Source organism: Zophobas morio, unplaced genomic scaffold (genome assembly GCF_036711695.1).
Source record: "Zophobas morio isolate AGI-343-1 ecotype UQ-CSIRO unplaced genomic scaffold, CSIRO_AGI_Zmor_V1 ptg000017l, whole genome shotgun sequence".
NCBI classification, from domain to species: domain Eukaryota; kingdom Metazoa; phylum Arthropoda; class Insecta; order Coleoptera; family Tenebrionidae; genus Zophobas; species Zophobas morio.
The window spans coordinates 2,472,251-2,751,309 of record NW_026972122.1 but is presented as its reverse complement, the minus strand read 5'-3'; the positions used below and the strand labels follow the sequence as shown (position 1 = coordinate 2,751,309).

Sequence of the window (279,059 nt, the reverse complement as noted above, 5' to 3'; positions counted from 1 at the left end):
AATTCGTGCAAATCACGTAGGTAATAAGCACAACAAGCACGTAATAAATTCGATCAAAATCAAAATAATAATTCGAAAATAAATGTAGAAATTATTAAACCTCTAAAAAATATGAGTTTCCTCCAGTGTTGGAGTCCACAATATTAATTCTAATTGATGATAATTTTCAAGGTCCTTTCTCTTAAAACGGGTCCATGCAATGTAATAATGAATTATCATGAATCTCAGGTGATAAGTCAAGTAAAAAGATAAGTTATTGAAATGAGTTGAGCCTAAATAAGTTAATTTGCATTAGAACCATGAATACTTGAACAGATATAAATTTTAACATAAACTGTGAAATTACAAACATTTAAACAAAGCAACACTTAATTAACTGGTCTTACACTAATTACACTCACTGAGGGGGACAGTGGCGTCGAATGCAATTCATTTTGTTTATGCTAACAACGCCAGAACAACAAGTGGCGCGCCAAAAACACGAACGTTTTAAGATTCTGTGAGCGTTCTCACAGAGCGTTCTCTTACAAAAGTCTCTGGACTACCAACCTAAGGGTGATTTTTCCCCAAACGCACTAAAACATGAGTGATGCCCAACATCAGAGACCTACAATGGAACTAACGGAACACTACCTATGTTTTAATTTAAAAAATAATGAGATATAATCGACGCACAACGAAAAATAGTATATATAGTGGTATCGGGGGGTGAAAAATATGGTAACATTTATCCACACTGAAATTTATTATTATTATTATTATTATTATTATTGCACGCTCGAGCAGAGAGCTCACACTCTGTTATGCCCGCGTGAGCAACAATAGTTCTTAACTTTATTAAATTCAACAAATACAAATATTACAATTCAAATAGTTTACATATTCATAAAATGATCAAAATTTTTCTTGAAACTAAGTACACTTGGGCTGCACACTACTTGTAATGGGAGAGAGTTCCATGTGTCGAAAATACGGTTCGAGAAGAAAAACTGTCGGGTTCTGGTGCGAAACGCTTCTTTCAGGAGCTTGAACTGATGACCTCTAGTACGCACATCAGAATTCAAAGTAAACATGCTGTTCGTCGGAGGAACATTTAATATGAGTGCAATAAATGTTGCAATGGCGTCTCCTCTTGTTCTTCTTTGACCCAATGCAGGGCATTTCATGATTACGAGTCTCTGTTCATACGATGGTCGCAAAATGCCATAAGGTAATCGAGTCATACGCCTCTGAACGCCTTCTAACAGATCACTATCCCTAACTAAAATTGGATACCACACTAAATTAGAATACTCCAGGATTGGCCTTACATATGTTTTGTGTAGTTTTGCAACTGTGTCATGGTCAGGATTTTTAAACGTACGTCTTAATAGATATACCATTTTGTTGGCTTTACTTACTATTTTAGCGATATGTTGTGACCACGTTAAATCGGTGGTAATTGTTACTCCTAAGTCGTTCTGTGCATCTACTTTAGTCAGTGGAACACCATATATGAAGTAGTCAGCTCTGGGATTATGGGGGCCAATGTGCAAGACAACACATTTGCTAATATTCAAAGGAATGAGCCATTTTTTACTCCACTCCGTCACAGCTAATATATCCGTCGCAATTACATTTAGTTTACAGGACGAGTTATAGATTTTAAAATCATCAGCATAAAACGCACATGGTGACCGAATATGCTTTCTTAAGTCGGCTGTGTATACAAGAAACAGGAGGGGTCCCAATACAGAACCCTGCGGAACACCACTTATTACCTGCTTGTGACCACTCACTACCTCACCAACTTTTACTCTAAACAATCGCTCAGACAGAAAGGATTTAATCCAAACCAACAGATTACCTGAGACACCAAGCCATTTTAGTTTTAATATAAGTCGTTGAATTGGGACTCTATCAAATGCCTTTGCAAAGTCAAAATAGATAACGTCAGTTGGTATTCCTCGATCAAAATTTTTAGTCCAATCGTTTACACAACTCAGCAGATTAGTAGTAGTAGATCTTCCCGACACAAAACCATGTTGTTCAGTTGGTATGACGTTTTGCTGATTAAGAAACGCACGAAGACTATCACAAATAATCGATTCCATCATTTTTACGACGAGAGAAGTGAGACTTATAGGTCGATAGTTAGTCGCACAGTATTTGTCTCCTTTTTTATAAATAGGTTTCACATTAGCTAGCTTCCAATCAGAAGGAAGAGAACCCGATTTAAAAGATTGAGTCATCAGAATGCTGAGAGGTTTACATAGAGATTGAGCACAGTTTCGTAGCATAGTAGCAGATAGTCCATCTGGTCCTGGAGAGGTGTTTTCTTTCAACGAGTTGATTTTTTTTGATATGTTGTCCTCCGAGAATTCTACATCCATGAGAATAGAAGAATGAACAATGGAATCAGAGGTCAATGAAGAATGAATAGGTGGTTCCACCAAGTAGTTTGCTGAGAAACTATCCGCGAAAACTTCGGCAGTAACATAATTATCAGTAATTAGGTCACCGTTATGATTTTTGAGTTGTGGAGTTTCTGCCAATCCGTTAATACTTGACCTTATATATTTGTACAGAAGTTTGGGATCCTTTGAGTTAGCAACGTTATTTTCAAATGAAATTCTAGCTTTCTTTATTGTATTCGACAATCTATTCGAATATGTTCGGTGTGATACATAATCACTTTGATTTCTAGAACGTTTGTAAATTTTCCAAAGGCGACGTTTTTCCTTAACCATTTTTAATATTCTCGAGTTGATCCACGGCTTTGTACCAGATTTTTTCGATGTAAATATTACCGTATGTTTTGCTACTACCGTGTTGAACGTAATTTTGAAAACGGCCCAATTTTCCAAAATGTTTGAGTTCGTTAAAATTGAAGTCCAGTCTAGATTAGCAAATTCGGAGTTAACTTCAACAAAATTAATGACGGATTTATTTTTGACGACCGTACGCGGTATCACTTTGTAGCATAACTGTAGTTGTCCTGAAATAACTACATGGTCCGATTTACCAATCGGATCCAAATACTGTATGTTTGTGAACAGATTTTCGTCGGATGATAGAATAAGATCTAATCTGGATGGATCTTGGTTTTGTCTATACCTCGTCGGTTGATTTACCATCTGGACAAGATGCGAATTCTGCAATAATTTTACCAACAATTGCTCTGAAGTGGAGCGAGGATTAGACAGACAAGACATCCAGTTTACTTCGGGCATATTAAAATCGCCAAATAGCAATAAATGAGTGTATTTTTCAGATAAGCGATCCAGAGTATTAAATAACACTAAGTCATCATTAATAACAGTAGATGAAGGCCTATAAATACACCCAAGTAGAAGCGAACTAGTGTTAATTTTGAAATTAAGAAAGAGAGTTTCAATTTTATCAATGTTGACATCAAGAGGAGTGACTTTGAATACAGAAGTAATCGAATGAGATACATAGATACAGACACCCCCACCACGTTTACCTTTTCGGTCAGTTCTGTATATTGAATAACCTGGTAAAGAGTATAGAGAATCGGGTATTGCTACATTTAACCAACTTTCAGTGATTAAAAATATAGCGGGTTTATTCGAGACAACAAAAGAACAGAATTCATCATATTTTGCAGGCAAAGATGCTATGTTAGTATATGCTATTAAAGGGTTACAAAATGCTTTAGAAAAGTTATTAGTATTCATCTTGAAGAGGAGAAATTAGAAACGACTCGGTTGGAGGAACGGGATCAGCTGATGTTTGATCTACAAAGTTTGCGTATGCCTTTTTCAGTTTACGTTGGGCTTTTAAACATTTATTTTTGATGCTTTTGTGCTCTACAAGAGGGTATACGTCATATAACAAATTTAACATTCCCTGTACATCAGTTGTGTATTTGTTAATAAGATCCATCACGTTGCTATCTCCTATCACCTTATCCATAAACTCTACGAACTGGTTGAAGTCGACGGGATACTGTACCCCAGAATTGTCTATTAATTGTCTAACAGGTGACAACAGTTCAGATGTAGGCGTGAGACTTTCAAGTGAGTCACTAATTTTCATTTTTTTGGGCTTTCTCTTTTCACGAGCATCTTTATCACGGAACATTGGAGTCAGATCCAAAGGAGTTACTTCATCTGGATCATCGTTAGTAGTTTGTCGTTTATTACTGGGATAAACTTGGTCTACAGATTGTTTGGCGTTTTCAGAGGGGGAAACTATAGAAGTGGATTTCTCGATGACATTCGGACAGTCAACTGCATAGTGACCAGCTGCTTTACATTTAAAGCAGACATCGTCGAAACTTAAGAAAAGTCTATAGTTAGTATCATCATACTTAAGAACGACAGAAGATGGGAGACTGATAGATGAAGGTTGTACGTAGATTTGTCGACGGAAGCTGAGCACATGTGAAAAAGCACTGTTCTGGATGCCGGCTCTGAGAAAAGTCATAGGCGAGACAGCTGTAAAACCCAACATTTTAACTTGATTCTCAACAATGGAGTGAGGAATCGTGGGGCATACATTGGATAAGATGATACGTTTAGCTGGGTTTAATAACCGACGAATTTTAATTTCAATCCCGTTGATAATGAGTGCAGGTTGTTCAGATACTATTTGATCTACAAGTGCCTTGTTACTCAAGTAGATACAAACTCGATCGTTGGACATACGAGATGCAAAAAGTATATCTTTAGGAGTCATCAGGTTACCAATCGCAATGACATAGTCAGTAAGTTTTAATTCACTTACTGCATTCATCACAATTGCTTGGTCTTTAGCAGGGAATTGAAACGCAGTTTCAGCCATAGCTATCGGGTATAAAAAAAAATGCTAATTTAGGTTGGCAATAATGAATCATTTGTGCTGATTTTCTCGTGTTTTAAATGTAGTGCCACGAAATCCACCAATCAAATGTGGTGCTTAATTTTCAAGATTCATTGTAGCCAACTTAAATGTCAGTGCGGACAAATATTACAATGAAGAGATGTTAGTGAAAAATAAACGATTTGTTTTAAAATTATTTTAAAACAGATTGTTTTTTGTTTTAAAATTATCATTTTCAGATGTTTGATGTGACTGATGTTAGTTTTTGTTAGAATAAAGAGCAGACATTTTGAAATTTTAGAACTGTATATAAATTCATCAAAGACATTTTTTTATAAATTTCTTTAGTGAATAATATTACCAATTCCATGCTGACAACTGCAGCAGAAAATATAAGTGTAAAACCGTATCATAAAACATGTCAAAAAAATTATTTATTCTAATCTCTATTCGAAAGTTTGACGTTATGGTAGCATGTTGTTGAAGTGTTCGTTGTCATCCGTATAGTTTAAATTTAAACCCAAAGATGGCGCAACCACAAATTTTAATTTTTTGGGATTTTTAAGAAAATCTTGACTCTGTTAAATAACAAATACTTGCCAGTTTACGAAAAGAAGTACATTTGAAATGTTTATTTAATTAAATCTGTTAAATGTTTATGACAACAAACAAAATGTCAAAAAATAAAAAAAAATCGTTTTAAAACAAAAAAAAGCTAACCCATTTAATAAAATACGTTTTTTATTTTTCTCTATTGCCATGTTTTTAAACGCGAATTTTACTAATTTTTTTAGTAACTATTCTACAATTTGATATTTTGACTTATCAAATCACGTTGAGATTAACGCTGTTAAGATTGTTTTCAAGAACGTCAAAGAAAAGATACTGCGTACAAGCTCACTCGAGCTCACTCACTCCTTAATCATGTTTGTGGAGTATGGAGTTTTAAAATTCAAATGTCGATTTAGATGACAATTAGCAGACTGACAACCTAAGAAAGGTGACATTACTGGTATTCCGCTGCCAACATGAATTTTTCCTGTTATTTTTTCATTGTGCGTCGGCTTTACACAGTTCATTTTTGAAAGAAAAAATCCTGCCTTAAATTGGCATGTGAAAGCCCGCGAAAAATTCAAAAATTTGGAGTTGGCTGTGATCGTTTAACAAATTGGAACCTACGTTTTATGTTTTTTTTGTGGCGAAATGCGTTCAGATGCAAGTGGTGGACCCCAAGGTTGGAAAAGAACCGCTAAATAAAACACCAAATAATTATTTATTCCTCCACTGACAAAAACAAAGAATTAACGGTAGCAAACTCGTGGTTGGAAATCTTGGCTATTGGGCCAAGCCGCGAGCGTCACGTTATCCCGACCGTCCCTAACTCCTATTTAAACCTGCGCCTTTTGTGCAGATGGCGCGGCCTCTAGTTCGACAAGGAATCGCGCACTCCGCTTCCTCTACGTGTTTCTGTCCACCAAAGACAATTACTGAAGTTAAAAACTGTGAGATAGAGAAAAATTGTAAAGCCTACAAAATCACATGAGGTTAATATTTTAGGTCCATGGCAGACAATCTGGAGGTCCAAATTGGCGTCGGACAAATGCGTCGTTCCAAAAAAGATGCGTCCAGAAATAAGATCAATCCTGCTGCATTGTGCAAATAATGGTGTAAATCAAAGGACTAAAATGCACGTCCCTCATCACCCACAATGTTGTTAATTTGTTCAACGAGATTTTACAGTCTAAACATGTGTTAGGTTGGAAAATACTCTTTCAACATGGCCGCTACCAGAACAAAGAATTTACCTGATGTTAAATTATGCCACACTTTATCAACGATTCAAACAAAAAATTTATATTACGTTAAATTATGCCACACTTTATCGACGATTCAAACAAAGAGTTTACATTATGTTAAATGATGCCTTGTTCCAAGTGACTAGCTAATTAAAACCATTAACTTTGAAGGTTTATATCGAGCACTGTCCTCACCTTATCCCAAACAAAACACATGATAAATAAACAACGCAAAATGTATCAGGCGTTGCGAGAAATGCTCCTCGGTAATGTAATTATCCACACTGCGAGAAAATACATCGGTGATACATATAATAATAATGATGATCACTGCCTAAAGGGAAAAATTTCTAATCTCCCCGTATATCAGTCCACGATATTATTAATTCTACCATACTTTCACGGTCCTTTTCCCAGAGTGGGATAACATTAGGGTAATTTTAACTGCCGTAAAAGAACTATTAGCAATCTTGTGTGAAATTAGCAAGTGTTATAGTGTAACACTTAAGTATAAGCATCCAGGAACGTTATTCATTATTAGATAAACAAAAGATGTGTCCTGACTAAATGAATTTCATGAAATCTCCTAACAAGTGCCATATCTAAACAAACTCCTGACTGTTAAATTGTGTTAGAACCAGTTAACGAGTAAACTCCTGACATGAACAGTGAATTTACGAACAATAAAACAAATTTACACAACATGTTAGCGTCGGTTGAAAATTCACCTACCATTTCTGCGATCTTACATACTACTTCCCGCAAATTTACACAACCACTTTCTCGGTGGAGCACTTCGGGGCGATCCTCTTGTGTTATTTTGTCAAAATTTCTCTTTTCACAGCAATTCAACTCCCCCCAAAACCTCATTTCTCCTCTTTTTTACAAACTAAACGTGCACATCGTTGCTTATGTTTAACGATTTTCTTGACTGATTTTTTTTTTAATTCAAATTATTCAAATGCGATTTCGCGCTGCAGTTAATTTTTTTTCAGCACAAAATTTTTAATTCAAATTCGGTGACCACATTTTAATCTACAATTTTTCATAAATTGTTTTAATGTGGTAAAATTAGGCATTTTTTTTTTTTAAATAATGAATATGAACAAACATGGATGAAAGTTACCTTTAGTTTGTGGATGACTATAGTTTCAAAGGTTTTATAAATTGTATTGTTGGTTGCGTTTCGACTTGTTTTGCGGCGAAGTTCTTGTAAATGATCTTATAGTTTAGTGTACTTAGATATCAGGCAGCAGATACTAAAATTCAATGCTAAATGAACTACAGAACTTTAAAAAAAACTGACTGATGGCATCCCTCCCTAACAATTGATGACGTCATTTCAGTCAAATTTTTAAATACCGAATGTTTAGTTGGAGAATTCATCAAACTGGTCTTGATCTTTTGTAAACATTGTAAAGTATAGATAAAATATGTATTGATGACAGCTAACATCGCGGAAATGTGAATTATACCGAACATTATGGATTAATAAAACACATGCGTTTTTCGCTATGTTTTTCTTCTATCAAAAGAGGAAAACTAACTTGATGATTTTTTCAGTTGAGCACCCGATAGTCTCTTAAAAAAAAGGGGGGCAACTAATGCTGGAAACAACGCTAACTTACGAATATTTTTCAATGCTACTCCCTGGATAGGAAGACAAAGTGGATTCTCAACAATAGGGCCTATAGTAGTATTAGATCTAATACTAACAATAGTATTACCAGAGAACATAGAGAAACGTTGTAGTTTAAATCAGAAGACGGTTTAAGGACGCTTTTTACTTTTGACAAATCGACAATTCCAAAGAAAGTTAGATTTATAATTACACGTGTACTACACAAAAATTGTCTTGTTATAACCAAATATGATCTCAAAATTTATATTAAAACTAGAAAGTTCGCCTGTGTTCGGCGGTTGAAGACTCCAACGTCAATAAGGGTGATTTTGCCAGCAGTCTAACGCATCTAGATTAAACTATGGTATTACCAAAGAACATAGAGAAGCGTCATAGTTTAAATTAAATGACGGTTGAGGCACAGTATATCATACAGTAGAGACAGCTCGTCAAATATTGGAACAACGTGTCCTTACCCAACCGTTTTGATTAGGCGGGATTTTTGAAACGAAGTGGAATATTGGTTGCCTAAATTACAAATACAGCTCGTCCGTCAAACAATGTAAAAGGAACTGATATAAACATCGGATGAATATTAATAAACTGAAACCATTTTTTGGAGTGTTGTATGAAGACTACGAAGAAAATACCACTTTGAACAATAAAAAAGAATTGTGCTTATATTTATTTTATTCATTAATAAAAGTCACTTTACCGAGTTAATTTCAACATAAACGTATCAACTACCTTCAATTTTCGCCAAGTGTGAACCGTTTGAAGAGTCAGAAAGTGAACGCTGTTGTTTTCATCTTCCTTGGGAAAAGTACTTTGATGTTTTTGGTTGAATTTTTGTTGTTAGTTAAATTAGTGAAGTGATTCTGAGAACCTTTTCATAGTAACATGAACTACAGTGGTAGACCACCTCGTGATTGCAGGCACAATGAAAAAACCTGCTTCAGGGGCTTCTTTAAATTTCCCTTGGAATCTGTAAGATAAGAAATATAAAGAATTATATTATTCTATAATCAATAAAAAATTATTTGGTATGCAATTTTTACAACACAGTGAAAATTCCAATAGTTGTAATGATTTAGGATCTATTTTACTAGCAATTGAATCTAAAGAAAGTAACCAGTGTCAAATTATTAATACAGTTTTAAGCTGAACAACTTTTGCACATAAATCTATGGAAGTAAATATGACAGACTACAGACATCTGGACATGGAGGAACAAATTTCTTTAAGTTATGTCTGTGGATACTTAATGAAGAAATGCTGGATGAAATATACCTGAGAAACATGTAGTTATTTTGCCGTTGCACGTAATGTCATCATATATGATAAACTTCTCTGTCACTTCAACGCCTTTGATGATGATCCAACATTTGGTAATCCTCAAGCTGGCAATTCACGTTCCAACGCTGCAGTACGATTGTATTGGATGCAACTGTTGTACAATTCTGTTAAAAAGCAGCAGTACACACACACGTTACAACCTTGCAGTTAAAAATTTGCGATCGTGATGACAACATGTCCGACGAAATGACGAAAATGTACTTTTATAGTTGCTCTCACGGTTTGAATAACATACACTGTCGAGTCATGTCCACACATGATCAAATTTCCATTCAATACAACACGATTGTACTGCTGCAGGCAGACTTGTTCACCAACCGTACACAGCCAACCAATTTACTTGATCGCATACACAGACGTTCAAAAATACTTCAATTTCGTCGTATCCAACACAATTGTACTGCGGCGTTGGAACGTGAGTGGCGGGCTTAAGATGCTACATGAAGCATTCACCTTTTATGTTGCAGCCCTAGAACAACGATTTGCTTCATTATTTTCTACCAACTCAATTTTACCTTCATGTGGCCGATATATAAAAGCAGCCCTCGTAACTGTGTCCATACCAGCATACTGCACCCCTGTGCCCTGTGTACAGTTTCCACAAGATTATTTATTCTATTTATTTGTTCGAACGCGCATTTTCTATTCAGTAAAAATAATAAATCACAGTTACAATATTAAATACCGAACATCTAAAATGTCAAATATGACGCACAATGTTGACAGGGTGGTAAATTTTATTTAGTAACAAGGTTCGCCACTACAGTTTCAAGCCAAAATTCAAGGTCATGTCCTTACCCAACTGTCGATTATTGTTGTTCTAGTTCGTTACGTGTATTTCTTATGGGGCTTTCAAAAGCTGTCCTTACTGTATGATATTCTTGGTTGAGGACTCCTCGACTTATGTTGGCAACAGTGTTTGTTTCTAACTAGGAATAAAATTAACTACAATTGAAAACATGACCTAATATTTTTAACGACGCGTTTTACTTTCGACAAATTAACACTAGATTTACCAGAATATTACAAGCTGCTTACTGTTTTCTTCACTTTAATTCAGGTCACACGAATTACAGTTCACCGTCTGAGAACTTGTTTGATGTACGGACCAGAGCGCAGTCAGGCCAATGTCGACTCTAAGCGTTCGGAAACGATTTGATTTATAAGCCATGATCCGTGATCTGATACACGTCCTAACCGGTTTCGACCATAATTTCTTGCTGTTCCAACTTTCGAATTCTCAATTTTTCGAAATTTTAGTTTGGGGACTTTTCAGTTTACTCCTATTTATTATTCAATTTTTGGATTTTACAATTACACAATTTCTCGGTGTTCAAAACATTTTCCCGAAAAAATCCATTGGGTTATTACGATTTCAACAATATTCTTAGTTTAAGACGTTTTGCTAGTATAAAACACAAATAAAAAATTAAGTCTTAGTTAAATCATGTAAATATGTAAAATCATCTAAATATGGACCAAAAATATTCACTTAGTCGTTATAAAAAACGATCAAACAACTATTTCCTGCAGAAATTATAGTCCAAACCAACCAAATCGGTTCTAAACGCTTAGAGTCGACATTGGCCTGAGCGCGCTCTGGCCTGTAGATCAAACAAGTTCTCAGGCGAAGAGTTGTAGTGAAACAAGTTTTTTCATTGGGATCGACTATTTAAATTTGGCGCATGAGGACTCCAATGTCAATAAGGGTGGTTTTGCAAAATCAACCTGTATGTCGCATCTATATTAATCTATGGTGGTATTACATATACAGGATGTTATTGAAAGGTACGTACAACAAAATGGACAGTTCTTCGCGAAGTCTAAGAAGTCGGAAAAACTTATTTTGTCTTATCAAAATTTTAAGGGGAAAATTAACCCTTATCCAATCTTTTTAGACGCTACTGAAGGATAAATAGGTAAAATTAATTTATTTTAGTAAATCCTAGCAACTGTAAACACTTTTACCTGAACTTTTTTTAACTTTTAGCACCTATACTTCGAGACCAATTGCCGAGTTTATTTTGTACGTACCTTTCAATAACAGGCTGTATAGGTTTGATACACTAGTGGGTTGGAATCGCGTAGCTCCATGGAAGAACCTACTCTAAAGTCACTAGATAAGTAAGTATCTAATCTAGCAACTTTAAACGTACTCGAACATCTAGCACCTCTACAGTACACTATGAAAATCATTCTAGTTAATTTAGGGATTTTGTTTACAAATGACAACTAACAACAAAATTTATAGATGACATTTGATCCGAGTCTTCTTTTATTAATTACACAGGTTATAAACAGATCAAAACCAGGAGACGTAATTAGCGTCGCTGACCGGGAATTCACGAATATTTCATTTTAGGTTTGCCCACCACATTTTTTATGTGTTAAAATAAAACGTCCGAAGTGACAGACGTAAAAAAACTCGAAAACAATATTCAAAATTTAAAATGGCTATGGAACATGCGACAACGATTACGACGAGGACTTGCGATATCGCAAATCTAACTTGGAATGGACCCGTGTGTCACTTTTTTTTCTCTTATCTTTTAGTAGTGAATTATTAATTATTACCTATTCATGATCACAGGTTGTGCATTATGATGAATTTTAAATTAAATGGCAACACACCTGGCTTAAGTTGTAAATAGGGAGGTTATATTTTGAGAACACAATATGTCATTTACTGCCACTGCTCTTGGCCAGTGACATTTACATTCTGCAATAATGGAATTCTAAAAAATATTCATAAACCATGAAACAACGATAGGTTCTACATCTACTGCGATCTTGTAGTGGTGTTCTTCTTAAAGTATTTTAACTCTAACATATTTTAATGGTAAATACTGTAGTACATTAGAATTCACCTATAATTGTGTCATGTTTAGGTTAAAAAACAAACATAACCACATTTATATACAATTTGTAAGATTAGTCCAAATACAGAAATACAATTATCGTTGTAGAGTACATAAAAGTGGACAGAGGAAAATAATAAGCAAAATACACCCAATTTTTTATTTTCGATAATGTAAAAATATATTTACAATCTACCAAAGTAAATTACAAAATGGCGGCGCTTTTTACAGTCTAAATGAGAAACATCGTAAAACAAGAAAGAATACAAAGATTAGGTATGCAATAAAATTTGATTTGTCGCCTTTACATTGTACTCCAAAAGTAGGCCCTAAATCTGAAATAGCAATGCCGGACACGGTTCTCTTCTACGCTACGGTCAAAAATTCTTTCGTACGCACTAGAACCGGAACGAATTTCCACAAAAACTTACTCACTAACAAAAATAACCTGAAATCTGTCTTGTCAGTGTAAATCCGTAACGAAAAACTAAAATTCTACAAAATCAAAACGTAAATTACTGAAAGACCGAGTGAGAAAACTTTAAATGAAAATATGAACAAGTAAACGGTATCTACACTACTTACAGCTAGTTATATGTACATTTTTAATTTAATCTGAAAGAAAACTTCGCTTAAGGAGAAAATAACAAATAACGATTTCAATAGTACCTTTAGACGTTATTCTCTGGCTAACGGATGGGGGTGGTGCTGCATTTGTGCCGATAAATGGGCCTGAATGTTACTTAAGAGAATATCAGGTACTACTGGTTTAGGCAACGGAATTGTGATCGGAGGCGGGTCGTCCGTGTCCTGTTTGATTTTGTTCACGGGCTGGAGGCGGCGAATGTTACTTACTACGTTCAAACCTGAAAAGAAAACGGAAGTTTGTTAGATCGTTTTGTTTCGTCCAGTGGAAATCGGCGACAGAATTCTAAACAAGCATTGTCGTTCATTATGTTGGCAGCTTGAAATTTAATCAGCAGCATCCGCATCGCATACATGGGGTTGGGAATAGTAACGACAAAATTTTACACGTATGTTTTAATGAATATGCGCTTGCTTATGCTCCTTTTTTGCTATCTACTGCTTGTAGTGTTAGAATGAATAATGAGTACAGAATAAAACTCTTGTGGAGAAATAATTCAACGGGGTCAGAGTGACATTTTTTAATTTGAAACTAGTTTAGTGGCAAATATTTATAATTCGATACATCTTAAACGGTGACTCTTATTATTATCAATTTGTTTTATTGATTAAATCTCCAGAACAGCTCCAGTGTTTTACAATTAGTATTACACTGTACATGTTGGAATTGACACACGTGTCTTTCTTGTCGAAATAACTTTGAACTAATTTTATTTATAATATTAATTAAGAACAATCTGCAACCTTTATTATATTATAACTCTGTACCTGAGAGCAAACAGTAAGTAAAGTCGAAAATCACAGCCATCGAGCGACTGGTTACACAGATAATCTCTGAAACTATCGGACCAATTGTTGTCAAATTTTGTGCGTATGTTAGGGATATCATGCAAAATTTGTCTGTTTATCCCCATCAAAAATGAAATCATCTACAAATTTTACAATAGTAAATGTTATTCAAATTTTATAAAAAAAACGTACTCCTCCATTTGTGGTTTATGAATCTGTTTTACCTTTGACATCGAAATAAAAATGATAATAAAAAGTGTATACCAACAGTTTACAATTTAACTTTAAATTTAAACAATCGGTTGCTTGGAAATCTTGCAAAAGTTTTAAGGTTACCGGAAGCATGGTGAATAGTTAAAAATGTATCCGTTCATGTCCACCCTGGAATTGATGATGTTTCACAATTTTGTAGAATAAATGTTTTGAATGTTAAAAGTAACATAGTCCTGAACTTGTAGTTTATGAATCCGTGTTGATTTTTTACGTTTTCGATTTCTTAATGATTCGTTTTTCCGATTTTTCAATATTTTTTTATTTCCAGTTTTTAAAATTTCAGATTTTTCGACTTCGATTTTTCAATTCTTCGATATTTATATTTTTCCGAATTTTTAAATCTCCGATTTTCGACTTCTCGGTTTTACAATTTTCCGTTTTTCGATTTTTGATTGTTCAAATTCTCGTTTTTCAAATTTTTTTATTTTTAACTTTTTGACTTTTGGATTTTGGCCTTATTTCCATTTTTCAATTTTTCGACTTCCCGATTTCTCGATCTTTTGATGTTTCGCTTCCTCGATATTTCAGTTTTTGAATTTTTCGACTTTTTGGTTTTTCAAATTTTCGATTTTCTAATTATTAATTTCCCAAAAATTAGTCATTTCAATTTTGGGATATTTCGAATCTTCAATTGAGATTTCGATGTTTGGATTTTTCGATTGTTCAAATTTTCGTTTTTCAAATTTTTCAATTTTTCTATTTATTGATATTCTCTTTTTTTTTAATTTTTTAGTTTTAAACTTTTCGATTTTTGGATTTTGCTACATTTCCATTTTTCAATTTTTCGATTTTCCAATTTTTGATTTCCCAAAATTTTGTCATTTCAATTTTGGGACTTTTCGATATTTCGAATCTTCAATTTATTAAGTATTTGGACTTTTCAATTCTCTAATTTGTCGAAATTTCACTTTTTCGATTTTTTACATTTAGACTTTTGAATTATTCGTTTTTTTGATGTTTCGATTTCTCGATCTTTCGACTTCTCTGTTTTAGATTTTTCACTTTTTCGATTTCTGATTTATTGAGATGTCGATGTTTGGATTTTTTGATTGTACAAATTCTCGTTTTTCAAATTTTTCAAATTTTCTATTTATCGATTTTCTTTTTATTTAAATTTTTTCAGTTTTTAACTTTTCGATTTTTGGCCTATTCCCATTTTTCGATTTCTCGATCTTTTGATGTTTCGCTTCCTCGATGTTTCAGTTTTTGAATTTTTCGACTTTTTGGCTTTTCAATTTTTCGATTTTCCAATTTCACGTAATCTTACTTTTTCGATTTTTCGTTTTTTTAATATTTCAATTTTTTGACTTTTCCGTTTTAGATTGTTCAGTTTTTCGAATTCTGATTTATGAAATTTCGGTACTTCGATTTTTAATTGCTCAAATTCTCGTTTTTCAAATTTTTCAATTTTCCGATTTCTCGGTTTTTTGATCGCTTCTTTGATGTTTCAGTTTTTGAATTCTTCGACTTTTTGGTTTATTTATGAATTTTTTGGACTTTTCGATTTTCCAAATTCTCGATTTTTTACTTTTTCGGTTTCTCGATTTTTTGATTATTCAAATTCTCGTTTTTATTTTTTTTTTAATTTGTGTATTTATCGATTTTCTTTTTATTTAAAATTTTCATTTTTTCGATTTTTCAAATTCTCCTTTTCTCGATCTTTTGATGTTTCCCTTCTTCGATGTTTCAATGTTTCACTTCTTCGGCTTTTCAATTTTCCAATTTTTTATTTCTCAAAATTTCGCCATTCCAATTTTGGGATTTTTCGATCTTTCGAATCTTCAATTTCTTAATTTTTTTGTCTCGATCTTTCGATTTTTTGACTCTCAGTTTTAGATTTTTCAGTTCTCGAATTCTGATTTATTTAGATTTCGAAATTTCAATTTTTTGACTGTTTAAATTCTCGTTTTTAAAAATTTTTAATTTTTCTATTTATAAATTTTTGGATTTTGGCCTATTTCCATTTTTCAATTTTTCGATTTGTCGAACCTTTCGATCGTTCAGTTTTTGAATTTTTCGACTTTTTTACTTTTCAATTATTCCATTTTACAATTGTTATTTTTTCCCTTTTGAATTTTGGGGTTTTTCGATATTTCGAATCTCCAATTTAGCAATTTTTTTGACTTTTCGATATACTTGTTTTTCGAAATCTTACTTTTTCGATTTTAGATTTTTGAATTTAGTCTTTTTGATGTTTGGATTTCTCGACTTTTCGATTCGATTTTTCAAATTTTTGATTCTTCGATTTTTCAGTTTTTCGGTTTTTAAATCTTTCAATTTTTCAGCTTTCCGATTTTTTAAATTTTGTATTTTTTGCTTTTTTGATTTAAAGTTTTTAAATTTTCCATTTTTAGATCTTTCAATTTTTCCATTTTTCGATTTTTTTGTTTCTCTTTCAATTTATAAAGTTTTTGGACTTTTCGATTTTATAATTTGTCGAAATCTCACTTTTTCGATTTTTTTACTTTTAGACTTTTAAATTTTCCTTTTTTTGATGTTTCGAAGTCTCGATCTTTCGACTTCTCTGTTTTAGATTTTTCACTTTTTCGATTTCTGATTTATTGAAAAGTTATGAAAAGTTTTAATTCTTGAATTTTTCGACATTTTGGCTTTTCAATTTGTCGATGTTTTAAATTTTCAATTTATTAATTTTTTGGAATTTTCGATTTTCCAATTTCTCGAAATCTTACTTTTTCGATTTTTTACTTTTAGATTTTTTGATTATTCAAATTCTCGTTTTTCAAATTTTCTATTAATCGTGTTATTTTTAAATTTTTCAGTTTTTAACTCTTCGATTTTTCTACTTTTCGATTTCTCGATCTTTTGGCGTTTCGCTTTCTTGGTGTTTCAATTTATTAATTTTTTGGACTTTTCGATTCCCCAATTTCTCGAAATTTTACTTTTTCGACTTTTTACTTTTAGATTTTTCGTTTTTTCGATTTTTTGACTTCTCAGTTTTAGCTTTTCAGTTTTTCGATTTCTGATTTAGTGAAACTTCAATCTTTCGTGGTTGTTCAAATTCTCGTCTTTCGAATTTTTTCAATTGTTCTATTTACCGATTTTCTTTTTACTAGTTTTAAACTTATAAATTTTTCAGTTTTAACTTTCTGATTTTTAGATTTTGGCCTAATTCCATTTTTAAATTTCTCGATCTTTTGATGTTTCGCTTCCTGTTTTTGAATTTTTCGACTTTTTTGCATTTCAATTTTGGGTTTTTTCGAAAAGTACAAAAAAATTAATAAACTGAAAATTTGAAATATGGAAAAATCCCAAAATTGAAATGAAATTTTGGGATTTTTCGATATTTCGAATTTTCAATTTATTCATTTTTTGTACTTTTCGATTTTTCAATTTTTCGATTTTTTGACTCGGTTTTAGATTTTTCAGTTTTTCTAATTCTGATTTATTGAGATTTCGATGCTCCAATTTTTTGATTGTTCAAATTCTCGTTTTTCAAATTTTTCAATTTTTCTATTTATCGATTTTTTTTATTTAAAATTTTTTCGTTTTTAACTTTTCCATTTTTGGATTTGCGCCATTTCCATTTTTCAATTTTCCGATTTTTCGACTTCTCGATTTATTGATCTTTTGATGTTTCGCTTCCTCAATGTTTCAGTTTTTGAATTTTTCCATGTTCCAATACTTTATTTTTCAAAACGTTGTCACTTCAATTTTGGGATTTTCCAATTTCTCGAAATCCTACTGTTTCTATTTCTCGATTTTTCTGTTTTTCAAACGTTTGATTTTGCAATTTTTAAAATGCAGATTTCAAAATTTCTGGATTTTTCGGTTTTTAAAATTTTGGATTTTCTCAGGTTTTGGATTTCTCGACTTTTCTATTTTCCAATTTTTCGAATTTTTATATTTTGCATTTTTTGCTTTTTTGCTTTTTTCAAGTTTTTAAATTTTATATTTTTAGATCCTTCAATTTTTCCATTTTTCGATTTTTACATTTTTTCTTTCTGATTTCTGAATTTCAAGTTTTCGACTTCTCAATTTTTCAACATTTCAATTTTGGGAACTTTTTAAATTCTGCATTTTCAAACTTTCGATATTTTAATTTGTCGATTTTCCAATTTTCCGATGGTTCGACTGTTCGATCTTTCGATTTTTCAGTTTTAATCTAATCCGAATGTTTTGAAATGTTGCAGATGTTTTAAGGCTATAAAGAGCATCATAAATCTTTACTCAAAATGTATTTGCTGATCCCCCCTAAAAAATTTATGACGTCACCAGAAAATTTTGCTAAATAAATCCTATCTAAAATGTACAAAATATAATGAGTCTTTTCTTGTGATTTATCACTCCATTCATAGTTTTTGGATTTGCATATACAGGGTGACCTAAAAAAAATAATTAATGGGTAAATGTATTTTATTGATTTAATCAGGAACTCCAGAACCGAATGTTTTGAAATCTTGCAAATGTTTTAAGGTTATAAAGAGCATAATAAATTTTTAGTCAAAATATATTTGGTAATGTTCTACAAAAAACTGATGACGTCAGCTCAAAAGTTTGCCGAATAAATCCTATCTAGAATATACAAAATATGATGAGTCTGTACTTGTAATTTATCATTCCATTCATATTTTTTGAATTTGCATATACCGGGTGACTCAAAAAAAAATGAAATTTACTGCGAAAAAAAAACATAATAGACATGCAGTCGTCACGTTTCCGACAGCGAGGGGAGTACTATCTAAACTCTTTAGACCAATTTTTTTGACTTTTCAGTTTTAGATTTCTCTTTTTCGAATTCTGATTTATTGAGATTTCGATGTTTCGATTTTTTAATTGTTCAAATTCTCCTTTTTCAAAGTTTTTTTATTTATCGATTTTCATTTCATTTAAAACTTTTCAATTTTTCAGTTTTCAACTTTTCGATTTTTGGATTTTGGTCTATTTTCATTTTTCAATCTCTCGATTTTTCGAGTTCTCGATTTCTCGATCTTTTGATGTTATGCATCCCCAATATTTCAGTTTTTGAATTTTTCGACTTTTTGGATTTTCGAATTTTTTATTTTCCAGAATTTCGTTATTTCAATTTTGGGAATTTCAAAATTTTGAATATTCAATTTAACAATTTTTTCGATTTTTCGATTGTCCAATTTCTTGAAATTTTACTGTTTCGATTTCTTAATTTTTGGTTTATCAATTTTTCATTTTTGAAGTTTCGATTTTTTGATTTCTCGGTTTTAGATTTTTCAGTTTTTCGATTTCTGATTTATTGAGATTTCCACGTTTCGAATTTTTGATTATTCAAATTCTCGTTTTTCAAATTTTTCAATTTCTCTATTTATCGCTCTTTTATTTTAAATTTCTCAGTTTTTAACTTTTCGAATTTTGGATTTTGATCTACATATTTCCATTTTTCATTTTTTAGACTTTTCGACTTCTCGATCTTGTCTTTTGAATTTTTCGATTTTCCAGTTTTTCTATCCCAAAAGGTCGTCATTTCAATTTTGGGATTTTTCGATATTTCGAATCTTCAAATTACCAATTTTTTGGACTTTTCAATTTTCCAATTACTCGAAATCCTACTGTTTTTTAATTTTATATTTTTCAATTTTCGATAGTTTGATTTTGCAATTTTTAAAATGCAGATTTTTGGATTTCTAGATTTCTCGATTGTTAAAATTTCTGATTATGCGATTTTTCAATTTTTCGGTTTTTAATTCATTCGATTTTTCAGTTTTCTGATTTCTTAATTTTGCGATTCCTCCATTTCTCAGTTTTTTTTTTGATATTTCTTGTTTTTCGAATTTTCGGTATTTTGACTATTTTTCAATTTTTCGAATTTTTAAATTTTCTATTTTTTGCTTTATCATTTTTTAAAGTTTTTAAATTTTCCATTTTTAGATCTTTCAATTTTTCCATTTTTCGGTTTTTGACATCTCTACATTTTCGAATTTTCGACTTTTATTCCAAGTTTTCGATTTTTCAAACTTTCCATCTTTTAATTTGTCCATTTTCCAATTTTCGAATGTTTCGACTGTTCGATCTTTCGATTTTTCAGTTTTTCGATTCTTCAATTTTACGATTTTTATTTTTTTTTTCATTTCTCAGTTTCTCGATATTCCAGTGTTTCAATTTTTCGATTTCTATTTTTCTAGATATCGTGATTTTTGGGAAAAAAAATTTTACGATTTTTAATTTTTTTCATTTCTCAGTTTCTCGATATTCCAGTGTTTCAATTTTTCGATTTCTATTTTTCTAGATATCGTGATTTTTGGAAAAAAAACAAAAAACAAAACGGTATAACATTTTGCAATTTACTGCACTGACACAGACATATAGTTTCCCCAGTTCTAATTCGGTTTTATGAGAGTACCGCATTGTATAAAAGTTAACTTCCTTAACATTAGATTACTACTACTGGTGATGGGACAGTCATAAATAAGGATTTAATCATTATTCTGTATAATGGTAGTAGTAATCTATTGTTAAGGAACTGGGGAAACTATACCTTTATCAATGCATTCATATTTTTGGATCAATTGTTAATCCGTTTTCTAGTATGGTCACTCCAGACCAAATATAGACGAGTGTGTTTTCATAACATAATGTGCTCGAATCAGATAGTGGCGGGGTATGGGTGATTAAAGCATAATACATTAACGAATAAAGAAAAGCAAGGTCTACAAGAATCTGGAAAAAATATATACAGCGTCATAAAAAAAGTTGGATGTCGAAGTCAAACAAATAAAAATTATAGAATGTCAAAACACATTTATAGGACGTCATTTTATAGATTACGTTAAATGAAGTTACTTTTTGCTCTCAGGTACAAAATTATTCCCGTGACGATTTTTGTAGTAACAATAAGTACATTATGCAGTATTGGGTGATTTTTTTAAATTTGTGATATAGTTACCCAAGAATTTGTTGGCACAACAAAAAAAAATTTCACATCATTTGACAACATAACCTAAAAATGGGTTATCTGTGGCTGACTTAAAAAGCTATTTTATGTTATGACAACAAGAATTAAACCTTTGTTGGATTTAAATCATGTATTTTATTATGTTCTTTTACCCTTTTACTGAGTATAAAATATAATATAACCATTATTATTATCAAAGAAATGTGCAGAAAAATAGAATTAATTAATTGTTCCTTTTTCCACAGTCATAGATTTTACAATATGTAAGTAGTAATTTCGAAATCACAAATGAAAGTACATAAGATGTTAGTTATTTGTACATCTGAGGTAATTTAAGTGATTGTTGTTGATGCAAAAATGTTATTAAAATAGTTTGTATAAATTAACAGGAAGTGCATCTGCAGTTCAGATTTTTCTACTACATTTTGCTTTTTTTTTTCAATGTTTTTCAGAATACTGCAGTTTGAAGTGACTCTTTGTTTTCTTTGTATTTATTCAAAATTAACAGAAAAAAGAAATTAATGACAAATATCTCATTTTTATACCGCATTATGAAATTTTTGTGCAATGAGTTAAACGTTTTAACCAAAAATTGTCAAGTTTATTATTGCTCACAAATCTAAATGCGTTTAAAAAATTACAACCTATTGGATAAAAATAATAAACATTAATTTATTAGTATAACTGAAATTATTATGATCAATGACTTGAATTAAATAGCTTTATATTAATTTACAAAATTACCAAAAACTTTATTAGTCGTGCACAATTACGACTAGAAAATCGGGAACCGAAGTCGACCGAAGATCACATATAACTTGTTTAAAGCGATACCTACGGATACGTATAACTGAAATGTAAACCTACCGTGAACAGTCCTCTTATGCTGCGTCAGCAAATACCCCATAAGAAAACTCTCCGTACACAATTCGCATTGGAACCTCTCCCCCGTATGTCTTCGCACATGCGCCTTGAGATCATTACCTTGAGCAAAAGCGGCCTCACAGTACGTACACCTGTAAGGCTTTTCACCCGTGTGAGTTCGCATATGAACCGTCAAATTGTACGCCCTAAAACACCCTCACTTTACCAAGATGTACGCCAAACGCGACCACAACGTACCTTCCGAACCCTCGCCCGCATATCGTACACAAGTGCGTCTTCTCCCCGGTATGGTACCTCTCGTGTACTGTAAGATCGGTCGTCCTCGGAAACCCTTTGCCGCAGTATTTACACTTGAACGGTTTCTCTCCACGATGCCTCCTCATGTGTATCACCAGGTAATCGTTCCTGATGAACCTCTGCCCGCATTCTGAGCACAAGAACTTCTTCGAGTGCTCGTTGTGGAACTTCATGTGTTCTGTGAGGTGCGACTTCGACAGGAAACACTTGTCGCAGGTCTTGCACTGGTAACGTTTTTCGCCCATGTGGCCCTTGACGTGGACGTCCCGGTACTTCTCCGTGGTGAAGGTCTTCAGGCAAACGTGACACTCGAATTTCTTCTCGCCCAAGATCTGGAAATTAATCTCTATCACCACAAACTAGCTACAAAATCGGTCGTACCTTCTCTCCGATATTGTGTTTCGAGACTTTATGCTTGGCCAGTTGGTCCGCCCTGTGGAACATCTTGCAGCAAACTTCACACTGGTACTCCTGCTTCTTGTCGTGCAGCCTCACATGCTGTTGTAAGTGGTCCCTTCGCGAAAACCTCTTACTACACACGTCACACGAAAACGGCCGAACGACAGAATGCGAAGTCATGTGTCTTTTGAGATGATTAAACCTAGCGAATTCCTTATTGCAAACTTTACACGTGTGCACTTTCATGCCTTCGTGTGATTTCGCGTGCTTTTCTAACAGACTTAGCTTACTGAAAACTTCACTACAACTCGAACACGGGAACTCCCCTTCGATTTCTTCCCGGTCGATGGGCTCCTTTTTGTTCTTTTTCAGGCTGGGAGGGCGACCTCTGGGTCTGCCGGTGCTTTTGTAGCCTCCGGGGTGCTTTCGAGGTCGACCGCGACCTCGTTTCTTGGGCGGGCTGGTTTTCGTGGGGAGGTACTCGGAGTGGGCGCTGTCGGAATCATTGTCTGCAACTGTCAAAGAAATGACAATGTGGTAGATGTTTATTATCACGCTAAGTTTTGCTTTGTTTCACTGCTGTTAGACGGCAATCATTTTTTTTTAAACACCCTATTTTTTTGAGATTCATGCAGTGATTTTTTTTATCCTTTTATGTATTATACTTGAATATTTTTTTCTTTTATTATTTTTAACTTTTTTAAATACTACATTTGTCTACCCAAATAATTCCGTTAATAATCCAACAGCCATTTTGACACAAAAATTAAATTAATTTTCATCACAACTTTTCAGCAAAATATGATTGACACATCGATGAATTCAGAAAAAAAACTACAAAAATGTGTACAAAATGTATAAGGTATTATTAAAAAAAAAATGGTCGAAGGTTATTTCAACAGAACTTCCCCCGCCCCTGAAGTGCAGCCCAAAAAATCCCGCTTCTTTGAAAAATATGTGTTTTTTGTGATTTTTGTTTTCTCATATCCTCTATATAAAGTAAAAACGAGTGGCAGAAATAACGCTCCCACAGCTTTTTTGACTTGAATTTTTCAATGCCCAAAATTGTTCTTTTTTTTTGTTTCTTCAACTTTTCGATTTGCAATTTTTTGAGTTTTCCAGTTTAAATTTTTCAGTTTTTCAATTTTCCAAATTTTTGTTTTTTCAATTTCCCAATTTTTCGATTTGCAAATTTTCGCTACGATTTTTTCTTTTTTTTTTATTACAAATTCGATTTTTCACTTTTTCGAATTTTTTTGTTTTTTTAATTTTAATATGTCTATCTTCAATTTTTCGATTAAAAATTTCTCTAGTTTTCAATTTTTCCTTTCGGTTTTTTGATTTCTTTATTTTTACGATTTTATGACAGTCAACTCCCCGAATTTTCATTTTAAAATTTTTCAGTTTTTTTTTTCATTATTTTTTCAATTTTTCGGTTTTTCAATGTCCTGATTTTATAATTATTCTTTTTTAATTTTTTCGATTTTTTCGTTTTTTCAATTTAAAATATTTTGTTTCCCCATATCTCAATTTTTCGTTTCTTCAATTTTTAATTTGCAACTTATCTATTTTTTTTTTTTAATATGTTTCAATTTTCAAACTTTTGGGTTTTTCGATTTCTCGTTTTGAGTTTCTTGAGTTTTCGATTTATAATTTTTCGATTTGCAATTTTCATTTCGGTTTTTTATTTTTTTTTTTTCAATTACATATTTGATTTTTTGTTTTTTAAATTTTAATAACTTCAATTTTTCGTTCCTTTGATTTTTCGAATTGGGATTTTTCATTTTTTAATTACTTTTGTTTCTTCAATTTTTTGATTTTGCAATTTTTCGATTTAAAATTTCTCGATGTTTCAATTTTTAATTTTTCAGTTTTTAGTTTCGATTTTCTGTTTTCTTTATTTTTTATTTTATATAATATAATTTTTCGACATTCAACTCCTCGAGCTCTCATTTTTAAATTTTAAGTTTTCGTTTCGGTTTTTTATTTTCGTTCTTTTTTCAATATTTCGATTTTTTAATGTTCTCACTTTATAATTGTTCATCTTTTCCATTCTTGGATTTTTCAATATTGCTATTTGCAATTTTTCTGTGTGCCATTTGTCAGCTTTTAAATTTTTAATTTTTCATTTCGGTTTTTTACTTTCCTTTTTTTTTTCAATTACGTAGTCGATTTTTCGCTGTTTCGATATTTTTTGTTTTTTCAATTTTAATATCTTCAATATTCAGTTTCTTCAATTTATTCGATTTGGGATTTTCATTGTTTATTTTTTTTGTGTTTCTACAATTTTTTAATTTTCCAATTTTTCGATTTAAAATTTTCATTTTTTAATTTTTCAATTTTTCTTTATGGTTTTTTGTTTTTTATTTTTACGATTTTCCCAATATTGAATGTTACAATTTTATAATTTTTCGAGATTTCATTTTTAAATTTTTCAGTTTTTCGATTTTCCAACTTTTGGATGTTTCAATTTTTAAGTTTGCAATTTTTTGTTTCGGTTTTTCATTTTCTTTCTTTTTTCAATGTTTCGATTTTTCAATGTTCTGATTTTTAAATTTTTCGTTTCTTCAATTTTTGAGTTGCGATTTTTCTAGTTTTCATTTTAAATATGTAATAATAATATTTATTTAAAAAATTTTTCACTTTTTCGATTTTCCAACTTTTGGGTTTTTCAATTTCTCGATTTGTAATTTTTCATTTGTTTTTTTTCTTTTTTTTTAATTAAACATTCGATTTTTCACTGTTTTATATACTCTTTGTTTTTTCTAGTTTAATATTTTCAATTTTTCGTTTCTTCGATTATTCGATTTGGGATTTTTCATTTTTTAATTTTTTTTGTTTCTTGAATTCTTTGATTTTGTAATTTTTCGATTTAAAATTTACCAAGTTCTCCATTTTGAATTTTTCAATTTTTCGTTTCGGTTTTTGTTTTAACCATTTTTACGATTTTTCGATTATTCAATGTTCCGATTTTATAATTTTTCGACATTCAACTCCTCGAGTTTTCATTTTAAAATTTTTCAGTTTTTCGATTTTCCATTTTTGGATTTTTTCAAGTTTTCAATTTTTCGATTTTTCAATTTTTCATTGCAGTGTTTCATTTTCTCGATTTTTTTAATTTTTCGGTTTTTCAATGTTTTAATTTTTGGATTTTTCCGTATTTCGATTTGAAATTTTTCCGTTTTCGATTTCTCAACTTTTATATTTTTAATTTTTCTTTTTTCCATTTTAGATTCTTCTGTTACTCGATTTCTCAATTTTTCGTTTCTTCAATTTTTGATTTGTGATTTTCCGAGTTTTCATTTTAAATATGTAATAAAAATAATAATTTAAAAATTTTTTCAGTTATTCAATTTTCCAACTTTTGAGTTTTTCAGTTTTTCGAATTGGACTTTTTCATTTCGTTTTATTTTCTTTTTTTTTCAATGACATATTCGAGTTTTCACTGTTTCGATATTTTTTGTTTTTTTCAATCTTAATATCTTCAATATTTAGTTTCTTCAATTTTTTTGTTTGGAATTTTCATTTTTTAATCTTTTTTTAATTTCTTTATTTTTATGATTTTTCGATGTTCCGATTTTATAACTTTTCGACATTCAACTCCTGGAGTTTTCAATTTTTCGTTTTCGGCTTTTTATCTTCTTTATTTTTTCAATTTTTCGGTTTTTCAATGTTCTGATTTTATAATTATTCTTTTTTAAATTTATGGATTTTTACAAAATTTTGATTTGCAATTTTTCCATTTGTCAACTGTTAGATTTTTTAATTGTTCGTTTCATCAATTTTACATTTTTCTGTTTCTCAATTTTTGGTGTCTTCAATTTTTAATTTGCGATTTTTCTAGTTTTCATTGTCAATTATGTAATAATATTTTTTTTCATTTTTTTCAATTTTTCAACTTCAATTTCTCGATTTGAGTTTCTTGGGTTTTTGATTTAAAATTTTTCAATTTTTGGATTTGCAATTTTTCATTTCGGTTAATTTTCTTTTTTTTTCACTTACACATTCGGTTTTTTACTGTTTGGATATTTTTTGTTTTTCAATTGTAATATCTTCAATTTTTCGTTTTTTCGAATTGGGGTTTTTCATTTTTTTTTTGTTTCGTCAGTTTTTTGATTTTGCAATTTTTCGATTTAAAATTTCTCAAGTTTTCAATTTTGAATTTTTCGCTTCCGTTTTTCGATTTTTCAATGTTCCGATTTTATAATTTTTCAACATTCAACTTATCGAGTTTTCATTTTAAAATTTTTCAGTTTTTCGATTTCAAAACTTTTGTTTTCATTTTAAGTTTTCAACTTTTCGTTTCGATTTTTTATTTTCTCAATTTTTTGGTTTTTCAATGTTCTGATTTTATAATTATTCTTTTTTTCATTTTTTCAATTTTTCAATATTTCGATTTGAAATTTTTCCCTTTTCGATTCATCAACTAGATTTTTAATTTGTTTTTTCATTTTAGATTTTTCTATTACTCGATTTCTCAATTTTTGATCTGCGATTTTTCTAGTTTTCATTTTAAATATGTAATAATAATTACAATTTAAAAAAAATCACTCTTTCAATTTTACGATTTTCGAATTTTTCCGTTTGTCTTACATATTAGATTTTAAAATTTCTTCAAGTTTTCGTATTGCAATTTTTCGTTTCGGCTTTTTAGTTTATTATTTTTTTTTAATTATTTGTTCTTTCACTGTTCTGATTTTATAATTTTGCTTTTTTCAATGTGAAATGTTTCAGTTTTTGCATTTTTCAATTTCTCGAGTTATAGTTTTTCGGTTTTCAATTTTTCCACTTTTCAACTTCTAGATCTTTTAAATTTTCGATTTTCAGTTTCCCGATTTTTAATTTTTTGTTTCTTCAATTTTTGATTTGCAATTTTTCTAATTTTCATTTTTTTCACTTTTTCAATTTTTGGGTTTTTTTTGTTTTTCAATTGTAATATCTTCAATTTTTCGTTTTTTCGATTGGGATTTTTCATTTTTAATTTTTTTTGTTTCTTAATTTTTTTGATTTTCCAATTTTCGGCTTTTGTTTTCATTTTTATGATTTTTCGATTTTTCAATGTTCCAATTTTATAATTTTTCAACATTCAACACCTCGAGTTTTCATTTTAAAAGTGTTCAGTTTTTCGACAGTTTTGGATGTTTTAATTTTAAGTTTTCGATTTTTCGGTTCGGTTTTTATTTTCTCAATTTTTTGGTTTTTAAATGTTCTGATTTTATAATTATTTTTTTTTTAAATTTTTGGATTTTTCTATATTTCGATTTGAAATTTTTCCCTTTTCGATTTAGCAAAGTTTAGATTTTTAATTTTTTGTTTTTCCACTTTAGATTCTTCTGTTACTTGAGTTCTCAATTTTTGGTTTGCGATTTTTTAGTTTTCATTTTAAATATGTAATAATAACAATTAAAAAAAATCACTTTTTCAATTTTACGATTTTTTAATTTTTCGACATTTAATTTCTTCAAATTTTCGTTTCGGCTTTTTCGTTTATTACTTTTTTAAATTATTTGTGTTTTCACTGTTCTAATTTTATAATTTTGCTTTTTTCAACTTTTAGATTTTTAAAATTGTTGGGTTTTCAGTTTTAGATATTTCAGTTTCTTGATTTTTCAATTTTTCGCGTCTACAATTTTTGATTTGCAATTTTTCAGTTTTTCTATTTTTAATTTTTCGACTTTTCAACTTTTCGAATTAAAAAAAAATGGAAAAATTCCAAAATTGTAAAACTGAAAAATAAAAAATGAAAAAACCAAAACGTATCAAATGAAAACTTTCAAAACTTGGAAACCAATAACTTGAAAAATTGAAGAAACGAAAAACTGAAAAAGTGAAAGATTAAAAACTGAGGAACTAAAAATTGAAAAAGTGCAAAATCGAAAAACCAAAATATTGAAAATTAAATTGGAAAACCGAGAAATTAAAAAATCAAAGATTAAAAATTTGAAAAACTGGCTGCACGAAAAATTGTGATATACAGAAAAATTGAAAAATGGAAAAATTACACAATTGCAAAATTGCAAATCGAAAAACTAAAGAATTAAAAAACTGAAAAAATTAAAGTTGAAAATACGGCAAATTATGAAACATGTAAAGATGTGAAAATTGAAAATCAAATAAAATGAAACAACGAAAAATTTTGATATTAAAAAATTGTAAAATCGAAGGAAAAGGAAAAACGAAAAATTGTGATCAAAAAATTGGTTGAAAGTAAATAAATCCAGATTTTTCGGAATATTGTCGGATTTGATTTTCCGAATTTAATTTTTTTATGATAAAGATGTAAAGACATGTATGTAATGTTAAATTTGACAAGTCCAATAGTTTCTGAGATAATTTGTTTCATACAAATTCTGGCAGGAGACAGGCAGCAGACGAAAACGGAAGACCTATTTTTTCGTAGTCTAGGAGTCATGAAACGACGAGAAAACATAATAGTAGCCAGTCCCCCGATAAACTCGTTCCGATATTTCCTTAACTTACGCCCAGGAAGCAAAAATCATAAAAACAAGTAATAACTGGGGAAATATTTCATCTTTTAAACGGACACAAACATTAATTTTGAATCATTTAATTCCAAGGTTTCGTCTTATGCCATTTTAAATCGTCAATAGAGTTAAAAAAAACTAATTTCCATCTAAAATCTAAAATTTTGGTTCTTTTTACTTCCCGAGCGTAAGCAAAGGAAGTATTGTAATCGAGTCCGTCGGCCGACTCTCTACTTTTACGTTTTCTCGATCTTTCATGACCCCTAGAAGACGAAGAAATAGGTCTCCCATTTCCGTCTGTCTGTCTGTCTGTCCGTCTGTCCGTCTGTCCGTCTGCCGTCCCGGATTTTTATTAGACAGATAATCTCCGAAAGTACTAGACCGATTGTTGTGAAATTTTGTACTTATATTAAGAATATCATGTAGATGGTAAAACGCTAATCAAAATTTGTCTAATCATCCCCACCACTAATGCGATGACGTCACTTCAAAATTGTACATAGTAAATGGGTTTTCAATTGTATAAAATAACATAGTCCTACACATGTAATTTACAACTCCGAATCGACTTTTCACCCGAAACGTCCAGATTTTTGGAAAAAAATCAAAATTATAAAACAACATTTTGAAATTTAATTTTTAATCTGCTAACCAGAATGCTTTGAAATCTTGCAGATGTTTTAAGGTTATAAAGAGCATAATAAATTTTTAGTCAAAATATATTTGGTTATCTTCTACAAAAAACTGATGACGTCAGCTCAAAAGTTTGCCGAATAAATCGTATCTAAAATGTTCAAAATATGATGAGTCTGTACTTGTGATTTATCATTCCATTCATATTTTTGGATTTGCATATGCAGGGTGACTCAAAAAAATTAATGAAGGCGTGAATTTATTTTATCGATTTAATCAGGAATTACAAAACCGAATGCTTTGAAATCTTGGGAATATTTTAAAGTTATTATAAGCATGGTAAACTTTTGTTCAAAATGTATTTGTTCATCCCTCCTAAAAAAATTGATGACGTCACCCTTAAATTTTGCTGAATAAATCTTATCTAAAATGCAAAAAATATGATGAGTTTGTACTTGTGATTTATCATTCCATTCATATTTTTTAGATTTTCTTAAGAGGTGGTTCAAAAAAATTAATGAAGTCAATTTATTTTATTGATTAAATTAAAGGCAACACTTATTATTAGTATTACACCCCAACCAACCCAATTTGGTAGACACAAAATTTGTTAAAGGAAAAACTCGGTTGAAACATAAGGGCAGCACGCTTATTTACATCGACTTTAACATTACAGACCTGCATTTGTTTTATGCGCTCACTTGGTTCCTCGAATGTGAAATAGACATGTTTATAATCAACCAATTGTGAATTTCACCGTCAAGAATTAAAATAAAACCCAATGTTTTATATAATAAGCGGAAGTCGAAGCAATAAAACCGATGGTCGTTTTGTTTACAGTTTCTCTGTTTGACTCTCACGTATGCTGTTACGCCTGTCATCTTAAATTAAGAATGTTTATACATACACGATTTTCAGTTGCCTCTGATACGTATACGTGAGTAAATTGTTTCGTTATTTTATTGATTATTACAAATCAATATTCATTTTCCCGAAAATTTGAGAATATAATAATTTTATTCTTAGTATTACACTACATCTATCCCAACTGATATACGTGTCCTTGCAAAAATGTTGATGACGTCATCGCAATTTTTTTTTAAATTCCCACTACAAAAATGTAATGAGAAAAAAAACACAATAGGCATGCAGTCGTCAAGTTTCCGACAGCGAGGGAAGTACTGTCTAAACTCTTTAGACCAATTTTTTTAGTCTAGCTAAGTGGGTATGGGTTTATGAAAACCTACAGAGAGGAGGCGGAGAAGTCTACATCTCACTGCTAAAAATAAGTAGCTCATTGAACTGTTCTCAGACAGCAAAATATATTATAAAAAAAATGTGTTCAGCACGGATGAGTGAGCATTTCGTTAACACGTCGGGATTTTACGTCAGTGAACCCACCACTAATTCGTCTAAAATGCTCAGTTTATGTGAAAAACTGAAAACTAACTTCCGCATAAAATTTTTATCTGTGGGGCCACCTATTGAGCACATACGTAACAAAGAATAATATTACGGCTTATGGTAAGAAGATAAAACACGGGTTGTACTAATTTCATACAAAAATCGGTGAAACTCCACCAATCCTCGACTTACCGTCATTAATCCCGTCATCGTCATGCTCATTGTTATACTCCTCGTGTTGATAATTACTACTTATAATCTTCTTCTCCTCGTCAATAGTGATGTCGTTCTCATTAATCTCGATATCCACCTGCGACTCCAAAATTTCCTTTATATCCACATTATCCTCACTCGCCTCCTTCTCCTGACTATCCTCATTCTGCAAATCCGCAACCGCCTTGATCTTCTCCTCGTCCGAGTTCTCAGTCACCTCCACGTGCGGCTCCAAGTAATCATCAACGTCCGACGCCGCATTGTACTCCAAATTCGGATCGTAATCTATCTCGTAATAGTGCTCCTCTATATTATCTATATTATCTAACGTCGGCAGCGCCGGCTTTTGATTCTCGTGCAGCCTCTTGTGCACTTCCAGACTATCCTCTCTCGAAAACCCTCTATTACAAATATCACAAATGTGCACCCGTTCCCCCTTGCACCTCAGAGCGTGCACCTCGAGGTGATCCGAGCGATTGAAGCCCCTGTTGCACGATTTGCAAGAGAACGGTTTCTCTTTGAGGTGCGTCGTCAGGTGGCGCTTGAGGTGTTCCATCCGAGTGAGCGTCTTGTTGCATATTCGACAAACGTGGAGCTTGTGTTTGCCGTGGGACAGCTCGTGGCGGTAGACGTGGGTCTGGCGGGTGTAGCCCTTGCCGCAGAATCTGCACTTGAATAGCGTACCTAAGTGGATGCGTTTGTGGCTTCTTAGGCCTTCGAGAGTCGTGAAGACTTTGCCGCATTCGCGGCAGGTTAGGATCATCTGGTTGTTTTCCATGAACTCGATGAAGTCCGAAGTCTGGGCGGCATGGGAGGTTTGTTTCGATGAGTCTTGGACGAGAGGCTCCACCAGGGTTTCTAGAAAACGAAAAACATGTTTGTTCATTCTATTTTCTCGAAAATGTAAGAATACGGTGATGTAGCGCTCACCTATATTAAATAATAATAATGATTAATTTATTCAGCAGACAAATTGTCCATTTTTTTTTTTCTTAAACATGAACATGGTTAAAATGGTTAATTTTTGCAAGGAAATATAGAGTTTGCAATTAGACTCCACCCCATAACTGCAAAATCCATATTTCCTTGCAAAAATGTACCATTTTAAACATGTTTTATTTTTCTTGTTGTGAAAAGAAGACTACACATATTAAGAAAAAAGGCAAAATATAAGCCCCGCCCACCCACCCTCTCTCAATTGTGATGTTTTTTTTAATCGTCAGAAGCCAAAGGAGCGGAATTTAACTGCAAAATCCTTATATCAGAATAAAAAAAATCATCACAATTGAGATGGGGTGGGTGGGCGGGGTTTATATTTTGTCTATTTTCTTAATATACATGGTATTCTTTGAACAACACAACCAGAGAACATAGGCGAAGCGTCATAGTTTAAATTAAATGACGGTTGAGGACTCCTCGACTTATGTTGGCAACATTGTTTGTTTCTCACTAGGAGTAAAATTAACTAGAAAAAATGTCATAATATTTTTAACGACGCGTTTTACTTTCGACAAATTGACACTAGATTTACCAAATATTACAAGCTGCTTACTGTTTCTTTCACTTTAATTCAGATCACACGAATTACAGTTCGTCGTCTGAGAACTTGTTTGATCTACAGACCAGAGCGCACTCAGGCCAATGTCGACTCTAAGCGTTCGGAAACGATTTGATTTATAAGCCATGATCCGTGATCTGATACACATCCTAACCGGTTTCAACCATAATTTCTTGCTGTTTCAACTTTCGAATTCTCAGTTTTTCGAAATTTTAGTTTGGGGATTTTTCAGTTTACTCCTTTTATTTTTCAATTTTTGGATTTTACAATTTCTCAATTTTTCAATTCTTGACTCTTATAAACTCTTTATTCATCGATTTTTCAATTAATTGATTTTTCAGGTTTTTTGGTTTTTCAATTTTTCTATTTTTTCAGGTTTCGATTTTTCACCTTTACTTTTTTGATTTTCCGATTTCTCAATTTTTTTAATTTTTAATTTCTTAGTTTTTGGACATTTCAGTTTTGGGATTTTTCAGTTTACCTGTTATTCAATTTTTCGATTTTTTTTGACGTTTCGATATTTCGACTTCACTTTTTTGATTCTCAATTTTTCGATTCTTTAGATTTTCAGTTTTGGGATTTTTCAGTTTTTCGATTCGTCAGTTTTTCTTTCATTTTTCAGTTTTCCGATATTTCAGTTTTGGGATTTTTCAATATTTGTGTTCTTCGGCTTTTCCATATTTGACTTTTTACTTTTCCGATTTTTAAATTATAGATTTCTCAATTTTTGGTATTTTAATTTTTCAATATTTAAAATTTTAGATTTTTCGATTTCTGAATTTTATTTCATCTCTTCCATATTTCAATTTTTCAAATGTTTCGATTTCTTAATGTTTCGATTTTTCGATTTCCCGGTTTTAGATTTTCTGTTTTTCAATTGTCGTTTTTTCAATTTTTTGATTTTTAAATTTTAGATTTTCCGATTTCTCGATTTTTCATTTCAGTTAGTTCTTCGATATTTCAGTTTGTCAAGTTTTCGAATTTTTCAAATGTTTTGATTTCTTAATCTATCGATTTTTCGACTTTCCGGTTTTAGATCTTCTGTTTTTCAATTGTTATTTTGTCAAATTTTCCATTTTTAAATTTTTCAAATTTGATTTTTATAAGCTCTCAATTTTTCGATTTTTGAATTTTTCAAATTTGACATTTATAAACTGTCAATTTTTCGATTTTTCAGGTTTTTGATTTTTCATTTTTTAGTTTTTTTTTAGGTTTCGATTTTTCAAGTTCACTTTTTGGATTTCTCGCTTGCTCAATTTTTCGACTTTTTGGGTTCTCAGTTTTTGGATATTTCAGTTTTCAGATTTTTCAGGTTTTCCATTTTTCAGTTTTTCGATATTTCAGTTTTGGGATTTTTCAATATTTCGATTCTTCGACTTTTGACTCCTGGATTTTTCGATGTGTCGATTTTTTTACTTTCTCGATTTTTCAATTTTTCGATTTTTAAATTTTAGATTCTTAAATTTTTAAAATTTTAGATTTTTCGATTTCTCGATTTTTCATTTCAGTTCTTCGATATTTCAATTTTTCCAAGTTTCCGAATTTTTCAAATGTTTCGATTTATTAGTTTTTTGATTTTTCGACTTCCCGGTTTTAGATTTTCTGTTTTTCAATTGTCATTTTGTCAAATTTTCGATTTTTTAATTTTTCAAATTTGACTTTTATAAACTCTCAATTTTTCGAGTTTTCAATTAATCGATGTTTTGATTTTCCCATTTCTTGACCTTCGAGTGTTTCGATTTTCCTATTCTTCAATTCTTTAATTTTTTGATTTTTCAGGTTTTTGATTTTTCAATTTTTCGATCTTTCAAGGTTTCTATTTTTCGACTTCACTTTTTTGATTGTTCGATTTTTCAGTTTTTAGATATGTATTTCAGTTTTAGGATTTTTCAATATTTCAATTCTTCGACTTTTCTATTTTTGACTTCTGGATTTTTCGATGTGTCTACCTTTTTACTTTTTCGATTTTTCAATTTTTGGATTTTTAAATTTTAAATTTTTCAATCTTTTGATATTTTAATTTTTCAATATTTAAAATTTTAGATTATTCGATTTCTCGATTTTTCATTTCAGTTCTTCGATATTTCCGTTTTTCATGTTTTCGAATTTTTCAAATGTTTTGATTTCTTAATCTATCGATTTTCCGACTTCCCGGTTTTAGATTTTCTGTTTTTCAATTGTCGTTTTTTCACATTTTCGAGTTTTCAATTTTTCAAATTTGACATTTAAACTGTCAATTTTTCAATTGTTCAATTAACCGATGTTTTGATTTTCACATTTCTTGACTTTCGAGAGTTTCGATAATCGATATACCTGTTCTTTAATTCTTCAATTTTTCGATTTTTCATTTTTTAGTTTTTGTAAGGTTTCGATTTTTTGACTTCACTTTTTGGATTTTTCAATTGCTCAATTTTTCGACTTTTTAGGTTCTCACTTTTTGGATATTTCAGTTTTCGGATTTTTCAGGTTTTCCATTTTTCAGTTTTTCTTTCATTTTTCAGTTTTTGGATATCTCAGTTTTGGGATTTTTTAATATTTCGATCTTCGACTTTTCGATTTTTGACTCCTGGATTTTTCGATGTGTTGATTATTTTACTTTTTCGATTTTAAAATTTTAGATTTTTCAATGTTTGATATTTTAATTTTTCAATATTTGTTACTCTTTCGATTTTTTGACTTTCTGGCTTTAGATGTTCTGTTTTTCAGTTTTTCGATTCGTTAATTTTTCATTCCCGATTTATCGAGATTTGATTGTTCAGGTTTTTGAATTATAAGTTTTTCAATTTATTATTTTAGCCAATTTCGGTTTTTCAGTTTTTCCAGTTTTCCAATTTTACGTTTTCTGATTTTTCCGCTGTTGCAATTTTTCAACTTTTAACTTTTTGTTTGCCGATTTCTCTATTTTTCGACTTCATCACTTTTCGATTTCACGTTCTTTTGATCTTTTAACCTCTGAATTTTTCAATTTTTCGAATTTTTAAGTTTTTTTATTTCTCGATTTATCGAGATTTGGATTTTTCGATATTTTGATTGTCAATTTCTCAATTTATAAATTGTTCAATTTTTAACTTTTCGATTTTTCGATTTTGGCCTATTTCGGTTTCTCAATTGTTCGACTTTTCGACTCCACGACTTCTTGATCTTTTCATTTTTCGATTTCTCGGTTTTTCGATGTTTCGATTTTTCAGTTATCCGATTTTTTTTTGTAATTTGGGAGCTTCGATTTCTCGATTTTTCGTTATTCGGTTTGTAAATTTTAGATTTTTGAATTTTACATTTTTTCGATTTTCTGATGTTTCATTTTTCAATTTTCAGTTCTTCGATATTTCGTTTTTCAATGTTTCGATTATTTTAATTTTACATTTTTTTCTCACTATTAATATCATACAGTGTATCGAAGACAACCACAAAAATTGTCACTAAAAACATTTAAAAATTCATACAAAATAGAACAGTGTTTCTAAAACATTTTCCCGAAAAAAATCCACTGGGTTATTACGATTTCAACAATATTCTTAGTTTAAGATGTTTTGCTAGTGAAAAACACAAATAAAGAATTAATTCTTAGTTAAAGAAAATATGTAAAATCAGCTAAATATGTACCAAAAATATTCACTTAGCCGTTATAAAAACCGACCAAACAACTATTTCCCGCAGAAATTAGTCCAAACCAACCAAATACTTAAAACATATCGAAAATGGTAAATTTTGTAGTAATCAATTTGAATCCTTCACTTTTCTTCTACAACTTCTTTAATTATTTTCAAGTATTCAAGTCGAGATCTAACAAAAATTATGTACCATAGTTTAAGAGTTTCAATATCGCTGAATTCACGTCCATTGCGAATAACAAAACCTAGAGAACAAAAAGATAATGTCGCAATAGATTCAATGTGCGAGTTGAATGAAAGTTTAGGATCAAATATGACCCCAAGATCATGTACAACGTCGGTTTTTTAAGGATGCTATTATCAACATTATAATTAAATTTTATATCCTTAATTTTTCGACTGAATATAAGATAACATTCATCTTTGTTCATTAACAAATGATTATTATCTACACACCATTGAAAGGCTTTATCAATGCTTTACTTTGATCTTAAGATCATCGGCAAATAAAAGAGAATGAAGATCAATCAAGTCAATTACGTCATTGATAAACATATCAAATAACAGCGGCCCCAAAACCGAGCCCCAGGGTACTCCAGACTGCTGAATTTGAAAGCGTTAACAGTAACTAAGAGAGAACGCTCATTTAAATACGACTTCATTAATAATATTAGGGAATTCGAGAAACCAAAAAGCTCTAATTTCTTTATCAATAGATGACGGTCAAATTTATCAAAAGCTTTAGAAAAATCTCCCTACATGACATCCACCAGACTATTATTATCTAAAGTCTCAGATAAAAACTGCAATGGAAATCAGGTTAGTTTGGGTGGGCTTTCCTTTATAAAACCGTGCCGATTAACTCCAATCATTTGTGAAATATGACCTGAAAAGCTGGAGTAAATTACATTTTCAAAAATCTTTGCAAAACAAGACGAACTCTCGAGATTTTCAAGTCCCGAGGAAATACACAGGATGTTAGAATCAGGTTAAAAAGGATTGATTAAAGTTGTTGTGTCAATTGCTTCAAAATGAGTTCGTTTTGGGCAATATTCTGGGCAAGTGATAGACGCCGCAGTAAATAAACTAACTCCAGTGAATACAAAAAAGTCCAGAGATTCCGCATGGAAACAGTTTCAACAATTTTGCAATGAAAGAAAACATACTTTAAACAAGGAAACCACCGTATCCGAATTGGCTCTAATTCTAAAAGATTTCGTTTTCAATATGAGGCGCAATGACGGAGAAGAGTATAAGGAAGGTGTTGTGAAGACCCTTTGCAATATTTAAGGTATTTCATATAAAGCATTATTTCAAGAAATATATCATAATTTTCCAGGTTTTTCAAATTGTTGAAAAAAAAAAAGGAAAACATATTACAGTCGAACGCCTTTTCTTAACTGTAAACCCACCATGAAAGAAAGAAAAATCAAAAGGTTTTTTCAAAAATTGTCCATTAGGAAGATATCAAATTTTGAAGCGGACAAGGCAGGTAACAGAAGCTATAGGAATGGACATGAAAAGAATAATAAGTGATGAAAGCAGCATGAAAAGCCCGTCATCATCAGTATCCAGTAAAATTTTATATTCAAATTGTTATTTCTATAATTGTTCTTTTTCTTAAAATAAAAATTTAAAAATAATTATCGATAAATGCACTAGTGTAATATTATCGCTGTAATTTAATCGTTATTGGATATAAGTTAAACATTTCAGTTTTTTGATTGGCTTAAATTTTTCGAAGGAAATAGTCACAATAATAGCTCCTCACCCAAATAATATTCGGACCGTCTGCTCCATTGTAACTTAATTAATCAGTCCTCTCAAATTAAAATTCATTTTCTTTTAACAGAAACGCATGATGTAGCTGATGCTTGTTATCTGAACGTACTAATAGTCAATTACATATTTCACTCGAAGTTAACCTTGTACATGTTTACGAGTATGGACAATATAAAATACTTGGAATTTGCGCCCCCCGAAGATAATGGTTTTCTCTTTATGGAAATAAACTTTGACCAATTTTTTACTTTTTTTGAGAGACAGACCGACATATTGTAAAAATGAAAGCAAAAAATTGGGTAAGATCAAGAACGTATTATTAATTATTAAATAAAAAGTAATTATTTAATAGAACGTCCTATGTTGTAGCTTAATTACAAAATCGATATTTCCTTATACAAATTTTCCATTTTAAACTAAAGAATACTAAGTATATTAAGAAAAACATACAGCCAAAGATTACTTAAGAACATATTCGACGTGGTAATTTCTCGTAGAATAATAAGGATTTTACAATTAAGCTCCGCCCCTTGGCGTACGACGAATACAAAAAATTATCAGAATTGAAACAGGGCGGGTGGACGGGGCTTATATTTTGGCTTTTTTTCTTAATATACAGAGCACATTTTCACAACAAGAAACTTAGAACATGGTTAAAATGGTACATTTTTGCAAGGAAATATGGATTTTGCAGTTATGGGGTGGAGCCTAATTGCAAAATCGAAATTTCCTTATACAAATTGCCCATTTTAAACATGTATTAAGTTTCACGTTGTGAAAAGAAGTCTACACATTTTAATATGGAAAAGGCAAAATGTAAGCCCGCCCACCCGCCCTATCTCGATTGTGATGATTCTTTTTAATTTGCCGTGAGCCAAAGGAGCGGAACTAACTGCAAAATACTTTTTTGTTTACAAGAAATTAAAAACATGTTTTTCAATATTGTGTTGTTCAAAGAATACTACGCATGTGAAGAAAAAAGGCAAATTATAAACCCCGCCCACCCGCCCCATCTCAATTGTGATGATTTTCTTAATTCTTACCTAAGGATTTTGCAGTTAAACTTCGCTCCTTTGGCTCTTGACGATTAAAAAAAAAAATCATCAGAATTGAGATAGGGCGGGTGGGCGGGGCTTATATTTTCCCTTTTTTCTTAATATGTATACTTCGTCTTCTTTTCACAACAAGAAAAGTAAAACATGTTTAAAATGGTAAATTTTGAGTAAGTATCGTGTTGTTCAAAGAATACTATGTATATTAAGAAAAACATACAGCCAAAGATTACGTAAAAACATACAAATTTCACATGGTAATTTCTCGTAGAAAAATAAGGATTTTACAATTAAGCTCGGCCTCTCGGCTTACGATGAATAAAAAAATTATCAGAATTGAGATAGGGCGGGTGGGTAGGGCTTATATTTTGCCTTTTTTTCTTAATATGCATAACATATTTTCACAACAAGAAACTTAAACCATGGTTAAAATGATACACTTTTGCAAGGAAATATGGAATTTGCAGTTATGGTCGGGAAGCCTAATTGCAAAATCGATATTTCCTTATACAAATTTAAACATATTTATTAAAGTTTCATGTTGTGAAAAGAAGTCCACATTTTAATATGGAAAAGGCAAAATGTAAGCCCGCCCACCCGCCCTATCTCGATTGTAATGATTATTTTTAATTTGCCAAGAGCCAAAGGGGCGGTACTAACTGCAAAATTCTTTTTTGTTTACAAGAAATTAAAAACATCTTTTTGAATATTGTGTCGTTCAAAGAATACTATGTATATTAAGAAAAAAAGCAACATATAAACGTTAAAATGGTACATTTTTGCCAGGAAATATGGATTTTGCAGCTATGGGACGGAACCTAATTGCAAAATCGATATTTCCTTATACAAATTGCCCATTTTAAACATGTTTTAAGTTTCCCATTGTGAAAAGAAATCTACACATTTTAACCTGGAAAAGGCAAAATGTAAGCCCGCCCACCCGCCCTATCTCGATTGTGATGATTCTTTTTAATTTACCGTGAGCCAAAGGGGCGGGACTAACTGCAAAATACTTTTTTGTTTGCAAGAAATTAAACACATGTTTTTGAATATTGTGTTGTTCAAAGAATACTACGTATATTAAGAAAAAAGGCAAAACATAAACCCCGCCCACCCACCCCATCTCAATTGTGATGATTTTTTTAATTCTTAGATAAGGATTTTGCAGTTAAATTTACGCTCCTTTGGCTCATGACGATTAAAAAAAAAATATCACAATTGAGAGAGGGCGGGTGGGCGGGGCTTATATTTTATTATAAACTTAGAACATGGTACATTTTTGCAAGGAAATACGGATTTTGCAGTTATGGGGCGGAGCCTAATTGCAAAATCGATATTTCGTTATACAAATTGCCCATTTTAAACATGTCTTAAGTTTCATGTTGTGAAAAGAAGTCTACACATTTTAATATGTAAAAGGCAAAATGTAAGCCCGCCCACCCGCCCTATCTCGATTGTAATGATTCTTTCTAATTTGCCTTGAACTAAAGGGGCGGAGCTCAACTGCAAAATACTTATTTCTTTACGAGAAAAATTAAAAACATGTTTTTGAATATTGTGTCGTTCAAAGAATACTATGTTTATTAAGAAAAAAGGCAACATAAACCCCGCCCACCCTCCATCTTAATTGTGATGATTTTTTTATTCTTAGATAAGAATTTTGCAATTAAATTTCGCTCCTTTGGCTCCTGACGATTAAAAAAAATCATCAGAATTGAGACAGGGCGGGTGGGCGGGGCTTATATTTTGCCTTTTTTCTTAATATGTGTAGTCTTCTTTTCACAACCAGAAACGTAAAACATGTTTAAAATGGTAAATTTTGAGTAAGTATCGTGTTGTTCAAAGAATACCATGTATATTAAGAAAAAAATACATCCAAAGATTACTTAAGAACATATTTCACATGGTAATTTCTCGTAGAAAAATAAGGATTTTACAATTACAATTACAATTTAATTCGTCGGCGTACGACGAATTAAAAAAAAAATTATCAGAATTGAGATAGGGCGGGTGGGCGGGGATAATATTTTGCCCTTTTTCCTTATACAAATTTTCCATTTTAAACTTCTTTTAAGTTTCAGGTTGTGACAAGAAGTCTACACATTTTAATATGGAAAAGGCAAAATGTAAGCCCGCCCACCCACCCTATCTCGATTGTGATGATTCTTTTTAGTTTGCCTGGAACCAAAGGGGCGGAGCTTAACTGCAAAATACTTATTTCTTTATAAGAAATTAAAAACATGTTTTTGAGTATTGTGTTGTTCAAAGAATACTATGTATATTAAGAAAAAAGGCAAAATATAAACCCCGCCCATCCACCACATCTCAATTGTGATGATTTTTTTTATTCTTAGATAAGGATTTTGCAATTAAATTTCGCTCCTTTGGCTCCTGACGATTAAAAAAAAATCATCAGAATTGAGACAGGGAGGGTGGACGGTGCTTATATTTTGCCTTTTTTCTTAATATGTGTAGTCTTCTTTTCACAACCAGAAAGGTAAAACATGTTTAAAATGGTAAACTTTGAGTAAGTATCTTGTTGTTCAAAGAATTGTATATGTAATTGTATATTAAGAAAAAAATACAGCCAAAGATTACTTAAGAACATATTTCACATGGTAATTTCTCGTAGAAAAATAAGGATTTTACAATTAAGCTTCACCCCTCGGCGTACGACGAATTAAAAAAAAATATCAGAATTGAGATAGGGCGGGTGGGCGGGGCTAATATTTTGCCTTTTTTTCTTGATATACATACCATATTTTCACAACAAGAAACTTACAACATAATTAAAATGGTATATTTTTGCAAGGAAATATGGATTTTGCAGTTACGAAGCGGAGTATAATTGCAAAATTGATATTTCCTTATACAAATTTTCCATTTAAACACGTTTTAAGTTTGTTGTGAAAAGAAGTCTACACATTTTAATACTGCGAAGGCAAAATGTAAGCCCGCCCACCCACCCTATCTCGATTGTGATGATTCTTTTTAATTTGCCGTGAACCAAAGAGCGGAACTTAACTGCAAAATACTTTTTTGTTTAGAAGAAATTAAAAACATGTTTTTGAATATTGTGTCATCCAAAGAATACTATGTATATTAAGAAAAAAAGGAAAATATAAACCCCGCCCACCCACCCCATCTCAATTGTGATGATTTTTTTAATTCTTAGATAAGGATTTTGCAGTTAAATTTCGCTCCATTGGCTCCTGACGATTAAAAAAAATCATCACAATTGAGAGAGGGCGGGGCTTATATTTTGCCTTTTTTCTTAATATACGTAGTCGTCTTTTCAGAACAAGCAACTTAAAACACGTTGAAAATGGTAAATTCTTGTAGACAAATATGGATCTTGCAATTAAGCGCCGCCCCTCGATCTGACGACGAATGAAAAATTCATTACAATTGAGAATTGAGATCGGGGCGGTTGTGGGTGGGGCGTATCATTGACTTTATTTTTCTTAATTTACATAGTATTCTTTGAACAACACGATATTCAAAAACATGTTTTTAATTCCTCATAGAGAAATAAGGATTTTGGAGTTAAGCTCCGCCTTCTTGGCTCACGACGAATAAAAAAAATCATCAGAATTGAGTTAGGGCGGATGGGCGGGGCTATATTTTACCTTTTTGTTTTAATATGTGTAGACTTATTTCGGCAACAAGAAACTTAAAGCATGTCTAAAATGGTAAATTTTTGTAGTAATCAACTTAAATCCTTCACTTTTCTTCTATGTACAACTCCCTTAAATACGGCAAAAGTTGAACATCAAAGTTACTATTAACGGCAACTTGACAACGGAGTTTTTAAATGACAATTTTCAGCTCTAAAAGCAACGCCAGCGGAATTCTTATATAGCAAATAAACGTTACAAGACCTGTACTTTAACAATAAATAATAAAAAATATCATTTTGTTTTATTAGACATATTCAAATTAACAACTTGCATCTGCATGTTTTGCATATTTAGCTGCATATCTTTAATAAAGTGGTGTATATTTAGACCCAAAATGTGTGCATATTATGTGCATGATCATCAATGTAAAAAACACGATTTATTTAGCAAAATTTTGAAATGACGTCATCAAATTATGAGTAGGGATAAGCACATTTTGGTTAGCGATTTACTATCTACATTATAGCCTTAAGGTACAACAATTGGTCCCAAAGTTTCAGTGATTTTGTCTTGACAAAACTACCAATAGAAAAACAGATCTACAGATGCCAGTATTTGTATTTTGTACAATTCAAAAAAAGCATAGAAAACATGAAATTAGTCATTCATCGAATGATTAATTTCATGTTTTTTCATTAGTTAAGATCGAGAAGTGAAAACTAATAATTTTTGTTTAAATATCTAAAATTTCATTTTTTTAAACATAATTTAGTCATACATAATTTACGTCTCTCCAGAAAATGCCTTTTAAAATTACCCCTTCACTTTTAATTAAACGCAACTTCCTCTCAGAAAAATAAACAAACCAATCTCATCTCTTCGACCACTCCGATACCTCACTCTCCCCACAAGCCCACCTGTAAACGTTGCATCTTCGTCCACAATCTGCTCTTCCTTGCAGTCCTGCGGCATATGCTTCGCATATTCCCTCAGACACACTTCCACCTCCTGACATTGCTGCTTGAAAACGTAGGCCCCCTTCAGCTGCTCCGTGCAAGTCACGCAAATCAGCTTCGGCAGCCTGTCTTCGGTCCTCACCTGCAACCGCCGGCTTACCACTAATTACAAGAACTCAATTATTTACCTGGACGGAGGTGCAAGCCATTAGCATCTCGTCAATACGGGGACACTCGTGCAACAATTCGCATCCCTCGAAGACCGATCTCATTTCTGGGGCCTCAGTCTTGCACGTGCGGCAGATGCGATTAAAGTCGTACTCGATTTGGGCCATTCTGGCGGCTCTAGGGGCACCAAGACACCAATTTTGTCTTCACAACATCGTATTTTTACGGACCCAAGCCAACACAATCGACTCCACTGGACTGGTGGGAAAATGACAGCGAGCTGTCAAGAGTTCGAATGGCGGCGGACGGTTTTCGCGTTTTCGCGAAAGAGGCGGCAAGGATGGGGAAAATTGGCGCGTGAGGGCCTTGTGCGGGGATCTGGCGAAGCGGAGAAGCGAAAAAGGGGGTCGTTTTGGGGGGAAATGACGAAAAGGCGGGTGTTTTGGGTTGTTGCGTATGTGGGAGCAGTGGTTAGAATTCTCATTAGTTATAATGAGTGGTGGGACGGCGGCAATCGATGAGGCAGAATGAGCGTTGAATGGGTGGTTAATTTGTTTTTGTGTTGAGTTTGTGGTTTGGAAATGATGCGGAGTGTTTTTGTATGATGTTTTTGTTCAATTTAACGTAGTTGTTAATAAATTTTGTTAAGTGGATGGATTGGTCTACGCTACTGCGTTCGTGGTTTACGCAGTGGCGGCGTGCGTTTTTGTTGCTGTTTTGGCGCGGTTTTTGAAATGTTAAATCGCTTAAATGGCCAAATGTGGAAAATTCTTTTTACATAAAATTTAATTCATTATCCAGTATATCGTTTGATAAGATTGTACTACGCATGCAATCATACTCTTTGATTTGTGATTGTTGTACTATTAGTTGATTTAAATTACACCGATTAACGTTATTAATTTATTTTTCGTCGTTTTCGAATGCTTATTCTTTTTTCCGTTTATTTGTAAATTAAAAATTCAAATTATAACTAAATTAAGTATGATTGTAAGAAAATGCTGTTTACACAGTATTTGTATTTTACACCTATAATTGTTATTAAACCAATTAATTAAATGTTTTTCAAAATTTTCTATTAAAAATGATTCGCGCTTGTCACAAAACACATGTTTTAACATAGAAAGCGATCTTTCAACATCGAAAGAAGTTATTGAAGTAAATTTTAAATTTTCTAATCTCTATTATATCATCTAGATCTATATCCACTTTTACAAATTCTCCTCCCAAAATTTTACTCACAGGCGACAGGGTATTAAAACCTACATTTTTTTCTAAAACAAACTTAAATTTGTGAAAAACTTTTTCACCTTTTTACCTTGAACATTGGATAGTTTTTGAAAACAATGAATAGAATCTGCCAGTGTATGTATCGGCAACTGTGGAAAAATTGGCTGAAATAAATGCCGATTAAGAAGAAATTAAATAATCGTTAAACTGAGGAATTCCAACATTGGGAAATCGAAAAATCGAAAAACTGGAAAATCAAAAAGACGGAAATTCTAAAAATCAAAACAACCGAGAAATCCGAAAATCGAAGGATCAAAAGATTGACCAATCGAGAAATTTAAGACTCGGAAAGTCGAAAAATTAAAAAAATTGAATGCAATGTCAAGAAATCGAAGTATCAAAAAATCGAAAAATCCAGAATTAAAAAAAATAAAACCGAAAAATCAAAAATTTAAAAATAAGAGACATCGAAGAACCGAAAAATCGGAAAATTGTCAAATCTAAAAATCTAATTTTATAAATCAAAAATCCAAAATTTAAAAAACTGCAAAAATTGAAAAATCGGAAAATTGAAGAATCGAAAAACTGAAAACGCGAGAAATTGAAAAATTAAAAAACTGAGATGACGAAAAATTGGAAAATCGAAAAGCCGAAAAGTCGGAAAACGGATAACCGAGAAATCTAAAAATCAAAAAACTGAGAAATCGATATAGGTCAAAATCGAAAAGTAAAAAATTGAAAAATGTACAACTAAAAAGATCGATAAATTCTAAAATTGAGATATTGAATAATAAAAAAAAACAATTATCGAAATCTCGACAAATCGAGAAATAGAAAAATTGTAAAATCGAAAGATCAAGAAGCTGAAAAATTGAACAATCTGAAAATTTTCAAATTGAAAAATGAAAATATCGAAAAATTTAAAAATAGATAAATCAAAACATCAAAAAAATCGAAAAGTAGAAAAATCCAAAAATTGAAAAGTCCCGAAAACTGAAACTTGAAAAATCAAAAAATCTAAAAATCGAAAAGTCGATGAATTGAAAAATCGAAAAATGGAAAATTTAAAAATTTAAAAATTAAAAAACTGAACTGAAAAATACCAAAATTTGAAACTTATCTATCGAACTGGAGTATTCAAAAATCGAGAAATTTAGAAATCGAACAATTTCAAATTTAAAAAATTGTAAAATTAAAATATCAAAAAAGTGAAAAATCGACTAACGAAACATTAAAAAATCGAAAAATTGAAATATTCAAAAACCGAAAAGTCCAATAATCGAGAAATCGAAAATTCAAAATTGGCAAAATACAACTAAAAAGATCGACAAATTGTAAAATTGAGATACTGAATAATAAAAAAAAAACAATCATCGAAATCTCGACAAATCGAGAAATAGAAAAATTGTAAAATCGAAAGATCAAGAAGCTGAAAAATTGAACAATCTGAAAATTTTCAAATTGAAAAATGAAAATATCGAAAAATTTAAAAATAGATAAATCAAAACATCAAAAAAAAATCGAAAAGTAGAAAAATCCAAAAATTGAAAAGTCCCGAAAACTGAAACTTGAAAAATCAAAAAATCTAAAAATCGAAAAGTCGAAAAATTGAAAAATCGAAAAATGGAAAATTTAAAAATTGAAAAATTAAAAAACTGAACTGAAAAATACCAAAATTTGAAACTTATCTATCGAACTGGAGTATTCAAAAATCGAGAAATTTAGAATTCGAACAATTTCAAATTTAAAAAATTGTAAAATTAAAATATCAAAAAAGTGAAAAATCGACTAACGAAACATTAAAAAATCGAAAAATTGAAATATTCAAAAACCGAAAAGTCCAATAATCGAGAAATCGAAAATTCAAAATTAGCAAAACAATCGCAAAAATTAAATAATCGGAAAACTGAAGAGTTTCAACATTGGGAAATCGAAACATCGAAAAACTGGAAAATCAAAAAGACGAAAAGTCTAAAAACAACAACCGAATCGAATCATCCAAAGATCGATAACTCGAGAAATTTAAAAACCGAAACGTTGAAAAATTTAAAAAATCGAGTACCTGAGATGTCAAGAAATCGAAACATCAAAAACTCGAAAAATGTAAAATTAAAAAAAAATAATCATAAAATTGAAAAAAAAAAATTAATTCCAAAAATTGAAAAATAGAAACATCCAAGAACTGAAAAATCGAGACATAGAAAAATTCGAAAATCTAATATTATAAATTGAAAAACCAAGAAATCAAAAATCCAAGGTTTAAAAAATCGCAACAATTGAAAAATCGGAAAAATGAAGAATCGAAAAACTAAAAACACGAGAAATTGAAAAATTAATAAACTGAAATGCCGAAAAATCGAAAAACCGAAAAGTTGAAAAACGGAAAACCGAGAAATCTAAAAATCAAAAAATTGAGAAATGGATATTGGCCAAAGTCGAAAAGTTAAAAATTGAAAAATTTACAATTAAAATGATCGATAAATTGAAAAATTGGGAAATTGAATAATCAAAAAATCCAAACATCGACATTTCGACAAATCGAGAAATAGAAAAATTGAAAAATCTGAAAATTTTCAAGTTGAAAAATAAAAATATCGAAAATTTAAAATCGACAAATCGAAACATCAAAAAAAAAATCGAAAAGTAGAAAAATCCAAAAATTAAAAAGTTCCGAAAACTGAAATTTTGAAAAATTGAGACTTCTGAAACTTAAAAAATCGAGAAATCTAAAAATCGAAAAGTCGAAAAATTTGAAAAATCGAAAAATGGAAAATTTAAAAAATTGAAAAATTAAAAAACTGTAAACTGAAAAATACCAAAATTTGAAACTTAGAATTATCGAACAACTGTAATATTCAAAAATCGAGAAATTTAGGAATCGAACAATTTCAAATTTAAAAAATTGTTAAATTAAAATATCAAAAAACGAAAAGTCCAATAATCGAGAAATCGAAAATCCAAAATTCGCAAAAAAATCGCAAAAATTAAACAATCGGAAAACTGAAGAGTTTCAACTTAGGGAAATTGAAACATCGAAAAACTGGAAAATCAAAAAGACGAAAAGTCTAAAAATCGAACAACACAACAAAATTTAAAAAATCGAATACCTGAGTTGTTAAGAAATCGAAACATCAAAAAATCGAAAAATGTAAAATTAAAAAAAGATCATACAACTGAAGAATCAAAAATTTAAAAATTCCAAAAATTGAAAAACAGAAACATTGAAGAACTGAAAAATCGAGATAGAGAAAAAATCGAAAATCTAATATTATAAATTGAAAAATGAAGAATCGAAAAACTAAAAACACGAAAAATTGAAAAATTAAAATACTGAAATGTCGAAAAATTGAAAAATTTACAATTAAAATGATCGATAAATTGAAATTGAAAAATTGGAATATTGAATAATGAAAAAATCGAAAGATCGAAAAATCGAAACATCAAGAAACTGAAAAATTTTAAATTTAAAAATGCGAAAAATTGAAGATTTGAAAAATCTAAAATTTTTAAAACTGAAAAATCCAGAAATTGAAAGGTTCCAAAAATTAAAAAATTTGAAAAATAGAAATATCGAACAACTGAAATGTTCAAAAAATTTAGAAATTGAAAAATTTTAAAAAATTATAAAATTAAAATCCCGCAAAAATTGAATAATCGGAAAACTGAAGAATTCCAACATTGGGAAATCGAAAAATCGAAATATCGAAAAATCGCGAAATCTAAACGAAATATCAAAGATCGGGAAATCGGGAAATTTGAAATCGAAAAGTCAAAAATTGTTAAAATCGAGCAACCGAGATCGAAAAATCGAATGAATGTTAAATGTTGTATTTCACCAAGAAAATTCTACAGTACAATATATAATTTATTACTTTGATGCCAAGCATGTATAGACTACTTTCAATTTTGTTCTTTCAAATATTTTTTTATTATTTTCTTTATTATTACCTACCTTTTCTTTAATAAAATGTCACTTCACCACCATATTCTTTGTTATCGCATTAACCGAAATAAATAACTTTTTGCTGAATTCGGATACAAAAAGTACATCATTAAGTAAACATTAACTACCTTCAACTGTATCTTTCCCTTCTGCCTTTATTTTTTCTTTTATTTTTTGCAGCTTGTGTACTAGACTGTATATTTCCTAATGCTGTAAACATAACTTTAGAGTATTTGTCTTCTTTTCTAGTACTTTTGTCTTCTCTCTAAAATAGGAGTCTTGTTCTTTGTGATTTGTCGAAGATATTTTGCTTCATCCTGGGCCCATAACCTGTTCAACTTTCTGTTTTTACTTTTACATTTGGAAAAACTGACTGACACAGTTAGAAATAAAACTGCAATTACACTAATAAATACCTCTTTATTACCGAGATATCTCCATACAAATAATATATACAAGAATTATCCATCAAAAATGTCATCAAAGAAGTGTAAAACATCACAACTAATATACAATTTAAATAAAGATTCGCTAGAATTCACATAAATGCTGGTGTTGAAACCGAGATCACGAAATTTTAAACAAAAAAAAAAAAAATCAAACAAAGTATTTCCGACTTAAATCTAACAACCGCTATAGTATTTAACATATATACAAGTACTTAGTTTAAGCCTGCGCATTAAACAGATAGCCAAATAGAAATACTGAATAATATATTTGAGCCTTAGAAGTTAACCACAGAAAATGATCCTTAAAAACGTTTTGACTTAAGTACCAGTACCCCACCCGACGAATTTAAGAAAAATTTCGTTCGCTCTGTCGTCCAGTCGAGTACCTTTGATTTAGAATCCCAAACGTCAGTTCCTCACCACCGGGTCCTTTATCCGTCCTAAATGATCCGCATAATCCGGATCGTCTGAAATCCAACTCACCATCAATCCCCTCAATCGTAGTCATACTCACCATCTTCAGGATCATTCTCTTCGATCTGCTGATTATCCTCGTTCTCGTACACTTTATTCCCTTCCACCCCCAAGTGGTCGATGTGTTGCTTGAAATTCTGCTTCTCCACGTTCTTCACCCCGTCATTCATCTCCCCGAACCCGAAATTATCGTAAGCGTTGTGTTGGTCGAACACCTCGTGAGCCACGTTTTCCTTGTCCACCTCATCCAACTTCTTCTCCTCCTTCGCTATCTCGTTGATTTTGTTCCGGTACCTGTTGTTGACGGTTTCGTCCGGCAACTCGTTTCGCTCTTCTTCAGTCTTCTTGTCTACTTCGCGCTTCTCAGGAACTGGCACCACGCCTTCTGGCAGTTTCTTCGCGTAGGGGAGAGGAGGGACGAGCTTGGCACTTTTTGGCGTCACGGTGGGAACCAGTAACGGTCTTGCGCCGTTCAAACTGGCTTGAGATACTTTGAGACTCGATGTTGTCGTTGACCTCGATGGTGTCTTTATGAAGTTCTGGCTCGGGGGCTGAACTTGCTTGAGGGATTCTAATTGTGGGGGTTCTTGGGACTTGTCTTCGAGTTTGATTTTGTATTCGTTGGGGTTGACTTGGACTTGTTTGCTGAAGGAGGGCGCGTTGCGAGGCGAGGAGGCTTCGGGGGAGACGATGTTGGGGGGCTGGATGGATTCGTACGCAGAACATTTACGCTAAAAAGAAGAGAAGATGGAATATATTAACCAAGAGAAGAATAATATGGTAGAAAGACCGATTATGTACGATTAAAAAATAAAAATCTACGATTTTTTATATAGAACGTCATATATTTAGGTATGTAAATCCACCAGGAATTTCGCTACTTGCATTTTGTTTTAGAACGGTTTTTTATCGAATATCATTTAAAAGGAACTTAGCTACCTTAACATCCTAATTTATTTAAAATTAAGGAGATTTAAAAAAAGTACGGGGAAAAAGCTTTTCGAAAAATCGAAAAAATGAAATTTTGAGAGAACAAATGGAAAAGTCAAAAATCGAAACATTCAGAAATCAGGAAATTATAAAACCCAAAAATCGAAATCCGAAAAGTAGAAAAATTGAAACATCAAAAAATCGAAAAATTAAACATCAAAAAACTGAAAAATCCAGAAATTGAAAAGTACCCAAAACTAAAATGTTGAAAAACTGAGACATCGAAAACTTGAAAAATTGAAAAGTTGGAAAATTGAAAAATCGAAAAATATAAAATTCAAAAATCAAAAAACCGAAACCACAAAAATTTAAAAACACAAAAATTTGAAAAATATAAAGACATATCGAACTGAAATATTCAAAACTCGAGAAGTTAAGAAATCGAAAATCTAAAAGTTAAAAAATTGTAAAATTAAAATATCGAAAATTACACAAAAAATCGAAAAATTGACAAATTCAAAAATCGGGAAATTGAAAAATTCCAAAATTGAAACGAAAAATTGGGATATCGAAAAATCGAAACATCGAAAAATTGAGAAATTTACAAATTCAAAAATCGAAAAGTCGAAAAATCGGAAAACCGAGAAATCGAAAATTCTAAATTTAAAAAATTGTAAAATCGAAAAGCCCTGAAAAATTGAAAAATCTGAATTAAAAAATAGAAATATTCAACAACTGAAATATTCATAACCAGAGATACTGAGAAATCGAAAAATCTAAAATTTAAAAAAGTATAAAATTAAAATATCGAGAAATTGAAAAATCGAGTATAATCGAAACATCAAAAAATCGCAAAATCAACAAATTAAAAAATGGAGAAGTCGAAAAATCTAAAAACCGAGAAATCGAAAATTGCAACCTTCAAAAATTGCAAAAATTGAAAAATCGGGAAACTGAAAAATTCCAAAACTAAAACGAACAATTAGGAAATTGAAACATCGAAAAATTGGAAAATCGAGAAGCCGAAAAATTGAAAAAATTGAAACTCGAAACTTCAAAAGATCGAAAAATCGAGGAATCTAAAAATTGAAAACTCGAAGAATTGAGAAATCGAAAATTTAAAAATACCAAAAATTTGAAAAACGGAAATATCGTACAACTGAAATATTCAAAACTCGATAAAAAATCGAAAAACCAAGAAATAGAGAATCCAGAATTTAAAAAAATTGCAAAAATTTGAAATATCCGGAAATTCAAGAATTGGAAAATTGAAAAATTCCAAAACTGAAACAAAAAAGTGATAAATCCGAAAATCGAAGCTTCGCAAGATTGAAAAATTTAAAAATCGAAAAATGTAAAAATTTAAAAAATTCAAAAATAAAAAACTGAAAACTCAAATATTGTTAAACACAAAATTTAAAAAATAGGCATATCGAACTGAAATATTGAAAACTCGAGAAGTTGAGAAATCGAAAATTCTAAAATTTAAATAATTGTAAAATTAAAATATCGAAAATTACATAAAAAAATCGAAAAATTTACAAATTTAAAAATCGAAAAGTTGAAAAATCGGGAAATTGAAAAATTCCAAAATTGAAAATCGAAAAATTGAGAAATTTAAAAATCGAAAGTCGAAAAATTGAAAATCGCAAAATGTAAAAATTAAAAAAAATTCAAAAATAAAAAAACTGAATGTTTTTAGAACCAAAATCTAGAAAATAAAAATAACCAACAACTGAAATATTCAAACCTAGAGATATTGAGATATCGGAAAGTCTAAAATTCAAAAAATTGTAAAATTACAATATCGGGAAATTGAAAAATCGAGTAATGGAAACATCAACAAATTCAAAAATCGAAAAGTCGAAAAATCGAAGAACCGAGAAATCGAAAATTCTAAATTTAAAAAATTGGAAAATCGAAATGCCCTGAAAAATTGAAAAATCTGATTTCAAAAATAGAAATATTCAACAACTGAAATATTCAAAATTAGAGATACTGAGAAATCGAAAAATCTAAAATTTAAAAAAGTATAAAATTAAAATATCGAGAAATTGAGTATAATCGAAACATCAAAAAATCGAAAAATTAACAAATTCAAAAATGGAGAAGTCGAAAAATCGAAAATTGTAAACTTCAAAAATTGTAAAAATTGAAAAATCGGGAAACTGAAAAATTCCAAAACTGAAACGAACAATTAGCAAATTAAAACATCGAAACATCAAAAGATCGAAAAATCGAGAAACTTAAAAATTGAAAACTCGAAAAATTGAGAAATCGAAAAATATCAAGATCTTAAAAATTCGAAACTAAAAAAAATTTGAAAACTTGAAAATTTAAAAATACCAAAATTTGAAAAACGGAAATATCGTAAAACTGAAATATTTAAAACTCAATAAAAAATCGAAAAACCAAGAAATCGAGAATACAGAATTTAAAAAATCGCAAAAAATGAAAAATCGGGAAACTCAAGAATTGGAAAATTGAGAAATTCCAAAACTGAAACGAAAAATTGATAAATCTCAAAATCGAAAACATCGCAAAATTGAGAAATCGTGAAATTTAAAAATCGAAAAATTTTAAAAATAGACATATCGAACTGAAATATGTATTCAAATCTCGAGAAGTTGAGAAATCGAAAAATCTAAAATTAAAAAAATTGTAAAATTAAAATATCGAAAATTACACAAAAAAACCGAAAAATTGACAACTTCAAAAGTCGAAAAGTTGAAAAATCGAACTGAAACTGAAAATTCTAAATTTAAAAAATCCCAAAAATTGAAAAATCGGGAAATTGAAAAATTCCAAAATTGAAACGAACAATTGGGAAATCGAAAAATCGAAACATCGAAAAATTGAGAAATTTAAAAATCGAAAAGTCGACGAATTGAAAATCGCAAAATGTAAAAATTTTAAAAATTCAAAAATAAAATATCCAACAACTGGAATATTAAAAAGTATAGATATTGAAAAATCGGAAAATTCAAAAAATTGTAGAATTAAAATATCAAGAAATTGAAAAATCGAGTAATCGAAACATCAAAAAATCGAAAAATTATCAAATTCAAAAATCGAAAAGCCGAATAATCGAAAAGCCCTGAAAAATTGATTTAAAAAATAAAGATATTCAACAAATGAAATATTCAAAACTAGAGATACTGAGCAATCGAAAAATCTAAAATTTAAAAAAGTATAAAATTAAAATATCGAGAAATTGAAAAATCGAGTATAATAGAAAACATCCAAAAATCGAAAAATTAAGAAATTCAAAAATCGAAAATTCTAAATTTAAAAAATTGCAAAAATTGTAAAATTCGGATACTGAAGAATCCAAAAATTGAAAAATTCCCAAACTGAAAGGAAAAATAGAGAATAGAAAAGGCGAAAAAACTGAAGAATCTGAAAATTGAAAAATTCCAAAACTAAAACGGACAATTGGGAAATCGAAACATCGAAAAATTGGAAAATCTAAAAGCCGAAAATTTGAAAAATCTAAAAATCGAAACATCAAAAAATCGAAAAATCAAGAAATTTAAAAATTGAATAAAAAAATGTAAAAATTTTAAAAATTCAAAATTCAAAAACTGAAAACTCAAAAATTTAAAAATACCAAAATTTGAAAAACAGAAATACCAACAACTGAAATATTCAAAACTCGAGGAATCGAGAAATCTAAAAGTCTAGAATTTAAAAAATTGTAAAATTAAAATATCGAAAAATTGACAAATTCAACGAAAAATTGGTAAATTGGAAAATCGGAAAATCGAAAAGCCGAAAAATAAAAAAATCTGAAAATCGAAACATCAAAAAAACATGGAGAAATCGAGAAATTTAAAAATCGAAAAATTGAAAAAAATAAATTTAAAAAAATTGGAAAATTAAAAAATTTAAAAATCTAAAAATTGAAAAATAGAGTGATCGAAATATCAAAAATTCGAAGAATTGAAAAATTGATAAACCACAAAGTGAAGAAATTGAATAATCAAAAAATCGAAATTCTCGACAAATCGAGAAATAGAAAAACTAAAAAACTAGAAATCCGAAATTTTAAAAACCGAAAAATTGAAAAAACGAAAAAATCGAAAGATCGAAACATCAAAAAACTGAAAAATTTAAAATTTAATAATTCGAAAAATTGAAAAATCGATGACCTTTAAAATTGAAAAATCGACAATTCGAAACATCAAAAAATCAAAAAAAAAAAATCCAGAAATTGAAAAGTTCCGAAATCAAAAGTTGAAAAGTCGTAATATTTAAAAAAGGAAAAAATTTTAAAATACCGAAATTGGCAAAATAGAATTATCGAACTGAAATAATCAAAAATCGAGAAACTTAGAAATCCAAAAATTAAAAAAATTGTGAAATTTAAAAATCAAAAAATTGAAAAATCCAGTAATCGAAACATCAAAAAATCGAGAAATCGAAAATATCTCAAAAATTGAATAATCGAAAAACTAACGAATTCCAAATCGAAAAATCGAAACATCGAAAAATTTAAAAATCGAAAAGTGCAAAAATTTTAAAAATCGAATAACCGAGATGGCAAGAAATCGAAACATCAAAAAATCAAAAAATGTAAAATTTAAAAACTTGAACATCAAAAATGTGAAAAATCAAACATTTAAAATTTCAAAGAATTAAAAAATATAAGTGTTTAACCATACCGAAGACCAGACAACCCGTTGGAAACCTGTAGACTGCAGTTTCGATCTTGTTTGATCTCATCAGTGCAGTACATTCGATCCAGTTGTCTAGCATTCATTGTGTTTCGCTTATGTGCTTAAGCTTAGCAACTACGTGTTAGTTAAAAATAGAACTAAGATTTAAAAAATTGGAACATTAAAATATCGAAACATTGAAAAATCGAGTAACCGAAACAAAAAAAATCCGAAAAATTGAAAAATACAAAAATCGGGAATCCACAATTTAAAAAATCGCAAAAATTGAAAACCCGGAAAAATTGAAAAATTAAAATTCAAACATTAAAAAATCGAAAAACTGAAAAACCTAAAATTTAAAAATCGAGAAAAAAAATTTCCCAAAACTAGAATATCAAAGTGACAAATCGAAAGTTGAAAAATAGAGATATCAAAAACTCAAAGGAACAGAAAATTCGAAAAATTGTTACACATGTCTACAATTTTTCCAAAAATCTCGAGATCTAGGAAAAAAATCGACACGGATTCATAAACCACTAGTTTAAGACCATGTTATTTTTTTAACATTTAAATAGCATTTATTCAACAAAACTGTAAGATGACATCATCAAATCTTGTGTATTAATTTTTTTTTTAATCTGGATACCCAAGATAAAAACTCAACATGGATTCATAAACCACAAATGGAGGAGTACGTTATTTTATAAAATTTAAATAACATTTACAGTAATTGATAGAAATATTTTCCGAAATTCTTGGCGTTTTTACACCTAATTATAATTTCAAGGTAATTACTTAAGTAAATTCAAAATACAATTGCCGTGAGGAACAGAAGCCCATGAGAAACTTACATTTTCGTATTTTGCGTTGGACAACGCTAAGAAAACCAAAATAAACGCAAATATGACCTTATTTCCATTAGCTATGGTTTAGGAAGTAAAAAATCAATGAACATTCTCTTAAGCTGCACTAATAAGGTAAAACGAGTTCACAATTACACGCTGGAATTACTATCCGTATTAGAAACATAGTAAAGCACTATTAGAACAAACAATAAGCAATTTCTGATACAAGCGTTAAATATTTTCGAATATAAAAATGTTGTAAAACAATGCTATATAAATTAAGTACAATTTCAATTATACTTGCTTTACAAAGACATATTCAAACATGTTTTCAATTTGGAATAACTAATCTGAGTTATTGAACGGTATTGTTTACATTTATCATAAAATGTGATTATGCAACACTGGAACGAAATTCCATAAATGATTTTAATCAGAAATATTCCACCAGTCACCTTTCTCTGCTATTTATAGACTAGTTCTTAATTAATAAATGTTATCTAGTTACCATCAGTGAATTTTTAAATGTTACCATGCAATCACACCTGGATGAGCACTAGATAGTAATATTAAGAAGTACATAACTGATTTAACAATAAAAAAAATATTGCTTTAAGTAAACCCCAATTAGAAGACCAACCTGTCTTACCTTGAGCTCATCCAGTTCCTTCTGTAATGCATGATTCTCCTTAGTCAGATGATTAACCTGACTTTGGGCATCCCTATTATCATTTGTGTGCTCCTCTACCTGCCTCTGCAAGTCCCCATTTTCGCCTTGCAACCGCTCATTTTTAGTCTGCACCTCCATAAATTTCGACTACAACCAAAAACTATAAAAACCACACAACCTCCACCCAAGCACCAACTTTCAAGCTCTCCTTCGACGCCTTAACCTCTTTCAGCTCATCCTGGACCTCCTTCAACTTTGACTGTAAGTCATCATACTGCGTTTGCATCATACTGAAATGTTGCTGCAATGACGTAAACCTCAAGTTTGCCTCATTCGTCGCTTTTTCGTTCCTCGACTTCTCCTCATTCAGTTTGTTTTCTAACTCATTCCTAACTTGTTGATGTTCGGCTTTCTCAGTCTTTAACGATTTTTCCAGACGTTGCTTGTAGTCGGATATAACTGCAAGATAGATTAAAATTGCGGGGTAAGCGGCACGTGGGTGGCAATGATAAAATGGGTAAACCTTGAAGCTGCGTTGATAGGTTCTCTTCCTGCTGATGACAGATTTCGTTGGACTTTCTGGCATCTTCGAGCTGCGAAAGTGTGTTGTTGTAGCAGGCGATGATCCCGGTTATGATTAAAACGGCACATATGTACAGAAAGATTCGGGCTTTAGTGCCACGTACTATCCGTGAGGTGGTCATCACATTTATCTCAGAAAAAGCGACTATTGTTTATAAACATATAGTGACACAGTTTGAACGTAACCTTTACTTTCACATTTGACAAGTGAGCGGTCGGGTGCAGGGAGCTGTTACACCGACGGAGTGATTACTGAAAATAAAAATTAAGAACGGATTTAAGATAATTTCGGACGGTAATTACGCAACAGTGTCACAACTGTGTAGGTTTTGGACTCGAGTTGAATTTTTACAAGCGGAATTAAAATTCCTGAGGGGGTTGCTCGATAACTGTGCGGCTAAAAAATCCCCAGATTTTTTTTAGCGGAAGAGGACGCAACACGCAAACGTCAAGCAAAAATTGACAAATGGTGACAGTGACAGTAGTTAAAAATGGCTAGTGTCGGATTTAGGTGGTTAGATATCTTAGAAAAAGAATTCGACAAGGCTTTTGTAGATTTAGATTTAGCAATAGGTGAGTAAAGATACGTTTTGTAATATTGTTGTAATAATTGTTTCCGTACTATCATTTATTATCGCTATGAAGGCACATGACATCATGTTTTTGTTTATTTCTCTTCTCCGGTAGTTAATTTGGTAATTATTTTAACGTTTTTGCGTAATTTTTAAATACTGGAACCTTCTCCGTTGCGAATGACCGCATTTTTTACCCAAATATCGTCTGTAATGTGCAGTTGATAAATCGAAATTTTCGTAAATTTGTTGATGCAAATTACTTGTGGTTGGGAATTTTAGCGGTTATTTATATGTTTTATTGCTTCAGGTCTTCACTGAGTGATTTCCCGCTGTCTTTTCGTGTTTAGCGTAAACCGAAATCATTTTCATCATTAATTTTGTGCTGCCTTTCTTGGATTAATTTTTTACAATAGTTCGTTAGTTTTGGTTCTGATTAAATGCTGCGGATCATTTGTTAACCTGAATGAAGATTTTGTTGTCGATTTTTCTTTCAAATTGTACAGTTGTCACGTCAATTTTGATGTATCTAGTGTTGTGTCGTTGACATGTCATGTGAAAATTGCTGCTATAGTAATAGAACTAAAAATATTGTGCCTCCCAAATTATTCTCTGTACCTTTTGCCTAATCGTATTCTTCGTATTTTAAAATGATCTGTAACCAAAATTTATCTATCATCTCCGCCAACACTTTGATAACGTCAGGTCAGAATTTTGCATAGTAAATGATATTTATATTTTATAAAACAAGGTATTGTGGTTTATGAATCCGCCTTGATTTTTACCCGAACCGTCCAGATTTTCGCTCAGAGACAGTTAAGTTTTCCGCTGTAATGCTAACCAAAATTTAAAAATTCGAAAAGTTGCTAACTTCACCTTTAACTATTGCAAGCAGAAATATAATATTTAACTTCATGGCATAAAAAAATCGTCCCCTCTAAGAAATTCATGACGTTCCAATAAATTGTTTTTAATCTTGTGAAAGTCTTAGCTTGGTCCTTAAAAAAATATGTTCTATTATATGATAAATGTTGGTCGTTGAATTTAAATTTTTCATTCTGTACATACATACATATAAAATGGAGGTGGATTCATAAACTACAAGTACAGGAGTATATTATTTTATAAAATTGAAATAGTGTTGACTAAGGGAAACTTTAAAGTGACATGATTACAGTATTGGTGGGGATGATCATACAAATTTTGGTTATTGTTTGACCGTCTGCATGGAATTCCTTACATGCATATAGAAAAACAAATTTTAGAGAAATTTTTAGAAATTTTCAGTCCGAATTTTTAGCTGATTTTAAGACATACTGTAATAGCGATCTCAAATTGGTCATTGGCTGAAAATTCCCTATGTGATAACAAATTTTCCGGCCGATTAAATCCATTTTAAAAAAAAATTGTGAAAATTTGGGACATTTTGAATCCGAATTTCTTGTTGTAACAGCGATTTCAAATTTGTAATTTTCTCACAATTCACAGTAAGTTGGCATCAATTTCGACTTACTTAGTTGCACGTTTTTTTAGTGATTTTTGAGAAATTATTTGTAATTTTGAATCAGGTTTTATGTCTGTTTTAAAAACTTACCACAATATCGATCTCAAATTCGTATTCTACTGAAAATTGTCTACAGGATAGCATACTTTTCCGTTTGATGTCAATCATTTGAACGAATTTTTCGGAAAATTTTGGAAATTTTGAATTCGAATTACTTGATTATTTTAGAAAGTATCGCCACAGCGAGTTCAAATTTTGTGATTTACCAACAATTCTCAATATGTTGGCACCAATTTCCACTTAATCAAACGTTTATTTCAGACATTTTAGAAATTTTCAATCAGAATTTCTAGTTTATTTCAGAACATACAGCAACAGCTATCACAAATTAGTCATCTCCTGAACATTCTCTATGGGATAGCATTCTCTTCCGCTCGATTAAATCCATTTTAAAGAATTTTTCGGAAAATTTTTGGATATTTAAAAAAATTTCAAATTGATGACGTCATCATAAAACATGCGCATACCATAATTCTTTACCTCTACCTTAACAGTCCAAATATTTTGTGTTTTAATTTACGACTAAAAAAACACAAAATCAACTTTTTTTCGAAAGACCTAGATTTGTTGAGTTATGCTCCAGGGGCGAGGGAAGTTCTGTCTAAATAACGCTAGACCAGTTTTTTAAGTCCGTTTACATAGGTCGATTACATTATTTTTGCTTTTCTTTACACTTGAATTGTGAGTCACTAGTTTCGGATATTTCCATCTTCAAGTGTAAAAGTAAAAAAAATGTTAATCAGCACAAAAGTGGCAAGAAATGTGTAGTAATTTTTGGAGCTTCAAATAAGATTTTGCTGTCTTTATTTACGTTTTTATCCTTAAAAAAATCCCATTTGAGGGAAGAAGTAAATGAGCAAAAAATCGTTGACTGTCGGCGTTTAAAAAGGCATTTGTTTAATAGAATTTCATTTAGCTGTATAAAAAATTAAGCGGGATAGAGTAGTAGAAGAAAAAGCGTCTGCAGAAGGAGAATGTCCGTCCATTAAGGGGTTTTTACTGCCATTCTTTATTGAAAAGTACACCCTGGAATGCGATATTGTTCATGCTTTTATGTTATGGATTTGATTACGCGAATGTTGTTGAAAATTTATATATTGCGTGGATTTATTAGAAATCTTTATTGAAAACGCGTGTCAAAGAATTGTCTCTTGAATCCATAAATCTTGTTTTTAGATAATCTCCGAGATTATTGGACCACTTGTTGCCAAATTTTAATGTAATGTTAGGAATATCGTTTAGATGGTGAAGCGCTAACCAAATTTTGTCTGATCATCCCCGCTAACAATGTGATGACGTCAGCGTAAAATTTTGCATAGTAATGGTCATTTAAATTTTATTTTATGTTGTCTTCAGAATTTTACCATACTCGCGTTAATTTTCGAGTTAAAAATTAACATCGTTGTAAATTGGTTTCTGGATTAGTTAGTCTACACTCTACAGAATTTCCGTTCACGCTGGTTTGGCGTATTTCGTGCTGTATTACACGATTTTACGCTTTATGATTGTTTAGAATTATTGGACATTGCGTTCCTATCGTGTTCCAGATCTTAGTTTTAGCTTCGCCAACTCTTGTAGGTGGTGTTTTTTCGTTTCGTTATAGATTATTTATTCCCTGAGGTATTTTTTGATTGGCGTAAATCTGCCAACTAGGGACGTTGCTTTGTGTGTTTGTTTTTTCCTAATACTCGATTTTTCTTTTTCCGTCGGGGCTTTCTTCAACTTCGCAGTACTTTTTATTACAGATAATAAAAATTATTTTTATGTCTCAATCGATTTCAGTTGTGCCTACTACAAAAGGTCTAGGTGTTATCGACGCAATTTTTCTATTGAATTTTTCGAGATTCCTTGCTGAAATTGTGTTTAAAAAATGTTTCACACAAGAAATAAATTATACATAATACGGTAGGTACGTGTCAATCAAACTCGGTGTTTATTTTCAAGTCGTTGATCCCATCGGTCACATGACAAAATAATAATATTTACAGTAGTAGAAATTCCAGTAATTAGCGTAAAATCAACATAATCAGAACGTTAACATATTTATTATCCCAAAATATGCACATTTCGTTCTGTAGGTCAATGACATAATAATTAATTTAGGAATCTCTGTAGGTCAATTTTAACGCGAAATTGCGTTTCACTTTTTGTTTTTTCGCGATAAAAATTCCGATCAAAATTTATGAAGTTTCTCCAGTGTTGTATTAAATTTTGAGAGTGGCGTCTGAAAATGATTACATAAACCGTTGAAATAAGTTCTATACATTAACGCGTATATTTAACCAGAAAAATAAATACGCATCCGTTTTAGAATATTATAATAAAGAATGTTGGCGAAACTATTTTGACGATTTTTCATGCTTCATGTAACCTTAAAACGTTTGCAAGATTTCAGAGCATTCAGATTTGCAATTCCAAAGTTAATTTGTAAAATATTGTCATAAAATTTTAATTATTTTCCCAAAAATCTGGATGTCTAGGGTAAAAACTTGACATGGATTCATTAATCACACATGCAGAATTGTATGTAATTCTATAAAATTGAAGAAAAAATTATTCTAAAATGACGTATTTATTTTTTGGGGAGCATTAACGAATAAAATTTGACGATAACCTTAAAACGTTTGCGTTAATTTCAAAGTTAAATTGTAAAATTTTGATTCTTTTTTCTCGAAAATCTGGACGTTTAAGATAAAAACTCAGCGCGGATTCATAAACCACACCTGTACGATGTAATTCTATAAAATATAAAGAATAGTCGTCAAAATTTGATTAACAGTTTGCTAACGTAAATTTTTGAGATGACGTCATCTTATTATTCGTGTGGGTGATTAGCAAGATTTTGGTTTGAGTTTTACCATCTTCACGATATTTCGAATGTACATATAAATTTAACAACAATCGGTCCAGTAGTTTCGCAGATTATCTGTCTAATAGACATTTTTTCGTACCCTAAAGGTCATGTTATTCGAGAAAACATGAAAGTATTCAGATGGATTCGATTACAATACTTCCCTAGTTTACGTTTGAGAAGTAAAATATTTAGATAATAGCAGTTCCAGTGTGTAAAAAAAAGTGGCGCATGAAGAGATCACACCTGCGAATCTTTTATAGTGGTATAAGATGTTAGTAATGTTATTATATAATTGGGTGCCTAAGGGAAAAATTCAAGGCGAAATCATAAACCACAAGTGTAGGAAGGGATACATTATTTCTTAAAAAATAAATAACAATTACGTATTATGTAAAATATTGAGGTAAAGTCATCACAAAATTGATTATTCCTATTTTTTTCGTTGGTCTGTAATTGGGTCTTGCACCCGTTGAGCAATATATATAATAATAACATTAATCATAATAATATTAATAACACTCGATTTTCCAATTTTTCGATTTTTAATTTCTCGATTTTCAATTTTTCGATGATTCAATTTTTGGCTAGTTCAGTGTTGGGATTTTTCAGTTTTTCGATTCTTCAATTTATTGATTTTTGAAATTCTCGACTTCTTGATTTTTTCATTTCTTGATTTCTCAATTTTCCGATGTTTCAATTTTTCGATTTTTCAATTTTTCACTTTTGACGTTTCTAAATTAGCGATTATTCGAATTCACATTTTTTCGATTAATCGGATTTTGGTTTTTCGACTTTTCAGTTGACAATTCGTCAGTTTTTCGAATTTCCAGTTTTTTGATTTTTTAATTCTTCGATTTCTTAAATTTGCGCTTTATTCGTTTCACTTCGATTTTAGACTTCGATTTTTTGACTTTTTGATATCTTGATATTTCAATTTTTTCATCTCTTGATGTTTCAGTTTTTCACTTCTTCAATTTTTCTTCGATTCTTCAATTTTTCGACTTTTTAATTTGTGATATTTCATTTTGGGGATTTTTCTATTCTTCAATTTATAGATTTTGCTAATTTTCGATTTCTCCATATTTTCATTTTGTGATCTCTCAATTTTGTGATTTTCCAGTTTTTGATTTTTCAATTCTTCGATTTTTTGTCTTTCGATTTTAGACTTCGACTTTTCACTTTTCGATTTCTTGATATTTCATTTTTTCAATTTTTCTTCGATTCTTTCATTCTTCAATATTTCAGTTTGGGGGTTTTTCAGTTTTTTTATTCTTTAATTTTTCAATTTTTCAACTTCTCGATTTTCAGTTTTTGGATTACTCAATTTCTCGTTTTCTGGATTAATCGATTTTGTGGTTTTCCAACTTTTCAGTTTTTCAGTTCTTCGATTTTTCAGGTTTTTTATTTTTCTCTTTTTCCATTTTTTGAATTTCCGATTTTGTGATTTTCCAGTATTTGATTTTCCAATTCTTCGATTTCTTAAATTTTCGATTTTTTTAATTCGATTCTAGACTTCGATTTTTGACTTCTGCATTTCTTGATATTTCAATTTTTCGTTTTCTGAACTTTTCGATGTTTTAGTTTTGAGATTTTTCAATTCACCAATTTTTCGATTTTTTAATTTTTGAAATTTCAGTTTGGGGATTTTTCTATTCTTCAATTTTTTCTTTGATTCTTCAATATTTTAGTTTGGGGGTTTTTCACTTTTTGACGTTTCTAAATTTGCGATTATTCAAATTCTCGTTTTTTTGATTAATCCGTTCTTGATTTTTCGACTTTTCAGTTGTCAATTCCTCAATTTTTCGGATTTTCAGTTTTTTGATTTTTTAATTCTTCGATTTCTTAAATTTTCGATTTTTTGACTTGGATTTTAGACTTCGATTTCTTGATGTTTCAATTTCCCAATTTTTCGTTGTTTCAGTTTTGAGATTTTTCAATTCTTCAAATTTTTCTTCGATTCTTCAATTTTTCGACGTTTCAGTTTAGGAGTTTTTCAGTTTTTTGTTCTTTAATTTTTAAATTTTTAGATTTTCAGTTTTTCGATTACTCAAATTTTCGATATTTCATGTTGGGATTCTTCAGTTTATCGATTTTTCAAATTTTCGATTTCCGAATTTTTTCATTTTTTGATGTCTCAATTTTCCGATGTTCCAGTTTTACGATTACTTAATTTTTTGATTTTTCAATTTTTCCACTTTTGACGTTTCTAAATTTTCGATTTTTCGAATTCTCATTTTTTCGATGAATCGATTTTTTGGTTTTTCGACTTTTCAGTTATTCAATTCTTCAATTTTGTGATTTTCCAGTATTTGATTTTTCAATTCTTCGATTTCTTAAATTTTCGATTTTTTTACTTCGATTTTAGACTTCGATTTTTGACTTCTCGATTTCTTGACATTTCAATTATTCGTTTTCTCAACTTTTCGATGGTTTAGTTTTGAGATCTTTCAATTCTCCAATTTTTCGATTTTTTAATTTTTGATATTTCAGTTTGGGGATTATTCTATTCTTCTTCAATTCTTCAATTTTTCTTGGATTCTTTGATTCTTCATTATTTCAGTTTGGGGGTTTTTCAGTTTTTTATTCTTTAATTTCTCAATTTTTCAACTTCTCGATTTTCAGTTTTTCGATTACTCAATTTTTCGATATAAGTGCTGGGATTTTTCAATTTTTCGAATCTTCAATTTATTAGTTCTTGAAATTTTCGATTTCTCGATTTTGTTCATTTTTTTATTTGTAAATTTTCCGATGCTTAAGTTTTATTTTTGATGTTTCTAAATTATCGATTTTTCGATTTCGCATTTTCTGGATTAATCGATTTTGTGATTTTACGACTTTTCAGTTTTTCAGTTCTTCGGGTTTTCGACTTTTCGATTTCCAGATATTTCAATTTTTCGATTATTCTGTTTTGGGATTTTTCAATTTTTCACTCAGTTTCGTTTCTCGTTTTTTGAGTTTTTCAATTTTTCGATGTTTCGAATTTTGGATTTCTCGCTATTCCATTTTTCGACTTTTCGGCTTTTCGATTTTTCTATTTGCCAATTTTTCGATGTTCCGATTTATCAGTGTTTCTAGATTTTCCAAATTTTCGTCATTTCAGTTTTGGAGTTTTCCAATTTCTCGATTTTTCAGCGCTTTTATTCAATTTTCCAATTTTTCAAATACTCGATTTTTTAAATTTTGGATTTTTGGGTTTCTCGGCTTTTCGATTTTTTGGCTTTTCGGGTTTTCGATTTTCCAGTATATTCGATATTTTTATTTATCATTTTTTCGAATTTTTAAGGTTTTGATTTTTCAGTTTATTAATTTTTGTGTTTTTCGATGTTACGAATTTTTAATTCGATTTCTTGACAGCTCGTTTTTTCGAATTAAGTATTTTTCGAGTTTTCGATTTTTAGGTTTCTCGATTTTTCAGGTTTTTAATTTCTGGATTTTTAGTTTTTAACTTTTCGATTTTTCGATTTTGAGCGATTCCAATTTTGCAATTTTTGATTTTTTGAATATATTATCTTAGCAGGTATTTGCCCCGCCCACCCACCCTGTATATCATAGGACCAATAATTGTAATGTAAATCAGAAAGATTTTGATATTTTTGTTAACGGTTCCCTATGGGATAAAGTAGTAATTTTAGCTACTGTTTTGTTAACCTTACACATTATTCTTATTTCTTTCGTTGGGTCTTGCACCCGTTGAGCAACACACATAATAATAATAATAACACTCGATTTTCCAATTTTTCGATTTTTAATTTCTTGATTTTCAATTTTTCGATTATTCAATTTTTGGCCAGTTCAGTGTTGGGATTTTTCAGTTTTTCGATTGTTGAATTTATCGATTTTTGAAATTTTTGATTTCTTGTTTTTTTCATTTTTTGATGTTTCAATTTTCCGATGTTGTTTAATTTTATGATTTTTCAATTTTTCAATTTTTGACGTTTCTAAATTTCCGATTTTTTGAATTCTCATTTTTTCGATGAATCGATTTTTTGGTTTTTCGACTTTTCAGTTATTCAATTCTTCAATCTTGTGATTTTCCAGTTTTTGATTTTTCAATTCTTCGATTTTTTGACTTGGAATTTAGACTTCGATTTTTGACTTTTCGATTCCTTGATATTTCAATTCTTCAACTTTTCTTCGATTCTTTGATTCTTCAATATTTCAGTTTGGGGGTTTTTCAGTTTTTTATTCTTTAATTTCTCAATTTTTCAACTTCTCGATTTTCAGTTTTTTTATTACTCAATTTTTCGATATCAGTGCTGGGATTTTTCAATTTTTCGAATCTTCAATTTATTAGTTCTTGAAATTTTCGATTTCTCGATTTTTCATTTTTTTATTTGTCAATTTTGCGATGTTTAAGTTTTATTTTTGAAGTTTCTAAATTACGCATTTTTCGATTTCTCATTTTCTGCATTTTGTAGTTTTTCGATTTTTCAGTTTTTCAGTTCTTCGATTTTTCAGGTTTTTGATTTTTCACTTTTTCGATTTCTTGAACTTCCGATTTTTCGATTTCGATTTTTCGACTTTTCGTTTTCTTCATATTTCAATTTTTCGATTTCCTAATTTTCCGATGTTCTAGTTTTGAGATTTTTTAATTTTTCGATTTTTCGATGTTTCAATTTTTCGATGTTTCAATTTTTCGATATTTCAATTTTTGGGATTTTTCAATTTTCATTCTTCAGTTTTTCGGCTTTTCGATTTTTGAATTTCAAAATTGACGCAAAAACAGTTCAGGTCAGAGTCTCAGCAGGTATTTGTCCCGCCACCCACCCTCTCTTTTCTTAGAGGGTATGTCATTTGTCGAAATCAGTCTTATCTTAGCAGGTACTAGCCCCGCCCACCCACCCTCTCTTAGAGAGTATCTGATTTGCCAAAATCAGTTTTATCATCTTAGCAAGTAGGTACTAACTTTTACAAAAACTTATCAAAATTTGGAAATATTACGAGTTTAGTTATATGCACAAGATAGAAATTTTGAACATCTCTAGTGTTTAGTTGGTTATGCTTTAATGGATTTTTCTTAGCTAGGTTCGTTGAGCTTGTAATAACTGGGTATTTGGCAGATAGGAATCTGTATTACCAACCGTGAAGTTGGTGAGATATAGTAATTTTTTTTAAACAATTGTCAATGGGTTGTCATGTTGGTATGAGCCATTAATTATTTTGATGGTGTTAGGTTGGCAACATAAAATGTCATATTGACATTGACCGACATAACCACAAACCTGATCTAGAGAGATTTTACGGTACAGTAGTTCCAAAACGAAAGGTTTTAGTGTGGTTTAGTCTGGCCTTTTAGGGAATTTTGACACTGACAATTGTTAAAAAAAAGAAATAAATAAACTGTAGAGGGGTATGTATCAATTTATAGAACAGAATCGGATTAACATTTTTTTTTAATCCTACGAAACGGAGAAAAAAATTACTGTTATTGTAATTGTTGTTTATATGTACAATAGAAATTAGCTTTCGTATAAAACACAAAGTTTCATAACTGAAACGTCAATTTTTCCGTACTAAAAATGCGAGTAGCAAACTGGAACTTTTTTGTGATTGGTGTTATGTGAAATTGCGTTTTTTCAGGAGAACTCGACTCTGAAGAACCAGATGTGGTGTTCAACGTTCGCCAGAAACTATGCAGCCTTAGCTCATGCTTCGCACAACTCACACACAAGGCACAAACGATTTTCCAAAACAGCGCCAAGATCGAGGTAAGTTTTAGTCATAACAACTTTATTATCAACCGAATTTAATACAAAAAGTACACAGTAACACAAAACTTATTCTAAAACTTGTTGCCAAGTCGTATCCAACTCCTGATAGTCGTCACTTCCAGAAGTCTTTACCGTGCTTTCCAGAGTTTCCGTCGTCATTTCGTCCCGATTAATTCCTTCAGGAGTATTATTCTCGCAATCGGAACCGCTCCGCACGTCAATAGCATTCAACAAATTCGGCGCGCAATTATCCGGAGCCCCGCTTCCTCTCGTATCGTTAGCCTCCGGTTGTCCAAAGATTTCGCTAATTTTTTCCTCCAGACTCCCAACCCTGGACTCCCCGGTCACATTTGTTTCCGATATTCCGCGCGAATCATTAACGCTAACGACATCCAAAACCTGCCGCAATTCCTGCGCTAAATTCTGATTAATCGCGTCGATTCGGCTCCGGTTAAAATAATAATAAAGATAAACGGTATTTATTTTAGCTTCCATTCCGGCAATTACTTGCGAGATGTTTTTGAAATATTCATCGATGAGTCGACTGGAATTTCCGCGATGCAGAGCTTCCACTACTCCTTTTATTTCCCCAACCGAGTTCGTGAGAACATCGCCTTGTTTATAGAGCGATGTAATTTTCTTTTCCATTTCCTTCAAGTCGTTCAGTAATAACTGAAAAAATAGTTGGAGCAAGAAAGTCGTAAATTCTATTGCGGTACTCACATTTACATTTTTCGACGATAACGATCCATTTTCATCAGCCAGAGTGTCTTGGATTAAGGAAAATAGGGCATTTAGATGGTCACTGACCTGCTTCAAGTCGGTCTCGAACTGGCGGTGATCTTCGCTCATTTTTCCGAAAATCGTGACCACGTTTGTGCTGGTTTGGTACAGGCTGCGGGTTATGTGGGCGTCGTGGCTTTTGATGATTTTTTCCAGGTTTTTGATGTCTTTGGTTTCGACGGCGGTCCTGGAATGAGGGTGTGAGGTGAAGTCGAGGTTTTCGAGAGTTCTATAGCAATTTTTAATCTAGTTCTCTAATAAATATACGAAAAAAGGTGGTCCAAGGTTATTCCGCCAGAACTTCCCTCGTCCCTAAAGTAGCTACAGTCGAATAAATACAGTCTGATTTTTTAAAGATAGTAAAATGCTAACCAAAATTTATCTCATCTTAAATGTTATTTAAATTTAAAAAAATTAACTGAATTTGTAATTTATGAATCCGTGTTCAGTTTTTACTGTAGGGATCCAAATTTTTAATTTTAAAGTTATCGGAAGCATGGCAAAGGGTTAATAAACATGTATCCGTTCATGCCCCTCTCCCCAGGAATTGATGACGTCATCTTACAATTTTATCGAATAAATGATATTGAGATGTTAAAAAGCAACATACTTCTGAACTTGTGCTTTATGAATCCGTGTTGAATTTACTTTAATTATTCACGATATCGAGATTTTTGAAAAAAAATTAAAATTGTAGATAAATATATAATAATTTTTCGATTTTCTGTCTATCTACAACGTGTATAAATGTAGAAAGGTACTTGCCTGTATATCAAATGACCAATAAGTTTAATCTGAGTCAGAATGCTTTCGATATTTTTGTTAACGTTCCCTATGGGATAAAGTAGTAATTTTAGCTACTTTTTTGTTAACTTTACACATTATTCCTATTTCTTTCGTTGGTCTGTAATTGGGTCTTGCACCCGTTGAGCAGCATACATAATAATAATAATAATAACACTCGATTTTCAAATTTTTCGATTATTCAAAGTTTCGATGGTTCAATGTTGGGGTTTTCCAGTTTTTCGATTCTTCAATTTATCAATTTTTGAAATTTTCGACTTCTTGATTTTTTTCCGATGTTTCAGTTTTACGATTTTTCAAATTTTTCGATTTTTCAATTTTTCACTTTTTCGATTAATCGGTTTTTGGTTTTTCGACTTTTCAGTTGTAAATTTCTCCGTTTTTCGAATTTCCAGGTTCTTGATTTTTTAATTCTCCGATTTCTTAAAATTTCGATTTTTTTACTTCGATTTTAGACGTCGATTTTTCGACTTTTCGCTTTCTTGATATTTCTTTTTTTTGACTTTTCGCTTTCTTGGTATTTCAATTTTTCGATTCCTTAATATTTCAATTTTTCAATTTCTCAATTTTTCGATGTTTTAGTTTTGAGATTTTTCAACTGTTCAATTTTTCGACTTTTCGACTACTGAAGTTTTCGATATTTGAGTGTTGGGATTTTTCAATTTTTCTACTCTTCAATTTATCGATTTTTCAAATTTTCGATTTCTCGATTTTTCCATTTTTTGATCTCTCAATTTCCCGAAGTTTCAGTTTTACGATTATTTAATTTTTTGTTTTTTCAATTCTTCAATTTTTCGCCTTTCTAAATTTTCGATTTTCCGATTTCTCATTTTTTCGATGAATCGGTTTGTTGGTTTTTCGACTTTCCGGTTATTCAATTCTTCAATTTTGGGATTTTCCAGTTTTTGATTTTTCAATTCTTCGATTTCTTAAATTTTCGACTTTTTGACTTCTATTTTAGACTTAATTTTCGATTTCTTGATATTTCAATTTTTCGTTTTTTCAATTTTTCGATGTTTTAGTTTTATTTTTGATTTTCTACATTATCGATTTTTCGATTTCTCATTTTCTGGATTAATTGATTTTTTGGTTTTTCGACTTTTCAGTTTTTCAGTTCTTCGATTTTTCAGGTTTTTGAGTTTTCACTTTTTCGATTTCTTGAATTTCCGATTTTTCGATTTCTTAATTTTCCGATGTTTCAGTTTTGGGATTTTTCAATTTTTAATTTTTCAGTTTTTCGGCTTTTTCATTTTTCGACTTTTCGATCTTTTGATGTTTCGTTTCTCGTTTAAGAGTTTTTCAGTTTTTCGATGTTTCGAATTTTGGATTTCTCGCTTTTCGATTTTTCGACTTTTCGGCTTTTCGATTTTTCTCTTTGTCCATTTTTCGATGTTCCAATTCCTCAATTTTTCGATTTTCCAAATTGTCATTTCAGTTTTGGAATTTTTCAATTTCTCGATTTTTGAGATTTTCGGCTTTTTCATTTTTCGACTTTTCGATTTTTTGATATTTCAATTTTTCGTTTACTTTATTTTTCGATGTTTTAGTTTGGAGATTTTTCAATTTTTCAATTCTTCGATTCTTGGATTTTTCGATATTTCCGTTTGGGGGTTTTTCAGTTTTTTTATTCTTTAATTTTTCAATGTTTCAATTTCACGATTTTCAGGTTTTCGGTTACTCAATTTTTCGATATCAGTTTTGGGATTTTTCAATTTTTGGAATCTTCAATTTATCCATTCTTGAAATTTTCGATTTCTCGATTTTTCATTGCTTTATTTCTCAATTTTCCGATGTTTAGGTTTTATTTTTGATGTTTCTAAATTATCGATTTTTCGATTTGTCGTTTTTTTTTTCTGGATTAATCGATTTTTTGGTTTTTCGACTTTTCAGTTTTTAGTTCTTCGATTTCTTGGTATTTCAATTTTTCGATTTTTCGATGTTTCACTTTTTCGATATCTCAATTTTGCGATTTTCCAATTTTTCACTCATTTTCGTTTCTTGTTTTTTCTAATTTTGGATTTCTTGCTTTTCCATTTTTCGGCTTTTCGGCTTTTCGATTTTTCCATTTGTCAATTTTTCCATGTTCCGATTTATCAATTTTTCAATTTTACAAATTTTCGTTATTTCAGTTTTGGAATTCTTTATTTTCTCGATTTTTCAATTTTTTATTGAATTTTCCAATTTTTCAAATATTCGATTTTTGAAATTTTGGATTTTTGTTTTTCTCGGATTTTCGATTTTTGGGTTTTTCGGGTTTTGGATTTTTCAGTTTATTGATTTTTGTGTTTATCGATGTTACAAATTTTTGATTTGCTTTCTTGACATATTGGTTTTTCGAATAAAGTATTTTTCGAATTTTCGATTTTTCGGGTTTTCAATTTCTGGATTTCTCAATTTTGTGATATTTTAATTTTTCGATTTTTCGACTTTTCAGGTTTCAATTTCTTGTTTTTTTAATTTCTGGATTTTTCACTTTTTAGCTTTTCGATTTTGAGCGGTTCCGATTTTTCAATTTTTGATTTTTTAAATATTCGACTATTAGATTCCTCAATGTTTTGATGTTTCCTTTCTCTATATTTCGGTTTTTCAATTTTTCGATGGTACGATTTTTCAATTTCTGGGTTTTTCGCTTTTTCGATTTTAGAATTTTTCGATGTTTCGAATTTTCAACTTTTGGATTTCCAAATTTTTCCTCATTTCAGTTTTGAAATTTTTTAGTGTCTCGCTCTTTTAGTTTCTTCGATTCTTCAACTTTTCGATTTTTCAATTTTTCGATAATTCAGTTTGGGGGTTTTTCAGTTTTTTTGTTCTTTAATTCTTCAATTTTTCAATTTTTCGATTACTCAAGTTTTCGGTATTTCAGTGTTGGGATTTTTCAATTTTTCTATTCTTCAATTTACCGATTTTTCAAATTTTGGAATTTTCGATTTCTTCATTTTTTGATCTCTCAATTTTCCGATGTTTCGGTTTTACGGTTTTTAAATTTTTTGATTTTTGAGTTTTTGACGTTTCCAAATTTTCGATTTTTCGAATTCTCATTTTTTTCGATGAATTGACTTTTTGGTTTTTCGACTTTTCAGTTATTCAATTCTTCGGTTTTTTGAATTTTTTATTTTTTGACTTCGATTTTAGACTTCGATATTTGACTTTTCGATTTCTTGATATTTCAATTTTTCGCTTTCTCAATTTTTCGATGTTCTAGTTTGAAGATTTTCAATTCTTCAATTTTTCTTCCATTTTTTGATTTTTCGATATTTCAATGTTGGGATTTTTCAATTTTTCGAATCCTCAATTTAAAAATTCTTGAAATTTTCGATTTCTCTGTTTTTCATTTTTTTATTTCTCAAGTTTACGATGTTTAAGGTTTATATTTGATGTTTCTAAATTATCGATTTTTCAATTTCTGGATTAATCGATTTTTTGGTTTTTCGACGTTTCAGTTTTTCAGTTCTTCGCTTTTTCAGGTTTTTGATTTTTTAATTTTTCGATTTCTTAATTTTCCGATGTTTCAGTTTTGGGATTTTCAATTTTTCATTCTTCAGTTTTTCGGCTTTTCGATTTCTTGATCTTTTGATGTTTCGTTTCTCGTTTTTTGAGTTTTTCAATTTTTCGATGTTTCGAATTTTGGGTTTCTCGCTTTTCCATTTTTCGTCTTTTCGGATTTTCGATTTTTCTATTTGCCAATTTTTCGATATTCCGATTTATCAGTGTTTTTTAGATTTTCCAAATTTTCGTTATTTCAGTTTTGAAATGCTTCAATTTCTCGATTTTTCAAATTTTTTATTCAATTTTCCGATTTTTCAAATATTCGATTTTTTAAATTTCGGATTTTTGGGTCTCTCGGCTTTCGATTTTTGGGTTTTTCGGGTTTTCGATTTTTCAGTATCTTCGATATTTTTATTTTTCATTTTTTCGAATTTTAAAAGTTTTGATTTTTCAGTTTATTGATTTTTGTGTTTTTCGATGTTACGAATTTTTGATTCGATTTTTTGACATCCCGCATTTTGGAATGAAATATTTTTCGAGTTTTCGATTTTTCGGGTTTTCAATTTCTGGATTTCTTAATTTTGTGATATTTTCAATTTTTAATTTTTCTACTTTTCAGGTTTCAATTTCTTGTTCTTTCAATTTCAGGATTTTTCAGTTTTTGACTTTTCGCTTTATCGTTTTTTTAATTTTGAGCCAATTAGATTGCTCAATTTTTCGTTTTTCGACTTCTAGATTTTTCTATTTCCCGATTTCTCGATCGATCATTTGAGGAGTCGTATTTTTCGACTTTTCGGCTTTTCGATTTTTCGAATTTCCAATTTTTCGATGTTCCAATGTTTCAATTTTTCGATTTCCCAACTTTTCGTCATTTCAGTTTTGGATTTTTTCAATGTTTCGCTTTTTCAGTTTTTTCGATTCTTCACAATTTTCCGATTTTTCAATTTTTCGCTTTTTTAAATTTTGGATTTTTCGATTTCTCGGTTTTTCAAGTTTTCGTCTTCTCAATTTTCTATTTTTCAACTATTTTTCAAATTTTCGATGTATGTATCGAGATTTCGATGTTTCGATTCATTGTTTTTTTCAATTTTGAGCCATTTCGATTGCTCAATTTTTCGTTTTTTCGACTTCTAGATTTTTATATTTCCCGATTTCTCGATCTATCTTTTGAGGATTCGTATATCGATTTTTCGACTTTTCGGCTTTTCGATTTTTCGATATTCCAATGTTTCAATTGTTCGATTTCCCAACTTGTCGTCATTTCAGTTTTGGAATTTTTCAATTTTTCGATTTTTTCAGTTTTTCGATTTTTAATTTTTTTTTTATTTTCTCGAGGGAAGTTCTGTCAAAATAACCTTCAATAAATTTTTTAAAATCACCTTGTATAAGCAGTTCAAAAAAATATGAATGCGTTGATAAACCACAAGTTTAGATTTTTAATATTGCGCATATTTTAGATTTAAACGTCATCAACTTTTTTTGGGAGAGAATAAACGGATAACTATAAAATCTGGATGCCCAAGCTAAAAACTTAAAAATTTTGGTCAAAAATTTGACAACAATCTGTTCGGTAGATTTAGAAGACGCGAACAGACGGCAGACAGACAGACGGAAACTAGAGACCCGTGTTTTAACATTCTAGGGGTTATGAAACGTCCAGGAAACAAAGTGCTCGGGAATTAAAACGTACTTTTTGTCAAAGGTTTCGATCAGCTTCTCCAAAATGTCGCTAATTTTGGACTCGATTTGCGACTCGTCCATTTGGAGGCGGTAGCAGCTATCCATGAAGAGGTTTTGGGCGGAGAAAACCTTCTCGAAGTTGGCGTCGATATTTTCTTTCAGTTTTTCAATTTGGGACTCATCTGAAATTGAACTCCCTTATTTTGCTATTTCCAGAATTTGTATACTCTACCTGCTTGTGGTAAGTGTTCTTTGTTTGAAATTTTCCCGATAAGGAGCATCAGAGCCCGCATCCCGTTCTGGACTTCGGTTTTGGTCGAATTTATCATAATTTCCAAGTGGCTTTGTTTATTTTCTAGAACATTCCCCGTCTTCCAGTTTTCTGAATTCATTTCAGCCACCTATTTAATTAACGTCACTTTAATTCAAACGATATATCCTCGTTCGCTAAGTTTAACTTTCAATCAAAATAGTTCCTAACATCCATATTTTAGGAAATTTATATTCGGAATATAATCGACCCGAACCAATTAGCGACATGCAAGTCTGGAGTTGGATTTATGGCTGTTCTTATTTCCCAGGAATTAAGTTTTGGTCTCCCTACACGTCGACGCCCTGAGAAAAGTTGCATGTTTCACGTGCTAGGTAAACCCGAGAACAGAGGGTCTGATGACTTAATAGAATATGCAACTAGAGACTACGTGTTTGTTTCAAGGTAGGAACGTCTGGATTGACGGAAACAAAAGAAAACGCCGGAATACGGAATTCGTTGGTGTTGGTTAAATGCAAATTAAGCGGAATTTAGTTTTCGGGTTCAACAAATAAAAAATTTGGTGTTTCGTGGCATATTTTGACGTAAATTGGACAGGTGGAAATTTGTGTATGTGGTATTTGAAAAATAAAGCACCAAAATTTAAATAAAACTGTGCTTATTGTTTTATATTTTCACATTGAAAAATGTTGTTGGCCCATTTTTTGTGGTGTAGTTTAATTTGTTGCGAAGAGATACATATTTTTACATTTTTAAAAGGCGTGAACTTGATTTGTTTGAAACAAACATACTTAAGATGCCAGACATCGTCCAAAACATATTTTTATGACAACAATTTTGATAGACAGTTTTTGGGGCATAGTACACAACTTAGTTTTTTTTTTAAATAGAACTCCTATATATTTTTCCATATTTTGTTTTTGAAATTCCGTTTCCATGTCGCCACCTTGTTCCAATATTCTTGAATTTTTAAACCAAATTTTTGTAATTTATTTTTTAAACACTTTATATATTAACACTCAATTTTATTTATACCACAACAAAGCGCTTACCTTAATTTATCTCCAGAAGATACTGTGACATAGATTTTAAAAATAACCCTGTTGGAATTTTTTGCGAGTATTTTTATTAAAAAATTTAAATAAAATTGGAATAACGTGGCAATGTCTCATCGAAATTTCGAAAATAAACTGTGATCATAAAGGCAAATAAAAGAAGTCAATGAGAATACATAACATAAAAAGATACAGGGTTTTCCATTAAAAAAAACACGTGTGTTATGCCTTAAAAACACAACACTATGTATAGTTGAAAATCATTTTAGTGGTATGGCGATCAAAATACCGTAAATTTTGATCTTCAGCTTTGTTTGATATTTGTATTTTTTTTAATTATTACAATTTTCAAATATCGATATTTCAGTTTTTTGTCAAATAGCACACCCGATATCTTATAAATGCATCATATTTCTACTTTTGTCTTCTTTCTTTTTTGGTGAGTATTTTCTATATTTACAGTCGATGGTTACAGCGATTTTTTACTTTTTCAAGAGATACATTGACACAAAAATGCAGGCTGTTCCATTTGAAAAAACTGAAATGCCTATCTATGAGAACTGTAAAGTTTTAGAATCTTTTTAAACACTCTGTATATTAAAATTTGATTTAGTTGATTCCACAACAAAGTGCGTACTTTTATTTATTTTTTCATAAAATAATGTAAGCAGACTTTGAAAAAATAACTGATTTTAGCAGCTTCCCCTCTCTTCTTGGAGGGTATGTTATTTGCTAAAATCGATCCTATTTTAGCAGGTACTAACCCCGCCCACCCGCCCTCTCTTTTCTTAGGAGGTATCTTATTAGCCAAAATCAGTTTTATCTTAGCAGCTACTTGCTAGGATAAGACTCATTTTTGCAAATGACATACCCTCTAAAAAACGAGAAATCAAAAAGTGAAAAATCCAAAATTTAAAAATTCGAAAAATTGAAAAATAGAAAAATCGAAAAATTAAAATATTGAAAAACTGAAAAATCGAGAAATCGAAACATCAAATCTTAATCGAAGAAGTGAAAAATCGAAAAAGTAAAAAATCAAGCAATCGAAAAGTCGAAAAATCGAAGCAAAATTTAAGAATCCCAAAATTGAAACATCTAGAAATTAAGAAATCCAAAAATTAAAAAACTGAAGCATATGGGAATATTCAGAAATCAAAAAATTTTTAAAATCGAAAAATAGATAAACCGAAAAATCGAAGATCGGTCAACCGAAACATCAAAAAAAGTCCAGAAATTGAAAAATTTTCAAAATTAAAATGTTTAATAAATGAGAAATCGAAAAATTGAAAAGTCGACAAATTTTAAAAATCGAATATCAAAAATAGTAAAAACGAAAAATGGAAAAATAGTAATGGAAAGTTTAAAAAATCGAAAAATTGAAGAATAAAAAAAAATGAAAAGTCGAGAAATTGAATAATCTCAAAATTGAATTGTCGAAAAATTGGGAAATCAAAACATTGAAAAATTTCAAAATTTTAAAAAACGAAAAATCGAGAGGCGGAGAAATCGAAAATACGAAAAATCGAAAAACTGAATTGTCATAAAATTAAATTGGTAAATGGAAACATCAAAAAATCGTAAAATCAAAAAATAAGCAAATAGTATTGCAAAAATTTAAAAAATCTAAAAATTAAAACACCAAAAAAAAAGGTGAAATCGAAAAATCAAGAATTTAAAAAATCGAAAAATTGAGAAATTGAAGAATCCCAAAAATGAAATATCGAAAAATTGGAAAATTGAAAAACAGAAAAATCAAAAAATTAAAATATTGAAAAACTAAAAAATCGAGGAATCGAAACATCAAATCTTAATCGAAGAAGTGAAAATTTGAAAAAGTAAAAATCAAGACATCGAAAAGTCGAAGAAAAATCTAAAAATTAGAAAACTGAAACATCGGAATATTGAGAAATCAAAAATTTTTAAAATCGAAAAATAGATAAACCGAAAAATCGACGGATCGGTCAGCCGAAACATCAAAAAATCAGAAAGTCCAGAAATCGAAAAATTCTCAAAATTGAAATGTTGAATAAATGAGAAAGCGAAAAATTGGTGAGTTGAGAAATTTTAAAAATCGGAAAATCCAGAGGTCCAGATATCGAACATTCGGAATATTAAAAAAATAAAAAATTATAAAATCGAACATCAAAAATAGTGAAAACGAGAAATGGAAAAATTGTAATGTAAACTTTAAAGAATCGAAAAATTGAGGAATCAAAATAATAAAAAGTCGAGTTAAATTGAAGAATCTCAAAATTGAATTGTCGAAAAATTGGGTAATCAAAACATTGAAAAATTTAAAAATTTAAAAAAACGAAAAATCGAGAGGCCGAGAAATCGAAAATACTAAAAATCGAAAAACTGAAATGTTTAAAAATTAAATTGGTAAATGGAAACATCAAAAAATTGTAAAATCAAAAAATGAACAAATAGTATGGCAAAAATTAAAAAAAATTGAAAAATTAAAAAACCAAAATAAGGTGAAATCGAAAAATCTGGAATTTAAAAAATCGAAAAATTGAGAAATTGAAGAAACCCAAAAATGAATTGTCGAAAAATTGGAAAATTGAATAATAAAAAAATCAAAAAATTAAAATACTGAAAAACTGAAAAATCGAGACATCGAAACATCAAATCTTAATCGAAGAAGTGAAAAATCGAAAAAGTAAAAAATCAAGAAATCGAAAAGTCGAAAAATACGAAGAGAAATTAAAAAAATCTGAAACTGAAACATCTAAAAATTAAGAAATCTAAAAATTAAAAAACTGAAACATCGGAATATTGAGAAATCAAAAAATTTTTAAAATCGAAAGATAGATAAACCGAAAAATCGATGGATCGCTCAACCGAAACATCAAAAAATCATGAAGTCGAGTAATTGAAAAATTCTCAAAATTGAAACGTTGAATAAATGAGAAATCGAAAAATTGATAAGTCGAAAAATTTTAAAAATCGAACATCAAAAATAGTGAAAACGAAAAATGGAAAAATAGTAATGTAAACTTTAAAGAATCGAAAAATTGAGGAATCAAAAAAATGAAAAGTCGAGAAATTGAAGAATCTCAAAATTGAATTGCCGAAAAATTGGGAAATCAAAACATTAAAAAATTTAAAAATTTCAAAAAAACGCAAAATCTAGAGGTCGAGAAATCGAAAATACGAAAAATCGAAAAACTGAAATGTTATAAAATTGAATTGGTAAATCGAAACATCAAAAAATCGTAAATCCAAAAATTAAAAAACCAAAAAAAAGTGAAATCGAAAAATCTACAATTTAAAAAATCGAAAAATTGAAAGTGAAAAATTGAGAAATTGAAGAATCCCAAAAATGAATTGTCAAAAAATTGGAAAATCGGGAAATCAAGAAATCGAAACATCAAAATCGGAAAATCGAAAAATTAAAAAAAAAAAAAATTAGGGCTAGTTTATAACATATTTTACAAGGCGTTTGGCGACATTTGATCTGATATCTCATTTGCCAAAATCAGTTTTATCTTAGCAAGTATTTGCTAGGATAAGAGTGATTTTGGAAAATGACATACCCTCTAAGAAAAGAACGGGTGGGTGGGCGGGGCTAGTAGCTGCTAAGATAAGACTGATTTTGGCAGATGAGATACCCTTTAAGAAAAGAGAGGGGGTGGGTGGGGCTAGTACTTGCTAAGATAAAACTGATTTTGGCAAATGAGATACACTCCAAGAAAAGACAGGGCGGGTGGGTGGGGCTAGTACCTGTTAAGACTGATTTTGGCAAATGAGATCTCTCTAAGAATATAGAGGGCGGGTGGGCGGGGATAGTACTTGCTAATCTAAGATCAATTTTGGTGAATGACATATTCTATAAGAAAAGAGAGTGTGGGCGAGGCTAGTTCCTGCTAAGAGTGATTTTCGCAAATGAGATACCCTCTAGGAAAAGAGAGGGCGGGTGGGTGGGGCTAGTACCGGTTAAGAAAAGAGTGATTTTAGCAGATGACCTATTCTCTAAGAGAAAAGTTTAATTAATCTAAATAAGTAATGACACTAGAGGCTCCAAAGCACTTTCAAATTCTTTCCAAACAGGAATACCTAGAACCTCAAGATTGTTTTAAATTTTTCAAAAAACAAAAAAACCGGTGTCCCAAAATTAACTCAAAAACAGGTCAGGTCAGAATTTTCCAAAAATTTATAAGTCCGCCAAAATTGTTTTAAATAATTTATAAAAGAAATGTCCATGGGCTCCCAAAGTACTTTCTTTTTCGGGTGATTTTTTAAAATTTCTGCTCTGGTTAGCCATGGCGTTTACTTCAGCATGGTAATTGAAACTGCTAACTAGAACAGAAATTTAAAAAATCACCTGCTATTAAATACGATGTCACCCACATTAGCATTTTTACTTAGCCTAGAACCCGAGCAGGGACGAATGATTGATTGCCTACATTAGATATTTGAACCACTTTTTTTAATTGACGTGGTTTTTCTTGTAGATTTGTAATAATTATAATATGTTAAATGCATAATATTAAGTTTTTAGGATTTTTTTAAATAATAATAAAAATAGTTATGCTCAGGTAGAATATGCATTTAATAATTCTCTCATGGATCCTTTTTTTTATTACAATGTTACTGGGATTTTCTATATATTTTTTAATGAAATAACCTTGGACCAATGTTTTTTATTGAAGTGTTGTAATTTTACATGTCCTATTTTTTTTTATTTTCGGTTCGATGCAATATTTAATAGTCAATTTATTTAGTACGTTGACTATTGAAAAAAAATTCAAGTAACGCGAAGAAATCAATAAATCGATGCTAATGACTCCTTAATAAACAATACAAAAAAGACAATTTCTGGCAACAAGTGATTAACAAAAAACGAATGTACATTTTCACATATTGTAGGTATAGACCTTTTAAAAGTTTTAAAGTATTTATGACACGATTGTTAAGGGTGCTGTTTTAGCTATATTGCAAATATGCAGCTTGTGGATTGAGCGTAGCAACTGTGTAAGAAAAATAAAGCCGTTTTAATCTGGTTATCATCCAGTATTTTTAATACAATTATCTCAGTTGAACACTGTTTAAGATATTAACATTTGTTATAAATTTTAGATGATATTACGTCCGATCACTGAAATTGCCTTCTTATAAACCATATTTTTGAAAAATTATAATTACATATTTTAAATATGTGTCTTCAATAGCGTATTTAACGTATTGTTAGATTTTGTGGAACTCTGTACAATAGAAATTTATGGGTAACCAAAAATAGAATCGTGGGCAGTTCGTAGATAACGACAAGCTTAATCGATATTCGATGTCATTGTTTATTTGTTGCCTATTCCGTAGGATAATATTGTAATAAATGGAATAATTTTGAAAAACTGCGTTCACAAATTTTGAAAAACTTTGTTTTAGGAATGTCGTATTTTTTTTTTTCACAAAATCTGGATACCTAGGTTAAAAAATCAAGGTGGATTCATTAACCACAAGTACAGGAGTATAAAATAAAAATTTAATTAGCATTTACCCTGCAAAATTTGGAGCTTAAATCATCACATTGTTTTTGGGTATTTAAGAAGACTTTATGTATGTGGTGGTGGATTATATTTCATACTCAGTGCGCTGACTAGGGAGACAAGCAAAAGATTTTGGAATTTCTAGCGTTGTAACCCGATTTTACTGCAAACGTAATAGACCCTCGGAAATAAATCCGCGGAAAATATGATTAAACTAATGCACGGGGCCATTAGAACGATCTTTATTGCCCGTAATTTATTGCCAAATTAATTCCACCAAAGCCTATTGCGGTGGAAGTTGTGTTTAGGACATAATAGGATTATCTCGCGAGTCAGAATTCAATAAATGGGCGAAATTCTTGAGCCGAAAGAAGAGAAAGCCCTTAAATCGACGAGTTAATTAAATTTACGCATTTATTTAATCATCGTCAGGACCTTTTACATATCCCCGGAATAATCCATTACGTTACCGCGTCGCGTTCCATTTTGCCGACTCGAAAAATCTGAGAAAATCTCGTTAGGGGAGCACTCGACAAGAGCAAAACTTGTTACGTGACGAAAATCGATTGTTGCGTGTTCATCAGGTGGATTTCAGTTGCATAACTCGCATTAAAAATGATACACGAGGTAAAGAGTGCCCTATCGCCCGGATTAACTCCTAATTAGAAAAGTTTTTACGAGCACTAAATTAAGACCGGATCAAAGCGGAAAAATCCGCGGACCAGAAGTTTCCGCGTATGTTTTCGACTCACTTTTATTGCATATTCATTAAGTTCCCGCTTCACTTCGAGTTTTAGGCCTTTCAAAAATCGATCGGTTTCGTTAATAGCGTCCAATCCCATTCCGATCTTCCGCTCTATCCTGTCAAAACCCCTTGTCGTGTTTTCGTAGAGCGCCTGTATTGCCTGGTTGGATTTGTCGTTGAAGCTTTTCATTAAGAGCATTTGCTCTTTCAGGGAGATCTGAAAAGGTCTGTCATGTTAATAAGTTCGCTCCGACTCCGACACTGACTTCGAAGTTTTCGTCGGTGTTGTTGACGATATTCTCCTCCATCGTTCCGTAGCTGGTTTTTAAATCGTCGATGGCCGCCAGAGCATCCGATAATTCAATTTCTATCTCTTCGTTCCGAGTCGTGAAGCTCTCGTCCATCCTCTCCAAGCGGGTCAGCGCCGCCTCCAGCTTCCCCTGAAAGCCGAAATTTTAGCGAAATTTCGAATCGGGCCACCACGAATCTTGCCTGCAGTTTACCCGAGCTCGTTTCGAGCTTTCGATCCATGTAATTCAATCTATGACTGATACCTTCGTACACCGCATCAACCTTCTTCGCCAGATTTGTCCTCGCGATATCGTCTTTGAAGTTCTTCGTGCTGATATTTTCGGATATTTTATCTAAATTTAACATCGCGAGCGTTTCCAATCGGATTATTTTCGTGTCGATGGACTCGAGTTTTCTTTGGTATTGTTCTAGCTTCTCCTCGAAGCTCTGGGAGAGGTGTATGGAGTAGATGGTATCCAGGTTCCTTAAGCGCTCTTCGATCGACGTCAGAATCGATTGGAGGTCCTGAAATTTAGTGTTATTATTTTTAAGAGAGATTAAAGATTCATGTCGAGTGGCTGCTTTTTTATAGAGAGCCAGACGTGCCTCGACGAAATGGCGGAGTTTCGGTTTTTAGGAATGGAAATGGGGTGGAAATGGGCCAATTTTATGGTTCCCTTGATGCTTGGATAAATAATGCGCCAGAGGGGAGGGGTTTATTTATTTATTTTTGGTAATGAAGGTGGCTTTTGTTCGACGCAACACAATAAAAATTATCGTAGTCATTGATTGGCACGTTGCAGATGGCTATGAAAAGTATATTAACCACATGAAATTGAGGAATATTTCACACAAATGGCAATTAAAAAAAAAGAACAAGTACAAGTAGACGGGGTCACTGGATATATTGAAGTCTGTAAATTTAATATTAAATAAATAAATAAAAATAAATTATATGAATATAGCGCCAAGGAATAATAAAAGAAAAACTATTTCTATAGAATATTGCAATATACAGGTGAGTCGTAAGTGCACGTTCCTCGATATCTCTGAAATACGGGAAAAAGTCAAAGACCATAGTTGTACGATTCTTTGAGCATTATACTTTAAATAACACACTACATGTTTTTTTTTTAATGAAACACCCTATGTATTTTTACATATAAACGTCGCATTTATCGTAACATAAAACCGAACTAATTTGTCAGAAACGGGGTATAACAAAGTAATAGTTATTATGTAACAGTATTAACTTATCCCTATATTTGTGGTTTATGGATCCGCCTTGCTTGTATGACCTAGGCATCCAGATTGTCGTAAACAAAATCAAATTATATAATAATCTTATTGACTTGAAATTTTGTAGTCGACATTTTTTTTTTTATAATAATTGTTGCATAATAATGGCAATTTCCGTAAGGACAATTCTCCTTAAGTCGAAATACTGGGTTTAATAAGCTGAAATTATCCTGAATTGTGCTTATCGACAAGGAAATTCAATTTATCGACGTGAAATTTACACGTTTTTCCTAAATTTCCATTTAATAATTTTTTGCATTTCGACACCCTAAGCAAAATATGCTATTGAATCAGTTGACATTTGGACTTCGTTACTTTGAAATTCATCCTATTGACTTCAAATTTCAAATTTTTAGTCGTCATTTTGTTTCAATAAACGTTGCATAATTTTCTGTAAACACAGTTTTCAATAAACCGAAATTCTTGGTTTAATAAGCTGAAATTGGGACTTCATTGTCTTGAAATTTGTGCTTATCAACTAGGAAATTTTATTTTTAGATTAAATTCAAATTTTTTCCTAAATTTTCATTTTAATTGTTTCGATATCGTTACTCTAAGCAAATTTTGCCATATGTTGAAATTTTGACTGAAATAAGCTGACATTTGGACTTTGTCAACTTGAAATTTGATCTTATTGATTTTAAATTTCGAATTTCTAGTGGATGCTTCGATTTGGTTATTGTTGCATAATATTTCCATGAGCAGAATTCTCCATAAATAAAAATTTTGGGCTTAATAACAATCTGAAATTTGGACTTCATTATGCCGAAATTTGTACTTACCGATTTTGAGTTTCAACTTACTGACCCTAAATTTTGACTGGTGCTAAATTCGCAATTCATATTTTTTTGTTTATTGCTACCCTAAGCAAACTTAAATCCGTTGACATTTGGGCTTCGTCAACTTGAAATTTCATATTGATGTGGAATTTCGGAATTTTTAGTCCACATTTTGTTTTGATAATTGTTGCATAATAAGGACAATTTCCGTAGACACAATTCTCCATAAATCGAATTTCTGGCTTTAATAAGCTGTACTTTTGACTTGATTATCTCAAATGTTGTGCTTATCGAAAATGATATTCAGTTTTTTAGATTTAGCCGTGTTACCTGAAGTTCCATTTAACATTTTTTTTGCATTTCGTCACCTTAACTAAAGTTCACTATATGTTGAAATTTTGACTTGAATCAGTTGACATTTGGACTTCGTTATTTTCAAATTTCAACTTGTTGACGTAAAATTTTGTGTTCAAATTCTCTTGTAATAATTTTGTAGTAAAGTTCTCCCAAGTGCAATTCTCCATAAATCGAAATTCTGGGTTGAATAATCTGAAATTTGGACTGCATTACCCTGAAATTTCTGCTTATGAACAAGGAAATTCAGTTTATCTAATTGAAATTTAGACGTGTTTCCTGAATTTCCTTTTAACAGTTGTTTTCGTCACCCTAAGCAAAGTTTGCTGTATGTTGAAATTTTGACTTGAATCAGTTGATATTTGGACTTCGTTAACTTGAAATTTGATCTTATTGATTTGCAATTTCCAATTTCTAGCGGACGTTTTGATTTAATAACGGTTTCATAACATTTTCGTGAGCCCAATTCCCCATAAACCGCAATTCTTGGTTTAATAATCTGAAATTGGGACTTCATTGTCCTGAAATTTGTACTTATCAACTAGGAAATTTTATTTGTCGACCTAAATTTCTGATCTTTTTCCTAAATTTTCATCTTATGATTGTTTAGGATCGTTAACCTAAGCAGTTTGCTATATGTTGAAATTTTGACTTAAATAAGTTGACATTTGGACTTCGTCGTCAACTTGAAATTTCATCTTATTGATTTGAAATTTAAGATTTCTAGTGGATGTTTTGATTTAATAATTGTAGCATAAAATTTTCGTGAGCACAATTCCCAATAAATTGAAATTTTGGGTTTAACAATCTGAAATTTGGACTTCATTACCTCGAAATTTGTACTTATCGACTTTCAATTTCAACTTACTGACCTAAAATTTTGAGTGGTGCTAAATTTGCAATTAATGTTTTTTTGTGTATTGTTACCCAAAGCAAATTTTGCCGTATGTTGAAATTTTGACTTATATACCTTGACATTTGGGCTTCGTCATCTTGAAATTTCTTATTGACTTGGAAATTCCGAATTTTTAGCCGACATTTTGTTTTAGTAATTTTTGCATAATAAGGACAATTTCCGTAGATACAATTCTCCATAAATCGAAATTCTGGCTTTAATAAGCTGAAATTTGGACTTCATTGTCCTAAAATTGTGTTTATCAAAGATGTAATTTTATTTCTCTACCTGAAAACTTTTTTCCTAAATCACACTTTTGATGTGAATAAACTGAAATTTAGACTTCATTATCTTGAAATTTAAACGTTTTACACTGGGGATTTCAATTCTTTATCCATTCCCAGATTTGTATGTAATAATCTTTCGAATTTTTAGTTGACACTTAGTTTTAATAATTGTTGCATAATAAGGACAGTTTACGTAAGGACAATTCTCCATAAATCAAAATTCTTGGTTGAATAATCTGAAATTTGGATTTCATTACCCTGAAATTTCTGCTTATCGACAAGGAAATTCAATTTATCTACCTGAAATTTAGACGTATTTCCTGAATTTCCGTTTAAAAATTGTTTGCATTTCGTCGCCCTAAGCAAAGTTTGGCTATATGTTGAAATTTTGACTTGAATCAATTGATATTTGGACTTCGTTAACTTGAAATTTGATCTTATTGATTTGAAAGTTCGAATCTCTAGTGGGCGTTTTTATTTAATAACGGTTGCATAATATTTTCGTGAGCACAATTCTCCATAAACCGAAATTCTTGGTTTAATAATCTGAAACTGGGACTTCATTGTCCCGAAATTTGTATGTATCAAGTAGGAAATTTTATTGTTGACTTGAATTGCTGATCTTTTTCCTAAATTTTCATCTAACAATTGTTTAGAATCGTTAACCTAAGCAGTTTGCTATATGTTGAAATTTTGACTTAAATAAGTTGACATTTGGACTTCTTCGTCAACTTGAAATTTCATTTTATTGATTTTAAATTTGGCATTTTTACTGGACGTTTTGATTTAATAATTGTTGCATAATATTTTTGTGAGCGCAATTCTCCATAAATTGAAATTTTGGGTTTAATAATCTGAAATTTGGACTTACCGACTTTGAATTTCAACTTACTGACCTGAAATTTAGAGTGGTGCTGAATTTGCAATTAATATTTTTTTGTCTATTTCTACCCAAAGCGAATTTTGCCATATGTTGAAATTTTGACTTATATACCTTGACGTTTGGGCTTCGTCATCTTGAAATTTCTTATTGACTTGGAATTTCCGAATTTTTATTTGACATTTTGTTTTAATAATTGTTGCATAATAAGGACAATTTCCGTAGGTACAATTCTCCATAAATCGAAATCCTGGCTTTAATAAGCTGAAATTTGGACTTCATTGTCCTAAAATTTGTGTTTATCAATGATGAAATTTTATTTCTCGACCTGAAATTGAGACCTTTTTCCTAAATCACAATTTTAACTCGAATAAACTGAAATTTAGACTTAAAATACCTTGCCATTTGGGCTTCGTCATCTTGAAATTTAAACCTTTTAAACTGGGAATTTCAATTCCTTATCCATTCCCAGATTTTTATGTAATAATCTTTCGAATTTTTAGTTGACATTTATTTTTAATAATTGTTGCATAATAAGGACAGTTTCCGTAAGGACAATTCTCCATTAATCAAAATTCTGGCTTTAATAATCTGAAATTTGGACTTCATTGTCCTGAAATTCAATTTATCTACCTGAAATTTAGACGTGTTTCCTGAATTTCCGTTTAACAATTTTTTGCATTTCGTCACCCTAAGTAAAGTTTGCTATATGTTGAAATTTTAAATCAATAAAATAAAATTTCAAGTTGACGAAGTCCAAATGTCAACTGATTCAAGTCAAAATTTCAATATATAGCAAACTTTGCCTACGGTGACGAAATGGAAAAAATTGTTAAACGGAAATTCAGGAAACACGTCTAATTTTCAGGTAGATAAATTGAATTTCCTTGTCGATAAGCACGAATTTCAGAGTAATGAAGTCCAAATTTCAAATTATTAAACACCAAGTTTCAATTTATGGAGAACTATGCTCACGAAAATATTATGCAACAATTATCAAATCAAAGCGTCCAATAGAAATTCGAAATTTCAAATAAATAGGATGAAATTTCAAGCTGACGAAGTCTAAATGTCAACTTATTTAAGTCAATATTTCAACATATAGCAAACTGCTTAGGTTAATGATTCTAAACAATTATTACATGAAAATTTAGGAAAAACGTCCAAATTGCAGGTCGAAAAATTGAACTGAAGACGATAACTAAAATCCTCATAAATAGATTTTTGACTTAGATTTTTTAAATGTTTGCAACATCTTTAAAACGATGTGTGACAAAGTTCAGAAAAACCTTATCTCTACAAAGAAAGGAAGGAGGGGGGTGGCAGCTCCAAAGATAATGGATATTGGAAATATTGGACCGATAATGGAGGAAACCCCTAAATCGTATGGAGCTTGCCGAACAATAATTCTATTTAAAGAAGACTAACTTCATACTTATTTCATTCAAAATCTTACTAAAAAGTATCCACCATTTTTGCTGTGGTTTCATGACCGTCGTTCTAAATCCTTTCCAAGGATGACTCGATGACGAATTATGTTTATCGTGCGACATAAACGACAGTAAAGGTTTCTAGGTGCTTTTAACGTTTTGTCTTCGCAAACGCTTACCGAGCTGAAAAATTTTTTCTCGGCAACCCTGTACATTTCGGTCACCCCTCCCCCGCTCTCCCGATCCATCTACATGTCAGTTAAAAGACGAATAGAATTTTCCGCTCACCAAGAATTTCCAATCTCCCAATCATCCCCCACGTACTTTGAACAAATTCCTGTCGAACAGGAGCGGAGTTATTTCCTGCGGTGGCCACATTCATAATTCACACGTAACCTGGCGCAAGGTGAGCGCAAAATTAGAGGATTAACCCGATCGTACATCTCGGCTCGATCTCTAAAAGCATACAACGTAATCGCGAAAACGTGATTTCGCCCTTCCAACTTCCAACTTTTCCCTGCGTCTTCGTCGGTGTTTACTCGCTACGTGTTTCGTAATTTTGCGCTTGGTCCCGCCGTAATTACGTGTACATACGCTAATTGGTCCCGTTCGCCTAAGGGGCTTACTCAAATTGTGTCGGTCAATTAAATTCGGTGTCGGATTCAATGGCGCGGCCTTTTATTGGGGAAATTAGGGAAAGTGCTTTTAAATAGGCGGTGTTTGATGGGGTTATTTACTTGGAGGAACGGCGGGTAAAGGTCAGAGTTTGTTTGGTCGGGACGCTGGGTGTCGATGCTCGAAGAGATTATTTCGATACAGGATTGCTCGGGTTTCCGGGAATTCGTCGTATCGTCGTGGGTTTAATTGATGGACAGTTTTTCGGGTTTGCAATTTGCGTTATCTTTTGGGTGTATGGCGAAGTGTTCCATTGGGTGACTAACAAGTGGAGATTAGTTGTGACGGCACTTATCACTCTAATGTGATTATGTGGTGTAAATATTGATTGGAATGAATATGGACGACTACATCGAATTCGTTAATTGTTGATGAGGTGTACAGAGGCTTATTAACTATCCATGAAACAATTATACGAAATGAGGATATTTGTGTGTAGCAAGTCCGCGAGGTTGACTTTTTATAATGAATGTATTGGACATCCGAGAGACAAAAAAAGGACTTCGTAGACGAGAGTCGCATTTTTTTTTTTCGAAATTACACGTTAGGGACAAGAACTAAACCCTCACTGGATTTAAAATGATTTATTTATGATAATAATTAACATAATTAGCTGAATTTGCAACAATTGCTGGAACTGTTGGCCTCGAGCGTTGGTACATAAGTTGAGTCGACGTATCATATTCTTATTGTTGTATTCACTCATTGTTTTTCAAAGTCGGGAACAAGAAATACTCTGAAGGTGTCAAATCAGGTGATTAAGTCACCACAACACAAGTTCTACGTTCTAAAAAAGGACAACTACATAGATCATTAATTAAAAAAAATTTGCTTTTACAGTTGACATCAATTTTCGAAAGTGCTGAATAAATTCCCCACAAAAATTTGATGACGTCATCTCAAAATTTTGCCAAGGAACTAAATGCTTACACCATATATAAATATCAGCAACTGATTAATCAATCCATTTCTTTTTTGAAACTAATTCATGTGGATTTTTGAAAATAGTTCAAAACTGTGCGATCAGAGTTTATCTTAGGAATTATAAAACGGTTTGTCGGAATATTTTAGTTGTATTTTTAAGTAATCAGATAAAGTGCTGTAGAAAGATATTGGTAAGATAAGCAAAACATGCTCTACTTTTACATAGTAACAGTGCTAATAGCTAAAGCTATGATGGAATTGATAAGAAATGAGTCCTTCATGAGGCGAAATAACGGCTTGCAATGCTTACGAACGAAATTATTAGAAGACTATTTAAACAGAGATTTCCTCGCCCCTGAAGAACAGTCCCAACAGTTATAAAAAATTCTTTGAGTTACAAAATTTTATTCGTTTTACGATCCTGTACTAACTGAGCTAATCTACCATTGCCCTACGTTTCTTTTACAATATAACAAACTGTTACTATTTAATTTGATTTTTTTTGCGAAAAGGTGGATGCCTAGATCATACAATCAAGGCGGATCCATAAACCACAAGTATACGGATATACACCGTTTTTGAATTTTTTTTTCCTTGATAGTGAGAGGGAGCCCATCAATCCAAAATTATAAAAAGCTTGGTCCGGTTTTACATTACGATATGGAGAATTCTACTTTGTGGAATTTTACTGCAAAAATTTAGGATAATGAAGTCCAAATTTCAGATTATTCAACAGAGAATTTCGATTTATGGAGAATTGTCCTTACGGAAACTGTCCTTATTATGCAACATTTCTTAAAACAAAATGTCAAATAAAAATTCGAAAGATTATTACATATAAATCTGGGAACGGATAAGGAATTGAAATTCCCAGTTTAAAAGGTTTAAATTTCAAGATAATGAAGTCCAAATTTCAGTTTATTCAAGCCAAAATTGTGATTTAGAAACAAGGTCTCAATTTCATTGTTGATAAACACAAATTTCAAGACAACGAAGTCCAAATTTCAGCTTATTAAAGCCAGAATTTCGATTTATGGAGAATTGTGTCTAAGGAAAATGTCCTTATTATGCAACAATTATTAAAACAAAACGTCGGGTAAAAATTCGAAAATTCCAAGTCAATAAGAAATTTGAAGATGACGAAGCCCAAATGTCAAGGTATTTAAGTCAAAATTTCAACATACGGCAAAATTTGCTTTGGGTAGCAATACACAAAAAAATATTAATTGCAAATTTAGCACCACTAAAAATTTCAGGTCAGTAAGTTGAAATTCAAAATCCATAAGTCCACATTTCAGATTACTAAACCGAAAATTCCAATTTATGAAGACTTGTGCTCACGAAAATATTATGCAACCATTATTAAATCAAAACGTCCAGTAGAAATTCCAAATTTCAAATCAATAAGATGAAATTTCAAGTTGAGGACGAAGTCCAAATGTCAACTTATTTAAGCCAAAATTTCAACATATAGCAAACTGCTTAGGTTAACGATTCTAAACAATTATTAGATGAAAATTGAAATGATGACTTACATGTTGACTTAAATAAGTTGACATTTGGACTTCGTCGTCAACTTGAAATTTCATCTTATTGTTTTGAAATTTCGAATTGCTACTGGACGTTTTGATTCAATTGCATAATATTTTCGCGAGCACAATTCTCCATAAATCGAAACTTGGTGTTTAATAATCTGAAATTTGGACTTTATTATCCTGAAATTTGTGCTTATCGACAAGGAAATTCAATTCATCTATCTGAAATATAGATGTGTTTCCTGAATTTCCGATTAACAATTTTTTGCATTTGGTCAGCCTAAGCAAAGTGTGCTATATGTTGAAGTTTTGACTTGAATCAGTTGACATTTGAACTTCGTCAACTTGAAATTTCATCTTATTGATTTGAAATTTCGAATCTCTAGTTGACGTTTTAATTTAATAACGGTTGCAGAAATTTCCGTGAGCACAGTTCTCCATAAATAGAAATTTTGTGTTTAATAATCTGAAATTTGGACTTCATTACCTCGAACTCTGTATTTATCGACTTTCAATTGAAACTTATTGACCTGCAATTTTAACTTTGCTGCCAAATCTGCAATTAATATTTTATTATGTATTGCTACCCTAAGCAAAGTTTACTATAGGTTGAAATTTTGAGTTAAATAAGTGTACATTTGGAATTCTGTTCAAGTTTTTTTTTTCCAATTTTGTAGTAAAGTTCCTCCAAGTACAATTTTCCATAAATCAAAATTTTGGGTTGAATAAACTGAATTTTGGACTTCATTATCTTGAAATATAAACTTTTAAACTGTGGATTTCAGTTCATTGGGCTGAGGTTTCGATTTATTTTCCTAAGTTTTTATATAATAATTTTTGGCGTAATTCTAATTCGCCATAAATCTAAATTCTTCGTTTAATAAGTCGAAATTTGGACTCCATTATCCTGAAATTTGTGCTTATCGACTAGGAAATTCGTTCATTCAAGTTTTTGTTTAATAACTTTTTGTCTATAGTTATCCTAAGCAACGTTTGCTATATGTTGAAATTTTGACTTGAATCAGTTGACATTTGGACTTCGTCAACTTGAAATTGTATCTTATTGATTTGAAATTACGAATTTCTACTGGACGATTTTGATTTAATAATTGTTGCATAATATTTTCGTAAGCACAATTCTCCATAAATTGAAACTTGGTGTTTAATAATCTCAAATTTGAACTTGATTATCCTGAAATTTGTGCTTATTGACAAGGAAATTCAATTTATCGATCTGAAATTTGGATGTGTTTCCTGAATTTCCGATTAACAATCTTTTGCATTTGGTCAGCCTAAGCAAAGTTTGCTATATGTTGAAGTTTTGACTTGAATCAGTTGACATTTGGACTTCGTCAATTTGAAATTTCATCTTATTGATTTGAAATTTCGAATCTCTAGTTGACGTTTTAATTTAATAACGTTTGCATAATTTTCCGTGAGCACAGTTCTCCATAAATAGAAATTTTGGGCTTAATAATCTGAAATTTGGACTTCATTACCTCGAAATCTGTATTTATCGACTTTGAATTGAAACTTATTGACCTGCACTTTTAACGTTGCTGCCAAATCTGAAATTAATATTTTATTATGTATTGCTACCCCAAGCAAAGTTTACTATATGTTGAGATTTTGAGTTAAATAAGTGTACATTTGGAATTCTGTTCAAGTTTTTTTTTCAATTTTGTAGTAAAGTTCCTCCAAGTACAATTTTCCATAAATCAAAATTTTGGGTTGAATAAACTGAATTTTGGACTTCATTATCTTGAAATATAAACTTTTAAACTGTGGATTTCAGGTCATTGGCCTGAAGCTTCGATTTATTTTCCCAAATTTTTATATAATAATTTTTGGCGTAATTCTAATCCGCCATAAATCTAAATTCTTCGTTTAATAAGCCGAAATTTGGACTCCATTATCCTGAAAATTGTGCTTATTGACTAGGAAATTCGTTCATTCAAGTTTTTGTTTAATAACTTTCTGTTTATAGTCGTCCTAAGCAACGTTTGCTATATGTTGAAATTTTGACTTAAATAAGTCGGATTTGGACTTCGTCATCTTGAAATATCAACTTTATTGACTTGAAATTGTAAGCATAATTCTCCTTAACTCGAAATTTTGGGTTCGTTAAGTTTAAATTTGGACTTCAATTTTATTAAATTAAGCTACGGAAGTATTGTAATTAAGTTCATCGGGCGACTGGCTACTTTTATGTTTTCTCGACGTTTCGTGTGCCCCGGAGTAGGTCTACTACCCCCTAAAAACTGACGTTATTCCAAAATTTTTTGCCAAATATTACTGTATATAAGTTCTAAATCGACTTATTCCAGAGTTATATTTCTTGTTTCTTATTGCTCACGTGAAAGCTCAAAACAAACACCGACCACACTTAAGCAATAATGAGGCATTTCAATTGTAAATAAATAATGTAAATACTTGATGTATTGCAAGAAATTATAAACATTACTATCTGACGACATTGTTTAACATTTCGGATTTCTGTGTATTTTGCGCGATAATAAACACTGCATAACATAAAAATTATTCATATCTGTGGTATTGTTACAAAATTGTTATCCATTAGCATTAAATTGTTTTTACTGCATTTCTAGATTAATAATAAATTTCGAATCAATGATTTATTTAAATCCATCAATGCAAGCCAATACCAAAACAGTGATAAAATACCCCACCGTTGCGAGATCAGTTTGTATCAAAAACATTTTTATAGTTATGTTTTGACGCAAACACGACCTCTTTCATCTAAATTGTCCACGAATACACGCCGGTTTGGAGACAGCATATAATGAAGTTTTATCAGGATTTGATATCGAACCTAGCCCGCAGGATACACCGGTCCTTGCGAGCTTATACCTCCATTAAGGATACTAGTCGTCTCTAATTTATACCCTTCCCTCTAATGAATAAACCTGGCGTAAGTTGGATCCAGGACCGTTTTCATTAGAGGGAACGAAATGAACGTTCGGAGTCGGCTAGATTGTTAAGTAAATAATTCCACTTATCCAAATATTAGAGAAGTAAGAAGATTGTGGTCATGTGTATCTTTCGTTATCATGAAAATTCGATGAAACGAAACGCACAGAAACAAATATGTGTATTCATGGAACGACTATCGTTTCGGCGGAAAAATTTAATCAATTTTTACGAGTGGCCATATCGATCACTTTTTAGTCGAACAAAGGAATTTGGTATTTGCGGTTTGGGTTAATGCGACTCAGCGGTTAATAAAAAAAAAAATTTCTGATGACACGTCTGTACTTGTGGTTTATGAATCCATCTTCTAATTCTTTAAATACATAAGGTTTGGCGACCCCGTGTGCTCATGAGGCGATGCAAATGACAGAAAACGTGAGTTAAGATTAACCTGAAATTGAATAAGCCGATCAATTTCAGGGTACTTTGGAGCCCAACTTCGCTTTTTGCTTGTTTTTTGCTCAAATTTAACGTTGCTTAGTTTGTCGGGCCGTGTAATTCCGTAATGAGAATTTTCCGTTTAATAGCGGTTTCAGTAGTTTGGGAGAAAATCCACGACACCAAGGGCTTGCTAAAGTGGAGATCGCTTACAAGGGAATAAGGTAATCGCGTCAACATTAGTGTCCTCGGGGCGTGGGCTCGGGTCCTGATAGAAATACACCTCCCCGGAGACACAGTTGCTCACTTAGGTATAACAGAAAGTATTTCCACTTTGTTCGTTGTTTATTGATTTTGCGGATTATACCGTTCTAAATATACGAGCATTTCATGAATGCCGCGAGATTGTTTACACGATTTTCGCCTCATTTCCGAGGGAAAGCTCCGCGAAAGAATTTCCAACTTGGAATGAAGCGTTTACTCGATTTTTTGCAGCAGGTAAGTTTGCTAACAACGTATTTAAATGGGAACTTTTAAACAGGATTTTCAGAAACAACACTTCTGGCTTTGTATTTTTAAGGTCGATTCGAGGAAATTTTAGCGCCGAGGAGCTTATTCGGGATTTTATAAACAAATAAGATCTAAAATAACCGTCTGGGCGTCTGTGGATGCGTCTGAGCAATGTGTGCTTTGTAAGTGGACACCTCAACACAATATTGTTTATGTATTTAATAATATAATCGAAGAATATTCAAATGGAGATTTGTTTCCATAAATATGCATTTCTTGTGTTCAGAGAGCTTTTATGAATTCTTTGCGGGTGTTCTAGGTTGATGGTAAAAATTTGTATGCATACAGGGTGTCTTTTTTATTTGATATAACCCCTGTATTTTTTCGTTTCCGTCTGTCTGTCTGTCTGTCTGTCTGTCTGTCTGTCTGTCTGTCTGTCCGTTTGTCTGCCGTCCCGGATTTTTATTAGACAGATAATCTCCGAAAGTACTGGGCCGATTTTTGTCAAATTTTGTATTTATGTTAGGAATATCATGTAGATGGTAAGACCATAGATTAATATAGATGCGACATACAGGCTGATTTTGTAAAACCACCCTTATTGACATTGGAGTTATTGTGTTATATTATTTGTGTTTTATACTAGCAAAACGTCTTAAACTAAGAATATTGTTGAAATCGTAACAACCCAATGGATTTTTTTTGGGAAAATGTTTTAGAAACACTGTTCTATTTTGTATGAATTTTTAAATGTTTTTAGTGACAATTTTTGTGGTTGTTTTCGATACACTGTATGATATTAACAATCAGAAAAAAAATGAAAAATTAAAATAATCGAAAATCCCAAAAATAGAGAAATCTAATAATCGAAAAATCGAAACCCTAAAAAATCGTAAAACCGAAACATTGAAAAATCGAAATATCGCAGAACTGAAACTGGAAAATGGAACATCAGAAAATAGAAAAAATGTAAAATTCAAAAATCTAAAATTTAAAAACTGAATAACGACAAATCGAGAAATCAAAACTTCCAAATTTAAAAAATCGGATAACTGAAAAATCGAAACATCAAAAAACTGGAAAATCGAAAAACCGAGAAATCGAAAAATCTAAAGATCAAGAAATCGTGGAGTCGAAAGGTCGAACAATTGAGAAACCGAAATAGGCCAAAATCGAAAAATCGAAAACTTAGAAATTAAACAATTAATAAATTGAGCAATTGACAATCAAAATATCGAAAAATCCAAATCTCGATAAATCGAGAAATCAAAAAACTTAAAAATTCGTAAATTGAAAAATTGAGAGATTGAAAGATCAAAAGAACGAGAAATCGAAAAGTGATGAAGTCGAAAAATCGAAAAATAGAGAAATCGACAAACAAAAAGTTAAAAGTTGAAAAATTGGAAATGCGGAAAAATTAAAAAACGAAAAAATGGAAAACTGGAAAAACTGAGAAACCGAAATAGGCCAAAATAAAAAATTGAACAACTGATAAATCGAAAACCTGAACAATCAAATCTCGATAAATCGGGAATGAAAAATTAACAAATCGAAAAATTGAAAACCAGAACATCTAAAACCAGGAAGTCGAAAAATCGAAAGATTAAGAAATATTGAAAAATTAAAATATCAAAAGATTGAAAAATCTAAAATTTAAAAATCCAAAAATTGAAATACCGAAAAACTGAAAAATCGGAAAATCAAAAAAGTGAAGTCGAAAAATTGAAAAATCAAAAACCTGGAAAATCAAAAAATTAAAGAAAGAAGAAAGAGCAGGAAAATTGAAACATTCGAAGATCAAGAAATGGGAAAATCAAAACATCGATTAATTGAAAAATCGAAAAAGTAATAAATAATAATCGACACATCGAAAAATCCAGGAGTCAAAAATCGAAACGTCGAAAAATCGAATATTGAAAAATCCCAAAACTGAGATATCGAACAACTGAAAAATGATGGAAAATATCCAAAAACTGAGAACCTAAAAAGTCGAAAAAGTGAGCGATCGAATAATCCAAAAAGTGAAGTCGGAAAATCGAAACCTTAAAAAAACTGAAAGAATAAAAAATCGAAAAATTAAAAATTGAAGAACAGGAATATCGAAACCCTCGAAAGTCAAGAAATGGGAAAATTAAAACATGGATTAATTGAAAAATCGCAAAATTGGCAGTTTATAAATGTCAAATTTGAAAAATTGAAAAATCGAAAATTTGAAAAAACGACAATTGAAAACAGAAAATCTAAAACCGGGAAATCGATAGATTAAGAAATCAAAACATTTGAAAAATTCGAAAACATGAAAAACTGAAATGAAAAATCCAGAAATCGAAAAATCTAGAATTTTAAATATTGAAAAATTAAAATATCAAAGAACTGAAAAATCTAAAATTTAAAAATCTAAAAATTGAAAAAACGACAACTGAAAAACAAAATCTAAAACCGGGAAGTCGAAAAATCGAAAAATTAAGAAATCGAAACATTTGAAAAATTGAAATATGGAAGAGCTGAAATGAAAAATTGGGAAATCGAAAAAGCTAAAATTTTAAATATTGACAAATTCAAGTACCAAAAGTAAAAAGTCGACACATCGAAAAATTCAGAAGTCAAAAATGGAAAAGTCGAAGAACAGAAATATTGAAAAACCCCAAACTGAAATAGAAAAACTGAATAATAAGTAAATTGAAAAATCCCAAAACTGAAATGGTCAAAAACTGAGAAATTTAAAAATTGAAAAATTGAGAAATCGAAAAATCAACAAAGTGAAGTTGAAAAATCGAAACCTAAAAAAATAGAAAAATTGAAAAGCCAAAAAACCTGAAAAATCAATTAGTTGAAAAATCGACAAATAAAGAGTTTATAAAAGTCAAAAATTGAAAAATCGAAATATTTAAAAATCGTAAAATTCAAAAGAAAAACTGAAAAACGAGAAATTGAAAAATTGAGAAATTGAGAGATTGAAAGATCAAAAGAACGAGAAATCGAATAGTGATGAAGTCTAAAAATCGAAAAATTGAGAAATCGACAAACAAAAAGTTAAAAGTTGAAAAATTGGAAAAGCGGAAAAGTAAAAAAACGAAAAAATGGAAAACTGGAAAAACTGGGAAACCTAAATAGGCCAAAATAAAAAATTGAAAAACTGATAAATCGAAAACTTGAACAATCAAATCTCGATAAATCAGGAATGAAAAATGAACAAAACAAAAATTGAAAAGCAGAACATCTAAAACCAGGAAGTCGAAAAATCGAAAGATTAAGAAATATTGAAAAATTAAAATTAAAAAATCCAAAAATTGAAAAATCGAAAAAGTAAAAAGGTGGATACGTGGAAAAATCCAGAAGTCAAAAATAGAAAAGCCGAAGAATTGAAATATTGAAAAATACTAAAAAACTGAAATATCGAAAAACTGAAAAATCGAAAACCTGAAAAATCAAAAAATTAAAGAATTGAAGAACAGGAATATCGAAACCCTCGAAAGTCAAGAAATGGGAAAATCAAAACATCGATTAATTAATCGAAAAATTCAGAGTTTATGAAAGTCAAATTTGAAAAATTTAAAAATCGAAAATTTGACAACATAACAATTGAAAAACAGAAAATCCAAAACCGGGAAGTCGAAAAATCAAAAGATTAAGAAATCGAAACATTTGAAAAATTCGAAAACTTGAAAAATTCAAATATTGAAGAACTGAACTGAAAAATCGAGAAATCGAAAAATCAAAAATTTTGAAAATTAAAAAATCTAAAATTTAAAAATCGAAAAATTGAAAAATCGAAAAAGTAAAACAATCGACACATCGAAAAATCCAGGAGTCAAAAATAGAAAAGCCGAAAAATCGAAATATTGAAAAATCCCAAAACTGAGATATCGAACAACTGAAAAATGAAAGATAAACTGAAAAATGGAAAACCTCAAAAATCCGAAAACTGAAATATCCAAAAACTAAAAAATCGAAAAATTAAAGAATTGAAGAACAGGAATATCGAAAGCCTCGAAAGTCAAGAAATGGGAAAATCAAAATATCGATTAATTGAAAAATCGAAAATTTGAAGAAACGACTATTGAAAAACAGAAAATCTAAAACCGGAAAGTCGAAAAATGCATAGATTAAGAAATCAAAATATTCGAAAAATTCGAAAACATGAAAAACAGAAATATCGAAGAACTGAAATGAAAAATCGAGAAATCGGAAAATCTAAAATATTAAATATTCAAAAATTAAATTATCAAAAGACTGAAAAATCTAAAATTTAAAAATCGAAAAATTGAAAAAAAAAACGACAATTGAAAAACAGAAAATCTAAAACCGGCAATTCGAAAAATCGAAAGATTAAGAAATCGATACATTTGAAAAATTGAAATATGGAAGAGCTGAAATGAAAAATCGAGAAATCGAAAAATCGAAAATTTTAAATATTGAAAAATTAAAATACCAAAAAATTGAGAAATCTAAAATATATAAATCGAAAAAGTAAAAAATCGACACATCGAAAAATCCAGAAGTCAAAAATGGAAAAGTCGAAGAACAGAAATGTTGAAAAATCCCAAAACTGAAATATCGAAAAACTGAAAAATGAAAGAAAAACTGACGAATCGAAAAACTGAAAAATCCCAAAACTGAAATATCCATAAGCTGACAATCTGAAGAATCGAAAAATTGAGAAATCGAAAAATCAAAAAAGTGAAGTCGATATCTTAAAAAAATCGAAAAATTGAAAAATCAAAAACCTGCAGAATCGTAAGATCGAAAAATTGAATAATAAGTAAACTGAAAAATCCCAAAACTGAAATGTCCAAAAACTGAGAAATTAAAAAATTGAAAAATTTAGGAATCGAAAAATCAAAAAAGTGAAGTTGAAATATCGAAACCCGAAAAAATAGAAAAATTGAAACACCAAAAATTCTGAAAAATCAATTAACTGAAGAATCGACAAATAAAGAGTTTATAAAAGTCAAAAATTGAAAAATCGAAATATTTAAAAATCGTAAAATTGAAGAGAAAAACCGGGAAATTGAAAAATTGAGAAATTGCAAAATCCAAAAATTGAATAATAAAAAGGAGGAAACTGAAAAGTCCCCAAACTAAAATTTCGAAAAACTGAGAATTCGAAAGTTGAAACAGCAAGAAATTATGGTCGAAACCGGTTAGGATGTGTATCAGATCACGGATCATGGCTTATAAATCAAATCGTTTCCGAACGCTTAGAGTCGACATTGGCCTGATTGCGCTCTGGTCTGTGGATCAAACAAGTTCGCAAACGACGAACGCGTCGTTAAAAATTGTAGTTAATTTTATTCCTAGTTAGAAACAAACACTGTTGCCAACATAAGTCGAGGAGTCCTCAACTGTCATTTAATTTACTATGACGCTTTCTCTATGTCCTCTGGTAAAACGCTAACCAAAATTTGTCTAATCACCCCCACCAATTATGTGCTGACGTCACTTCAAAATACGAAAAAATAATCACAACGATGAAACTAGTTTCTTTTATAAGATGACTGAAGAAGATGACAGTATACGCAAACATCTAAAACGATTACGTACTTATTTACTTCGGTGGTAAAATTTACACCCGGATTATTGATTGCATCTGGCCAAACTAGGTGGCAGTATTTTACAGTTAAAACAACAAGTTTCCAACTAAACACGCAAACAAATAATGTCAGAAATCTCTTACATCTAAGCAGTTTGTACGTAGTGGGAATAAGAGAAAATTCCAGGTGGTGGCGCTTTATGCTTGGTTTACAACTGTCAAGGAAGGTTCGGAGAGAATTACGTCTCGTGAAAAAATATGGACTTCGTCTAATCAAAATTGCGTTGTTGAAAGATATGTATTATTTATATATTTAGTTTTTACATTTGTTGAATTTATTACGCGAATAATAACAACCCAACTGCACATCAGTTTTTAAATTTTATTGCTTTTATCACTAGCGTTTGACCATGTGTAATAAACTACAAAATGTCCAACGGTCAGTGAACAAATATAGAAAAAACTGTTTCATTTAAATTTAAAGCCCAAAATTGCTTTAAATTATATAAAGCGTTCTGTTGGAACGTTGCACAACAAGCTTGCGTTTTATTTATAATTAAAAGAGCCCACATGCATTTATTTTGAATCAAAATTATTTTGAGTCTCGTAGCTGATTTCGGCATTCCTAACAACATCGAAAGTTGTTCGAAAATAGACGGTGAGCTCTATAATAAGGTATGTTCTTTCACAATTGCGCTAAAACGTTCGCTTTTTGAAATATAAAATTGTGAACATGATTCATAAAAAAATAAGCAAATTTTTCTATTTGTTGTAGAAGCCTGGAAACAATTTAAAAAAAAAGGACCATAACAAAATTATTTTCAGAAGGGCGAATAAAAGATTTTGATGTTCATGGTTTTGTAGAAATATCGCCAAAGTTTATAGTTTTTGAAATTTTGTGTTTCGAAAAATATAGCACTTTTGTAATCTCGGATCACGATTTTCGAAATATTCGGCTTGAAATTAATTTGTTTTGACGATATCCCAAAAACTGCCAAATTTCAATGGTCCTTTCTGGACAACCGGTCGAAGGTAGGTAAGAAATGAGACGGAATCTTACTACTAGAGGACGACATCTACAAGAAAATATGTTTCGGTAACTTTCGAAAAGGACGAAATTGGATCGAAATTTTCATACGGGAGTTGTACTAGAAAACTGAAATTTTGAAAAAAGTGCCTAAAAATTAATAAAACATTCTGGGATATAGATTCGGACGTGCTGTTTGGAAAAACATGCTACGTTTGTGATCTCGGATCACGTTTTCGATATTTACGATTAGAAATTCAAATTTTTGAAAAATCCCAAAAATTGCAATATTTCAATAGGCACTTCTGGAAAAATGGTAGGAAGTATCTAAGAAATCAGGCTGAAAGTAACTTCTAGAGGACCAAATCTACAAGAAAATGTGTTGAAATAATTTTCGAAAATGGTCGTATAATATTGGATTTTCATAATTTGGACAATTGGGATTTCACAAAAGTTGTCCAAAAATTCATAAAAAAAATTTGTGATGTAAATCTCGACGTGCTGTTTCGAAAAATATAGCACCTTTGTTACCTCGGATCACGATTTCCGAAATATTTAGCTTAAAATTGTATTTAAAAAAAATCCAAAAATTGCCATATTTAAATGAGCGATTCTAGAAAAATAGCAGGAGGTGAGGAGAAGTAATTTGTGGAGAAGAGAAGAATTTCCAAGAAAATGTGTTTAATTTCGAACATGGTCGAAAATGGGTCGAAAGTTTCATACTGGTAAATTAAGATTTTGAAAAAGTTGTCTGCTAAGATAAAACTTATTTTAGCAAATGACGTATCCTCTAAGAAATTTGATTAAATTGTTATAAGAAAAGACACTGGAGGCTCTAAAGCACTTTCAAATCCTTTCTAAACAAGGATACCTAGAACCTCAAGATTGTTTTAAATTAAAAAAAAACCGGTGTCCCAAAATTAATTCAAAAACAGGCCAGCTGAAGTTCGTCGAATATTTACGAATTTTCCAAAAATGGAACACCAAAGGCCCCCAAAATTCTTTTAAATAATTTGCAAAAAAAATTTAAAAATAATACCCATGAATACTCAAGATTCCCCCGAATTAAAAAAAAAACAAAGACCACCACGGCACTCAAGACTTTTTCAAATTTCTAAAAAATAAAACACCAAAACCACAAATTCTAAGAGTTTTTTCGAGTTCATCTAAAAACAAAACAGCTATAACGTCAAAATTATTTTAAATTATGTCAAAACTTAAACGATACCGGGGTCCAGGATTCATTTAAATTATTACAAAAAAAGACACTGGAGCCGGATTGGCTAAAATTTTTCCAAAAATTAAACACCAACATTTGGAGTCCCAAAATTCTTTTCAAATCTTTCCGAAAATAAACACATGGAACCGCCACATCCTTCCGCCACAGAGGTGGATTTTCACCCTCCAAGGCGTTTAAGAGCGGTGATGTCTATTAAAATTGCAGCCGATGTCCGTCGGAAACAGTGACAAGTGGCGTAAAATTAAGATGCACGATGTTTTTTTTACCACAACTTTGTGTCCAGTGTACTTCGTCTGCTGCATTTTCTAAAGATTGTTTTTATTTCTCTTGGACTAAATATCTTGAATTTTGTTTTGGGTATCCATCCGATCATTGATTTTAAGAAAGTAATTAAGTATAGTTTTGGAAATTTAATTCTACCCTATAAAATTTTATTGACAGTAACGAGACGGACAGAAGCGGCGATAGTGCAAAAAAACGGAAATGTAGCGGAATTTTCCTGAGACTTGAAAATTGGAAAATTCGAGTGTTTTTTTGTGCACTTTGGCACATAATTGTAGTTATCAAAAAAAAAACTGTTCCCTGATCAATCACCTGTTTTTTTCTTAATATACGTAGTATTCTTTGAACACGATACTCAAAAACATGATTTTTATTTCTTGCAGGGAAACACGAATTTTTGCCGTTAGGCTCCGCCCCCTTGGTTCATGACGAATAAAAAAATCATCACAATTGAGATAGGGCGGGTGGGCGGGCATACATTATGCCTTTTTGTTTTAATATGTGTAGACTTCTTTTCACTCAAACTTAAAACAAGTTTAAAATGGTAAATTTGTATAGAGAAATATCGATTTTGTAATTACGCTCCTCCCCTCGGTCTGACAACGAATGAAAAATTCATCACGATTGAGATCGAGACGGATGGGTGGGGCTTCTTGTTCAGGCCAATCGAGAAGCCCGCCGTGTAACCATCCACGGAAGAGAAGGAGACGTAACCACCCTGTCCCACTCAAAAATAGTTTTTAGTTTGTATCTGTTAGGATAAGAGACTAAACGTTGAAAAGTACAGACCCCTTGTTGCTGCTCTGAACTCCACAATCAGAATGCACCGATTTTTTGCTACTACGAACATATTTCACATGGTAATTTCTCGTAGAAAAATAAGGATTTTACAATTAAGCTCCGCCCCTCGGCGTACGACGAATACAAAAAATTATCAGAATTGAGACAGGGCGGGTGGGCGGGGCTTACATTTTGCCTTTTTTTCTTAATATGCATAACATATTTTCACAAGAAGAAACTTAGAACATGGTTAGAATGGTACATTCTTGCAGGGAAATATGGATTTTGCAGTTATGGCGGGGGGAGCCTAATTAGAAAATCGATATTTCGTTATACAAATTTTCCATTTTAAACATGTTTTAAGTTTCATCTTGTGAAAAGATGTCTACACATTTTAATATGGCAAGGGCAAAACGTAAGCCCGCCCACCCGCCCTATCTCGATTGTGATGATTTTTTTTTTATTCACCGTGAACCAAGGGGGCGGAGCTTAACTGCAAAATACTCATTTGTTTACAAGAAATTAAAAACATGTGTTTCAATATTGTGTTGTTCAAAGAATACTACGTATATTAAAAAAATTGGTCTAAAGAGTTTAGACAGTACTTCCCTCGCTGTCGGAAACTTGACGACTGCATGCCTATTGTGTTTTTTTTCTCATTACATTTTTGTAGTGGGAATTTAAAAAAAAAATGCGATGACGTCATCAACATTTTTGCAAGGACACGTATATCAGTTGGGATAGATGTAGTGTAATACTAAGAATAAAATTATTATATTCTCAAATTTTCGGGAAAATGAATTGGGTCGTTTGAATATTGATTTGTAATAATCAATAAAATAACGAAACAATTTACTCACGTATACCTACGTATCAGAGGCAACTAAAAATCGTGTATGTATAAAAATTGTTAATTTAAGATGACAGGCGTAACAGCATACGTGAGAGCCAAACACAGAAACTGTAAACAAAACGACCGTCGGTTTTATTGCTTCGACTTCCGCTTATTATATAAAACATTGGGTTTTATTTTAATTCTTGACGGTGAAATTCACAATTGGTTGATTATAAACATGTCTATTCCACATTCGCGAAACTTAGACAGCGCACACGTCTGTAATGTTAAAGTCGATGTAAATAAGCGTGCTACCCTTATGTTTCAACCGAGTTTTTCCTTTAACAAATTTTGTGTCTACCAAATTGGGTTGGTTGGGGTGTAATACTAATAATAAGTGTTGCCTTTAATTTAATCAATAAAATAAATTGACTTCATTAATTTTTTTGAACCACCTCTTAAGAAAATCTAAAAAATATGAATGGAATGATAAATCACAAGTACAAACTGATCATATTTTTTGCATTTTAGATAGGATTTATTCAGCAAAATTTAAGGGTGACGTCATCAATTTTTTTAGGAGGGATGAACAAATACATTTTGAACAAAAGTTTACCATGCTTATAATAACTTTAAAATATTCCCAAGATTTCAAAGCATTCGGTTTTGTAATTCCTGATTAAATCGATAAAATAAATTCACGCCTTCATTAATTTTTTTCAGTCACCCTGCATATGCAAATCCAAAAATATGAATGGAATGATAAATCACAAGTACAGACTCATCATATTTTGTACATTTTAGATGCGATTTATTCGGAAAACTTTTGAGCTGACGTCATCAGTTTTTTGTAGAAGATAACCAAATATATTTTGACTAAAAATTTATTATGCTCTTTATAACCTTAAAACATCTGCAAGATTTCAAAGCATTCGGTTTTGTAGTTCCTGATTAAATCAATAAAATAAATTTACGCATTCATTAATTTTTTTGAGTCACTCTGTATATGCAAATCCAAAAAATATGAATGGAGTGATAAATGACAAGTACAGGCTCATCATATTTTGTACATTTTAGATATGATTTATTCGGCAAACTTTCGAGCTGACGTCATCAAGTTTTTGGAGGGGATAAGCAAATATATTTTGACTAAACATTTATTATGCTCTTTATGACCTTAAAACATCTGCAAGATTTCAGAGCATTCGGTTTTGTAGTTCCTGATTAAATCAATAAAATATATTTACGCATTCATTAATTTTTTTGAGTCACCCTGTATATGCAAATCCAAAAAATATTAATGGAGTGATAGTTCACAAGTACAGACTCATCATATTTTGTACATTTTAGATATGATTTATTCCACAAACTTTTGAGCTGACGTCATCAAGTTTTTGGAGGGGATAAGCAAATATTTTTTGACTAAAGATTTATGATGCTCTTTATAGCCTTAAAACATCTGCAACATTTCAAAGCATTCTGGTTAGCAGATTAAAAATTAAATTTCAAAATGTTGTTTTATAATTTTGATTTTTTTTCCAAAAATCTGGACGTTTCGGGTGAAAAGTCGATTCAGAGTTGTAAACTACATGTGTAGGACTATGTTATTTTATACAATTGAAAACCCATTTACTATGTACAATTTTGAAGTGACGTCATCGCTTTAGTGGTGGGGATGATTCGACAAATTTTGGTTAGCGTTTTACCATCTACATGATATTCTTAATATAAGTACAAAATTTCACAACAATCGGTCGAGTACTTTCGGAGATTATCTGTCTAATAAAAATCCGTGACAACAGACGGACAGACGGACAGACGGACAGACGGACAGACGGACAGACGGACAGACGGACAGACAGACGGAAATGGGAGACCTATTTCTTCGTCTTCTAGGGGTCATGAAAGATCGAGAAAACGTAAAAGTAGAGAGTCGGCCGACGGACTCGATTACAATACTTCCTTTGCTTACGCTCGGGAAGTAAAAAAAGACAAAATATAACCCCGCCCACCCACCCCATCTCAATTATGATCATTTTTTTTATCCTGAGATAAGGATTTTGCAGTTAAATTTCGGTCCTTTGGTTCCTGACGACTAAAAAAAAATCATTACAATTGAGAGAGGGCGGGTGGGCGGGGCTTATATTTTGCTTTTTCTTAATATACGTAATCGTCTTTTCAGAACAAGAAACTTAAAACATGTTGAAAATGGTAAATTCTTGTAAACAAATATAGCCCCGCCCCTCGATCTGACAACGAATGAAAAATTCATCACAATTGAGTTAGGGCGGGTGGGCGGGGCTACATTTAGCCTTTTTTTCTTAAAATGTGTAGACTTATTTCGGCAACGTAAATCCTCCACTTATCTTCTATAACCCCTTTAAATACGGCAAAAGTTGAACGTCAAAGTTACTATCAACGGCAACTGCAACGGGAACTTCAACCTCAACAGCAAGTTTATAAATCCCTCGGCTTACGACGAATAAAAAAAATCATCAGAATTTAGGTAGGGTGAGTGGGCGAGGCTTATATTTTGCTTTTTTTTTTCATTTTATCATAGCCATCTTTTCACAACAAGAAACTTAAAATATGGTTAAAATAGTACATTTTTGCAAAGAAATATGGATTTTGCAATTTTGAGGCGGAGCTAATTGCAAAATCGATATTTCCTTATACAAATTGTCGGTTTTAAATGTGTTTTAAGTTTCATGTTGTGAAAAGAAGTCCACACATTTTAGTATGGCAGAGGCAAAATATAAGCCCACCCACCCGCCCTCTCTCGATTGTGATGATTTTTTTTATTCGCCGTGAACCAAGAGGGCGGAGTTTAACTGCAAAATGCTTATTTCTTTGCAAGAAATTAAAAACATGTGTTTGAATATTGTGTTGTTCAAAGAATAGTATGTATATTAAGAAAAAAGACAAAATATATACCCCGCCCACCCACCACATATCATTTGTGATGATTTTTTTATTCTTACAAACTAAAAACACGTTTAAAGTGGTAAATTTTTGTAGGGTAATATGGATTTTACAATTAGGCTCCGCTCCTAGGTCTGACAACGAATGAAAACTTCATTACTGTTTATGTCGGGGCAGGTATAGGTGGGGCTTAATCTTAGGCTTTAATTTTTTCTTAACATACGTAGTATTCTTTAAACAACAGGATCCGCAAAAACATGTTTTTAATTTCTCGTATAGAAATAAAGATTTTGCAGTTAAGCTCCGCCCCCTTGGGTCACGACGAATAAAAAAACCATCACAATTGAGACAGGGCGGGTGGGCGGGCCTACATTATGCCTTTTTTTTCTTAATACGTGTTATCTTTTAACAACATAAATTGCGTACTGCAAGCCAGAGATTTACTCGCTTCTTCATCAACCAATAAATGATTATAAGCTTGACTCAAATCTGATTTACTAAAATATTGCCCCCTTTGCAAAGCTGGTAAAAGTTCTTCAATTTCTAGAATCAAGAACCGAAACAGGCAATTTTTTTTGGAAAAGTTGTGGTGGTGGTTTCTAAAATGTGGATGTCTGTCCTTCCTGAAAGAATTTTAGAAGAAAACAAAAAAAAGTTAGAAGACATTCCTCCACCACAAAAGAAACGTATTATATATGAATGTCTAAGCAAGCTGGAAATATTGGGTCAAAGGACAAATTCACAAGATGATGACGATAATTATGGCAACGGGTTGAAAAATGCAGTCATAGATTTTTCTGTTCATCGTATCTAAGTAGTCTATTATTGGTAAAATAATTTTTTTGAGGAGATCCTTTGTTGAATTTATTATCATGAACACTTTAATCTTTCTTCAATGTGTGTTCTCGGAGTCAAAATTTGTCTTCTTTACCTTTCTGAAAAATTATTCTTTTCTATTATACAAAAAATTCTTGAAAAATTGAACTATATTTCTAAGATGTCAAAATAAAATTAAATCTCTTAAAAATAGATTTTTGCCATCACGGTGGAAGCACTATAATTCAACTGTTGGATATTGCTTCACATTATCTCACACAAACCAGATACTTATTTCCAGAAACTCATCCAATTAAATCCACCCGAAAGAATTACTGTCCAGCTTATTCTAAATCGCCGAAATTTTTCTATCCATTTAGCTACTTAAGCCATTGATCCCCCTTAATCGTCATCCTTCCTATCAATCTCTCCCACCCCCATTCCATTGATCTGCAATCATCCCCAACGTAACACGAGAAAGCATCACCTTTAAATAACCCACCGAGTCAGAGTGTAACAATATTGACATTTCAATGATGTGTGCCACCGGCGTACACAAGTGCCGAAGACGAGTGTTTGCATGCAACATCCTCGAAAGCGACGAGGCAATACTGTGTACGCTTTACTCTCCTCCGAGACTCTTGAAATATCATCTAGCAATAAAATGACTAATGGAAAGGAAAATCCAAGTTTATGTCAATTTCGGCGCGCTAATGGTGAGAAATGACGTTCCCTGGAACTTAATAGGACGGGCGTTATTGCTCCCGACGCGTTTTCTATTTTCGTACGGTTACAATTTCCATTTGCAGTTTCGATTTGTGTTTGCATTCGGCAAACGGAATTGGCAGATGATGATTTATGACTTGTTGATTTGGAGCTGATTTTTCAGGGGCGAGTTGAAATTTGCTGCCGGTGGTTAACGACAGCTATTATTGCAAAAGGGAGCGCGATTTGGGGTGGATCGGTGTTGCGGTCATTTGTCGTTTTATATGGCGGTTTTAAATTGGTACTCTGGCTGCTGTGTGTTGGTGTAAAGCGATGGGTTCGATGGTGAAGTTTTTTTATTGGTAAAAGGCGAAATTATCTAAAAACCTATCGATTTCTGAAGAAGTTGAACATGCACAAAAAACTTCTTTTAAAAAAGAACATAATTTCCAAGCCGTCCAAATTTAAAATTGAATAGTAATGTGAATGGCGGAATTTTTTATTCAGTCGTAGATAAAATAGTGTCTTTTACTCGCATATAATGGGCTATTATTTCACTTGGATGTATCTAATAAAAAAAGACAGCCTGTATAAGGCGTTACGTGAACGAAGTCCCAAAATTGTTCATTAATTAATGAGAAATGAGTAATCTTTCGGTGCCAGATTGTTGGGGCAGCCATATAATTCATGAACGAAGTTATTTTATAAGAACTTAAGCCTTGATTTAATTAACTTTATTTTATTTTTCTGTAGGAACTCGAAAATAACTTTATGATTTGAATGCTGTTGCCAAGACATCACGCCAACACTATGGAGTACGACAGATTCTTTGTTTGTTTTTTACTTCCCGAGCGTAAGCAAAGGAAGTATTGTAATCGAGTCCGTCGGCCGACTCTCTACTTTTACGTTTTCTCGATCTTTCATGACCCCTAGAAGACGAAGAAATAGGTCTCCCATTTCCGTCTGTCTGTCCGTCTGTCCGTCCGACTGTCCGTCTGTCCGTCTGTCCGTCTGCCGTCCCGGATTTTTATTAGACAGATAATCTCCGAAAGTACGCGACCGATTGTTGTGAAATTTTGTACTTATATTAAGAATATCATGTAGATGGTAAAACGCTAACCAAAATTTGTCTAATCATCCCCACCACTAATGCGATGACGTCACTTCAAAATTGTACATAGTAAATGGGTTTTCAATTGTATAAAATAACATAGTCCTACACATGTAGTTTACAACTCCGAATCGACTTTTCACCCGAAACGTCCAGATTTTTGGAAAAAAAATCAAAATTATAAAACAACATTTTGAAATTTAATTTTTAATCTGCTAACCAGAATGCTTTGAAATGTTGCAGATGTTTTAAGGCTATAAAGAGCATCATAAATCTTTAGTCAAAAAATATTTGCTTATCCCCTCCAAAAACTTGATGACGTCAGCTCGAAAGTTTGCCGAATAAATCATATCTAAAATGTACAAAATATGATGAGCCTGTACTTGTCATTTATCACTCCATTCATATTTTTTGGATTTGCATATACAGGGTGATTCAAAAAAATTAATGAAAGCGTAAATTTATTTTACTGATTTACTCAGAAACTACAAAACCGAATGCTTCGAAATCTTGAAGATATTTTAAAATTATCATAAGCATGGTAAATTTTTGATCAAAATGTATTTGGTCGTCCCCCCTAAAAAATTTATGACGTCACCACAAAATTTTGCTGAATAAATCCTATCTAAAATGTACAAAATATGGTGAGTCTCTTCTTGTGATTTATCATTCCATTCAAATTTTTTCGATTTGCATATACAGGGTGACTCAAAAAAATTAACGAATGCGTAAATTTATTTTATTGATTTAACCAGGAACTACAAAACCGAATGCTTTGAAATCGTGCAGATGTTTTAAGGTTATAAAGAGCATAATAAATTTTTAGTCAAAATATATTTGGTTATCTTCTACAAAAAACTGATGACGTCAGCTCAAAAGTTTGCAGAATAAATCGTATCTAAAATGTACAAAATATGATGAGTCTGTGCTTGTGATTTATCATTCCATTCGTATTTTTGGATTTGTATATGCAGGGTGACTCAAAAAAATTAATGAATGCGTGAATTTATTTTATCGATTTAATCAGGAATTACAAAACCGAATGCTTTGAAATCGTGGGAATATTTTAAAGTTATTATAAGGATGGTAAACTTTTGTTCAAAATGTATTTGTTCATCCCTCCTAAAAAAATTGATGACGTCACCCTTAAATTTTGCTGAATAAATCCTATCTAAAATGCAAAAAATATGATGAGTTTGGACTTGTGATTTATAATTCCATTCATATTTTTTAGATTTTCTTAAGAGCTGGTTCAAAAAAATTAATGAAGTCAATTTATTTTATTGATTAAATTAAAGGCAACACTTATTATTAGTATTACACCCCAACCAACCCAATTTGGTAGACACAAAATTTGTTAAAGGAAAAACTCGGTTGAAACATAACGATAGCACGCTTATTTACATCGACTTTAACATTACAGACCTGCAGTTGTTTTATGCGCTCACGTGGTTCCGCGAATGTGGAATATACATGTTTATAATCAACCAATTGTGAATTTCACCGTCAAGAATTAAAATAAAACCCAATGTTTTATATAATGAGCGGAAGTCGAAGCAATAAAACCGATGGTCGTTTTGTTTACAGTTTCTCTGTTTGACTCTCACGTATGCTGTTACGCTTGTCATCTTAAATTAAGAATGTTTATACATAAACGATTTTCAGTTGCCCCTCATATTACTAGACAGCGGATTTCTGTCGGGCTACGTCACGATTATAGGGGGGGGACGTGCTGGATCACCGGGTGATAGATAATCACTGAATTTAATTGGTATTAATTCCATAAATATAATTAACGATTTATTAATCAAACGGCTAAGTAAATGAGAACGGGAATTAACAGCAGAGTGCAACGAAACAGCGTTATTCTAATCTCAAATAAACGAAGTGCAGTCCGCAACCGCAATGAATTCGCATCCCGTACGAGCCGTACCGAGTTTAGCCTTGCCTAGCCCGACAGAAATCCGCTCTCTAGATATTACACACCGGCGCCGTATACGTGAGTAAATTGTTTCGTTATTTTATTGATTATAAGAAATCAATATTCAAAACGACCCAATTCATTTTCCCGAAAATTTGGGAATACAATAATTTAATTCTTAGTATTACACTACATCTATCCCAACTGATATACGTGTCCTTGCAAAAATGTTGATGACGTCATCACATTTTTTTTTTAAATTCCCACTACAAAAATGTAATGAGAAAAAAAAACACAATAAGCATGCAGTCGTCAAGTTTCCGACAGCGATTGAAGTACTGTCTAAACTCTTTAGACCAATTTTTTTTTATATATTTTAAACACCTTTCGATTATCTATATATTAGATATATCTAAGGGGCGGTTTAATGGGTATTGTAATGTAAAGTATTCCTAGAAATGCTTATTTGGAACTAGAGTTAATCACTTTTATTGCTCTCACAACTTACCATTTAAGAGTTTTTATGTCCCGTTGTCACAGCAATAAAAGTGATTAATTTCCAGATATTTCTAGAAATACTGTATGCATCATCACTATGCGTACTTCCGAAATTAATTCGAAAAGTTTAGGACGACGTCTTACGGCGATTTCCTGGCCGTAAGCTTTGCAGACGTTAAAAAAATCAATAAAAAAATTTACGGCCGTTCTAAAGCTTTGGATTTGCGAAGATTTCCATCTACATAGCTCGTAATTTTTTTCCCGGAATCCGAATAGACTCCTTTTTCTTGATTTTCCACGTTGTTTCGCATATAGGGATAGAATGGACTTATAATCAACGTTTGTGTCAGCAACTGTGTATGATTATACCAAATGAGCAGAGCTCGGATATCGCTGAATAATCCATAGCAGGTCTTGGGTTGCGAACATCAAGGCCGGGAAGTTACGTCGACGGTTATTGTTGTGAAATAATATACAAGCAAGAGAAAGCAAAATTTACCTATAAATTACCGCATCACTAAATAAGCCAAGAAGTACCTAACGTACGCCTGCGGTATTTGTAATTTTAGCTTACTTGATAATTATTAGTCTTCTTCTCTGTTTTCAGGAGACAAAATCAATAATTTTCTCTTAACATAAATTCATATCTTTTATCTGCCGCCGCCGCTTATTCTGCAACTAGCATCTGCACGTGCTTAATAGTTGAATTCTTAGCATCAACTGATAACATATAGCGTCTACTCAGCAAGCAGAACATACTTGGAAAACATGCACTGCGCTGTAACACTGATATATTACATTGGAATAGGTAAACTGGCACACCGTGTATAGTGATAAGTTATTAAATTAATTTAGTTTAATTCATATTTAATTATGGAAAAATAGAAGAACAGTATATAATACCCAAATACGCAGTTTTTGACAGTTCCGCCTGATCATAAAACTTAATCTCCATTCTTATTCATCGTGAGCTGAAGGGAGGTGTTTAGTTGCAAAATCCTCATTTCTGTACTAGAAATTACCATATGAAACATGTTTTTAAAAGAGTAGAATTTTTTAAAGAAATATTGATGTTACAATTAAACTCCCCGTTCAAAAACTCATCACAATTGAGATCGGGGCTGGTGGGTGGGGCTTATTTTTTTTATTTTTTTTTAAACATATAGAGTTTTCTTTCAACAACATGATAGTTAAACATATTGTCATTTTCTTGTTGGGAAAAGAAGACTTCGTATATTAAGAAAAAAATGGACAAAATAGAAGCCCCGCCCACCCACCCTTTCTCAATTATGATCAATGAGTTATTCATCGTGAGCTGAATGGCGGGGTTTAGTTGCGAAATCCTCATTTCTCTACAAGAAGTTACTGCCCCTGCTCTGATTAGGAATAAAAAACTCATTAAAATTGAGATCGGGACGGATGGGTGGGGCTAAATCTTTGTTTTTTTTATATACATAGTTTTCTTCAAAAGTGTTTTGCCGTAAAAGAACAAGACATATTATAATAAAAAACATAAAGTCGATCTATTATTTAATAATTTTTGGACTGTACTCCTGATGTCAGTCACGTATAGTTTTGGAAATTTCATTCTACCATATAAAATTTTATTGGCTATAACGAGATGGACAGTACAATAGCAAGAGATATTTACAACTTAAAGTTAGAAAGCTGAGTACTCCAGGTCCGGACACTGCCGAATATGTCCATTATTTTATGAATAAATGTTCTCCAACAAATCCGAACTGGTGTGAACCATAAACATTTCTTACCATTGTACTATAGTCTGTCTCATTATTGTCAATAAAATTTTATAGGGTAGAATGAAATTTCCAAAACTATATATAACTTGTACTTTCTCTCGTTATTCTCGAAAAACTGAAGAAATGAAAAACCGAAAAATCTAAAAATTGAAAAATTAAACATTGAAAACTCGTGAAATTTAAAATCAAAAAACTGCAAAATCTAAAACGTGAAATGGCCAACAGTTGGAAAATCCGAAAACTGGAAAATTTAAAAATGAAAACTCGAAAAGATATCGTAAAATTAAAGAAAAAAAACCCGAAAAATTGAAAAAGTGACGAAACGAAAAATGGAAAAAAAGTAAAATTGAATATAATTATAAAATCGGAACATTAAAAAATTGTAAAAATAAATAAAAAAAAAAACTGAAACGAAAAATTACAAATGAAAAAATTAAAAATTGAGAACTCGAAAAACTCAAATCGAAAAATTGCCAAATCTAGAAATTGAAATGAAAAGTTGAAACATTGTAAAATTAAATTTAAACTTGAAAACCCTAAAAAATGAAGGAACAAAAAAAAATGAAAAATTGAAGAAAAAATTCAAGTCAAATCGGCCGGTTTTTACTTAATAGAGGTATAGAAAACAAACATCGCATAAATAAGGGATAATTTTTCAGCGAAGGGGGATTTATTTGGCAATGTATTCATCCAAATTAATTTGGCTTTTTTTTTAGTTTACAATGGATAAGATTCGCTCGTCATTTTAATTGTAAAGCTCAACCAAATTTGCTACTTCTTAAATATTTTTTTTCGTGAACGAAAACATCTGGTGATTAAATAAACAGTTAGGGAAATAAAAAGTTAATTTTGATCCACATAATGTACAAATGTTTCTTGTGCTGCAGTCTTTGTTTTCCAGATTTATACGTAAAAAAGTTTGTAATTTTTACAAGTCATCATACTCTAAAAAAAATTTGCAAATAAAAAAAAATAGATTTTATAAGAACCCTCTTTAATCCTTAACGTTAATTTGGACAGTAGTCAGTCTGTAACTCTTTTCAATTGATTTAGGGATTTATCTGGTTATCCACTCCAAAAATTTGATGACGTCATATCAGATTATTAAAAGTTTATTAAAAAGTATGACAATAATAGTAATAGATAATCTCATCCAGTGCTATTTTATTTTAATTTGAGCGATGCTCGAAACCGGTTTGAAATGACAAGTAGTGTTTAATGAACAGGAAAACTAGCGAACGCACTCAAGACGTGACTAATGAGCTCGAACGCATCTTCGGTCCGTGTTTAATGAGTCTAAAGCCACGGTTTTAAATATGTCAATAGAAAACAATGTGCTTGCGTCATCTAAAAATTTCGTTAAGTTAATAATCTCTTGAAATATTTCCATGCTTATCTATCTGCGGTTTAGTAATCCAACTTTGTTTGGAGGATTATAAATATGGGTTGTTGTGAAATAAATTAGAATTGCAGAATAAAATTTTATAATTATTCAAGTATGAATTAATTTCTTTGAAATTTTGTGAAAATTCTTGGGTTTTTATTAGAAAAATTTTTAAAATATACAGCATTTTGTGGTATTTTAGAGACGTTAAAATAAATTCAAATTTCAAATTTTACAGAAATATTGACTTGCTTTTTTTCAATTTCCTCGACACAAAATCTGTTTGAAAATATACGCCCAAATTCGCAAAAGTGTGTTGGTTATATAGGTGTTTTTTTTTTTCAATTCTAACCACCTAAGAATTCGAAAGGTAGATTGTAACTTAAACTTGCGAAAATGACAATAAAGCACAATTTAGGTTATGTTAAGACACGAGATTGTGGGCAACCCACCAGAACACAACTTGGATGCTCTCAGAAACGATTTGTTCACGTAATGGACGGTGAAAACTAGATCAAAAATTAAAAAAATAGTGGAGGTTTATTATTATAATCAGGTTTTGCGATGGAAAAAGTGGTCTCTCAGCAATAATAATAACCTTTAACTTCAAGTGTTTGTTTATACATCGGAAGAATGTCACGTAACAATTTGTTTGTTTTGAATGGTTTGTCACCTCAAAACAGAGGACTAAAATTATTAATTGAGCCACAGTTGAACAGAATGTTCTGAATAATCTGAATATTATAATTGTAGTTGCCATGTTCCTAATTTGATCAATAAAAAATTGTTATGACACCATAAACATACATCGAACGTGTGACCGCGGGTCCGAAACACCACAAGTATAGGAGTATATTATTGTATAACATTTAAATAATTTTTAAAATAGAATTTTTTAAAAGATCTTATCAAATTATTGTTGGCGGGGATGATTAACCAAATTATGGTTAGCGCTTTAATAATAAATAATAAAAAAATAAATAATAGACACACAAAATTTGACAATAATCGGTCCAGTAGTTTCCGAGGGCACGTGTCGAATCAAAGTGGACGCAGACGCCAGACAGACAGACAGACGGACGGAAACGGGAAACTACTTTTTTCGTAGTCTAGGGGCCAAGCTATACATGGTGTTCTGTTTTTGAGGCGTAATACATAACTTATTTTTTTCAAGTGGAAAACTATATTTTTGCGTATTCTGATTGACTTTCGTCGGCTTTATAACCGCAGTTTATTTTTGAAATTCCGATGCGATGTTGCCACTTTATTCCAATTTTTTTGAAATTTTTAATCAATGAAATACGCATATCTGTTTTTTTATTTCTCCATAAAATACTGCAAGACAGGTCTTCAAAATAATATTATTTCCTGCATTGTTAAAAAAAAAAAAATGAAGAAATTTGGAATAAAGTGGCAACGTTGCATTTATATTTCCAAAATAAATATGGCTCTAAGCCTAGAAAGAGGCTAATGAGAATATCTAAATATACAAGGTGGTGAAAAAATGACGTATTTGCTCGATGGTACGTTGTTAAGAAGACTCTGCAGAACTCGAAAAAAAATGGTTAAAAAAATCTGAGCAAAATTTTGAAAAATATTAAACTTGAAAATTGAAGAATTAACTTCGTAGTTTGGTTTTAATTGAAAATCTAAAATTAAGATACAAATTGTCAAAAATCACGTCTATCAAACATAAAAAAAATTACGCTGTGAATGTGGTCGTGGAAAATTATTATCGTGACATTTAATAACTAATTGTTTAACTGTCTATTGGACAATATAGTTCATTAAAACCAATCGTTGAAAAAAAAACGTAATTTTTTCATCACCCTTAATATAGGTTCTATTTAAGCGAATTAATTGTGTGCTTTAAAAATAAAACACTTCGTTTATAATCGAAAATAATTTTAAAACATGCTACTAAACAAACCTCAGATTTTTAGTCTTTGATTTTTTTGCAATGTGTAATAATAATTAATGAGATATCGGAATCGCGCTTAGTGACTCACCTTGTATATGTATTTCGAAAAAAAAATCCGTGATGAGGAATTTTTTATTCATGATAAAATGCAAAAATTTCACAAACCAAGCACGAAATAGTGATTCCAGTCTTTTCCGAAAATTTTTAATCAATGTTCAAGAGAACTTAGATATGTCGATAAACTAACAAAGTGTCAAAATTTGGAAAAAATTAAGTCATTGTTTTTGCGTTACCGAAATTCCAGCCAAAATGTACCAATTGAAGAAACACTTTTCAAACAATCCGGACGTAAACACTTCCGTCAGTACTTTTCGCACTAAAATCCCCGAAGTTCGTAGTACCAAAGCGCGATCAAAAAAACCAAACTACTCAATAAAATACCTGTTGATGCACCGCCGCTTGAAAGCTCTTGACAACGTCATTCTGCGTCGGCACGGCAACAATAGCGCACACGAAGAGGTTGACGGCGACCGCGAAAGACGTCGTCCACATGCCGACAACTAATTGTTCTTGTTCACTGTTGCGGTAGGCCGTTTGTCCAAGTCCGACTGACCGTCCGGTGTCGATGTCGGCTTCTTTATTTAAAAACCCACCAAAGAGATCGCCGTCGTTCACGGTTCAATCAACGAAATTGCATCTCGCCGACACCACCGCGACCATCACGACCATCACACGCGACTCGCGATCCGGCTCATAACTCACGCGCTTTAATCGACGAAAAAAACGACCCAAGACGGATCCATCAAACGGCGGTGGCGTCAAAACTGGATTTCGAGACGGAAAAATGCGCTGCATTTCTGTATTTGTTCTGCGGATGGTCGTGGTGGTGGTGGTGGGCTCTGGGCTTATCTGGGGAGACGTTTGCTTTTCTAATCTGGACGAATCTAAATAAACACGGACGGCTTGCAGCCCTGGTTCGTGTGCGGCGCTGGCTGTGTTTACCGATGACACTTTTTATGGGTTTGGCGGATGGGTTTTCGGGATGTGTGGTCGCTGCGTGCGGATGGGAGGGTTATTTGGGTGGTTCGGTTCGTGGCTTGTAATCGGGAGCGAAGACATGCGGTGAGTCAGAGCACGGCATGAGAAGATCGGTACTTTGGAGCTGATGTATGTTGGATGGCAGCGGTTCCCAAAGTGTGGGTCGCTTTGACGTTAACTAGTTTATACAGGGTGCTCAAAAATGGTGCACCAACTTTATGGCGCGTTATTCAGGACTGTATAAAAAATAATTTTAAAAATTCTTGGGCCCAAATATAGAAGATAACGGGTGTTCATTTAAAAAAATCATCAAGTTGCCATTCATGTTTCTTTTTTTTTGATCGCCTAATTTTTTTATTCTTTTTTTCCAGTGTAGTAAATGAGGAGAGTAAATAAGACTTTTTTCTTTAATTTATATTAAAAACTAGCGGACCCCGTGAACTTCGTTTCACTGAGTCAATATATTTTATTGATTGAATCAAAAATTACAAAACTGAATTTTGAAATATTGCAGACGTTTTGAAGTTACTGTTTGACATGGTAGGTTTTTAACCAAAATATATCTGTTTATCAAGCGCAAAAACTTGATGACGTCATCTCAAGATTTTGCCGAATAAATCCTATCTAAAATGTGCAAAATATCATCAGTATATTTTCGTAATTTATCATTGCATTCATATTTTTTAGATTTGCTTTTACAGTGACTCAAAAAAATGTATGGATCAGTCAATTTATTTGATTGAATAACTCAAGAGTTGCAGAAATGAATACTTTGAGATCTTGCAGACGTTTTAAAGTTATTGTAAGCATGGTAAATTGTGAAGAATATTTATTTATTCCACCCAAAAAATTGATGGAACGGCTCACTCGATTTTCGCAGATAATTTTGGGAATACAAAACAGTTCTTTTTAGTATTACACTGTACCAATCCAAGGTGGTATACGTGTTGATCGTAAATGTTGATTAGGTCATCACAAAATTGTGTGAAAAAAAGACTCAACTCGAAAATGCTGAATATGTTTCATTATATTTTGGTGCGAAAGAAGTTCTGTCGAAACAACGTTCGATCAATTTTTTGACAATGGTTGATATAAATAAAACTCAGTAGATGCTCATACTCGAAATACGAAGTATCTACTCGAATATCAAATCAAAATATTTCTAGTTTTTCTAGATGATGCTAATACTTCAGTAGGTAACAGTTGATGCTCAAGTAGCATCTCGATACAACAGAAATAGGAAAACAGTGACAGTGTTCAACCACCAAAGCAAAAATCGAGTCATCAAAATATAAGTTAGTATGGGGTAGACACCTTGAGATGGGAATCTCTATGGCCAGTGTTAGAAAAAACGCACTGCACAATTTATGCATAAATAAAAGTTAATTACCTAAAAAGTTTTCGAAATTCCCGCTCCTAATGTGTTTTTCAAACTGAATGGACCTTTTGACGACGTTCCACGTTCACGAAAGTCGCCATGTTTAGTCAAAATTCACTCTTACAACGATCCTACTCGTGTTCTAAGCTGTTTTACAGACAGCTCAGTCATTTGCCTATGCTCATTTTTAGATTAAATGTTCACAAAACGCGTAGATGTTCAATTTGTGTCCGGGGAGATACAATGTTTCCAAGTAGGTACTCAGTACATAGAGTAGATGCTCAGGTGTATAAGAGGAATAATGAAGTATATACTTCGTACTTCGAATATTTGTATCTACTCAGTTTTATTCATACCACCCAATGTCTCACTTCAATGTTTGATTATTTTGATTATGAGCACAACGCTGATCAACTTCCAAATCCGAATTACCCATGAAATAAATCATTGCGATTTGCACCTGAGGTAGTTCGTCGCACATTTGATTGACTTCGTGGACCTATGTCAGCTTGTCGTCTTCTCGGCATTGTAATGAACTTCATAAAACGACACAGAATTATTTTCACAGTCAATCAAATCTGTAAATTTTGTCTTGAGAATTTTAAAATATTGAAAACTTCAAATTAAATCCTCGAATACCAGTAAAGTTTGAGGTTTTGTCGAAACCAACAAAGTGAATATAGGTAAATAGAATGGTAGATCAAAATTTATAAGAAACTTTCGCAATGTGTAACTAAATTCACTTTAACCAAGACTTTTCTTAAAATAAACGACGTTTTCTTTTTTACGAAAAAACAAAGAACGATTTTAAATGCAATATACTTTTCACAATCGCACGGAAGAAATAGTTTTGTATTATGACACGTCAGTTAGACAACAGATCCGTCAGGAACGCCAACTATTGAAATTAATTCGAAGTGGCGATTCCCATACACAATTTTTAGAATTTTTTGATTTTTAGCTGTTCTTTTAAGTTTTTCCTATTTTTTTTTGTTTATAAACCATCCCCGTAATATAAAAAATTCTTCAAATCGGTCAAGCCATTTTTGAGTTTTAGCGAGACTAACAGGAACAGCAAATGACCTTTATTATATAGAAGATTGAAAAAAGGGGGTTGGTGGTAGAAAGGTGTAAATTTAGGGTTATATGTATTTTTTGATGCCAAATCTAAAAAAAATAAAAATAAAAAATTTTGTTCAAGAAATAAACAAAAATTTTTTAGGGTGGGCCACCTTTATCACTTAGGGATATAAAAGATAGTTTACAACCTATTCTCAGACCTACCGAATATATATAAAAAATTTCATACAAATCGGTCAACCCGCTTCGAAGGAGTTCGGTTACAAACACTATGACGCCAGAATTTAAACATAATGCATTGTTATTTTTGAACAAATTTCATTACCATAAAAAAGGTTATACTGAGTCGACCTTAAAAGATAGATATATGCTGTCGTGGACTTTTCTTTAGAACTTTTAGAGGGGAACAATTTCGTCATACATGATTTTTACGTAACTTTAACCGTTTAAGCAGCGTTAGCAACGGAAGCTGTCAAAGGAGGAATAATTTTCCCGTTTTTCCGAATTTTTCAATGCTACTTCGTCCCTATTGAACGTAGCGTGATGTTATATAGCCTATATGTAGATACGATAAATGGACTATCCAACACAAAAAAATTTTTTGAATTCGAACCAGTAGTTTCTGAGATTAGCGCGTTTAACTAAACAAACACTTCAGCTTTATAATATAGGTATAGATGAGTTAGTGTTTGACTTTTAACTTAAACCAGGCCGAGAATCGTATATACAGGGTTATGATAAAGTATTACACAAAATTCATAAAAGGCATTTGTTTTTGAAAAAAAAAAATGCAAAAACATTTCAAGCCTTTCATTTTAATCTCCATCTTTGACGTAATTAAAAAAAAAATTAATCGGATTATTTGATAAAGCTTATTTTTCTACATATGAAAATGTAGCTTGATGTAGGCTTTGCATAACAAAAACAAGGAGAAAGTTAATAACAAACGAAATAAACATGATATGAACATGAAACAAAATGAAATCCAAATAACTACAAATTAAAAGAAAAATCTGTCAAAGAGAATCGCTTTTGTCAGTTTCTTAAGTTGGTTTAATAAAATAAAGAAAACTTTTTGGCTGTTTGTAATCCAGTGTTTGTGACTTGTAAACAAATATGTTTTTTGTTTGTCCACACTTCTGTCAAAGTCGCATAATAATGGCTCATTTAACCGAAAAAGAACGAATAGAAAGCCTAATGATGGTAGTTTATGGCCGTATGTGTGCTTTGTTCAACTTTAGAAGCACAGTTAGTAGAATTGTTGCAAAATTTAATCAAACAGGAAACGTGAGAGATGTTTCAAGATGTGGAAGACCACAAATAAACCATAACACCAAGTTGAATCTCTTGTTATCAGTAGAAGACAACCTCCATGTAACAACGATAGAAATGGCTTTACAAGAAAATGTTATCCAGACGTTTGTGGTAAAGTTTTTAGAAAAAAAGAGAAACTGCATCCATATAAAGTCCAACTCATCCATGAACCATCAGAACATGATCCTGACAGACGATTGGAATTTTGTGAAAGCTTCCTGAGACATTACGACAATCCCAATTTTTTAAATAGTGTCGTTATTTCGGCTGAAGCAACTTAAATGGTACCGTAAATCGACACAATTGTCGTTACTAGGCTCGACAACACTCTCATTGGGCTCAAGGTGCACACACCCAACGTCCCCAAAAATTAATGTTTGGGTGGGACTAGTAAACACAAGATTCATTGGCCCTTACTTTTTTCGCGGAAATTTAACAGAAAATCTATATTTAGATCATCGTAGAACCACAGTGCTTCCGGATCTAACTGTTACGTTTCCTGATCCAGATAATCCACAAAATTTAGATCGCAGGATTTGGTTCCAGAAGGGTGGAGCACTACCACATTATGGGTAAATGTAAGGGATTTTTTGGATAATCAATTTTATGGACGATGGACCAATAGAATGGCCACCGAGGTCACCGGATCTGATACCCTTTTATTTTTTTTTTTATGGGGACATTTAAAAAGTCTGTTTCCATGAACAGACTCGATAATTTAGAGGGCTTGAAAGCACGACTTCGTCATGAAATGACTCGTATAAGTCCCCAGAGTATTGAAAATGCCGTCAATCAGGTCTACCATCGTCTGGGTTTGTGTCAGATCGTGAATGCGGAACAGTTTGAACAATTTCCACAACATAAATTTTTACTCCAAGGTATTGTTCTGTTAATTTATAATTAAAATGAAATTTATTTCGTTTTTTATTAATTTTCTCAATTTTTTTGGTATGCAACCACTGCATCAAACTAGATACCAACGTACACAGTAGGGCAATCATTATAATTTAATTTGTGTTTTGCTACGTACCTTAAAGTGCAGGTTAAATTTTGATGAAAATACTGTTACGATGTGCGGACGAATAAAATTGGCGTGGGTTAAAACTCAACAATTTATTTCTTAATAACTCGGTTTTACACGACTATTACAGTGATTATGTACAAAATGACTTCGTGGTGCTCACTCGGCTTCTGGACTGAATAATCATTCCCGAAGGTGTATTTAAATTCATATTCGGCGATCGAGCTCTTTCTCGAATTGGGTATTCGCGACTTCCGCTTCCAGGCGTTTCCAGCGCCGCTTCGAGACTTTTTCTGGGCCCGTCGCGACATCCGCTTGCATACGAGAAGAAACGCGTACATAGTAGAAGACCCATAGGCGTCGTACCGGGGTGGCGTATGGGTTTGTTTCATAACAATACCTTATAATAGAATTACATCAAGCTTTAGTACCACCTGATTTTGAAAGAACATTGGCTTTTATTGCTTCGCTAACGGAGGCACGTGAAAAGGGTATCACAAATAATATTTTATGGTCAGATGAAGCTCGTTTTAATATTAATGGAATTGTGAATCGATATAATTGCCATTACTGGGCTTCAGAAAATCCTCACTGGCTAAGAGAAACTAATTTTCAACACATTTGGGGTATCAACGTTTGGTGTGGAATGATCAATAGTCAAATTATAGGGCCTAATTTTTCGAAGGAAATCTAAAATCGCAAATTTATTTGGAATTTCTTGAAAAACGAAATTCCTGTGTTATTAGAAGATTTTTCACTCGTCGTGACAGAAAGAATGTATTTCCAGTAAAATGGTGCACCACCACATAATGCGCGAATAAAAACAGATTATTTGAATGATAATTTCCTCATAGATGAATTGGCAAAAATGGAGCAATTCGGTGGCCTGCCAGATCTCCAGATCTAACACCTCTCGATTTAGAAGCTCTTAAGCAAAAAATTAGGGTAGAATGTGATAGGATTAACCCAGAAATGTTACAAGTAGTAGCAACTAGGGGTCTATTTGATCAAACATGTCCAATATTCTTTTATATGCAAAATCGCAAATTTTTTAAGAACGTTTCGAAAACTAAGGACTGCTTAGTTTACTTCTACAATGTCCCACACATATCAGAATACAGAGATTTTGTATGCTTTTGGACTTAACAATGTTGTCTTATCTCGCGTCAATTTCTTTTGTGATTTGAGAGTTACTTTCCGGAAACATTTTGTTAACATCTGCATAAAGTCCTTAAGATCCTTCGCATTTATTTTCAGGAAATTCATTCTTGCCATCAACAATTGAATATTGCCATGTTCCAAAAATCTGATATTTGAACAGTAGTTTTGTCTTGATCAGCAGATATAGAAGCTTTGGATTGCACTCTAACCCAAATCAGTGAAGTTAATATACAGGGTGATTCACGAATGGAGTTTCTGGCTCTGTAGGTACATTTTTATGTATTCTCCAAATGTCCATATCATGTCCGTTTTTTCATCGTTTGTGAACATTATAGATCGCAGTCATTATTTGAAAGCTCACTACTCAATTTGACAAAAAAAAAAAATCGAGTGAATAATTCTCGAAGTATCCCGAGAGAATGTATTTTGGGTTGCATAATCACGATTATTAAAACCGACGCTATTCGTAAATTACTCTGAGCTAGACGAAAAAGATAATTTTCATCAAAATAAAAAATAATGAAAATGCAGATGAAATAACAGGGCAAAATAAACGAAGATTATTTTTAGTCTTGTTTTCTAAATTTGTTTTAATCTTCTCTTTTTTCACGTCAGCTCTAGTCGGACAAGACGTTATTAATTGCAAAATGCTTAATTTTCTCATTTCTTTGGCTTCACACAGTATAATTTTGGATAATGTAGATTTAATTACCTAACAATGAATTAAGTTAATCAAGTTTTCATTGTACAAGGTTGTAATGCCACAAAAGTCAGTTTTCTCTGGAATATTTAATCAAAGTTCATCATTATTTAAGTCTCTACATCAAAGAACAAATTTTATCTAACACCAAATACGTATCGCACATTTTAAATTTTCCACGTGCGTGAAAACAAGCGAAATTACTCAGTTTTAAGGTTCGGAAATATTCAGGCGAAATGTGTGGCTTAAATTAACTGTGAAGCTGAAGCCAGATTTAATCCGATTTATTTCCACAGGATTATTGTTCTTGGTAAATGCAACATCGGATTTAAGCGGATCAAACAATCGTGTTTCGCGGAGTGACAATTTGGTATTTTGTACAGAATGTTATTCTTTGGGTATTTGAAATTCTGTTCAACGAAATGTAACTCTAGTTGTGCATCAATTTGATGCACAAATGTTGCAACTAAGTAGAAAATTATTTTCTTAAAGATCCACTTCTACTTACATTTGTTCTATGAAAAGTATGATGACTAAGTTGTAGTGCTTTTTTGCACTCGAGGGGCTAAAGTAGTACATTTTATCCCTAGGGAGAAAAAGTGGTGGCATGACAACAGATTTTTTTTAACAAATAATATAGTGTCTGCAATCATTGTCGCAGGCTTTTTTCGTTATTTTGTTGTTTTGAACACCTTGTATATAAATTTTAGAACTTTGTCATTACTGTTGGACCTTGGAAAATTGGAGAATAATCCAATTTTTCAAATACCAGTTTATTAAGACTAGAATTGATAAAAGATCGATTTTAAACTTTGACTTTTTTCTTTTTTTCAGGTAAGCCAGTAGTTTCTTTATCGTTAGACCGAACTGTAATAGGTAAGCATTACATTTTTTCTGTAAACTAGAGAAGATAAAAAAATTAGCAGTCACTAATTTGCCCTTTCTCATTATCAAAATTCCGTTAATTATCGCTTAAATAGTCATTTGTTTATGAAGACCATCGTTAGTCATTCTCTGGTATAGGGAAGAGAGTCCGACTGCTTATAAAATATATATCTCTCAAAAAAAAATCTGCCAAATGAATACGAAATTCGCCTTTATGTATATGTTACATAGTGACATTTTCAACATCTTTGTGACGTTAAATGGTATTTCAATTTTGATCATGAGTAGTAATGAATTAATTATCATGGTGAAGGCGAAAGTGCAATTATAAGTGACCTTCACCACTGCCAATAAACTTATGAAACAACATTTTAAAATTGAAACTCAGTACCTGTCAAATTAGAGCATCGATTTTCTCTCAGAAACTCTCAATTTATTAGTTTATTCAGATTGTAAATTAATAGAGTGCAGATGTTAAAAATAGCAAGTAACCTGTGGGAGTAGTTTAATTTTCTAACATAAAGGCGCTCGCAATATCGCCTTTTATTACGATTTCAACAAGGCCGAACTGAATGTTTTAACGCCAAGATTGACATGTACGCTGAACTGAATACATATCATTTGCCGTTTTTAGTTCCAAATCAATATCGCAAGTACTAATTTAATAAACGGGATAGCATGCTCTACCCCATTTAAAATGTTGTCGTTTAATTTACATAAAAGAAGGAAATTTCAAGCCGGCGTATTGACAAATTCCTCCAAATCAAGCCCGACTGGGAGTGTGTCGACATCAATGGACTGCGACCGTTCAATCGAAACTGATCTTCCATAACTACGCTCATAATTAGATTAAAAAAAGTTCACGAGCAGATCATTGCTCCTGTCAAAGCGGGAACTTTATAAATTAAATTGATGAACGAATCAATTGGAACCTTGTATTATTCACAATTAAGCTGACAACCTTAATCTGGAATTGATCGACGAAACACAAATTAACGAGTAACGAGTTCGAAATAGGCGGAAAGGTTTTGGCGAACTTAATCCTCGGAATAATTAAAGTGCGTTTGCGCTTTTGATAATAATCTTTCCCATTTATAGGAATCTAATCTAAGATATATTTACTCTGCGTAACGTAGTGAACATTGTGGAAGGCAAGTATATCAATAATCTATTTTTGAGCGAAAAGCTTTCTGCATTATGCTCCGCTACCATATTTTGTTCAGTTTTATGTCTTGTGTGTGGAATACAGTGCGATCGTTAACCGAGTCCTTGTCTTTGCAGACGTATTGTTCTGCATCGCAAAGCAACCTTACGATTTTTCAGTTTTAATTATGCAGAGGCGGATTTATTATAGGGGTGTGGATGGCTAATTAAGCGCCGATTAAATGCTCTTACGGGTCTTTAACTCCGCTACTAATCGGCTACGATTTAATAGGTATCTTGACACTTCATAACTTTAATGGCAATTTTATAGTTCGGAATATCGGAGATGCTTAAGTACTCGTTAAACGTTGGAAAGATGAACTTACGACGCTCGAAAAGCGACTGACTTCTCTTATTTGTAATCGTTAAAAGTCGGACGGTTGAAGTAAACTCATAAATACCCTGCAACCGAAATAAATGAGAAAGTTGCCGTTGGCTTTGCTTAAAACGTTCGCTTAATGACTGTGTTTTTATTTCCCGACAGTGAGCTAAGTTTTGTCGAGGTTTTGTAGCTCCTAGAATGTGAAAAATGTGTCTCCAAGTTCTGTGGGCTTGTCACTTGTCGGTATTGTTAAAATGTTGTAAATGGTAACTTTTTTCCCGGCAAAAACCTGATGACGTCGCCTCAAAATTTTGCTAAGTAAATCTCTTTATAATTTATTGATTACATCAAAAAATACATAAATATGGCAGATACCACATACAAGCGTAAGAAAATCTGCGAAAATCCACGTGCTTGGGGTAAATCATCAAGGCGGATTCATAAACTACATGTATAGAAGTATGTATTTATTAAAATTTAAATCAAATTTACCGTGTACAGTCTTGAGGTCACTAGACTAGATAAATTTGGTTGGCACATTATCATCTACACGATATTCGTAAGACAAATATATAAAATTTGACATGGTGATAGAATGATATCAAAAGCATAGTAAAAGAAAACAAAGAACATGAAAAAAATACTTGGCAACAAGGACCGAAGTTGATTAGGAATGATACAAACAATGTGACGAGAAGGTTGTGTAGAATAAAAAAATTCAGTATCATAGAAAAAAAATTCTAGACGAGGATGGGATTCGAACCCACGCGCAAAGGGTTTAGATTGCTTAAATTCAACATCTTCAGCCCAGTCGCTATCAACACATTTTCAGAATGTAACGTGTCTACAGCTTTCTCTATATAATACAAGGGCAGTTGTTTTAACAGTTTATCATCTTTTTCTTAAAACTTCTTCGAGATAAACTTCTTTACTCTATCAGATTTCCGAAAAATAGTCCACAATGTTTTTGGTATGTTGTATACAGTTTCGTAAATTGGAAACAGTGGTGAAGACCAGGTTTCGAAATTTCTATAAATAATTGAGATACTGATGTTTAAAGGTACGTGATGAAACATTTTAACGAAATTAAAAAAGAAGATGTGCACGTAAAACACTGCCCTTGGGTTAAATACGTGTACGAGGTAGTGTTTACATGAAACACGTGGTAAATATTGTACAAACAATTTGTAAAGGCGGATTCATAAGCCACAAATACAAGAGTGTGTCATTTTATAAAGTTTAAATATAATTTACTCCACAGAATTCTTGGTGGGGATGATTAAATAAATTTTGGGTGGCGTTTTACAAAATATTCGATATTCCTAACATGCCTATGTTCAAAATTTGGCAATAACCGACCTGTAGTTTTGAAGATTATTTGTCTAACAGAAATCGACACAGATGACGGAAGGCAGACAGATGTAAAAAGCTGATATGAAAAGGTGGATGGAAAATATTTTTCGACTTTTAGATTTTTCCATTTTTTTTTATTTTCCCTTTTCTCGATTTTTCGACTTTTCATATTGTCAATTTTGCAGTTTTTCAATTCAGTGTTTCAGTCTTTCAGCTTTTTAATTTTTCGATTTGACGATCTGTCAGCTTTTCTACTTATCAATTTTTCAATATTTCACTTTTAGAATTTTTAATATTTCGATTCAAGTTCTCGATTTTTAAAATTTTCGGTTTCTCAATTTTTTTAGTTTTCCATTTCTCAATTGTCCACTGTTGCAGATTTACGATTTTTCGTTTTTTCAATTTTCTAATTTTTGGAATTTCTAACTTTTCGACTTCTCGATTTCTCAATTTTGCGGTTTTCCAATTCAGTATTTCAATTTTTCGATTTTTCGCCTTGTCGATTTTTCAACTTTTCGATTTCTCGATTTATAAATTTTTTGATGTTTTGGTTTTGGAATTTTTCAATTCAATATTTCAATTTTTCGTTTTTTCAACTTTCCGATTTCTCGATTTATAAATTTTTCGTCGTTTCAATTTGGGATTCTTCAATTCCTCGATTTTTCAAATTTTCGATTTCTCAATTTTCAGATGTTTTAGTTGTTCGATTTTTCAAATTATGGATTTCTCGATTTTTCGGCTTTTAGATTTTTCGGTTTTTTGTTTTCCAGTTTCTCGATATGCCAATTTTTCAATTCAATGGTTCAGTTTTTCGATTTTTTAGGATTTTGGTTTTTCAATTTTTCGATTTCTCGATTTATAAATTTTTCGATATTTTGATTCTTCAATTTCTCGATTTTTCAGATTTTTGATTTCTCAATTTTCAGATGTTCCAGTTGTTCGATTTTTCAAATTATCGATTTCTTGATTTTTCGGCTTTTAGATTTTTCGGTTTTTTGTTTTCTCTCAATTTTTTGACTTCAAATTTGCAGTTTTTCAATTCAATGTTTCAATTTTTCGATTTTTCGGGATTTTGATTTTTCAACTTTTTATCTTTTCGATTTTTTGATTTTTCGACTTTACGATCGTTCGACTTTTCGATTTCTCAATTTAACAATTTTTCGATATTTCAGTTTTGGAATTTTTCAATATTTCGATTCAATGTCTCGATTTTTAAAATTTTCGGTGTCCCAATTTTTTTTCCACTCCTCAATTGTCCAAAATTGCAGATTTACGATTTTTTGTTTTTTCGATTTTTAAATTTTTCAATTTTTGGCATTTCAAAATTTTTGAATTTTTCGACTTTTAAATGCATCTTTTTTTGATTTCCTCGTTATTCAATTTTTCCTTTTCCCAATTTTCGACTTCTCGATTTCTCAATTTTACAGTTTTTCAACTCAATATTTCAATTTTTCGATTTTTCGACTTGACCATATTTTAACTTTTCGATTTCTCGATTTATAAATTTTTCGATATTTCAATTTTAGAATTTGTGAATATTTCGATTCTTGAATTTCTCGATTTTTCAAATATTTGATTTCTCAATTTGCATATGTTTCAGTTGTTCGATTTTTCAAATTATCGATTTCTCGATTTTTCTGGTTTTAGATTTTTCGGGTTTTTGTTTTCCCTTTTCCCGATTTTTCGACCTCTCGATTTGTTAAATTTGCAGTTTTTCAATACAATGTTTCAGTTTTTCGATTTTTCAGGATTTTGATTTTTCAACTTTTTATCTTTTCGGTTTTTTGATTTTTCGACTTTTTGATCTTTCTTTTTTTTAATTTTCCAGTTCTCAATTTCTCAGTTTTGTGCTTTTTCAATTCAATATTTCAATTTTTCGATTTTTCAACTTTCCGATTTCTTGATTTATAAATTTTTCGATGTTTCAATTTTGGAATTTTTCAAATTTCGATTCTTCAGTTCCTCGATTTTTCAATTCTCAGATGTTTTAATTGTTCGATTTTTCAAATTATCGAATTTCTCGATTTTTCGGCTTTCAGATTTTTCTGTTTTTTGTTTTCCAGTTTCTCGAATTTTGACTTCTCTATATGTCAATTTTGCAGTTTTTCAATTCAATGTTTCAGTTTATTGATTTTTCAGGATTTTGATTTTTCAACTTTTTATCTTTTCGGTTTTTTGATTTTTCGACTTGACGATCTTTCGACCTTTCGATTTCTCGATTTATCAATTTTTCGATATTTTAGTTTGGAATTTTTCATTATTTCGATTCGATTTCTCGATTTTTAAAATTTTCGGTTTATCAATTTTTTTAGTTTTCAATTTCTCAATGGTCCAAGATTGCAGTTAACGATTTTTCGTTTTTTCGACATTTTAATTTTTGGCATTCCTAAATTTTTGCATTTTTCGTCGTTCGATGTATTTTTTTTTATTTCTCCATTTCTCAATTTTTCCATTTCTCAATTTTCGTAGTTTTTCAATTCAATATCTCAATTTTTTGGATTTTTCACGATTTTGATTTTTCAACTTTTTATCTTTTCGACTTTTCGATTTTTCGATTTATCAATTTTTCGATATTTTAGTTTTGGAATTTTTCAATATTTCGATTCAATTTTCCGATTTTTTAAATTTTCGATTTCTCAATTTTTTATTTTTTCAATTCTCAATTCTCCAATATTGCAGTTAACGATTTTTCGATTTTTTAATTTTTGGAGTTCCTAAATTTTTGAATTTTTCGTCTTTGGATGTATCTTTTTTTGATTTCCCCATTTCTCAATTTTTCCATTTCTCAATTTTCGATTTCTCAATTTCTCGGTTTTTAATGTTGCGATTTTTTAATTTTTGGCGTTGCTAAATTTTCGGTTTTTCGATTTCTCCATCGAATTTTCAACTTATGGATATCTATATTTAGATTTTTCGGTTTTTTGTTTTCCATTTTCTCGTTTTTTTGACTTCTCGATGTCAATTTTGCAGTTTTTCAATTCAATATTTCAGTTTTTCGTTTTTCTCAGGATTTTGATTTTTCCATTTTTATCTTTACGTGTTTTTGATTTTTCGAGTTGACGATATTTCGACTTTTCGATTTCTCAATGTATCATTTTTTGGATATTTTGGTTTTGGAATTTTTCAATATTTCGATTCAATTTTTTCGGTTTCCCAATTTCTTTATTTTTCCATTTCTCAATTGTCCAATATTGCAGATTAACGATTTTTCGTTTTTTCGACTTTTAAATTTTTCGATTTTTCAATTTCTGCCATTTCTAAATTTTTGAATTTTTCGACTTTTAGATATCTTTTTGATGTCCCCATTTCTCAATTTTCGACTTCTCGATTTTTCGGTTTTTAATGTTGCGATTTTTCAATTTTTGGCGTTTCCAAATTTTCGATTTTCCGATTTCACCATCTTACGGATATCTCGATTTTTCGACTTTTGGATCTTTCTTTTTTTTGAATTTCCTATTTCTCAATTTCTCAGTTTTGTACTTTTTCAATTCAATATTTCAATTTTTCGATTTTTCAACTTTCCGATTTCTCGATTTATAAATTTTTCGATGTTTCAATTTTGGAATTTTTCAAATTTCGATTCTTCAGTTCCTCGATTTTTCAAATTTTCGATTTCTCAATTTTCAGATGTTTTAGTTCTTCGATTTTTCAAATTATCGATTTCTCGATTTTTCTGCTTTTAGATTTTTATTTTTTTTATTTTCCAGTTTCTCGATTTTTTGACTTCTCGATATGACAATTTTGCAGTTTTTCAATTCGATGTTTCAGTTTTGCGATTTTTCAGAATTTAGATTTTTAAGTTTTTATCTTTTCGGTTTTTTGATTTTTCGCCTTGACGATTTTTCGACTTTTCGATTTCTCGATTTATCAATTTTTCGATATTTCAGTTTTGAAATTCTACAATTTTTCGATTCAATTTCTCGATTTTTAATATTTTCGGTTTCTCAATTTTTGTATTTTTCCATTTCTTAATTGTCAAATATTGCAGATTTATGATTTTTCGTTTTTTCGATTTTTTAATTATTGGAATTTCTAAATTTTTGAATTTTTCGAATTTTGTGATTTTCCCATTTCTCAATTTTTCCTTTTCTCAGTTTTGGACTTATCAATTTCTCAATTTTACAGTTTTTCAATTCAATATTTCAATTTTTCGATTTTTCAGAATTTAAATTTTTCAAGTTTTTATCTTTTCGGTTTTTTGATTTTTCGCCTTGACGATTTTTCAGCTTTACGATTTCTCGATTTATAAATTTTTTGATGTTTCAATTTTGGAATTTTTCAAATTTCGATTCTTCAATTCCTCGATTTGTCAAATTTTCGATTTCTCAATTTTCAGATGTTTTAGTTGTTCGATTTTTCAAATTATTATCGATTTCTCGATTTTTCGGCTTTTAGATTTTTCGGTTTTTTGTTTTCCAGTTTTTCGATATAGGGTAAATGTGTACAAGAGTGCGAATATGTATAAGAGCACGCACTGCTGATTTCTGTTTATTAGTGCCATCTGGGTAAGATGAAGTTATACCATTCAGAATTTAATGCTAAACCTGAGATAAAGGTGCAAAAGTGACCTGAATATAGTTTATAGTTTGGTCGTACTGACGAATTTATGTTCACACGTTGTGTGGATGTAATTTTTACCGCTCATAGTTTTAGTTTTTTGTAAGGTACGTACCAGTTCTTTTATTTTACAGTAATAATTTTCATTAGTTGTAACTTTTAAGGTCTCGCTATACACTAACAGTTTTATACTTTCTATCCATCAAAAGCTTTTAACTTTGAAAACATTAGGTTATGTACAAATGTACAAGAGTGCGCAGCGAGATATTGTATAAGAGTGCGCATTACTTGCAATACGTAGTCTAATAGTCTTGGAGATACATATCATACGATAATGAATTATTTAACTCTACTACTTTGTACTGCTTTTCAAGTTGTGTGGTGGTGGTTATGGTGATTTTTTTTTTATTTTTACTTCCTGAGCGTGTTGTAATCGAGTCCGTCGACCGACTCTCCATTTTTACGTTTTCTCGACTTTTCAAGACCCCTGGAGTACGAAGAAATAGGTCTCCCGTTTTATGTGTAGTCTGTAGTCACTTATTCGCATTTATTTTCACCTTAGAAACAAATATTTTTTCATAAAATGTAATGCGTACTCATAAGCGTTCAAATGCGCACTCTTGTGCAATGAACTGTCTAAGAGTGCGCATTTACACATCTTGACAATAATTGAAATTACTCTTAAAATATAGTGGTGTTGGGACGTACAATTAAATATATCTGATCTCTAAACATGTATATAACGAAATTATATCATAAAATTTGTCTATCAAAAAAAATTAAAAAGTTGTTGACAGTTTTACACTAAGTGCGTACTCTTGTACACATTTACCCTATCAGTTTTGGAATTTGTCAATATTTCGATTCAATTTCCCGATTTTTAAAATTTTCGGTTTCTCAATTTTTTTATTTTTTGATTTCTCAATTGTCCAATATTGCAGATTAACGATTTTTCATTTTTTCGACTTTTAATTTTTTCGATTTTTCAATTTCTGCCATTTCTCAATTTTCGACCTCTCGGTTTCTCAGTTTTGCAGTTTTTCGATTTTTTGATTTTAGGTTTTTGATTTTTCACTTTTTTAAATTTTGTTTTTCAATATTTCGATTCTTCAATTTTCGATTTTCAAATTTTCGGTTTTTCGATTTTTTAATTTTTCTATTTCTCAATTTTCCAATATTGCTGTTTTACGATTTTTCAAATTTTCGATTTCTGAATGAACCCGTTTTTCAACTTTTTCCATTTTCCCATTTCTCGATGTTTCAGGTTTTTGATTGTTCAATTTTTTAAATTTTAGATTTTTCAATGGTTGGATTTTTCTACTTTAGTTCTTTTTTATTGGAAGCATATTCGAAATAGTTTTTTTCCACTTCCTGAGCGTAAGCCAAGGAAGTAGTAATCGAGTCCATCAGGCAACGTGCTATTTTCATGTTTTCTCCACTTTTCCTGACTCCTAGAGTATGAAAAAATTGGTCCCCCTTTCCGTCTGTTTGTCCGTCCGTCTGTCTGTTCATTTGTCTATCTGTGGCTATTTTTATTAGACATATGCATAATCTCCGAAACTACAAGACCGATTGTTGCCAAATTTTATATGTATATTAGGACTTGAATGGTAAAACGCTAACCAAAATTCAGCTAATCATCCCTACCACCAATAAGATGACGTCATCTCCAAAATTGACGATAATAAATTTGGTTTTAATGTCATAAAATAGATCCTTCTGCAGTTGTCTATGAATCCGTATTAAATTTTCACCCTAGACATCCATATTAAAAAAAAAATGTGTAAAACTTTGGAATTTAACTTTGAAAACCGAATGCTTTGAAATCTTGCAAACGTTTTAACGTTATCGTAATCATGGTAAATCGTTAATCAAAATTAATTCATTTATCCCCTCCCAAAAAATTGATGACGTCAACTCAAAATTTGGACGAATAAATCCTCTCTGAAATATGCAACTCACTTATAGTTTTTAGAATTACTTGTACAGGGTGACTTAAAAATAATAATGAATCATCAATTTATTTTATTTTCCGGAAAATTTGGGAATACAAGCCTATTAACTTAATAATATATTATGCACCAAGAGATTAAACTAGTTTTTAAGTCACCTCAGGGCATGTTTAAATCACGAGGCGAAGCTTGTTTAAATAAAGCACAGTTCCCGACTAGTTCACGATTATTTCGTATCTTCCTCTTCAAAACCTGCGGAAAGCACCCCAACTACTAACAACTTACTCCAATAACTCACTCCTTGATAGTATCATGCAAACGACCAATTTAACTCGGCAATCGTCGCTTCAAACAGAGAAATATTACAAGAGACACCGATAACTTTTATGCGGCAGTTTTGCGACTCGGAAAATATATATAATAAAATACTTCGTAGTTAATTATAACGTAGGTATTAAAACTCCCATATAAAACGCATTAATTGCGAGTAAGATTTGATGTTCGCTTTCTATCGGTGTAAGGAGTTACAATAACATTATGGCAGGGGCGGTTTTACTGTGGGGAAGATTTCGTGATGGCTTCTCGACCCGAATGAACATCATTAAACGACATAATCGTATCTGGATGCGATCGTTCCCTGTTATCGATATTCCAGCCATTGTTAAAATTTCATTAACTTCCTTCCTGGGAGTTGATTTTAGGCAAAAAGGGGAAATTGTTAGCGGGAGGATAATTAAGGACGAAACAAGGGAGGATTTAAAACGGATTTTTTTTTTGTTTTGAATAGACACAATGGGGAGATTTGTCGGTTTTGATCAACGGTACTCAGTTTGAAGTGGTTTGTTTCCTTTGATTTAAAATTTGGTAGTAGTAACTGAAAAATTGAACTTTTTTGAACCAACTCATGTGCGAGATTAATCCTAAATTCCAAACTAGGTTCTATCATTTTGAGAGACAGCGGGGACGAGTTTACAAATTTACATTATTTGTTTTCCACATCAGGGTTTTTTTTCACTTGATGCGTTTCGAGTCGGGCAAATATTTGCGTGCTCTCGAAAAATGGCTGATGATCAATCAAATATAAACAAATTGTTTGTGAGGAAATCGAAGGTAAATAGCGTAAACTGGATGTTTCAGGGGCGATCCAGCATAAAAAGAATTTTAAAATTTTAAAAATTCTTAATGTCTGGCACTGTTCCAAAATAAACTCTGCATAATCGCTACTTATTTATTGGGTAGTACATATTTAGAATTTTCGTTGCAGTTTTTAATAATAAATTAAAATTAATTAAATAATAATTAAAATAATTTAATAAATTGACTCTTTCATTAATTTTTTGAGGCACCTTGTACAAGTAATACTAAAAACTATGAGTGTGCTGATAAAAAACAAGTATGGAGTCATAATATTTGCATATTTCAGAGAGGCTTTATTAGGCAAAATTAATCTTATTTAAATTTTATAAAATATCGTACTTTTCTATTTGTGCTTTATGAATCCGTATTGAGTTTTTACCTTAGGCATTCAGATTTTTGCGAAAAAATCAAAATAGGATCAGAACATTTTACAATTTAACTTTGAAATTGCAAAATCGAATGTTTCGAATCTTGTAAACCTTTTAAGGTTGTCGGAAGCATGGTAAATCGTTAATCGAAATTTATCCCTTCTCACTCTCTCTAGGAATCTTCCAATTTTGTCAATTAAATGTTAAAAAGTGGAATAGTCCTGAATTTGTGGTTTATGATAACGTGTTGAATTTTTATCATAGACACATCTAAATTTTATATAATAATTTTTCGATTTCTCAATTTTCCAACTTCCTGATTTTCAGTTTTTCGATATTTTAGTGATTGAATTTTTCAATTTTTTTATTCAATTGCTCGATTCTTCAAATTTTCGATTTCTCGTTTTTTTCATTTTTGGATTTTTCAATTTTCCGATTTTTCAGTTTTACGATTTTTCTATTTTTGTTTTGAAAATTTTCAGTTTTTTTGTTTTCTCAATTTCTCTTTTAATCGATTTTTTTGATTTTTCCATTTCTCGATTTCTCGACGTTTCAATGTTTCGGTTTTTCAGTTTCTCAATTCTTCAATTTTTCAAATTTTCTGTTTATCAATTTTTTGCTTTTTCAAATTCTCAACTTCGATTTTTAGATTCCTCGATTTCTTAATTTTTCGGGGTTTGTTTTGAAATTTTTCACTCTTGATTCATTTTTTATCCACTTTTTGATTTTCTAATTTCTAGGTTTTTCCATTTTTCGATTACCTATTCGATGTTTTGATGTTTCAGTTCTTCGATGTTTCTATTTTTCAATTTTTAGAATTTTTCAATTTTAGTATTTTCAGCATTTTCATCTTTAAATTTCTCAATCTTTGGATTTTTCGATTGTAAGTTTTTCGGTTTTTCAATTTTTCTCTTTCGACGTCGATTTTTCGATTTCTTCCTTTTTTCAGTTTTTCGATATTTTAGTTTTGGGATTTTCAAGTTTTCTCAATTCTTGGCGTTTCTAAAGTTTTGATTTTTCAATTTCTCGTTTAATCAATTTTTTTGTTTTACGACTTTTCGATTTTTCAGTTTTTCAGTTCTGCAATTTTATGATTTTTTTAGGGTTTTGATTTTTCAGTATTTCGATTTTTGACTTCGTTTTCCTGGTTTTTCAATTTTTCGATTTCTCAGTTATTTCGGTTTTGGGTTTTATCAATATTTTGATTCTTCAGTTTTTCAATTTTTCGAATTTTCTTTTTTTTATTTGCGGATTTTTAAATTTTACACGTTTCAATTTTTCAATTTTTTTTGTTTTTTTTTTCAATTTTCGAATTTTCAATTTCTCGATTTTTCAGTTCTTTAGTTTTTGAATTTTTCAACGTTTCAAGATTTCAGGTTTTTGATTTTTCAGTTTGTCAATTTTTTTATTTTTTCGATGTTTCCATTTTTTGATTTTTCAATTTTTCGATTCTCCATTTTTTTCTCCGATTTTTCAATTTAACGGTGCTTCGGTTTTGGGGTTTTTCAATATTTTGATTCTTCAGTTTTTCAATTTTTCAGTTGTTAATATCTAACAATTTTTCGAATTTTTTGATTTTTTGATTTTTCAATTTCCTGATTTTTCAACTTCAACTTTCTTAAATTGTCGATATTTCAATTTTGGGATTTTTTCAGTGTTTATATTCAATTTTTAAATTTTACAAATTCTCGATATTCAGTGTTGCGATTTTGCAATTTTTGATTCTGCAATTCCTCAATTCTCCAAGTTTTCGATTTTTCGATTTATCAATTTTGTATTTTTGAATTTTTCAGTTTTTCGAATTTTTCATCAAGATTTCTATGGTTCGAGTTTTCGATTGTTAAATTTGTCCATTTTTGATGATTCAATTTTTCGATTTCTCAATTTTTCGGTGTTCCAGTTTCCGCATGTGTCAGTTTTAGGAATTATCAATTTTTCGATTTTTCATATTTTCGACTTTTCGATTTTTCAATTTTTCAAATTTTCAATTTTTGTATGTTTCAACTTTTTGATTTTTCGATTCTAGATTTTTCATGTTTGTATTTTCGAATTTTTCATGTTTAGATATCTAGATTTTTCAATTTTTCGATATTCTAATTTTTGAATTTTTAAAACTAGATTTTTCGATTTCCCAATCTTTCAGGTCTACAATATTTATATTTTAGATTATTCAGTTATTTGATGTTTCGATTTTTCGACTTCTCGATTTAGATTTTTGAATTTTTGATGTTTAAATTTTTCGCTTTTTCGATTTATCGTTTTTTTTTAATTTTCAGTTTTTTACTTTTCTTAAATTCTAACTCTTCGTAATTTCTCGATTTTTCGATGTTTCGTTTCTCGGTGTGTAAGTTTTTCAATTTTTCCTTTGCTTGGTTTTTCGACTTTTTGGCGATTCAGTTTTGCATTTTTCAGTTTTTCAATTCTTCAATTTTACGTTTTTCAATTTTTCACCTTTTAAATTTTGGATTTTTCGATATCACGCATTTTCGATTTTTCAATTTTTCAATATTTCAATTTTGGTATTTTTCATTATTTCGATTTTTTAAATTTTAGATTCAAATTTTCAATTTTTCGGTTTGCGATTTTTCAATATTTCGATTTCTTGATGATAGACTGTTCGTGTTTCAATTTCTTGATGTTTGGGTTTCACGATTTTTCATATTTTCGATTCAATTTTTCGAAATTTTAATTTTTTTGATTTTAGTTTCTTTTATTTATCACTTTTTCGATTTTTAATTGATTTTACGATTTCTTGCATTTTCGATTTTTCAAATTTTGGATTGTTCAATTTCTCGATTCTCAAATTTTTCGACTTCTCAATTTTTCAGTTTTGAGATTTATCAATTTTTCGATTTTTCAGGTTTTCATCGATTTTTCAATTTTTCGATATTTATTTATTTATTTATTTAACAGAGAAATTACAGAGTAGAGGAAAAAAAAATCCAATGGGTACTCTATACAAATTAAACTAAATTTTAAAGTTAACTATTGAAGGTAACAGTGTTGCGATTTTGCAATTTCGTGATTCTGCAATTCCTGGACTCTCTAAGTTTTTGATTTCTCTATTTTTCAATTTTTCGATTTCCCAATTTCCCTGTTTCAGTTTTGGGAGTTGTCAATTTTTCGATTCTTCAATTTTTCATCGATTTTTCAATTTTTAGATAGTACAGTTTTGAGATTGTTCACTGTTTCGATTCTTCAAATTTTCGAGTTTTCGATTTCTCGATTTTTTACTTTTTCCATTTTTAAATTTTAGATTTTTCAATTTTTTGATGTTTTGGTTTATCGATTTTGTAATATTTCGATTTTTCGACTTTTTGAATTTTCGATACCAGATTTTTCATGTTTCAATTTTCGTTGTTTTGATGTTTCGATTTCTAGATTTTTCAATTTTCGATATTTTAATTTTTCAAATTTTAAAATTTCAGGTTTTTCGATTTCTCGATTTTTCAGGTTTTCAATTTTTCGAATCTTTATATTTTAGATTATTCACTTAATTAATGTTTCGATTTTGCGGCTTCTCGGTTTTAGATTTTTCGATTTATCAATTTTACAATTTTCAAAATTTTTGATTATGTATTTTTGAATTTTTCAGTTTTTCGATTTCTCAATTTATCAATATTTCTATGCGTCGATTTTTCGATTGTTAGATTTCTCCATTTTTGATGATTCAATTTTTCGGTTTCTCAATTTTTCCATTTTCCGATTTCCGTATATGTCAGTTTTAGGAATCATCAATTTTTCCATTCTTCAATTTTTCGTTATTTCAGTTTTGGGATTTTCCACTATTTTGATTTTTCAAATTTTCAATTATTCGATTTTTCAATTTTTCAATTTTTGTATGTTTTGGTTTCTCGATTTTTGCAATATTACGATTTTTCAACTTTTTGATTTTTCGATTCTAAATTTTTCATGTTTGAATTTTCGAATTTTTGATGTTTCGATTTCTAGATTTTTCAATTTTTCAATATTCTAATTTTTGAATTTTTAAAACTGTAGATTTTTCGATTTCCCAATCTTTCAGATCTTCAATATTTATATTTTTCAGTTTTTCGAATCTTTAAATTTTAGATTATTCAGTTATTTCATGTTTCGGTTTTTCGCCTTTTCGATTTAGATTTTTCTATTTTTGATGTTTCAATTTTTCGCTTCTTCGATTTATCGTTTTTCTTTTAGTTTTCAGTTTTTTATTTTTCTTAATCTCTAACTCTTCGTTATTTCTCGATTTTTTGATGTTTCGTTTTCCGATGTGTCAGTTTTTCAATTTTTCCTTTTCTCGGTTTTTCGACTTTTCGGCGTTTCAGTTTTGAATATTTCAGTTTTTCAATTCTTCGCTTTTTAGATTTTGGATTTTTCGATATCACGGTTACTTTCGATTTTTCAATTTTGGTATTTTTCATTGTTTCGTTTCAATTTTTTGATATTTGGGTTTCACGATTTTTCAATTTTTGGATTCTTCAATTTTTCGAAATTTAATTTTTTTTAATTGTAGTTTTTTTTTTATTTTTCACTTTTAGATTTTTAATTGATTTTACGATTTTTTGATTCGATTTCTCTCATTTTCGATTTTTCAAATTTTGGATTGTTCAATTTCTCGAATCTCAAATTTTTCGACTTCTAAATTTTTCGGTTTTGAGATTTATGAATTTTTTGATTCTGCAATTTCTCGACTCTCCAAGTTTTCGATTTTTCGATTTCCAATGAATGAGTTTCTAGCTTTTTAGATTTTTCGACTTTTCGGCTTTTCAATTATTAAATTTTTCGATTTTTGAGTTCTTTAGTTTTCGATTTCCCAATATTCTCAGTACATGCTTAGCTTGAATTGTTTGTTTGTAGATCGAAAGAATGTGTCAATTATTCAAAATTTTAATTTTTTTAATTTTAATTTTTTTTATTTTTCACTTTTTCAATTTTTAATTGATTTTACATTTTTTTGATTCGATTTCTTGACATCTTGGTTTTTCGAGTTTTAAAATTTTGCATTTTTCGATTTCTGGAATTTTCGATTTTTCAAATTTTGGATTGTTCAATTTCTCGATTCTTAAATTTTTCGACTTCTCAATTTTTCAGTTTTGAGATTTATCAATTTTTCATCGATTTTTCAATTTTTCGATATTTCAGTTTTGGGATTTTTCACTATTTCGATTCCTGAAATTTTCAATTTTTTGCTTTTTCGATTTTTAAACTGTAAATTTTTCAATTTTTCAATGTTTCGGTTTCACGATTTTCCAATTTTTCGATTCTTCACTTTCTCGAAATTTTAATTTTTCTTTTTTTTAAATTTTTGGTTTTTCGAATTCTCAATTTTTCAGTTGTTCGATATTTTTTCTATTTTGGAATTTTTTGATTGTTTTTCGATTTCTTGATATCTCGGTTTTTTTTCGACTTTAATTTTTCAGTTTCTGAATTTTTCAACTTTCCGAGATTTTGGATATTTGGATTAAAAATAAAAGTTCGATTAAAATTTCCACCACAGTTTGATTTTAATTATACTTTTTAAAACAGCCGTTTTTAGATGCGTTGATGATGGATTTTTTAAATAAAAATTGTTGGAGAAGGTTTTTTAGTTATTTCAGTCAAAATTTACTTTTTACGGTTGGAACATGATAAATACAATAATGTCTGGTAACAGTTTTTGTTACGTTAAGCAAATCCTAGTTTTTGTGAGAAGAACGAGTCAACATTATTTAACTATTTTTGGTATACGTTTAATATTTGCCCATTGTATAGTGAATTTTATTTCATGTTTGTAGAGATTAAAGATAGAATAGTTTTATTTATAAATTAATACAGTTACACGTAATAAATCTGGGCACATAAAATTCCAAACCAGTAACATTTTCACTTACAGGACAGTTGAGACGTGCGAAAAATTCGATTGTGAATAAGTGTACCTGAATACAGAACCCTAAAGCTAAACTATACAAAACTAGCAAATTTCCCCAGCGCACATCAAGTAGATTTATTACAGCGAACACAGCTCCAGTTAGTAAAAACAAAACTAAATGAACAGGGAGAAAAAATCTAAAAATGTTAAAAAGCACCCACTCGTGGACCACTGCAGAGACAACGAACACTGTAAATTTAGCAGCAGTTTCGTTTTTCAAAACAAACGTTTCGTAGACGTCTCTGAATATAAACATATACAACCATTCATGAACTAGCACGTTCCAGGTCCTGTAGAATTCTGAAAGAGACTTCGAGTGCCACCATTCCTGAAAAAAATACAGTTACTAAATAAAAAATCTATTTCTGGTTTTACCTTATAGAACATTCTGTCTCCAAATCGAAGCATTTCAGCGAAAGCATTTTGCGACGCGTGCAAAATAGTGTAGAAAGTGGATAATAAAATAAAAAATCCTACGACGACGTGGGTAAAAACAGGGGTTATAATTTCACCCAAAGCAAATTTTCGTAGACATAAACCGCGAAACGAAAGGAACAAAAACTTTTGTCCGACCAGGCTGACCAACCACATTGTGGCAAAAATTTCCCCAAAGTTGTACAACACGAATTTCCATCGAATATGGCTTGTTCGGGGATAGTCGTCTTGGTAAATCATCGTCGGAGCGAACAGAAAATATAGAAATTTTCCAAAATTTGGAATTTGGAGAGAGTCGTCGTTGCTGTGTTTTTCGAAAGCCAAAACACGAGGTGCGTTGGTGCGTATGAAACTATGTTGTTTCATCAATAGTCTCACCTAAGTACGATAATAGTTAGTTTTTTTATTTTTTACTTCCAATGATGTTGGTACTTGTTCTATAAAAAGAACGGCGCCGGAACACATCGAAAAGCTCAAGAGGTTGCCGATTACTTGCAGACCATAGAGGAAACCAAAATAGTAGACAATTAACAAGGAAATCCATAGTGTGTCCCACAGTTTTGTGCCTACGGGGTAAACCTTGATTTTTCAAAATTTCAATTCTCTCAAACAGTGTGATCTTTTTGGGTTTTACCTGTAGGTTTCAGACTTGTTCGAATCCGTGCCCAAATCATAAAACACATATAATTCACACAAGCCAAAACGTTCGAAGTGGACCAAACTAAAATAACAAAGTGAGGTTTATCAAACCCTAACCATATTAGTCGAAACCCCAAGTATGAACTGAAGAAAGTGTGTTAAAATATTATGTACATTGAAAAATTCGTACTCACCTTCCGCCTAGCATAAAATCGTCACAAGCTGTGTAGGTTAACATAGCAATGAACATCATAACAAAAACATTATATAGGGTCTTCCAATCGTCACTGTTTTTGAATCTGGTAATTAAGGGCGAGTCCCTAATTTTGAATTCTTTCATAATCCAGATTTTTTTCCTAAAAGGGTTAGGTTAGTGTTCGAATGAAAAAAAAAACGTATCGGAAAGAATACCTAACATCCATTTTACTCTGACCTGTACAATCCATATACTCAACTGTCATCAAAACATACAAATAGTCTTATGTCGTTGGGTTTTTATGGATATTTTTATGACTGTTTGAAAAACAAAAAATTGGTGGTGGGGTTCTAGATATCCAAGATCATTGTTTTTGTTGTTTTAGTTATTCAGTTTGTGGAATTTTGACTTTTCGGACGATTTAATGTGATTTTTTGAAAAATATTTTGTCGTTTTGGCATTGAATTGTGTGCTTGCAAACACTCTTTGTAGCGACTATTTTTAATTGTTTACCTTAATATTTCCAATTTTTATTATATTTGTTCTAAAATGGCTATTTGTAGATGCATTAATGACCATTTTTTAAGTAAACATTTTCAGCAACGTAGAAACTACACGATTTTGTTATACTTACTTGAACTTTGGTCAAAATTACATAGAAATAGAAATGTCTTAATTTAAATTTGATGTTTTGGATGCAATTGTGTACCAGTGATGCAAAAAAATCTTCTTTTTAAAATATTTAATAAGATTAGTAAAAAATATAAGCAGTCTAGTTATTTTTTTTTTGTACTCCAATAATTCCAAACAAAGAAGTACGAAATGGTCACAAGGATTTAAAAACTAGTAATTGAACTCAATTTATCCATAAGACACATGGGAAAAAATTAATAATAGGCGTCGTAAAATAATCCAAAAGTATGTACTGTTCAAACATTTTTTGTGTAACTAACTTGCAAATATGTATTTCTGCATTGTTTAAATATTTCTAGACCATAAAACCTCATTGTTGTAAAATTGTTTAAGTTCGTCTGGAGATATTTTTCGTCGTTGTGTTCAGAAACTTATATACAGTTTAGAATATATTTAAGGGCGTCGTTTGCATAAATGGGGAGTAGGAATGGTCCCGTGTATGAGCCCTGATGCACACTCTAAGTTACTAAACTCGATTTAGAGCAATAATTATTTATTTTTTATGAAATAACGTACTCCTCCCGGTGTGGTTTATGAATCCGTGTTGAGAAACATTGTCCAATTTAATTTAAAATTGCAAAATCGAATGCTTTGAAATATGTCAAACATTTAAGGTTATCGATAGCATGGTATTTCATTAATCAAAATTTATCCGTTCATACCCCCTCAGGAATTGAACTTATAATTTTGTCGAATAAATGTAACTTTTCTGAATTTGTAGTTTATGAATCTTGGACATCGACATTTTTGGAAAAAAAAATCAAAATATGATGATATAAACATTTTTCGGTTTCTGAATTTTTCGCTTTTTCCACCCCTCGATAATGTTTCGATATGTCAGCGTTGAGATTTTTCAATTTTTCGGTTGTTCAATTGCTTCAATTATTCAAATTTTCGATTTCTGGGCTTTTTCATTCTTCAGTTGCTCAATTTAATTGACACCAGCAGACACAATAGTGATATATTGTAATTAGGGCACTAATAAACATCAATTTTACGATTTTTCGATTTTTGTTTTGCAAATTTTTCATCTTTGGTTTTCTCAATTATCGATCAATGGATTTTTTGATTTTCGCATTTCTCGATTTTTCGACAGTTCGATGTTTCGACTTTTCAGTTTTTCAATTCTTCAATTTTTCGATTTTACCACTTTCATTTTTCAATCTTTTGATGTTTCGGTTTCTCGATTTTTCAAATTTTCAGTGTATTTTAATTCTTCGAGTTTCAAAATTAAAATATTTTCAGTTTCTCAATTTTTCAATTTTTCAGTTCTTCGATTTTCTGTTTATCAATGTTTCGATTTTTGAATTTTCAATATTTTGATATTTCAGTTTCTCGATCTTTCGATTATTAAAATTTTATATTTTTCGATTTGTCTGTTTTTCGGTTTTTTAATTTGTGGATTTTCCAATTTTTAATTTTTCGATTTCTCAATTGTTCGATGTTTTAATTTTGGTATTTTTCAGTTTCTCGATTTTTCAATTTTTCTTTCATTTTTCAATTTTTCGACTTTTCGATTTTTCGATGTATTTTAATTTTTCGATTGTTCAGTTCTTCCATATTTCTATTTTTCAAATTTTTGAATTTGTAAATTTTAGAATTTTCATAATTTTTGGGGTTTGGATTTCTCGATTTTTCGATTTTTCAATTTTTCTTTTTCTCAATTTATCGATGTTTCCATGTTTCGATTTATGGATTTTTCTATTTTTCTGCTTTTCGATTTTTCAATTTTTCAATGTTTCTTTTTTCAGTTCCTCGGTTTTTCAGTTTTTCAATTTTTACGATTTTTTTAAATTTTGGATTTTTTTATTTCTCGGTTGCTCTATTTTTCGATTTTCCGATTTTACATTTTTTCAATATTTTTTCTTCAATTTTTCGATTTCCCAATTTTACATCATTTTGCTTTGGAATTTTTCAATTTTTCGATTTTTTTTTTAAGTTTTGGATTATCGATTTCTCGGTTTTTCTATTTTTCTACCTTTCGATATTTCAATTTTTACTCTTAGAATGAATTTCATCAATTTTTCTATTGTTTGATGTTACAATTTCTCGATTTTTCATTGTTTCAGTTTAGGAACTTTTCAGTTTCTGGATTTTTCAGTTTTTCGATTCATCAATTTTCCGATTTTTAAATTTTTGCAATTTTTTAAATTTTGGATTTTCGATCTCGGTTTTTCCATTTTTCGACTTGCCGATTTTTGAATTTGGAGTCCTAGATTTTTTAATTTTTCAATTTTTCGATTTTTTTTATGTTTCGATTTCTCGTTTTTTCAGTTTTTCGATTAGTCATTTTGTCTTCCATTTTTCAATTTTTTGACTTTTCGATTTTTCGATGTATTTTAATTTTTCGATTTTTCCGTTCTTCGATATTTTTAGTTTTCAAATTTTAGAATTTGCATGATTTTGAGGTTTGGATTCCTCGATTTTTCGATTTTTCAATTTTTTTTTTCTCAATTTATCGAAGTTTCCATGTTTCGATTTTTTGATTGTTGAATTTCTCGATTTTTTAATTTTTCGATTTATGGATTTTTCTATTTTCTGCTTTTCGATTTTTCAGTTTTTCAATGTTTCTTTTTTCAGTTCCTCGGTTTTTCAGTTTTTCAGTTATTCAATTTTTCAATTTTTACGATTTTTTAAAATTTTGGATTTTTTGATTTCTCGGTTGCTTTATTTTTCGGCTTTTCGATTTTTCATTTTTTAAAAATTTTTTCACAATTTTTCGATTTCCCAATTTTACGTCATTTTGCTTTGAAATTTTTAAATTTTTCGATTTTTCAACTCTCCGATTTTTCAATTTTTGCGTTTTTTTAAGTTTTGGATGATCGATTTCTCGGTTTTTCAATTTTTCTACCTTTTCGATTCATCAATTTTCCTGTTTTTAAATTTTTGCAATTTTTTAAATTTTGGATTTTCGATCTCGGTTGAATCTTAGAATGAATTTTATCAATTTTTCTATTATTTGATGTTACAGTTTCTCGATTCTTCATTGTTTCAATTTTGGAACTTTTCAGTTTCTGAATTTTTCAGTTCTTCGATTCATCAATTTTCCGATGTTTAAATTTTTGCAATTTTTTAAATTTTACATTTTCGATCTCTGGGTTTTTCCACTTTTCGATTTTTGATTTTGGAGTCCTAGATTTTAATTTTTCAATTTTTTTGATGTTTCGATTTCACTTTTTTTCAGTTTTTCGATTCTTCAATTTGTCTTCCATTTTTCGATTTTTCGATGTATTTTAATTTTTCGATTTTTCAGTTTTTCGATATTTTTATTTTTCATATTTTCGAATTTGTAAATTTTAGAATTTTCATTATTTTGAGGTTTGGATTTCTCGATTTTTCAATTTTTCTTTTTCTCAATTTATCGAAGTTTCCATGTTTCGATTTTTTGATTGTTGAATTTCTCGATTTTTTCATTTTTCGATTTATGGATTTTCCTATTTTTCTGCTGTTCGATTTTTCAATTTTTCAATGTTTCTTTTTTCAGTTCCTGGGTTTTTCAGTTTTTCAATTATCCAATTTTTCAATTTTTACGATTTTTTTAATTTTGGATCTTTTGATTACTCGGTTGCCTATTTTTCTGTTACTGGATTTTTCAGTTACTCGATTCATGAATTTTCCGATTTTTACATTTTTGCAATTTTTAAATTTTGCATTTACGATCTCTGGGTTTTTCCATATTTCAACTTTTCGATTTTCGATTTTGGAGTCCTACTAGATTTTTTTAATTTTTCAATTTTTCTATTTTTTTGATTTTTCGATTTCTCTTTTTTTTGTTTTTCGATTCTTTAATTTGTCGATATTTTACTTTTCCAATCTTTTAAATTTAAAATTGTTGGATTTCTCGATTTTTCCGGATTTCGATATTTCTATTTTTCAAATTTTCAGTTTTTCGATTTTAGGATTTTTTGATGTTTCGATTTCCTGACATCCCGATTTTGCGGTTTGAAGATTTTTTCGACTTTCTGATTTTTAGATTTCCCGATTTTTCAAAGTTTTCGATTTTTCAATTTTTCATAATTTCAATGCTGGGAATTTTGAATTACTGAATTTTTCAGTTTTTCAGTATTTCTCATTTTTTTATGTTTCGATTTGTCGATTTATCAAGAATTCAATGTTTCGATTTTTCAATTTTTCGATTTTTTTCATTTTCAGTTATAGCTTTTCGATTTTGGTCTAGGTATTTCGGTTTCCCAATTTTTCGACTTCTCGACGTTTCAATTTCTCGAACTTTGATGTTTCGATTTTTGCGAGGGAAGTCGTAATGACTGAGCAAATTTTTAGAATTAATTTCCTTGTGTTTATAGATTTAATTATTTATTGCATAGGACGTGCTAAAACCCAATTTTTATTCTTATTAAATACAATCGCATGTAATAATTAACAAATCTAGAAATAGAAAACTCTAAATAAAAATTAAAACAATAGCTATTAATACTAATTCAAGATTTCTATGAACGCACTAATAATTGTGATTTAGATTGTAACAAATTTTCAAAATGTCATTCATGTTCAGTAAAGTCTTTTATTTTAACCAAGTGGGCATGCCAAATTAAAAAAAAAAAAAAATCCACGAAGGTAACTGACGGATTCAGGAAAAAGTTTTATATTTTACTCTCTCACAATGAGAATGTTTTATTACAGTCAATTTTTATTGTAGGAGACGTAATAAGGACCGAAATTGTAGCGATATTAATAGAAAAGACATTTTATTTTTATTTGATACAACCACACGTAATAAATCTAGGAATATAAAATTCCATACTAGTGACATTTTCATTTAAGGGGCAATTATCGAGTGCGTAGCTTTCAAGCGCAAATAAATTAGCTTCTATGCTTAAACCTATGGCCAGACCATACAAAAATAGCAAATTTCCCCATTGTGCACCCAGAATACCCATTGCGCCAAACACAGCTCCAGTTATTAAAAAAATAATTAAATTAATGGGTAGAAAAAATCTGAACACGTTAATCATCGTCCATTCGTGGACCACCGCAGACAAGAGAAAAACCACGAAACTAGCAGCTTGTTTATTTTTTGGAATGATCACCTCGTAGACTTCTTTGTATACGTATGTGTACAACCAGTCCTGTACTAAGATGTTCCAAGTTCGATGGTAATCTGCAAGTGATTTTGAATTCCACCATTCCTATAAAGATTTAGCAATTTAAAACATTTAAGGGTGGTTTTATACCTTGTAGAACATTCTATCTCCAAATCGAAGAATTTCGGCAAACACGTTCTGAAAGGCGTGCAGAACAACGTAGCATGAGAATAAAGTAAATGTAAACCCTGGTACAACATTAGTAAAAATTGGGGTTATAATTTCACCCAAAGCGAATTGTCTGAGGCATATGTCTTGAAATGTAGACACCAAGAACCTCTCCATTACGATAGCGGAGAACCACAATACTGCAAAAATTTCTGCAATGTTGTAAAGCACAAACTTCCAACGAATATGTGGAGTTCGAGGATATTCGTCTCTGTAAATCATAGTTGGAGCAAACATGAAATAGAGAAATTTGCCAAAACTTGGTAGTTGTAAATTAGTTTCTGTGTGCATTTTGACTAGTAGTACTTGAGGTACGTTCGTGCGAATGAAAGCGTGCTGTTTCATTAACAGTCGTACCTAAAAATAAAAAATTAATTGATTTTCTAGATTGTTCGTCGTCTCTGTTCATATTCATGGTACGCAGGTTATTCGGGTTGGAAAGTGAATTGGGATTTACTTCTGACGTTTGGTTTATGGGTTTTAGATTTTCTCAGGACTACAGAAAAGAAACAAGAGGGAACAAAATACAATATTCTTCGACGTTATTTAAATGTAGAAACTTCCTATTGATATAACAGATCTCTGTGTTCATATTTTCAAAACGTCAAGTTGGTTTTCTATTAGTTATTAGTTTTGCTAAGTCACATATTAATTTTAAAAACAATTCTGTCAAGGTCCTACTTATCTGCATCTAGTCTAATCACATAATAACATTAATCAATTATACAATTTACATATCACCTCGACCAATAGGAATTTACCTACTATTACATACATTTAATGACTTTCGTTTCGTTATCAAATTACAATAAATTCTGCGTAGGTTAGTTTTTTTATTTATGCAGTTATTTAATTTTATGTTGTATCATGTCGAATATCACTTTCTTATGATAATTATTTTCTTGAGCGGCCATTGACAATCCAAAAAGTTACGATCAAGCGATTCACTAGCGAGTCTTATACCTACACCTGAAATTTTAGCTCCTGCAAAGGAATTAATCGAGGAGCTAGTACTTGTCAAGATAAGACTGATTTTGGCAGATGACATATCCTCTAAAAAAATAAGGGAGGGTGGGCGGGGCGGCTAGTACTTGCAAAGATAAGACTGATTTTGGTAGATAACTTATTCTTCGAAGAAAATAAAGCCTGGCGCTAGTACTTGCTAAAAATAAAAAAAAAATAAAATTCCAAAAATGACAAATTGAAAAATAGGATAAATGAGCAATCGAAAAATTGAAAAAAATCAAATCTTATAAAATCGTATTCAAAATTCCAGTTTTCATTTTTTTTTTAGTTTTTAGATTTTTCAACTTTTGAATATTTCATTTGATAATAATTTGTTCGACAATTTTGCAGTTTTTAATTCCAGTCTTTTGATTTTTCAAGTTCTCAAGTTAAAATCTTTCTCTTTCACGATTTGTCATTTTTCGATTTTTTAACTAAGAGAACTAATTTATTCGAACCGAAAATTTGAAAAATCGAAAAATCCAAAAATTGAAAATTACAAAAAAATTTTTCAGATTTTTTAAAGTTACGGTAAACATGGCAATCGCTGATCAACATTACTTTTTATTCCCTTCTAAAAACTGGGTGACAAAAAATCAAAAATCGAAAAATTAAAAAATAAACATGTATTTTCTCGACATTTTTAAAAATCAAATAATTGAGAAATCGGAAAACTGCCAAAATTCTAAAATTTATAAATCGAAAGCTTTTTTCAATTGCCCAAAGAAATCAAAAATCGAAAGACAGATCAAAAAATTGAAAATGTAAAAAGGGAGAAATTAAAAAATTCGAAAGTTGAAAAATCAAAAAACTGAAAGACTACTAGTACTCAACAACTTACTAACTAACAAAGGGCGGGTGGCTGGGGCTAGCACTTGCCTAATAATTTACCCTCTAAGAAAATAAAAGGCGGGTGGGCCGGGCTATTATTTGCCAAAATAAGACTCATTTTGGTCAATGACCTACTCTTCTAAGAAAATAAAGAATAGGTCATCTGCCAAAATCAGTGTTATTTTGGCAAGTATGAGACTGATTTTGGCAAATGACATATCCTCTAAGAAAACAAGGGTGGGTAGGCGGGGCTAGTACTTGTTATAATAAGACTGAGTTTGGCAGATGACCCACTCTTCTAAGAAAATGAAGGGTGGGTGGGCGGGGCTAGTACTTGTCAAGATAAGACTGATTTTGGCAGATGACTTATTCTTCTAAGAAAATAAAGGTTGGCGCTAGGACTTGCTAAAAATAAAAAAAAATAAAAATCAAAAAATGACAAATTGAAAAATTGGATAAATGAGCAATCGAAAAATTGTACAACTGTTTAATCGGAAAATCAAAAACTGAAATATCGAAAAATTGAAAACGAGCAAATCTTATAAAATCGAATTCAAAATGCCAGTTTTCATTTTTTTTTAATTTTTAGATTTTTCAACTTTTGAATATTTCACTTGATAATTTGTTCGACAATTTTGCAGTTTTTAATTTCAGTCTTTTGATTTTTCAAGTTATAAGTTTACAATTTTGAAAATTTTTAATTTTTAATTTTTCAAGTTCTCAAGTTAAAATCTTTCCTTTTCACGATTTGTCATTTTTCGATTTTTTAACCAAAAGAACAAATTTATTCGAACCGAAATTTTGAAAAATCGAAAAATCCAAAAATTGAAAATTAGAAAAAAAATTTTCAGATGTTTGAAAGTTACGGTAAACATGGCAATCGTTGATCAAAATTACTTTTTACTCCCTTCCAAAAACTCGGCGACAAAAAATCAAAAATCGAAAATTTAAAAAAATGCGCATCTATTTTCTCGATATTTTTGAAAATCAAATAATTAAGACATCGGAAAACTGCCAAAAGTGTAAAATTAAAAAATCGAAAGCTTTTTTCAATTGCCCAGAGAAATCAAAAATCGAAAGATTGATCAAAAAATTGAAAATTTACAAACTAGAAATTTAAAAATTCGAAAGTTGAAAAATCGGAAAACTGAAAAATCTAGTAGTACTCAACAACTAACGAACTAACTAACAAAGGACGGGTGAGTGGGGCTAGCACTTGCCAAGTAACCTATCCTCTAAGAAAATAAAAGGCGGGTGGGCCGAGCTAGTATTTGCCAAAATAAGACCCATTTTGGCCAATGACCTAGTCTTCTAAGAAAATAAAGAATCGGTCATCTGCCAAAATCAGTGTTATGTTGGCAAGTATGAAACTGATTTTGGCAAATGACATATTCTCTATAAGAAAACAAGGGTGGATAGGCGGGGCTAGTACTTGTTTACAATAAGACTGATTTTGGCAGATGACCCACTCTTGTAAGAAAAAGAAGGGTGGGTGGGCGGGGCTAGTACTTGTCAAGATGAGACTGATTTTGGCAGATGACTTATTCTTCTAAGAAAATAAAGGCTGGCGATAGTACTTGCTAAAAATAAAAAAAAAATAAAAAATAAAAAAAATCACAAATTGAAAAATTAGATAAATGAGCAATCGGAAAATTGAAAAAAAAACAAATCTTGTACAATCGAATTCAAAATTCGAGTTTTCATTTTTTTAGTTTTTAGATTTTTTAACTTTTGAATATTTCATTTGATAATAATTTGTTTGACAATTTTGCAGTTTTTAATTCCAGTCTTTGGATTTTTCAAGTTTTGACTTTACAATTTTAGAATTTTTTGATTTTTAATTTTTCAAGTTCTCAAGTTAAAATCTTTCCTTTTCACGATTTGTCATTTTTCGATTTTTTAACTAAAAGAACAAATTTATTAGAACCGAAATTTTGAAACATCGAAAAATCCAAAAATTGAAAACTATAAACAAAATTTTCAGATGTTTTCAAGTTATGGTAAACATGGCAATCGCTGATCAAAATTAATTTTTACTCCCTTCCAAAAACTCGGCGACAAAAAATCAAAAATCGAAAATAAAAAAAAATAGACATCTATTTTCTCGATATTGTTAATAATCAAATAATTGAGAAATCGGAGAACTGCCAAAATTGTAAAATTACAAAATCGAAAGCTTTTTTCAGTTGTCCAGAGAAATCAAAAATCGAAAGACAGATCAAAGAAATGAAAATTTATAAAGTGAGAACTTGAAAAATTCGAAAGTTGAAAAATCGTACAGCTGAGAAATCCAGTAGTACTCAACAACTAACTAAACTAACAAAGGGCGGGTGGCTGGGGCTAGCACTTGCCTGATAATCTACCCTTTAAGAAAATAAAAGGCGGATGGGCCGCTCTAGTATTTGCCAAAATAAGACTCATTTTGGCCAATGACCTACTCTTCTAAGAAACTGAAGAATAGGTCATCTGCTAAAATCAGTATTATGTTGGCAAGTATGAGACTCATTTTTGCAAATGACATATTCTCTATAAAAAAACAAGAGTGGGTAGGCGGGGCTAGTACTTGTTAAAATAAGACTGATGTTGGCAGTTGACTTATTCTTCTAAGAAAATAAAGGCTGGGTGGGTGGTACTAATACTTTCTAAAAAATAACAAAAATTAATAATCAAAAAATGACAAATTGAAAAATTGGATAAATGAGCAATCGAAAAATTGTACAACTGTTTAATCGTAAAATCAAAAACTGAAATATCGAAAAATTGAAAAAAAGCAAATCTTATAAAATCGAATTCAAAATTCTAGTTTTTTTTTCGGTTTTTAGATTTTTCAACTTTTGAATATTTAATTTGATAACTTGTTCGACAATTTTGCAGTTTTTAATTCCAGACTTTTGATTTTTCAAGTTTTGACTTTACAATTTTGGAATTTTTTGATTTTTAATTTTTCAGCTTCTGAAGTTAAAATCTTTCCTTTTCACGATTTGTCATTTTTCGATTTTTTAACCAAAAGAACAAATTTATTCGAACCGAAATTTTGAAAAATCGAAAAATCCAAATATTGAAAATTAGAAACAAAATTTTCAGATGTTTTAAAGTTACGGTAAACATGGCAATCGCTGATCAAAATTAATTTTTACTCCATTCCAAAAACTCGGTGACAAAAATGAAAAATCGACTGATTTTGGCAGATGGCCCACTCTTGTAAGAAAATAAAGGGTGGGTGGGCGGGGCTAGTACTTGTCAAGATGAGACTGATGTTGGCAGTTGACTTATACTTCTAAGAAAATAAAGGCTGGGTGGGTGGTACTAGTACTTGCTAAAAATTAACAAAAATTAAAAATCAAAAAATGACAAATTGAAAAATTGGATAAATGAGCAATCGAAAAATTGTACAACTGTTTAATCGGAAAATCAAAAACTGAAATATCGAAAAATTGAAAAAAAGCCAATATTAAAAAATCGAATTCAAAATGCCAGTTTTCCTTTTTTTTAGTTTTTAGATTTTTCAACTTTTGAATATTTCATTTGATAATTTGTTCGACAATTTTGCAGTTTTTAATTCCAGTCTTTTGATTTTTCAAGTTTTAACTTTACAATTTTGAAAATTTTTAATTTATAATTTTTCAAGTTCTCAAGTTAAAATCTTTCCTTTTCACGATTTGTAATTTTTCGATTTTTTAACTAAAAGAACAAATTTATTCGAACCGAAATTTTGAAAAATAGAAAAATCCAAAAATTGAAAATTAGAAACAAAATTTTCAGATGTTTGAAAGTTACGGTAAACATGGCAATCGCTGATCAAAATTACTTTTTAGTCCCTTCCAAAAACTAGGTGACAAAAATCAAACATCGAAAATTAAAAAAAATAAATATCTATTTTCTCGATATTTTCAAAATTAAATAATTGAGAAATCGGAAAACTGCCAAAACTGTAAAATTAAAAAATCGAAAGCTTTTTTCAATTGCCCACAGAAATCGAAAATCGCAAGACAGATCAAAAAATTGAAAATTTAAAAATGAGAAATTTAAAAATTTTAAAGTTGAAAAATCGGAAAACTTAAAAATTCTAGTAGTACTCAACAACTAACTAACTAACAAAGGGCGGGTGGCTGGGGCTAGCACTTGCCTAATAATCTACCCTTTAAGAAAATAAAAGGCGGATAGGCCGGGCTAGTATTTGCCAAAATAAGACTCATTTTGGCCAATAACCTACTCTTCTAAGAAAATAAAGAATAGGTCATCTGCCAAAATCAGTGTTATGTTGGCAAGTATGAGACTCATTTTTGCAAATGACTTATTTGGTATAAGAAAACAAGGGTGGGTAGGCGGGGCTAGTACTTGTTAAAATAATACTGATTTTGGCAGATGACCCACTCTTGTAAGAAAATAAAGGGTGGGTGGGCGGGGCTAGTAAATAAAAATAAAAATCAAAAAATGACAAATTAAAAAATTGGATAAATGAGCAATCGAAAAATTGTACAACTGTTTAATCGAAAAATCAAAAACTGAAATATCGAAAAATTGAAAAAAGCGAATCTTATAAAATCGAATTCAAAATGCCAGTTTTCATTTTTTTTTTAGTTTTTAGATTTTCCAACTTTTGAATATTTCATTTGATAATTTGTTCGACAATTTTGCAGTTTTTAATTCCAGTCTTTTGATTTTTCAAGTTTTAATTTTACAATTTTGGAATTTTTTGATTTTTAATTTTTCAACTTCCTAAGTTAAAATCTTTCATTTTCACGATTTGTCATTTTTCGATTTTTTAACAGAACAAATTTATTCGAACCGAAATTTGGAACAATCGAAAAATCCAAAAATTGAAATTTAAAAACAAAATTTTCAGAACAAGACACTTCCATCGTTATGTTTTGTTATCTCAATAGGACTTCGTAAATGAAGAGTTTGTATATTCTGTAACCGCTTGTAAGCAAGAATATCTATCCAAATACCGTAATTTAATTAAAGAAACATAAGAAGCGTTTAGGCAACCAGTTATACACATGTGTGTGGCCAATGTGTGATCTTTGTCATGCGTCCTTGGGCATTTAGTACAGATCTTCGTACAGTTAAATCTGAGAGGCGGCACGTTTACATGACCTACTGCGACCCTATAATCATTTATAGAAACCCTGTATTCTAATTTTAAATAACGTCGAAGAATATTTTATGCCTTTGGTGTGTATTCTCAGATGACTATTTGATATAGGATTAGTTATGTAAATAAGTGTTGAGGTAAGTCTAAATCTACAAAAAAACGAATTTTATAGTGTACATTTTTTCTCGATTCTAATAGTTTTAATTTGGTGAAAAAGTCATGTAATTTTGTTCTCTCTTATTCCTTTTCTATGGTATTGAGAGAGTTTATAAACAAAACGAAACGTTAACATAAACACCAGAAGTAAATCCAAATTCAGTTCCCAACCCGATAACTTTCGTACGACAAAAAAAGTAATATTAGGTCGTTCCGGGCGCCGCTAAATTTTTTATTTTTGATTGGATCTATTAGAATTCGGAAGTTCTGGGCTGTAACTTTTTTTTCTATAGCACATATCGAAATGTTTATAATTTTATTTTACTGCCTAAGACGGCTGCTTTCAATAATAAATATAAGTACCCTACGTGAACAAGCATCAAAATCAAAAATCATTTGTCGGCTCATTGTTAGTTTATTAAACGTTGGACCGGTATACGTACTTGCTCCGCAAAAATAAAAGTGGCAGAACTTTTTCCAAACTTGACAGTGTGTCCTAGTGTTTGAAGGCCGTACAGAAAATAAAAATAATAAAGAAATGAAATCGTGATCCATATTTTGTCCCATACTTTTTGTCCTAAAACCATTTCGTTGTGAGGGGTAAACTATTCATTTAGTAAAATTACCTTCAGGTTCCAGAGTTGGTCGGACCTTGGCCCAAAATTTAAAACATGCGTAACTTAAACAAGCCAAAATGTTTGAAATAAACCAAAATAAAATGGCCAGATCAAGTTTTTTGAAACCTATCCATATTAAATGAAGAGACAACCGTACTCTGCCGAAAATGCGATGAAAAATAATAACAGAAATAAAGTTGACAAAACTACTCACTTGCCTGTTTTCGTGTACTCGTCAAAACCATTGTACATTAACAAAATGGCGAATGTCACAACAAATATGTTATAAATTGTTTTTCCGTCTTCGCTGTTTTCGAATTTGGTGGTAAGCGGTGCGTCTCTTATTGTGAACTCTTTTTTGGACGATTTCTTTTGGACGCCGTTCCTAAAATATTTTTGGATAAATATGCCACTACGATGCTGAAGACTTACTTTATTTCCATTTTGAAACTGAATGTTGTGTTTGTGGCCGGAATTGCAGTGAAAATTGGTAGACTAGTTATTTTAATGCAGGAATAAACAGTTGTTATTAAGAAGAAAATTCAAGAAGTCTAGTCTAAACTTCTCTGACTATGAGTCGGTAGTTTGATAACTTTATGTGTAGTTTGATACTAAATACATGTGTAATTTCAATGCCAGTAAATACGTTGCGATTAGGCCGACCGGTTTTCACTTTGTTTTTTACATGCAATTATGTCGTTTTTTTTTTATTTGTTTAATATTAGTTAAAAACAGCTTAAATATTTCAGGTTTCTTTTTTAATTTTACTACAAACATGTATATATTGGAAAATTTGTTGTTGTAATAACAATGTTTATTTGTTCAATAGGAAAGTATATACTGGGTGATTTTTTAAAATTTTTGATCCAGTCCAAGTTTACTAGAAAATAAAGAGATCAAGTGAACATGAACTAGTATTTTTCAAAGTTCTTGTGACTAAGGTACATATATGCTCTATTTTGGTGATCTGAATATTTTTATTGAGAATCTAAATCTAATGTTATCCTATGTAATAAAAAATAATAATATAATTTTGATTGGAGATTTCAATGTTAACTTTGATAATAGCAGAAATAGTCAAACACAGCTAGTGGTAAATTGCCTTTCATCATTTAATTTAATACAAACTATATTTCAACCAACGAGAGTTAATTCGAACTTAGACAATATGTTCACAAATATGCATAAAAATTGTTACGAGACAGTAGTGTTTGATCCAGTTATCTCTGACCATAGCGGTATATGTGTTACATTTTCTTTACAAGAAACTGCAAACTTGATAAAAGGTAAAGTATCATGTAGACCAGTCACAAAGGCTGGCATGTATAATTTATACAACTCAATTGAAAGGGCTGATTGGTCTTTCATTGATGATATATCTTTGAACTGTAATGAGAAATTTAGTAAGTTCCATAATATCTTAGTTATGACGGTTCAGAATTCCTTTCCCATAAAAATATTACCTTATAACAATTTAAACAGACCGAAAATACAATGGTTTAACAATAATCTTAAAAATATGCCAGAGAAGTTACATTTTTTAAAAGAACTTTATAATTTAAACCTAATATCAAAACAAGAATTCAATAGTTACAGAAATAAATACCGTTCTGAGTTGGCTAAAGCAAAAAAAACAGCGCATGATAATTTTATATTAAAAGCTGACAACAAACATAAAGCAGCATGGGATATCATTAAACCCCAGTCAGTACAATTACCACCCACAAATGATTTGACATCCAATGATTTTATAGATTATTTTACTAATGCTCCGGGAAATATTGTAAAAGACTTGCCTCAATGAAATTTTGATCCATGTAATTATATGTCAGTTGTTAATACTTCTCAGTTTAAGTTCAAGGAAATAACATTTAATGATCTCAGACAAATTATTTCTTTAATAAAAAATAGTAATAGTAAAGACGCCTATGATATAAATGCAAAAATGATAAAAGTTTTAACTAATGTAATAATAATTCCACTAACAAAGCTTATAAATCTATGCTTACGAGAATGTGTATATCCGGGTGTTTTAAAACTCGGAAAAATAATTCCTGTTTTCAAAAAAGGTACGGATAATCTAAAAAATTATCGTCCAATATCCATAATTCCAACAATTAGTAAAATATTTGAAATAATTCTCAAAAATCAAATAAATAATTACTTTGAACAAAACATGTTATACTGTCATAATCAGTATGGATTTAGGAAGAACCACTCAACTACAATGGCAGTCAATAAAGTAGCGGAAATTGTGTTCAACGCATTTAGTAAGAAAGAACATGCCTATGCAATATGCCTTGATCTAACTAAAGCATTCGAATGTGTCGCACATGATTTACTGTTAAAAAAACTGGAACTTTATGGATTCGATAGTTCAAGTCTTTTATTGTTAAAATCATATTTTACAAATCGGTACCAGTATGTAAATTATAAAAATGCAAACTCAACACGACAATTAATAAGATATGGTGTTCCTCAAGGTTCTGTCTTGGGTCCCATCCTATTCCTAATATTCATCAATGATTTACCAAGCAGTTCTTTCATGACGAACTTTATTTTGTTTGCAGACGATACGACACTAGCGGGTAGTAATCAGGATGTAAAGAAATTAATAAACGAAATTACTCAAGCAGAGAATGAAATCAATACTTGGTTCTTGTCCAATAAATTGTGTAGGAATGAGAGTAAGACTCAAAGATTATATTTTTCTTTACGAGAGCTGGATACTGTTGAGGAAACAATTAATATGCTAGGGATAATATTGGATAAAAAAATGACTTTTGAACAACATATTGTTAAGTTAAGCAAATCAGTATCAAAAAGAATCTACACACTTCGCAGGCTACGACTAGTTGTGTCTGAAAAAACATTAAGAGCAGCTTATTTTGGATATATTCATAACTGTTTATCATATGCAATTTTAGTATGGGGTCATTCTCATCATTTCTTAAAATTATTTGCTATCCAAAGAAAATGTATTCGCATTATAGCCGGGTTAAATTATAGAGATGACTGTAAATTTAAGTTTACGGATATGTGAAACATTTTTTGTAATGATTATCACGAAATATATTATTATTATTATTATTATTATTATTTTGAATTTCTAAATTACAAACGAAACTATAAAATGTCAGTTAGGAGTATTTGTAAAAATGTTATAAAACAAATTCTATATATTAACAGGAAGTGAATTTAGAGTTCGGATTTTTCTACCGTATTTTGCATATTTTTCAATATAGTGTGGTTTGAAGTTTAATTTGTAGTTATTCAAAATTAACAGAACAAAAAATCGCGGAGAAATACCATAGACTTGAATTTCATCCTAGACATCAATGGAAAAAAAATAGAATTGTAAATAAATAATTTTTCGAATGTTCTACCTTTTGGGTTTTTCAGATTTCGATTTCGCAATTTTTAGATATTTCAGTTTTGGTTTTTTTTTTCATTTTTCGATTTTTTAGTTTTGGATTTTTCGTTTTTTCGATGTTTCCAACTTTCAGTTCTTCGATTTTTCAATTTTTTGAGCTTTAAGATTTGGGTTTTTCAGTTTTTTAATGTTTGTCGACGTTTCGAGTTTTTGACTTCTCGGTTTTAGATTTTTAGAATATTTGATTTTTCAATTTTTCTATTTGTCGGTTTATCATTTTTGTTTGTTCAGTTTCTCGATTTTTCAATTTTTCAGTTTTTCGAATTGTTCGTTTTGTTGGTTGTAAATTTTTCAGCTTTTAACTTTTCGTGTTTGGAGTTCTGGTCATTTTGATTTCTCAATATTTCAATTTTTCGACTTCTTGGTGTTTCGTTTTCCGTTTCTCGATTTCCCAGATTTTCGTCATTTCATTTTTGGAATTGATCTATTTCTTTTTCTTCTTTCTCAGTCTTTCGATTCATCTGATATCGGATTTTCCATTTTTGCGATTTTTTAAATTTTGGATTTTCGTTTTCTTGGTTTTTTGATTTTTCGACTTTTCGATGTTTCGATTTCTCGATTTTTAAATTTTTCATTTATTTGATGTTTCGATTTCTGAATTTTTCAAGTTTTCGATTCTTCAGTTTTTCGATATATTAATTTCTTAATTTTTTAGATTTAAATTTTTCAATTTTTTAATGCTTTGATAGGCCTCTTTCAATTTTAAGAATTTTTCAGTTTTTGATATTTCAGTGTTTTGGTTTTCCAAAGTTTCGATTTTTAGTATTTTAATTTTTCGATTTTTCAAATTTTAGATTTTTGGATTTTTCCATACCTCGATATTTCTATTTTTCAGGTTTTGGAATTTTTTAATTTTGGTTGTTCAGTTTTTTGGTTTTTCAATCTTTAGATTTTTTAAATTATTGATTTCCCGATTTTTCGATTTCTCGATGTTTCAGATTTTGAATTTTCACTTTTTCAATTTTTCGAGACTTCCCGGCTTTTCGATTTGCCAATTTTTCGATTTCCCACTTTTTCGATTTTTTTTAAATTTCACATTTTTCGATGTTTCAATATTTCGATTTTACGAATTTTTAATGTTTAAAATTCTTGAGATCTCAATTATTCGAATATCAAAATTTTTCGACTTTTCGATTTTTAGATTTCTTGATTTCTCAAACTTTTGATGCTTCGAATTCTCGATATTTCATTTTGGAACTTTTCCATGTTTCAATTTCTCGAGTTTTGAACTTTTCACTTTTGAAATTTTTTAGTTACTCGTTTTTCAGTTTTTCCATTCGTCAATTTTCCGATTTTCTAATTTTTGCGATTTTTTTAAATTCTGGATTTTCGATTTTTCAATTTTTCTATTTTTAAATTTTAGATTTTTGAATTTTTCAATTTCTCGAAGTTTCGATTTTTAGTATTTCAATATTTCTAGTTTTCAAATTTTTCAGTTTTCAACTTTTCGTGTTTGGAGTTTTGGCCATTTCGATTTCTCAATTGTTTTTATTTTTCGACTTTTCGTTTTTTCGATTTCTCGATGTTTCAGTTTTTGAATTTCCAATGTTTCGTTTTTTCGGTTTTTCATTTTTGAGATCTTTCGGTGTTTCGGTTTTCCAATTTTTTGATGTTTCGATTTCTATTTTTCGATCTTCCGATTTGTTTTTCTGTTTCAGTTTTTCGATTCATCAATTATCCGATTTTCCAATTTTTGCGATTTTTTAAATTTTGGTTTTTCGATTTCTTGCTTTTTCGATTTTTCAATTTTCCGATTTTTCAGTGCTTCGGTATTTCAATTTTTCGTTTTTTTTTTCAATTTTTCGATTTTTCAGTTTTCGACTTTTTGATTTTTAGATTTTTCGATTTCTCGATATTTCAGTTTTTGAATTTTTCAAAGTCTCGATACTCGGTTTGTCGAGTTTTGGACTTTTCGGATTTTCAGTTTCTCGATTTTTTAGTTTTTTGCTTCCTAATTTTCCGATTTTCCAGTTTGTGAGATTTTTTAAATTTTGGATTTTCGATTTCTCGGTTTTTCAACTTTTTTTATTTTATATTTTTCGATTTTCCGGTGTCTCGATATTTCTAATTTTCAATTTTTGGAAAGTTTTACATTTTGATTGTTCAGTTTTTTGATTTTTCAATGTTTCGCTTTTTTAAATTATTCATTTTTTCGATCTGTTGATGTTTCGATTTTTTGAGACTTTTCTTCTCTTCGATTTCCAAATTTTTCGTCGTTTCAATTTTTTTTTTGATTTTTTAGATTTTTGATTCTTCAATTATCCGATTTTCCAATTTCTCGGTTTTTCGATTTTTCAACTTTTCGATGTTTCAGTTATTTTATTGTCAAATTTTAGATTTTTGACATTTTAGACTTTTTTATATTTGGATTTTCAGTTTTTCATTTGTTATATTATGTATTTTATTTATTATACATATATTTTGATTTTTCGATATATTAATTCTCCAGTTTTTAAAATTTCAGATTTTCCGATTTCTCGATTCGATTTTTCAGTGCTTCGATATTTCTATTTTTTAATTTTTGATTGTTCAGTTTTTTGGTTTTTCGATATTTTAAATTTTACATTTTTCGATATTACGATTTTTTGATGTTTCAATTTTTTGTTTATTTTTTGAATTTTTGATGTTTCGATTTCTCGGTTTTTCTTAAGTTTTCAGTTTTTATATTTTAAATTTTCGGTTTCTCGATTTCCCGATTTTTCCATTTTTTCATTTATTCGATTTTACTTTTTTTTTATTTCGATTTTTTCTTTTATGTATCGATTCCCTGTCATCTCGGTTATTCGATTTTAAAATTTGTCCACATTTTGATTTTTAGATTTCTCGGTTTTTTAAGTTTTCGATTTTTAATTTTTCAACATTTCAATTTTGGGAATTTCCTAGTTTCTCAATTTTTTGATGTTTCAATTGCTCGTTCTTTCCATTTTTTAGATTTTTGTGATTTCTCAGTTTCTCGATTTATCGATGTTCCTACACATATTTCAATTTTGCTATTGTTTGATCTTTCGATATTTCGATTTTTAGAAAATTTGTTGATCTGCACTTCCGGTGTCAGAGAAAAACCTTCAAACATTTTTTTTTTTTTACTTAACATGGAACATATTTCAAACAACATCTGAACGACTCATTTAACATCATTTTGTGAATTTTTCGTACACTTAAGTATATTGTTAAAGTTCAAAGGAAGTGCTGAACTCGAATCCTTAATTCATTATTTTACAGAAACTGTAAGGTCGGATGTGGGAATAAATAATATGTTTCTAGTTTCTTCAACAGCTGCAGTTGCTGATGCATGTTTTTTTTTATTTCAGTTAATAGAAGAAAAAGTTAATAAAAAAATACTAAATTTATTTTTATTTAATACAACCGCATCTAATAAATCTAGGAATATAAAACTCCATACTAGTGATATTTTCGTTTAAGGGACAATTATCGTGTGCGAAAGTTTCAAGCGCAAATAAGTTAGCTTCAATGCCTAAACCTATGGTAATCCCATACAAAACTAAAAAATTTCCCCATTTTCCATACGAAATATCCACTGCGGTGAGAACAGCGCTAATTGTTAGAAATAGAATAAAATTAATAGGTAGAAAGAATCTGAACACGTTAATCATCAACCATTCGTGGACCACTGCAGACACGAAGAAAACCACGAAACCAGCAGCTTTTTTATTCTTTGGAATGATCAGTTCGTAGAATTCTTTGTATATGTATGTATACAACCAATCCTGCACTAAGATATTCCAAGTTCGATGGAATTCTGCAAGCGATTTTGAGTGCCACCATTCCTAAAACAACACTTGATTGAAGTAAAAAAAAATAGTGTTGGTTTTTTACCTTGTAAAACATTCTGTCTCCAAATCGAAGAATTTCGGCAAACGCGTTCTGACATGAGTGCAAAACACCGTAAAATGAAAGTAACATAAATAAAACCCCCGGTAAAATATTACTAAAAATTGGGGCTATAATTTCGCCGAGAGTGAATTGCCTGAGGCATATGTCGTTAAATCTAAGAATCAAGAACTTTTCCACTATAACAGCGTAGAACCACATTGCTGCAAACATTTCTGCTATGTTGTGAAGCACAAACTTCCAACGAATATGTCGAGTTCGAGGATATTCGTCTTTGTAAATTATAGTTGGAGCAAACAGGAAATAAAAAAATTGCCCAAAATTTGGCAATTCTAAATTAGTTTCGGTATGCATTTTGGTACGTAGGACTTGAGGCACGTTTGTGCGAATGAAAGCGTGTTGTTTCATTAAGAGTCGCACCTAAAAATAAAAAATAACATTGTTTGATTGATTGACCGTTGTGACCTAGAGACGTACCTGTTCCATAAAAATGAAAGTGGCAGAACTTTTGCCAAACTTGACAGTGTGTCCTATTGCTTGAAGACCGTACAGAAATAAAAAATAATAAAGGATCGAAATCATGGACCAAATTTTGTCCCATACTTTTTGTCCTAAAACCATCTCTTTTTGAGGGGTAGAGTAGTTTTTGAAAATTACCTTTAGGTTCCAGAGTTAGTCGGACCTTGGCCCAAAATTTAAAACACGTGTAACTTAAACAAGCCAAAATGTTTGAAGTACACCATACTAAAATGGCCAGGTCAAGTTTTTTGAAACCCAACCATATTAAATGAAAAGACAACCGCACTCTGCAAAAAATGCGATGAAAAATAATAACAGAAATAAAGTTGACAAAACTGCTCACTTTCCTGTTTTCGTGTACTCGTCAAAACCGGTGTATGTTAACAAAATAGCGAATATCACAACAAATATGTTATAAATTGTTCTTCCGTCTTCGCTGTTTTCGAACTTGGTGGTAAGCAGTGCGTCTCTTATTTTGAACTCTTTTCTGGGCGATTTTTTTTGGACACCGTTCCTAAAATATTTTTGGATAAATATGTCACTACGATGCTGAAGACTTACTTTATTTCCATTTTGAAACCAAATGTTGTGTTGTCTTTCTGGAAATGACAAAAAACTGTAAAGAGAGCCGGAATTGCAGTAAAGATTGGTAGACTAGTTATTTTAGTGCAAATCGGTTTACCTTTGTTTTGAACAGGTGTTACTAAGAAGAAAATTCAAAAAGTTTAAACTCCTTCGACTCTGAGTTGGAAGTTTGATTCACTTTGTGTGCAGTTTGAGACTAAATGTGTATAATTGGTTCAGTGTCAGTAGGTAGATATGTTGTTGTTCTTAGGCCGACCGGTTTTCGATTTGTTTTTTATATGCAATTATCTCGTATTTTTTTATTTATTTAAAATCAGGTAAAAACACTCTAAACGTTGAGGTTTATTTTTTATTTTGCTATATACATATATTCGAAAAATTGTTGCTGTGATAACAATATTTATGTATTCAATAGGCAGCGGGTTATAATTTTTGATCCAGTTCAACAGTAGCAGTTCATGAACTAGTATTTTTCTAAGTTCTTGTGACTAAGGTACAAATATGCTCTATTTTGAATTTCTCGACGTTGCGATTTTTCGATTTCTCGGTTTTAGATTTTTCCGTGTTTCCTTCAATTTTTTGTATTTGTCGATTTATCAAGATTCTGATATTTCGATTTTTTTATTGTTCAGTTTCTAAATTTTTCAGTTTCTCGAATTATCGATTTTGTTAGTTGTAAATTTTTCAGCTTTTAACTTTTCGTGTTTGCATTTTCGGCCATTTCGATTTCTCAATTTTTCGATTTTTCGACTTCTCGATTTTTTGATTTCTCGATATTTCAATTTTTGAATTTTCAATGTTTCGATTTCCCAAATTTTCGTCATTTAATTTTTTGGATTTTTCTATTTCTTTTTCTTTTTAAGTCCTTAGATTCATCAATTATCCTATTTTCCAATTTTAACGATTTTTTAAATTCTGAATTTTCGATTTCTTGGTTTTTCGATTTTTCGACTCTTCGATGATTCAATTTGTCGATTATTTGATGTTTCGATTTTTCAATTTTTCGATATACAGGGTATTATTGAAAGGTACGTACAAGAAAATTCACAGTTCTTCGCGAAGTTTAAGAAGTCTGAATAACTTATTTTGTGTTATCAAAATTATAAGGGGAAAATTAACCCTTATCAAATCTTTTTAGGCGCCACTGAAGGATAAATAGGTAAAATTAATTTATGTTAGTAAATCCTAGCTTCTGTAACAATAATAAAAAAATGGGATACCTTTTTGTTGCTATAGAAACGGAAGATGATTTTTTTACCAGAGGCGTACAACGAATTTGGCCATTCATTTTAATAATTTTTTTCTCTGAAAGGAGAACACTTTTACCTGCACTTTTTTTTACTTTTAGCACCCATACTTGGAGAGCAATTGCCGATTTTATTTTGTACGTTCCTCTCAATAACACGCTGTATTAATTTTCCAATTTTTTAAATTTTAGAATTTTCAGTTTCATTTTTAATGTTTCTCGACATTTCGACTTTTCGGCTTCTTGGTGTTGGATTTTTCGATTTTCAGTTTTTCGAGTTGTAAATTTTTCGATTTTTCGATGTGTCAATTTTTGAATTTTCAATGTTTCGATTTTTCGGTTTTTCGATTTACCAAATTTTCGTCATTTCATTTTTTGAATTTTTCAATTTGTTTTTCTTTTTCAGTTTTTCGATTCATCAATTATCCGATTTTTCAATTTTTACGATTTTTTAAATTTTGGGCCATTTCGATTTCTCAATTTTTTGATTTTTCGACTTTTCGATTTTTAGATTTCTCGATGCGACAGTTTTTGAATTGTCAATGTTTCGCTTTTTAGGTTTTTCGGTTTTTGGGGACTTCGCCGTTTTGATTTTCCAATTTTTCAATGTTTCGATTTTCCAATTTTTTGTCACTTCAGCTTTGGAATTTTTCGATTTGTTTTTTTTTCAGTTTTTCGATTCATCAGTTATCCAATTTCCACGATTTTTTAAATTTTGGACTTTCGATTTCTTGCTTTTTCGATTTTCCGACCTTTCGATGTTTCAATTTTTCGAGTATTTAATGTTTCGATTTTTCAATTTTTTAGTTCTTGATATTTCAGTTTTTTGATTTTCCAATGTTTCGATTTTTTAAAATTTCACATTTTTCAGTTTTTCAATATTTCGATTTTACGATTTTTTAATGTTTCGATTGCTTGAGATCTCAATTATTCGAATATCAAAATTTTTCGATTTTTAGATTTCTTGATTTCTCAAACTTTTGATGTTTCAATTTCTCGATATTTCGATTTTTGAATTTTCGATTTCACGATATTTCAGTTTTTGAATTTTTCCATGTGTCAATTTCTCGAGTTTTGGACTTTTCGATTTTTAAAATTTTTTAGTTACTCGACTTTTCAGTTTTTCCATTCGTCAATTTTCCGATTTTCCAATTTTTACGATTTTTTTAATTTTGGAGTTTCGATTTCTTGCTTTTTCGATTTTCCGACCTTTCGATGTTTCAATTTTTCGAGTATTTAATATTTCGATTTTTCAATTTTTTAGTTCTTGATATTTCAGTTTTTTGATTTTCCAATGTTTCGATTTTTTAAAATTTCACATTTTTCGGTTTTTCAATATTTCGATTTTACGATTTTTTAATGTTTCGATTGCTTGAGATCTCAATTATTCGAATAACAAAAATTTTCGATTTTTCGATTTCTTGATTTCTCAAACTTGATGTTTCAATTTCTCGATATTTCGCTTTTTGAATTTTCGATTTCACGATATTTCAGTTTTTGAATTTTTCCATGTGTCAATTTCTCGAGTTTTGGACTTTTCGATTTTTAAAATTTTTTAGTTGCTCAACTTTTCAGTTTTTCCATTCGTCAATTTTCCGATTTTCCAATTTTTACGATTTTTTTAATTTTGGAGTTTCGATTTCTTGCTTTTTCGATTTTCCGACCTTTCGATGTTTCAATTTTTCGAGTATTTAATGTTTCGATTTTTCAGTTTTTTAGTTCTTGATATTTCAGTTTTTTGATTTTCCAATGTATCGATTTTTTAAAATTTCACATTTTTCGGTTTTCCAATATTTCGATTTTACGATTTTTTAATGTTTCGATTGCTTGAGATCTCAATTATTCGAATAACAAAAATTTTCGATTTTTAGATTTCTTGATTTCTCAAACTTTTGATGTTTCAATTTCTCGATATTTCGATTTTTGAATTTTCGATTTCACGATATTTCAGTTTTTGAATTTTTCCATGTGTCAATTTCTCGAGTTTTGGACTTTTCGATTTTTAAAATTTTTTAGTTACTCGACTTTTCAGTTTTTCCATTCGTCAATTTTCCGATTTTCCAATTTTTACGATTTTTTTAATTTTGGACTTTCGATTTCTTGCTTTTTCGATTTTCCGACCTTTCGATGTTTAAATTTTTCGAGTATTTAATGTTTCGATTTTTCAATTTTTTAGTTCTTGATATTTCAGTTTTTTGATTTTCCAATGTTTCGATTTTTTAAAATTTCACATTTTTCGGTTTTTCAATATTTCGATTTTACGATTTTTTAATGTTTCGATTGCTTGAGATCTCAATTATTCGAATAACAAAAATTTTCGATTTTTAGATTTCTTGATTTCTCAAACTTTTGATGTTTCAATTTCTCGATATTTTGGTTTTTGAATTTTTCCATGTTTCAGTTTCTCGAGTTTTGGACTTTTCTTGATTTCTCAAACTTTGGATGTTTCGATTTCACGATATTTCAGTTTTTGAATTTTTCCATGTTTCAATTTCTCGAGTTTTGGACTTTTCGATTTTGGAATTTTTTAATTACTCAACTTTTCAGTTTTTCCATTCGTCAATATTCCGATTTTCCAATTTTTGCAATTTTTTAAATTCTGGATTTTCGATTACTTGGTTTTTCGATTTTTCAGTTTTTCTATTTTTAAATTTTAGAATTTTTAATTTTTCGATTTCTTGAAGTTTCGAATTCTCGATTTTTATTATTTCAATGTTTCGATTTTTCAAAAATTTTCACTATTTAGCTTTTCGTGTTTGCAGTTTTGGCCATTTCGATTTCTCAATTTTTTGATTTTTCGACTTTTCGATTTTTAGATTTCTCGATGTTACAGTTTTTGAATTTTCAATGTTTCGCTTTTTAGGTTTTTCGGTTTTTGGGGACTTCGGCGTTTCGATTTTCCAATTTTTCGATGTTTCGATTTTCCATTTTTTTGTCATTTCAGTTTTGGAATTTTTCAATTTGTTTTTCTTTTTCAGTTTTTCGATTTATCAATTATCCGATTATGAAAAAGCAAGAAATCCAAAATTTAAAAGACTTTCGATTTCTTGCTTTTTCGATTTTTCGACTTTTCAATGTTTCAATTTTCCGATTTGTCAGTGCTTCGGGTATTTCAATTTTTCGTATTTTTTTAATCACATTTTTCGAGTTTTTGATTTTTAAATTGTTCGATTTGTCGATTTTTCAAATTTTCGATTCTCGGTTTGTCCAGTTTTTTACTTTTCGGATTTTAGATTTTCCAGTTTTTTGATTTTTCAATTTTTCGTTACTTCACTTTTGGATTTTTCAGTTTTTCGATTCTAAATTTTCCGATTTTCCGGTTTTTTGAGGTTTTTTAAATTTTGGATTTTCGATTTCTCGGTTTTTCGACTTATCAATTTGTTTATTTTATGTTTTTCGATTTTCCGGTTCCTCGATATTTCTATTTTTCAATTTTTGGAAATTTTAAAATTTTGATTGTTCAGTTTTTTGATTTTTCAATGTTCCTATTATTTAAATTATTCATTTTTTAAATTTTCGATCTTTTGATGTTACGATTTCTCGATGTTTCAGTTGTTAGATTTTCGATGTTTCGATTTTTTGAGACTTTTCGGCTTTTCGATTTCCCAATTTTTCGTCGTTTCAGTTTTGAAAATTTTCAATTTCTTGTTTGTTTTTTTCAGTTTTTCGATTCTTCAGTTATCCTAGTTTCCAATTTCCCGGTTTTCGACTTTTCAACTTTTGGATGTTTCAATCGTTCTATTTTTAAATTGAAGATTTTTGAATTTTTAGCTTTTTTATCTTTCGATTGCTCGATTTTCCAATTTTTTGATTTTTCAATTTTTCGTTATTTCACTTTTGAATTTTTCAGTTTCTCGATTTTTCAGTTTTTCGATTCTGAATTTTCCGATTTTCCAGTTTTTCAGATTTTTTAAATTTTGGATTTTCGATTTCTCGGTTTTTCGACAATTTTTTGTATCTCATATTTTTCGATTTTCCGGTTCCTCGATATTTATATTTTTCAATTTTTGGAAATTTTTAAATCTTGATTGTTCAGTATTTTGATTTTTCAATGTTTCGATTATTTAAATTATTCATTTTTCAATTTTTCGATCTTTTGATGTTACGATTTCTCGATGTTTGAGTTTTTGATTTTTCAATGTTTCGATTTTTTTTAGACTTTTCGGCTTTTCGATTTCCCAATTTTTCGTCGTTTCAGTTTTGAAATTTTCAATTTATTTTTGTTTTTTTTTTCAGTTTTTCGATTCTTCAGTTATCTTGGTTTCCAATTTCTCGGTTTTCGACTTTTCAACTTTTCGATGTTTCAGTTGTTTTATTTTTAAATTGTAGATTTTTGAATTTTTAGATTTTTTTATCTTTCGATTGCTGTATTTTTCAGCTTTTGATTTGTTATATTATGTATTTGATTTATGATATATTAATTTTTCGATTTTTCTCTGTCTAGATATTTTTATTTTTCAACTTTTGCTATTTCAGTTTTTTGGTTTTTGAATTTTTTAAAAAAAGATATTTCCATTTCTTAATTTACCAATTTTTCGATTTTTCAGATCTTCGATATTTCTGTTTTTCATTGTTTTGAATTTTTAAATTTTTGGTTGTTCAGTTTTTTGTTGTTTCAATTTTTCGACATTTTAAATTCTACGCTTTTCGATATTGCGGTTTTTTTATGTACAATCTCGATTATTCGAGTGTAAAATTTTTCGACACTTTGATTTTTAGATTTCTCGGTTTTTTAAGTTTTCAGTTTCTCAATTTTTCAACATTGGGAACTTTCCAGTTTCTGGATTTTTCAATTTGTGGATTTCGATTTTTAAGATTTTTTTGATTTCTCCATTTATCGATATTCCTATATTTCAATCTTTCGATTGTTCGATCTCTGGATGTCTCGATTTTTTGAAAATTTGTTGGAATGCACTTCAAGGATGAGAGAAATTATATTCGAACAATAGTTTTGGTTAGTGTGAGACATATTTCAAACATCTGGACGACTCCTTTAACATCACTTTGTAAATTGTCGAACATATATATTTCAGTGGATCTGAGGCTTAAGGATATCGTTAAAATTCAAAGGGAATGCTGAACCCGAACCTTAATTCATTATTGTACTGGTGCTAAAGGGTCGGATATGGGAATAAATAATATGTTTCTACAGGGCTTTTATAAATGATTATAAGGGCGTAGGTGGCCATGGATTTCAAATATCCCGCTTCGCTGAAATTATGCCTCGTTATGACAGTTCTCACTCGTCATTAACGTCGTTTGTAAACTCTCTGTTACAATCATCAGCAGTCAGGAGTTCGTGTTGCAGCATGAAGTTCAACAATGGGTCCAAAGCATTGACAAAAGGATGTTACAGAACATTTTTGAAATTAAAAAGAGAGTGAATATATGCCCTGAACAACATAGTGAACATTTTCAACATATACGGTGACGTTTAACCACAATAAATTTCTTTCTTTTTGTTGTTATAAAGTAGTTTTATATTTTTGAGATATAAAGAATTTAGGCAACCAGTTATACAGAGGCGTCTGGTCTTTATCGTCAATCTTTGGACATTTAGTAACATTCGCATAAAGTGATAGGCGACACATCCGTGATCAACTTCGACCCTATAATAAAGCTAATAAAAAACACAACTCTTATTTTTATTTAATACATCCGCACGTAATAAATCTAGGAAGATAAAACTCCACACTAGAGACATTTTCGTTTAAGGGACAATTATCCTGTGCGAAAGTTTCAAGCGCAAGTAAGTTAGCTTCTATTCCGAAACCTATGCCAATCCAATACAAAACTAAAAAGTTTCCCCATTTTCCATCCAGAATACCCATTGCGGCCAAAACAGCTCCAGTTGTTAGAAATAGAAGCAAATTAATGGGTAGAAAGAATCTGAACACGTTAATCACCAACCATTCGTGGACCACCGCAGACACGAAGAAAACCACGAAACCAGCAGCTTTTTTATTCTTTAGAAAAATCACTTCGTAGAATTCTTTGTATATGTAGGTATACAACCAGTCCTGTACTAAGACATTCCAAGTTCGATGGAATTCTGCAAGCGACTTTGAGTGCCACCATTCCTAAAACAACACTTGATTGAAGTAAAAAAAAATCGTGTTGGTTTTTTACCTTGTAAAACATTCTGTCTCCAAATCGAAGAATTTCGGCAAACGCGTTCTGACATGAATGCAAAACACCATAAAATGAAAGTAACATAAATGAAACCCCCGGTACAACATTACTAAAAATTGGGGCTATAATTTCGCCGAGAGTGAATTGCCGGAGGCATATGTCGCTAAATCTAGGAATCAAGAACCTTTCCACTATAACAGCGTAGAACCACATTACTGCAAAAATTTCAGCAAAGTTGTGAAGCACAAACTTCCAACGAATATGTCGAGTTCGAGGATATTCGTCTTTGTAAATCATAGTCGGAGCAAACAGGAAATAAATAAACTGCCCAAAATTTGGCAATACTAAATTAGTTTCGGTATGCACTTTGGTATGTAGGACCCGAGGCACGTTTGTGCGAATGAAAGCGTGCTGTTTCATTAAGAGTCGCACCTAAAAATAAAAAATAACATTGTTTGATTGATTGAACCTTGTAACCTGGATACGTACCTGTTCCATAAAAATGAAAGTGGCAGAACTTTTTCCAAACTTGACAGTGTGTCCTATTGTTTGAAGACCGTACAGAAATAAAAAATAATAAAGGATCGAAATCGTGGACCAAATTTTGTCCCATACTTTTTGTCCTAAAACCGTATCTTGTTAAGGGGTAGAGTAGTTTTTAAAAATTACCTTTAGGTTCCAGAGTTAGTCGGACCTTGGCCCAAAATTTAAAACACGTGTAACTTAAAGAAGCCAAAATGTTTGAAGTACACCATACTAAAATGGCCAGGTCAAGGTTTTTGAAACCTAACCATATTAAATGAAGAGACAACCGTACTCTAAAAAAAATCAGAAGTTTAATAGCTATTTACATTGCAAGTGAGGTGGAAGCATTATTACTAGGCTTCGGATCTTAGGTTTTTTGCCTGTACACATTTAAAATACTGAAGCTTGAATTATGTTCACATTTTTGTTTCCTAGTTTAAGTGCGAAAAAAAATCGCACTTTGAACAACGCTGCAGTGGCGATGCACATAAAAAGAACAAGTATAAATCCAGTAAACAGACTTTATTAAACATTAGTTCCGACAATGATTTTACGCTATTGTGCACCGATTTATGTAGGGCATTTACCGCAGCAAATATTCCATGGAATAAATTTAGTTGTCCTGAGTTTAAAAATTTTATGCATAAATATACAGGAAGGCATTTACCCTCAGAAAGCACTCTGAGAAAAAATTATTAGCGTCAATGAGACGACGGACAGATTAGGAAAATCCATAGCCCATTTATTAATTGGAAAGTTATCTTCTGAAGAAGCTGGCCGTCCATTTCTACTAGCTTTGAAGCAGCTTGATAAAACTAATAGCAACACAATCTCGAGATTTATAAGCGAATCATTGGGTGTGCTATTGATAGTTTTAAGCATTGAAATTATTATAATTTATTTACTTATTAATTTGTAGCTTTATTGTGGCCAAAAGGAACTGAACACAAAAAAGTTAAATGGTTTGTATCAGATGGTGCTTCATTCGTGATCAAAACTAGTACTAATTTGAAGGTCTTTTATGAAAATATAACACACTTAACATGTATGGCACATGGGTTACATTTAGTGTCTGAAACACTATTAAAGATTACATAACTCAAATAGCTGTCATTATTATTATTATTATTATTATTATTATTATTATTAATGCATAGTGTCCACGGGTGGGGAACCCAATTACAGGACACAGAAACGTTGTACAAATATTTTAAGCATAACTTCAACTTGGCTCTGTTTGGTAGTATCTTTTAATCTGATCTAAAGTGCAGTTAAATAGATCGACTTGATTCTCGATGTCCATATAATTAACAACCATTTGAACAAGTGGAGAATTTGCTCTACTGATAGTGCGTACAGTGGGCAAATAGAAAGAATTTTTACTACGCATGTTCCCTCTGTTGATCTTAAGTGATAAATTGCAAAGTATATCAGGACACTCTTGCAGTCCTTTGACAATTTTAAATAAAGTTATTTCCGAGTGCTCTCTACGTCTATTTAGCAAAGATGGAATTTTGAATCTACCCAGAAGTAAATCCTGAGGATAACCTCTCAGGGGATAAACGCCATCGACTATGTAGGACACCGTCTTAAGAAAACGTCTTTGTATTCTTTCAAGGGAAGAAATGTGGATATTATATACAGGACTCCATATGACAGAGGCGTATTCAAGACAAGATCTACAGTAAGTGAAATAGAGTAATTTCAGTGTTTCAATATCACCAAACTCCCGACCATTCCGGATGACAAAGCCTAAGGATTTGAAAGCAGACTCAGTTATTGCCTGAATATGTTGACTGAATGAAAGTTTGAGTCGAAGACTACCCCAAGATCGCGTATAACTTCAGGCCTAGTAAGAACGGTGTTATCAATGCTGTATCTGTAAATAATGGGTTTTTCTTTTTTGGTGAATGACATGGCATAGCATTTAGTTTTAATAATCATTAAACTGTTATTCAAACACCATCTGTAAACTCTGTCAAGACATTTTTGAAGCCGAAGAGAATCATGAAATGAATTGACTACAGTATAAATCTTCAAATCATCCGCAAAGAGAAGGGAATGCACATCTATGGCATCAACAATGTCATTAATATACATATTGAAAAGCAAGGGACCCAATACGGAGCCTTGTGGAACACCTGTCTCTTGTTTGAACAGTTCTGATTTAAATCCATTGATTTTAACAAATAAATATCGACTGTCTAAATAAGAATTTAACAATGAAATTAATGAGTCTGAAAACCCAAAACATTCCAACTTTTGCATTAGGAGGCGATGGTCAATTTTATCAACTGCCTTTGATAAATCAGTATAAATGACGTCCACTTGGCATTGGTTGTCTAATGAATCACTTAAAAATTGTGTTATGGAAAGAAGATTTGACATAGTGGAGCGTCCTTTGGTAAAACCATGCTGAGTTGAGGAAATCATTTGTGATATATGATGGGACAAAATATTATGTAATACTGTTTCAAACACCTTGGCAAAATTAGAAATAATAGATATGGGCCTATAATTTTCAACATTTGATTTTTCTCCTTTTTTGTAAACAGGGCAAATTCTAGAGTACTTCCATTTATTAGGAAAAGTACATGTCTTTAAAATAAGGTTGAATATAATAGTTAATGGTATCGTGAACACATTTGCACAATCTTTCACTATAAAAGCTGGTATTTGATCAGGTCCGTTAGTCATTTTGGGTTTTAAGTTCTTAATGGCGTTATATACATTCTCTTCACTGATGTGTTTTACGCTAAGAATATTTTTATTTAGACTTGTACACTTAAGATTAACAGGTGGATTTCTGTCAGTAAAAGATTGGGCAAAGTGATTAGCAAATGCGTCAACAATATCCTTGGGATTGGAGAGGTTTGAATCTTTGTACGTCATATTCTGTGGAAAAAGGTCTGATTTTTTTTTGGAGTTTATAAATGCCCAAAACCTCTTAGGATCTAACTTAACACAGTAATTCATTCCTTGCAAATACAATTTATAGGCATCTTTTATTTTAGATTTCAACTGGGTTCTCAAAGTTTTAAATGTCAGATAGTCATCCGGAGATTTAGTTTTACTATACTTTTTCCAAGCAGATTTCTTTTGCTTCACTATTTTGATAATAGAACCATTGAACCAATTGGGATAATTACCTACATGAGTTACTTTCCTTGGAACATGCATTTGGAAAATCTCATCTAAGATTTGATAGAACTTAGAAACGGCTTCCTCAACAGTGTTAAAAATATTAAGAACTGACCAGCCCACTAACAAAAGCTTCTCATAGAGAATATTAAAATTACATTTACTAAAATTATAATCAGAGGCCACCGAATAATAATAAGTATCATGTCATAATAAGTATCATGTAGGTCGCAGATAAAAATAATAATATAATTAATGATAATAATAAATACTCACTTTCCGGTTTTCGTATATTCTTCAAAACCGGTGTACGTTAAAAAAATGACGAATATCGCAACAAACACATTATAAATTGTTCTTCCGTCTTCGCTGTTTTCGAACCTAGTGGTTAAAGGCGCATCTCGTATTACGAACTCTTTTTCTGACCATATTTTTCTAACACCGTTCCTAAAATATTTACACACACTGTATATTACTACGATCCCGAGGACTTACTCACTTTAGTTGCATTTCGACACTGAATGTGGTGTTGTGGTTTAACCTGCACTTAAAACTTACAAGAAATAATAACAAAAATAGTCTGAGTTCCAGTAAAGAACGCCAGACTTGTTGGTATGATAGAGACCGGTTTTTGAATGAATGATTGGCAGCAACTAAATAAGGAAATTCAAAAAGTTTAAATTTCTTTGATTACGAGCTGCTCAATTTATTTGCATTATGGTACAAAGTTAAATGAGTTGTTGTGATTCCTGTCTAAATTTAATACTGGTTGGTTGTATACACATCGGTTTTTCTCTTTGTTTTTTGGAAATGTGGTCATAATTGCGAATTATGCAAGAAAAAAATTGACTCCGATTATATGTCGTATTAAAACTGGTTTCGACTATTATAAAAAAAAAAACTCTAATTAATTAGGATTAATTGTTTATTTTTGTATAGTGACTAAAATAGTAGTTGTAATGACAATATTCAGTATACAATTATGGAAATGTATGGAACAAGTCAAAAAGTACAACGATTTACATTTTCATTACCTTGGAGTAGTCGTATACAATTTCATAAAACACTGTGCTAATTAAACATGAAAAATAAATAAAATAATTATTTCTTTTTCATGTTAGCAAGGTTAACATATTCATTAACATATTAACACAACCATTTAAAACTTTTTAAAATTTTGTTTATAGAATGTAACGTTTTTATAATGATTAACTAATAATAATTTGAAAACTCATTTATTTTCTTTAATGAAATCCCAGAACAGACAGACGGCTTTACCCAACATCACGTAAAAAATACCTACTAGTCTTGCAAACATTATTCTAAATAAAATAATAGTTCAGAATGTTGTTTGAAAGCAATTTTTTTTTATTTTGCGAGCGTATGTGGTTAGAATAAAACACTGACGACGAAATGTATTCAGATCTTCGGGACTTAGATGCGTTAACCTACCATACATTAATAATAAATATTATCAGTGGGGAGGATAAACAGATATATTTTGATTTTTATTTTTTTCCATTGACAGCAAACAAATTTTCTTTTTTATTTTAGTCATGTATATATATCCCTTCAGTCATTCGAGTGTGGTAGGTACTTTCGAGTTCTTTACTGGGTCTATAAAGTTGCAAACGTTTTATGTATTGATCAATAATATTAACTGATCTGGATAACGCACGCAGCGAAAATAATGGGTGTGGGTCACTTGCGCGCCGCGGTTTGTTTACACCTTGTGGTCTAATCGCCAAAATGGTCGTAGGACATTTATTTCCTCGCAAATTATTTATTTATAATTATAAGGTTTGTCACTGCGGTCAGTTTTTACTAGACATCCAGATTTTTTGAAAAAGATACAAATTGTATAACATCTTGCAATTTAACTTTGAAATTGCAAAGCCGAATGTTCGTCCGAAATCTTGCAAACGTTTTAAGATTATCGCAGTCATGGTAAATCGTTAAACAAAATCTATTAGTTTATCGCCTTCCAAAAAATTTTGCCGAATAAAAACGCTCTGAAATATGCGTTATAATTTTTCCAAAAATCTAGATTATTTACCTTCGACCAATTTTTTCCGTTTTTTCATGATTTTTATTTTTTAATTTTTCAATATTTCGGTTTCATAATTTTTGTTTTTTCGGCTTTTATTTTTTCAATTTTTCGGCTTCCAAACTTCTCAGTTTTTAGATTTGCAATTTTTCGTTTCGTCAATTTCGTGAAGTTCTTGATTTTTGTTTCTAATTTTCGCGATTTTTTTCATCCTACAATATTTCGTGTTTTCATTTCCTTTGTTTTTCAGTGTTTCTCCCGATTTTATAATTTTTCATTTATTTAATATTGAAACTTACCAATTTTGCTATTTTCGGATTTCTCAATTGCCCGATTTTCCGATTTCTTAATTGTTGGATTTTTAGATTTTTCGTTTCTTCAATTTTTCATGTTCTTGATTTCCAATTTTTAGATTTTGCAATTTTTTAATTTTTTTTCATTCGAAAAGTTGAAAAATCGAAAAAAAAAAATGGAAAAACTAAAATCGAATATGTAATAGCAAATCGAAGAACTGATGGATCAAAAAATTGAAATATTTAGAAACTAAAGATCGAAAAATTGGAGAACCCAAAAATTGTAAAATTGAGAAATTATAGAATCGTCAAAATTGTGAAGTCAAAAAAAATAGCAGTGAAGTATCTAAACACTGAAAAAATGGAAAAAATGAAAAACTTTTATCCAGTAATAATAATTTTAATGAATAGTTTTGAAAAATTGAAAAGTTCTAAAAATAAAAAAAATTCACATTAAAAAAAATATAGTCAGAACATCGAAAAACTGAAAAATTGAAAAAACGATAAATTGAAAAAACGAAAAACCGAAAACTCGTGAAAGTGCAATCCGAAAAATTGCAAAATCTGAAAACTGAAACATCCAAAAAATGAAAATTCGAAGTATTTGATACGATAAAACCGATTTTCGCACTTTTGACATTTTCGACTATTTTTCAACTATTTCCGAAAATTAGCGAGAAAAGTGAGAAACGTTTTTCATAATTTCCAAAAATTTTTGTTTGAAACAGTTAAAAGACGATCTGATTCAACGGAAAGTAGTTGGCTTGATAATTTTTCGCAGATTACGAATGTAAAATATTTTTGACAATTTGTCTTCAAATAACTGAGAACTGCGAGGAAACTTTTCCAAAAATTCCCAAAATTTCCAAAAAATTTGAAACCGGTCCAAATGGCTTTATTTGAGAGGAAAACATTGAGTTTCCAGTTTTATAGAGTATTAGTCGCAAATTTATCTTATGAAATAGTAGCCCCGCCCAACCACCCTCTATTTTCTTAAAGAGTATAATACTTGCCAAAATTGTCTTATTTTAGCAAAAACTAGTTCCGCCCCCCGCCCTCTTTTTCTTTGTAGGATATGTCATTTGCCAAAATCAGTCTTACCTTAGCAAGTACTATATAATATATTGAAATGGCAAAATAAATTATTAAACAATAATTAAATAGTACTTGCTAAGATAATACTAATTTTGGCAAATCACATACCTTCCAAGAAAATAGAGGGCGGGTGGGCGGGGCTAGTACTAGCTAAGATAAGACTGATTTTGGCAAATATCATATGAAGAATCAAAAATATAAAAATCGAAAAATTGAAGAAACGAAAAATTCAAAAAATTGAATTTGAATAAACAAGAAATTCTAAATTCGGAACATCGAAAATTCTAAAAATTCTAAAATAAAGATAATAAAAAACCGTAAGCAAAAATTGCAAATCGAAAATTTGAAGAAATGTTAAATCGAAACATTGAAAAATAAAAAAATTGACAAATTCAAAACTTGGAACATTGAAAAACTGAAAATTTTACACTAAAAACTCGAAAGATTGCAAATCGAGAAACTCAAAAAACAAAAATGTGAGAAAATTAAAATCAAAAAAGCTATGGGGAGTGTTATTTACGCTACTGGTTTTAGCTTTAAAAAAATTATAATTTTTCAGACAAACGGAATTTGCTGGGCTGCACTTGAAGGGCGAGGGAAATTCTGCCGAAAGAACGTTCGACTTACTTTTATTTAAATCTAGTTAACTTTAAACACGTGTTTGTTTTTTAAGTAAATTAAAGTAAAACAAACTTATCTGACAGTGGACAAAGAAAGTATAATAAAATGTTACCAAATGATTTTTCTGTAAATTTTTTTTGATCTATCTGTTGAATTTTACAATTTTTCGTCTTTTCGATTTTTCAATTTCTTGATTTTTAATTTATCACTTTTTCAGGTTTCAATGTTACAAATTTTCGATTTTACAGTTTCTATCTTTTTGTCAGTTGTGCCATTTTTTAATTGCTTTTTTCGTTACCCAATTGTCAGTTTGCCAATTTTTTCAATATTTCGATATTTCAAGTTTGGTTTTTCAATTTTTGATTTTCAATTTTTCATTTCTTCAATTTTTCCATTTTTAATTTTTTTTTTCAAATTTACAATTTTGTAAGTGTTTCATTTTTAAATTTGCCGATTTTTAATTTTTCACTCTTTTCAAATAATTATTATTTTTATTATTCAATTGTACAATTCTTGGCTTTTCCATTATCCGATTTTTCAGTTTCTGTTTTTTTTTAATTTTTCCATGTTTCGTTTTTACAATGTCTTAATTTTTTAGTTTTCCGGTTTTCATTTTAAAATTTTTGGATTTTGATATTTAATTTTTTTGTATTTTTGATTATGTAATTTATAGAAGTTTTTGTTTTTCGTTTCTTCAATTTTTCACTTTCTCGATTTTTAATTAATCAGGGTTTTCGGGTTTCAATATTACAATTTTTCGATTTTTCAATTGTTGTTTCAATTATCCCATTGTTCAATTTCTCAATTTTTTCATTTTTCGATTGTTTAATTTTTAAATTTTTCTCATTTTTTCGGTTCTTTCAATTTTTCTCAATTTTTACAATTCTTCGACGTCTCAATTTCTAAATTTTTTAATTTTGTAATTTTTAGACGATAGTATTTGGTAAAATAATACTAATTTTTTTTTGACATTTCCGACTATTGTTCAACTATTTCCGAAAATTGGCGAGAAAAGTGAGAAATATTTTTCGTAATTTCCAAAATTTTTTTGTTCGAAACAGTTAAAAGACGATCTGACTCAGCGGAAAATAGTTAGCTTATAGATAATTTTTCGTGGATTACGAATCTAAAATATTTTTGACAATTTGTCTTCAAATAACTGAGAACTGAGGGGAAAATGTTCAAAAAATCCCCAAAATTTCCAAAAAATTTTAAACCGTTCCAAATGGCTTTCAGAGGAAACCACTGAGTTTCCAGTTTTATAGGGTATTAATCGCAAATTTATCTTATGAAATCTTAGCCCCGCCCACCCACCCTCATTTTCTTACAAGAAACGTGATTTGTCAAAATCCGTCTTACCTCAGTAAATATTAGCCCCACCCACCCGCCCTCTATTGTCTTAGAAGGTATGTGATTTGCCAATTTCAGTTTTATCTTAAGTACTATATGCTACATTGAAATGGCTAAATAAATTATTAAATAATAATTAAATAGTACTTGCTAAGATAAAACTGATTTTGGCATATCACATACCTTCCAAGAAAATAGAGGGCGAGTGGGCGGGGCTAGTACTTACTAAGATAAGACTGATTTTGGCAAATCACATACGTTCCAAGAAAATAGAGGGTGGGTGGGCGGGGGTAGTTTCTGATAAGATAATACCAATTTTCGCACTTTTAAATTTCCGACTATGTTTCAACTATTTCCGAAAATTAGCGAGAAAAGTGAGAAAAATGTTTAATTTCCAAAGATTTTTTGCCTGAAATAGTTAAAAGGTGGTCTGACCCAACGGAAAATAGTTGGCTTATAGATCATTTTTCGCACATTACGAATCTAAAATATGTTTACGATTTGTCTTCAAATAACTGAGAAATGCGATGAAAGGACTCCAAAATTGCCCAAAATTTTCACAAAAAATTTGAAACTGTTCCAAATGGCTTTATTTGGGAGGAGAACATTGAATTTGTAGTTTTATAGAGTATTAATCGCAAGCAAATTCAACTTATGAAATCCTAGACCCGCCCACCCACCCTCTATTTTCTTAGAGGGTATATTATTTGTTAAAATCAGTTTTTTTCTTAGCAAATACTAGCCCCGCCTGCCCGCCGTCTCTTTCCTTAGAGGATATGTCATTTGCCAAAATCGATCTTAGATTAACACGTTCTGACCCGCCCACTCACCCTCTATTTTCTTAGAGAGATCTCATTTGCCAAATGAGTTATCCTAATAGGTACTAGCCCCGCCCACCCACCTTCTTTTTTCCTAGAGGGTATGGAATTTGCCAATATCAGTCTTATCCTAGCTAGTAGCTGCTCAGATAAAACTGATTTTGGCAAATGATATGCTCTCTAAGAAAAGAAAGGGTGGGTATTGCCAAGGTAAAAATTTAAAAGAAGATTTAAAAGAATCTTGGTGGTCCCTAGTTTTAATGTTGAAAAATTTGAAAGAATCTAGGGTAACATTTTTTTAAGAATATCGGGACTGCCAGTGTTTTTTTAAAAGAATTAAGAAAAAAAACTCCCTGATGTCTTTATTTCAAAAGAATCTGAAAGAATTTCGAGGACTGGAATCTTGGTGTTTTATTTTTAAATAATTTGAAAGAATCTCGACGATCGCTGGTGATTTGTTTTTAAAAGAATTCAAAAAAATCTCCGGAACAGTTTCTTATTTCATCAGAATTTGAAAGGATCTCGGGAGTCTCTGGTGTTTTGTTCTAGAATAATTCTAAGAATCCTCGATATTTTATTAAAAAAAAAATCTGAAGAATTTTACAGCTTCCCATGTGCCAAAATCACTCTTATCTTAGCAGGTAGTAGCCCCGCCCATCCACCCTCTCTTTTCTTAAAAGATTTCTCATTTGCCAAAATCACTCTTATCTTACCAGGTACTAGCCCCGCCCACCCACCCTCTCTTTTTTTAGAAGATTTCTGATCTGCCAAAATCACCCTTATCTTATCAGGTACTACCATTTTCCGATTTTTAAATTTTTCACTCTTTTCGAATAATTATTAGGGTTTTTATTATTCAATTGTACAATTCTTGGCTTTTCCATTATCCGATTTTTCAGTTTCTGTGTTTTTTTAATTTTTCCATGTTTCGTTTTAACAATTTCTTAATTTTTTAGTTTTCCGGTTTTCATTTTAAAATTTTTGGATTTTGAAATTTAATTTTTTTGTATTTTTGATTATGTAATTTATAGAAGTTTTTGTTTTTCGTTTCTTCAATTTTTCACTTTCTCGATTTTTAATTAATCAGGGTTTTCGGGTGTCAATATTACAATTTTTCTATTTTTCAATTGTTGTTTCAATTATCCCATTGTTAAATTTCTCAATTTTTTCATTTTTTGATTTTTCAATTTTTAAATTTTTCTCATTTTTTCGGTTCTTTCAATTTTTCTCACTTTTTTCAATTCTTCGACTTCTCAATTTTTAAATTTTTTAATTTTGTAATTTTTAGACGATTCAATGTACCATTTTCCGATTTTTAAATTTTTCACTCTTTTCAAATAATTATTAGGGTTTTTATTATTCAATTATACAATTCTTGGCTTTTCCATTATCCGATTTTTCAGTTTCTGTATTTTTTTAATTTTTCCATGTTTCGTTTTTACAATTTCTTAATTTTTTAGTTTTCCGGTTTTCATTTTAAAATTTTTGGATTTTGAAATTTAATTTTTTTGTATTTTTGATTATGTAATTTATAGAAGTTTTTGTTTTTCGTTTCTTCAATTTTTCACTTTCTCGATTTTTAATTAATCAGGGTTTTCGGGTTTCAATATTACAATTTTTCGATTTTTCAATTGTTGTTTCAATTATCCCATTGTTCAATTTCTCAATTTTTTCATTTTTCGATTGTTCAATTTTTAAATTTTTCTCATTTTTTCGGTTCTTTCAATTTTTCTCAATTTTTTCAATTCTTCGACTTCTCAATTTTTAAATTTTTTAATTTTGTAATTTTTAGACGATTCAATGTACAATTTTCCGATTTTTAAATTTTTCACTCTTTTCAAATAATTATTAGGGTTTTTATTATTCAATTGTACAATTCTTGGGTTTTCCATTATCCGATTTTTCAGTTTCTGTATTTTTTTAATTTTTCCATGTTTCGTTTTTACAATTTCTTAATTTTTTAGTTTTCCGGTTTTCATTTTAAAATTTTTGGATTTTGATATTTAATTTTTTTGAATTTTTGATTATGTAATTTATAGAAGTTTTTGTTTTTCGTTTCTTCAATTTTTCACTTTCTCGATTTTTAATTAATCAGGGTTTTCGGGTTTCAATATTACAATTTTTCTATTTTTCAATTGTTGTTTCAATTATCCCATTGTTCAATTTCTCAATTTTTTCAATTCTTCGACTTCTCAATTTTTAAATTTTTAATTTTGTAATTTTTATACTATTCAATGTACAATTTTCCGATTTTTAAATTTTTCAAAATTTCGGTTTCAATAAATTTGTCCTTTTATTGATCAATTAAAAACCAAAAAACGAGAAAATAGAAAACTAAAACTTGAGAATTTGAAAAATTTTATATCGAGAAACTACAAAAATTGTTGTTTTTTCAATTTCTCGATTTTTAATTATTTTGTTTTTTGATGTTTCAGTGTTACAATTTTTCGGTTTTTCAAAAGTTCAGTTTGAAAAAAATTATCCTTTTGTTGAAAAATTACAGAGTTGTTTCAATTTTGGTATTTTTTTTTTCGTTTTTCCAATTTTTTTATAATTTTTCAATTTTTCGTGTCTCGATTTTTATGACGGTAAGCGAAGAAAAATGTTGCTGCCTCGATGGGAATCGAACCACACGCCCTCCGCTTGCCGGGCAGGTATCCTGACCACTAGATCACGAGGCCGCTTATCTTTCTCCGCTTACCAACGTGTTATTGTGCCGGCACAGTTAAAATAATAACCATATATACTTATTAAATATGATTTAATAATAAACTGGTGGCGCCCTGTGTGACACAAGGGTAGAAATTGCGATAACATTAGTAGAAAAAACTAAATTTTATTTTCATTTAATACAGCGGCACGCAATAAATCTCGGAATATAAAACTTCATTGCAGTAACATTTTCGTTCAAGGGACAATTATCATGTGCATAGCTTTCAAGCGCAAATAAGTTAGCTTCTATGCTTAAACCTATGGCCATACCATACAAAAACAACAAATTTCCCCATTGGGCACCCATAATACCCATTGCGGCAAACACAGCTCCAGTTATTAGAAAAATAATTAAATTAACAGGCAGAAAAAATCTAAACACGTTAATCACCAACCATTCGTGCACCACCGCCGACAGGAACAGAACTACAAAATTAGCAACTTTTTTATTTTTTGGAACGATCACTTCGTAGACGTCTTTGTATACGTATGTGTACAACCAGTCTTGTACTAACATATTCCACGTTCGATGAAATTCTCCAAGCGATTTTGAATTCCACCACTCCTACAAACAACTGTTGAAGTAAAAAAAAAACTGTTTAGTTTTATACCTTGTAATACATTCTGTCTCCAAATCGAAGAATTTCGGCAAACGCGTTCTGACACGAGTGCAAAACTCCGTAGAATGAGAGTAACAGAAAGAGAATCCCTGGTAAAACATTACCAAAAATTGGGGAAATAATTTCGCCCCAAGTGAATTTTCTTAGGCACATGTCGTCGAATGTACTAATCAAGAACCTTTCCACGATGATGGCGTAGAACCATGTTACTGCAAACAATTCCCAGATGTTGTAAAACACAAACTTCCAACGAATATGTCGAGTTCGAGGATATTCGTCTCTGTAAATCATGGTTGGAGCAAACATGAAATAAAGAAATTTGCCAAAATTTGGTAACTCTAAATTAGTGTCAGTGTGCATTTTGGTACGTAGTACCCGAGGTACGTTCGTGCGAATGAAAGCGTGTTGTTTCATCAACAGTCGTACCTAAAAATTACAAAAAAGTAGCACTTGCAGATGGATTTGGACGTTATAATTTGTACGTACTTGTTCCATAAAGACAAAAGTGGTAGAAGCTTTTCCAAACTTTGCAACGTTTCCTATGTTTTGAAGACCATACAGAAACCAAAAATAATAAAAAACCAAAATCGTGATCCATATTTTGTCCCAAACGTTTTGCCCTTAAATCTAGTCATTTTGAAGGGTAGTCTTGTTGTAAATAAGAATTACCTTTAGGTTTCAGGATTAGTCGGACTTTGGCCCAAAACTTAAAAAATGCGTAACTAAAACAAGCCACAATGTTCGACGCACACCAGACTAAAATGGCCAAGTAGAGTTTTTTGAAAGCGAACCATAGTAGATGTAAAGACAACCATACTCTGAAAGAAAACGCCAAGGTCAAAAATAATAATTAAATTAAATACTGATTATGATAATAATAATACTCACTCTCCTGTTTTCGTATACTCGTCCAAACCTGTGTACGTTAACAACAGGACAAATATTACGACAAATATATTATAAATTGTTCTTCCATCGTCGCTATTTTCAAACCTAGTGGTCAAAAGTGCATCTCTTATCGTGAACTCTTTTTTTGACGATTTTTTTTTAACATCGTTCCTAAAATTTTTACTCTAAAATAGGCTACAGATTAGATGCGTATTGAGTTACTCACTTTATTTTCATTTTAATACTAAACGTGATTTGTGGTTATTGACTGCATTTAAAACTAGTAGAGAGCAAAAAAAGTAGTCAGAATTTTAGAATGGACCGGGAAACCAGTTCATTTTTATGTTCTGAGTAAAAAATTGCCGGTGATGAACAAAAAATCGGAATCCAAGATTATCGAAATTAGCGATTCAGAATGTTGTACCTATGTATTGTGTTTTTATTAAACCGGTTGGTTATTCCAGGATAAAACAGCGAAATGTTGCTATAAATAGTAATATATAAAAATAATACGAAAACTTAAGTCAACCTTAAAAATAATCCGAAAATTTAACTTCGTTTTTTCTATTATTCAGAAAGTTGTTTGCTACCCAAACAAAACGTGTTTTGAAGATTAGATTAGCCCGTCGTCAAAGTTTGCGATTGTATTGTGAATTTTGAACAGTAAACATTCGGTATTCGCACAAGTTGTATTAACTAAACCGATACGCAATTTAAGCATTGCTAGAAATATGCGAATGGAAAAATTCAATTTCTGTGTATACTTGTCACAAAGTTTGTGTGAAGATTTTACAGAATTGGGTATTTGTGGTGTTTTTAACAAATTGACAACACGTTCGTGGAATCTTTCAAAAAAAAAGACCTCGAGAAGGTTTCACATTAAAAAGAAAGACATTTGGGGCCTCCGAGAAGGTTTTACATAAAAAAAATACATTTGTGGCCTCCGAGAAGGTTTTACATTTTAAAAAAGACAGTTGGGACCCCCCAAAAGGTTTCACATTTTTAAAAAATTTCCCGATTTTTTTATTTTTCGATTTCTCAATTTTTCAACACTTCGATTTCAGTTTTGGGATTTTTCAACTTTTCACTTCAACAATATCTCGATTTTTCAAATTTTTCGTTTTTTGAAGTTTTAGATTTTTCAATTTTTCGCGTTTCTTAATTTTCGATTTTTCAATTTCTTGATTAATCAGTTTTCAACTTATCGATTTCTCTGTTTTTTAACTTTTAGGTTTTTCTTTTTTTATTTCCCGATTTTTCAAATTCTCGATTTCCCAATTTTGCAGTTTTTCATTCAATGATTCAGATTTTCAATTTTCCAGGTTTTTGATTTTTATTTTTTTTAAATTTTCAGTTTATCCATTTTTTCGACTTTTCTATTCCTCGATTCTTCAATTTTTCGATTTTCCAATTTTTGGTGTTTCTAAATTTTCGATTTTTTAATCGAAGTTTTAACTTTGGATTTTTCGACTTTTAGATCTTTCTTTTTTTTTTAATTTACCATTTCTCAATTTCTCAGTTTTGTAGTTTTTCATTTCGATGTTTCAATTTTCGATTTTTCAAATTTTTAAGTTTTAATTTTTTTTTTATTTTCGGTTTTTCGTTTTTACAAATTGACGATTTTTCAATTTTTAGGTATTTCAGTTTTGGAATTTTTAAATATTTCCTGTTTTAGTTTTGGGATTTTTCAATATTTCGTAGTTTCAATGTTGAGATTTTTCGATTATTCAATTTTTCTTCGATTTTTCATTTTCTCGATTTAATGGAATTTTTCACTATTTCAGTTTTACGATTTTTCAATTTTTCGATTCTAAATTTTCGCTTTTTCAATTTCCTGATTAATCAGTTTTTCAACTTATCGATTTGTCTATTTTTTAACTTTTAGGTTTTTCTTTTTTTCCCATTTTCCGATTTTTCAACTTCTCGACTTGTCAGTTTTGCTGTTTTTCAATTCAATGATTCAGTTTTTCAATTTTACAGGCTTTTCATTAATTTTTCAATTTTTTAAATTTCCAGTTTTTTGATTTTTCGACTTGACGATATTTCAACTTTTTGATTTGCCGATTCTTCAATTTTTAGATTTTTCAAATTCTCGGTTTCTCGATTTTTTTATTTTTCGATCCCTCAGTTATCCGAGGTTTCAGTTTTAGGATTTTTCAATTTGTCACTTCATCAATTTCTCGATGTTTCGATTTAATTTTTTGATTTTTGGATTTTTCAGTTTTCTGATATTGTAAATTTTACGATTTTTCAATATTTCGTAGTTTCAGTGTTGGGATTTTTCGATTCTTCAATTTTTCTTTGAGTTTTCATTTTCTCGATTTATTGATTTATCAACAATTTCTCAGTTTTTCAAATTTTCGTTTTCTCAATTTTCCAATATTTCAGTTTTACGATTTTTCAATTTTTCGTTTTTTAAAGTTTTAGATTTTTCAATTTTTCGCGTTTCAAACTTTTCGACTTTTCAATTTCTCCATTTTCCAATTTTTTGATTTATTAATTTTTAGTTATTTCAGTTTTGGGATTTTTCAATATGTCGTGTTTCATATTTCGAATTTTTGTTAGATTTTCCAATTTCTCGATTTATCAGTTTTTCGATATCAGTTTTGGGATTTTTCAACTCTTCGCCTTAACAGTTTCTCGATTTTTCAAATTTTCGATCTCTCAATTTTTCAATATTTCAGTTTTACAATTTTTTAGTTTTTCGTTTCTAAATTTTAGATTGTTCAATTTCCTGATTAATCAGTTTTTCAACCTTATTTTCTTTTTCTCGACTTTTCAATTTTCCTGTTTTTCAATTCAATGATTCAGTGTTTCAATTTTACAGGCTTTTGATTTATTTTTCAATTTTTTAAATTTTCAGTTTTTTTGATTTTTCGACTTGACGATCTTCAACTTTTCGATTTGTCGATTCTTCAATTTTTCGATTTTTCAAATTTTCGGTTTCTCGATTTTTTTATTTTTCGATTTATCAGTTATCCGATATTTCAGTTTTAGGATTTTTCAATTTTTCGGTTCTTCATTTTTTCGATTTTCCAATTTTTGGGCTAATTAAATTTTCTATTTTTGAACTCATCGATTTCTCGATTTTTTGACTTTTAGATTTTTCGATGTTTTCATTTTCCCATTTCTCAATTTTTCATTTTTTAAAATTTTTGATTTTTCAATCATTCGACTTGGCATTTTTTCAATATTTCAGTTTTGGGATTTTTCAACTTTTCGCTTCATTAATTTCAGAATTTTTCAAATATACGGTTTTTCGATTTTTCGTTTTTCTGTTTTTAAATGTTGCGATTTTTCAGTTTTTGGCGTTTCTAAATTTTCGATTTTTCATTTTCTTTTTTTTAATTTCCCATTTTTTCAATTCAGTGTTTCAATTTTTCGATTTTTCAAATATTCGGTTTTTAAATTTTCGATTTTTCGACCTACCGATTTCTCGATTTTTCGACTTTTAGATTTTTGATTTTCCCATTTCTCCATTTTTGAGGTTTCTGATTTTTCTTTTTTTTTTGGTTTTTGTTAATAATTCGCCTTGGCAATTTTTCGATATTTCAGTTTTGGGACTTTTTAATTTTTCGCTTCATCAATTTTTCGATTTTTCAAATTTTCGGTTTCTCGAGTTTTTTATTTTTCGATTTCTCAGTTATCCGGTATTTCAGTTTTATGATTTTTCAATTTGTCGATTCTTCATTTTTTAGAGTTTCTAAATTTTCGATTTTTGAACGTATCGATTTCTCGATTTTTTAGGTTTTTCATTTTTCATTCAGTTTTTAACATTTTTGGTCTTTTGATTATTCTACTTGGCAATTTTTCAATATTTCAGTTTTGGGATTTTTCAACTTTTCGCTTCGTTAATTTCTCGGTGTTTCGATTTAATTTTTTGATTTTTCGATTTTTCATGTTTCTGTTTTTAAATGTTGCGATTTCTCAATTTTTGGCGTTTCTAAATTTTCGATTTTTCGATCAATCGAAGTTTCAACTCATGAATATGTCGATTTTTCGACTTTTAGACGTTTCTTTTTTTTTAATTTCCCATTTCTCGATTTGTCAGTTTTTAGGTACATGTTTCAGTTTTGGTATTTTTCAATATTTCCTGTTTTAGTTTTGGGGTTTTTCAATATTTTGTAGTTTCAGTGTTGGGATTTTTCGATTCTTCAATTTTTCTTCGATTTTTCATTTTCTCGATTTATTGATTTATCAACAATTTCTCAGTTTTTCAAATTTTCGTTTTCTCAATTTTCCAATATTTCAGTTTTACGATTTTTCAATTTTTCATTTTTTAAAGTTTTAGATTTTTCAATTTTTCGCGCTTCAAAATTTTCGACTTTTCAATTTCTCGATTTTCCAATGTTTTGATTTATTAATTTTAAGTTATTTCAGTTTTGGGATTTTTCAATATTTCGTGTTTCTGTTTTGGAATTTTTGTAAGATTTTTCAATTTCTCGATTTATCACTTTTTCGATATCAATTTTTCAATATTTCAATTTTTCGTTTCTAAATTTTCGATTTTTCAATTTCCTGATTAATCAGTTTTTGAACCTATCTATTTCTCCATTTTTTAACGTTTAGGTTTTTCTTTTTTTTCCCATTTTACGATTTTTCAACTTCTCGACTTCTCAATTTTGCTGTTTTTCAAATCAATGATTCAGTTTTTCAAATCAATGATTCAGTTTTTCAATTTTACAGGCTTTTGATTTATTTTTCAATTTTTTAAATTTTCAGTTTGTTGATTTTTCGACTTGACGATATTTCAACTTTTCGATTTGTCGATTCTTCAATTTTTCGATTTTTCAAATTTTCGATTTCTCGATTCTTTTATTTTTCGATTTCTCGGTTATCCGATATTTCAGTTTTAGGATTTTTCAATTTGTTGGTTCTTCATTTTTTCGATTTTCCAATTTTTGGACTAATTAAATTTTCTATTTTTGAACTCATCAATTTCTCGATTTCTTGACTTTTACATTTTTCGATGTTTTCATTTTCCCATTTCTCGATTTTTCAGGTTTTTAGTTTTTCATTTTTTAAAATTTTTGATTTTTCAATCATTCGACTTGGTAATTTTTCAATATTTCAGTTTTGGGATTTCGCTTCATTAATTTCAGAATTTTTCAAAATTACGGTTTTTCGATTTTTCTGTTTTTAAATGTTGCGAATTTTCAATTTTTGGCGTTTCTAAATTTTCGATTTTGCATTTTCTTTTTTTTTAATTTCCCATTTTTTCAATTCAATGTTTCAATTTTTCAAATTTTCGGTTTTTTGATTTCTCAATTATCCGGTACTTCAGTTAATGATTTTTCAATTTGTCGGTTCATCAATTTTTCGATTTTTAAATTTGTCGGTTCATCAATTTTTCAATTTTTAAATTTTTCGATTTTTCGACCTACCGATTTCTCGATTTTTCGACTTTTAGATCTTTCTTTTTTTTTTAATTTCCCATTTCTCCATTTCCCAATTTTGCAGTTTTTCAATTAAATGATTCAGATTTTCAATTTTCTGGTTTTTAATTTTTACATTTTTTAAATTTTCAGTTTATCCATTTTTTCGACTTTTCGATTCCTCGATTCTTCAATTTTTCCATTTTTCAAATTTTCGGTTTCTCGATTTTTTATTTTCCGACTTGTCAGTTATACGGTATTTCAGTTTTATGATTTTTCAATTTGTTGATTCTTCATTTTTCCGATTTTCCAATAAAAATTTTATCGACTTTTTTGGGTTTTTCATTTTTCAGTTTTTAAAATTTTTGGTCTTTTGATTAATTTACCTGGCAATTTTTCAATATTTCAGTTTTGGGATTTTTCAACTTCTCACTTCATTAATTTCTCGACGTTTCGGTTTAATTTTTTGATTTTTCGATTCATCAGTTTTCTGATATTTAAGTTTTACGATTTTTCATTTTTCTGTTTTTAAATGTTGCGATTTTTTAATTTTTGGCGTTTCTAAATTTTCGATTTTTCGATCAATCGAAGTTTCAACTTATGGATATTTCGATTTTTCGACTTTTCGATCTTTCTTTTTTTTTTAATTTTCCATTTCTCGATTTCTCAGTTTTGTAGTTTTTCATTTCAATGTTTCAATTTTCGATTTTTCAAATTTTTCATTTTTCATTTTTTTTTTATTTTCGGTTTTTCGATTTTGCAAATTGACGATTTTTCGATTTCTCGATTTTTCAATTTTTAGGTATTTCAGTGTTGGGATTTTTCTTTTAGGTTTTTCTTTTTTTTTACCATTTTCCGATTTTTCAACTTCTCGACTTCTCAATTTTGCTGTTTTTCAATTCAATGATTCAGTGTTTCAATTTTACAGGCTTTTGATTTATTTTTCAATTTTTTAAAATATCAGTTTGTTGAGTTTTCGACTTGACGATATTTCAACTTTTCGTTTTGTCGAATCTTCAATTTTTCGATTTTGTAAATTTTCCGTTTCTCGATTCTTTTATTTTTCGATTTCTCAGTTTTCCTATATATCAGTTTTTCGATTTTTTGTTTTTCTGTTTTTAAATGTTGCGATTTTTCGATTTTTGGGGTTTCTATTTTTCATGTTCTTTTTTTTAATTTCCCATTTTTTCAATTCAATGTTTCATTTTTTCGATTTTTCAAATTTTCGGTCAATGCGAAGTACCTTAATTTTATATCCAGTCTGATTTTCTATGTATGACTTGTAATGTAAGAATTCTTCCCTGACGTCAGTTTTATTTTTGATATATCTGGACGTATATTCAATACATTTGATACAAGCCCAACCTAGATTCATATTAGCGCTGTATAAGTATATATAATAAAAGGGAAAAATATAAGCCCCGCCCACCCACCCTATCTCAATTCTGATGATTTTTTTATTCGTCGTAAGCCTAGAGGCGGAGCTTAATTGTAAAATTCTTATTTGTCTACCAGAAATTATCACGTGAAATATGTTCTTAAGTAATTGTGTTAAACAAAGAAAACTAAATTCTATTAATTAAAAAGGAAAACCAAAAGAGAAGCCCCACCCATCCATCTCCGATCTCAATCGTAATGAATTTTTCATTCGTTCTCAGAGCTAGGGGCGGAGTCTAATTGCCAAATCCATATTTCCCTAGAAAAATTTGCTATTTTAAACATGTTTTAAGCTTCTAAGAATAAAAAAATCATCACAATTGAGATGGGGTGGGTGGGCGGGGTTTATATTTTGCCTTTTTATTTAATGCACTTAGTATTGTTTGAACAAACCGGTACTCAAAAACATGTGTTTAATTTCTTGTAACGAAATAAGTAGTGCCAAAACTGGAGTGGATAATTGGTACGTAGAATTCGAATGATTTATACAATAACTCGTAAAATATAGAACATGCATCATTAATACCTATTTTTTAAGCCGTGAAATAAGTTAAATACTAATAGGAGTAAATGTTTTTTTTTAAATCATACTTGACATGGTGCCGGAAGTTTTTTGAAAATATCTTCAGATTATTTATTACATAATTTTGACTTAAGACAACCAAACTTTCCGTTGTTTACGCAGATACACTCAGTAATTTTAATTACTATCTCACAACGTGCCATAAATAACCGGTTGATTTTTTGTAAGAGAAAAAATTCATGAAATTTAAATTTGTGTCCACAATATTACAAATTTAAGATTTAATCAACCATTTGGACCTACACCTGGCTTCACCGATTTATTTAATAAAATAAATAAGAAAATTAAACGCAAAGAGTTTCAATCTTCCCATTTCATTTTCTTAAGTTTATTCATCTCAAATCGTAAAATAAAAGCGGGCTAATCTCCTACTTGATATCGCTTTGATTTACATGTACACAAAGAACCGTCGTAAAAACCATATAAAAAAATGGGAAAACTGGCGAGTTGTTGTCGAAAAGCTCCCCGATATCATCAGTAATAAAAGTGGAATCATTGGGACAATTGGGGGTTTCTTTCCCGGCTCCGGAAATTAAAACCCTAAACTTTACGATATGCAAAGAAGCCTGTTTTGACTGCGAAAATGATAAGCTGTCTCAATCCGGAGGGATTTTTCCCTTTGTGTATCCATCAACCGTGAAAAACGTATTCATAAAAGCCGATTTTACAAGGTTCCTAAAAATTGCCCGATATTTTTTTGACCGACGCATTTAAAATATTGATCTTTATTGTATGATCTGAAACGGTTTTCGTGTTCACGACAAAGGAAAGCTCTCACACATACAGCAGACGTGAGAAATATTGGAATAAGGAGAAAAATATACAATCTGGGTCGTTCCAGTCGAACAAAAGGCAATATTAAATAGAAATCATGGTTTGGCAAGTTCGAGATAAAATAAGATTGACGTTTAATGGGAAATCCGAGTGGTGGCGGCGTGACGCGAATTGTTTAATGTGTAACGAGGTAGCTCACAGGGCAAGGATTTTTCTTTCTTTATTTTTTCCTTTTTTTGTGTGAATATTTTGGCACTTTTTATTGAATATCAGAGCACGAACGTTGGATTTTGCTACTTGGAAGATTAATGATTGCGATTTATATCTATCAAGTGGCACAAGTCCCGTTTTTGTGTCTGGAATTCCGCTTGCGGCGGTAGGGGTAGAATTCGAGACCGAAAAATAGACGATAAGGTGTGAATTATGTGGGAGATTTCTCTTCATGTGTGAAACTAATAAAAAAATGCGTGAAATAATTCTATGATTTTGTGTTCTACTCTGCTCTGGAATTACTTTTACTCGATTATGCTCCGTTTACCGAACAGATGGAGTTGCAAGCAAGCACTATTAAATTTACGTAGTATATTTATTTTACGTTACATATTTACCTGAATAACTACACAGTCGAGCGCGCTCTGAAAAACCCATTGTTTGCGAAAATCCGAAGCTTCCAGCCACGCAAAACGCCTTTTCTCCGGTAATGTGTGTCAGATTCCATTAGGGAAGTAACCATTGTAGTAGAAGTATTTATTTCTTCGTGGAGTAACTCATAATTAAAGCTGAAGGTAGCTGTCAAGTGTGTAAAGGAGAGGAAGCTTATAGCGGAAATTAAGAATCTTTCGCAAATGGACAGAGAACAGACGTTTAAGAGCTTAACCTCTATTTGTTTACTCCAGTTACGAAATTAGAAATTATGGACAAACGTAAATTCAGAAGTTGGCTCGTACATGTAGTGTAGTACACGTCATTTTAACTTCTTGAGTGTAAGCCTCTGCCCGCGTCAATTTTTCAGGCTTTCAGTTCTTCAGGTTTTTGAATTTTCCATTTTTTGGTGTTTCGTTGTTTCAGTTTTGGGATTTTTCAATTTTTTTTTATTTTTCGAATTCTCAACTTCTCAATTTCTCGATCTTTCCACATCTCGATTTTCCAATTTTTCGATTTATTAATTTTTAGTTATTTCAATTTTGGGTTTTTCCAATATTTCGTGTTTCAGTTTTGTAATTTTTCAATATTTCGATGTTTCAGTTTTGGGATTTTTCGTTTCTAAATTTTCGTTTTTGACTTTTGAATTTGTTAAATTTTCGGTTTATTGATTTTTTGACTTGACAATATTTTAACTTTTCGATTTCTGGAATTTTCAATTTTTCGTTTTTTCAAATTTTAGGGTTTCTAAATTTTCGATTGTTAAACATCGATTTCTCGATTTTTCGACTTTTAGATTTTTTGATTTTTTGATTTTCCCATTTCTCGATTTTTCACGTTTTTGATTTTTCATTTTTTTAAATATTTGGTTTTTTGATTATTCGACTTGGCTATTTTTTGATTTCAGTTTTGAGTTTTTTCATTTTTCGGCTTTTAAATGTTGGGATTTTTCAATTTTTGGTGTTTCTAAATTTTCGATTTTTCACATTTTTGATTTTTCATTTTTTTTTAATTTTCGATTTTGCGACTTGACGACTTTTCAATTTTTAGATGTTTCAATTTTGGTAAATTTCAATATTTCGTTTCAGTTTACTACAATTTTTCTTCGATTTTTCCATTTCTCGATTTATCAATTTATCAAGTTTTCTACATCAGTTTTGGGATTTTTCAACTTTTCGCTTCAAGAATTTCTCGATTTCTCAATTTTCCAATATTTCAGTTCTAAGATTTTCCAAATTTTCGTTTTTTAGTTTTAGATTTTTCAATTTTTCACGTTTCTAAATTTTCGGTTTTTCGATTTCTCCATTAGTCCGTTTTTCAACTTATCGATTTCCGTCTTTTAACTTTTAGGTTTTTCTTTCTTTCTGTTTTCCCAATTGCCGATATTTCGAATTCTCGATTTCCCAATTTTGCTGTTTTTCAATTAAATGATTCAGTTTTTCAGTTTTTCGCACTTCTGATTTTTTTGAATTTTTTAAATTTTCGGTTTATTGATTTTTTGACTTGACGATATGTTAACTTTTCGAATTCTCGATTTTTCAATTTTTCGTTTTTTCAAATTTTAGGGTTTCTAAATGTTCGATTGTTAAACATCGATATCACGATTTTTCGACTTTTAGATTTTTCGATTTTTTCTGATTTTCAGTTTTCCAATTTTTCACCCTTCTGATTTTTTGAATTTTTTAAATTTACGATTTATTGATTTTTCGACTTGACGATATGTCGACTTTTCGATTTTTCGATTCTTCAACTTTTCGACTTTTCAAATTTTCGGTTTCCCGATTTTTTTATTTTTCGATTTCTTAGTTATCCGGCGTTTCAGTTTTATGATTTTTAAAGTTTTTCATTTTTTCGGTTTTTCGATTTTTGAACATATCGATTTTTCAGGTTTTTGATTTTGCAGTTTTTAAAATTTTTGGTTTTTCGATTAGTCGACCTAGCAATTTTTCGATATTTCAATTTTGGGATTTTTCGGCTTTGCGTTTGATCAATTTCTCGATTTTTTAAATTTTCGATTTTTCGATTCAATTTTTTTATTTTTCGATTTCTCAGATTTCCGATATTTCAGTTTTACGATTCTTCATTTTTTCATTTTTACATATTGCGATTTTTCAATTTTTGGCGTTTCTAAATTTTCGATTTTTCATCTCTTTTTTTTTAATTTCTCATTTCTCGATTTCGCAGTTTTGTAGTTTTCGATTTTTCATATTTTTGATTTATTGATTTTTTTATAATCCGGTATTTCAGTTTTATGGTTTTTCAATTTGTCAATTCTTCAAATTTTCGATTTTCTAATTTTTCGATTTTCCAGTTTTTGGAATTTTCAACTTATAGATTTCTCGATGTTTCGACTTCTAGATTTTTCGATTTTTCTGTTTTTCAGTTTTTTTAATTTTTGGTTTTTCTATTATTCGACTTGTAAATTTTTCCGTATTTCGTTTTTGAACTTTTCAACTTTTCGCTTCATCAATTTCTCGAGATTTTAAATTTTCGATTTCTCGATTTTATTTTTTTATTTTTGATTTCTCAATTTTCCTATGTTTCAATTATACAATTTTTCATTTTTCGGTTTTTAAATTTTCCATTTTTCGATTTCTCGATTAATCGAGTTTTCAACTTACGGAGTTCTCGATTTTTCAACTTTTCGATTTTATTTTGTTTTTTGAGTTGTAGTTTTTCAATTCAGTGTTTCAACTTTTCGATTTTTCGACTTAACGATTCTCTTCAATTTCTGGATTTTTCGATATTTCAGATTTGAGATTTTTCGATTCTTCATTTTTTCGATTTTTTGATTTTCCTATTTCTGGATTTGTCAGGTTTTTTAGTTTTCAGTTTTTAAAATTTTTGGTTTTTCTATTTTTCGACTTGGCAATTTTGTGATATTTCAGTTATGGGATTTTTCTACTTTTCGCTTCATCAATTTCTTGATTTTTCAAGTTTTTTATTTTTCGATTTCTCAGTTTTCCGATATTTCAATTCTACGATTTGTCGTTTTCTCGATCAATTTAATTTTCAACTTATGTTTATCTCGATTTTTCGACATTTAAATCTTTTTTTTTTATTTCTTCGTTCTCGATTTCTCAATTTTGTAATTTTTCAATGCAATGTTTTTCGATTTTTTAAGTTTTTGTTTTTTCATTTTTCTTAAATTTCGTTTTTTCGATTTTCCGACTCGACGATTTTTCGATTTCTCGATTTTTCAATTTTTAGGTATTTCAGCTTTGGGATTTTTCAATATTTCGTGTTTTAGTTTTGGGATTTTTCAATATTTCGAGGTTTCTACTTTAGAATTTTTCGATTCTACAATTTTTCTTGGATTTTTCAATTTCTCGATTTATCGATTCGATATCAATTTTGGGATTTTTCAGCTTTTCGCTTCAACAATTTTCCGATTTTTCAAATTTTCGATTTCTCAATTTTCCAGTATTTCAGATTTACGATTTTTCAGTTTTTCGTTTTCTAAAGTTTTAGATTTGTCAATTTTTCGCGTTTCTAAATTTTCGATTTTTCAATTTCTCGATTAATCAGGTTTTCAACTTATCAATTTCTCTGTTTTTTAACTTTCAGGTTTTTCTTTTTTTTTAATTTTCCCAATTCCAGATTTTTTAAATTCTCGATTTCCCAGTTTTGCTGTTTTTGAATTCAATGATTCAGATTTTAATTTTCGATTTATCGATTTTTCGACTTGACGATATTTCGATTTCTCGATTCTTCAATTTTTAGATTTTTCAACTTATCGATTTCTCGAGTTTTCGGTTTTTTGATTTTCCCATTTCTCCATTTTTCAGGTCTCTGATTTTTCAGTTTTTTAGATTTTCGGTTTTTTGATTGTTCGACTTCGTAATTTTTCGATATTTCCGTTTTGGGACGTTTCAACTTTTCGCTTCATCAATTTCTCGATTTTTCAAATTTTCGATTTCCCAATGTTATTTTTTTATTTTTCGTGTTCTCAATTTTCGCATATTTCAATTTTACAATTTTCCATTTTTCCGTTTCTAAATTTTCGATCTTTCGATTTCTGGGTTAATCGAATTTTGAACTTAAGAAGTTCTCGATGTTTTGACTTTTCGATTTTTCTTTCTTTTTTGAATTTCCCATTTCTCGATTTCCCAGTTTTGCTCTTTTTCAATTCAATGATTCAGTTGTTCAATTTTATTCCCGAATATTTTATTTTTTGATTTCTCCATTATCCGCTATTTCAGTTTTATGATTTTTCAATTTGTCAATTCATCAATTTTTCGATTTTTCCAATTTTTGGAATTTCATTTTTCAGGTTTCTGATTTTTCAGTTTTTTAAATTTTCGGTGTTTCTATTATTCAACTTGGCAATTTTTCGATATTTCAGTTTTGGGACTTTTCGAGTTTTCGGTTTTTCGATTTCTTGATTTTATTGTTTTATTTTTCGATTTTTCAATTTACCCATGTTTCAGTTCTACAAATTTTCATTTTTCGGTTTCTAAGTTTTCTGTTTTTCGATTTTTCGATTAATCGAATTTCCAACTTACGGAGTTCGGGATGTTTCGCCTTTTCCATTTTTCTTTCTTTTTTGAATTTTCCATTGCTCGATTTTTCGACTTTCCCATTTCTCAATTTTTCCATATTTCAATCTTGAGATTTTTTAATATTTCGTTTCCTCAATTTTTCTTTTTCTTCGATTTTTTACTTTTTCGACTGTTCAATTGTAGATATATGTAACGATCTTTTGAATTTTCAATTTTTCGGCCTTTCGATTTCTTGATCTCAAATTTCTCGGTGTGAAAAGTTTAAAATAGTTTATTGATTTAATTTGTAAGTTTTTAACACCAATAAAGTATTGATTGATTGAACTCAATTTCTGGACTTTCCAATTTTTCAATTTTACGATTTTTTGAAGTTTCGATTTTTCGAAATTTTAATTTTTCAATTTTTAAAATTTTATGTTTCGATTTCTCGGTTTTTCAGGTCTTCTTCTTTTTCAATTTTTTCTACAATTCGAATTTTTAAATTTTCAATGTTTTGATGTTTCCATTAATTGATCTTTCGGATTTATTTTTTTTTTTAATTGAGAGATGTACAAGAAGCTGAGATTTCTGATTGTATTTAATATTAAAGCTGACAGATTTTAGTGTTAGAACTCTCAACAGAGTTAAATTTTTCAAATTTTATATTGTCCATAAATAAATTTGTGTTTGAAGAATACAATTTTACAAAAATATGCCTTGTCAAAAAATTTTTATGGTAGATGAGGCACATTTTGGAAACTTTTTTAACGTTACACATATTGTTTGTTTTTTAATAATAATCATATTTTCTGCATATCAAAATAGTTTTTTTTTTACTTCCTGGGCGCAATCTAAGGAAGGCGATTTGCTACTTTAATGTTTTTTCCACGTTTCATGACCCCTGGAGTGTGAAAAAACTAGTCCCCCCCTTTCCATCTGTGTTTGTCTGTCCGTCTGTTTGTGTCGATTTTTATTAGACATAATCTCCGAAAGTACCGGACTGATTGTTGTCGAATTTATATGTATAGTTATTATAATTTTTAGAATTACTTATACAGGGTCACTCAGAAAAATTAATGAAGACGTTTAACTTACACACCTTAAATCGTGATGATCGCCACATTTAAAGCTTTAATATTACATAAAAACACAAAATATTGTTATTTTCAGTCCAAATATACTAAAATCGAGAGCGAAGCCCACCATAGAAATAATTAACTTTGTAATTTATTTAACAAGCTTAATTCCGACCGGATGATTTATTACATCATAATTGTTTCGGAATTTAAAGCTTTGAAATGATGCAATTAATTACCAGCCCCGCCATTATGTACTCCGGCAATTTAATTTTTCTCGTACGCCTCCATAAATCAAAAATAATTTTCATCAATTTGAATGTTTAATTTTCCCGTTTCCATTCGTCGTGCACCAATTGCACGATATTTTCCCAACGCGTTCAAAAAACAATCTAACAAATTGGGCGCTTCTAATTTTAACATTTTTGTCGACACCGACAAGATTTATAATCGGGACGTGCATATCTGTACTAATTTTCGACGCGAACAAGCCAAATCGGTGCCCTTCAGTCGGTCGAAGACGAAAAAAGTGTTCAGACCTTGATTGAAGCAGAGCCACTTGAGTGGTCTCGGGATCGGGGATTCTGTTTTGTTTCAATCTTTTATTAAAACGCTCATCGGATATTAATGCAAGGATGATTTTTTTGTGTTGGTTATATTGCCGCCGTGAGAATATGGCTGGAAGTGAGGTCACGGGTTATTTTTGCTTAAATTGGTGTTGAGGGTGCTGAAAAACAACAGAGTTTTTGTGGTGCAATATCAAGAAAGCTATGTTAAAAACTTATTAATTTTAGAAGGTGCATTGTTTTTTTTTATTATTGTTTCAATTTTTTTATTTAATAATTTTGTGTTTTTTAAAGCAACTAAATCTATTACCTCTAAAATAATGGCCCGTATATCCTTCAGCATTAGACAGTTTCATATATTTTGTAATTTCACGAGATACTTTTTCACTTTTATTTATGACCTGGACGGTACATTTTCCTCTTTGGATACTTAATAAATTACTTTGTTTCTGAATAGTTTAGTCTTTCGTTTTTAGTTTGTAAAGTTCTTAGTAAAAAATGAGAAAAGGGACTAGTACTTGCAAAGGTAAGTCTGATTTTAGCAAAAAAGCTACGATTAGCCCTTTTTTTGATTCTATTATTAGTTTCCATTTCCACTCGACAGAAGAACATAATTAGCCCCGCCCACCCACCCTGTCTCCTTTTCAGTGACTGATTTTATCCGAACTGAATAAATACAGATTTATTAAGATTTAAAAAGCATTAGATCCAGATTACGAATCTGAAGTCCACTTACTGACCCCTTCAAATAACCGAGAAAATTGAAAAATATGCCAAGAACTCTTTATTCTTGACCCATCTGTCTCAATAAACGAAAAAGGAAAGCAAATTATTTCTTAAGTTTTCCAAAAAAAAAAGAAAAAAATTTCAACCACTTTTGAAAAAATCTTGAATGTATTTTGTTGTAGATTATTCTCCAAAAGCTACGTATTTTCAGCTTCGTTTTTCTCAAAATTCGTACCATTTTTCCAAAATCGCCAGGATGGACAATTGTTGGAATTTATAAAAAGTTTGATTTTCGAACCAAATATTTAAAAATCTTATTGCGGGAAACTATATTTTTTTAATTAGCGCTAAATTTTTTGCAGGTTTTTAGGCAACTTTTTCAAAACCTCAATTTTTCAGGTGTCGAAAAAACTTTCAAGAATTTTTTTGGAAGATTTCGACCCACAGAGGCTACTTTTGACTTCGTTTCTTCGAAAATTCATCATTGCACCAAAATCGATAAAAACAAATATGTTAGTTTTTAGGGTTTTTAGAAAATTTGATTTTCAAACAGAATGTTGGAGAATCTTACGTCAGGATGCTACATTGCAGAATTTTTTGATGCCTTTTTAGTCATTTTTTTTTAAGTCTTAGGAAATTTTTGATCATTTTTTCCCCGATTTTCGAAAAACTGAAATAGATTTCTTTTGTAGATTTCGACTTCCACAAGCTATTTTCGGCTTCCTGTCCTCGAAAATTTTTTCATCATTGCTTCAAAGTCGCCAATATGAAGGATTTTCAGAAATTTTGACTTTGAAAATTTTGCCCAGGGCGCTATATTTTTCGACTTAGCAAGTCGAAAACTAAACCGCTGAATTTTTTAAGGATTTTTGAGCAACTTTTCAATTTTTTGACATTAAAGAAATTTTCGGTCATTTTTCGACCACTTCCACAACCCATTTTTGGTTTTACTTCGTCTAAAATCCATATAATTTTTCCGGAATCGGCAATATGAAATTTGACAGTAAAGTATTAAGATTTTTAAGACATTTGTTTGTTTTTGAAATTTTGCTCCTCTTACGTAATTTTCGACTTTTTTTATATAGTAACACAGTCCTCCACTTGTAGCTAATGAATCCCTATTGAATTTTTACTCTAGGCATCCAGATTTTTGTAAAAAGAAAATCAAAATTGTATAACATTTTAGAATATAACTTGCAAAACCGAATGTTTTGAAACCTGATAATCTTTTTAAGGTTATCGGAAACATGATGGCAAATCGTTAATCAAAATTTATCCGTTTACGATCAATTTTGTCAAATAAATCGTATCTAAACTGTGCAAAATTTGATGAGCCTGTACTTATGAATCGATTTATCATATCATATCATATATTTGTAATCGGCCCTAGTTTTACGTTATCTAGACCTTTCATGACCCCTAAAGTACGAAGAAATAGGTCTCCCGTTTCCGTCTATCTGTCCGTCTGTCGGCCGTCCCGGTTTTTTATTAGAGAGAGAATCTCCGAAAGTACTGATTGTTGTCAAATTTTGTATTTATATTAGGAATATCATGTAGATGGTAAAACGCTAACCAAAATTTGTCTAATCATCCCCACCAATAATGTGGTGACGTCACTTCAAATTTGCACGTAGTAAATAGGTTTTAAATTGTATGAAATAATATAGTCCTACACATGTACAGTAAACTTATTTGACATACACCTAGTAAAACTTTCATGACTTAAACGGGTTAAGCCAAAGCACCCTTATAAGTCAAACTAGCTCTTGTATAATTTAACTCAGTTCACAACACCATTATGGCAACAATTGACAGTAATAATCCCTGCGGTTCGGGTCCATAAAGCTTGCAAGCCAGTTTGACTTATAAGGGTGGTTTGGCTTAAGTTGCTTAGGTCATAAAAGTTTTACAAGGTGTATGTCAAATGAGTTTACTGTAGTTTATGATTCTGTATTGAGTTTTTGCTCGAAACGTCCAGTTTTTTTGGAAATAACTCAAAATTATAAAACAACATTAAGTTATGATAAGTCTGATAAATTTTTAATCAAAATGTATTTACTTGTCCCCTCCAAGAAATTGATGCCGTATAAATCCTATCTAATTTTTTTTTTTCAATTGTTTCGACTTTTTAATTTTTTGTAATTAAATTTTTCAATTATTTAAATTTTTATTTCTCGATTTTTGGCTATTTCGATTTCGCAATTTTTTGGATATATCAATTTTTCATTTTTTCGTCTCCCGACTTTTCGATTTTTCGAATTTTCGGTTTTTCAGTTTTAGGATTTTTTAATGTTTCATATTTTGGCGTTTCTATTTTTCTATTAATCGATTTTTCAATTTTTTGATTTTTCGACTTTTCGACTTCTCGACTTTTGGATTTTTGGATATTTTGATTTTCTCATTTCGCGATGTTTCCATTTCTCGATTTTTTAATTTTTAGATACCTCATTTTTTCAGTTTTGGCATTTTTCAGTTTTAGGTTTCTTTTATTTTTCAATTTACGGATTGATCAATTTTTTGATATTTTGATCTTTAATTTTCTTAAATTTTAGATTTTTCAATCTTTCTATTTTTCGGTTTCTCAGTTTTATCAATTTTTCGATTTGTCGATTTATCAAGATTTCGATGTTAAATTTTTTAATTTTTCGATTTCCTTTAAATTTAAATTTTTCAATTTTTAAACATTAATTTTTCCATTTTTCGAATTTTCTGTTTCAGCGTGTACAATTTTTTGATTTATCGATTTTTCACGTTTTCGATTTCTCGACTATTCAACACTTCAATTATGTGAATTTTTCCATCCCTGGATATTTCAATTTTTCTATATTGAATTTTTGATTTCTCGGTTTGGCGATTTCGCAATTTCTTACTTTTCGAATTCTCGGTTTCTCGATGTTTGGATTTCACGGTTTCCGATTATCAGTTTTGGGATTTTTCAACTTTTCTCTTCAACAATTTCTTGATTTTTCAATTTTCCAATATTTCAGTGTTACGATTTTTTTAATTTTTCGTTTTTTAATGTTTTAGATTTTTCAATTTTACGCGTTTCTAAATTTTTGATTTTTCAATTTTTCGATTAATCAGTTTTTCTGCTGGTCGATTTCCCTATTTTTTAAGTGTAAAGTTTTTTATTTTTTTTTATTTTCTCATTTCCCTATTTTTCAACTTCTCGATTTTGCGATTTTGCTCTTTTTCAATTCAATGATTCAGTTTTTTTATTTTTCAATTTTTTAACTTTTCGGTTTGTCTGTTATCCGGTATTTCATTTTGATATGATTTTTCAATTTTTTTTTTTTGTTTCTAAATTTTCAATTTTGAACTTATCGATGTCTCGATGTTTCGACTTTTAGATTTTTCGATTTTTTTCATTTTCGCATTTCTCGATTATTCAAATTTTCGATTTTTCGATTTAATTTTTTTTTTTTTCGGTTTTTTCAAAGTTGCGATTTTTCAGTTTTTGGTGTTCCTAAATTTTCGATTTTTCGACTTTTAGATTTTTCTTTTTCTTGAATTTCCCATTTCTCGATTTCTCAGTTTTGTAGTGTTTCGATTTCTCGATTTTTCAATTTTTAGATATTTCAATTTTGCGATTTTTCAATATTTTGTGTTTCAGTTTTTGAATTTTGCGATATTTCGATGTTTCAGTTTTGGGATTTTTCGATTGTTCAATTTTTCATCTATTTATCAAGTTTTCGAAATCAGTTTTGGGATTTTTCAACTGTTCGTTTCAACAATTTTCGATTTTTCAATTTTCCAATATCTCAGTTTTACGATTTTTCAATTTTTCGTTTTTTGAAGTTTTAAATTTTTCAATTTTTCGCGTTTCTAAATTTTTAATTTTTCAATTTCTCGCTTAATCAGTTTTTCAACTTATCGATTTCTCTGTTTATTAACTTTTAGGTTTTTCTTTTTTTTTTCATTTTCACAATTCCCGATTTTTCAAATTTCTCAAGTTCAATGATTCAGTTTTACAATTTTTCAGGTTTTTGATTTTTCAAGTTTTTAAATTTTCAATTTCTCGATTCTTCAAATTTTTCGAACTTTCAAATTTTCGGTTTCTCGTTTTTTTTATTTTTGCTTAAAAGAGTGGTTTGGCTTAAGCCGCTTAAGTCATAAAAGTTTTAAAAACAAGGTGTATGTCAAGTGAGTTTACTGTAGTTTATGACTCCGTATTGAGTTTTTGCTCGAAACGTCCAGATTTTTGAAAAAAAAAAAAAAGTATAAAACAACATTTTGCAATTGAATTTTGAATCTGCAAAACCGAATGCTTTGAAATCGTGCAGATATTTAAAAGTTATGATAAGTTTGATACATTTTTAATCAAAATGTATTTACTTATCCCCTGCAAAAAATTGATGCCGAATAAATCCTATCTGAATTGCCCAAAATATCCTGAGCCTGTACTTGTAGTTCATCATTCCATTCATTTTTTTTTTTTCAATTTGTCGAGATTTAGATGTTTCGACTTTCTGATTTTTCGATGTTTTTTAATTAAATTTTTCAATTTTTTAAATTTGTATTTCTCGATTTTGGGTTATTTCGATTTTTCGATTTTTCAATTGTTGGCTTCTTCAGTTTTTCGGTTTTCAATTTTTTTGATTTTTTAATGTTTCAAATTTTGGCGTTTCTATTTTTCTATTAATCGATTTTACAATTTGTTGATTTTTCGACTTCTCGACTTTTAGATTTTTGGATATTTTGGTTTCCTCATTTCTCGATTTCGATGCTTCAATTTCTCAACTTCTAAATTTTTCCATTTCTCGATTTTTTTAATTTTTAGATACCTCATTTTTTCTGTTTTGGCATTTTTCAGTTTTTGGTATCTTCTATTTTTCAATTTACGGATTAATCAATTTTTTGATATTTTAAATTTTTATTTTCTTAAATTTTAGATTTTTCAATCTTTCTATTTTTCGTTTTTTCAGTTTTATCAATTTTTCGATTTCTCGATTTATTATAAATTTTTGAATTTTTCGATTTTCTCTAAATTTAAATTTTTCATTTTTTAAATATTAATTTTTCGATTTTACGATTTTGTTTTTTCGAATTCTCGATTGTTGGATTTCTCGATTTTCCAATTTTTGATGTTTCGATTTTTCAATTTTTCAATTTCCCAATTTTTCAGTTTTAGGTTTTTTCAATTTCCCGATTTTACAATTTTTAGTTTATTTTTTTAATTTCACATCTTTTGATTTTTCAATTTATGGATTTTACGATTTTTTAATATTTTAATTTTTCCATTTTTCGAATTTTCTGTTTCAGCGTGTACAATTTTTTAATTCTCGATTTTTCAAGTTTTCGATTTCTCGCCTATTCAACACTTCAATTATGTGAATTTTTCCATTCCTGGATGTTTCAATTTTTCCATATTTTATTTTAGATTTCTCGGTTTGTCGATTTGTCGATTTTTCGACTTTTTGATTTTTCGGTTTTCCGATTTTTATATTTTCGAATTTTCGGTTTTCCGATTTCTCGTATTTTCGTTTCTGAATACATAATTGATTCATTGAATTTTAGATTTTTCGATATTTGTTTTCTTTTCAATTTCTCGATTTTTCAAATTTTCGATTTTTCGCATTTTCGAATTTGATTCTTTGAATTTTAGATTATTCAGTTTTTAGACTTTTCGGTTTTTTACTTTTCGGTTTTTTATTTTAATTCTTCGGTTATTTGATTTTTCAATTATAATAGTTCTGGATTTTTTGATTTCTCAAGTTTTGATTTTTCGAATTTTCGATTTTGCAGTGTTTACATTTTTCAGTTTTTTCATTTTTAAGTTCTCGAATTTTCGACTGTCGAAATAACCTCCGAACCATTTTTTTGTTTTAAAAATATGTTACTTTAATACTTGTGCAGAGATAAATATGGGGAATGCGCTTTGTTGTGGTTCAAGTTAAATTTTTGTTTACAAGGTGTTCATAAAAAAAATAATTATTACAGTTCTCTAAAGTCCATATTTCAGTTTTTTCAAATAGAAGACTCTGTATTTTATTCCTGCATCTTATTCTATTTTTGTTTTGTTTCTTTTTCGTTCAGTATTTTCTATTTTAAAGTTGATAGTAACGAGGATTTTTGGCTTTTTAAAGAGGAACATCGGCATATTAGAAGAATGACAACAAAAAATTGAGTATGATAGGGTAATAAAACACAGTGTGTTTCATTTGAAAAAACTGTAATATGGATATTGTACAGTTTTAGAATTTTATTACAAACACTGTGTATATTAAAATTTGATTTAATTGATAATGCACATATTCCGAATTTTTTTGTGAACCCTTTCATTGCAAAAAAATTGAAATATCCATCGGAGTTGTAATCATAGTTATAAAACCTAAAAAGAGAGTATGTAAAAATATATAGGGTATATCACTAAAAGAAAACTAATGCGTGTGTTACTCTTTCAAAACAAAATAATTTTAGTTTATAGTCCCCAAAGAACCATACAACTTTTTTGGCCTTTGACTTTTTTTCTAATAATAATTAATGAGATATTGAGGACGGCGCGCTTAGTGACTCACCCTGTATATAAAAGAGTAAACTGACTGAGTGATGTAGCAACGTAGAGCTGAAACCGCTGGGTGTAGAAACTTGAAATTTTTCATGTAGGTTCTCTTCATAACGTAGGTGCACACCAAGAAAAATTTTTTGAAAATTCCTCCCCTAAGAGGGTAAAATAGGGGATGAAAATCTTGGTATTCGTTCCCTAATGTATTTTCAAAGTAAAACCTTGAAATTTAATATTTAGGCTTCTGGACGGAAATTAAACACTAAATTACTGTTTCAGCGGGTTTGAAAATTCGACCCCTGAAGGGCTCAATTGGGGATGAAAATTTGTGAATCGCCTAATTTTCGAAATAAAAAACATGAAATTTAATATGTTGGTTTATGGGTAGAAATTAATATTTACCTATTCCTACGTTTTTGGAAATTGCACCCCTAAAGAGGTAAAATAGGGGATGAAAGATTGTGTGGAAGTCGCGTAATTTTCGAAAAAACAATTACAAATTGAAGGTAGTTGAATATAAAAATTAATCCCGTGAAGATATTTGTATTGCCAACAATAAATACAAGTCTTGAAGTATTTTTGGTATTTGTTAATGACTGTAAAAAAGAACTTTGAGTAAAGTTTAAAAACTGAGACTATGGTGTTCAAGATTCTTAAAATTGGTGTATTTCAATCAGATGCAGCGTTCACGTGAAGGTCACATGAACACTTAAAAAAATACTTTTTGAAGAAAATTTCTTCAATTCTTCAAAGCGGTTTTTCCATTCATCGTTAGGTCCGCGATTCGTATTTGAAAAGTAATCCCAGTTAAATGAAAATATTCAAAATTTACGATCTAGAATGCGGATTGTCGTCTGGACGTTTCAGCAAGGTGTAACTTTTTGTTAAATTGGAAAAATGGTGATATAGATTGCTACAAAACATTTTGAAAATATTAAGTGATTGATCAGCTTATGCCCGCTTTGAACAAGTTGCAACGAAAATGTGTGGTAGTAATGGACAATGTACCATATTATTCGGTGCAACCCACCGCCCATATTTTCCATCAGAAAAAATGTTTGGCAAATTAAATGCACCTAGCGTTAATTTTCCATTAATGATTAATGATTAGTTATTAGTATTACGTTGGAACTTTGTGGATGCATTATCTGCTTAAACTGATTAAAACAACGCAGAAAAAGAATGCTTCACAATACTCGAGGAGAACTAGAGTTGCAATTTTCGAGTATTCTGTAAAACTGACTTTAAGACATGTGTTTTCTAAGTAATTTCATTTCGTTGTTACTGCATCTGTTCGACGATTATAGTATCACAATAACACTGATTAGAAGGTGGAATGTCGTAGTCGTGCAATACCTCCAGGAAACAATTATAGTTACACGAACCTTAGATGCGCCATTTCATCTTAATACACCAATCGCTAGGCAGAGAACCAGCATTGAAATAAGTGACTTAGTATTTTTATTAGTTTCTGTTACAATTTGTATCATCTGACATCTCTTCATATTAACATCAAAACTTTCAAAATTAAAAGAATACAACATAACGTTTGATTTTTCTTTTTTGTTAACACTAGAATTTACAATTTAAAATTTTAATTAATTTTGCTAAGGAAAAAAATCACTTCCGCAAAATAAAGCAATTATAAACACGGGTATCCCGTGCCGGTTTTTACACTACCTTCGCAATTCAAAAAACAACAAATTAGAATTTTAAATAATTTTCGACAAATTAACGATTTTATTTATAGCAAAAATGTATACAGTTGCATAATTCTGAGTTGATTTATGTTGCAAAAAATTTCAAAACCTTGATATTAAAGGTGCAAAGAAGTGTAAAAATTGCGACTTAGACACGTGAGTCCCTATTAGTTAAAATTTAGGAACCTAAAACTGATAATTCGCATTCTTGGGAATCTCACCGGACGTCCGTTCGAATTTTTCGTCCTAGGTTTAATCTACACAAGTTATCGCTTTGCAAAGCAAGTAATTTTGTGTCCGGTCGATTTGAAATGTCGCCGAATACACAGAAGATTTCCGTAAGTTTACATTTATCCTCGACGCTTAAAGCGACACTTGAAAAACACCGACACGATCTTTTGATGTAGTTTCGATCGCATTTTCACTGGTAGATTCGATCGAACCAAAGTCGTCCGGTGCTTTTTTGCCCTGATTGTCAATATTTATTGTTTTTTATTGTGAACAGCGTTTTTAACCGTTTGATATTGCAACTTCTGCATCAATTTTAAGTTTGATATCTAAATTTAATATTAATGCGTTAATGCCTGATCAAAAATAACTGTCAATGGATTTTTATTCGTAATTTCCAGTGACCGTGAACCCGAACCTTGCACACATAGAGTTAGACGAACTTTAATAGTAAATTTTTGTTTATCCTATTTGTTTGTTTATAATAAATAATAGCTCATTAAAGTGATGATAATTTACTTTGCGAATGAAATAATAATTGGCGAAACGAGGTTCAATGCAAACGGAAGAGTCGTAAACATTTAACACTTTATAAATAAAAATTTCAAATAAAGTGAGTGATTTAATTAATTATTGTGATTAAATATGATTAGTAAATAGAAAACTGGTCAAAGGTTATTTCGACATCATTTCTTTCTTTGCGAACTGTTCTTTATGATAATCTTTGTAGATTAAAACAAATATAGATAAGTAAAGTAAGCTAAATGATATGCTATACATATGTTTTGATAGTCCATAATTTTTTTTGTTTTTGTCTACGACATTCAACTTTTTTTTTAATGACAATTTATATTTTTATTCATTATCCCCTCCCAAAAAATTGATAACATCTCAAAATTTTGCCGAATAAATAATTTCTCAAATATGAAAAATATTATGTCTGTATGCTTGTGGTTTATTAATGCACGCATAGTTTTAGAATTATTTATACAGGGTGACTCAAAAAAAAATAATAAATGGGGCAATTGATTGTATTGATTAAATCAAAAACGGCTCGCTACATTAGATACATTGCAAATCTTTTAATTTTTCGAAAAATCGGAATTTATTTACGTTTGAGCACTTTTTTGATATCACAATTTTTCATTTTTTATTTATTTTTTTAATCTTTCCATTTTCCAATGTTTCGGTTTCATAATTTTTCCTTTTTTCAATTTTTCATATTCTCAATTTTTAATTTTTCAATTTTTAGTTTCCGCAATTTTTCAAGTTCTTCATTTTTATTTTTCATTTTCCCGATTTTCTAATTTTTATTTTCTCGATTTTATGTTACAATTTTTCATTTTTCCATTTCCTTTATTTTTCAATTTCTCGATTTTCCAATTTTCAAACTTTTTCTGCAATTTTCGGATTTGTCAAATATCCGAATATTTGGATTTTACAATATTTCGTTTTTTCGTTTTTGAAATTTCTGAATTTGTCACATTATTGAGTTCCAATTTTTAGCTTTTTCAGAGTACTTTTTCGTAATTTCATTTTTGATTATTCAAGCGAAAAAAATAATGGATCGAAAAATTGGAAAACTCAACAATTGTGAAATCGAAAAATTATAGAATCACCGAAACTGTAAAGTCGAAAAACTGTAACAGTGAACGATCGAAAAACTGAAAAATTGAATATCGAGAAATTGAAAATTAAAAATAGATTTTTAATTTTTCAGTTTTTCGTTTCTCAATTTTTCAAGTTCTTGATTTTTATTTTTCATTTTCATAATTTTTTAATTTTCATTTTATCGATTTTTACAATTTTTCGTTTATTCAATTTTCAGAATTTTCAATTTTTCAATTCTTGGATTATTATCCAATTTTTGAAACCTTTTTCCAATTTTCGGATTTCTCCATTATCCGATTTTCCATTTTTTCCATTTTGAAGTTTCTCAATTTTTCAAATGATTGAGTTCCAATTTTTAGATTTTTCAATGTTTTCATTTTGTACTTTTTCGTAATTTCATTTTTAAAATTTTGTGATTTTTTCATTTTTTTGATTCGAAAAGTTAAAAATCGAAGAACTAAAAAATTAAAAAATCGAAAAACGGAAAAAACATCGCAACATCGAAAGAGGGCAAAATCGATAAATTTAGCTTAAATAGAAAAAAAAATTATCGAATTGGATACGAGAAAAAACGAATTGTATCGAAAAATTGGAAAACCCAATTGTGAAATCGAATAATTATAGAATCGTCAGAATTGTTAAGTCGAAAAACTGACATTTAACATTCTAATAATTGAAAAATTAAATGTCAAGGAGTTATAAAATTAAAGATCGATGTTCAGTTTCTCAATTTATAATTTTTCAATTTGTTGATTTTCCTCAATTTTTCAAGTTCTTGATATTTCTTTTTCATTTTCCCGATTTTTTCATTTCCTTTTTCAGTATTTTTTCCGATTTCATAATTTTTCGTTTATTCAATTTTTCAAGTTCCTGGAAATTCGAATTTTTAAATTTTTTGCAATTTTCAGATTTCTCAATTATCCGATTTTCCGATTTCTTCAATTTGCAATATTTGAATTTTACAATATTACAATTTTTCACATTATTGTGTTAAATTTTTTGATTTTTCAGTCTCCATTTTATACTTTTTCGTAATTTAATTTTTGATTATTCCATTTTACAAATTTCCAATTTTTTAGTTCCAATTTTTAGTCTTTATTTTACACTTTTTCGTAATTTCATTTTTGAATATTCAATTTTACAATTTTGCAATATTTTCATTTTTTGAATCGAAAAGTTAAAAATCAAAAAAGGGGAAAATCTTAAAACTGAATTGAAGAAACGAAAAATTGGAAAGAAGAAAAAACGAATCGCATCAAAAAATTGGAAAACCCAAAAATTGTGAAAAGCGAAAAATTAAAATCTTCAAATTTGTAAAGTCGAAAAACTGTAACATTGAACGATCAAATAATTGAAAAATTAAATGTCGAGAAATTCAAAAATTAAAAAACGATTTTTAATTTTTAATTTTTCAATTTTTCGTTTTCTCAATTTTGCAAGTTCTTGATTTTTATTTTTATTTTCTGGATTTTATATTTCAATTTTTCGTTTATTCAATTTTTCGCATTTTTAATTTTTCAGTTCCTCGATTTTCCAATTTTTAACTTTTTGCAATTTTCAATATTTGGATTTTACAATATTTTGTTTTTTTGATTTTGCATTTTTTCGATGTTGAAGTTTCTCAATTTTTCAAATTATTGACTGCCAATTTTTACATTTTATGCTTTTTCGCAATTTCATTTTTGATTATTCAATTTTACAATTTTGCAATTTTTTTAATTCGAAAATATAAACATCGGAAAATTAAATAATTGAAAAATCTAAAAAGAGAAGAACAAAAATTGAACTAAAAAAACTAAAAACTGAAATTAAAAAGCGAAAAGAATAATGGATCGGAAAATTGGAAACGGGAAAAACGACTCGAATTGAAAAACTGAAAAACTCAAAAATTGTGAAAACGGAAAATTGTAGATTCTTCAAAATTGTAAAGTCGAAGAACTGTAACATTGAGCGATCGAATAATTGAAAAATTAAATATCGAGAAATTGAAAAAATTAAAAATCGATTTTTCAATTTCCCAATTTTTAATTATTCAGTTTTTCAGGTTTTGTATTTTTGTTTTTCATTTTCCTGAGTTATTCATTTTGGTTTTCTGGATTTTATATTACAATTTTTCGTTTTTTCAATTTTTCAATTTCTCTATTATCTAATTTTCCAATTTCTTCAACTTTCAATATTTGGATTTTACAATATTTCGTTTTTTGATTTTAAAGTTCCTCAGTTTTTCAAATTATTGATTTCCAATTTTTAGATTTTTCAAAGTCTTCGTTTTATACTTTTCCGCAATTTCATTTTTGATTATTTAATTATACAACTTCGCAATTTTTCCAATTTTTTAATTTGAAATGCTAAAAATCGAAATATTCGAAAGGAGATAAACCGAAACGTATCGAAAAATTGAAAAACCCAAAAATTGGGAAATCGGAAAATTGTAGATTCGTCAAAATTGTAAAGTCGAAAAACGTTGAGCTATCGAATAATTGAAAAATTAAAAATCGATTTTTCAATTTCTCAATTTTTAATTATTCAGTTTTTCAGGTTCTGTATTTTTGTTTTTCATTTTCCTGATTTATTCATTTTGGTTTTCTGGATTTGATATTACAATTTTTTGTTTTTTCAATTTTTCAATTCCTGGATTTTCCAATTGTTGGATTTCTCTATTATGTAATTTTCCGATTTTGTCAATTTTCAATATTTGGATTTGACAATATTTCGTTTTTTCGATTTTGAACTTTCTCAATTTTTCATATTATTGAGTTCCAGTTTTTAGATTTTTCAAAGTCTTCAGTTTATACTTTTTCGTAATTTCATTTTTGATTATTCAATTTTACAACTTCGCAAGTTTTTCATTTTTTTTATTTGAAAAGTTAAAAATCGAAATCGAAAAACTGATAAAACGAGAAATTTCAAAATCAAAAGTGAAAAAAATATTGTATCGAAAAATTGCAAAGAAGAAAAACGAAAATTGTGAAATCGGAAAATTGTAGATTCGTCAAAATTGCAAAGTCGAAAAACCTTGACACTGAACGATCGAAAAATTGAAAAATTAAATATCCAGAGATCGATTTTTCAATTTCTTAATTTTTAATTTTTCAGTTTTTTGTTTCGTCCATTTTTCAAGTTCTTCATTTTTATTTTTCGTTTTACTGATTTTTTAATTTTCGTTTTCTGGTTTTTATTTTTCGATTTTTCATTTTTTCATTTTCTTTATTTTCAGGGTTTTCCCATTTTATAATTTTTCGTTTATTCAATTTTTCAATTTTTCCATTCTTCGATTTCCCAATTTTTGAAACTTTTTTGCAATTTCCAATTTCTCTATTATCCGATTTTCCCATTTCTTGAATTTTCAGTATTTGGATTTTATAATATTTCGTTTTTTGTAGAATCTTCAAAATTGTAAAGTCGAAAAACTGTAACATTGAACGATCGAAAAATTGAAGAATCGATAAAATCAAAAAGTGTTAAAATCTAATAATAATAATTTTAATAAATAATTTTAGAAAATGGAAAAATTCTAAAATCGTAAAAAATGAAAACTAGAAAAATTGCAAATCAAAAATTCAAGAAACGACAATTTTAAAGAATTGGAAAATCCAAAAATTGAAAAATTTCACATTAAAAAAAACATGAAATCAGAACATTGAAAAACCAGTGAAAATGAAAAAATTGCAAAATCTAAAACTAAACGTTCTAAAATTGGAAAATCGAAAAACTGAAAAAACAAAAAAAATGAAAAATCGAAAAAGTTTAAATTGAATAAACAAAAAATTATAAAATCGGAGCATTGAAAAACTGAAAATTGTAAAAATAAAGAGAATAAACCGAAACAAAAAATTGCAGATCGAAAATTTCAAGAAATGAATGTTGTAGACAATCCTATGTACAACACCGAATGGGTTTTCCCATTCCTTCAGGTAAAAAGGTTGTAAGCTCCTCCCATTAAAACTTATTTTGTTAAACTTAAGACGTATTTATATTCATTCACTAATCTAGTGGTCGGTATCGTATCCTTTTATTATTCAACAGTAATTATTAATTACTGCTTATTCAGTGTGTGATTAAAAGTGTATTAGTAAAGTTATTAATCGTAAAAAAGACGTGTTATTCATTAACATTCAACCTCTCAAGGTTAAACAATGAAAAATTAGAGAATCGAAAAATTCAAAATTTAAAATCGAAACCTCGGGAAATTTTAAGTCGAAAAAGAAAAATTGCAATTCGAAAAACTAAAGAAACAAAAAGAGGCCGCGGGAGTGTTATTTACGCCACTGGTTTTAACTTAATTTTTTTATAATTTGTCCAAGACGCCCTATTTTTGTCGCTGTACTTCAGGATCGAGGGAAGCTCTGTCGACGTAACTTTCGACCAGTTTTTGTTAAAAGTTAAAAGAAGAAATCATAAAAGTAATACCCTGGAAACGGATTAAAAATATGAAAGTTTTATTTAACCTTGCGTAAATTCTAGAAACATACTTTTTTTTTTCTTAATATTTCTGACGTCTTCATTCGAAAAAATAAAATTTGTAGAATCCGTTTTTATAGTTTGTCTCGTAAACTGGGCACCATAAGTTATGTCTGGCATCCAGTTTTTTGTGAAAATTTCCGATCACGCTCCACAAACCCCTCTAACGAGTTTCTAATCTTAACGCCCTTCTTTGTTCCAGGCGGAGCTCATCCACATGAGGGCCGAACTAGTGGAATCCAAAGCAAAACGAGAACTCCTCGAGCAGGAACTGCACAATTTACTCCTGCAGTTGCATTCGTCGCAGCTCTCTCAACTGCCCGACAGTTTGGGTAATCGAAAACAAGACCCGAACTTTAAACCCGACGTAAATAACATCAAGAAAAAGCTCGAAGCGGAACTCCGGCAAAGTCCCATACGTAATATTAGGAGTGAGTGGCGCTTTCCTCGAGTTTTTGCGTCTGCAGACGACCATCGAGTTAATAAAGCATGCAAATTGCAGTTGCGCAAAATTTCGGCGTCGTTCCGCGGCCGACATGACACGTGTTTAATCAAAAAATTTTATTAAGCGACTTTGCGGGCCTAACACGGGATCCATCGACTCCGCCAATATTTCAACGAGTTTAATAAAGTTATTTCGGCTTTTGTGCGCTTTGTACCATCTCGGGGGCGATAAAGTGGGGCCATATTTTATTTTCGGTAATAAGTCATTGTGTTTGTGGCATTGATACAATCTGTGTGCAGTCAAGGCGAACGCTTGCAGTCTGCTACGGAGGCCATTTTCGGCCTGAATTATGATGGTTATTGTGTAAATGTGTTTTTTGATTTATCTGCATTTAAAAAAAATCCATTAAGCAAAGAGGATGCTTTGTCATTATTAAAATAAAATAAAAAATAAACAGAAGTTCTCAGTCTAGAAGCACTTTCCCGGAATTATAAATCGGATTTTTGACGTGTTCAGTTTTCAGAGCCCGAAATAAATCTAAATAAGACACTAGTTGTTAACAAGTTTCGAGACAATTTTTAACGCTGCTTGTGCTAGAGGAAGATTTTACGACGAATAGAAAAGTGGGTTTTGAATACGAAAAAATATCCTGCACTCCGTTCACCCAACACATAGAAAAAAGCACCTGTTTGAAATTTTGGAAATTTTCATATGCAATATTCGTATATTGATCACAAGTAAACATAAGCAGGTTCGCTGCTCTTTCGTTTAATTTGTGTGCCGGCTATGGATATCAAGGATATTCAAGCGTAATTAAGCGTAATTTTATAGACATTTATTATAGTTTGAAAAGGTCATATTTCTGGCAATTTCCGCAAATATTCGACTTTAAATTAAGTCAAATGGGCAGCGGTTAACATTTGAGTTTTTGTGTTGAAATTTAACACAAACAGTTTTTTCTTTGTAGGTATTTTCGATGTTGTGGATTGTTACATTATGTTCTCTTTTTTAATTTATGGTCCATTTAACAGATGGCTGTTTCCACAACTTTTAGAATGTGAAAAAGTTATCCCCCATTTCGATCTGTCTGAATTGTTTTGTACGTGTCGTTGTTTAATTGACTTTTATTTTTAACTATAACACACTTTTATATCTTACAACAATTCATCGCATTTCGCACATCTCATCTTTCGTATTTCATTTCGCACATCTCAATTCTCATTGCACACATTTCATTTCTCATTTCGTAAGCATCGCATTCCTCATTTCGCACATCTCATATTTCTTATAGCACCCCCAAATTTTATTTCGCCCACCTCCAATTCATTTCACACTTTTCATTTCTCACTTTGCACATCTCAATTCTCATTTCGCACATCGCATTCCTCATTTTGCACATCTTATTTTCCAATCAAAAAATTGTGGAATCGTCAAAATTGTAAAGTCCAAAAAGTGTAGCATTTCAGCATTTTTCAATTTGTCAATTTTTAATTTTTCAAAATATTCGTTTCTTCAATTTTTCAAATTCTTAATTTTTATTTTTCCCTTGTTTCTTCTGATTTTATAATGTTCCCTTTATCAATTTTTCAAATTTTCAATTTTTCAATTTGTCCATTTTCCAATTCTTAAACTTTTTTGCAATTTTTGGATTTCCCAATTATCCCATTTTCCGATTTCTTCAATTTTCAATATTTGGATTTTACAATATTTCGTTTCGCACATCTCATTTTTCATTTCGCACATCTTATTTCTCTTTTCGCATATCTTATTTGTCATTCTGTACACCTCATGTCTCAATTCGCATATCTTATTTTCATTTCACACATCTCGTTTCTCATTTCGTAGAAATAGGATTTCCTTTCACACATCCCATTTTTGATTTCGCATATCGAATTTTTTTTCGCACATCTCATTTTTTATTTCGCATAGCGTATTTTCATTTGGCATACCTTAAATTTTGGGGCCCTTTTTTTGTCTGTTTTTTACCCATTTATGACGCCTTCTTTGGTACATTTTAAGTGATTTTTTGTGGCGCTGTTGTTGACTTCTTTTAGGTCTTTTTTTTCAGTTTTCATATCGCACATCATTTCGCACATGTTATTTCTCATTTTGCACACCTCAAATTTCATTTTGCACCTCACATTTCTCATTTCACACATCTCATATTTCATTTCATATATCCCAATTTTCATTTCCCACACCTCTTTTCTCATTTCGCACATCTAGAAAATCAGAAAAAACGAGAAATTGCAAAATGGAAAAACGGGAAAATCGAAAAATTGGAAAGGAGAAAAAACGAATCGTATCGAAAAATTGAACAACCAAAAATTGTGAAATCAAAGAATTGTAGGCTCATAACAATTCTAGAGTCGAAAAAGTGTAGCATTGAACGATTGAAATTTTGAAAAATTAAAAATCGATTTTTCAATTTGTCAACTTTAAATTTTTCAGATTTTCGTTTCTTCAATTTTTCAAACTCTTGGTTTTATTTTTCATTTTCTCGATTTTTATATTACAATTTTTTCGTTTTTTCATTCCCTTTATTTTTCAGTGTTTCTTCTGATTTTATAATTATTCGCTCATCAATTAAAAATTTTCAATTTCTCGATTTTCCAATTTTTGAAATTTTTCTTCAATTTTCAATATTTCGATTTTGCAATATTTCGTCGTTTTGGTTTTGCATTGTTTCGATTTTGAAGTTTCTCAATTTTCTCATTTCGTTTCGCACATCTTATTTTTCATCTCGCACGTCTTATTTCTCTTTTCGCATAATTTTTATTTCGCCCATCTCATATTTTATTTCGCGCATCTCTTCTCATTTCGCACATCTCATTTTTCATTTCGCATACCTTAAAATGGCGCCTTTTTTGGTACATTTGAAGTGATTTTTTGTGGCGGTGTTGTTGACCTCTTTTAGGTCTTCTTTTGTTTCAGTTTTCATATCGCACTTCTCATTTCGCATACCTGAATCATTTCGCACAATTCATTTTTCATTTGTCACATGTTATTTCTCATTTTGCACACCTCAAATTTCATTTCGCACATCTCATTTCTCATTTCGTAGACCTTAAATTTCATTTTTCATTTATCAATTTTTCAAATTTTCAATTTCTCGATTTTCCGATTTCTTCAGTTTTCAATATTTGGATTTTACAATATTTCGTTTTTTCGGTTTTGCGTTGTTTCGATTTTGAAGTTTCTCAATTGTCTCATTTCATTTCGCACATTTCATTTTTCTTTTCGCACATTTCATTTTTCTTTTCGCACAACATCTCATGTTGCACATTTTATTTATTTTTCTGCACATCCCATTTCACCTCGCACATCGCTTATTTGATTTCACACATCTCATTTCTCATTTCGCATATCTTATTCTCATTTCGCATATCTTACTTTCATTTCGCATATATCGTATTTTCATTTGGAACACCTTAAATTTCGGTGCCCTTTTTTGTCTGTTTTTGAGCCAATTTTCCCAATCACATTCATGGTCCTTTTTTGGCACATTTGAAGTGATTTTTTGTGGGGCTGTTGGCCTCTTTTAGGTCTTTTTTTATTTCTCATTGCGCACATCTCATTTCTCATTTCGTAGACCTTAATTTTCATTTCACACAGCGCATTTCTCATTTCGACAATCTCATATTTCATTTCGCACATCTAGTTTTTCATTTCCCACATCCATTCCATTTCGCACATCTCGTAAAACTAAAAAATTGAAAAATCGGAAAACTGAAAAAACGAGAAATTGCAAATTCGAAAAACTGGAAAGGAGAAAAAATAAATCGTATTGAAAAATTGGAAAACCAAAAATTGTAGAATCGTCAAAATTGTAAAGTCGAAAAAATATAGCACTGAACGATTGAAAAATTGAAAAATTAAAAATCAATTTTTCAATTTGTCAATTTTTAAATTTTTCAAATTTTCGTTTCTTCAATTTTTGAAATTCTTGATTTTTATTTTCCATTTTCTCGATTTTACATTACAATTTTTCGTTTTTTCATTTCCTTTATTTTTGAGTGTTTCTTCTGATTTTATTATTTTATTTTTATCAATTTTTCAATATCTTGATTTTCCGATTTCTTCAATTTTCAATATTTGGATTTTACAATATTTCGTTTTTTCGGTTTTGCATTGTTTCGATTTTGAAATTTCTCAATTTTCTCATTTCATTTCGCACAATTTCTCATGTTGCACATTTCAATTTTCATTCCGCACCTCTCATTTCCCGCATCTTATTTCTCTTTTCGCACATCTCATATTTTATTTCGGCCATCTCTTCTCATTTCGCACATCTCATTTTTCATTTAGCATATTGTATTTTCATTTGGCATACCTTACATTTTGCTGCCCTTTTTTGTCTTTTTTTGACCCAATTTTCCCAATCGCATTTATGACGCCTTCTTTGGTACATTTTAAGTGCTTTTTGTGGCGCTGATTTTTTAGGTCTTTTTTTTTCATTTTTCATATCGCGCATCTCATTTCGCATACCTTAACTTTCATTTCGCACATGTTATTTCTCATTTTGCACATCTCAAATTTCATTTTGCACCTCACATTTCCCATTTTACACATCTCATATTTCGTTTCATACATCCCAAATTTCATTTCGCATATCTTAAATTTTGGGGCTCCTTTTTACCCAATTTTCCCAATTTCATTTATGGCGCCTTTTTGGTACATTTGAAGTGATTTTTTTGTGGCGGTGTTGTTGACCTCTTTTAGGTCTTCTTTTGTTCCAGTTTTCATACCGCACATCTCATTTCTGATTTCGCATACCTGAAATTTCATTTCGCATAATTCATTTTTCAATTGTCACAATACATGTTATTTCTCCTTTTGCACACCTCAAATTTCATTTCACACGTCTCATTTCTCATTTCACACATCTCATATTTCATTTCATACATCCCAATTTTTATTTCATGTCGCACATCTAGAAAAACGGAAAAAACGAGAAATTGCAAAATGAAAAAACGGGAAAATCGAAAAATTGGAAAGGAGAAGAAACGAATCGTATCGAAAAATTGGACAACCAAAAATTGTAGGATCAAAAAATTGTAGAATCGTAAAAATTCTATAGTCGAAAGAGTGTAGCATTGAATGATCGTAAAATTGAAAAATTAAAAATCGATTTTTCAATTTGTCAATTTAAAATTTTTCAAATCTTCGTTTCTTCAATTTATCAAATTCTTGATTTTTATTCTTCATTTTCTCGATTTTCCACTTTTTTGCAATTTCAGGATTTCTCAATTGTCCGATTTTCCGATTTCTGCAATTTTCAATATTCGGATTTTACGATATTTCGTTTTTTCGGTTTTGTATTGTTTCGATTTGGAAGTTTCTCAATTTTCTCATTTCATTTCCCACATCTCTTTTCGCACATCTTATTTGTCATTCTGCCCATCCCATTTCACTTCGCACATCGCTTATTTCAGTTCGCACGTCTCATTTCTCATTTCGCATATCTTATTTTCATTTCACACATCTCGTTTTTCATTTCGTAGACCTCAGATTTCATTTCCCACATCTCATTTTTCATTTCGCATATCGTATTTTTATGTCGCACATCTCATATTTTATTTCGCGCATCTCTTGTCATTTCGCCCATGTCATTTTTCATTTTGCATGTCGTATTTTCATTTAGCATACCTTAAATTTTGGTCCCCTTTTTTGTCTGTTTTTTGACCCAATTTTCCCAATCGCATTTATGACGCGTTCTTTGGTACATTTTTAAGTAATTTTTGTGGCGTAGTTGTTGACTTCTTTAAGGTCTTTTTTTTCATTTTTCATGTCGCACATCTCATTTCGCATACCTTAAATTTTATTTCGCACATGTTATTTCTCATTTTGCACATCTCAAATTTCATTTGACAAATCACATTTCTCATTTCGCATACCTTAAATTTTGGTGTCCTTTTTTGTCTCCTTTTTGATCCAATTTTCGCAATTTCATTTATGACGTCTTTTTTGGTACATTTGAAGTGATTTTTTTCTGGCGTGTTGTTCACCTCTTTCAGGTCTTCTTTTGTTTCAGTTTTCATATCACACATCTCATTTCGCTTACCTTAAATTTCATTTCGCACAATTCATTTTTCTTTTGACACATGTTAGTTCTCATTTTGCACATCCCAAATTTCATTTCGCACATCTCATTTCTCATTTCCCACATCTCGTTTTTCATTTCGCACATCTCGTTTTTCATTTCGCATATCTCGTTTTTCATTTCGCATATCTCGTTTTTCATTTCGCACACCTCAGATTTCATTTCCCATATCTCATTGTTCATTTCGCATTCTTATTTTCATTTCACACATCTCATTTCATTTCGCATATCATATTTTTATTTCGCGCATATATTTTCTCATTTCGCGCTAGTCATTTTTTTCCAATTTTCCCAATCACATTTATGACACCTTTTTTAGTACATGTCACATATTTCATTTTACGCATCTCATATTTCATTTTGCACATCTCAGATTTCATTTCGCACACCTTAAATTTTCTTTCGCACACCTCCAATTTCTTTTCGCACATTCCAGTTCTCATCTCGCACATCTATCTCATTTTTTATTTCGCATACTTCATATTTCTTTTCCCATACCTCATATTTCATTTCGTACATCTCATATTTCATTTCGCGCAATTCATTTCTCATTTCGCACAATTCATTTCTCATTTCGCGCAATTCATTTCTCACTTCGCACATCTCATATTTCATTTCGTATATGTTATTTTTCATGTCACGCATTTCTCATTTCGCACAATTCATTTTTCATTTCGCACACCTCAAATTTCATTTCGCACGTCTCAATTCTCGTTTAGCAGATTTTATTTCTCTTTTCGCACGTCATTTCACACATGTCATTTTTCATTTCGCATATCACATTTTGGCACACCACAAATTTAATTTCGCACATCTTATTTTTCATGCCGCTCATGTCATTTCTCATTCCGATCATCCCATTTCTCATTTCGCTCATCTCATTTTTCATTTCGCACATCTCTTGTTTTGTCTTTTCAATTTCGGCTTTTGAGAAGTTCGTTTGTTAAACTTTTCAATTTATGATTTTTTTTGCCGCTTCAATTTTACGGCTTGAAGTTTTCATTTTAAAATTTTTCAGTTTTTCGATTTTCTAACTGTTAGCACTTTTTAGATTTTGTAATTTTTTGATTTGCTTCAATTTTTCGATTTGCAATTTGTATTTTCCTAATTTTTTCAATTTTCCAATTTGCAACTTTTTATATTTTTCAGTTTTTCGATTTTTCAATTTTTGTTTCTTCAATTTTTCGTTTCTTTTAATTTCTCATTTCTAAAAAAATTTTCGTTTCCCTTTTTTATTCTTTCTTATTTACACAAATTTTTGAGTTTTGGATGTTCTGATTTTATAATTTTTTCTTTTTTTTTCAATTTTTGGAGTTGCAATTTCCCATTTTTTTGTACCTTTAATTTTATGACTTTTATGTTTTTATTTTTAAATTTTCTAACTTCTGAATGTATCAATTTTTTTAGATTTTGCAATTTCTGGAGTTATCAACTTTTGATTTTTCTATTCTTCATTGCTTCAATTTTTGGATTTGCAATTTGTATTTTCTTAATTTTTTCAATTTTTCAGTTTTCCAATGTTCTGATTTCATGTTTGTTCTCTTTTTCAAAGTGACATTTTTCAATTTTACAATTTGCAACTTTTCGGTTTTTAATTTTTTTCGATTTTTCAATTTTTAGATTTTAAAGTTTTCAGTCCAATTTTCGCATTAACTTTTTTGCGATCTGTTTTGTTTTTTTTTTTTTTTTTTTTTTTGTAATCACATTTTTTGGTACCTTTTTTCATTTTGACTCATTTTTACAACCCAGAGCAAAGTATTGTAATAGATCCCATCGAGCGAATGGCAATTTTCATGTTTTTTCAGCGGTTCATGACCCCTAGAGTACGAAAAAATTCATGTCTCCCGTTTCCGTCTCTGTCGTCTGCCGTTTGTGTCGATTGTATTTGACAGATAATCTCTGAAACTACCGGACCGATTGTAGTCAAATTTTATGTGTACATCAGGAAAGTCGTGCAGATGGTGAAGTGCTAACCAAAATTTGTCTAATCGTCCCCATCAGTAATGAAATGATGTCACTTCAAAATTTTACATAGTAAATATTATGTAAAGTTTATTAACTGACATATTCCGACACTTGTAGTTTATGAATCCGCCTTGATTTTAGGGCAAAAAATTTAAATTGTGTAACATTTTACAATTTAACTTTGAAACTGCAAAATCCCATGCTCTAAAATCTTGCAACCTATCGCAAAAAATGTTGTCAATTCAGGGGGAGTACGCAATTTCCCACCACCAGACCCTTGAGACAGCCTGTATAGAAAAGTGTACGTGACAAGTCAGGAAAGTGTCGTCTTTTATTGAAAAACTAACTCAAGCAATAATATCTTCTGAACTCAGTAAAATAAATAGATATAATAAATATTAGTTGAAATTGTAGTTTTCAACACCGATTTCGTATTGGGATTCTTAACTTTAAAACAAGTCTGTGTGACTTTTCAATTATAAAACTTTAATTAAACCTTGCTTTTAGACATATCGCCATCATGCCATTAAGAGTTGTAAAATCCGCCCTTATGCACCTAAAACCCCACCACAATAGCATCCCTTTATTACGCTTTTCCATTATGTTCATTGCGTAAACATAAATCGTAATAATAATCCCCCCGGCAACCCCGCCGGCTGCAGCTTAATTTCAATTTTCACCTGGCGGAATGAAAATTTATCGCTCGAAATAATCGCCAAAAAATAATCCAATATTTCGTCCCCGCCGAGAGCTCCTGCAGGAATAGACCATAAATCCCAACTAAATTCATCCCACTTCAGGACTTCATAATTCGCGTTAATGATTCCTCGCTTTTCCAGTAAATAAAGAGTCCGACGAGCTGAAATTCAGCCCGACCCTGATGGAAACGGCGCAGTGCCGAGCCGAAAACGAGCAGTTACAACTCGAGAATGCAGCTTTGAGGAAATCCATCTTATCGTTGAACAGCGAGGTGTACGGGGCGAAGTTGGCGGCGAAGTACCTTGACAAAGAATTAGCGGGGAGAATACAGCAGTTACAGCTTCTAGGTTGGCGAATTCGGGTGGTTTTCGTATCGATATCAAACGCTGAATTATTGCAGGGCGAGAAATGAGGGGCGACGTTCGGGATAAGTTGTGGAGGCAACTGGAGTCGGAGATTTTGCTGCAGAGGCACAAGACGGTGGTGAGGGCGTGTAGAAGAAATAGTATTTTGAATAATTCGGAGAAGAGTTGTCCCAAGCCCGAAATCGATCCGATTAACGAGCGAACCGAGCATTTTGGGGACATCAGGACGGTGGTGGTGAAGAGAAGCCCGAGCCAGGGGCTGGGGATCAGCATAACGGTAAGTTGGCGTAATCGTTAAGTAACTGATCTTACACTAAAGAATTACGCGGGGTGGGAGGGACCGTGGCGTCGAATGCGATATACTTTTACCTAGATGATTTATTAATATGAAGTGGAATTACTGCTTCAAAAAATCCAACTAAGTTCGCTTGTCTAAAGTTGTAAGTTTTCGTGTTACAATAAAATGTTTTCTTATTGATGAAAACTCAATTGACAGTGATGGATGGTGTGCAACTTCGAGAAGTAATGGCTCAGTGTTTCTAGAGTTAGTGCACTTTAAATCTCCAGAAGTTCAAATTACATCTAAAATTCTAGCGTTCGAGTCCAGAGTAACGTATTTTAAACGCCACTGTCATTTTAAATATTTGTTAATATTTAACGTTACGTATATGTCTTTATTTTTACTTATAAGGGTTGTCCTGAAATAACAATTTTTAGAAAAATCTGAATTGATTTATCTTCGACCAATTTTTTGATATCACAATTTTTCATTTTCTCGATTTCCGTATATTTGAATTTTTTTGTTATTTTTCGATTTGACAATTTTGCATTTTTCGCTTTTTCAGTTCTTCGTTTATTCAGTTCATTTTCCCGACTTTTTTATTTTTATTTTCTCGATTTTTTATATCACAGTTTTTCGTTTTTTCATTTTCTTTATTTTTTCACTGTTTTGTGCTATTTTCATTCTTTGATTTTACAATTCCTCGGTTTTCAAATTTTTCAGTTTTGCAATGTTTGGATTTCTCCAATCCTCGGTTTTTTCAATTTCCATTATTCGATTTTACAATATCCCGTTTTTCGTTTTTGCACTTTTTTGATTTTTATGTTTCCGGTTTCGCTTCTTGATTTCCATTATTTAGATTTTTCTTTGCATGAACTTTTTCGTTTTTACAGTTTTGCAATTTTTCCAATTTTTGATTCGAAAACATGAAAAATCGGAAAATTGCAAATCGAAGAACTAAAGAAACAAAAAATTCGTACAGTGAATAACTATAGATCAAGAAACTTAACGATCGCAAAATTGTAAAATCCAAAAATTATAGAATCATCAAAATTATACTGTTGAAAAACTGAAAAATCAAATATCGAGAAATTGAAAAAGTTTTAAAATCCTATAATTGAAAAATGGAAAAATTCGAAAATAGTAAAAGTGAAAAAGTGAAGGGTTGCAAATCAAAACTTGAAGAAATGAAAAATTAAAAATTCTAACATCCAGAAGTTGGAAAATCGATAAACAAAAAAAATTTAAAACGAAAGCTCAATGGGATAGATACATGTCGTAAAACTCAAGAAACAAAACAACTGGTAAAACAGAAAAAATTTAAAAATCGAAAGATTGCAAATCGAAGAACTTAAGAAACGAAAAATTGAAACTTTGAAAAATTAAATATCAAGAAATTTAAAAATCAAAAAGAAAAAAAAAACGAATCGAATCGAAAAATTGCAAAAGCCAAAAATTGTAAATTCGATAAATCGTCGAATTTATCAAGTCGAAAAACTAATATCGAAAAATTGAAAAACCGAATAAATTAGAAAGTTTTAACATCATATAACTGAAAATTGGAAACAAGAAAAAACGAATCGAATCGAAAAATTGGAAAACCCAAAAATTGTCAATTCCAAAAATTATAGAATCGTCAAAATTACAAAGTCGAAAAACTGAAAAATTAAATATCGAGAAAATGAAAAATCGAATAAAAGAAAAACGTTTAACAGCCTGTAATTGGAAATTAGAGCACTTCAAAATCGTAAAAGTGAAAAAGTAAATATTTTTAAAAATTATAGTAATTATTAGCTATCTATTTAATATGAAAACTTGAAAAAACGCAAATCAGAACATTGAAAAACCGAAAAATTGAAAAAATTAAAAACCGAAACTTGAAAAAATCGAAAAATTGCAAATCGATAAACGAAAAATTGAAACATTGAAAAACTAAAGATCAAAAAACTTAAAGATCGCAAAAAAATTAAAATTGGAAAGAAGAAAAATGAATCGAATCGAAAAATTGTAAATTCGAAAAATTATAGAATCGTAAAATTATAAAGTCGAAAAACTAACATTGAAAGATCTAAAAAACTCGAAAATTAAATTTCGAAAATTGAAAAATTTCATGTTGAAAAGAAAGAAAAATCAGAAAATCAGAACCTTGAAAAACTGAAAAATTGAAAAATTAAAAATTCTAACATCCAGAAGTTGGAAAATCGATAAACAGAAAAATTTTAAAATGAAAACTCGATGAGATAGATGCATGTCGTAAAACTCAAGAAACAAAAAACTTCATAAAACGGAAAAAATAGAAGCATCGAAAGATTGCAAATCGAAGAATTGGTAACGAAAAATTGAAAATCTAAAGGTAAAAAAACTTAAATGTTCGCAAAAAAAAATTAAAATTGGAAAGAAGAAAAAACGAATCGAATCGAGAAATTGGAAAACCCGAAAATTGTAAATTCGAAAAATTATAGAATCGAAAAAATTACAAAGTCGAAAAACTTAAAAAATTAAATATCGAGAAATTGAAAAATCGAATAAATGAAAAACTTATAAAAGCCTATAATTGGAAATTGGAGCACTTCAAAATCGTGTAAGTGAAAAAGTAAATATTTTTAAAAATTATAATAATTATTAGATACCTATTTAATATGAAAACTTGAAAAAACACTAATCAAAAATTGAAAAATCGAGAAATTGAAGAATTTCATAATGAAAATAAAGAAAAATTCAAATCAGAACATTGAAACACCGAAAAATTGAAAAAATTAAAAACCGAAACTTGAAAAAATCGGAAAAAATCGTAAAATTGCAAATCGATAAACGAAAATTTGAAACATTTAAAAACAAAGATCAAAAAACTTAAAGATCGCAAAAAAAAATTAAATTGGAAAGAAGAAAAAACGAATCCAATCGAAAAATTGGAAAACCCAAAAATTATAGAATCGTCAAAATTACAAAGTCGAAAAACTGACATTGAAAGATCTAAAACAGGAAAATTAAATTTCGAAAAATTGAAAAATTAAAAATGGAAATATTAAAAAATCGAATGCATATATGAAAAAGTGAAGAGTTCTAAAAATTATAATCGTTATTAAACACACATTTAACATGAAAACCAGAAAAATTGTAAATCAAATATTAAAAAATCAAAATGTTGAAAAATTGAAAAATTTAAAACCCGATACGAAAATAAATAAAAATTCGAACATCCAGAAGTTGGAAAATCGATAAACAGAAACATTTTAAAATAAAAACTCGATGATATAGATGCATGTTGTAAAACTTAAGAAACAAAAAAACTGGAAAACCGGAAAAAATTGAAAAATCGTAAAAGTGGAAAATCGAAAGATTGCAAATTGAAGGACTTAAGAAACGAAAAATTGAAACTTAGAAAAATTAAATATCAAGAAACCTAAAAAATCGGAAAGTGAAAAAACGAATCGAATTGAAAAATTGCAAAAGGCAACAATTCGAGAAATCGTCGAAATTATAAAGTCGAAAAACTAAGATCGAAAAATCACAAAACTGAAAAATTAAATATCGAGAAATTGAAAAATTAAAAATCGAAAAATTGAAAAACTGAAAAATGGAAAAATTCCAAAATAGTAAAAGTGAAAAAGTGAAAAGTTTTAAAAATTATAATTATGATTAGATACACACTTAAAATGAAAACTTGAAAAATTGCAAATCAAAAATTGAAGAAACGAAAAATTAAAGAATCTAAATGTTGAAAAATAGAAAAATTGAAAAATTTCATATTGAAAATAAAAATAAATTAGAACATCAGAACATTGAAAAACCGAAAAATTGAAAAAATAAAAAACTGAAACGAAAAACTAAATAATTGAAAATTTGAAACATCAAGAAGTTGTAAAATCAATATACAGAAAAATTTTAAAATGAAAACTCGATGAGACAGATATGTACAATTGTACATGTCGTAAAACTGAAAAAACAAAAGCACTGAAAAATCGAAAAACTAAAAAAAATTTGTTTGCAAAATCGAAAAAGTGGAAAATATAAAGATTGCAAATCGAAGAACTTAACAAACGAAAAAATTTAAACTTTGAAAAATTAAATATCAAGAAACCTAAAAAATCGGAAAGAAAAAAAAACAAATCGAATCGAAAACTTGCAAAAGCCAAAAATTGTTAATTCGAAAAACTATAGAATCGTCAAAATTATAAAGTCGAAAAGCTAAAATCGAAAAATCGCAAAACTGAAAAATTAAATATCGAGAAGTTGAAAAAATAAAAAGCCGAAACGAAAAACTGAATAATTGAAAATTGGAACATCAAGAAGTTGGAAAATCGGTAAACAGAAAAATTTTAAAATGAAAACTCAATGAGACAGATACATCTCGTAGAACTCAAGAAATAAAAAAACTGCAAAATGGGTAAAAATTGAAAAATCGAAAAACTGAAAAAAGGGAAAATTGTAAAATCGAATATATGAAAAGGTTTTTATTTTCCAAAAAGTAAAAGTGAAAAACTGAAGAGTTTTAAAAATGATAATCGTTATTAGATACACATTTAAAATGAAAACTAGAAAAATTGCGAATCAAAAATTGAAATATTCTACATTGAAAATAAAGGAAAATTTGAAAATTAGAACATTCAAAAACCAAAAAATTGCAAAAATAAAAAACCGAACGAAAAACTAAAAAATTGGAAAAATTGAAAAATTGAAAAATCGAAAAATGGAAAAATTGCGAAATCGAAAAATTGCAAATCAAAGAACTGAAGAAACGAAAAATTAAATCATTGAAAAACTAAAGATCAAGAAACTTGAATGATTGCAAAAAAAGTTAAAATCGGAAAGAAGAAAAAACAAATTGAATCGAAAAATTGTAAAATCTAAAATTTCTTAATTCGCAAAATTGTAGAATCGTCAAAATTATAAAGTCGAAAAACTAAGATCGAAAGATCGAAAAACTGAAAAATTTAGTATCAAGAAATTGAAAAATCGAGTGAATGAAACACTCCTATAATTGGAAAATGGAAAAATTCAAAAGTCGTAATAGTGAAAAAGTGAAGAATACATTTAAAATGAAAACTAGAAAAATTACAAATCGAAAATTGAAGAAACAAAAAATTGAAAAAATAAAAACCGAAACGAAAAATGAAAAATTAAACATTGAAACATCCAAAAGTTGAAACAATGGTAAATAGAAAAATTTTAAAATGAAAACTTAATGAGATATCTGTATGTCCTAAAAATGAGGAAACAAAAAAAATTGAAAAATCGGAAAAAATGAAAAAATCGAAGAACTCGAAAATCGAAAAATTGTAAATCAAAGAGCTGAAGAAACGAAAAATTGAAACTTTGAAGAACTAAAGATCAAGAAACTTAAAACATCGTCAGAAAATTAAAATCGGAATGAAGAAAGAACGAATCGAATGGAAAAATTGAAACACACAGAAGTTAGAAAATCGGTCAACAGAAAAATTTTAAAATGACGAACTGGATGAGATACATTCATGTCGTAAAACTGAAGAAACAGAAAAATTGAAAAGTTGTAAAACTGAAAAAAGCAAAAATTGCGAAATCGAAAAGGGTAAAATCGAGAAATTGCAAATTGAAGAACTTAAGAAACGAAAAACAAAACTTTGAAGAATTAAAGACCAAGAAACCTAAAAGAATCGGAAAGAAGAAAAAACGAATCGAATAGAAAAATTTTAAATTCGAAAAATTATGGATTCGTCAAAATTATAAAGTCGAAAAACTAATATAGAAAAATTAAATTTCGAGAAATTGAAAAATCAAAGTTCAAGAAACTTAAAGATCGTAAAGAAAATTAAAATAGGAAAAAAACGAATCGAATCGAAAATTTATAGAATCCTCAAAATTATGAAGTCGAAAAACTAACATTGAAAGATCGAAAAACTGAAAAATTAAATCTCGAAAAATCGAAAAATTAAAGTTGAAAAATTGAAAAATCGAATAAATGAAAAAGTTTTAGAATCCTATAATTGTAAAATGGAAAAATTCCAAGATTGTAAAAATGAAAAAATGAAGAATTTTGAAAATTATAGTTATTATTAGATACACATTTAAAAAAAAACTAGAAAAATTGCAAATCAAAAACTGAATAAACGTAATAAAAATTTAAATGTTGAAAAATCGAAAAATTGACACATTTCACACTGGGTCTAGAGCCAGTTGGGCACTGTATTGAAATAAATAATTGAAGAAAATAAAGAAAAATTTAAAAATCAAGACATTGAAAACCCGATAAATTGAAAAAATGAAAAACTGAAACAAAAATTGAAAAATTAGACATTTAAACGTCCAGAAATTGGAAAACCGGTGAACAGAAACATTTTAAAATGAAAACTCGATGAGCTAGATGCATATTGTAAAACTGAAAAAATGAAAAATTGCGAGATTGAAAAATTGCAAAGCGAAGAACTGAAGAAACGAAAAATCGAATCATTGGAAAACTAAAGATCAAGAAACTTAAAGATCTCAAAAAAAAAATTAAATTGGAATGAAGAAAAAACGAATTGAATCGAAAAATTGGGAAACCGAAAAATTGTAAAATCGAAAAACCGTAACATTGAAAGATCGAAAAATTGTAAAAGTGAAAAAGTGAAGAGTTTTAAAAGTTAAAATCGTTATTAGATACTCATTTAAAATGGAAACTAGAAAAATTGCAAATCAAACTTTGAAAAAACGAAAAATTAAAAAATCGAAATCTTGAAAAGTCGAAAAATTGATAAATTTCACATTGAAAATTAAGAAAAATTAGAAGATCAAAACATTGAAAAACCGAAAAATGGAAAAAATAAAAAACCGAAACGAAACATTGAAAAATTAAAAATTGAAACATGTAGAAGTTGAAAAACCGGTAAAAGAAAAATTTTGGAATGAAAACTCGATGAGATAGATGCATGTCGTAAAATTGAAGAAACAAAAAACTGAAAAACAGAAAAACTGCGAAATCGAAAAAGTGGAAAATCAAAAAATTGCAAATCGAAGAGCTGAAGAAATGAAAAATTGAAACATTGAAAAACTAAAGATCAAGAAACTTAAAGAACGCAAAAAAATTAAATCGGAAATAAAAAAAAACGAATTGAATCGAAAAATTGGAAAACCCAAAAATTGTCATTTCGAAAAATTATAGAATCTCCAAAATTATAAAATCGAAAAACATTGAAAGATCGAAAAAATGAAAAACTTTTAAAATCCTATAATTCAAAAATGGAAAAATTCCAAAATAGTAAAAGTGAAGAGTTTTAAAAATTAAAATCATTATTAGAAATGGAAACTAGAAAAATTTCAAATCAAACTTTGAAGAAACGAATAATTAAAAAATTTAAATGTTGAAAAATCAAAAAATTGAAAATTAGAACATTGAAAAACCGAATAATTGAAAAAATAAAAAACCGAAACGAAAAATTGAAAAATTAAAAAATGAAAACTCGATGAGATAGATGCAATTTTAAAACTGAAGAAACAAAAAAAAAACGAAAAATCGGAAAAATTGAAAAATCGAAAAACTGAAACAAAGAAAAGTTCCAAATCAAAGAATTGACGAAACGAAAAATTGAAACGTTGAAAAACTAAAGATCAAGAAACTTTAAGATCGCAAAAAAAAATTAAAATCGGAAAGAAGAAAAAATAAATCGAATAGAAAAATTGAAAACCCAAAAATTTCTAAATTCGAAAAATTTTGGAATCGTCAAAATTATAAAGTCGAAAAACTAACATTGAAAGATCGAAAAACTGAAAAAATAAATATTCAGAAATTAAAAAATCGAATAAATAAAAAGGATTTAAAATCCCATATCTGGAAAATGTAAAAATTCCAGTCTTAAAAATGAAAAAGTGAATAATTTTAAAAATTATAATTTATTACTAGATACACATTGAAAACGAAAACTTAAAAAATTGCAAATCAAAAATTGAAGAAACGAAGAAATGAAAAATCGAGAAACTGAAAATTTTAAAATTAAGAAAAAAAACGAAAAATTAAAAAATTTTAATGTTAAAAAATCGAAAAATTGAAAAATTTCACACTGAAAATAAAAGAAAAATTAGAAAATCGGTACATTGAAAAACCGAAAAGTTGCAATTCGAAAAATGAAAGAAATGAAATATCTAAAAATTCAAACACTGGAAAATAGAAAAACAGACAAATTTTAAAATGAAAACTCGATGAGATAGAAAAAGCAAAAAAAATGGAAAATCGAAAATACAAAAAATTATAAAATCAGAACATTGAAAAATTGTAAAAATAAAGAAAATAAACAATCGGAGACAGTAATTGTAATCCGAAAATTGAAGGAATGAAAAATTAAAGAATCGAGATATGAAAAGTCGAAAAATTTTAAACCGAAAAATTGCAAAATCTAAAAAATAAACAAACAAAAAAGTGGAAAATTGAAAAATCGCAAATTGAAAAATTGAAAAATTTAAGTAAATAGAAAACCGAAACGAAATCATATATACATTACATTTCGTCGAAGTTTCGTCCTATGTCATTTTCAAATTGTTAATTTTCGCCAGTTTTTTCGATTTGTCATTGGATCAGGTTGACATATTAATAAAACTTTGTACTTCCGATTTAAAATATGCGTGTAATAAATTTATTTAATAAAGATTCATTATTGTTAAAAAAAAATCGCTCTTCTGTAATCAAAGCAAGAAAATTTTGATTCTAGTCTACTTTATTCCTTATAAATGATTAGGGATTATGGAAACCCGCAGTGAGGAGGCGGAGCAGTCTACTATTCTCGCTGTTGGCCACCGACAATACTTTTGCTTACGACAATTCCTTCATAGATCTTTCTTTAGCAAATAGTTTTTTAGTGAATCTTCTAATACATTACATAGATACAAAGAAGAAAAGCATTGAATTTTATTAACATTCTTTAATTAAATCTCATCATTTAGGGCAACAAATGGCGCCTAATTCAAACTTTCCTATCGTCTACCATTCCACCTTAAGGTGACTAAAACACAAAGAATGAAAATTATTACACAGTGAAAATGTACTTATTTTGCTGCATAAACATGTTTCTACACCCTTTGTTTTAGTATCGCCCACAGCTATGCCGTGTTTTGACAGGGTATAATTTTTTTATTTTATAAATTGATGGAGATTCAGCGTAATTATAGTCCTCTACCTTTTTTGCCTGGTTGTAAATGATTTTTAGATGATCTGACATTTTGGTTCAATTCGTCAAGTTCCACTAATTCTGTTTGTGTTAGTTAACATTGATAAAAGAGTCCGATGCGTCAAAATACGCCCAGCTTTATGCCCTCTGTTGATTCCTAACAAACACCGCCATATGTGTGTTCGAGTGGAAATCTACAAAGCATTGGTGCGGTTTGCCTATTCATATTCATTGGAGCTGTGGCTTCTGTTATGGCTAAATCAATCTAATTAACTGTATCATAAGCGAGACGTTGCTAATTTGAACATTGAGGCGACGATTTAATTACTTATAGTCGAGTTATTAATTAATTAAGTAATTACGTCAAAATAGACCAATTAGGAAGCTTGTTGATAGGGTTTTGGAATCACATTATACGATGTGACAAGTTGGTATCACATGTGTCAACGTAATGAAAAGAAAGGTGAAGATGTTCATAGATACACCTTCAAAAACTTGATAATCATCTCAAAATTTTGTTGTATATATATATATATTATATCTAAAATCTGCGAAATATTATGGGTCTACACTTTTTAAACAACTGATTATGTCGTCTCCAGATCTTACGAGATAAAACCTATTTAAATTTTAAATAATAATAAACCCCCTCCATACTTGTGGTTTAATACTTCGCTCTTACTTTTTACTGTAGAAGTGGGGATTTTTGGAAAAAAAATCCAAATTTTTACAAAAATCAACAAAATTTTGCAATCTGTCTTAGAAACTACGTCGAAGTCGAGTCAATTTTATCATTTTCAAATTTATAACAAAATGATTTATTTATTTATTCAGTTCTTTTAAAAATAAAACACTAGAGGCCTCACGATTCTTTTAAATTCTTTCAAATGAAAGACACTAGGAAACCCAAGATTCTTTAAACAAGGCACTGGGGCCGCTAAGACTCTTTTAAAATTCTTTAAAAAAAGACACTGGTAACCGCAAAGTAAATAAATAAATAAATACATACTGCAGGGGCCACCACGGATTTTATAAATTCTTAAGAAAGGACAATAGGAACCCCAAAACCTTAAAATTTTTCAGAAAAGAGTAGGAACCACATAATATTCCTTTCAAAACACCAAGAGCTTTAAGAATCTTTTAAATTCCTTAAAAGAAGAGTTAGATTCCTAAAGTTTTCTTTATATCTTTATATTATATCCTTTTAAATTTCTAAAAAAAAAGACTCAAATATTTGGAAGATTTTTTTAAATTCTTTCAAAATAAATACTAAAAATTTAGGAAACTTGATTTAAAATAACAAAAAAAAGCTGCTAGGAAGACTCAAGACTTTTTTCATACTTCTATATAAAAACAGTGGAGGTTTCTAAGATCCTCATAAATTCTTTAAAAAAAAACTTAGGACCCCAATATTTTTTATTTGAAGAAGAAAATATCAGGAACCGGAAAATTCTTTTAGATTCTTTAATAAAATGGCATTCAAACTGCCAAATTTTTTTCAGTGTTTTTTTTTTTTTTTAATTAAAACAGAAGGAGGGGTCCCAAAGATTCTGTTAAATTCTTTCAAATGAAAGACACTAGGAAACCCAAAATTTTTAACTAGACACTAGGGGCCGCTAAGATTCTTTTAGAATTTTTTAGAAATGACCGGTAACCCCAAAGTAAATAAATAAATATATGCAACAGGAGCCACCACGTTTTTTTTTTTTTTTAATTCTTAAAAAAGTGGTAATAGGTACTCCAAAATATTTTCAAATTCTTTAAAAAATAAAACACCTTTAAATTTTTAAATTCTTGCAAAACATAAAAAAAACATTAGTATAACAAAAATGTTTTTTTTTTCGAAAAACAAAATATAGGGGGCCTCCAAGATTTTTTAAGCTCTTCAAAAAGAAAAGACACTAGGAAGCCCACGATTCTTTTTCAGACAAAACTACGAACCACAAAACACCCCCTTTCAAAACACCAGGGACTTTAAGAACCTTTTAAATTCCTTAAAACAAAAGACGTAGATTTCTAAGATTTTTTTTATACATATATAAACAGCAGGGACCTCCCAGGATCCTTTCAAAATTTTACCAAAAAAAGGGACTAAATTTCTTTAAAAAAGGCACAAAAATCCCGAAGGTTCTTTTAAATTCTTTCAAAACAAACACTAGGAAACCCAATTTAAAACAATAAAACCGGCAAAACTACAGTGGACGTTTCTAAGATCCTCATAAATTCTTTTAAAAAAGAAAAACCTAGATTCTTTTAAATTATTATTAAAAACACACTAGGATATCCACTTTTTAATTTTTTTTTTTTTTTTAACAAAACTGAAGATTCTTTTACAGTATTAAAAGAAAAAAGATAATAGGACTCCAATATTTACATAAAATTGATGTTTTTAGATTTTTTAAAAATTCACGTTTTCAAATTATTTGAAAAATAAAGACCAGGCTCCCTAAGGTTATTTTAAACTTCTTAAAAAAAAAATAAGAACCTCAAGTTCTTTTTTTTATTGTTTTTATTAAAACAGAAACCTTCAAGATTCTTTAATTAAAAAAAGACACTAGCAACCCCAAAAAACAAAAAATCACCATGACGCGTGAAAAAAAAATGAAAGCCCGCGAATAGTTCAAAAGTTTAAAATTTGACCTTGGCTGTGACGGTTTAACAAAATGGAACTCTACATTGTGTGTTGTTTGCTTTGTGGCGGAATACGTTCAGATGCAAGTGGTGGAGCCCAAGGTTGGAAAAGTACCGCTAAATAAAACACCAAATATATTGACGACACAAAATTATTTATTCCTCCACTGACAAAAAAAAAAGAAAAAACTTTTCTTCTCGCGGTTGGGTCTCGACTATTGGGCCAAGTCGAGAGCGCCCCATCATCTCGACTTCTATACAAAACCTGCATCCTTTGCGCAGATGGCGCGATAAATCCCGCCAGCTCGAATAGGAACCGCGCCCTCCGCTTCTGCCACGTATTTCGGTGTCATTTAACCTCAATTACATTTTAAATGTTCAATTTCTATGACTCTGATGTTAAACTACAACTGAACAAGTGCCAAAGTTTCAAAAAAAGCAATAAACCACATTTAAATTCGCCATTCACACTTGTGAAATTTGAAACAATAAATAATTCGTATCTGAGATTAAGGTTGGACATCAGATAATTATATGATGGAAGCATTAATCAACAAAATATTTACAAACCATAAAAAACTAGCAAAAATTTATAAAAACAAAAAGTCTTGACCCACGTTATTGTTAATTTGTTCAACAAGATTTTACAGTTCCAACATGTGTTCGGTTTGAAAATACTCTTTCAACATGGCTGCTGCCTGAACAAAGAATTTAACTGATGTTAAATTATGGCACACTTTATCAACGATTCAAACAAAGAATTTACATTACGTTAAATTATGCCACACTTTATCAACAATTCAAACAAAGAATTTACATTACGTTAAATTATGCCACACTTTATCAGCGTTTCAAACAAAGAATTTACATTATATTAAATGATGCCACACTTCATCAACGATTCAAACAAAGAATTTACGTGATGTGAAATGATGCCTTGATCCAAGTGATGGGTCACTTAAAACAATTAGCTTTATAATTCGCGTACCTTATTGTACGATATTATGAATTTTACCGCAGTTTCCACGCTCCTTTTCCCAGAGTGGGATAACGTTAGATTAATTTTAACTGCCGTTAATGTACTATTAGTAATCTTCCTTGAGAAATCAAGAAGTGTTATAATGTAATACTTGATCTAAACAAATTCCTGACTGTTGAATTGTATTAGAACTAGTTAACGATTAAACTCCGAACATGAACTGTGAATTTACAAACAATAAAACAAATTTACACACATGTTAGCGTCGATTAAAAATTCACCTATTTCCGCTTGGAAAAAACCGCAAGAATTAGCTACGCGTGTTGGGGAAAGTGTGGCGTCGTCGTCGTTACGATTAATTTTCGTTAAACAAAGGCTTTCTCCTTTTTATTAACTACTGAACCAACTAAACTCAACCTAGCTAACTCACCACGTGGTTTTCACTCATCTTTGTTGAGCCCCATCATCTCGACTTCTATGCAAAACCTGCATCCTTTGTGCAGATGGCGCGATAAATCCCGCCAGCTCGACTAGGAACCGCGCCCTCCGCTTCTGCCACGTATTTCGGTGTCATTTAACCTCAATTCCGTTTTAAATGTTCAATTTCTATGATTCTGATGTTAACGTTTAACATCAGAATCATTGAAATTAACAAGTGTCAAAGTTTCAAAAAAAAGCAATTTAAATTTCGCCATACGCACTTGTGAAATTTGAAACAACAAAGAACTCTTATCTGAGATTAAGGTTGGACATCAGACAATTATATGATGGAACCATTAATCAACAAAATATTTGCAAACCAAAAAAACTAGCAAAAATTTATAAGAACAAAAAGACTTGACCCACGATGTTGTTAATTTATTCAACCAGATTTTACAGTTTCAACATGTGTTCGGTTTAGTATTTTCAACATGACCGCTGCCTGAACAAAGAATTTACGTGATGTTAAATTATGCCACACTTTATCAACGATTCAAAGATTTTAAAAAAATCACCAGAAATTTCAAATTTCTTTAAATTTCTGTTAAAAAAAACAAGTTGCACTCGTTTTTAAACACTTGCTTCGCTTCGCTCGTGTTTAAATAAACGAGTGGTTCGTTTTACAAACTTGAATTTGTGAGAGAAGGGGAAAGAATGAACCTTCCAAACTTTTTTTTAATAAACTACAAAAATCCAATTTCTTACTTCAAAATCATTAGAATATGCATTACTTCGTCATTATAATACAAGAAAAAGTTATCTAAGTTTAGAAAGTTTAATATCGTCAAAGTCACGTCACGCTGCGAATTATATTTTTTCTATTAAACTTTATCATATTTTACTTTATACATCTAGAAACTCCAGGAGTCCAGGATTATTCTCGAGACTTTAATAAATAAAGTATTTTATTCCGCAGAGAAATTTCCTGAAAACAATGAGATTAGTTCTTTAAATAAGGAAAATATTTAACAAAGGTGGTGTAAGTTAAATTAAAATTTTATTAACTCAATCTTTTTTTGTTTTGTTTTTTATTTCATGAGCGTAAGCTAAGAGAGTATTGTAATCGAGTCCCTAGCACCTGATAAGGTAAGAATGATTTTGGCAAATGAGATACCTTGTAAGAAAAGAAAGGGTGGGTGGGGCTAGTAGCTGTTAAGGTAAAACTGATTTTAGCAGGTACTAGCCCCGCCCATCCGCCCTCTATTTTCTTAGGGTTTCTCATTTGCCAAAATCAGTTTTATCCTAACAGGTACGAGACCTGTCCACCCACCTTTTCTTTTCTTAGAGGGTATTTCATTTGCCAAAATCAGTCTTATCATAACAGGTACTAGCCCCGCCCACCCACCCACTCTTTTCTTGGAAGGTATGTTATTTGCCAAAATCAGTCTTATCCTATCTAGTAACTGCTAAGATAAAACTGATTTTGGCAGATGACATACCCTCTAATAAAACAGAGGGTGGGTAGGCGGGGCTAACATCTGCTAAGGTAAGACCTTAGATCATATAATAAATAGATACCACCATGCCGTGTTCTTTCCCTAGGACAGCCTGTGACGACATCCTCCTGTCACACATCTCTCTCGTGCATGGAGGGATTACAATGAAGCTATCCTTGCCTGATCACTATTTGAATTTTGCGCGCCTAAATTTTAGGAAGTATGTCTGAACTAACTTCGTACGAAAGATGTTGACAGCTTGATTTTATAAATAATTCACAGTAGATAACGAAAGCAATAGTATTGTGATCTTTTATGACATCACTTAAAATAGGATCTTTGTTCTAAATTCTAAAATTGTTTTTTGTACAACAACTCGAAAGAGAGGTTAGAAGAAACATCTGTCAAAAGCGATTTGTTGCGCTGGTGCGGTACAAGGATGGAAGTGAAATAGACATATACAGATGAAATGCATATAACAAAGATGAAGATGTGGTGATCACACAAGGATAGCATTATACTACTCCCCTTGACGTAGAAAACGACAACAGATAGCTTCATGTCTAGTCACACCTTTCAGTTTGAGTATTGGTATCTATTTATTATATGATCTAAGGGTAAGACTGATTTTGGTAAATGAGATACCATGTAAGGAAAGAGAGGGTGGGTGGGCGGGGCTAGGAGTTGATAAGATAAAACTGATTTTAGCAGGTAATAGCCCCGCCCATCCGCCGTCTATTTTCTTAGAAAGATCTCATTTGCCAAAATCAGTCTCATCCTAGCAGCTACTAGCCCCACCCACTCACCCTCTCTTTTCGTAGAGGATATCTCGTTTGCCAGAATTATTTTTATCTTAGCAGGTATTAGCCCCACCCACCCACCCTCTCTTTTATTAGAGGGTATATTATTTGCCAAAATCAGTCTTATCCTAAAGTATAAAATGAAAGCTTCGAGAAAACTAAAAACTTGAAACATTGAAGAAATGGAAAATTTAGAAATCGAAAGATTAAAAATTGAGAAACTTAAAAATCGAAAAATTGCGGGCAAAAACACGAAAATTATTGTAAAATCGAAATATTGAAAATTGGCCCGCCCACCCGCCCTATCTCAATTGTGATGATTTTTTTTATTCGTCGTGAACCGAGGGGGCGGAGCTTAACTGCAAAATGCTTATTTCTTTACAAGAAATTATAAACATGTTTTCCAGTATCGTGTTCTTCAAAGAATACTGTGTATATTAAGAAATTTTTTTGATGTTTTTCAATCGTTGGCTTTTCTAAATTTTCATTTTTCAATTTCTCGATTTTTCGACTTTTTAATTTTGGGTTTTTCTTAATGTCAAATTTTTGGATTTTTTGACGTGTTAATTTCTTTACTTTAAATTTTTCGTTATTGTAATTTTTCAATTTTTTAAATTTCAGATATTTAGATTTTTCGACATCTTGAATTCTCGATCTTTTTTCAGTTTTGAATTCCTCAACTTTTGGATGTTTCAAATTTTAGAGTTTGCAAATTTCACGAGTTTTGAATTTTTAATTTCGTCAATTTTTCGTGTGGGTTTTTAATTTTCTTTATTTTTTCAATTTGCCGCTTTCAATTTTCCGTTTCTTTAATTTTTCATTTGCAGTTTTTCTACTTTTCATTTTAATTATGTAATAATAATTATAATTTTTAAAGTTGTTCAGTTTTTCGTTTTTGGAAATTTTCAATTTTTCGATCTTTGAATGTCACAGTTTTTGGACTTTACAATTTTCACGATTCTATAATTTTTCGATTTTGCAATTTTTGGATTTTCCAATTTTTCAATTTGAATGGTTTTTCTTCTCTCCCATTCTTCGATTCATTAATTTTTTTAGATTTTTACGTTTCTCGGTTTTTAGTTGTTTCAATTTTTCAGTTTTCACTCTTCGATTTTGCGATTTTTTTTTCAATTTTTTTTAATTTCTCGATTTTCCAGTTTTTCGAGTTTTCAACTTTTCGAATAAACAAAATCGAAAAATTATAGAATAGAAAAATTGTAAAACTGAAAAAACGAAAAAGTACAAAATGAAAGCTTCGAAAAATAAAAACATTGGAAATCAAGACCTTAAAAAATCTAAGAATGAAAATGTAAAAAATTGAATAAACGAAAAATTATAAAATCCAAAACAACATTGAAAAAATAAAGGTAAAGGAAAAAATGAAAAATTAAAAAAATTAAAAATATGTACTAGAAAAATCGAAAATCCGGAAAATCGAAAAACCAAGAAATCGAAATCGAAAACTTGAGACTTCAAAAGATCGAGAAATCGAAATGGGCCGAAATCGAAAAATTCAAAGTTGAAATATTTACTTAAAAAAAGGATAAACGGAAAAATGGAAAAACTAAAAAACTCGATAAACCGAGATATGAGAAATAGAAAATTCCAAAAATAGAAACATTGAAAGACAGATTAAAAAAATTTAAAAATGGAGGCTTAACAAATTCCATTCAATTTTCCGTTTTATCGATTTTTCAATTTTTCGAATTTTCTACTTTCCGAATAAACAAAATGGAAAAATTATAAAATAGAAATATTGTAAAATTGAAAACTCAAAATGAAAAACGCAAAAGTATGAAATGAAAGCTTCGAGAAATCTAAAAACTTGAAAAATTGAAGAAACGGAAAATTCAAAAATCGAAAGATTAAAAATTGAGAAACTTAAAAATCGAAAAATTGCGGTCGAAAACACGAAAATTATTGTAAAATCGAAATATTGAAAATTGGCCCGCCCACCCGCCCTATCTCAATTGTGATGATTTTTTTTATTCGTCGTGAACCGAGGGGGCGGAGCTTAACTGCAAAATGCTTATTTCTTTACTAGAAATTATAAACATGTTTTTCAGTATCGTGTTCTTCAAAGAATACTGTGTATATTAAGAAATTTTTTTTGATGTTTTTCAATCGTTGGCTTTTCTAAATTTTCATTTTTCAATTTCTCGATTTTTCGACTTTTTAATTTTGGGTTTTTCTTAATGTCAAATTTTTGGATTTTTTGACGTGTTAATTTCTTTACTTTAAATTTTTCGTTATTGTAATTTTTCAATTTTTTAAATTTCAGATATTTAGATTTTTCGACATCTTGAATTCTCGATCTTTTTTCAGTTTTGAATTTCTCAGTTTTTCGATTTTCCAAAATTTCGATTTTTCAGTTTTTGATTTTCCAACTTTTGGATGTTTCAAATTTTAGAGTTTGCAAATTTCACGAGTTTTGAATTTTTAATTTCGTCAATTTTTCGTGTGGGTTTTTAATTTTCTTTATTTTTTCAATTTGCCGCTTTCAATTTTCCGTTTCTTTAATTTTTCATTTGCAGTTTTTCTACTTTTCATTTTAATTATGTAATAATAATTATAATTTTTAAAGTTGTTCAGTTTTTCGTTTTTGGAAATTTTCAATTTTTCGATCTTTGAATGTCACAGTTTTTGGACTTTACAATTTTCACGATTCTATAATTTTTCGATTTTGCAATTTTTGGATTTTCCAATTTTTCAATTTGAATGGTTTTTCTTCTTTCCCATTCTTCGATTCATTAATTTTTTTAGATTTTTACGTTTCTCGGTTTTTAGTTGTTTCAATTTTTCAGTTTTCACTCTTCGATTTTGCGATTTTTTTTTTCAATTTTTTTTAATTTCTCGATTTTCCAGTTTTTCGAGTTTTCAACTTTTCGAATAAACAAAATCGAAAAATTATAGAATAGAAAAATTGTAAAACTGAAAAAACGAAAAAGTACAAAATGAAAGCTTCGAAAAATAAAAACATCGGAAATCAAGACCTTAAAAAATCTAAGAATGAAAATGTAAAAAATTGAATAAACGAAAAATTATAAAATCCAAAACAACATTGAAAAAATAAAGGTAAAGGAAAAAATGAAAAATTAAAAAAATTAAAAATATGTACTAGAAAAATCGAAAATCCGGAAAATCGAAAAACCAAGAAATCGAAATCGAAAACTTGAGACTTCAAAAGATCGAGAAATCGAAATGGGCCGAAATCGAAAAATTCAAAGTTGAAATATTTACTTAAAAAAAGGATAAACGGAAAAATGGAAAAACTAAAAAACTCGATAAACCGAGATATGAGAAATAGAAAATTCCAAAAATAGAAACATTGAAAGACAGATTAAAAAAATTTAAAAATCGAGGCTTAACAAATTCCATTCAATTTTCCGTTTTATCGATTTTTCAATTTTTCGAATTTTCCACTTTCCGAATAAACAAAATGGAAAAATTATAAAATAGAAATATTGTAAAATTGAAAACTCAAAATGAAAAAACGCAAAAGTATGAAATGAAAGCTTCGAGAAATCTAAAAACTTGAAAAATTGAAGAAACGGAAAATTCAAAAATCGAAAGATTAAAAATTGAGAAACTTGAAGATCGAAAAATTGCGGTCGAAAACACGAAAATTATTGTAAAATCGAAATATTGAAAATTTTGATGACGTCACCACAAAAATTTCTAAACAATGTTCCATTAGCACATACAAAATGTTTTTTTTTTATTATTGTTTTTGTATTCATGGATCACTAATGATGGTAATAATAATAATAATCAAGTAGGATAGAAATAGATTGTCACAAATACGTTTGCCTTAGGGTGGCCGAGAGCACGGCGTCCCCATCCTGATCTCCGAGCTGGAGCCCAACGGTCCGGCGGCCTTGTCCGAGCAGCTGTACATCGGGGACGCCATCTTGTCGGTGAACGACAGGGACCTTCGGCAAGCCTGTCACCGGGAGGCCGTGGACATCCTCCAGCAGCAAACCGGCGACTGCACCTTACAAGTACAATACATCGCTGCAGACGACAGCGACACCTCCCTCGAGGAGGACGGCTACAACTTCAGGTACTCGCCTCTGTCCGCCGATCCGACCGCCCCCTATACGTGTACGTTGTAGGTTTTTTGACGAGGAAGCCTGCGACCCTAACAACCACTCTAGTTTAAACCCCTCGAACTCTCTAGACATGTTAAACACGCCCACAGCACCTAGAACTCCCGAATCTAGTTCCGCTGCAAGCCGGTGAGTTACCCTGACCAAAGATTCCTATGTGTTTTCGTACTGATTGCATGAAGGCAAATTGTGATTCCTACCTACGTAATTCCGACATTTGTTGAATTTTATTTAAGCCGAAATTTTTATTTAATGTAGTTGTGTGTTCAGATATACGAGTTGATTAAATTGTTTTTATTTAGTTTGTGTTTTTATTTGCATTTTTCCCCACACACCCGTACGGAATTTAGTGTTGTGAAGTTTTGGGATTGTTGCGAGAATGGAGAAGTCGGGGACTGGTGTTTTATTGTAGTGTAGCTGCGCAGCTCGTTAAAATTTAATAAAAACGTTGATTCCGAACTTGCTAAAGTAATAAAGCCGGGAATGATAATAGACTTTAGGTTTAAATAAAAGATGCGGACGACGGAGCTTCGGGCTCTGTTTAATGCAGAGTGCGAAGTGGATTTTAAACTTTAACCCTTATTAACCTTATTACGAGCAAATCATTTCAATCAGGCTGTTGGTTGCAATAGAGCGAGTTAGCACTTTTAAGTGGATTTAGGCACTTAAGTGAGTGTTCGTCGATCGTTAGAAAGCAAAAAATGATCCTAGCTGATTTCGTTCAGTAATTGCCACAAGGTTATCGTTACGTCATGGTTTTTTTGCATCATAAACGAGATGGATGCAGTTTATGGAGCCAGATTTATTGTGGACATTTAAATCGTAACTAGAAAAAATGCGCCATGTGTTTACGGGTGCATCTGTCTGGGTAGGAATTTCAATGTCAGACGAAGATGAGAATAAAAAAGATCCTTGGAAAAGATTATGTCAAGTAAATTTTTAGTTGTGTTTGTAGTGGAGTTTTGCTCCTCCTAGGACAAGCAATTGTTCTAGCTGCTAATGATGAACTAAAATTAACACATTAAGTTTTGGCTATCGGAGAGTTAGTACAACCTAAGAATGCTATACAGGGTTTCTATAAATGATTATAGGGTCGAAATAGGTAATGGAAGCGTGCCGCCTATCACTTTATGCGCATGCCTCGCGTATTTCAAATTTACATTTACTTAAGTGATGAAATGTTGGTTGATAAAATTTTCTCTAGAAACACTACTGGTAAAATTAGTAGTCAATTTTATTGGTAATATTAAAGTAATCATCATAAATTATCAACAATCGTGACCTTTCTACATTCCAGCAATCATAATATAATAATTTGTCTACTGAAATTTATATTCTCACGTATACCAAAGTACTAAAACACAAATATGAAATATTACATAACTTTTTTAAACCTTGCTATCGCCGTAAATATAATCACAAATTTTCTTTTTGAACAATACTGTAACTCCGGTTTCTACATATATCCTACTCGTATTTCTAGTTTTTTTAAACTTTCTTTCAGTATTTTTTCACTGCTCTCTATTATAGTTTCATTATGTTTTAGTTTGATGATTTCTTTTATACTGTCCAACAACAAAAAAAAAGAACGTAAATAGTTGTTTACTATTCACACTATAAAGTAAAACTTTGTGAAAGTGAATAAAAAATAATTAAAACAGAACAAAACAAAGAACAAAATGAGTCCATAAATTTCGAAATTTGATGAATTTGTTCAGAAAAATTCAAGAAGCCTTTAAACATGTCAAATCTCCGATGTGACAACAGAAGGCCGTTACGGTCGCAAAATTGCGGTTGGGTCTCAACTATTGGGCCAAGTCGACAACGTCACGTCATCTCGACCCCTCTGACTTCTATACAAAGCCTACATCCCTTGTGCAAATGCCGCGATAAATCCCGCTAGCTCGACTAGGAACCGCGCCCTCCGCTTCTGCCACGTATTTCGGTGTTATTTAACCTCAATTCCATTTTTAATATTGAATTTCTATGACTCTGATGTTAAACTACCCCTGGACAAGTGTCAAAGTTTCAAAGAACAATAAACAACATTTAAATTCGCCATACACTCCTGTGAAATTTGAAACAACAAAGAATTCTTATCTCAGATTAAGATTGGACATCAGATAATTATATGATGGAAGCATTAATCAACAAAATATTTACAAATCAAAAAAACTAGCAAAGATTTATGAAAACAAAAAGATAAAAAGTTATGTGAGATTAGGAATGCAGAGCATGAAAATTTACGTTCAATTTAAATTATACCACAAAGAAAATTACTGAACTTAAAATTATGAGATAGAGAAAAATTGCATGAGGTCAAAACTTGCAAAACAAAATTACATGAGTTTGATATTTTATGTTCATTCGAGTTATTGGTTAATTTTTAAAAGTGAAGTTATTCAGCTGCATTGTGGGCCATCGTTTTACGTTCCCCCAGACAAACACAAAAAAACATAGCAAGCAATATGGAGGTTCAAAATGGCGTCGGATGAATGTGTCGTTCAAAAAAAAAGGCGTCAAAATTGTGTATTCCAGAAATGTGATCAATCCTGTGGCGCTGAAATAATGGTCTAAAAAATAATATAATAAAATGCACGTCTCCCATGACCCACAATGTTGTTAATTTGTTCAACGAGATTTTACAGTTTAAACATGTGCTCGATTTGAAAATACTCTTTCAACATGGCCGCTGCCAGAACAAAGAATTTACCTAATGTTAAATTATGCCACACTTTATCAACGATTCAAACGAAGAATTTACATTGCGTTAAATTATACCACACTTTATCAACGATTCAAACAAAGAATTTACTTGATGTGAAATGATGCATTGATCCAAGTGATTGGTTACTTAAAACAATTAGCTTTGAGAGTTTATATCGTGGACTGTCCCCAGCTTATCCCAAACAAAACACATGATAAATAAACACAAAATGCATTCCTCGTAATTTTTTGCGTTGCGAGAAAAACATGTCCACGATATTATGAATTCTACCGGACTTTCCACGGTCCTTTTCCCAGAGTGGGATAACGTTGGGTTAAGTTTAACTGCCCATTAATGAACTATTAGCAATTTTGTGTGAGGAATCAAGAAGTGTTGTAATCTAATACGTAAATATAAGCATCTAGAAGCCTTATTCATAACTTCCTGAACAAGGCGAATCCTGAGTTAGTGAATTTTATGAAATTTCTTAGCAAGTACTTGATCTAAACAAATTCCTGACTGTTAAATTGTGTTAGAACTAGTTAACGATTAAACTCCGAACATGAACTGTGAATTTACAAACAATAAAACAAATTTACGTACATGTTACGGTTGAAAATTCAGCTATTTCCGCTTGGAAAAAATCGCAAGAAGTAGCTACGCGTGTTGGGGAAACTGGCATCGTCGTCGTTTGAAATTTTAACATAAATCAAATAAATTTATTTTTTATAAATTTCTTTAATGAATAATATTACCAATACTATGCTGACAACTGCAGCATAAAATATAAATGTGAGAACCGCACCATAAAACTATATTCAAAATTTTGAGGTTATATTCGTTGTCGTTGAAATAGTTCAAATTTAAGTCCAAAGATGGCGCTACCGCAAATTTTAAGTTTTTTGAGATTTTTAAAAAACTTAACCTAGCTAACTCAGCAAGTGGTTTTCACTCACAACAACAAACCAAAAGTGACCAACCCTCTAACTAAATTTCCAAGCAGAACTACCAACTACAAAAAAAAGAACTAAACGTGCACATGGTTGCCTATGTTTAACGATTTTTCTTGATTGAATTTTTTTTTCAAATTCAAATTAATAATCAAAATTTTAATTCAAATTCGGTCACCACAATAGTCCGGATTGTTTTTCATAAATTCACGTTTTAATCTCTATATGAAACTATCGGTATCTTCATAAAGAAGTTTTATTTTTCATTAAATTCTTTTTTAATTATATTGTAATGGAAGTGGTATTTATTGCTTTTTGTGACTTTTCTTCGTCACAATATAATTTAATATTTTTCTGGTTTCTAACAGACTGAACATTGATCATTAGTTTCCAGAAATCTATTTCAAAATAATTTTTTGCTTTTTGTCTTTGTTCAGTATTAAATTTTACATATGGTGTCATGAAATTTGATACCTCTGTGAAGCTTTGTTATTCTCATACCTGAACTTTCCTAAAGTTTTAATATTTTGTAATGAATTAGATAATTTTTCTTACCATAGAAGTGATACAGCCGTTTTTCTACTTTTCCACCCGGAGGAATTGTATTTTCCGAAACTAAAGAGAGGTCACTGAATTTGTTATCAATAGTAAAGTCGACTGGAAATGGTAAATAGACTTCTAATTTCATCACAAGTTAACCATTAAAGTCTTTTTGTGGTAATTTCTGAGATAAAATGAATATCTGTTACAACACTGAAATACCTCCTCTAATTCCGTTTTCAGAAAAAAATCCATTTCATAATCAGTTAATACTTAATTCCAACTCCACTCAAGTGTATTTGAGCATACAGGCCCAAGCAAACCCCGATATTATAGTGTTTTATGAGTATATGATGATTCAGGATTTGTTTCGCATGTATGAATAAGTTTCAGAATAGATTCAAAATCAGAATGAATTATATAAGGATGTCTTAACATTCTTTGGATATTTTTAAATTTTAATACATTAATATAAATTAAAAAAAAAACATTATCTTCAGGCATTATCGGAACACATGTTTCATTTTGATGTATCTTTAAAGCATCTCCATGACAGGCTTCCATTTTTAAATATGGCCGACTAGAGAATTTTTAAATGTGAGTATTTTTACACGAAAATATCAATTTCTTGAAATGTGTGTATTAAGAAATCTAAATCTGAAAACATATCTGTGGTTTATAACTTTAAAAAGAGCACCTCGTGCAGTTGAAAAAATTGAATTGTAATCCTAAATGAGTTCCATCCGAGTACCTAATTATGTTAAAGAATTTTTTTGCTAAGTAATTCACGGAGAATGCGTAATTTTCCGCCTCCATACCACTGGGACACTCGTTATGCGCGAAATTCTTCCGTCACTTATTTTATTAAATTCTACGACGTCGACCTCTTCCTCGACACCTACGCTATTTCACCGTCTCCTAGTTGAAAAACGATCTGATCTGGCTGTTACTTTCACTTCATTTTAAAATATCTGCTTTTTTTCACGGCTGTCACATTTTCACGAATTTTGTCTTGAAAAAGACTTTTATCTGGGGAATTAAAACACAAAAAATTGCTCAGTCCAAAACGCAACGAGTAACGATGGCCATAGACAGGTAGGTTCGAAGAATTTAGCGTCAAGTTGTCTAAGTTATCTTATAGGATTTAATAAACTCAAATGAAGTATTTTTTAGAACCTAATAAAGATCAAAGATAACTTCGATGATGTGTTGACAAGCTATTTTAAGCTGCTCAAAATATTCATTACGATCTGTGGCGACAAATCCTTCCAACCGTCTGGCGGTCGTTATTTCACTGGGTTTTACCAGATAATTAGAGAATATTCAGTGTCAAAGCAAGAATCAAACTGTAATTTCACTTTATAACAATATGTTAATTGTCATCTTTGTCTGCTGTTTTCAAACACAGTACAAAAAAAGTTGTTTAAAAAATATACGTACTGAAAAATGGGTAAGTTGAGTTAAAATAAAATAAAAACATTTTGATGTCCAAGTTAAATTGTAGATGGCGTAAACTCTGCAACAATGGCAACATTGTGTTCCGTCTATATATAAAATGTCTTTGGCCAGAAAAATCACGTCTAAGATTTTATGGCTCCGACTGTATATTGTGCTAATATGGTAAACAAAAATACATAAAGAATGGTGAAAGTTTTGTGCAATTCCGGGTGACTATTAATGATCGAAGCAAATTTTTCTGTTGGCAATTTTGAATTAGTGGCATCCATGCTAATACGTCAGTTTACAGTTGTCAATTCTGACATGAGCACACCTGCAAACGTGTTGATTGGTTGATACGATGATAGCTATCATAAATGTCACTTTGACCATCAGATATGTCATCATAAAATTTTAAACAGATTGCCAACCTGATAAGAAAAACACAAACATTAATATTCACTCGATATTTTTACTAAAAAAATGTCAGCCAATAGTAAAACGCTTTAATTGCTCAATATTGCCTGTTAAAATTCTAGATTTTTAGCTATAATTTATCCAAGATTAATCCATTAAAAAAATCTGTAGGTACATCTGTAAACCGTCAGTAGATGATGAATTCAGTTGTATAACACTTTCAAATAGTTGTCGACGCAGTGGGCCACGATTGTGCAAACCCAGCTTTAGATTTAAGTAGTTAAAAAAAGTAACTAGATGTCAATTATATCAGTTTGAGGTTATAATTAAAAACAAAATCAAAGGCAGAGAAAAGTTTAATAACGGCGTTGTTTTTGTTATAAAAATTAGCAAAATAAGCAAATTCAAAAGACGAAAAATTACACCACCGACTGACACACGTGTTTCTGACAGCCAATTGGAGTTTAAAGTGTTAACAATTTCATAATTTCAAAATTACGATACCGATAAAAATTTTGAAATAAACAGTATATTGTATATTCGTGGAGGCTTGATTTATTATTATAAATTATAATATTAATGAAAAAAATAAATATATTTTCGAAAATGAGGACCCGGGGTGGGCTAGTTAGCATCATGCTTGCCCGCTACACCTTGGGTCGTGGGTTCGATTCCCGCCATGGCTCTGGGTGTAACGTGTATGTCCCGTTCCCCTGTAATTGGGCCTCAGTGCCTGTTGGGGGACGTAATTAATAAAATAAAAAAAAAAAAAATAAATAAAATAAAAAATACAAAAACAAATTCTCTTTGATTTTGTAGGTAAAAAATAAAGTTATATTAGGATTTTCCCAAAAATAAAATTCTTATTGCAACATTATTGAAAAGTTTAGTCTGTGCCATCAGAATTTTTATTTTATTCAACTTATCCACAATTTTATTCTTAGGATCATTATCACTTCCAAAAATATTTCCTCTACTTCTGAAGTGCTTTGTTTACTTTCTACTTCCTGAGCGGAAGCTAAGGAATTATTGTAATAGGAATAGGAATACAAAGCAATAGGGCTCCCTTTTCCGTATGTATGTCTATCTGTCTTTCTGTCCGTCGTCTGTGTCGATTTTTATTAGACAGGATAATCTCTGAAAACACTCACCAAAATTTGTTTAATCATCCCCACCAACAATATGAAGATGTCATTTCAAAAATTTACAATAATAAATGTCATTTAAATTTTATACATTAACGTACTCCAGCACTTGTAGTTTATGAATCCGTGTTAAGTTTTACCCTGGGCATTAAAATTTTGAGAAAAAAATTCGAAATTGCGTAACAACATTTTCCAATGTAACTTTAAAATTACAAAACCGAATGCTCTGAAATCTTGCAAAAGTTTTAAGGTTATTGTAAGCGTGATACATTTTTGATCACTATTTATCCGTTTATCCCCTTCCAAAAAATTGCCGACGTCATCATTTCAAAAACATTGACAGTCTGCGCAGTTACTTTTTTTAAACTTATATCTACTTATACAGATTATTGTTTAAAACAAAATTTGTGCTTCAGGGGCGAGTGATGTTCTGTCTAAACACAGTGGGGGCCAAAATTAAGTAGGACACCTCTTGAAAGGATTTTTTCAAGAAATTTAGTGGTGTAAACTGGACTCAGTCAATTTCATTGAAAATGACATTTATTAAACGTCAATATAAATTTGAAAGTTACACTAGGGAAAGAAAAGTGTCCTAGTTTATTTTGGCCCCCACTGTAACTTTAAACCAATGTCACAGACTGTGTAGTAAGTTTAGCTTTTTTCTAGATTTATCTCATTTGCCAAAATCAATTTTATCCTGGCAGGAACTAACCCCGCCCACCCACCCTCTCTTTTTTGTAAGGTATATGATTTGCCAAAATCAGTTTTATCTTAACAGATACTAGCCCCGCCCACCCACCCTGTATTTTCTCAGGAGGTATGGCATTTGACAAAATCAGTCTTATCTTAGCAAGTTCTAGCCCCACCCACCCGCCCTCTTCTAATTCTAATGACAAATTTTATTTCTGTTCAGTTTAGGGTAATTTATTTCATTCAGATCGCATAAAATCAATCACTGAAAAGGAGACAGGGTGGGTGGGCGGGGCTAATTATGTTCTTCTGTTAAGTGGGAGGGGAAACTTATAATAGAAGCCAAAAATGACTTCTGGATATCAAAATCTACAAGAAAATGTCTTCAATAATTTCCGGAAATGGTTGAAAAATGGTCGAAAATGTCAAATTTTAATTTTTTTAACTTACCTCAACCGTCACTTCGTACGCGCGATTTTTAAACGCGAGGACTGCCACTTTACAACACAATCTCTGATAAAAGCCAACATAATGGTAAAAAAATACATCAACAGATAACATAGGCTTACACCTGTACTTTGTGACTCCGAATTGATATTTTACCCGAAACGTCCAGATTTTTGGAAAAGAAATAAAAATTAGGAAACAACATTTTGACATTTAATTTGGAATCTACAAAACTGAATGCTTTGAAATTTGCAAATGTTTTAAGGTTATAAAGAGCATAATAAATTTTTAATCAAAACATATTTGCTTATCCCCTCCTAAAAATCGTTGACGTCCGCTCAAAAGTTTGCCAAATAAATCCTATCTAAAATGTACAAAATATGATGAGTCTGTACCTGTAATTTATTATTCCATTAATATTTTTTGGATTTGCATATACGGCGTGACTCAAAAAAAATTATCAGTGTATTTCAGGAAAAAACTTTCGACCAATTTTTTAAATGTGGGTGAATGATTATAGGTATTGTATTGTATTGCGTATTCTGTCACCGTAGGACTAGCAGGACTGCATTACACTTCACACGTCTTGGTCGGACACAGTTTGAGGTTATATGTGGTTATGTTATCAACCCAAAGCAAGGAGGTTTAAATGTATACATGTACTTATATTCAGTATCTCTGACCCGAAGTGTCAAATTTCAGTTTTTCTAGTCACATTTCGCTAAAATTTTCACTAAACAGTGTAGCTACTACAGTATTTTGCAAATTTTTAAACGGAATCAAGGTCATTCCTACCTCAACCGTCATTTTCCTGTGTTCAAAGGCAAAATGATTGAAAGCGACTGTTTGGATTCTGGAATTAAAGATTATATTAGTTTGGTAGTGGTGGGTCAGTGTCTTGTCTGTGTAGTGTGTGCCAATGTTTTCTTTAATACTATTAATGCCAAATTCCATCTCCATTGGCGGCAAATTTGAACTAAAAACTGTTGCCGCTATTTTAATAAATATCCTCAGATATTTCGGCTATCTATTTACTAACAACACTACTTTCCGCCGACGAAAAGAAAGAGCAGAAATTTTGAAATTTTAGATTTATTTTTTATAAATTTCTTTAATGAATAATATTACCAATTCCATGCTGACAACTGCAGCATAAAACATAAATGTAGAACCGCGCCATAAAACTGTATTCAAAATTTTGAGGTTATGTTCGCTGTCGTTCAAATAGTTCAAATTTAAATCCAAAGATGGCGCTATCGCAGAATTTAAATTTTTTGAGATTTTTAAGGAAGCTGGACTATTAAATAACAAAATAACAAATACTAGCTAATTTGCGGATAGAGGTATATTTTAACTCTTTATTTATAATTAAAACTGTTAAACGACAACAAAAAAAAAACACCAAAAAACAAAAATCTCTTTGAAAACAAAAAACGGATCAATTTAATAAAAAAATGGTTTTTTAACATCACTAATTCAGGGTCCCAAACTGGAGACAAGAAAAAATTCACACTGGAAGAGGGTTTTCTTCAAATTAAAAAAAGTGACGACCCTTTCAAAAAATATGACACCGTCAATTCCGTAACAGACAAAAATCACCCTATGAAGAGACTTTTAACAATAATTAATATGTTTTCCAAGATTTATACTTTTCCAAGGAAAATATAAAATAAAACCAGTATCAGGTTAGTTATTCAACAAATGGACAAAAGTTTCCAATATTTGAGTGTTTCTCTGCGCCCAAATTAAAGTCCTCAACTTAAATAACAACCTAGAGCATTATCGCCATACAATTTATTGCTATCTGAAAATAACAGAAATAAAAATATTCCTACAAAAATATTAAAAACCCACCCATGTTACAACAAGCACGTTGTCACACTTAAGCTTAAGAAAGTTAGGTTATGATTGACATTTATGACGGATAATGTAAACGCATTTAACAGGTCAAAAAATGAATAAATAAAGTTTATACTCAATGAGAAAACCTAGATTTTAGTTCAGAGTTTAGACACATTAACGTTATACATTCTGGTTTCTCTTGGATTAGCTTTCACCGCTTCTAGCCACTCTTTTTTGTGTCGTTTTCTTCACTTTTTCCATCTTCACTTCGGAGCAAGGTTCTAGTTCTTTTGTTTCTTATTCGTCATTCTGAATACTTCTTGTTAAATAGGTCATAGAACTCTGGTGTTTGTTCATCATGATTGTGATTTTTCTACCAGATGATAAATTCATTTCTGTTGGGTATACCGTCAAAGAACATTTATTACACTTGCTGTAGAAGGAATATTAGCGAAAAATTACAACTCATACTTCTATGGAACGTTATAGTATGCTAGAACCATCGGATGATTAAAGTCCTTGTAGTGTTAACCAAGGCCCCAAAAGAATGTGTTTTAAGTCGTCTTTTTTTTTTGTTTCTTAAAGAATAACAAGGACACTTCGCTTTGATCAGCACTTTTAAATTTTTATGATTTACTTGTATAAATGATACGTAAACCACTAGCCACTTGGCTGGTAACCATTATAATTTTAGACCAGTGCAGCAGTTCCAGCTTACTACTTTTAGGGACCATAATAGCATCGGTTTAAGTTTTACTGAATATGTTGCAACACTGTGTACTGTACCTTCTCTAGTTACACTAAGAATAGTCCGACGCCATGTTTAAACAAGTAGTATAGTTAAACTTGACTTAGTTAAAGGACTTCCTTCATCAGGCCGCATTTTCCATCATCTCGCCATCTAGTGGACTCACCCGTTCCCATACCGGCATGAAGTCCTCACTCACCAAAGACCACCCGTTCTGCACGGCTTCACTCGCATGCTAAACCTCCCACTCCTCAGTTTATAATCTCGGAGATAATTTCAGGATAGTCTCAAGAAATAGCGCTCCCAACAGCCCCGAAATCCCCAAAGTCCAAAAACTGATCGTCTTGGAAGAAACCGAAGACTTCGACACCGACATCTTCAACTACAACCTCAACACCAACGGCAACGTGGAAGTGTACAAGGCCACGCCAGCCAAAGACATCCAAATCGCCGACGACTTGAACTGCAACACCAATGAAACCGAAACCGAAATCAACAGGAACCAGATCGAAACCACGGACTTGGTGCTGTTCGACAACGCGACCAACAACGTCATCAAGCTGGAGGACTTCAAGAAGGTGGATATCATAGACGACGAGAACTTCAACTGCTCCACCAATTCGCTCAACTCGGAGAATTTCTCGTCCCCGATGCAGACGAGTGCGGACGTGTTTCTGGACTCGGAGTTGCTGTCCACGGACGTGGCTTCCAACGACTCGCAGTCGCCGAAGAACGTGCAGGTGGAGAGCGCCACCAAGAGCGGGTTCGGGTACCAGGAACCGAATACTTTTGGTTTGAAGCCCCAGGTTTATACCTCGAACGAGTCGCTGTCGAACCCGAAGAGTGACCAGAGTCTGTTGAATTCGGGCGAGAGCTGCGGGAGCTCGCCGGTGCACAAGAACAGCAACCGGGACTACAAGAAGGTGCAGAGGAAGCACAAGAAGAAGTACTTCGGGGTGAAGACGCTTCAGAGTATTTTCAACAAGCACGATGGGTACTCTGACATTTCGAGCACTGCGTCGGAGTTCGGGGACGAGTTTCTAGAAAACAAAAGTAATAAAACTGACAATAAAGGTGAAGCGAAAGAGAAAGAGGCGACTTTTAAGAATAGCGCTGTTTACTCGGACACGAGTCCCCAGTTTGAGGAGAACATCCACAACATCCTTTCGGATATCTTCGTCAAGAGCTTCGTGTCTGAAGGGAACGTTTCGAGTATTTCTCTGAGTAAACCTATTGGTACGAAGAAGTATTTTAGTTTGCACGGACAGAATTTGCGAGTTGGTAAAGCGTTGAGGCTTTGCCCGAACGAAGACTATACCGAGCAAGTAGAGAACGAACAAAGAAAAGAAAAACTTTTAGCGAGGTATGTGTATAACGCGAATTCGATAAATGCGGATGGTGTAGGGGACCCAGATTTTGGAACGCCTGTTTAGATGGTAGTTAGAGTAAAATTAGGAGAGTAGATGGAGTCATAAAGGTTGTAGATGGTGGTAAGATTTCTAAATATTCATATTCTAACACGAGACTTCTTCGCTAGTTCTAGTGGGTCTAGTGATGATCTAAACACAAGTTTTCATTGGGTTTTCGTTACCTTTCCAAATCAAGTACAAACTAGTCCGAGGTCATCCCTGGACTTTAACCTCACCGTGTCAGACTTTTTCATTCCAGTAATTGAAACTTAGATCAGCGGGCACATTTGAAACGCTATAGTGCATCACGCCGACTTCAGTACCGATTTCTTTGAAAACTTGTTCCTAGTAACGAACCGACGTTTTCTGTGCAGGTTATTTTCATTTTAGATTTTTGATACAGGATTATCAAACAGAAATGCCTTCAGTGTAATAAGGGAAGAGTCTGCTTTAGTGTATGCTTAATTTGATAGCCGATAGCGATACTAATAACAAGTTTCTAAGCTGAAGCACTCTCACAAATGCAGTTGACGATCTAAGAGAATTGCTTTTGTTAGTACGTGTATGTAATACATTGCTCAAAGAGTATTATGAAATGACCCCCGTGAAGTTTATTTATGCCTTTTGTAGGTCGCGATATTTTATTGATATTGTGCTTTTGTTATGACAATTTGTATTATTGATCGGCTTTTAGTTGTGACGAAAGCGTGAAAAAATTTCTATCGAGTTGCTTGTTACTCAAGGATTATTTCGAGGAATATTACTTTCTACATAAGTAAGTCGTGTCAGAATTAATTATGTAGGTAGTATACATTTATATTGTAATTTAGCAGATGTATAACGTTTTAATTATGACTGTAAAACTGTTATCGTTATTAAACATATCTGTCATAAATAAAAGTTTTATGCTGCTGTAGTTGATCCCTTTTTCGATGACTCGTGCTGTCAGGTTTTCGTGATGAAAGGTAAGTGAGACTTTTTCTTTGAACAATCACTGAATTTTAATATGTAGTTGCTTGAAAACTAAAAGTGGAAGATTTTATTGAAATTTTGATCAACAAATTCTACATTTCACGAGTTAACTATATTGTGAAATCATTTTGACAGTTTCCACACAACTGGCGATTTTTCTGAATACAATTTTCTGAAATAATACTTAACATAAAGGAAACTTGGATATGAAAATATCAACAATACAAAGTATCAGCTTATCAAAAAAAGTTGTGTCGGTATCTGCTTTGTTTTAAGGTAATGCATGTTGATAAAACCATTTGTTTGAAAACAAAAGGTATCCATTTATGATTCACAAAACCCATTATAATTATTTTATAGGTAAACAACTTAATATGTTGTTTAAAAAATATATATTTTGCTTCATTATCTATTAAATTTACAGTAACAAATAAACAACGAAGATTATGATAATAAAGAAAGTTTAAGGTAAGTATATATTGATAAAAGTGCAACTTTCGTTAAGCTTTTTCAGCAGTGTAATCATATTAAAAATATTCAAGTTTTCTGCTCATTATTCACTCAGGTACACATTCTTGATATACCATTCCTCTGTAGACTAAATTTATTAGTATGAAGCAAATAATCTAGGAAAATCTTGACATTTTGTTAAATTAGTTAATAAAAATCACACCAAATTTGTAAGCAAATTTGCATTTTCTGAGTTTTTTTAACAAATAAAATATCTGATGGAAAAATTAACCATCAGCCGTGACAAAAAGTCGCACAAAACTTTTAACCATGGTATATGTCAATTATGTCATTCACGTGTCAACATAATCATGACTTTGACAATTTGACATTCAAAGTTCAAGTCGACAGTGGCGCAGAAAGTAGGTCATTTCTGACCGCTTACGCGTCATTGCTGACCGCTTTCAGACTTTTCCGACTCGTTGAAAAATTTATCGTGGAATCGCTGACTTTCTAACGTTTCAGAGGTCAGAAAAGTTGTATGTTACTGACTGATTGTGAATCAAATTACTTAAACTAATTACCCCACACTCAAGAATTTCAACCAACAAAAAATTTACATGAGATTAAATTATGTGTCAGTTTGAGTTACTGATTAAATCAAAATGCATTCGTAGATTTCCTCGTGGACCCAATTTCCAAATCACAAAAAAAGCATTCAATACCATCAAAATCACAATAAACTGGTCTCGAAAACACTCAAGGTACTTTGAGGAGAAATGTTCAAATTCAAGCCGCAAGAAAATTATTAGACCGTTTTTTGAGTCCACCACAAGGGTATTAATTTAACCACAAATTTTCAAGATCCTTTCTTTAGAATGAATCAACATTTAGATAATTCAGTATAAAGTAAGATTTTTAACAACAAAAGGAGTTAATTATTCAAATTAGGTATTTTATCCCTTGCAGCCAATCCACTAACCACAGCACCATTTATAGTGTAATAATTTGAAATTTTGATTACAGTCGTCTGCTTTAAAAAATAAAATACCCAAAAATAATATGATAGTTCTTTACTTACGGGTGTCCATCTTGGGTACAATGCCCAGATTTGGTTAGGTACTTTATTATCAATCTCGAGTGGGCAGTTAAGGGGTGTATTACAATGTAATACTTAAGTAAAAACATACATAACTTTAGTTATAAGTTGGTATAACAATAAAATAAAGCCGGAATAACTGAATTTCCTAACACGTGTTACGAAGTAAATCACCGGTACAACGCCTATGGTTTTTTTCGGGGGCTTCCTATAGTTTTGGAAATTTCATTCTACCCTATACAATTTTATTGATAATAACGGAACGGACACCAGTACAATGGAAAGAAATATTTATGGATCACACCAGTTCACCCGAATTTGCGGGAGAACATTTAGCAGGTAGTTGTACTCATGAAATAATGGTCATTTTCGTTCGTGAGTAACGATGGTCCCTGTTCGAACCTGGATTATTCTGCTTTCTAACATCTGGGGATTACCGGCACGCGAGAACTTTAAGTTGTAAATATATCTTGCTGTTGAACTCCTGTCCGTCGTTATTAAAATTTTATAGGGTAGAATGAAATTTCCAAAACTATAATATGTTGTACGGCCATGACTCATTATCGGTACCGGTGACCAGGCGGCGTTCGCATAAAGAAAAGCTTGGAGCGGGTTGCCGGAAGTACCGATGGCAGGCTCCACAAAAGCCTCCATCCAGAGGAACACAAAATTATTTTAAATAGGGATCACTGTCTAAAGCAAGAAGTGAAATCTAGTCAATGAGGAAAGTATAGTCTAACTATTCCAGCCAACAGATGAATATTAGAGTCTAACTTGAGTCGGAATTATAATCGTTTAGTAGTTAGAGAAATTGTTGAATTTTACCCTTGCCGATTTTTAATACCCGAAAATTGTAACGATATAAACAATTTCATGACTCTTAAGTTGTGTTAGAACTACGAACAGTTAAAAATCTTAACATGAACAGTGAATTTACAAACAGTCAAACAAAAATAACACAACGTGCTGACGACATCATCAAAATTTCACACATTTCAGGTTAGGGAAACACTAATAATTAATTCTGCCGTACATGGTTGCCTATGTTTAACGATATTTTTAATTTATTTTTCAAATTCAAATTTCAGCGCAAAGTTTTAATTCGAACTGGAACACCACAATACGAAATCTCGATAAACAAATGAAATAATTCTAAAATAGTTGTCTGATTGTTTGGAGTTATACGATATGGTGGTATAAAATTACACATTTGAAGTAGAGTTCAGTATGAATTAATATTAATTAATACTATAGATTAAGCTAATCGAATTTTTTAAGTGCACTGATGCTAAGCTGTATGAGTCGTTACAACAATAGATCGGATATTTTCAATTATACAAGCTGATAAATAAAATTACTCTTTTAAAAATTGAATTGTAGCCCGGCACCTCCACCATTACTGGAATTAACAGGAAAAGATACATATTACACATTAATTCAACCAAATATAAAATATAATCGTTAATAAAGTCATTGGCCAATAACGTCGTTTATTTTAACAAAATATATAAACATTTTATTTCGTTTTCAGTAGATATCAGGTGCCACATAAGATGTCAGTGCACCAATTCACCATTCGTATTCACAAATACGAGTACATGTCGATTCAGTTTGTGGGTAAAGATGGAAATTAAAAAAAAAAGCTTTATATTTTATTTTTGTTGCGTTATTATTGTCATTATTAGAAATAGATATTGGTTGATCGTTTTTGTTTTCATTACTAAGCCTGGTCCCAATCACTTTTCTTTTATATGGATTAAGTGTGAGCATGTATAAGTACTTCGATAATGAAAAGTACTAAATTTAACGTGTGTGCTACAGCTAGGTAGCGTGATATATTTTTTTAATTTCTGCTTTGATTGGTCATGATGCATACGTCATCAGCACAGCTAACATAAGCCAACTATATTAGAGATTTAAAGAAACCCGATAGTTAAAAGCTGTTCGTTTTCTAATTAATCCTGTTTAAAAAACACTTTAATAACATAATTAGCTATAATAAATGGCGCTTACGAGGCAGACAACCAGTAATTCAGATTTTAATAAAGGCATTCATTGCTTTTACAAAGTAACACATTTTAATAACGATACTTTTCATAACTTTTGCATAACTCGACGAAGAAACATTTGCAGGCACACTGTATATGCACCAAATGATTACAATGAGAAAGTTCATACTTACACATGTATCCTGACACTTTACTTAACGACTAGTTGCCAATTGTATGTTTTATGTTTTTGTATCACTATATAATTACGAAGTAATATAAATATAGCGCTGGAACCGACAACCACAGTGTAAACCTCACATCACGTAACAATGCTTCTTGGTGGGCTTATCATTTTGCTGTTGACTCCGTATGGCTATTCAGAGCACAAATGTGGTTTAAGTAAGTTTAAAAAACATAATAAATACTTGTAGATATATGTAAGTCTATCATTTGATGGAAGTTTGTACCTTTTGGTAATTTTATTAGACAACTAAGCGCCGAAACCCCTAAGCAGACTATGCGGCTATTTATGCATATCATGATTTTTAAAAATCAAGCTTAGGGAAAAAAATAAAATTTCCTACAAAATTTGACGATTACTTACTTTTAAATAAACTAGAAAACCGATTAGTCTTTTCTGATTTTTTTTTTTTGAAAAAATACACAAAACACGAGAAAACATAAACCCCTTGACAATTTTTGGTTATACTTTTGCATAGAATCCTAATTTGGCGTCCATCGGAGAGTGTTTTTTATATATATTGTTAACTAACTTCTCTCGAATAAAAATTTTGTTCTAAATATTTGTATTAGAAAAGAAGGCAACAAAAATCACACAAGAAATTAGGCATGAGTAGAAATCTCAGGTATGAATGATGAATTAGAATAAATTTATATAGAATCTTGTGACTACAACAATATTTATTTATTTTTTTAGATGGGGCTGTTAAAAAACAGCAGCTGGTCAAATTACTGGACTGTGCTGAAGAGGGACAGCTATGTAAAGTGGACACAAATGAAGTACTAATTAGAAATTTTAATTTTACACCAGGTAATTTTTTTATTTTCGATGAAGTCAGATATTTTTAATTTACAAAAAAAGCAACAGCTTTGTCTTAAAAATAATTTATTAGTCATCCGTTCATACAGTTTTTCATGTCAACATATTTTTTTTATTTTAATTCTACTCTCGTTTGGTTTCAAAATTATGTTTATTTTGATAATGTATTATATACAATAGTTATTATCCGTAACTACTTTATTAAGCACAAATATGTTCTAGATATAAATGTTAATAACTCAGAATTTGGAGGTTATTTCAACTTCCTTAACCAAAATAAGGGTCAGCTGTCACTGAATGTTACGATTTGTAACGACACTGAAATCACGAAATCTTTCTGTAAAATTAAACAATTGTGTTATGCAAAGTTAGACGTTGTTTTAGGTGATGCGCCCTGTACAGACGAGGTAAAATGAAATTAGACTTGTAAATTTACTGTTTATTTGTTATATTGTTATTTTTTGTAGAATTTCTGCGGGGAAGGTAACTACATGATGGAGCTCGAGAATTATTAACTTCTTGAATTTTGAACTTGGGGTTGTTAATTATTATAAGGGTAATTTGTTGTCGCTATAAAGTGATATACAATTTGTTTTACACTTTAACAGTTTTGTCAGCTGTGGTCGATAGTTAGTTTTATTCTTATTGAAATTAACCAGTAAAAGGCCCATATTCACCTACTAACTTACAACAATGTTTTAAAATTAAGTTATTATTGTAATTGGGTTTTGGGAGATGTTAATTTAAGTTATTTATGTTACATTTCAATAATGCGAAAGTATTATACGAGTATATACCTATCTGTGATTTTTTTTGCTTACCTACTTGTCTATATGATTCCATCTATAAAAACTGAATATACCCATACGATTTTTTTTGTAAATCTTTATTATAACCGATATTGTTTGTCCAGAATTCGTTTAATTATGATTAATTATAATAATTATGCAAAATATTGATTATGAACGAGAAAATCATCGTGTACAAGTGTATTGGCCTCTATACCCTTAAAAATGGGGTAAAAAACATTAAATGAGTTGTGTCTTGAAAAGGTCCATATAGTAACACTTAAAAAATACTGTACTTTATAAGCACGAGAAGTTCTGTCGAAATAATCTTTGACCAATTGTTTGAGTGAGTTTTTAGATTTAGTTTACATGGAGAACCACAAAGTTAGTATTTAAATAATATGAATGAACTATACTTAGAGTCGCGCATACTTTTATAACGCAACATGACATGCACGGACCCTATGATAGAGATGGATCATTTTACGTTCAACATGGTGAGTCATTAGAATTTGACAATGGACTGTCAGTCAGTAGCGTAATATGCACACTTCAGAGTGGGATCGTTGTTTAAATTATAAGGGAAACATAAACTTTAGTTAAGGGGACTCGCTAGACGAGGTATAATATTTTTTTGGTTTTTTGTATGAAAAAATGATATTAATATAGATGTATCATACAACAAACTGCAGATTTTTTCATATTCTAGAGCGCAGAGACCAGTTCAATCAATTAAAAAAAGATGGCTGAGAAATATCGTAAAAAATGCACCATTGTATGTTTTTTTCAAGTTTTTTGAGCCATAACCATCATAGAATCGCTTGAAAATTGGCACATGGATAAAAAATTAGTTTTTACAGGGCGCAGAGTCATTAAATGTTTGTTAGTGGTACAATTTGTTTAAATAATAACGTGTTTATTAAAATCAAAATATACCACAAATTAATGCAAAATACGTCGAATAATTTTAACAGGAATATCAGAGGATCAGAGGAAAATTAATGATCTATTGGTTAGCAGAGTTTTTGACAAAAACTAACAATTATTGAAAAAAATGGGTATCAATTCGACAGAATTTGAGCAGTTAGTTCAGTACTTTGCCGTTAGGAGCGCCACTAAAATTTACGGAAGCGACTTTCCAGGTAAAACCCTTATCGCCTGCTTTATCATAAGCTGATTGTTAGAGTTCTCGGCTGATTTTTCTAATTTATGGCAAGGAACTCAGTTTTATAACAATCCGCCAGGACCGGCCGTAGTAATCTATTGTTAAGGAAATTAACTTTTACGCAATGAGGTACTACCATAAAACCGAATTAAAACTGGGGAACTATAATATTTTTACTCCACTCAGGATCCTGAATTCAATACATATGTTTACTAAAAATTCAGTGTAATATTATTGTTAATATATATTTTGCTTTCTTAATTAATAAAACTAATAAACATATTTATAATAATAATAAAAAATATATAAAATACAGCTTTTGTTTAACACGTATAAGTAGCTAGGTGTATCTACTACTTATCCTAGAAAGGAGGTGTTTTAAAAAAGCCCTACGCCCAGTAACTTCTCCCTTCATTGTTTACTCGAAAAAAGTGCTCGTATATGTTTAATAAATTATTAAAGTACATAAAAAAATAGAAACAAACTTTATTTATTTAAAAAAAATCTCTCGCAAAGACAGGTTCCTCTTTCTTCTTGAATCAATTATTTCGGGCAATAATGCGCCAAAGTAAAATCTGCCAAGTTTATCTGCCATCTTTTTACATATATTTCTTCGTGTTCATAAATTTTTTCTTTATTCCTTTGGGTGTCCACACAACAAAATAAATTTGTGAAATACCCGCAACAAGCATTTGTCCCTGAACTTGAAAGTAGTAATCATGATTTTTTTTTTTAGTTTCAATTCTCTGTCTGTCAATGTACAAAATTTGATTATTTTTTTTCTAACCGCTTCTTCGGGAGACAAATCTTGCGATTTTGAAGGGCATTTAATTTCGACTAATGCACTCCTATCTTCTAGAACCCTGTCTGGACTAGCAGCCAAGTAAGGAAATTGTTTTGAAATAAACAAGCCACGCCGTTCAGTTTTTATATTTTTATTTATTTCAAAACACTTGACAGCTTTTTCCTCACTTTGCTGTCCATAGTATGTATGACTATTACCTCTAAATGTACTGTACAACAGAGACTCCACAGTTTTAGCTATTGCTGTAGTCGGTCTAAGTTTGTAAATACGTCCAAAATTTGAAGCCGTAACCCTAATTTTTCTCTTTCTCTTGCCCAAATGTGCCTGTTGCCTAGTGTCTATTTCAGTTTGGTCTAAATTCAAAGATAATTTTCTCAAAAAAACCTCTTTGGCTGTCACAAATGTTTCTACATCCATGACAGGATTTTCTAAAAAATATTTAAACCATAATCGCAGTCGGGACCAGCATACGTAAAATTTTTTACGACACATTTTTTTTACGAATACTTTGTCTAAGACGAGCTTGTTTTATAGACGAACAATATTTTTTTGTTATTAAACCAGGACCGTTTTAATCACAATATATTTACTTATCCCCTCTAAAAAATTGATGACGTCACCTCAAAATTTTGCTGAATAAATCCTATCTAAATTGTATAAAATATGATGAGTCTCTTCTTGTGATTTATCAACCATTCATGTTTTTTGGATTTGGATGACCCCAAAAATTAATGAATGCGTAAATTTATTTTATTGATTTAATCAGGAATTACAGAAACCAATGCTTTGGAATCTTGCAAATGTTTTAAGCTTATCAAGAGCATAATAAATTTTTAGTCAAAATATATTTTTGTTTATCCCCTCCAAAAAATTGATGACGTCAGCTCAAAAGCTTTTCAATATTTCAGCTTTGGAAATTTGCAATATTTCGTTTCTTCAATTTTTCAAATATTTGATAGTGTTTTCTCGGTTTTTAAATTTTTCGATATTTTAGTTTTTCAGTTTTTAAAGTTTTAGGTTTTTAGATTTCTCACTATCTCGACTTTTCGATTTTTCAGTTCCATGATTTTTCAATTTGTCGAATTTTTAAATTTTAGATTTTTTGTTCTCGATCATTCCATTTTCTAAGTTTTCAGGCTTAGATTTTTTTTGTTATTCAATTCTTGGATTTTTTAAATTTTTGTTTTTTAAATTTTCCTATTTATCAACTTACTGGGATTTCAATGTTTTGATTTTTTAATTGTTCAATTTCTCGATTTTTTGAATTTTTAGTTTTTGATACGATTTTTTTTTTCAAAAATTTTCAGTTTTTCAATTTATTAACTTTACGATATTTCAGTTTTCAATTTTTGACGTTTCTAAATTTTTCGACTTTTCAATTTTTCGATTATCTGATTTTTTAATTTTCCCATTTCTCTATTTCTTGATTTTTCAATTCTTTCTTCAATTGTAATTTTTCAATTTTTCGATTTCTGGATTTTTCAATGTTTCAGTTTTGGATTTTTTCACTTTTCCGGTTCTTCAATTTTCTTTCCATTTTTCAGTTTTTCAAGATTTCAGTTTTGAATTTTTTCACTTTTTCGATTTTTCAATTTTCCTTCCATTTTTCAGTTTTTCAGTATTTCGGTTCTGAGATTTTGCAATGTTTCGGTTCTTCAATTTTTCCATTTTTAGATGTTTCGATTTCTCGGTTTTTCAATTTTTCGATAGGTATTTTAATTTTTCAATTTTTAAGTTCTAGATTTTCCGTTAATTTTTTTGTTTTCCTTGATGTTTTGATTTCTCGATTATTCGATTTTTCAAGTTTTCGGTTTAGATTTTTTGGTTTTCCAATTCTTCGATTTTTAAATTGTTTAATTTTTAGATTGTTCAATTTCTCGATTAATAGATTTTTCAATTTTTCGGTTTACCGATATTTTTCATTTAAAATGTTTCAATTTTCCAATTATTAAGTTTTTGATTTTTCAATTTTGGTTTAATTTGAAAACGGTATTAATTAATAATGCATTTAGGCGAATAAACTAATAGACGGGCTTGATAAGCCTTGTTTGCTCTACAGTGTCTAAATTGCGTTTGAATAATATAATAATTATCTCGAATATTAAAATTAATATGTCAAAAGAATACGAGAAATGATTATTCTGCATTATCGGCTTACGATGCTTTTATGACCCACGTCCGGTAGTCGTCTGTCCCAGCACGTCAGGTAGATTTAAAGAAGAATTGCTGGTTGCGTTTAAGGCAACAAATGGCGCCCAATTCAAACTTGTCTCTCGTCTAGCGTTCCCCCTTAACTGCCAACACGCTAGCACGAATACGAATTAGTCTATTAGGCATTAATCTAAACAGGTACCCTTACGCTAGAAAACTTCACTATGACAGACTAACGATGACGGACGCCTCTGAAGGTGAAAGTTTTAAAGCTGTGGCGATCATTGAGTGCACGATATCAGTGACTATTCCATTCATCTGTCAATTGGTTAAAAAGAGCCAATAAAAATTGTACTTTGTGTGGGCGTTACTATGGTTATAATGTGTTGTACCGGATATATCTTCCCAGGAAGGTATTCAACTGAGAATATAATTCATGAATCACATGACCCCATTTCTTCCAATAGAATTTGTTCATGCCCTTAGTTACATGTCTATCACAGCGATAATAATTTTATTGCCTTATTGTGGTCTGTTGCTACCTAAATTTAAAAACTGTCAAATTGACAAATTTTAAAATTTCGTAATTTTTTTTGTCTTTTATGGCTTGCCAACGTTGGGGGCAAGCTCAAAACGACGAAATCAATTCTATTATCAAAAAATGTGTTCATTTATTATATTCTCATGTTGAATATAACTCGTGATATGATTAATAATCGAAGATATGGCTCGTGAAACCGAAGCAGCACATTCAACTCGTGCTTCGCACTCGTTGAATCTGCAGCTCGGTTTCACTCGAAATATTATCGATAATAATCATATCACTTGTTATATTATAACTGACAATTTTTAACAAAAGAAAGTCGATGACAAATTAATGTATTTATTTGTCAGTAACATTAAATGTACAATTTGAAAAGGTTACATTCGTACAGTTTTGTAATAAACAAGAAGCTCCACTTATAGTTTTATCATTTACAGTATTGTTTACTTGATTAACTGAATTATTTCGTATTTTATTAATAATTGATTTGTGATGTTCATCGTCGAGTTGCAAATATGGTTTAATTGAGTTAACGTTCTGGTGTCCTGTGATTTTCATCAACTGCTGTTCTTCGACTCCAGCTTTAGCCAAAGCAGACATCGCTGATGAGCGCACAAAATGATTTGATATTTTCCTTCTTTTAATATCTAAACCAGTCACTATTGTTAACGACTTTACCCATTTACCAATTTCATTAACTCCAACGGGACTATTTTTGTACCACACTGCATTTTGTATTTTGTTCCAAAAAGGATTGGGTGTTAAAAACATTCTGTCAGTGTTTATATTATTTCCTCATTTCATCATTAGTAGATTATACAGCCTATAAAATGGAACAGTTTAATACACGACATAAAATGGGAAAGAAAAATACCTAACGGGGCAGAGGTTGGGGTTGTCTTTATTTTTCGTCAACCATTTACTACTTGTTATAAGGCGCGTGATTTTTTTGTGTTCCATGGTGTGCTTTTGGATATCTCGGCATCTATTTCTTCTTCTGATTTTGACCCAAATCTCTTTTCTTGCATTTGCATGTTGAAATCACAGAATAACATCAAAAACTGCATCAAATGTCACGGAAGTTTTATTAAAAAAAAATGTTTATTATCTCGGTTGATATGGAAATGAAGGCATGTGTAACTTAATTTTTCTTACTTTTTGGTTGAATTTTAATCTGAAAAATTGTTGATTCATGGAATAGTCCCTCGAATACCATGCGTAGTCAAAGTTAAGTCGTATATTTTTGCGATGGTTCCACTCATGGGCATTTCGCTTGGAAATACCACTCGTGCTTCGCACTCGTGGTATTTAAATCCAAGCGTAATGCCCATTCGTGACACCACCGCAAAAATATTCGACATAACTTTGACTACTTATGGTATTATAAGTGACTATTCCATTCATCTGTCAATTGGTTAAAAAGAGCCAATAAAAATTGTACTTTGTCTGGGCGTTACTATGGTTATAATGTGTTGTATCGGATATATCTTCCCAGGAAGGTATTCAACTGACAATTTTTAACAAAAGAAAGTCGATGACAAATTGATGTATTTATTTGTCAGTAACATTAAATGTACAATTTGAAAAGGTTACATTCGTACAGTTTTGTAATAAACAAGAAGCTCCACTTATAGTTTTATCATTTACAGTATTGTTTACTTGATTAACTGAATTATTTCGTATTTTATTAATAATTGATTTGTGATGTTCATCGTCGAGTTGCAAATATGGTTTAATTGAGTTAACGTTTTGGTGTCCTGTGATTTTCATCAACTGCTGTTCTTCGACTCCAGCTTTAGCCAAAGCAGACACCGCTGATGAGCGCACAGAATGATTTGATATTTTCCTTCTTTTAATATCTAAACCAGTCACTATTGCTAACGACTTTACCCATTTACCAATTTCATTAACTCCAACGGGAGTATTTTTGTACCACACTGCATTTTGTATTTTGTTCCAAAAAGGATTGGGTGTTAAAAACATTCTGTCGGTGTTTATGTTATTTCCTCTTTTCATCATTAGTAGATGATACAGCCTATAAAATGGAACAGTTTAATACACGACATAAAATGGGAAAGAAAAATACCTAACGGGGCAGAGGTTGGGGTTGTCTTTATTTTTCGTCAACCATTTACTACTTGTTAGTGGTTTTGAACCACCTTGTGCTGTTTTAGAAAAGACAGGATTATATTCAATCCGGCCTGTAGTAAGTCCTTTATTGTCAATTTCTGGCTTAAAATAGTATGTGAAACAACTGGCTCCTTCACCACCACGCCAAGCTAATTCAAAAGATGCTATTAAAAAAAACTTCTTTTGCAAACCGTCGGGTGTATTTTCATTTAAAATTTGTACCATATTTAAGAATTCATTTTCAGTTAGCGCAGCTGAGTTTACTGTCCTTTTTTCTGGTAGTGTTTGAAGTTTTCTTCGGGTAGCGTCTCTGGCGTCTCGTGCTGCCTTGAAACATGGATCCGTAAATGGATTTATTTTAATATTCCACTCATTGAAATATTTTTCTTGAACTAGCTTCGCTGTTGTGTTAAACATGTGTTTAATTACATTTTCCTTATAATCAGTACCATCTTTTTTTTTCATGTTAGAGGCCCAACTTTTCAAAATAGTATTTAAACTCTCAGGAGAAGTAGATTGCTCTAAATTGTAGCCCTTTTCTTTTAAAAAGCTGGAAAATTGCCGCCATACCGAGTCGCGTGATTTTTTTGTGTTCCATGGTGTGCTTTTGGATATCTCGGCATCTATTTCTTCTTCTGATTTTGACCCAAATCTCTTTTCTTGCATTTGCATGTTGAAATCACAGAATAACACCAAAAACTGCATTAAATGTCACGGAAGTTTTATGAAAAAAAAATGTTTATTATGTCGGTTGATATGGAAATGAAGGCATGTGTAACTTAATTTTTCTTACTTTTTGGTTGAATTTTAATCTGAAAAATTACACTGGTCAACAGCTAAGCTCTAACTTTTATTATAGCAGTCAATTATTATTTAATTAGCAATTTTAAATGATATTATAAAGGGCTAAACCAAAACTTAGCTCTCATTTAAAAGTAATCTTAAAATATTATCCTTTGAAAAATACAAAAATCGTACTATTAAGTAATAGGAAACTTTCTATAAGGTGTATTTTTTTGTAATCAAATTGCTACAAACTTCTTGGGAAACAATAAGAAAACTACGTTTAGTAAGTAGAAGACATGTTATCATCATATAAAAAATTTAAAATTAACATATTCTTAAAAGTGCATTTTATACACTCGCACCTTGATTTTTTCCCCAAAAATTGTGACGACGTGAGTGACCATCATAGAGAACGCATCCATCTGGGCATTTTGTCGATAGAAAAACGTTACCAACATCGATGGAACACCTAAATGACACCTAAATGCTCGCAGAATACTGCGGGACCAAGAGCGAGAGATCTCCAATAAAATCTATAGGAGGCAACCGAGAAAACGTCGTCGGTCTTCGCTGTTTTTTTGTTTTTTTCGTTTTTTAAACTACATTCGTTGTTTTTTTCTCATTTGAGGTTGTTCTTTTAATAATACTACACTTTTTGCCGTTAAAGATACAAAAATTAAATTGTTTTACCTGATTTTGTGTTTCAAACATCAAATAGGTATGCATATTTTTTTTAATTGAGCTAAGTTATAAGATTTATGCTCTTTGTTACAAACACAGAGACAAATTAAACGAAAACATTACAATTATGTCAAAGTTAGAGAGAAAAAATTAAATTTTGTTGACCAGTGTTATTGATTCATGGAATAGTCCCTCGAATACCATGCGTAGTCAAAGTTAAGTCGTATATTTTTGCCGTGGTTCCACTCATGGGCATTTCGCTTGGAAATACCACTCGTGCTTCGCACTCGTGGTATTTAAATCCAAGCGTAATGCCCATTCGTGACACCACCGCAAAAATATTCGACATAACTTTGACTACTAAACTTATGGTATTATAAGTGACTATATATAAACAGACAGTCAACGGTTTTAGTTGTGGACCAATACCGATAGATGGCGTAGGACCAACAGACGTCGCTTGACCAAATGCAGTGGCGTAACAAACATATTTGATTGGCATTCCTTAACTGTGCCATTAGCTTATCGCATTAAAAGTTAACGGACCGCTAAAGTTTTTTATCCTTAGTTTCAATTTTTGCAAACATTATTAAATATGATTTTTTTTACGAAGTTGGTATTTAACAGTTTTCCTGTATTAAACATATAAAAAAATGATTTCACTAATGCACTTGTTGAGGACGTACACATAATAATGATGCCGAATTAATTAACTGCGATCACAATTTGTTTATAAAACTGCATTTTTTTAATAAATAAATTAAAATAAATTTCATATGTTTAGAAAATATTTTAAATCACCACATGTTCAGCATTTTATTGTGAGTTTTAACAAAAAGGTAATTGTTTTTTTTTTTTTGGTACGTTTGTATGCGCTAAGATATTGATTCGATGCTTATAGTGGTACCTATTTTTGCAACACTCCCTTGCACAAACGTACCAAAAAATTTGATCGAAGATTATTTCCACAGAACTTCCCTCACCCCTGAAGTACAGTACAATAAATTAAAATTTTTTGAAAATTCTAAGATTTCATGTTGCAAATTTAATTTTTTAAGATAACCATTATAAGTTAAAGTAAAGATGTGTCTGTAATGTTAAACTAAAGGTAAAAAGGACAGACAGACGGACGGACCGACGAAAACAGGGATCTATTTTTGTCAAATTCTAGGGGTGATGAAACGTCGAGAAAAAATAAAACTACAATTTCCAGTCATACTTCGTCCAGTGGACTTGATTACAATACTTCCTTAGCTTAAGTTTAGGAAGTAAAAATGCGAAGAGCCCTTGGATTTATTAAAAATGGGCCCAGCAATTTTTTTGCTGGGCTCATCACATTTGGTGATCTGTAATTTTTCTATAAAAACTTGGCCCTATAAACAAATTATAATTTCAGCATCATTTTATGCAAACGTCCTCAGCGAATGCACCAGTGAAAGCATTTTCTAAACCTTTCAAAAGTGTTAACAAAAACGTGTTTTACTACATCTTTACAAAAGAAGCTCAGCATTTAACAACTTCTGCAACAATGAAAATTAAGGGAAAAAGTTGACTGAATTTGTTTGAGCGATTACACCTGTACACTAATAAAAAAATTGTTTGAACGTTAAAGGATCATTTTTATTGGTAGCAAAGTGAACTTTTTGTAAATGTACAATTAGTTTCTTAATCTAATTTAAAAAATACAGTTCTCACAAAAAAAGGTTTATTCCTTATAAAAACTTGTACATACTCGGCACTCGGCTGTACAATCACACGCAAATGTTTTGAACCTATGGGATGATCATTTTTGCCGGTCGTCACTGAGGAAGGCGGTTCGAACCTTTCAAGAGCAGACTTTGTAGGTAGGCTCAAACTGCAACGAAATAGGGCTTGATTATAAGCTACTGCGCGTGCGCGGATTTCGTACAAATTTTGAGCTTGAAATATGCAGCAATTTCGCTATTCGCCGGTCGTGTTTACGTTTGAACTTGCGTTTGAGCTTTTGCATGGGTAATCTGGAAATTTCTCTACAAAGTGCCGTTCAAATATGTATGTGTACTTAGTAATGTGGTTGATTAAACAAAATTTTCTATCGCTTCGTTTACAACTTTTAACAAAATCTAATATCGCAAATTTTGCACACTTCACACTTTAAGATGTGTTCACTATTAAAGTCGCTGTTAGACACCAAATTATTCATGTTCTGTTTCCGAAATGTTAACATGGCTTTGGAAACCGATGAAACTGGATATTTTGGTTAATTTTGTGCTTTGGTATCACTCCGGGGGTGGGATTATGTTTTTATAATATTTATATTTATACAGGGTGAGTCAAAAAAATTAATGAATGAGTGAATTTATTTTATTGAGTTAATCAGGAACTACAAAACCGAATGCTTTGAAATCTTGCAGATGTTTTAAGGTTATAAAGAGCATAATAAATTTTTAGTCAAAATATATTTGGTTATCTTCTCCAAAAAACTGATGACGTCAGTTCAAAAGTTTGCCGAATAAATCCTATCTAGAATATACAAAATATGATGAGTCTGTACTTGTAATTTATAATTCCATTTATATTTTTTAAATTTCCATATACCGGGTGACTCAAAAAAAAAATGAATGCGTAAATTTATTTTATTGGTTTACTCAGGAACTACAGAACCGAATGCTTTGAAATCTACTGCGAAAAAAAAAACATAAAAGGCATGCAGTCGTCACGTTTCCGACGGCGAGGAAAGTACTGTCTAAACTCTTTAGACCAATTTTTTTTATTTATTTATTATGAACATTTAAGAGTACTTTATTTGAAAAAGTGATGAAATTTTTTTTACGGAACAATTGGTCGAAAAATGTTAGAAAGCAAAATAATCCAGATCCGGACAGAGACCATCGTCATTTCTGAGGACAACTACCTGCTACTACGTCGGGTCGCAGTCATAACATTACGAGGACGGGGGAGGCTGCCGGCGACGTGCGAGGCGCTAAAGAAAACAAAGCCGATGTTTGGTAACAGTACTCGCACAAGAATCGCCGACACTGTCTGGGGTGAAATAGAGACCCTAAATAATATTTAGGGTCTCTAGGGTGAAATGGTTCCTTGCGCCATCTATGAGACTGTTAAATAACTGCAGGTTGACTGTCTGTTTATATATAGTCACTGACGATATCTACGCGTTTTTGAATTACCAGTGGCGTAGCGTAGACAAATTCTAGGGAAAATATTTTTGTCGATTCTACTTTTTTTTTATTTCGATTGTAAAAGTTAAGTGAATAGAGTGAGAGTCTTTATAAAAAAAATTAAATAAACTAGACAAAATTATCTACTTTTTAACATATTTTCTTCATACTCTTTTCTCTCATATGATTGAAACAATATTTTATTGATTAAATCTAAAGCCGTCTACGTCGTTTTCCTAAAATCATTATTAAAATCTAATCTCTGCAACAGCTGATAATTGACAACAAATAAATAATTAATAACTAATCGCTATCACCATCAATATTCATACTTGATTCAATGTTAGATGTAATAC

At 30.5% G+C, this 279,059-nt stretch overlaps 8 protein-coding genes and 1 long non-coding RNA gene across 13 annotated transcripts; 1 reads left to right on the top strand and 8 right to left on the bottom strand.

The window, feature by feature from the left end:
• Window positions 1-8,895: 8,895 nt before the first annotated feature.
• LOC135130515 (uncharacterized) lies at window positions 8,896-9,747 on the bottom strand. Its single transcript, XR_010280802.1, has 2 exons — window positions 9,514-9,747; window positions 8,896-9,208 (listed from the first exon to the last, which is right to left on the bottom strand). It is a non-coding gene; the product is annotated as an uncharacterized LOC135130515 (long non-coding RNA).
• Window positions 9,748-12,583: 2,836 nt separating this feature from the next.
• Window positions 12,584-44,564, bottom strand: LOC135130036 (zinc finger protein 98-like). Of its 2 annotated transcripts, XM_064057343.1 has the most exons (8): window positions 44,111-44,564; window positions 43,884-44,064; window positions 31,323-32,201; window positions 22,591-23,123; window positions 22,150-22,541; window positions 21,895-22,097; window positions 13,107-13,303; window positions 12,584-13,052 (listed from the first exon to the last, which is right to left on the bottom strand). In XM_064057343.1, exons 1-7 carry the CDS (start codon window positions 44,255-44,257, stop codon window positions 13,116-13,118), a joined length of 2,523 nt encoding a protein of 840 aa, XP_063913413.1. In that variant the 5' UTR covers window positions 44,258-44,564; the 3' UTR covers window positions 12,584-13,052; window positions 13,107-13,115. The 2 variants fall into 2 exon arrangements, with proteins under 2 accessions (XP_063913413.1, XP_063913412.1); XM_064057342.1 differs by having other exon boundaries at window positions 12,584-13,303.
• Window positions 44,565-49,663: 5,099 nt separating this feature from the next.
• Window positions 49,664-58,092, bottom strand: LOC135130683 (uncharacterized protein). The gene is made up of 5 exons (XM_064058119.1): window positions 57,813-58,092; window positions 57,486-57,748; window positions 57,269-57,436; window positions 50,227-50,917; window positions 49,664-50,179 (listed from the first exon to the last, which is right to left on the bottom strand). Exons 1-5 carry the CDS (start codon window positions 57,991-57,993, stop codon window positions 50,121-50,123), a joined length of 1,362 nt encoding a protein of 453 aa, XP_063914189.1. The 5' UTR covers window positions 57,994-58,092; the 3' UTR covers window positions 49,664-50,120.
• Window positions 58,093-58,179: 87 nt separating this feature from the next.
• LOC135130681 (uncharacterized) lies at window positions 58,180-261,771 on the top strand. 2 transcript variants are annotated; one of them, XM_064058117.1, is made up of 8 exons: window positions 58,180-58,444; window positions 68,442-68,569; window positions 219,389-219,518; window positions 228,539-228,745; window positions 228,799-229,040; window positions 248,298-248,545; window positions 248,598-248,720; window positions 259,795-261,771. In XM_064058117.1, exons 1-8 carry the CDS (start codon window positions 58,363-58,365, stop codon window positions 260,945-260,947), a joined length of 2,313 nt encoding a protein of 770 aa, XP_063914187.1. In that variant the 5' UTR covers window positions 58,180-58,362; the 3' UTR covers window positions 260,948-261,771. The 2 variants fall into 2 exon arrangements, with proteins under 2 accessions (XP_063914187.1, XP_063914185.1); XM_064058115.1 differs by having other exon boundaries at window positions 219,389-219,617.
• LOC135130682 (uncharacterized) lies at window positions 68,571-119,840 on the bottom strand. Its single transcript, XM_064058118.1, has 8 exons — window positions 119,290-119,840; window positions 83,378-83,701; window positions 83,152-83,325; window positions 82,893-83,102; window positions 75,558-75,726; window positions 75,336-75,507; window positions 69,296-69,542; window positions 68,571-69,244 (listed from the first exon to the last, which is right to left on the bottom strand). Exons 1-8 carry the CDS (start codon window positions 119,398-119,400, stop codon window positions 68,639-68,641), a joined length of 2,013 nt encoding a protein of 670 aa, XP_063914188.1. The 5' UTR covers window positions 119,401-119,840; the 3' UTR covers window positions 68,571-68,638.
• On the bottom strand, window positions 144,074-145,727 carry LOC135130450 (sterol O-acyltransferase 1-like). 2 transcript variants are annotated; one of them, XR_010280777.1, is made up of 6 exons: window positions 145,690-145,727; window positions 145,473-145,634; window positions 145,274-145,360; window positions 145,072-145,205; window positions 144,580-145,017; window positions 144,074-144,532 (listed from the first exon to the last, which is right to left on the bottom strand). XR_010280777.1 is itself a non-coding variant. In XM_064057836.1 (6 exons), exons 1-6 carry the CDS (start codon window positions 145,722-145,724, stop codon window positions 144,095-144,097), a joined length of 1,356 nt encoding a protein of 451 aa, XP_063913906.1. In that variant the 5' UTR covers window positions 145,725-145,727; the 3' UTR covers window positions 144,074-144,094. The 2 variants fall into 2 exon arrangements, 1 of the variants encoding a protein (XP_063913906.1); XM_064057836.1 differs by having other exon boundaries at window positions 145,274-145,422.
• On the bottom strand, window positions 165,927-167,748 carry LOC135130286 (sterol O-acyltransferase 1-like). Of its 2 annotated transcripts, none has more exons than XM_064057648.1 (7): window positions 167,631-167,748; window positions 167,510-167,564; window positions 167,292-167,462; window positions 167,087-167,235; window positions 166,907-167,040; window positions 166,415-166,849; window positions 165,927-166,365 (listed from the first exon to the last, which is right to left on the bottom strand). In XM_064057648.1, exons 2-7 carry the CDS (start codon window positions 167,518-167,520, stop codon window positions 165,931-165,933), a joined length of 1,335 nt encoding a protein of 444 aa, XP_063913718.1. In that variant the 5' UTR covers window positions 167,521-167,564; window positions 167,631-167,748; the 3' UTR covers window positions 165,927-165,930. The 2 variants fall into 2 exon arrangements, with proteins under 2 accessions (XP_063913718.1, XP_063913717.1); XM_064057647.1 differs by having other exon boundaries at window positions 167,510-167,547.
• LOC135130283 (sterol O-acyltransferase 1-like) lies at window positions 174,409-179,232 on the bottom strand. The gene is made up of 6 exons (XM_064057644.1): window positions 179,077-179,232; window positions 178,854-179,024; window positions 175,581-175,729; window positions 175,401-175,534; window positions 174,909-175,343; window positions 174,409-174,859 (listed from the first exon to the last, which is right to left on the bottom strand). The coding sequence occupies exons 1-6, from the start codon at window positions 179,085-179,087 to the stop codon at window positions 174,425-174,427; spliced, it is 1,335 nt and encodes a 444-aa protein (XP_063913714.1). The 5' UTR covers window positions 179,088-179,232; the 3' UTR covers window positions 174,409-174,424.
• On the bottom strand, window positions 187,644-189,258 carry LOC135130525 (sterol O-acyltransferase 1-like). The gene is made up of 6 exons (XM_064057918.1): window positions 189,248-189,258; window positions 189,022-189,192; window positions 188,803-188,951; window positions 188,620-188,753; window positions 188,125-188,559; window positions 187,644-188,078 (listed from the first exon to the last, which is right to left on the bottom strand). The coding sequence occupies exons 1-6, from the start codon at window positions 189,256-189,258 to the stop codon at window positions 187,644-187,646; spliced, it is 1,335 nt and encodes a 444-aa protein (XP_063913988.1).
• Window positions 261,772-279,059: the final 17,288 nt, after the last annotated feature.

Excerpts from the sequence above, each read along its gene's own strand:
- LOC135130036 (XM_064057342.1), bottom strand. The coding sequence starts at position 44,257 with ATGGCCCAAATCGAGTACGACTTTAATCGCATCTGCCGCACGTGCAAG. Across the intron at positions 44,065-44,110 it reads TGGCTTGCACCTCCGTCCAG|GTGAGGACCGAAGACAGGCT; the intron begins GTAAATAATTGA and ends CGGCGGTTGCAG. Across the intron at positions 23,124-31,322 it reads CGATGACGGGATTAATGACG|TTGCAGACAATGATTCCGAC; the intron begins GTAAGTCGAGGA and ends TTTCTTTGACAG.
- LOC135130283 (XM_064057644.1), bottom strand. Across the intron at positions 175,535-175,580 it reads ACTAACTCTGGAACCTAAAG|GACAAAAAGTATGGGACAAA; the intron begins GTAATTTTTAAA and ends ATACGGTTTTAG. Across the intron at positions 174,860-174,908 it reads GAGACAGAATGTTTTACAAG|GAATGGTGGCACTCAAAGTC; the intron begins GTAAAAAACCAA and ends GTGTTGTTTTAG.
- LOC135130450 (XM_064057836.1), bottom strand. The coding sequence starts at position 145,724 with ATGGATTGTACAGGTCAGAGTAAAATGGATGTTAG. Across the intron at positions 145,018-145,071 it reads CCGTTCTTTTTATAGAACAA|GTGAGACTATTGATGAAACA; the intron begins GTACCAACATCA and ends TATCGTACTTAG. Across the intron at positions 144,533-144,579 it reads GAGACAGAATGTTCTATAAG|GAATGGTGGCACTCGAAGTC; the intron begins GTAAAACCAGAA and ends TATTTTTTTCAG.
- LOC135130525 (XM_064057918.1), bottom strand. Across the intron at positions 188,952-189,021 it reads GAGTATACGAAAACAGGAGA|AGTATGGTTGTCTTTACATC; the intron begins GTGAGTATTATT and ends GTTTTCTTTCAG. Across the intron at positions 188,079-188,124 it reads GAGACAGAATGTATTACAAG|GAGTGGTGGAATTCAAAATC; the intron begins GTATAAAACTAA and ends AGTTGTTTGTAG.
- LOC135130286 (XM_064057648.1), bottom strand. Across the intron at positions 167,236-167,291 it reads GAGTACACGAAAACAGGAAA|AGTGCGGTTGTCTTTTCATT; the intron begins GTGAGCAGTTTT and ends CATTTTTTGCAG. Across the intron at positions 166,366-166,414 it reads GAGACAGAATGTTTTACAAG|GAATGGTGGCACTCAAAATC; the intron begins GTAAAAAACCAA and ends GTGTTGTTTTAG.
- LOC135130681 (XM_064058115.1), top strand. The coding sequence starts at position 58,363 with ATGGCTAGTGTCGGATTTAGGTGGTTAGATATCTTAGAAAAAGAATTC. Across the intron at positions 219,618-228,538 it reads TCCCATACGTAATATTAGGA|TAAATAAAGAGTCCGACGAG; the intron begins GTGAGTGGCGCT and ends TCGCTTTTCCAG. Across the intron at positions 248,546-248,597 it reads GAGGACGGCTACAACTTCAG|GTTTTTTGACGAGGAAGCCT; the intron begins GTACTCGCCTCT and ends TGTACGTTGTAG.
- LOC135130683 (XM_064058119.1), bottom strand. The coding sequence starts at position 57,993 with ATGACCACCTCACGGATAGTACGTGGCACTAAAGCCCGAATCTTTCTG. Across the intron at positions 50,918-57,268 it reads AGGAACTGGATGAGCTCAAG|CGTAAATGTTCTGCGTACGA; the intron begins GTAAGACAGGTT and ends TCTTCTTTTTAG. Across the intron at positions 50,180-50,226 it reads AGAGAATGATCCTGAAGATG|ACGATCCGGATTATGCGGAT; the intron begins GTGAGTATGACT and ends GTTGGATTTCAG.
- LOC135130682 (XM_064058118.1), bottom strand. The coding sequence starts at position 119,400 with ATGTGGACGACGTCTTTCGCGGTCGCCGTCAACCTCTTCGTGTGCGCT. Across the intron at positions 83,103-83,151 it reads ACACCGACGAAAACTTCGAA|ATCTCCCTGAAAGAGCAAAT; the intron begins GTCAGTGTCGGA and ends AGACCTTTTCAG. Across the intron at positions 69,245-69,295 it reads TATCGTCGAAAAATGTAAAT|TTATTACTGAACGACTTGAA; the intron begins GTGAGTACCGCA and ends CTATTTTTTCAG.